General features: G+C 41.0%; 1 protein-coding gene and 1 long non-coding RNA gene across 4 annotated transcripts; one reads left to right on the top strand and one right to left on the bottom strand.

The window, feature by feature from the left end:
* Positions 1-29,161: 29,161 nt before the first annotated feature.
* On the bottom strand, positions 29,162-72,734 carry LOC122172718 (uncharacterized). The gene is made up of 3 exons (XR_006173245.2): positions 72,582-72,734; positions 37,269-37,348; positions 29,162-31,877 (listed from the first exon to the last, which is right to left on the bottom strand). It is a non-coding gene; the product is annotated as an uncharacterized LOC122172718 (long non-coding RNA).
* A 90,760-nt stretch (positions 72,735-163,494) lies between these two features.
* On the top strand, positions 163,495-285,460 carry CDH9 (cadherin 9). Of its 3 annotated transcripts, none has more exons than XM_008171912.4 (12): positions 163,495-163,621; positions 196,131-196,454; positions 229,642-229,936; positions 250,350-250,469; positions 251,755-251,922; positions 255,720-255,907; positions 258,704-258,957; positions 260,629-260,765; positions 262,120-262,241; positions 280,123-280,240; positions 280,471-280,722; positions 284,844-285,460. In XM_008171912.4, exons 2-12 carry the CDS (start codon positions 196,227-196,229, stop codon positions 285,329-285,331), a joined length of 2,370 nt encoding a protein of 789 aa, XP_008170134.1. In that variant the 5' UTR covers positions 163,495-163,621; positions 196,131-196,226; the 3' UTR covers positions 285,332-285,460. The 3 variants fall into 3 exon arrangements, with proteins under 3 accessions (XP_008170134.1, XP_065440836.1, XP_023964072.1); XM_065584764.1 differs by lacking the exon at positions 163,495-163,621 and adding an exon at positions 168,054-168,149; XM_024108304.3 differs by lacking the exons at positions 163,495-163,621; positions 196,131-196,454; positions 229,642-229,936; positions 250,350-250,469 and adding an exon at positions 250,648-250,734.
* The last annotated feature ends 2,898 nt before the right edge of the window (positions 285,461-288,358 follow it).

Below are 288,358 nucleotides of genomic sequence, written 5' to 3'. Positions count from 1 at the left end.
ATTTAGTTTGGAGCTGATCACAACCCCATTTGAGAGCCTAGGACCAGAGTGGTTGAAGATCGGATGGGGATTGTCTTGTTTGGATCTTGTCATAAGAGATGGAAATTTCTGGGAACACTGCTATTAAGGGATGAAAGTCACATGGACTCCAGGGAAGGGGTTGTGATTCACAGAGTGTGAAGAATGGTTGTTTGGAGCCAGTGTGTGTTTGGCCTTTGTGTTGGCCTAGAAAGTGGGAACTTTGGCCCAGTTCTTCAAAGGGATGTAATTATTCTCCTTCCTCTTCCTGAGGCTCCCACTGTCAGCCTCCAAAAGAAGCAAAGTTTTCTGTCCCATGGTCCCTCTGAAAACTACAGCTCACACTGTTTTATGCTGAACTGCGACTGTATCCTGGGACTTTCTGCTCTACAGCTTTTTAAAGAGCCAGTGCCCTGTTACAAACCTCTATACTAAAAAAAGGTGAGTGGGTGGTTGGTACTCTTCCCTAATTTTGAACTTCTCTGAGAGGTTATTCTCCTTTCTGTGGTCCCTGATCCTTGCCAAGTCCTTTCCCAGGGCTTAACCCTGTATTGCAAGGAGCACCACAGCCCTGTCCAGAGTTAATTTGGGTTAGAAGCCATTCTGCCTTAGGGGTTGTGCTCAAGAGAAATCTGAAATTCTGGCCCCTTTTCAGCACCCTGTCTATCCATATAAGTTGCCAATTACCATAGTGAAATATCCTGTTTCCATATTTAAGTGAATCAGGTAGGGGTGGGGGCAATGCACAATTGGCATAATTTGTTCTGGTAATGCTCAGTGCCCTGTGATGATCAATACCACAGTACCAAATAAGCTAGGTTGTCCACACTGTCTCAAATCATAAACATAGGCAGCATAGAATGTTACACTGGACAGAGTGGTAATGCCCAGGGATCCTTTGGAGGTGTTCAAGAGACACAGTATACCAGACACTGTGCCAAGGATAACATGTCTAACCTTGAGATACAACCACCATCTCCTGCATGATGCTGCTGCTGCAGTCAAACTCTGAGACCACTTTCTGCACTGATTCCTGGGAGGCGGTTTCTCATGGTGCTGCTGCTCACTGGAGGCTGAGGGAGCAATGTGTGAGATATATGCAGTAGGAGACATGATAGTGTCTGTAAGCAAGGTTAGCACATTCTTTGTGTCAAGGCCCTCCGCTGTGCTGTAAACCTCCATATTTTCTAAGTATATCTCTATATGTCTTCCTCCTTAGTAAGATCTGCTACCATATTCCCCATCTCACAGAGTGATGAGGCTGTGTGTGTATGTAGCATCCTTGGGTGTGCCTCTGTGTGTGCGAGCATGGATGGGACGGATCCCACCTCCTAGCCAGAAAATCTGCATGCTTAACAGAGAGAGCAATAAAACCCTGCCAGAGTGGGCAAAGCTGCAGTTTATTTTTGGAATCCCTTCCATGATTACCAGAACTGAGAAAATTCATCTCAATTGAAGACCAGCCAAAAGAGATTTTTTTTCCAACAGAGCACTCATCTCATCACCTTTGAAAACGCTGGTCACAGTGGCTAAATAAAATTCATTTTGGATGGAAGAAGCAGCAGATGATTTTCTGCTTTTCCCAGTCATTTTTTCCAAAGCTTCTGATTCTTTGCAGCAGATCACCATGGTCTGACATTAATAGAAGTGCCACATTGTGACAACAAAATTATGCTGGCAGTGCCCATGCTAGCACAGTGCCCTGAATGATACCCATTATCTTTTTGGCAGACCCCTTCCTGCCTTCATTGCTACCTCTCCTTTTCATCGTGTATGCTGATGACCAGTACAGATAATTATTAACACAACAGAGGAACAGACCTGTTGGATTCTTTCCCAGACTTCTGGCCACAGTCCTGACATCAAGTGCACTTGATAGAGACGGAATATTTCTATACATTGTTTAACATAAACAGCACCTGGGGAGGGCCAAGAATACAGAAATAAGATGAGATCAAGGAGACTTCTATGCCCCCAAATGAACAAAAGCACTTCTTAATCCTTGCACAACCTAAACTATCTCACATACAATATGGTGCTTGTAACAGGGTTCACTCACTGCTATGGTGCCTCCTCCTAGCAGCTCTGGTGATGAGTTCTTTCCAGATCCAATGCCCCTTTCTGCTGCTTCGTCACATGCTCTCTTGCCCCGCTCGCTCTGTTGCCCCTCTCTCTCTCTCTCTCTGTGACTCAGTGCTCTCTCTTTGTGGCTTAGCCCTCCAGCCAGATCACTAGTCTTCCCCTTCTGGGGTAGGAAAGTCCTATTGCATGACTGTTCCAGGCAGTCTTCTGATCCATTGCTCAGTCTGTGCCATTTCTTTATGGATGGTAGGGGAACCCAGGCCTGCCCTCTACTCCAGGTTCCAGTCCAGCGATCCTATGTCTAGCAGTCTGTTTACTCCCAGGCCCTGTTGCTATTTCCCTGGACTCCTTCCGGCTCCAACTCAACCCAACTCCTTCTTCCCAAGGAGAAACTACAGTCTATTTCTCCTGCATCCCTTTTCTGCTGCAATTTCCTGGCTTTATACTAGCCCTGCCTATTCATTCTCAGCTGGACTCCATCATGAATCAGCACATCGATCCCTGCCTCTCCCTACACCCATGATGCAGCCTATCTGGTTAATTAACCTCATTTAACCTGCTCTGTCTTGTGTGGGATGGACACCCCCTCATAGTGCTGATGTACTCAGGTGAGGAACTTCAATGTCACCGCCAGTGCATTGTAAAGGTTGACGTGTTTAGTCATTGCTTGTGTTGCCTTGTGAAATTGCTGGTCCCTTGCAAATTTGCGGAGTACTACTCTGACTGTTCTATGCTACATGGAATTTGTATGATTACAAAGGAAAGTGCCTGAGACTTCAATTGAATCACTTTCAATTAATTGCAGAGAAGGTCCTGGGGAGAGTCAGGCTAAAGAAGAGCAGAACTAAACTCTTCTAAAAGATTTCCTTTAAAATTCACAATTTGCTACTCACTCATTCCCATATTTCCCCCCAAAGAACTCAGTGAGGGTTGACAGGTATACCAAGTGTAGAATTTAGCCCACTGGTGCCAGCATTTTCTGTAGGTATTCTTATTAGAATGAGTTGTGAGTTTGTGTACAATAATCAATATATAAATGTATAATTACAGTAGTATGATGATAAGGGTCAAGGGATTACAAGTTTTAATTTAACCTGCCCAGCACTCCCATATACGGCAGCATGCAAACCAAAAGAAATATACTGCTTCACATTCTAGATCACACAGGCAAAAATTAAACCAATTCTATCAGAACTACATGGCCACTAGCGCTTTCCCCTTGAGATTTCATCATTCAAGAGAAGGAAAAACAGCTAGAACAAGTGCTATAAGACAAAAATGATCTTTCTCCAAAAAAAAAAGTGTTAAACTAATGCTCTTGGGTAACAAAAATTCCCTTGATTGTGAATTACTATAATGTTGTGGCCTTTTGCTGCAGGCATTGTGACACCAGGCCTGTAATTTTGTGTGCTAGACAGCATTTTACTGCTGTTATCCTAAAGTATGATTCATATCTTCCTTCTGGGAGCTAATTCTTACAGACACTTTAATTATTACATTTCTATTTAGCTTCTCCCCTTCTTTTCCCCTATAGTTTCCACTATTTCTAAAACATGCATTATATCATAAAATCATATTCTAAGCACATGGCAGACCTGTGATTACCCATATCATAGCTATAACAAATCTGATGGAAATACTGTCTACTCAAGATGAGGTGGGAGCAGGTTACAATTAATATACACACCGTTTTATACAACTTTCAGAACAATACACATTAACTACTTTTATTTTAAATACATCACAGCAAAAATGAGTCATTATAAGGATTAAGAAAAGGGAAAATAAATGTCACTAATAAAAATGATTTCCTACAGAAATGCAAAGTGTTTTCTGTTCACAGAAGTTAGTGGATCTGGAAAAATAGTCCAAAAAGATCTTTGTGACTATTCTTTCAATAAAAGCTCACATTTGCCATGAACGTATTGATTTTCTTTGTGCATCAACAGTCAATGTGAACAAGAACTCATTCAAAGGTTGCCTCTAAACATGCCTCTGTGACCATCTTGAAATATCTTTTATTTCTTTTTTTTCCCCTGTTCACAGAGGTTTTAGTTAATCAATTAGCGAGCAAAAACGATGCCATGTGATTTAGGTTACTAAATTATTAACACTAGGTTACTAACTATTAACACTAAAGAGTTCAAAACTCATCACCACCATTTACGAGATTTGTTTTGGATGATAGGTCAAAATTGTTTGAGTAATCCTTTATGCAAACATTCTCCCACATTTCACAAAAATGCATGACATGAGAGAAAAATGGGCACAAACAGGATTGTGGGTGAGGGAAAATGAGGCAAGGGCCTTTACCCCCCACCCCCCCATTCTTTTGGTTGTGAATATGGATGGTGAATCATCCTCCCATCTGTCTGGACGGCACCACCATGTTGGAGGAACCTGCCCCAAAACCAGCTGAGACAGGGACCAAGATTCTTAGAATGGACTAATGGTTTTTGGTGCCCAACTTGTGACACCTTGGAGTGGCCTAACTTTCAGAAAGTGCTGGATCCTCTCCATCTTAGGGTCCACCTTTTAGTTTTTTCATGATGAAAATTACTACTAATTTTTAAAAATCTTGGCTAAGGATCTTTAGGAGATGATCTGTAACCTCCAGAGAGGCATGGTCCAGGTTGTAAAAAGGAAGCCATGGTTCTGTCTATGCCTTTTTATGGGAAGGGATCTGGAACTTGCAATGTTCAACATCAATCCTAATTGGTAGGTATTCTCAAGGCTCAAGAAAAGACTCACTAAATATGGGCAGGACTCCTCCACTGCCCTGGGAAACTCTGCCCATTGGGAGTGGGGTTGAGTGGAAGTATGTCCTAGGCCTCTGCCAATGAAAGATAGGAATTAAATCTGCTTGTCTAGGGGAAGGATTTCCAGTTGAGAGAGCTCTCATTACATCATCCCATTCTCCTATCATCATACCTGAGTGTCATCCTCTCAGCCCTAGTGATTTCCCCTCTGTTCTCTCTTCTCTGAGAGGAAAATTTCCAGGCAATGGTCCTTAGTTCCTTCTTCCTCAGGAGTCAAGCTCCTGGAAGTCTCTCCTCTTCCCTTAGCGTACTTTCCCCTTTTCTCCTTGGGACTCAGGGTCCCAGCCCATATATTTCCCATCTCCATTTCCCCTTACACTGCCCAATAAGAATGGTAGTGAAAACAGACACCAGGTGGGTGCGGGTGAGATGTGATAAAACGGAGGGGAGATACACACCTAGAAGCTACAGGGGTAAGAAGCAGAATTGCTATCCATCACCAAAGACAACAGCAAGTAGGGAAGCTGGTTCCTTCATGTTACAGTGCATATCTGGCCTATACTGAGGAGTGGGGCTTGTATGGTCTTCCATGTGCTTGGACTATGTTGAGGGGTAGGATTTGCATGTTCTAACATGTGGATTTTGGTTGTGATTTTATGCTCTCCTTTGTGTCTGTAGGCAGTGAAGAGGGCAGGATTTGTGTCGTCCTAACAAAGGAAAGAAAAATTATTATGTAACCTTGAATATGACACGTTTTCAAGGGAATGTGTAAAATATTCTCTATTCCCACAGTCTGTGACTATAACACCAGAACCAATTTTGTCCCTGTAAAACCCAAAATATAAACAACATTTAGCCTGAATCAAATCACAGCTGCTGGAACCTATATCCCATGTCATAAACACCTGCAAAGACTTAGGCACATGCTCAACTTCATGCACCATAGCCTACGTTCATCAAACCATTTCAATATATGCTTAAGTTACACTAATTAGACATAGGCATGTGTTTGTTTACTTTTTTGGACAGGGATGGACTACTGAACTGGGGACTATGAATAGCTCCACCATCTTCAATGGGACTAGTCACTTTGTGTAACTTCAAGCGTAAGGCTCTGCAAAACCATAGTCTTGTCCTCTTGCCAGTGCAAAATTATTCTCTCCTGTTGTGTCTAATTTTAAACATTTCAAGTGATGGAAAGTCATGTAGTACAGTGTCAGCAAAGACATTCAGATAGTTTGTGATTATTGCTTTCATTAGTAACTCCATGACACTCAGTTATAGGAAGCACCTGCTAGAGGAACCATTCTTACCACTGGCAGTTACTACAAAGGAGTTGTGTATCATGATAACAACAGTATCTGCTAAAGAACTGAAGAGCTAAATGAACATGAGTCAGAATCACAGATGCTTAGCTGGCATAACTGATAAATATGCAAAGTCAATTTACACCAGCTGAGCACTTGGTCCATATTATGTCTTAAATATACTCCCATGGTTTAGAAAAAAAGATTTGTTTATGTATAGGAAAACTTGTCAGCTACAGCATTCTAATGCTGCACAGGCATCTTTAATAGCCACATGCTGTACTGCATAAATGGATAGAGACAGATACCTTAACTTGTGTTAGGAAGCCAAGAACCAAATACCTTGAAATACATGCTTTCAGATGCTTTACAGTGAATGTCATTGTCAATTATCCAGATTAGTCATTGGATAAGTAATAAAAAGAGGCATCAGAAGTTTATATAACAGAATACTGTACTAAAATAACAATGTGTATGAGAGAGAGGTATATTACTTAACTAATAAGGCACAACAGGATGAAGTCATACTGTTTAATACTGCTATGCCTACTGTGCAATGCCAGGCACAGAGATTAAAATGTTTTATTACTAGAAGTAAAAACATTTTCAGGAGGGAAAATAAAAGCCCCAAGAAATCATTGTTATTCACTTTTCTAAGTCATGTAATTATTATTAGGACAAATTAATCCATTAATTAATTTGGACCAGTGTCTATATTATTTTCATGGCTAACCACATTGATTATATTGTAACAAGCTTCCCCCATCCAGTGGCTGGGTTGTCTGTAGGTGTGGTTTGAGAGAGAGGCTGTGGAAATGGAAATTTAGAACAAAGTGTTCTGGTGGTTGGTGCTGCAGGGTCAGCAGCTCTAGGGATGGCAGATGCTTAAGACTTTGGCTGCATTAAAGTTGAATGGGATTTTAGACAATATGTTATTGCCTCATTCCTTCAGATAATCCTGCTGATCCAATAGCATGACTATTCTGAATACCATTTTATAATTAAATAAGACACGAAGGCTATTGCATTTCTAGATAATTACATAGTGCTCTAAACCATGATTCTAAAATCTAAGTGACTTTAATTGTGTAGTAGAAAAATAAAGAACAGTCCTCCTGAATGACCTTAGTTTAATACATCTTTCCTTTTAAAAATTATAATTTGTAAATTCTACAATTGAAAAATTCTAACAAATACAGAGATTGAACGTCAACACATCCCAATCAGTATTTTTGGATTTTTCAACAATCTTCCAGTTCTACTCTAAAACAAAATGTCTTTAATCGTGTCCATGTCTTCAACAGTTTATTGAGTCTTTTTGCACAGCCTAAAAAGTCATCAATCCATTTGTTCTTCCAGTGTATCTAGTTTCACTTTTCTCTGCTGTGCGCTCATTTTCTTTCTCAAAATTCTTAGTTACTTTAGTGGATATTTATGATTCCATCATAAGCTGCTCCACTGAATGTCTTTTTAAAATTGCTGTATTTTTTCTGACCAGTGACCATCTTGACAAATACTAATAGAATCTTTATTTTTTAAATGCGCTTCTTTTTTATTTTTTAAACAGTTTTGACTTGTCTAATCATTTCTTCAGGAACACAGTTATTTGTTACCTGTTGGCTATGTCTCATATCTAATAATGAAATATTATCGATACGACTATTACAAGTTGCAACAGTGATTTTCCACATTGCAGAAATTTGGTTCTGTGTAGTTTAATGCTAAAAAAGGATCTTCTTGAAATTATTGTCTTTGAGCAACTACTAAGTGTACTTGACATTCTGCTAACCAATTTGCTTCTGAGTATGTGAGATTATGTATCTTGTGTTGACATTCATAAGTTTTAGCAAAATACAGGAATTCTCCTAAACTACGGTCCATTATTTGTTATTACTATCCTTGGAATATGATTAAGTCTAACATGGTTTTAACATGCCATGATCACAGCTGAAGTTATGGTGTATTCAAGTATCACCTATTGCAAAAAATGGTTAAAATAGTGCAGTATGATCAAGTGATCATATTTAACCAGAGCAAACAAATCAATTCTGATTTTATCTCAGGGAACTATAAGCATTATTATTAACAACATTGTCCACCTCTGTTCTTAGGGCTTCCTCACCATTTCATCAACATTATTGTTTTTCAGTGAGTACAATACCACATCTCCGTCTCTTCTTTTCAATTAAAGATTCCAAGATACCCTTAATGTATTTTTTTCCATGAACCCCCACTCCACAGGTTAGCAATGTGACAAAGGTACCACCACCTCCAGAGCCCTGATTGTTTAGGGCATAGGCAGAAAAATGGAGATATCCCATCTCCTAGAACTGGAAGGGACCTTGAAAGGTCATCAAGTCCAGCCCCTGCCTTCACTAGCAGGACCAAATACTGATTTTGCCCCAGAGCCCTAAGTGGCCCCCTCAAGGATTGAACTCCCAACCCTGGGTTTATCAGGCCAATGCTCAAACCACTGAGCTATCCCTCCCCCAGAAAAACTCCTCTCTCTACCACCTCCCAGAGCCTTGGTTGGCTAAAAATGAGCTTTCCCTGCTGCTGGTTTGCTTCCTTGGAGGATGGGGGTGCACTTGGGAAAATACCACATGGCCTGGTTATGTGCTGCTGCTGCGGAGAAACAGGAGGTCCAAGCAGAACCTGAGCTCAAGGAATAGAGGCCCAGTGAGAAGCCAGAGTTTATGGTACCTATGAGCCTACACTGCATGTAAGAATAGATCACTGCCCAAAGAGAAGGAGGTGCCTTTATCTTCCTCTGATTTAGGGGCGGAGGGTAGAGACTGTTTGTTACTGACAGAGTTAGTGTTCCATTAAACATCTTGGAATTAGTTTATACTCCCACTATCTGGTCTTTTCAATGATACTGTGGATCTGTCTGTGGTAGTAAAAGAGTTGGATAGTTCTGTGTGATGGAGTAGCTCCACAGTAAATCCCTTCCTCTCCAAAAGGTTGTAGAAGTTTAGAACATTGAAGTGGGGAGCTGCTATCCACTGTCCAACACTTTTCCTTACCATCACTATGGGAACCACTATTTTTGTTCCTTTCACAAGTGCTCCTGAAACTATTTTCTACATTGGGATCATGAAGATGGGAAGTGTTGATTTCTCCACTCGTTACTTGTAACTTGAATTACTGCCTGGAGTGTTCCAGCTTTAGGTGTTTCTCTTTCCAGTTCATCTCATATCCTAGTGATACATCAGGGGATGTGGATGAATGAAGCCATATTTTGATAGTGTTGTTTTTGAAGAAAATTGTGATATTCATATTTGGGGACCATGTTTAGCACACTGTTAAATTGAGGACTTTTTTAAAAGGAAAGTTAAAATTGGAGAAGTAGTTCTACACCAGCCCACTGGGGGGAGCCTTTCATTGGGGCACCCAGGTGGGAAACAAGAAGACCCATCTGGGAAGTTCTGTAAAAAGGCTGGCCTATGTCTCTTTTGATTCCTTGTCTTTGCTGCTGCCATAGCTCTCACAGCATACATTATAGGCAGCCATTCAATCCAATGTCTTTGTAGGAATACAGCCCCCAGTCCTCCTTTTGAAGCAACAGTGGAGAGCTTGATCTCTTTCAGCTTGACCTCTTTCTCTTTCAAAGAACTGCAGCATTGGTGCTAATGTCAGTACATGTTTGAGATCTTTGAACTCCCCTTCATGTTCCAACAACCACACCCATCCTCAGTCTTTCAGCAGGAGTTTTCGTAGATAAGCTGTTTGGGCGGCATAGTTGGGTATGAACTTCCTAACATAATTCAATGTACCTTTCAGTCTCTCATTGAAGCTTAACCCTTAATAGCACAACCAGCCCCCAGGGTGATTTTTTCCCCTAATGATTTAATTCTGAGTTTGTCTTTTTTCAAAGAATGCTTAAGAGCTCACCTCTAATAGACTGTGCTTTATGATGTACTGTCACAACTAAATGGTTTCTTAACTCGGTGCTTTTATACTGGTTTGAAGAAAAAAGGAACTGTTGATTCATCCTACAGGAAAGTCAATTAGCAAAAGTAAAAGGTTCTTTGAAAGGGATGGCTTTGAAGTAGATGGCAGGAACTCAACAAGTTCCCATGGGGTGCAAACTGTTCCACGAGAGAATTTAACAAAGTTCCATTTGTTCCACATAGGTCTATTTTGGCAATCCTTGTTTATACATAATAAAGTTGTAGAGATTCTAAATGGACGCTGTTCATCTTTCTGTCCCACACAGTAAGGAGAAAAATCAAACCACCTCCAGAACACACTATGGGCACTGGAATGCCTAGAATCAGAAGCAATTTTATTCTTGTTTTGAAATACTATTACTGAATGAATGTGTGGCAGTAATAATGAATATGTAAGTAAAATGTGATTGAATATTTATTATTCTCTCCACAAAATTAACAAATCTAGTTGTGCAGCACTGAGACTCTGTGATAAGGTGCATACCAGCTGACATGAGAAAACGTGTTAAAAAGGAGATAAATTATCAATTGAAATCAAAGTATGCCATGGATACTTAAATATAAGTGGAAATAAAGATGTGTTCTCACATTAACAAGAATTTTTATACTGAAATATTTCATATTTCAAAGAGATATATTCACATTTATCATTAGGAATGTTGTTGAGGTGCCATTTCTTTGTATTTTCATGTTACTGTGATAACTATACAATGGGCTTCTGGTTGATGACTGGGGCTTCTAGGCACTACTATCATACAAATAATAAATAATAATAATAGCTAGATGATGTTGCATTCTGTTAATGAAAAATAAACTTCATACTTGAGTCGGGCTGACAGCATCCTCTTCAATAATTTCACACTTTTAAACTCTGCCCCCTCCAAAAAAATGTTGTGTGTGTCATCTTAGAACTATAATGTTTAAACAACAATGTTTGGGTTCATTATATTTGAAATGAGTAATTGAAGTATATTGCTTTGTATTCTTTATGAACCTGCTCCAAAGCCCACCAAATTGAATGGAAAGATGCATATTGACAGCAAACGGCTTTGGATCAGACCATGTTTACAACTACACAGTTAAGGTTGCTAAATACATAACATACCTAAACACTAAATCCATAAAGCAAGGAAATAAAAAGCTACAGCTATCAACACTTCATGCCATATATGCCCCTGCCCACAGACACACACACGCATCTCAACAGTTTCACTACCATCATGCACCCTAGATACCATACCACATCCGCAACTTGCCCCAGTAAGGATAACAGCCTTATAGTCCCACTTTGCCTAATATCTGCCCACCAACCTTGACCACAGAGTCTACTTCCCCTCCCTTACACTCATCCTTCTCCATAGTTCTGTAAAATTGCACACACTTGGTTTGAGCTGTCACATGTTCTGCTCTTCGTTAAAATGTCAAACTCCAGAACTGCCTGCATAGCTTCACAGAGGCTCTGGTCTTCAATGAGCCACCAGCTACTTTACTGAAAATCTGTTTCTCTGACACTACACGAAGCTCATGGTGTAGCAAAATCCTTTCCCTATGTCTGCAATCCAGATATAAGGAACATAAGTGAGGGCATGTCAAAAAGTGGTGTAATATTTCTGTCCTAATCCTTCAAAGAGGCTTTCTTACACAGCACTAGAGAATTGAAATGTGACAGACTGTACTTATTGGTGGTACTACATTGGGGTTAGGTATCTAGCTCGTGATTCTCCCCCATCTCCAGCATCCCCTGCTGGCAATTGCTCTAATGCAGTAGTGATCTCTTCTCCAGTAGATAGGGACTGGCTCATCCAGCCAGGTCACCACCTGAGTCCACTCCCTTCCAGGGATGGGGAAATAACAGAGTCCGGTTACATATATATGTCCAATGTCCCCAAAGCCTATGTCCAGGCTTCTGAGGGCTGGGCATTCTTGCCTCAGGGCTTACATTGTGTCTATCCTCCTTCGCTCCAGAGGGGAAAGGGTTTGTGCCACCCCTGCCCCCCTCCCTTCATGGGAGCGATGTTGGTAAGGAAGCCCAGGCCCTCCTTCTTCACTGGACTTTGGACCAGGACCATATGAGAGGCAGCAAGCTAACACCTAGGAGGGCTTTGAGGCTGTTTTCCTAGGCCACATCTTACCAATTACCCTCCCAGTCCATGGCATAGTCAAAAGCCTTGCAAGTGATCCACCAGAAGATGAAGTGAAGAATTCCCTTGTCCTAGGGAAAGGCTTGTCCCTCATGGGGTAGCTGCTGCTCACAGCCCTCTCCCCTGCACCCAAGACTCCAACTGGACCTTACTCAGGAGCTCCCAAGATACGTCTGTACTCTGATCCTGTCTGCTCCCTTCTGAACTGTCTGCCTCCCTTTTAAGGTCCTCCTGTATTTGAAGAAGGCTCTTCAGGTGGCATGGAGTGGAGCCATCTGGGCCCAGAGCTGCTCCTTAACTCCTTCCATACCAGTGTGGGATTTATATACTCCATCACAGCAACTCACTGATGTATAATTTATTCTCTATCAGTAACCAAGGCATGGAAGCATGCCGTTACCAAGTAGCATATTCCCCTGCTCCTTTTTTTGTTAGTTAAATGAATTACATAACCCTGGAGGCCACCCGTATTTTCACTATGTGAACATTTTTTTCCCTTTACTGTAGGTTGTAGTTTTCACAGTTCATACCTAGAGGGGCCAGAAAAGTAAAATCAGAATGTGAAATTTTGGGCGACTATTAATTCATTACAACTCAGAAAATGATTAACCAATTTTTTGCAACTTCTCAGTAAATGCAAGCTTTACTCGGATTATATGATGAAAATTTCAGATAGATATACTACGTTTTTTCTGTAAAACAAACAGGTTGAACTCCCACACCAACTGCAAAACAGAAACTAACCCACAAAAGCTCCAACATAATTGGAAATCAAATCCTGAGGTCCTCAGTCAGAGGTCACTTAAAGCCATATTTTGCCAGTGATTTTTAGACAAAACTTCTAACTGATTTCAGTGGCACTTCTGCTTAAAAGCCCACTCAAACAAAACTCACATTGATGTCAGTGGGAATTTCGGCTAAGCGGAGACTTACTAAAAGGGCAGGATTCTTTCCCCTATTGATTTCAATGGGACTGCTCCTGGAGTGAGGAACCACACAATGTAAGATTAGCAGAACCTTTTCCTATAGGATTGGTCCACTCTACATCTACTTGGTTTAAAACTCAATGAAGTGGATGGAACCCTGTCTGGGGGTTGTGTCCCCAAACCAGCAGTACCACCTGGTGGCAATAGTCCTGGCTGTACTCCCCAGTGGTGAGAGTCAGTGGCTGAGGGTAGGGGAACTGGGCCCCACCAGGTTCCAACCCAGGACCCTTCAAAATAATGGTCCTGATACATGGCCTTGGGGTGGGCACAGTTACACTTGTTCCCTGGGTCACTTCCTACCCCTGCTTCTGTTCCTCCGTCTGCACCATAAGTCTGTCTTGAGGTCCACCATGGAATCCATTCGGGTCACTCTCTGGACATCCCCTATCAGCAGCAGCTCGTCATCCTTGGCCCCCGCAGGTGAAAGGCCTGCAGTTACTTGAGTATGCAGCATGGCCCTGGCCGCTTGGAGCCCTGGCTGCTTCCCTGCAGGATGCTGCAGCACCAAACTGCCCTGTGGCTCGGTCCACCCAGACTGGGCGGAGTTGATCCCTTTTGAACTCTCACTGCACCGGTAGCATGCCCAGCTGGGGCGAGGTGGTAAGGTTTTCTGCATCCAGAGCAATTCCTTAATCCTTGCCTCATCCATTGGGGTTTTAATCAGGTCCCATATGGCCTTTCTTTAAATAAAATGTAATAAAATAAAGTAAAAGGAAAATTATTCATTGTTGTGCTGCTGCTATTTTGATATTTTTGCAGCTCCTAAGAAATAATGCACTTTAATTCAATGGGTTTTATTCATTATGTCTAAACATTTTCAGTTCTGCTGGGTAAGAACGGAACTCTGGGGGGCGATTGGCTGCACTATGGCACAGAAATGACAGAACCTTTGTGATGCTCTCAACAGTGGTACTTGCATATTGGGAGCACCTAAGGGCTGCTCCGTGGGTGTTCTTTCACCATCTTTGTGTAAAATAAAAAGAGTGATCTGACTAAAAATAACCCAAAAAATGAATCATCCACTTTAAATTGAAACACAACCTCCATATTCATCTATAAAAAGAGAAATCCATAGGAACGACTGTCACGTCATCATTCAGAAACAGAAAAAAAAAACCACCCATTTTTTTTTAAAAAGGAATAATTACAATTAAAACAAGCTTGCATTGTATTACTACAGAAACACAGCAGGAGAATAAAGTCTGTTCGTAGCAGGAAAGGTTGGAGTAGTGTGCAGAATTCAGCTACAGCTAAACATGGAAAGATTTTATATAAGGCAGCCCACCGGAAGCAATAGTGTTCATTTCTTTTGAGAGGGAAAGGAAGGACTGTGACAGGGAAAGAGTCAGAGAGAAAGGGGATCATAGCATAGAGAAGAGGCAGGAAGAACATGACAGTGGTTAAAGGGATTACGGAATAAGAACATTAGGAGGATTCCTAGCAGCAGAGAAGGACAAGGGACTTATCAGTCAGGTGGTTTTCAGCATGTAGGTGGAATTTGGTAGAGAGGTCTTCCCACTGGGGAAATCGAGAGGGTTCAAGCAGCTAAGAGTTGGCTGAATAAGGGGCTCTTTTAATTATGGGAAAGGGAGAGGGATGCAGTAGGTGAGAGGGCATCCGATAGAAGGGTTTTATCATTACCCACATAGCAAAATATAGATAACAAATGGTGTCATATAAATAGCAAAATTTTAATGTTGGTGTTACTTGGTTCATCAGTGAACTAATGAGGGTAGCTCTCTATGTTCTTGTAATAGTGCCCACCACTATGGTAACTGAGTACCTATCCCGTGCTGTAGTGCATGTGTGTAGATTAGATAGCTCGATAGATAGATATAAAGACATGCTGAAACATGAATGTTTTTGCCACACAGGTGGCTGGGATCCAGTGGGTTGCAACAGTTCAGATAGGTTGAGCCAACCATAAACAGCATTGACAACTTGTCTGAGAACATGGCGGCACAAGACACCTAATTTATAGCCTGTTGTTATCTTGATTTGTTATTTGTTAGTGTTGTTAAAGAGTTGATGCCCTATTAGTGTTTGATGTATTAGTCTCCCTGGGTAGCAATTTGCCTTTAGTGCATTTAATCTATACAATTTCTCACTGAGTTCACTTTCTGAATTACACATTTAAAAAAACAAACAATCTTTAAACACCTTTATATGTGTGTGTAGTGTGGTATGGTGAGTGTTTTGTTTTTTTGGTGACTTTGCTGACGTTGCACTATTGAGTGACACCCCCAAAAAGCTACACACACACACACACACAAAGAAAAGACAGGCACTTTAGCAAAAAACACCAAAACAAACATCCTTAAAACACAGATGTCAAGCAGTATCATCATATTAGAAGGTAAAAACATCAAGATAGTAGAAAAGATCATTTACCAGGGCAGCATAATATTAGCCAATGGAGACCTCAAGAAAGAAGTGACATTAAGGATAGCAAAGACATCCACAGCATTCAATAAGCACAACATACAGAAATCAAAGATCAAATCAAAATAAAAAAACCAAAACAACTGAGAATTTTCTGCTCAAATGTAATCACAGGGGTAAGATAGGCTGGGAGATATGGATATATTAGATAGAAAGCTAGTTGCATCTTTGAAAAGAAGTGTCTATGAATTATTCTGGGTATTGGATGGACAGACTAGTACCAGCAAAGAGATCCAATAAATTACAAACCATCAGGAAGTCTCCAGTAGAATTAGAAGGAAGTGTTGGACATATCTGGGGTATTTACTACTGATCCCAACATGCAGATTCCCACATTAATCTATCAAGTGGAAAGCAACTGGTGTGAGAAAATGAGAGCACCAAAGAGAAACCTTAACAAGAGCCCTTAGCAGAAGGGCAGAACAGTTGATCTCAACATCATAGAGCAGATAGAAGCAGCAGCTTATTATACAGAGGAATAGAAAAAAACCGTTTTCACCTTGTGTATCAACATTGGCAGGAGAAGAACTTAATAATACAAATCTTTGGGCCACAATACATTTATTTTATACAAAATGAGAAATCGAGTTGTGTTCCTGGATTTTGTGCTCATTAAATACCTGGGTCAGATATTATTCTTTCCCATATTTTCCAGGCAGTTGATATTTTGATATTTATTATTGAACAGTTTTCTGAGCATTTCTCTCCCCACCCCCACCTTTTTAAAAAAAAATCTTAATTGTAGGCTCTTTGAAGAAGATAAACAGCTCCTATGGAGCTTTTTAGTGAACATAAGAACTACTATACTAAGTCAGACCAAAGGTCCATCTAGCCCGGCATCCTGTCTTTCAACAGTGGCCAGTGCCAGGTACTTCAGAGGGAATGAACAGAACAGGTAATCATTAAGTGATCCATCCCCTGTCACCCATTCCCAGCTTTCAGCAAATAGAGGCTAGGGACACCATCCCTGCCCATCCTGGCTAATAGCCATTGATAGACCTATAATAGAATGTCAAATGACCTAGTTAATGCCTAAAAAAGTTAGTGATGTATCTACATATTGCACATGTAGTTTGTATACAGTTCTATGTAACCTCATTTATTTATTTATTTACTTGCTGGATGCTTCAAACTAGTGTGGAATGACATTCCAAAAAAAGCAAGCAATAAGAATGTTATTAGAAAGTCTTCCAAATTCTACTTTCAGTTATACCTATGCAACAGCACTGAGCTCACTATATATAGACAATACATGTATAATGCAAATACTGTTATGTGCATGGTAACGAATAGCCATAATTGATCTAGATTTCCTTTACCAGAATTTGAAAATAAATCACATGAACATCAGCTATCTACAAGTCTCCTAATGTTACTATTGTCACTATCACATCAAGCCAAAACAGTAAGCAAGTTGGGGGTTTGACTGGTGGATACAATAGATGGGGAAATATATTGTGGTAAATTAGGAACAGGTCTGAATCTTTATTCACCTCCCAAAAAAGAAAAAAAAGAAATAACAATACAACCTTTTTCAAGGTTTGGATCTGTTTAAGGAGATTTCTCTCCTTACTGCCATCCCACTATTATTTCCCCAAGCATCTTCCATGACACCCTTCTAGTCTCCCCTTGTCTCCCTTTCCCACCCTTCTCACATACTGCTTTAAAGCATTTTGGGGCCCTTTTAAGTCTGTGCTAAGACCAGAGGTATTTGCATTCAATCTTCATGTAGCAAATCCCATATCACCTCCACCAGCTGAACTGAAGGACATTTATAGTCTCTTAGCAGTTGTAGAAGCTTGAACAAGATAATGAAAAAGCTGATCATGATTTGGACAGGTTCTGATTCCATCCAGCAGAGGGCAGTAGTATGTGCTGTGTAAGGGTGTGTGACCAAGCAAGCACTGAGGCAATACTATACAGAATCTGTGTAATTTTCCCCTAGATAATATCATTCTAAACCACTCTAAGACCACACCCGCCTTAGAACAATGCACTGTATATTACAGACTCTGCAAAAATGCACCAAAGTTTAAATTTTAAAAGTTTCAGCATCTCAAAGATTAAAAGGGATTCTGCTAAGTTTGTTGTTACTTAGCTAAGATTTAATTTAGAGAATTTTCTTTCATGCTTTAGATATGACTGAAACTAAAAACATTATGTTGATTGAAAATAATTCAAAATACCGTGTTATACCATCAGGGGATTATTAAAAAAGGATACACACTTGTTGCAGATTTTATAGGCTCTTTAGCAAAAGCAAATGCATGTTTGGGCACCAAAGTGAAAGGTTTTGTTTTTGTTTTTAACAGATTTGGATGCTACATAATAATTAAATTAGATGTTGTTAAAAAGTAGAACTTTTTTGAAAAAATATGAAATATTCATCGTTTGTTAATCAAAAATTGATGTTTGCAAAATTTTGACCAGTTCTAATTTCATTTGTCCCATTTCTAGTGCTATGTAAAAGATTATTTTTAAAAACAGAGATTGAATGAATGTAAATTACTTGTTTGTTAAGGCCCTGAGCACTGAAGGAAGAGCAAATTAAGATTTTACCTGTTACCACATTGAGGCAATCTGGTTTTGGGAGTGGACACCAGGAAAATGACCCAAGAAAATTTGTCCTTACCTAACAGATGAGTTCAGGATATGGTGCAGGCTAGGATTGCTCAACTGAAAAAGGATGAAGAGGCAGCCCTGCTTGTTAGTCTCCTTTTAGCAAAGCATGCTGGGAAGGGGAGGAGTCTGGAGACATTTATAATGCAGGCTTTTCGGAGTCAGTGTTTAGGAAAACATCATCAGAGGAAAAAGTGATTTTTTCTGTGACAAAATAAACCTGAGAGTATATACAGACTAGGGACACTGCTGGGAGATGTCTCTGGGGAACTCAGGAAGTGGAGTTCACTGATTGTTACCAGGGTAAGACTGGGAGGTTTGCTGGTGAGGCAGGATTAAAACAAGGTCCTCCCTTATACTGGCATCTACCCTTCTCTGTGTGACTTGCACTCAGTGGATGCTCTAGCTTTGAATCAACCAGATCAGCTACCTCCTGTCCAGATGCCAGGAATTTATCCCAAATAGCCTCTCTGCTTTCCTCAGAGCATATGCTCAGGAAACGTTTGGTTGGACGGTTAAATGGAACACTAAAAATCTATGCTAGGAATGTATGCAAACAAGGAGATGAGTGATTGGGATGAAATATTACCCTGTCTGTTATTTGTCCATAGCAAGGTCCCCCTGAGTTCACAGGATTTGCCCTATTTGATCTTCTGTATAGGAGTAAGGTGATGGGGGCCCTCAATCTCAGCATCAGGGACCCTAGAAATCTGTTTGCATGGAAAAATGCAGAATTTGCATTTTTACAGAGAATCTTTAGTTTTTACATTTTGTGAAAAAATAAAAATATATTAACTACATTTTACTGAAAGTACCAGTGTCATTTATTCAGTGTGTGCAACCTCCCCTCTTGTGTTTTATTTTTGAATGTGCTTTACATTTACAGTGGATCCCCCTTTATCTGATCTAATTAGAACTGAGCTGTCAGCCCAGGGCCACGGGACTGACCACTCAAGCACCAGACATTGTCAGCCCCGGATGGCTGGTGGTTCAGTTAATATGGGGAGCCGAACAATGGAGGCTTGAATAAACAGGATTCTACTGTATAGAAATAAAACATTGTGTTCAACTGATACCTATGTATTTTGTGGCTAGGAAAACTAAAGTTCAGAGTTTCATTTTAAACGTAGAAAAATATGGATTTGTGTGAGGGTTTTTTTCAATCAGAGAATTTTGTTTTTATCACAGAAAACTAGGATCCCTGCTCATCAGGGACTCCTGGGAGTTGGACACTGGATCAGAAGGGGAACCAGTGACTGAATATGAACAAAGGTTCAAAAAGGAATTAAGGGACATGATAGAAGTTGTTCAAACTAACCTCATTAATAGCCAGGCCATACAGAAGGCATGGTACAATCACAATGCTTGTGAATGCGCGTTTGAAGTGGGGGCCTTTGGTACTGGTGCTAGTCCCTGTAAAAGGGCACAAAATGCCAAATTCATCAGATGGACCTTGTAAAATTGTGGGAAAAGAGAATGAAGTAACAAAGTTAAAAACAAAACAACAACCCCTTCCCCACAAACTAACAACAACAACAACAAAAACCCTAGTAATGTTGCACCATGGACAGTGCATGTAAATAGGCTTGAAATCTATCTGTAAAATTCCTAATGATAAACAGCATTCACAAACATAAAATGCAACTCTGAGCTGAACCCTAAACTTGTGCTAAAATTGCCTGAAAACATATTTTAAATTTTCCTTCTATTGATTTTTCAGTTATAACAAATTTATGTTGCATAAAGGTGAGAGAAGAGCATCTACAAGTAGCAACAGCTGTAGTTACAAGAATACTGGGAGCTTGATGTAACTTGATTTTGTCTTTGTTTTACAAATGAAAGCATTCTTGTCTACAAAGAATACTAAGAGCTTGTGTACCTGGGGAAATTTCCTGACATAGTTATTCAGATATAATTATGTCTCATATATAATAAGTGGTACATAATCTGCTTTAGAAGTAGATTAAGTTAGATCAGAAAAAAGACACCATTCTGGAATTAGAGCATACAGAGGGGGAGTTATACAGGCATATCTATTTGGCTATATGACTACACCAGAATAGCTGTCAATGTTTAGCTATGTACGTAGCTATTTCCCCCAGATAGACAAGACCTTAGTTTCATGCATTGTTTAAAAACAAAAATACAGGCGAAATGAACCTGGGCTGCACTGGTGCTTTGTAAGTCACAACCATGTAAAGAGAGAAAGTATGTGTTGAGGGACACCAGGATGGTGACTATAGGTATTATGCCTACATGGAGAAAGATTCTATAAGTGTTAAAGGGAGCTTACTCAGGAGTGTTTTGCACATGTCCTTTTCAGAAGTGCAGTCTGCACTCTCTCTAGTGTTGATTCCAGACTGCCAACTGGTGCAGAAGGGGATGAGGCCAATGCCCACTGTTCCTTACTTTCTTTGAGCTGTCTAGCACCCTGATAGTGTTTTGACTTCTCTAGTGCTTACCTTCAGAGTATATGTACCAGGATTCTGGTGAGCCCCTGCACACAGGTTTGCAAGAAGTTAGGAGCACTCCCTGTGCCCTAACACAGCTTCCTTGCACACTCTCTCAGAATGTGGTACACAGTGCCCATTTTATGAAGAGCTAGTGATGCAGACGACATTGAGAATATAAATGAATATATGTTAGCACCTTTAAGACTGACAGATATGCCAGAGGGCCATAGTTAAAAAATAGAAATCTTTACTAAGTACATTTCACAGAAAATAATGGGATAATAAAGTCTTGATGGGTCTATACAGAGACAGAGTATGCACTCCATGGCACGAAGGCACAGGGAGATAATGCTTGCCTCAGGTGTTCTGCAAGTCATAAAGCCAAAGACCTTGAGTTTAAATTTCAGAAACAGAAAAGGCTATATCTCTTAGTATCACTGCATATTTGCCACCACATATATGTACTCCATTTATATAAGCCACAAAAACATTTTTATTTTGAGCTTAACTTTAGAGTCTCGATTCTGCCTTGAATTGCATCAGGGTAAATCCATTGAAATCAATGGAGTTACTCTGGTGTAAAACTGGTGTGAAATCAGAATTGGGCCCTTGGTGTTTATGGATCAACAGTGTGTAAGAAGAAAGTATCTCCTTTACATTTGTGAAATATTTACTTGAAAACTGTCTAGTTAAGATTGAATATCAAACAAGTAGAAACAAATAGAACAATTTAAAATATGATACAACTACAGGCTTTAGGATTTGGTGACACCTTTCGAGAGAGCCTCCCGCACAACTTAGCTGTGCTGACTCTGTGGGGGAGGCAGTCTGACATTGATGTGGCTCAGTGAGAACTGATTCTTTTCAGAAGTGTCAGTGTTTCAGGAAGAAGACACAGCTTCTCCTCCTCCTTATGATATTTTCAGAGATTTCAAAACTATGTCATTACAAATCACTCCTGGAGTTACAACCCAGACAGGGTTGTTACATGAACAGAAAAAAAAAATGAGTGGGAACTGTAGCTGCAGAAACCTAATGAAACCCTCTGCCATATCAACATCAGAGCTGAACATGGAAACAGAAATAAATCTGGCCAAGTTTTGTGCGAAACTTTTTTTTGGCCTGCAGAGCTTTAGTTGAAACTCAAATGCTTCTGCTGTCTGTGGATAGGCAACAATTTTTCATTATGTTTTGTGTTCACGATGAAACTGGGGAAGGTGTGTCGTATGATAGTTTTGGGGTATTTTTTGAAATGATGAGTTCTGAGTTTCCTTATAGCTCCTTTATGTCTATCCATACTTATGAACTCCACTTATGGGACCTTATATTTCTGTATAACAGCACATTTCAAAATGCTCGGCTGCAGGAACTCCACAACCTGGATGGGAAGATTCCTTCCCTTCGCTCCCTGGGCCCCTTGTATCGATAAATATTGCACAGCCTGGTATTCAGGCCATAAGCTGGATGGTTGAATATGCACCTATTTGTATAAGCGAAAAAGGACTAGCCTTCACAATTGTAGTAAGAGTCATGAAAATTTTGGAAACAGCCATCATTGTTACTACTTTTGTATTTTACAGTAGCACCTAGCGGCCTCAGCACACTCAGTGTTGTACATACACATAGTGAAAGCCCCTGCTTCAGTGATCTTTTCAGTCTAAATAGACAAGACAGACAAAGAGTGTGAGGGGAAACAGGCACAGAGAGGGAAAATGACTTGATTCCCAGTCCACTGCTCCTTCAGTACAAGCCATTATACTGTGCACTTCAAAACAGCCATGTAAAAGTGAGTTATGCATCCAGTTTACATGCATTCTCTATCCATTGATCATGCTTAATTTTTCAAGTTCCTCAAGTCTCTAAATAATATCACCTTAGCATCCCCTAAACTAGTGTGAATACTATGGTTACATTATATAATTGCATAAGCAAAACTGGAACTGTTTTAAAGGTGACCACTGTACTTGCATTTCTGAATCTTGAGGCAGATGCTTAGGTGGTGTAAATTGTCATAGCGCCAAAGAAATCAATGGAGCTTTGACAATTTACAGTGAAGGATCTTCTTCATCGTCTATTCATATAGAAATGTCAGAGGACAAATAACGGTCAGAGCCAGCCTTGAAATAGGTATAGTTTCTCCAGTAAACACAAATTACCTTATACCCATAATACTCTTAAAGAAGCAGGCACCTGGAAAAATGTCCCAAAAAGAAAAAAAAATGTATAGGAAATTCTTTCCACTCACTCTTATCTTCACACTGTACACACAAAATATCCTATAACGTAAGTGATCTACTGCATCTAACAATGCAAGCTAAGATTCTTAAATGGGTCACTGGTCCTTTTAAAAGCTTACAGTATAGCAAAATTGGTTCAAGTTGCTTCTTTTGTAACTGTTCATTGTGATAGGAGGCACTGAACAGAGTATAATCTTGTATGAGAGCACATTTTTACCCTAGAAATAACCATCGTTTTTTAAAAAAATGCACGATTTTTAAACTATCAATGAGCCAAATTCTCTGCACCCAATGGTACTTTTATTTTACTTCCACATAAAATTTGGTCCAATATGTAAATGGTGACATGCTGTTCCCATCGCCACACTTTTGAACTGGAATTTTGCAAAGACTCATGTTTTGGTAAAGCAGAAAGCAGAAAATATTTGTTTTTTCACCCGTGTGTTTGAACCTGCCCTCCTCCCGCATACCCTTCTAAAGTGTGATCTGTGCTCACGGCAATCTTTGCGGGCAGCAGGTGTCAATGCTGAAATTCAATGGGTGCATCACTCAGAACAGAAACAAAGCCTGGTCTGACAAGCCCAGCTCTTGCTAAAGCTGACTTTGTTTAGTTGGCAACTTGCTGCAGCTGTTTTGATCTGTTTGTCAAAGCTGAGAAGGTACCGTGTCTATAAAAACTTGGTCGAAATGTGTTTGTTCTGGAAGCCAGAACATAGAGCCAGCCCAGGGCTTGCTGCAGTGTGTTACAAACATCTAACGGCACAGCTGGATATAGACTTTTACACCTACAATCAATTTGTATGGAAGTTGAGTGACTCTCAGATTTGCTGTTTCACTACTCTAAAAAGCCCAATAACCTAGAATCATAATGATTGATAGGTATACTGCACAATTTTACTGTTTGTTCCCCCCCTTAGGTCCTCTGGATACATATTGTTTACTTTATGGTAACAAATGATTGTTTTATTAGTTTTGGTTCCAGTTATAACCATAATTTGATGCACCAAAAGAAACCAGCTAGTAATATTAAACTGGGCAGCTAATGTTGCTTTACTCCCTAAACAAAATAGCATGAATCAAATCTTCAGATATAGTGGTAAGTCTTTAGGCTACAATTTAGCAACTCTACTCATCAAGATTTTTTAAATTTAAACTAAAGTATTTACTATTGATTTACTGTTAGTGTGTTACACTACCACAAATAGAAATTAAAAAACAAACAAATGGGGGTCTGATTGGATCAATGGCTTTCACTTCCATGCCACTGCTTGAAATGCAATTTGGGACAATAGATGCTGAAAGGCATCACCATCTAATGGGACTAGTGAAATGAGTCTGTGACCTCAGTTCAGTTCTCAGTGGAACATCTGCAAACACCATCAAAACTGGCACATGGGTGGCAAAACTTACTGCAGGGGTTGACCATGCTACTAAATAGGACTGATAATCCCAGTCCTCTATCACCAATCACATGAGCAGTAAATAAACATGAACATTAAAAAACAAAACACCAGATCATGGACTATATGCTCTTCATTACCCTGTTTCCCCACTTCCACAAACAGAGGGGAACAGTTCTGCCCCATGGTTCTGAGCCTGGGCACCATAGGAAGGGAACAGCTCACTTCACCACATGCCCTCCTGTCCCAGCAGCCCCAAAGAAGCCCTTTCATATGTCTACAGACCTGAGGGTGGGGGACATGTCATGATTTGCATATTTCTGCTGTCAACGACCTGAGGGGGAAACCAAAGCAAATGATTGCATCCAAAAATCTGTAGGGACTTGTACGGATCCCTCCTACACACAATGGAAGCCCCACACAATGAATTTCTGGGGAGAAGCCAGTGGTCAGGCATGTACTTCTGCAATAGGCTTGCTGTCCAGGAGCCACCAGGCAGCAATGAGGAAGAGAGAGGACTCTATAAAGAGAAGATCCACACAAGCCTCCTGGGATCTGGGTGTTTAGGAGGTAGGACCCCAATCTCTTCTATCTGAGGGAGGGAAAGCTCTCCTTTCCCACCAAAGAAGAGTTTGGAAGAAACTCCAAAAGTTTCAGCTCTGAGAGTAGTCCCACAGAGGCGAGTCGGATCCTTTTGTTGTATTAAAGACACATTGTCAACTTGACAAATATTTCTTTCTGAAGTTTTTGTATCTATCCTTGTTGCCAGGGTCACTTGGGATTGCAAATCAGCAAGGAAAAATGCTTTCCTTTATCTTTCAGTTTTTTTAACCTTGTACATTTGATAACACTTTGTTTATAGTCATTTTCAGTGATTCACTGGTAGTCGGCTAAGGCCTGAATTAAAGCCTATTGAAACTTTTCCATTGACTTCAGACCAAGCCTCTAGTATGTCCATTTCCCACTTGCAGAAAAGACCCTATAAATACAAACTGGCAAGCAGGAAATCCCTTACAAGTTTTTTAAGGATTCAAATATCAAATAAGCCACACTACTAAAAAGCGCTCCCTCAGAAACAGAATTTGTAAAAAAGTTACTCTGTTTAAAAATCAGTGTCCCTTTAATCTTGCAATTTCAGCCTCAAGACATTTCATTCAACTAAGTGTTTCAGACACAGTGTCTACATACTCCTTCTTGATATCCAGAAGGGCTGTCCCTTGTATCCCCTGAGGCACTTGGGAAACAAGTAACTGAGTCGTATTTGAATAGGTAATCCCTAGCTTTCCCAGAGTTCTTCCACTGGCTTCACAGATTCCATTTGAGCACTAAAATTGGTAAAATATCATTAGAGGTGCCAGCATTAAGGTATATTTACACGCACTGGTACATTTACATCAGCTATAGTGGTTAGCTGCCATATTTGCATTGTCGCCTATGCATTATACCCTGTGAGTTAAACATTTCAATGAAATCTAGCTCTTTTAGCAGCTGATCCTGGAAAGCACTGACATCCATGGCTGCACCATTGCACGCTTCAATTCTATGTTGTTTTTATTGGCATATGCTGGAATAGGAGGAAATATGAAGGAAAAAATTCTCTAGTGAGTGTATGGCCTTGATGCCACTCAGGTGGAGTAAAGGGGCTGCAACCTTGGCCACAGCTGGTCAGTACATAATTTCTTAGGTGTAGAAAAGCTCTGCTGTGTGCACCTTTGCCTCAGTGTTGAGGAGGGAGCCCCTCTGAGCTTTGCTGTGCCATTTCTTCCCTGGCATAAGGTCCACCCTGTATCAGTGCTGTCATTTAGACCTGCATGCCTAACAGTACTGATAAGTTACACTGGGACTGGTCCCCCAAGTCAGGGAGCTTTCTGGCACCAGATCCTCTCTCTACCGTGCTGAGCAGAGCTCTGGTGCAGCTGAGAATAGTGCCCATAAATTTTAGGTTACCCTTTAAAACACAAGATTTACATTTTTAAAGGAGAGTTTAAGGCAGCTCCTCTGACTGGACATTTGGGCCCCCATTCTACAGGTGGATGTGCAATAGGAAAAGGGTTGATGGGACTAAGTCTCCTGCTTACCAGGTTCATCACACTTCCAGGTGGTGGCCGCTTGGCTTTCTTTCTGCTTCTGTCTCTTGGTGCTACTTCTCACTCCCCCAATCCCCTCTCATACCCAAATATAGGTCAAATTTCTGAGTGGCTTTGGATGTGTCTTTGTTTTGGCATGAGCCATGGGCCTGTGTTTAGGGTCAAGACCACTTACCTGTTTTATCCACCTGATTAAAATGGCTTCTTTACATTTACCTGAACATAAGGTAGCATTTACACTCGACCCCTAACTAGGTTTACCCCAAACAAAACCGATACTGTAGTAGTCTTACAGAAGTCAGGCTACCCATAGTGCTTATAAACATTAGGCACATGCATAAGTCATTGCAGGATCAGGGCCTCAGCTCAGTTGTCCAGTTCAACTCCTTCAAAGTCAAAGGAAAGATTATCTCTGAGTTTATGGGAACTGATCACATCCCAATAAATTGCTTGATTCTGAAAGGTATTCAGCCCCTGCATTTCCCATTCTCAGCATCACTGAGAATTCAGACCTAATTTAATAAAAATAAAATTGCTTAAATATATTTTATCCAAAATAAGTGAGCCCTTGAAAGTACAATAGAAAACTTTGGTTGTTTTTTTAATTAAGAATATTGGTGCTTTCATCACTAATTTGAATATAAAACCTGACAAAAGAAGTTTTATTCAATTTCAGCTCAAGGTCTTTGGCTCTGTGACTCACAACGCACCTGAGGCAAGCATTCAAAAATGTAAATGTTATGTTCATTTGAATACAAAATAATTATCCAAAGCAGATGCTTAAAAGGCAAATTGCCGTTTCTGTCTTCACATTTCCTTTTGTTCAAGTTTTTTTTTAAAAAAGCATAATTAGCTAAATGCCATTATGGTTGCAGAAGCATTACTAATGATGCTTGGTCCTGTTGCAAGAACTTTGCAGGCACTCCTCCCCCACCCAAACAAGGAGATTTTCTCCTTCCTACACAAAACCAAATTAAATGGGCTTTCTGTGGAGAATATGGTAGCTCAGTCCACACTCAGAAAATGAGCTGCACTAGCCATTTTTAAAAGCAAAATGACGATACCCTGCTCTTATACAGTGCTTACACAACCACTAAGGATTCAGTGGTGCAGCATGTCTTGTGGGACTCTCCACATTTGGGTTAATTTTACCTTTATTGAGCTATTGCATCCATACAATATAATGATTCAAGCTTTTCCCTCAAGTAACTGAGAGAGGAATTGTTTTGACATCAAGAGGCCAGAAACAGGATGAAGAGATACAAATGTCTAGGGAGAGGAAGAATTGAGGGGGATTAGGAAGTAAGAAGAATGGACATGTGAGAGGGAAGCATCATGTGCACAAAAGAACAATGCAAAACAGTAAGAAAAGAGTAAAATCTAGTTATGTAAATTCAGGTAAGAATCAGAGTAATCAAATCTTATTCTCCAGGACATAAACTGATTACCTGCAGCAGTCAGTGAAGAGTTCCCTTTCTCCTGTCTTACATTTGCACCATTGCTCAATTGGCTAGATGCCATGTAGTGGTGGCTGGGAAGAAGGTTGCCTTCTGTTGCAGCACCTGGTACTGACCATTGCCAGAGTCAGGATAGGAACTGTGTGATTTTTTTTTTATTTAATTTCTAGTAAACCAAAAAATTGGTTTGAGTCAACCCCAAAACATGATTTTTAAAATATTTTTCAGCAAATCGTAAAGTAAAAAAATTACTTCTAATTGAATGAAATATTTAATACGGTCCAAAACAAGAGTGATTAGATTAAAAAATTAAAATGCTCAAATAAAATAAAAAAAATGTTGGAGTCAGTCATTCAAATTGAAAAAAAATCAAAACATTTTGCTGCAGATTGTTAAAATGAAACTCCTCCCACCCCATCAAAACAGGTGACATTTTCATGAAAGTCACAGGATATTGTGGTCGACCTGAATCTGCATTTTTTGCACAAAAAAGATTAGGTAGAAATTTTTTTGCCAAGTGCTACTCAGGATATAGTAGTGGATGGAACAATGTTGTGATCCAATTTGTCATCTCCTTTATACTCTTGTAAATTCCCCTGTGGGGATCTGACAAAAGATCCAGTAGGGCTCTGTTCTTTCTGCCGGGCAAGTGACCTCCCTTTTTTTAGTTTTTCCTTCTTCCTGATTGTGAGGTAGGAATATACTGCTTACTGCCAAAAACCTATGGTCAAGGTTTGTCTCTGGCTCCAGGTATGTAGTGATTTATACAGAGCAGATAGTGTGGGCTGGACAACTGGTGGAGATATTACTTTAGGCATAATTTCTAATGCAAGACATTTAGGGCTCTATTTCCCTGGTACACGCATACATTTGTTCAGACCATTGTCTGGGCAGAGTTCTCAAAATATTCCTCATGCCAGGTGCAATTTTTGGCAGGTGAAACTTTTGAGAGCCCCAATACCTCCTTTCTTTGAAAATGCTCAGCAGGAACAGACAACACCTGCCCCTGTTACTGCACTCAGAGCCATGAAATTGAGTGATGCAAAACACAAACATTTGGTTCTTGATTAGATTTGAACTAAGCATTAAAATGTTACTGTCAGGCCTAAACTTTTAAACTTAACAGTGCATTTCTCTAGCTGAGAACTGAAGGGTGAAGTGTTTTATAAGAGATCCAAACTTCTCAATTCTAAGCATGTAGAGAATACAAGAAAGAATAATTTCTCTCAGGGTATTTATTTCTGCTTTCAGTCTATACGAACTAGGAAGTGTATACAGAAATGAAAAATGATAAATTAGGGATAGACCAGTTTACAGAGTTCTGAAAGTCACCACTGTCCAAGAATGCTGGCAACAGACACCCTTCGGGGAATAACACAACAATATAATAGGAATCAGAAGCTGCTTGGCAGTTGACATCTGCAGACAGTCGTTTAGAGTGCCATGGGTAGGAGGTCAGACATTATACTAACTTTCCACTGGACAGCTACCAAGAGCAAGTTATGCACATTTTCCATTTTGTCCCAGGTGGTACTGACTGTGCTCATTTTCACCTCAGGGAATGAATGCCATATGGCAACAGAAAATCATTTCATTCCATCAAGACACAGGTCTCTTGTGTAGCAAAAATACAATTAGAGATTCAGACAGTACTACATGTACTGTATCAATACCATAGCAATGCCTAAGATAGACCAAAATACATATTTTCAGATCTGGTCCTGCAGGGGAGTTTGAAATGAGGGAGATACAAGAGATCTCAGTACTGGATATATAGTGGGAATAGTAGCATTATAGTAATTTCTGAGACACTGCTATGGACAGTCCACAGGAGAATAATTGGACACTGTTGATCCCTTAAAGACATTAGTTGTGTCTTTTGGACCAAATCCTCATAGCTCTCTACAAGAAAAAACAAAACATAGTGATGTACAAAGTTACCAAGATGTATTTCTCCTCTTCAAAGAATTTAGAATACCTTCATTGGAAGTCCGTCTAGGACCTGAAATCCTAGTTGCAGGAAATGTGGAAGCATGTGCCCCATGGTGCAGTTAGGAACAGTTAAGTATGCTAATGAGCAAATTACATATGATCCTACTTTGCATGGTCCAAGGACAAACACAAGACAGAAAGCATTAGTCACATGGGAAAGTGCCAAAGTTTGCAGCTTCACCCAGATTGAGTCCCAGTGAAATCCATGAGACTTTGGCCCATCCAGAGCTAGCATTTTTGTTGATCATCTAAAACAAATCAGAGATGTACCTGCCAGTGATAGGCAAATCAAGTTCTCTGGCCCCTGCCTGATATATGTGACTGCACCAGATCCAGAGCTGCTGAATTGGTTGAGTTGATGAAGCCCCTCCAGTGAAGTGGAGTGGAATCTGTCTGTGCGAGTAACACAATACAATAGTCTGTCAAGCACAATGGCAGAGCACACAATCACTGTGCACTGGGTGATTATGCACTAGCAGTGTTTCTCAACCTTTTGGATACCAGAGATGGGCTTGATGCCTTCCTAACCTGCATCAGGGAGATTTCAAGGACTGGCAAAAGTCCGTGGACGGGTAGTTGAGAAACACTGCAGCTCACTACTGCTACCTAGTATTCATTTATTTTAGCCTTTAATGTGAAACATTGAATTGCTGTCATGTTTCATTGACATTGCTCATAAACTCATCCAAAGCAAAGTAAATGTCTCCTGTTAGTCAAAAAGAAAAGACCTAGCTAACTGGGACAGCCATGCACAGGCCTTGATCCTGCATTTGCATCTGCTCACATCCATCCAGCTACAGGATCAAGACATTAGAATTTGGCCTCTGCACACATGGCTTTTCACATTTGAAAATTAAATACTAGTTTGGACAAAGTGATTTTAGGAAAGACAAAGACAAAAACAAAAAAGATAAACAATCCAGTTTGGGGAGCTCCTTATGGAATATTCCAATCTGATTGTTGGGGACACTATCATCACCATAGGGAACATTTTCAAGTATTACTGATTGGGGTAAAACATTTGTAACGCCCTGCAGCTGGACTGAACAGTTCAGAAAGCTTGGCCTATGTCTCCTCTATTTAGCTATGCACTGCCCATCAGATTCAAAGGAAGAGTAATCAAAGCATGAAACATTCCAGTATGTGTGTGAGAGAGACACACACACAATGAAAATAAGAAGTTTCCCATTTACTGAGGGATTTCAGATGTCAAAGTGGTCCATGGATATTTTCACATATTTTTAAGCTGTTCTAAAAATAAGGATGGTACTTTGAAGGCTAATGCTGATGAAATCTAACTTCAAATGCCAAATATAAATACCACAGGACCAGATTATTTGTGGATTGTGGGGAGGGGAAGGATAGCAGGGAAATAGGGAAACAAGGAACCTCTCTTTCCTTCCTTCCCCTAAACCCCCACTAACTAGCATGTGCAGCTTGCATAAGTGCCAAGTACAACTGTATTCCATATGCTCCCCAAAGAGGCCTGGAGTATGGAGTCATAGTTCCATCTCTCAATGGGCCAGCAACTGTGTGGGGGGGTGGGGAGGCAGCAGAGTATGCTGGAGTGTGTAACAGTTTGTGTGCTGCACCTGTGCACAAGGGAGCTTCCAAGGGAAGTCTGCCTCCTTGTGCTCTTTCTGGGGCAGTGCAGCTCAGCCCATCCTCAACATAGATTTCTGTCTAAGTGGCACAACTGAGCCCACATTTAGGGCTATACCAGATTTCTCTCCTCCTTTCTCATCCTGTTTGACACTCATGGAAGGAACAAAGCCAATTCACCTTCTTGTTTCAGGAAGTTTTGTGGCCTGCTGCCACTCTGTCAATCAGTACAGATGCAGAATGGTTCATCTCCTGTGTCCAGCACCCTGAAGAGAGCAGCATGATGGAGCACACATTGAAGATGCAACGGATGATGTACGTCAGCTCATTCCAGGAATAAACCTAAGTATATACAAAAATGAGTTCCATTTTATTTCACTGATCAAACCCAAAATATTTTAGAGAGGCCAACTTCTCCTTTCTGTTACTGCAGGAATTTTGATGGCTTTGTGTTAATGCAACTAAGGAGAATTTTGCCCAATTATTAAAAACACAACATAGGGACTGAGTCTTATTTACAGTAAGGCTCCTCTACAGCACTCTGTCATTGTTAAGGGGGCTTTGCAGTGAAAATAAATGTAATGTACATATATTCGATTTACACCCATTTTAAGGTTCCATTCCATTGTTCAGACTTTCCTAATTTAAAAAAAAAAACCAGCAAATTGTTTTTGCATTTTTTTAGTCTGATGTTCTCACCCAGTCTTAAAAGAAACAAAGCCTGAAGAGGACTGTCTCTGTTCATGAACAATAAAATGCTCGCTTACTTATTTTCTGATATCATCTATACAGTTTTATCAATCCAGGCCATGAATAACAATCTCTTATAAATTCAAAAATAAGAAGGGAATCTACAACACTGTTTCAAAAGCAGTACTGACATTTTATTGGTTTGCTATAACTGGAGCATGTGTAATCATATGTATTATAATTTAAAATAGAAGAAGGTTAATGGTGTACTTGGTGCATCCTGGTACATAATGATTAGAAGCTAAAAGCTGTCCTTTAGCCCTTTGGCTAAGAAGAATGGTGAAAGCAAGGCTAGTATGTTGCAGAGACAGAAACATTGACATTTGACCTGAAAGTCTAGTATCTATTATACTATGATGTGTGATAAACAAAAGATTGTATCATATATATCAAAGATTTTTTTATACTCATGGTCTTATGTTAAAACCATTCGTTGCACTGAAAAAATAATTTTATATTGAAGCACTTCTGATTTAAGTTTTAAAAAATTGCAAAAGATTTATCCTTCACCTTTGCTCTTATTTTCCAAGCCTGGTAAGATTTGTCCAACACCAAACAGAAGCTTAAGTGAAATATATAAATAAAATCTGAAATAACTATGGATCATAATGTCTACTGTAGTGCCATGAGGAATTTGATTTCCAATGTAGAAGCATACAATGAATATGCCGTCCAACTAGAACAACAGGATGCTAAAAATCAACCTTTATGTCCTATGGAAGTTGATGGAACTTAAGAATATACTTAAACAGGTGCTTAAGTGTTTTCATGAATTGGGGCCTGTGATACTACTTCCTGATTACATAACAAATATCACACAGTACAATGGCCTAATGGCTAGAGAACTGGACTAGGACTCTGGAGATACGGATCCTATTCCAAGCTGTGCCCCATGCCTGCTGGGTAAACTTGGGCAAGTCACTTCCTTGCTCTCTGCCTCAACTTCCCCATCTGCAAAGTGGGGATAATGATACTCACCTCCTTTATAAAGCACTTGGAGATCTACTGATAAAAAGTGCTTTGTAAGAGCTAGCACCATACTAAGCTAAGTGTTTCAATTTGAAGTTGGATCTGTACACCCAAGTGATTAATGCATAATCATCTGGAAAAGTAGTTACTATATATTCACCTCTATTTTAAACAAAATTAGAGAGGAATCTTTAAGCTATAGATTTCTTTTTACTGCATTTGTGCACTTGTGTCAGAGCCCTGACAACAATTTGCTGTGTAACAGAACCCAACACTATTATATTGTCTAACAGTTTGTGTGAGAAATTTGTTTAATAAAGGACAGTTTCCAAAGCAGCTTTGATACAGTAGCCTTCAGCCAACAAGTCCCCAGACATGGATTCCATGACATAATGTAACACTTCATAGCATCTTGTTCAGATCTATTAGGTCAATCATTTGCATTTTAAGTAGACTCTAAATATGTATTTCCCCCAACAGACTGGAGCTGTTACAGCTTACTTGGTCAAGAATGCCTTTTGTAAGTACTCCCCAAATAGGCATTTACATTGCCTGTATTTTTTAAAGTCCATGACTGGATATCTACTCAACAGATCATAATAGCATCCTAGCTGGGTGGGAGAATGTGTGTGGGGGGGTGGGGAGAGGAGAAGAGCAGGAGATTAATTTTGGTCTGGTGTTCCCCCTTGAGTCCATACATCTCCTCTGCAGGTAAGGCCTTCTTGACACCCCTGGAATCAGACTTCTTGCAATCACCTGGGGAAGCATTCAGTCTCTGCACTCAGGGCCTCTGCAGAGGTCAAACCACTGCAGGTGTTTTTCCAAAGCACCATGAAGTTCCTCTGTAATGCTGCACTGTCTGGTAAGGTCTCTTGTCTGGGACCAGATCTCCCCGGGGCTTGGTAGCTTGGAACTTCTTCCCTCCTGGCGTATCTTTCTCTTTCCCAGGTTCCCTGCCTAGTGAGATGTCTAATCAGCTCCCCTGAGAAGTTGCTCTCCTCAGGAGCTTTGTCTGTTTTCTGGGGCTTCCTGACTGACTCTTTATTAGTCCAGTGTGCCTTAGCTAATTAATTGCTGCCCAGTCACCTAGGCAATTAACAATGCACAGGTGGAATTGAGTTGACTCATTCTCTTTAGTGGAGCCTGTCATACGTAGGCTGGATACCTAACCCACAGACTAGCTCACCTGTGACAGGCTCCTTTAAATCTATCATGATGTATCTTTTGACTGCACCTTTTAAAAAGAAAACAGGTAAAACCTGGAGCACATTACAACCAAATGAATGCAGGTGACACTAATATGTTGGAAATACTATGCAGTAGGGCAATTCATTCATTAAGCTGTTACTCCCCCTTTAATTCACTACATTGGGCTAGGTATTGCAATGAACTGATTAAACTGCATGCATTGGTCACTAATGGACAGAAACAAAAATGCTCAAGTATGCGTCATAGGCACTGGACTATTCTGCCTTAGCACAAAAGGTAAATGCTTTTGTAGCTGGAAGATCTGAGTTCTCTTCATTGTATTGTTGACAAGATGTTTATGGTCATGTTATAGAGCACAGTGACAACTCTGAAATTCCTAGATAGCCACTGATTTGTTACACTGCTCCAAAACCACAATTGTAATGCTACCTACCATATGTGCTGCACAAGACTCAACCTTTGTTACCACTGCCACTGGGTTAATAGTTCATAACAAACATAAATTACCCTCTTTATGTTGTTCACAAATTGCAAAATTCACAGATTTAATCATTTTTTTTCTAAATTGTTCACGCACTTCAGAGCATTTGCAAATACTTCATTGTGAATATTCAAAATGTGAGATGCTAGTTACAAGTGCCATTAGTAATGTTTCTTCTGTTCCCTGATTTGATTAGTTTAGTAACCAATAGTTTGAATTTCAGATTCAACATGAGTGTGGAATTAAAAATTCACACAGTTGTTGTAGGTTACTTATGAAATTAAACACAGGCTTTTAGCAAATGCTTGAGCAATCCAGCTTCAAATTAATTTTTCATGAATATTTGTGCTAGTAATATTGTCCATTGGGGGTAAGTCCACCTCTGTGCAGAGAATTAACACAAGACAAATGCCACAATTAAGTGCTCAAAATAGATATGTGGAACTTTAGAGGTATGTATGCCTTGTGTTGGATTCCTGCAGAGGGATGAATTTTGCCTTACAATGTTTATGGAAAGTGAATAGAAAAGGGACATGAATGCAACTGAACCAAAATTGTTTAAAATTATATGAATATTTTGCCAACTGAATTGTTTTCTTATGTTCTTCCTGCTCTAGTCATCACCCTCCTATCACTTAAACACAGGGCCATAGTCATCCATGGTGTAACACCAATTATTTCAGAAAGGGTGAATTTGGCCTATCCACTTTGAATATGGTGAATTGGGAAAAATAGAAGATCCGATATTTGTGTTTATTGTACATTTTATGCATCATTTATATTAACTGTTTTTTGTAATTATGCAGGTTACGAATATTTGCATAAAGACATCCTCAGCCCATTAAAGAAATGAAGTTCAAAGCAGCATTTCCTAGGTTTTAGTTAATTTTGTTCCCATTTTGGCAGGACAGAAGCTGGCTATGTTTCAATGTTTCACACAGCTGTCCAATTAGAACTTCCCTGGAGTGATAGGCAGTAATTAAATATAAAGGGAGGTTAATGCTGAACTTGGCAGTGCTGTCATTGATGGTAATAGATATGGGCAGCTCCATCACTCTTGAGGACAGATGTGATTTTTGGTCCCTTCAGATTTTCTGGGGGCATGTGCAGTGATGCTACACTTTTCATTGACTATTTTAAACAGCACATTTATGTCCTCAAAAGAGTTGAAGAGAGTTTAAGTTCTCAAATTAGCAAACAGTAATGCTGAGGGCCTATTAAATATGAGATAGCTGACTACAAATTGATGTAATTTCTTAAAAGGTATTAGCAAGGAAAACACAAATGTATGTTTTAATATTGCTTAAAGAGATTCTCACCAGGCTAGCTGTATTGTGACTGAGTCTAGGCCTGCAGTTTAATTTTGAGAAATAGTGGCGCTATGTGAGAAGTTTCACATGTAAAATGGAACTCACAAATTTTGAACACTGGGGTGGGGAAATACATTTTCCAGGAGTATTTTGATCTTACTTTGATCAATCTAAGCAGTTTTTTGTCAGCAAAACATACCTTCAATGAGAGGAGGGGTCACCTCTGCACTTGTGCACGTGGGCATTTAGAAGCACAATGTTTATAAACCAAAACCCAGGCATTTCAATTACCCCCACCAGCAGCTCACAAAGAGAATGCATCCAGCAGGCACAATGTCTTCTGAAGTCCTCTTAAGGTAGTAAAACTCTACACATTCCACTTCTAAGAGCCATTATCTAGTTCTTAGTCTACTGCTTTTCCCCCTCCTTCCACCAACTACCACTTAGTTTTGATCTCAATTAGCAGAGAATTATTTTTATATAATTTCTCCTGCCCAAGAGTTTCAACATTTTAGAGCAACTCTCTCTTAGGACTCTAGAGACACTAACACTTTCGTATTGAAGCAAATGTGCAAAAGTCCCATTGACTTCCAAAAGATCGGACCCTGACAGCTAGTGTTATATTTTGTAGCATAACTATAATTTCTCTTGCAATATGCCTTCTATTTAAAAAGACAAAAGAAATAGACTAAGGTCTTGCTTTTCCTAGCAGAGTGGCAGAATATGGAAGGGAAGTGAAAGAGACTAGGGAACTGTAAAGTGACTTACTCTTCATCATCTTGCAGAAATTTTATTATTTTTTACTTAGAACCTATATTTTTATTAGCTTGATTCACTACAAAACAGAGCATACAGAATACAATACAGAAGACAATGACAAAGACAATGGTAGAGGTGGATTACTTAAAAAGTCAACAGCAGAGAAAATGTTCATAAATAAAAACTATTTTGGGTTTTCATTTAACGTTGAGAAAAAATATTCAACAAAAATGCTCCTTTGGCATTTATTCTTACCTTTTTAGTTATTGTCAGCTCTGTATTCCCCACAATCCTACGAAGCTTCCCCCAGAAGCTCCTGTGCTATTGTTCAGTACCTGATGGTGTAAAATAATTTATATGAGATGACTGACTACATAATCAAAATGCTTCCAACATTTTAGTCCTTGGGGTTTTATGGAGATGTGCCTCAAGTAGCAAAACATCCATTACTTGAAGATAATTGTATCAAACACAGTATTCTATATTAAAGAATTAATGCTGCATTCTCAAGTCTCAAACTCATCAGAACTATTTTAAGCCCTCTTTTGTAACATTGTAATTTCTGTCTATCTTTGTCATGTACTCACTCACTGCAGGGGGTGCCTCCTCATGGCTGCTTTGGGGAATAGCTCTCTTCCAAGTCCAACACCTCCCCTTGTGATCTCTCAATCCGTTGTCCTCTCTCACACTCTGCAACCGTCTCTCATTACCAGAACTGACTTCCTCTTCATGACCTGGCCCTCCGGCCAGACCGCTATGTGGTTTCCTCTTCCAGGGCATAGAGTCTCACTAGAACCGCTGCCCAGGCACTGCCACTCCTTAAGTGGCTAGTAGGGGAACCCAGGTCCACCCACTACTCTGGATTCCAGCTCAGGGATCCTACAATATGCAGCCAAGGTCTTGCTGCTCTGTCCCAGGGCTGCTTCCTACCCCGTCTCCCACAAACTTTCTTCTCTACTCTTCTCAGGACACCCTTCCCACAGGGCCAGGGTCCTTTTCTTTCCCTGAGTTCCCTCCTTCCCTTTCTAATGCACAGAGGGTGAGCCACAAACCTCTTCAGTGTAGCCCCCTTTCTGTTGCCAGTTTCCCAACTTTATGTTAGCCCAGCCCACACCTGCTCATCTGAGCTTCATCTTTCAACCATGGAGTTGCTTCTCCAGTCAAATTTCCTCCTGTGCAGCCAATCACACCAACTGGCCTTTTCTCAGCTTCCTTAACCCTTCCAGATAGGGTTGCCAGTGTCCGGTTTTCGACCAGAAAACCCAGTCGAATAGGGACCCTGGTGGTTCCAGTCAGCATCACTGAGCGGGCCCTTAAAAGTCCGATCGGCAGCACCGGCAGGCTCCCTACCTGGATCCATGCGACTTCCGGGAACCTGCCAGCATCTCCCTCTGGCTTCTAGGTGGAGGGATAGCCACGGGGGCTCTGCACACTGCCCCCGACCCCAAGCGCCAGCTCAGCTGCTTCCGTTGTCCAGGAACCACGGCCAATGGGAGCTGAGGGGGCAGTGCCTGTAGGTGCGGGCACCATGGAGAGTCATGTGGTCGCGCCTCCGCTTAGGAGCCGGAAAGAGATGCCGGCAGCTTCCTGGGAGCTGCCTGAGGTAAGTGCTGCCCAGAGCCCGCACCCAGCACCCCCTCCTGCACCCCAAGCCCCTGCCCAAGCACAGAGTCCCCTCGGGCACCCCAAACCCTGGCCCCACCCCAGAGCCTGCACCCCCATCTGAAGCCCTCACCCCCCCACACTCCAACCCCCTACCCCATACCAGTTCCCCCTCCTGCACCCTGAACCCTAATTTCTGGCCCCACCATGGAGCCTGCACCCCCCAGGCCAAAGCCCATACCCCCTCCCACATCCGCACCCCCTGCCTCACCCCACAGCCCTCTCCCACACCCAAACCTGGTGCTCCAGACTGGAGATACCCCTCATCTCCGGTCCCACCCCAGAGCCTGCTCCCCCATCCAGAGCCCTCACTCCCTCCCATACCCCAACACTGTGTCCCATCCCAGAGCCCCCTCCTGCACACCAAACCCTGCACCACGGCCTCACCCCCAGAGCCCGTACCCACAGCCAGAGCCCTCAGCTCACCCCATCCCGCACCTGAACCCCATGCCCCATTCCTGATCCCCCTTCCACATCCTGAACCCGTCCCCACCCCCCCTCCATTAACCCAGGGTTGTGAGTTTAATCCTTGAGAGGCCCATTTAGGGATTTAGTTAGGGATTGGTCCTGCTTTGAGCAGGGAGGTGGACTAGATGACCTCCTGAGGTCCCTTCCAACCCTGATATTCTATGATTTTATTCCCTTGGGAGTTATTTTGTCTTGTAGCAAGGGCTGAAATATTCTCTTGGAGTAAGCATCTTGTGCTAAATAGATGTCTGATGCAACTCCAATGAAGTATGAATTTGGCCTCTTAGCACATCTCTTTCCTCAGTTGTGGCCATTCTCCACAGGAACAGTTTTCCTCAATAGGCTGAGTACTCCCACGTTTGCAAATGGCTATTTTCAATGAATTTTAAAACATCAGTCAACTGAATACCTCAGCTGTGAGTCATTTACCTGAGATAACATAATCCATGACAGCTCACTATGGAGGAAGTGAGTTTCCAGTGGTGTGCTGAAAATGTCTTATTGCTTGTTTATGTGTATGTTCTGGCAAGACAGGGAATAGCAAACTTAGAAACATAAAATATAAAACTTTTCTTTGGAACAATATTTTTGGTTCCTTATTCTGTGGCAGTAATTTCCCCATAACTTATAAGCTAGTTGATCCTGAAAAAATGACTGTAAAAATGGCACCAAAAGGTTCTTGTCCCTCAGTGACTTCCACATCAACTATACTCAGTTTACAGGTAAAGTTTTTTCTAACTGCCAGCCCTGGAAATTCAACCTGGGGCCTGAGACTCAAGCTGTTGATTCTTATGCTGGCCCCATTATGCTCTCCGTTATATGCAACTACGTTCATTTTAGGGCCCGTGACAAAAGTCTTTGATACAAAAGTAACAGATATCAAAGGGGTAGTCATGTTAGTCTGGATCTGTAAAAGCAGCAAAGAGTCATGTGGCACCTTATAGACTAACAGACGTATTGGATGCATCCGAAGAAGTGGGTATTCACCCACGAAAGCTTATGCTCCAATATGTCTGTTAGTCTATAAGGTGCCACAAGACTCTTTGCTGCTTTTACAAAAGTAACAGATGTTGCAAAACAAGTAAGAAAGCAGAAAAGGTGTGAGGCTGGTATTGTTATGAGGCAAGAGTTATGGTTCATAGGGTGCATTTTCTGTTCATCTCCATATTTTCAAATGTTTGTGTTTCTTAATTTTAACCTTAACTCTGAATTTCCTGTGATTTTTAATTTCTTTCTCAACATAACTACAACATTCTTGTGATGTTTGTTTGTTTGTTTTGTTTCGTTGTTGTTGTGAAATGACTGATATGTTCTTTCCTAGTACGCTTCTCCTGTGGACAAGGATTGACTATGCTGATGGGAGAATCTTTCCCATTGGCACAGCTGCACCAATGCAGCTTTTTAAGTGTAGACCTGCCTTATGTTTCTGCCTGTGGATTCCTTTCTGTTTCTTGAACATCTTTAGGCACCTGCGTATCTTTGAAAAATTGTCCTCAACAGCCAACGTTTATAGTGCTTCCTCCTAAAATGTAGGATATTTACTTCTAAAATTGTCAAGGGCCTTCTGGATACCTTGTTTAGTGCATATGGAATGATTTTTTTTTTTTTTTACTTTTCTAAATCAAGGAAGTTATAAACTTTATTGTTTTTTATGTACCAGGAAAGAAAAGCTTTTATAATAAAACTTTGAATAAATATAGGCCCTGGTTTAGGAAAGTACTTGCCTTTAAGCATATACTTAATTGGTGATCTTCCTGAAAACACCATCCTGGCCACCATGGATGTAGAAGCTCTTTACACCATGTCATAACTATAAAGGGAAGGGTAACAGCTGTCCTGTGTACAGTACTATAAAATCCCTCCTGGCCAGAGACTCCAAAATCCTTTTACCTGTAAAGGGTTAAGAAGCTCAGGTAACCTGGCTGGCATCTGACCCAAAGGACCAATAAGGGGACAAGATACTTTCAAATCTTGGTGGGAGGGGAGGCTTTTGTTTGTGCTCTTTGTTTTGGGGAGTTCGTTCGCTCTTGGGACTGAGAGGGACCAGACATCAATCCAGGTTCTCCACATCTTTCTAAACAAGTCTCTCATATTTCAAACTTGTAAGTAAACAGCCAGGCAAGGCGTGTTAGTTTTTACTTTGTTTTCTCAACTTGTAAATGTACCTTTTACTAGAGTGTTTATCTCTGTTTGCTGAACTTTGAACCTGAGGCTAGAGGGGGGTCCTCTGAGTTCTTTAAGTTTGATTACCCTGTAAAGTTATTTTCCATACTGATTTTACAGAGATGATTTTTACCTTTTTTTCTTTAATTAAAAGTCTTCTTTTTAAGAACCTGATTGATTTTTTCCTTGTTTTTAGATCCAAGGGGGTTGGATCTGTATTCACCAGGACTTGGTGGAAGGAAGGAGAGGGGATGGTTAATTTCTCCTTGTTTTAAGATCCAAGGGGGTTGGATCTGTATTCACCAGAGAATTGGTGAAGAGTTTCTCAAGGCTTCCCAGGGAAGGAAATCCACTTGGGAATGGTGGCAGCGGACCAGATCTAAGCTGGTAGTTAAGCTTAGAAGTTTTCATGCAGGCCCCCACATTTGTACCCTAAAGTTCAGAGTGGGGAAGCAGCCTTGACACACCAATATTCCACATGAGGCTGGACTACAAGCTGTCAGGAACAGTATCCCTGATGAGGCCACAGCACGCCTGGTGGCTGAGCTTAGTGACTTTGTCCTCACCCACAACCATTTCAGATTTGGGGACAACTTATACCTTCAAGTCAGTGGCACTGCTTTGGGTACCTGCATGGCCCCACAGTATGCCAACATTTTTATGGCTGACTTAGAACAACACTTCCTTAGCTCTCGTCCCCTAGCACCCCTCCTCTACTTGCGCTACATTGATGACATCTTCATCATATGGACCCACAGAAAGGAGGCCCTTGAAGAATTCCATCTGGATTTCAACAATATCCACCCCACCATCAACCAGTCTACACAAGAGATCCATTTCCTGGACACTACAGTGCAAATAAGTGATGGTCACATAAACACCACTGTAGTGGGGCGGCTGCTTTTACACACAAGGGGCCTAGCGGGTGCAAGGGGCCGTAGGGGAAGCGGCCCAGGGAAGTAGGCAGACGGAAGGGAGAGAAGGAGGACAGCGAGGCTGCCGCCAGAGGGGCCCTTGGCCGGGATCCAGAGTAGAGGGCGGGTCTGCGTCTCCCCCTTTTCCCCCTTGCAGTACACCCAGCCATTGGCCGTAGGGAGTGGCCATTACAGACCACGCCAGATCCCTGACAGGAGGGATTAGACTTTGGGGTGTGTGGTTGACTACAGTGGCTGGACATAGAGACTGCTGATTGATCCCCCCTCCCGGAAGGGGGTGTGGAAGGACTAAGGGGCACTGCCGGAAGGCAGTGGTCCTGAAGAGGACGCCACGAGTTGGTGAGTGACGTGGGCTCAGAAGCCAACCGAGGGCAAGACAACAGGCGGGATACCACCGAGAGGGGATGCTCCACTGGACTGAGCTAATTCCCAGAGGAACCAGTAGGAGGCGCCGCAGTGGTGAGTCCCAACCTTGTTACAACCACTCTATACCGGAAACCTACTGACCGCTATACTTACTTACATGCCTCCAGCTTCCATCCAGGACATGTCACATGATCCATTGTCTACAGCCAAGCTCTAAGATACAACCGAATTTGCTCCAATACCTCAGACAGAGACAAACACCTACAAGATATTTATCAAGCATTCTTAAAACTACAATACCCACCTGGGGAAGTTAAGAAACTGATTGACAGAGTGAGACAGGTACCTAGAAATCACCTACTACAGGACAGGCCCAACAAGGAAAATAACAGAACACCACTGGCCATCACGTACAGCTCCCAGCTAAAACCTCTCCAGCGCATTATCAATGATCTACAGCCTATCTGGAAAACGATCTCTCACTCTCACAGACCTTGGGAGGCAGCCCAGTCCTTGCTTACAGACAACCCCCCAACCTGAAGCAAATACTCACCAGCAACTACACACCACACCACAGAAACACCAACCCAGAAACCAATCCCTGTAGCAAACCTCGTTGCCTACTCTGTTCCCATATCTACTCTAGTGATACCATCAGAGGACTCAACCACATCAGCCACACCATCAAGGGCTCATTCACCTGCACGTCTACTAATGTTATATATGCCATCATGTGCCAGCAATGCCCCTCTGCCATGTACATTGGCCAAACCGGACAGTCCCTACGTAAAAGAATAAATGGACACAAATCGGACATCAGGAATGGTAACATACAAAAGCCAGTAGGTGAACACTTCAAGCTCCCTGGACATTCTATAACAGATTTAAAAGTAACTATTCTTGAACAAAAAAACCTTCAGAAACAGACTTCATGGGGCCACAACACATGGGGCCACAACAGTGGTACCCCTAACCCACCCAGCAATATCGTCAATCTATCCAACTACACACTCAGCCCGGCAGAAGAGTCTGTCCTATCTCGGGGACTCTCTTTCTGCCCTGCCACCCCCACAAACATGATACAGTTCTGCGGCGATCTGGAAGCCTACTTTCGCCGTCTCCAACTCAAAGAATACTTTCAAGATAACACTGAACAGCACACTGATACACAGATACCCTCCCACCAACAGCACAAGAAGAAGAACTCCACATGGACTCCTCCTGAGGGTCGAAATGACAGTCTGGACCTATACATAGAATGCTTCCGCCGATGTGCACAGGCAGAAATTGTGGGAAAACAACATCACTTGCCTCATAACCTAAGTCATGCAGAACGCAATGCCATCCACAGCCTCAGAAACCACCCTGACATTATCATCAAAGAAGCTGATAAAGGAGGTGCTGTTGTCATCATGAACAGGTCTGACTACCAAAAGGAGGCTGCCAGACAACTCTCCAATACCAAATTCTACAGGCCACTTCCCTCAGATCCCACTGAGGAATACACTAAGAAACTGCACCATCTACTCAGGACACTCCCTACGCTAACACAGGAACAAATCAACATACCCTTAGAGCCCCGACCGGGGTTATTCTATCTACTACCCAAGATCCACAAACCCCGGAAATCCTGGACGCCCCATCATCTCAGGCATTGGCACTCTCACTGAAGGACTGTCTGGATATGTGGACTTCCTACTCAGACCCTACGCCACCAGTACTCCCAGTTATCTCCGTTACACCACTGATTTCCTGAGAAAACTACAATGCATTGGTGACCTTCCAGAAAACACCATCCTAGCCACCATGGATGTAGAGGCTCTCTACACAAACATCCCACACACAGATGGAAAACAAGCTGTCAGGAACAGTATACCTGATGATGCCACAGCGCAACTGGTTGCTGAGCTCTGTCACTTTATCCTCACACACAACTATTTCAAATTTGATGACAATATATACCTCCAGACCAGTGGCACCGCTATGGGCACCCGCATGGCCCCACAATATGCCAACATTTTTATGGCTGACCTGGAACAACGCTTCCTCAGCTCTCGTCCACTCATGCCCCTATTCTACCTATGCTACATTGATGACATCTTCATCATCTGGACCCATGGGAAGGAGACTCTGGAAAAATTTCACCACGATTTCAACAGCTTCCACTCCACCATTAACCTCAACCTGGACCAATCTACACGGGAGGTCCACTTCCTAGACACCACGGTGCAAATAAGTGACGGTCACGTTAACACCATCCTATACCAAAAACCCACCGACCGCTAAGCCTACCTTCATGCCTCCAGCTTCCATCCCGGACACACCACACGATCCATTGTCTACAGCCAAGCACTGAGATACAACCGTATCTGCTCCAACCCCTCAGACAGAGACCAAGACCTACAAAATCTTCACCAAGCATTCTCAAAACTACGATATCTGCATGAGGAAATAAGGAAACAGATCAACAGAGCCAGACGTGTACCCAGAAGCCTCCTACTGCAAGACAAGCCCAAAAAAGAAACCAACAGAACTCCACTGGCCATCACATACAGTCCCCAGCTAAAACCTCTCCTATGTATCATCAGTGATCTACAACCCATCCTGGACAACGATCCCTCACTTTCACAGGCCTTGGGTGGCAGGCCAGTCCTTGCCCACAGACAACCCGCCAACCTGAAGCATATTCTCACCAGTAACTACAAACCGCACCATAGTAACTCTAACTCAGGAACCAATCCATGCAACAAACCTCGATGCCAACTCTGCCTACATATCTACACCAGTGACACCATCACAGGACCTAACCAGATCAGACACACTATCACCAGTTCATTCACCAGCATGTCCACCAATGTAATATACGCCATCATATGCCAGTAATGCCCCTCTGCTATGTACATCGGCCAAACTGGACAGTCCTTACGAAAAAGGATAAATGGACACAAATCAGATATTAGGAATGGCAATATACAAAAACCTGTAGGAGAACACTTCAACCTCCCTGGACACACAATAGCAGATTTAAAGGTAGCCATCCTGCAGCAAAAAAACTTCAGGACCAGACTTCAAAGAGAAACTGCTGAGCTTCAGTTCATCTGCAAATTTGACACCATCAGCTCAGGATTAAACAAAGACTGTGAATGGCTAGCCAACTAGAAAAGCAGTTTCTCCTTCCTTGGTGTTCACACCTCAACTGCTAGAAGAGGGCCTCATCCTCCCTGATTGAACTAACCTCGTTATCTCTAGCCTGACTCACTCTTGCTTGCATATTTATACCTGCCTCTGGAAATTTCCACTACATGTATCCGAAAAAGTGGGTATTCACCCACGAAAGCTCATGCTCCAAAACGTCTGTTAGTCTATAAGGTGCCACAGGACTCTTTGCTGCTTTTACAGATCCAGACTAACACTGCTACCCCTTTGATACTAGACTTCAAAGAGAAACAGCAGAACTAAAATTCTGCTTGGAAATTTAATACCATTAATTTAGGCTTGAATACGGACTGTAAGTGGCTGGCTCATTACAAAAGCAGCTTTGCCTCTCCTGGAATTGACACCTCCTCATCTATTATTGGGAGTGGACAACATCTACTCTGATTGAATTGGCCCTGTCGACACTGGTTCTCCACTTGTGCGGTAACTCCCTTCTCTTCATGTGTCAGTATATAATGCCTGCATCTGTAACTTTCACTCCATGCATCTGAAGAAGTGAGGTTCTTTTAACCCACAAAAGCTTATGCCCAAATAAATCTGTTAGTCTTTAAGGTGCCACCAGACTCCTTGTTGTTTTTGTGGATACAGACTAACATGGCTACCCCCGATAGCATATACTTAAGTGTTTTCCTGAATAGAGATTCTTTTCTGAATCTAGTCCATAGTGCAGTCTACTCATCTATAATGTTAGTTCTGGGAATAGTGCAATCTCATAACAGCATGACAAAATATCTCTGGGTATGTAGACATTCTTCTGAAAGGCTGTGCTTCATTTAGACAAAGAGGTTTTGCTGTTACATGGTTTTGATGAATACCAGGAGCTTTGGGGTCCAACTGAAGCCAAATCTCCAGGAGTGTGAAGCTGTTAGGGTCTGTTTGTATGTCAACAATTTGTCTTCATTTATATTTGTGCTTGTGATCCCTCCACTCCCCGGGGAGCCAATTATGGGGTAGAATGAAGTGAGAATTAGTCTTATGATATTTTAGTTTTTGTTGTGAAAATACTACAAAATCAGATTTTGACCTAATAAGTTACTTGATGGGCTATTGAAAAAAAAATACAAATACTGAGATAGTGGGTTCTATTCAGGTTTACAAGAATATAGCCATTTTCAAATATATTTGGATTAACCTGAATACTGCTGCACTGGGCTTTACTCCTGTGGAACTTGAATGCCAGTCCTATAAGCAATGTAATATAAGACGTGGGCTTTTCCTTGATCAGTTTTACTAAGAGGTTTAGTGAAGTGCAATCAATCAGGAGGCACTTTCTGAAAGAAAGCAGCAGTTTATCTTGACCTCTAGAGTGGCTAAGAATTCCTTTTGCACTATCAAAGGCTGTCACAAAGCTATTGTTGACAGACAGCATAATGCCCGCTTCAAGATGCACAATATTTCCAATTGCATATATTTGCATATATTTTACAGCTTTGCATAGATTGCAATATGGATTTGTGGTGCATCTGTGTTTGAAAAATAGGTATTATGGCATGGAGTACACAAGCCTAGTAAAAATCCCTTATGGCATATCTCAGCATGAAACAGTACACCCAGAATCTGCACGTTTACACTGTCATTTTATCTGTGGCTATAAAATGATCTAAAGCTTTTACATTTATAGTATTAAAATAGTAATTTGAAGCCAAATCCTGCTCATCTCACCCAGGCTAATAATTATTTATTATGTTGTGTTGCAGGACTGTCTACAAGCCTCAATCAGGACTTCATTGTGCTAGACACTTCAGCAACATAATAGATAGCCCCAACCTGGAACAGTTTACAATCTAACTGTGATATGAGATACAATGCAAGCCACACATCTGAGGTTTTGGGCTTGATGCAGGAATCACTTTGTGAAATTCTATGGCAGGAGGTCAGACATGAACATAATGGCCCTTTCTGGCATTAAGAATCTATGAATCTGTGAAACAGCTGAATACCACATACAAAGGGAGCACAAGACTATAGTGAGACGATTATGACCAAATAAGGATCATAAATAGTCCCACTTACCTCAAAGTACTGCCTATTTGCATGAATAAGTCAACCACAATTTGTCTCTTGCTGCTTTTCTGTCAAGGACGGCTATACTTCTGAAAACTTTGTTGGTGACAAAGGTAAAGGTGCCTTTTCTGACAGAACAAGTTGACCGTAACTACATCTCCTGGCAGTGGAAATAGAGCTGTCAGGATATTTTATTTTTCCCCTTTGTCAGCCACTATACTACATATGCAGCACTATTCAAAATGCTGCTCTAATGCTGAAATTCCCATAGACCCTTTGTTGGTGCCCTTGCTGCGGTGCGTGTGGTGGGTTGTTTTTTGTTTTTTGTTTTGGTTTGGTTTTGTTTTTTTTTAAAGCCTTCAAATCATTTCAAGCACTTACTGATAATGGCCATAAAACAGATGTCACTTCTTAGGATTGCTTGAGCAGCAGATTTCCTTGCAGTTGTGAAAAATATGAATGGGAGAGAGAATATTCTGCTTCCTAGACTTATCAAGAGGTTTCTTTCTGTTGTCATTTCACTCATTTTTTTACATAAGGACGGCCATACTAGGTGAAAACAAAGATCCATCAAGCCCAGTATACTGTCTTCCGATAGTGGCAAATGCCAAGTGCCTCCAGGGGAATGAAGAGAAGAGGTAATCATCAAGTGATCCATCCCCTGTTGCCCATTCTCTGCTTCTGGCAAACAGAGGCTAGGGACACCATCCCTGCTCATCCTGGCTAACAACCATTGATGGGCCTATCCTCCATGAATTTATCTCATTCTTTTTTGAACCTTGTTATACTCTTGGCCTTCACAACATCCTCTGGCAAGGAGTTCCACAGGTTGACTGTGCGTTACATGAAAAAATACTTCCTTTTGTTTGTTTTAAACCTAGTGCCTATTAATTTCATTTGGTGGCCCCTAGTTCTTGTGTTATGAGAAGGAGTAAATAACACTTCCTTATTTACTTTCGCCACACCAGTCATGATTTTATAGACCTCTATCATATCCCCCCTTAGTCATCTCTTTTTCAAGCTGAAAAGTCCCAGTCTTATTAATCTCTCATCATTCAGCAGCCATTCCATACCCCTAATAATTTTTGTTCCCTTTTCTAAACCTTTACCAAGTCCAATATATATATATATATATATATATTGAGATGGGGCGACCACATCTGCGCACAGTATTCAAGATGTGGGCATACCATGGATTTATATAGAGGCAATATGATATTTTCTGTCTTATTATCCATCCCTTTCATAAAGAATGCCAACATTTTGTTCGCTTTTTTGACTTCCACTGCATGTTGAGAGGATGTTTTCAGAAATCTATCCACAAAGACTCCAAGATCACTTTATTGAGCGGTAACAGCTAATTTAGACCCCATCATTTTATATGTAGAGTTGGGATTATGCTTTCAAATGTGCATTACATTGCATTTATTAACATCAATTTTCATCTGCCATTCTGTTGCCCAGTCATGCAGTTTCGATAGATTTTTTTTGTAGCTCTTTGCAGTCTGCCTGGGACTTAACTATCTTGAGTAGTTTTGTATCATCTGCAAATTTTGCCACCTCACTGTTTACCTCTTTTTCCAGATCATTTATTAATATGTTGAATAGGACTGGGCCTAGTACAGACCTCTGGGAGACACCACTATTTACCTCTCTACATTCTGAAAACTGACCATTTAGTCCTACCTTTTGTTTCCTATCTTTTAACCAGTTATCAATCCATGAGAGAATCTTCCCTCTTATCCCATGACTGCTTACTTTGCTTAAGAGCCTTTGGTAAGGGACCTTGTCAAAGGCTTTCTGAAAATCTAAATACACTATATGCACTGGATCCCCCTTGTCCACATGCTTGTTGACCCCCTCAAAGAATTCTAGTTGATTGGTGAGGCATGACTTATTACTGTTTAGTTTATCAATTTGTTCCAAAACCTCCTCTAATCCACCTCAATTTGGGACAGTTCCTCAGATCTGTCACCCAAAAAGAATGGCTCAGGTTTGGGAATCTCCCTCACATCCTCAACCGTGAAGACCGATGCAAAGAATTCATTTAGTTTCTCCTCAGTGGCCTTATCATCTTTGAGTGCTCCTTTAGCATCTCGATTGTCCAGTGGCCCCACTGGTTGTTTAGCAAACTTCCTGCTTCTGATGTACTTAAATTTTTTTTTGCTATTACTTTTTGAGTCTTTGACTAGCTGGTCTTCAAATTCTTTTTTGGCCTTCCTAATTATATTTTTACACTTTATTTGCCAGAGTTTATGCTCCTTTCTATTTTCCTTATTAGGATTTAACTTCCACTTTTAAAAGGGTGCCTTTTTGCCTCTTACTGCTTCTTTTACTTTGTTGTTTAGGCACAGTGACTCTTTTTTGTTTCTTACATTTTTTTTTTTAATTTGGGGTATATATTTAAATTGAGCCTCTATTAGGGTGTCCTTAAAAAGTTTCCGTGCAGCTTGCAGGGATTTTACTTTTGATGCTGAACCTTTTAATTTCTGTTTAAGTAACGTCCTCATTTTTGTGTAGTTACCCCTTTCTGAAATTAAATGCTACAGTGTTGGACTGCTGCGGTGTTTTCCCCACCACAGGGATGTTAAATTTAATTATATTATGGTCACCGTCACCAAGCGGTCCAACTATATTCACCTCTTGGACCTAATCCTGTACTCCACTGAGGACTAAATCAAGAATTGCCTCTCCTCTTGTGGGTTCCAGGACTAGCTGCTCTAAGAAGCAGTCATTTAAGGTGTCAAGAAACTTTATTTTTGCATCACTTCCTGAAGTGATATATACCCAGTCAATATGGGGATAGTTGAAATCCCCCATTATTATTGAGGGTTTTTTTTATTTTAATAGCCTCTCTAATCTCCCTGAGCATTTCACAGTCACTATCACCATCCTGGTCAGGTGGTCTGTAATATATCCCTACTGCTATGTTCTTATTATTCAAGCATGACATTACTATCCATAGAGATTCTATGGTACAGTTTGGTTCATTTAAGATTTTTACTTCATTTGATTCTACGCTTTCTTTCACTTATAGTGCCACTCCCATACTGGCATGACCTGTTCTGTCCTTACAGTATATTTTCTACCCTGTCATTACTGTGTCCCAATGATTATCCTCATTCCACCAATTTTCTGTGATGCCTATTATATCAATATCCTCATTTAATACAAGGCACTCTAGTTCACCCATCTTATTATTTAGACTTCTAGCATTGGTATATAAGCACTTTAAAAACTTGTCACTTACACTGTTCTACAGCCAAAATGCTTCTGAAATAAATGTAGTCAAACTTTACTAATTCTGGGTCACTGAGAACGAAAATGATGCTTAAAATTGTTGATTGGCTCTAGTTTTCAAGATATGCTATTGGGTCAGTATATACGACCCTTGACTTGGGAATGGCGGAGGATAAGTGAGTTATAAAGGGAAGGGATCTCAATTTAAACCAGAAATGACTAAAATACATCTTTGACTGGATCTATGAATAAATCTATGACTGGGTTTGGACAGTACTTGCTTTTTAGGCAAAACAATGAATGATGCAATCTGAAGCTGTTAGTGCATCATACATGATATGAATTGCATCATGTTATTCCTAGAAGTCATGGATGATGCAATCATAACGAAGCTTACATCACTCTGCTGAACAAATTGCCCTGTATCAGCTCTAGAAATCATACAGTGTCGTGCTCTCTTATTTGTCAGTGTTTGATTTTGCAAAGGGACACATTTCTGTTTAGCCAAAGTGAGCAGAGATGCCTCGTACTTGTGTGAACAGTGCAGATAACTTCTGCTATGTTTGTGGTGAAGTGACTTTTGCATCACAAAAGCGCAGTATAACCACTATGGTTAAGAAAGCCTATCACCTTTATTTTGGCTGCAAAATGGAGATCAGGACAAGAGGTGGGCCCCACACATATGGTGCAACACTTGTGCAACAAATCTTCGCCAGTGGTTGAACAGGAAAAGGAAATCTATGCCTTTTGCAGTGCCAATGATTTGGAGAGAGCCAACAGATCATACCAGCAATTGTTACTTCTGCATGGTACCTCCAGTTGGGAAAGGTGTGTCAAAGAAGAAAAAGTGGACTGTGCATTATCCAAACATTCCATCAGCTATACACCCAGTACCCCACGGAGAAGGACTGCCGGTTCCTGATGCACAAGAATCATTCTCACTTGAGTCAGACGAGGGAGAGGATGAAACTTCTGGTCCTGAACCATCAGTGTTACAGGACCCACATTTTCTCCCATCCTCCTCCTCTGAACCACACCTCATAACACAAGGTGAACTGAATGACCTTGTCAGGGATTTGGAACTACCCAAGAGTAAGGTAGAGCTGTTGGGCTCCAGACTACAGCAATGGAATCTCCTGGCAGATGATGTTAGGGTTTCCATGTTCCGTGACCGTCAAAAGGATCTTGTCCCATTCTTCTTCATGGAAGGTGATCTTGTAGCCTGCAACAAAATCGATGGTGTGATGGCAGCCCTCAACATCGTTCACGATCCAGATGAGTGGAGACTGTTCATTGATTCATCGAAGACAAATCTTTAAGCTGTTTTACTGCATAATGGCAATGTTTTGCCATCAATTCCAGTTGGTCATGCAGTCCATATGAAGGAAACCTATGACAACATGAAACAACTTTTGAGGTGCATAAACTATGACCAACATCAGTGGCAGCTTTGTGGCGATTTGAAGGTTGTTGCTCTCTTGCTTGGTCTGCAGACTGGATACACAAAGGACTGCTGTTTTCTCTGCAAATGGGATAGTCGTGCAAGAGATTCCCACTACATCAAGAAAGATTGGCCACTCCGACAGTCATTGGAGCCTGGGAGGAAAAGTGTTCAGCATCCACCACTTGTTGTATCAAGGAAGATTTTGTTACCACCCTTACACATCAAGCTGGGTCTGATGAAGAACTTTGTCAAGGCCATTGACAAAACACAAGCAGCTTTCAAGTACCTCCGTGGAAGATTTCCAAGGTTAAGTGAAGCTAGGATAAAGGAAGGTGTCTTTATTGGTCCTCAGATTTGTGAACTTCTTCAAGATGATGCATTTGACCATGCACTGCGTGGCAAGGAAAAGACAGCATGGAAACCTTCCAGTTAGTGGCAATAAATTTTCTCAGAAACAACAAGGCAGACAACTACAGGTTGTTGGTGGAAAACCTCCTCAAGGCATACAAAAGCCTTGGTTGCAACATGTCACTAAAGATACATTTTTTGCACTCTCATCTAGATTTTTTTCCACCGAACTGCAGAGCAGTGAGCGACCAGCATGGCGAGCGATTTCACCAGGACATTGCAACAATGGAGAAATGCTATCAGGGCAAATGGAGCCCATCAATGCTTGCAGACTATTGCTGGACAGTGACAAGAGATGCTCCATTTCATGAATACAAGAGACAAGCCAAGACGCGCTGAGTAGACACTGAATAGGACTAAACTATGTACATAATAGTTTTTTGCCTTTTGTTTCATAATACATTTTATTTATATAACCCTTTTGCTGATTTTTAAAGTGTTACATAAACAGGACAGGTGAAATATTATCATGTAAAGCAACCATAAACACATGAAAAGACCTAGGTTTACAATTTATGATTAAAACTCTACTATCTACACAATATACATAGACATAAAATGTAAAAACTTAAATATCTTAGAAACAGTAGCCAATCAGTTGTCTTAATTGTCATATTTGAATTCAGCACATCAAAATACATAATAAATAGCACATTTTATCTCTGAAGCAGACGACTTCTCAAAAATTGTAGACCAGTGTTATTAGCTGCCTGCCATTGAATTGAATAGGACTTTTTTTCTTTTGACTGTTTCTCATCAGATCTTACCTGTATTTTATCATCTTTCATCTTCTCCTCCTTATTAGGACTTAGGGAATCTTCATTTATAGATCCCCTCCGTCCCCTCCCCCCCAGGGATGTCCGAAACACGTGTTCCTCTGCACCTGTCGGCTTTCCCCCAGCCCTTAGTTTAAAAACTGCTCTATGACATTTTTAATTTTAAGTGCCAGCAATCTGGTTCCATTTTGGTTTAGGTGCAGTCCATCCTTCCTGTATAGGCTCCCCCTTTCCCAAAAGTTTCCCCAGTTCCTAATAAATCTAAACCGCTCCTCCCTACATCATCGTCTCATCCAGGCATTGAGACCCTGCAGTTCTGTCTAACTGGCCCTGTGCATGGAACTAGAATTTTTAAAATTCTCTTTAGTAGATTTGTTTTAACCCTACCCCCCCACACACCCACACCCACACCCACACTCACTCAAACAGAAAAAAAGCTCTAAAGCTATGTTGATGAGTGACTAAAATGTTATAAGAACAGTCCAATAGCATTGGGGGAAATATTCTGTCAGAGTGACCCAGTTATGTCTATTTACATTTTTCTAGATTATATTTTATCTTTTCCCTTTGTCCACTTTTCTTTCATTTTCTTCAATTTAATCTATTCACTTTTTTATTTATTTTTTTGTCAAAACTGGTGTACTAATGGATGGCGAAATGTAGTGGATTTTAGGTCACATTAAAAAGCTATGTAATATATGTGGTTAAATGATGCCATAGAGACACCTAAAAGGGTTCCTTTCGGCCAGGATGAGATTCACCTCACTGAGGGTCTGTCTAAAACCTCATGCAAATGTTAAGGATCACTTAAGTCCTGAGGATACAATTCTCCTCTGTGCAGAGGGCAGGCACAACACCTATGCTCCACATGTCATCACAAAATAAAGATTTTCCTTCTGTTTTTTTTTTTTAACTTACTCGTCTTCTATTTTTCCCTTTGCTGCCATGCTAGCAATTGACTTAAAGCATATTCCTTCTCCTTTGTAATCTGTGGCAAAACTATCATTCACTTCATTTTCAGCTGGAAAGATTCCTACTATATGTCTCTATTATCAGCTTCTACAAAGTGATGTCCTCATGTCAGTGCCTATTCTATGTAACCATATTCAGTCTATTAAATATTTTTTTAATGATGAGAAGGGAATTTGCTCTACTTTCAAAAATGGGGGGAGGGGAATTTGTATCCTCACAACATTTAAGGTAACAAGCTCCTTTTTCATAGCCTCCCTTCACTGTTTAACACTTTACAAACAACTATTTATAATCCTTTTAAAATAGTGTATTAAAAGTTGCTGAGTCTCTACTACCCGCTCTGTGTTGGCAAGTAATAGATCATAGGAGTGATGATGACCTGATGATGTATTACACTAATACATCATCAGTATGACAGTACTCTAATGATGGATGAGTAATACATCTTCCAAGCAAAGCTCTCAAATTAGGGAATGTCTGGAAAAACCCAGTGTTTTTTCTAAATTTATTATTTAAAAGTTTTATAAATATTTTAAAAATTCAACTCAAGTTATCAATTTGGCCAGGCAACACTCTCAAACATAGGCAGTGAGCTTTGTATACTTTACCTGCCACAACCTTGAGATCTGTTGATTCTAAAGAACCTTACCTCAGGGATGACATAAAGCCATTCCCTTAACATGCAATGTAATATCTCCCCATAGAATTTTCCTGGCAAATTAATATATATGATAGATATTGGTAGATGTGTTAGATGTTTTTTAATATTCTGATACCATGGCAATTCTTTTTCTTTCTTCCTTCACATTCTTTTCCATTTCCTACCACCTTTGGGAAGTAGAAACTCTCTTCTTCAGTATCAGATATAGAGTCGGGGCGACAGATGACACTTTCCTCCGATTTCTATTTACACCTTTTTGCATGTTGAAAATCAGACCAACCCAACAATTCTGTTTTGGGTCTTCTGTATTTACACTACTGCTATATTTCATGGGTAAAACTGAAGTCAAGGGAAGTTTTGCCATTGACTTCAATGGGCCACAATTTCATTCTATAACTTAAGTAATTATCTTCTTTGGATTAATTTCTAGTCTATACAAAGGTTACAGTTCTATATATAGATTTTTATTTAATCCTCTTTCCTATCCACTCAGAATTGAAATGATCTGTTCATAATGAGCTATATGTTCTCATGCACGAATACACTGGGTAATATAATATTTAAGAAGAAAGACCCAGTGGTATCAAAAGGGGATTTTTGCTAACTGATGGCCCACTGAGCATATGTACTGGCCTTCCTATGTGCTTCAGAATTTAGAAACCCTGAGAGATTGACATCTTCATCACAGGCCAAACTTGCCCACTTTACTCACATGAGTTATCCCATTGACTTCATTGTGCAACCAGCATGAGTTACGTTTGCAGGTTTTTGAATCTGTGAATATTAAGTAACTCAGGTAATAATACTAATCTGAAGGAAGGATATATAGAGAGAGTAATTAAATTGTCTCAGACACTGGATTTAGGAGACTGAGGTTCAATTCCTAGTTCTAGTTCTGGCACAGATTTCTTTTGTGACCTTGGCTAAATCACTTTCTCATATGAGGCTCATACTATAATGACAAATGCCACAGAAAAGCTGCTACAAGTAACTAAATATAAATATATAGACTCCCTCTTTTAGAAGCCAGAGGCTCAAGATACAATCATCATGATGATCTTCATCATTATCATTGTCCTCACTAAGAGATTAAAAAAAGACATCAGATGGCCAGATCCAGACCATGATAGTGAGTATAGACTACAGTAAATTAGTGTGAAAACAAAATGAGACCTTGGCTACAGGGGCTACTTTTTAATACTAGTAAAAAGTCAAGCACTTAGAAATTGTTGTTTATGGTCTCACTCTTTATACTGTTTATTTTGTTTGAAATACTGGTTAGGTTGTCTTTACACTCCTGCTTCACAGGAAGAAATCCTAATAAATCAGATTTGTTTTGTATTCATGTAAACTGAAACTCAAAGGGGATCGTGTTGTAAGACACAGATGGTTCAATAAATCAAGCTGAAGAGAAATAAGTAAAACTGAAACTAGAAAAATATAATCCTACATATTCTGGTTGTACAGTTCAATAAGGTACTAACTGTAAATTACTTTACAAAGCAATCATTATTTCAAATTATAATTGTATAAAATAAAATAATTGATCAGCTTGATAGATACAATATGTCTTTATTATTTTTTGTCTCTCAGAAGAATAGGCATTTAGCAGAGTATAAATGGAAATTCACACCACATAGATCGAATATACTTCTTGCTAATCATCTTAACTAAAAACGGTTGCACCTATAATTCTATCCTCTTACCTTATCAGATGTTATTATCTATTATCCTTATTAAATTTGTATTGCTGCAGCAAGTTTAAATTATTTAAGAGAAACCATGCTTCATTTAGTTTAGCATCATTATTAAATTTAAAATCTCTTTAGCAGAACCAAAAATGGATGTAAAAATTCTCTAAGGAAAGTCACACATCATTTGAGAAATGATTCTTGAATAAGAACAATCAATTCACTCTTTTAAATGAGTTCCGTGCTTAAATGAGATCTTGCATTTTCCCTTTTACTGATATTTCAGCTCTTCAGAAGATTTATATTTTACTTCTGAATATCTAGGGCACGTGTAAGCCTTTATTTATGGTTTGTTTGTTTGTTTGTTTGTTTCATGTGGAACTTGATCCTGCAAGATGTTGAATGCTTCCAAGAAACGTTGAGCAACTTCCACTGCTGTTAAAGTCTTTGGAACTTCGTGCACTTGGTACTTTTTAGCTCAGCACTTTGCAGGGTCAAACCTATGGAGGAAGAATTTACATCTCACCTATTGGCATATTAAAGATATGATGCTCAGGTTCACTATGGATAAATATCCAAAAATTGAGATGCCTATCTAACTTATATAAACTTGTTGGGACAGCACATGTAGAATGGAAATCATGCAAGAGTAGGGATGGTTGTGAGATTTCCAGCACATGGGAATGGCCTTTCTCACCATATTTTGTCATTTCTGGGTCTGGTCCCAAGTAAAAATGAACAAAAGTTATTCCATTATCAGAACTTAAAAAAAGGTTCAATTTAAATTTTATTCTTGAAACATTGACAAGGGAAGAGGATAATTGATTTTCCAAACCTATATCAATCTTCCTATTAAAGAATATGTCTTTTGGATGATAGAAGTTTCAGCTAATAAAATAATTTGCTGGTTACTCTCTTCTTCATACTCGCGTCTTCATCCTTGGGGCTGAACATTCCAAAGTCTGGACTTTTTCTTCCAATCTCTTTCACTGCTGGACACCCTTCTTGACTGATCCACTAATATCTGGCCACCCTTTTTGACTTATCCACTAATATGATGTACTACAGCCTCCATAACAAAACCACTCTTTGGTCTGACTTGGATTATTTTAGGATTTAATAAAATAATAAAAGTCAGAACAACAAGTTGTCTACTTGTGGAAGATGCAGTATGAAAATTATGTTATCTTTGATTTTAAGAACAGGAAATTCTGTTTCATAGAAGTAAATCCACATTATTCTACCTTTTGAGTGTTAAAATTACCCTGTACAATAACTTTGCAGGAGCAGATCCTTCTGTTAAAAATATTTTTAGCAGATACCATATTGTAACTGGGTACACTCGGAGCCTCTCCAGATTCGGCCCTTTGGCCCCTCTCCTCTGTGAATCAGGGACACTTCAATCTGGTGCCACACCCATGTTCTTCATTCATAATCAGTTTCCCACCAACAATTTCCAACTATATACAGGCTTTACAACTGCTTGGCTACCACAGGCCTGGCCAGCAACAGACTAGGAGGATCCTACTCCCTCTGAGCCTGACTTCCTGCTCTTAGGCCTTGGCTACACTTGCAGATGTACAGCGCTGTGAGTTAAACCTGACTTCGTGCAGCTGAGTAGGGGAAGCGCTGCAGTCTGTCCACACTGACAGCTGCCCAGCGCACTGTCGTGGCCACATTTGTAGCAATTGCCGCGCTATTGGGAGCGGTGCATTATGGGCAGCTATCCCACAGAGCACCTTTTCCCATTCTGGCGCCGTGGGTTGTGGGAAGGGGGCGTGGGTGCAGGGCATTCTGGGTCCTGTCCCAATGCCCCATGATGCATCACTTCGCATCCCAGAAATCCCTTTGTTTCCGTTCACCTTTGGCGCCATCTTTCAACGGTTTCTGTGCAGCGCGATCTGTCTGCGGGAAATGGAGCCCGAACTGCTGAGGCGTATGCTGACTTATCTCGCACATTCCTATTCTGGCACCACCCCACCTAGGATCTGAGTACATTAATTGGAAGGGGTATTTCTCTATGGTTCTTGTGGATCACCATGGGCGTTTCATAGACATTAACTCAGGCTGGCCCGGAAAGGTGCATGACGCACGCATCTTTCGGAACACTTGGCTGTTCAGGAAGATGCAGGCCGGGACTTTTTTCCCAGAGTGAAAGATCACGGTAGGGGAAGTTGAAATGCCCATTGTGATCCTTGGAGATCCCGCTTACCCGTTAATGCCGTGGCTCATGAAACCCTACACAGGGAGCCTTGACAGCAGCAAGGAACGGTTCAACTACAGGCTGAGCCGGTGCCGAATGACTGTGGAGTGTGCCTTTGGCCATTTAAAGGCCCGCTGGCAATCTCTGTATGGGAAGCTGAACTTGGCCGAAAACAGCATCCCTGCGGTTATATCCGCGTGCTGTGCCCTCCATAATGTTTGTGAAGGGAAGGGTGAAAGCTTCACTCAGGCATGGACCTCTGAGTTTCAACACCTGGAGGCTGAATTTGCACAGCCAGAGAGCAGGGCTATTACAGGGGCCCAGCGCGGGGCTGCAAGGATTAGGGATGCCTTGAGGGAGCAATTTGAGGCTGAAAACCAGCAGTGATATCCGGTGTCCTGCACGGGAGTGAAGTGCAGTAGTTCCAATCTTTAGAAATCAGTGTTTGCTAAGCAGACAAGCAGACTTGCAGTGCCTGTTTATTTCCTGGGCTAAGGAGGCTTTTACTTTATGCAATAATAAATAATGTTTTCAAAGCCAAAAAATCCATTTATTGAAAAGAAAAAAAAATTATTTATTGAAAAGAAACAAGGGGGTGGAATGGGGAACAGTACAATCACAGATTCGCGTATGTCCTGTCTGGTGTGCTGTGCAGTGAGTGCTGCACTTCAGGAAGGCTATATTGCATGGTGATGGGGGTTGAGTGCAGAGGGTAAGGGTCGTGGTTTTCAGGGCTGGATGGTGAAGATACTGGTGTTGGAGGCAGCGGGTGGCGTGAAGAACACGGAAGTTGCGGAAAGTGGGTTGGAGGTGACAGTGGGGCACAACGGAAAGAGTTTTGGGACAAGGGCTGTAGGGGGTGGGTGGCGTTTGTGTTTGCGGTACTGCTCCTCTTTCTGCATGGCTACTGGCTCCTGGATAGCGTCTGCTTGGCACTCCAAGATGCTTATGAGCCTATCAGTGCTTTGCTGCCGGTGCGCGGTGCTTTGCCGCTGGTGCGCTGTGTTTTCCTGGTGGATCCTGCTTTCTCTCTCCCTCCAGTTCTGTGCTTTCTCATTCTCTTTAATAGATTGCCGCATCACTTCTTGCAGCATGTCTTCTTTGGTTTTTCGCGGTCTCTTCCTGAATCTTTGCAGTCTCTGAGCAGGCGATAAGAGGAACGGCTGAGGTCTCAAGTTGATGCAGCTGTATAGGTAAAATGCAACATTTAACAGAGGCAGCATTGTTTATACCAGATAGAGTAATGATTCCCCCCGCACTTAAGGAGTAGAAAACACACAGGGTCTACACAATAGCATAATTTTCTCATCCGAAACAGAGCACACATATCCCACGGGAGCCTCAAAATGGTGAGTAAGGGGGACTGATTGTTTCAGGGCTGAACTGTCCTCTGGGTTTCTGTGCCTTGGGGAGAGCCAACAGCTTCAGGGGGCACCTACACTGAACACTGTCCCAACATTTTCCACAGGAGTTGGTCCTGGACGATATCTCGCTGCTGAGGGTGACCTGGGAAGCAAGGGAGGGTCTTCTACTGCAATGCGGCTTCCACTCTGGCCCATATGCAGCTTGCCTGTGTGCAGCAATGGTCCCCCCGCCCCTCGCGGCACAGTGGCACAGACACGTTAGCCTGGCTGGGATAAGGACCACAGTGGCTCTCCCGATAAACCTGCGCAAGCGCATTGCACACATTCTGGATGAGACATTTGAGGAGATTACCGAGGCCGATTACCGCGATATGATAAACCACATCAATGCACTATTCCGCATCTAGGCATGCATGCTTAACCCTCCTCTCCCAAAGAGCCCGCACCGAAAAAATTCCTTCCCCCCCCAAAAAAAAACGCTTACCGGGAACCTGCTCTTCTGTTTGTCCTCCACCAAGTACCGGCCGCTGCGACTGGCTACCTTCCTCCTGGCTCGAGAAGAGCTCCTGGCTGCATGGCTCCAGGGATTCCGGGGTGTCTCCATCCGGCCCACCACCATCACTCCCGTTTTCCTCCTCCTCTTCCTCCTCCCTCCCCCCCCACACCGGCTCTGAAGTGTCCATGGTGGTGCTCGGAGTGGAGGTGGGGTTAACCCTAAGTATCGCATCCAGCTCTTTGTAGAATCAGCAGGTCACAGGGGGAGCACCCGAGCGGCCGTTTGCATCGCGGGCTTTGCGGTAGGCACTCCGCAACTCCCTCACTTTAATCCTTCACTGCAGGGCGTCGAATATTTCTGGAGGCCATTCACAGCACATTGGGCGGCCACGCTGGCGCCACAGCGCTGCAGCGGCAGCGCAATACTTGCTATTCCTCTCGGGGAGGTGGAGTACATGCAGCGCTGCAACCACGGAGATACAGCGCTGCAAATGCCTTGCCAGTGTGGACGGGGAGTGAGTTACAGCGCTGGGGGTGGCTTTACAGCACTGTAACTCGCAAATGTAGCCAAGGCCTTAGTCTCCAATTGCCCCCCACACACACTTCCTTCCAACCTTATAGCTTCTGCTAAGGCAAACATAGGTGGTTCATAGGGTTACCAGGCAAACATAGGGTGGTTCACCAGCCCCAATCCATTCTCCCTGATTGGGGCTGGAGTGGCAGGAGTTAATTAAGGGCTTCTCCAGCAGCACCCTGCCACAGATATAAACAGGACCTACTCTTCTCTCATAACTGACTGTGAAGCAGATGCTATGAAGAAAGAATATAACACATTTGCAATATTCACCACAGGAAACAACTTTAATAAGATTAATTGTAGTTATCCTGTAAATAAATAAACTTCTCCGTTAAATATGAAGTTTTGTCTCTTGTGACTATTAAAAACAATATTAAAAGTATAAGATAAAAATTCAGATTAAAATAATATGCAAAATTTTCCAAAGATGGATATTGAGGAATGATTTTCTGTTTGATGTGTACAGTACCAGCATAATGGGATCTTAACCCATGATTGGAGTTCCTAGGGGCTACCACAGTACAAATAATAAATGATCTAGAACAGGGATCAGCAACCTTTGGCTCACGGCCCGCCAGGGTAAGCACCTCAGCAGGCCAGGATGGTTTGTTTACCTGCCGCGTCCACAGGTTCGGCCGATCCCGGCTCCCATTGGCCACGGTTCACTGCTCCAGGCCAATGGGGGCTGCAGGAAGAGGCACGAGCCAAGGGATGTGCTGGCTGCCGCTTCCCGCCGCCCCCATTGGAACGGCGAACCGCGGCCAGTGGGAGCCGTGATCAGCCGAACCTGCAGCTGCGGCAGGTAAAGAAACTGGCCCGGCCCCCAAGGGTGCTTACCCTGGCGGGCTGTGTGCCAAAGGTTGCCGATCCCTGATCTAGAAGTTATATTCTTAAACCGATATTCAGGCACCAGAATAAAAGTGGCCTAATTTTTAGAGGTTCTGAGTACTCACAACTCCAGTGAACTTGAATTAAAGCTGCAAATGTCACTTTTACTCAGGTGCCTAAATATAGATTTAAGAAGTCTAACTTTAGGTATTTAGTTTCAAGAAATGTTGGTCATCTTTCCTTGAAACTGAGGAGTTTGTGTAAAATGGTAACAGAAAGAATTCTACTTACAATTTCCCAGGAACTTAGGATCCTATATAACAATTAAAGTCTGAAAGTTAAATGTCCAAGTTAAGGCTACTGGATGGAATGAAACATGGAGGGATTTACCAGAATAATTAGTCAAAAAAGGAGGCAACTTCATCTTGCTGTGGCATCTGACCAAGAGCTTATGTTCTTTAAGACATCTACTTCGTGCAAGAAAGGAAAGAAAAGGTGTAAGCTGATCTTCACATAAACCAACAAGAAAATTAGGTCATGTTTTATGTGGGCTAATAATGTGCTTGCATGCACGTGAAGTTGTGCTGCAATATTATTTTACAGATGAAAATTGGGATGTCTACATTACTCACGGCCAAGTTATGGAGTTAATCACAAATAAGTGATGATAAAGGATTAGACGATGGCTATACAATATACATTTTTAAACTGTCCATGGAGTAGCCTCTCCAAGCTACCCTGGGGAGATCGTAAACTGCAACATGTTGCATTTCATGTGGACATACCCTCCCTGATGCACCATCACAGTTATGCCACCAGGTGTCCACTCTTTGTCCCTGGCCTAACAGCTCTGCAGCACCTCCTTCCCCTCCTATATTGCTATCTATGATGTGAGTAGCTGGTTCAGGGACGTAAGGGGTCACCTTGTGCTAAATGAGGCACGATTCAGCCCCAAGTCTTTATATGACCACACACTATCACTTTGAGCCATTTCCACAAGGAATTTTAGGAATCTTTTAGACAGTATTAAGAACTTGTATTGATATTTGTGTATGTGTAGGGGAAGTGGGTGGGCAATATCTATATATCTACATCTACATCCTTCTGTCTATAAAAGCCAGGATCCCTTAGTAACATGAGTCCAACTATACAGGCCTCAAAGGGAGAGAACAAAATATGATCTAGAGCCTCTAGAAAAAAAATATTAAAATTGCTTTTCTCTTAAAAAAAATTGAGATTTTAAAGCTCTGTCACTTCATGACCTACAAGGTTAGAGATAGAAGATATATCCCATTGAAAAAAGGTAGGCCACCTTCTACTTCTATTTTAATCATCTGACTACCTCCTGAGACAGACCCAGACCAGTGGGGTACAGGAGTCTGGTAGAGGTCAAATATACTGGTCACTGGATGAGTAGTTTTCTGTTCCCTGAATGACCAGAGAAGGGGCTGCACTAGAGTAATCAGGAACCTACTAGAACCAGTTAAGGCAGGCAGGCTAATTAGGACATCTGGAGCCAATTAAGAAGAAGCTGCTAGAATCGATTAAGGCCGGCTAATTAGGGCACTTGGGTTTTAACAGGAGCTCACTTCAGTTTGTGATGTGAGTGTGAGGAGCTGGGAGCAAGAGGTGCAAAGAGCTGAGACTGAGAGGGTGTGCTGCTGGAGGACTGAGGAGCACAAGCATTATCAGACACCAGGAGGAAGGTCCTGTGGTGAGAATAAGGAAGGTGTTTGGAGGAGGCCATGGGGAGGTAGCCCAGGGAGTTGCAGATGTCATGCAGCTGTTACAGGAGGCACTATAGACAGCTGCAGTCCACAGGGCCCTGGGCTGGAACCTGGAGTAGAGGGCGGGCCCGGGTTCCCCCCAAACCTCCCAATTGACCTGGACTGTGGGTTCTTCCAGAGGGGAAGGTCTCTGGGCTCTTCCCCAACCCACATGGTGAATCTCTGAGGCAAGAAAATCCGCCAATAAGCGCAGGACCCACCAAGATAGAGGAGGAACTTTGTCACACTCCTAATAATGTTTTATGTGCCACACTCTTCTGGCCCCTCGATATGCACATTCCAGAGGCCCTTATACTCAGTTAGACTCATTGGGCAAAATTTAGAGGTGATGTATGAGAGTGTGTAGATTTCATGTTGATTTGTGATGTGATTTCAAGGGATTTCAACTGATTCTAAGGGAATCTAATTTACACACAGAAAGATCCAGAAGTACCTTTTCCAAATCCTTTCACCACCGCTGATGACAAATCTTTCATTTTTGCACCCACATATGAGTTTCTCTCATTTATCAATTGCTATTTTCGTGCTGTGTTTCCTTGTTCACCTTCCTTACACAAATATAAATCCCCCATTGAAACCATTGGGAATTGTATCCATGCAGCTGTAAGCAGAGTTGGGCCCCGCAACTGTTTTCCATCATAAATTGATGCCATCATTTAAAAAAAAAAAGTTCAAAATGGTTGAAAAGTACAAAATCAAATACATGAACAAATTATTTGATTTGACAGTTTCTAATCACACAAGTGAGAGCAACAAGTTTAGCTGTTCTGGCAAAAAAGCATTTTTCAAAAAAGAACTGCCAACAGCACAAAGAACTGCTGTGCTTTTTGGAGTGGATTTGTGTAACTATTCAGCAGCTTTTCTGGTTTTGTGGAAGTTGTGACCCTATTACTTTGATGACATTCTGATACAAACCTAGAATAATAAAATACTGATATTAACAATTGATTTATACTCCATCGACTGGAGAATCCAACATCAGATTTCAAGCCTGCTCTTGCATACTTTACATAGGCAACACATCAGTTGGCTGAAATTATCTTCTTCTTTACAAGAAGTGTAGTCCTAGAGTGACTTCGTTGAAGTCAGTGGAGGTAGTCTGGACATTTAGAGTGGTGTAAATGAAAGCAGAATTTTGGCCCCAAAAGCTTATTGTGCCAAATTAAAGTCAATCCACCATTTTATAGGTAGACAATATTAAGAATGTAGGGTATGAGTAATATGATTATGGTAATAATTTATAAATCCATAAATTTCTCTCTCCCTTTTTCACACCCCCACTTAAATACCCCCCCCCCAATAGTTAAAATAATTTGCAGTCAAAATATCATAAAATAAAAGATTAAAAGGCCAAACTAAGTGGCCTTAACATGGGAAGGGTCACACAGTAGCCAAAAGTTTTACAACTATAAACACCGCTTAAAAAGCAGCTTTCGGACATTGTTTAAAATTGAAGTGAGGGACTGAGGCAGATTCCCAAATGCTGTTGGTTCCATATTCTCATGATTGCCACAAGAAATGCATGCTTATTCACCAGCCTAAGATCTGAGAGATGAATTTGTCACTCACTTTGAATCATATCCTGGGAAGATGTGATCATGGTTTGAGCACATTATAGGAATGTAAGAATATTGAATCTTGCCATTAAGAGTCATAGAAAAATCATAATTGGTTTTTAGTTTGCATCACATTAAAATACACATTCAATTATATTACTATGGAAATAATTTGGGTGATAACTTCAACTATTGCAGAGCTGTCACAGAGTTGGACCTCAAGAATGAGTCCATTTATTACTCCACTTTTATGTGGTTTTCTCAGGAGTTTTCTTTTTGGATTATACAAAGATGGTGTGAAAATTTGTTCATGTGACCATGGATGTCAGTAATCAGTAAAATATATGGTAAAGACACAGTTTCCGAGCAACATGTCTATGTTACATTGTGTTCAGGTTGTATCAGGTAACAATGCACAACTCAATCCAGCATAAGTCAATGTTTATGTCGTTACTTATTATGTATAAATAATAAAAAATCAGGACTCCAAACAGAGATCACGGTCTGATGAGAATAGCTGAACAAATGTTGTTTAAAGAAATACACAGTTTTGTGTTGTACATCGAAGTGGTCGCATCTCTACTTGCAAATTCCTTAATGTTCAAAATTATGGACAAATTACAACATTTGATTAAGCTTTTATATTGGCAGTATTGATGGCTGTAATGTGCATTAAGGAAATCCTTTATCAGAGTCATGCGTATTTTTCTGTACATTGGCCTAGGAAAGTTATGTATAGATGAACTAATACCAATATTAATATTTAGCATTATTTGTTCAGTGTTAGCTTACAATAGAACCTCAGAGTTACGAACACCCTGGGAATGGAGGTTGTTCAGAACTCTGAAATGTTCATAACTCTGAACAAAACGTTATGGATGCACTTTCAAAAGTTTACAACTGAACACTGACTTTGAAACTTTACAGTGCAGAAGAAAAATGCTGCTTTTATCCATCTTAATTTAAATGAAACAAGCATAGAAAGTTTCCTTACTTTGTCAAATCTCTCTTTTTTTAAACTTTCCCTTTATTTTTGAGTAGCTTACGTTTAACACAGTACTGTACTGAATGTGTTCTTTTTTTTTGTCTCTGTTGCTGCCTGATTGTGTACTTCCAGTTCCAAATGAGGTGTATGGTTGTAACTCTCATGTATGTAACTCTGAGGTTCGACTGTATATGACAAACCTGCATGGGTTTAAAAGTTTTCTTCATTACATAGAGAAAAATGGAAGCTATTTTCCCAAGCACTCCCCTCTAGAGTGAAAACTGATTTTATTTATTTATGTATTACTCCTGAACAAACACAAGACTAAGATTGATCGTTCTAGTGCTGCAGTATGTCAGCTATAATGTGTAAGATATAATTATTTGGAACTTATTTCACTGGACAAAGGGTCACAACTCAGTCATATTAACAGAGCCAAAATATAGTTTATGGGCTTCCTCGGGAGGGGGCACTCCCTCAGTAGCAGCTGCAGGGCTGCTCCTGAGCCACGCATCCCCCCATCTCTTGAAGACTCTGCACCATTCCCATTGCTGTATTAGGCAGTTGACTTCTCTGTGTAACGGGTAAGCTCTCAGCTGATTAACAAGCAGGAAGACAGTGAGAAGGAGACTGAGCACCACAGAGACTGGAATGGCTCCATGTCTAGTTGGCAGCCGGTTTCAAGTGGAGTGCCCCAAGGGTCGGTCCTGGGGCCGGTTTTGTTTAATATCTTTATTAATGATCTGGAGGATGGTGTGGACTGCACTCTCAGCAAGTTTGCAGATGACACTAAACTAGGAGGCGTGGTAGATACACTAGAGGGTAGGGATAGGATACAGAGGGACCTAGACAAATTAGAGGATTGGGCCGAAAAAAACCTGATGAGGTTCAACAAGGACAAGTGCAGAGTCCTGCACTTAGGACGGAAGAATCCCATGCACTGCTACAGACTAGGGACCGAATGGCAGGTAGCAGTTCTGCAGAAAAGGACCTAGGGGTCACAGTGGACGAGAAGCTGGATATGAATCAACAGTGTGCTCTTGTTGCCAAGAAGGCTAATGGCATTTTGGGCTGTATAAGTAGGGGCATTGCCAGCAGATTGAGGAACGTGATCGTTCCCCTTTATTCGACATTGGTGAGGCCTCATCTGGAATACTGTGTCCAGTTTTGGGCCCCACACTACAAGAAGGATGTGGAAAAATTGGAAAGAGTCCAGCAGAGGGCAACAAAAATGATTAGGGGTCTGGAGCACATGACTTATGAGGAGAGGCTGAGGGAACTGGGATTGTTTAGTCTCCAGAAGAGAAGAATGAGGGGGGATTTGATAGCAGCCTTCAACTACCTGAAGGGGGGTTCCAAAGAGGATGGAGCTCGGCTGTTCTCGGTGGTGGCAGATGACAGAACAAGGAGCAATGGTCTCAAGTTGCAGTGGGGGAGGTCCAGGTTGGATATCAGGAAAAACTATTTCACTAGGAGGGTGGTGAAACACTGGAATGCGTTACCTAGGGAGGTGGTGGAGTCTCCTTCCTTGGAGGTTTTTAAGGCCCGGCTTGACAAAGCCCTGGCTGGGATGATTTAGCTGGGAATTGGTCCTGCTTTGAGCAGGGGGTTGGACTAGAGGACCTCTTGAGGTCCCTTTCAACTCTGATATTCTATGTATTGAGAGCAGCTCCAAAATGGGAGTGTCAGATGGTAACCAGGTGCGCCCTGGGGCAAATATAACCCCACCAACACCATCCTTCCATGGGAATCCCTTGTAATTACTACTGACCCTCTATCCATGAGCATCTTCTTTGAAGGTTCTGCCTGAGCCATCCCAATCTTTAACAGTTCGGAGACACATGAACTACAACATAAGGGAGGCAGGATCCAAGGAGTGAGTAGATGGGGCATGAGTTTGCAACCTACTTCAGTATCTTTCTGATCTGGGCTGTGGAGCAGCTGAAGAGCTGTTTAGTACTCTCGACACACTGGTCTGACCATCCTCCAGATAACTCAGGCCAGCAAAGGGTAACGACATGCAGGAATAAGAGGCCTGCGTGCTCCTTGTTCCCTTGTATCAGGACCAGCTGTAGGCACCAGCAAACCAAGCACGTGCTTGGGGTGGCACAAATTCAGTCCAACTTTTTTTTTTTTTTTTTTTTTTTTTTTGCTTTGGCAGTTGCACTCTCGGAATTTTTTTGGTTTTTGCTTGCGGCAACAAAAAACCTAGGGTCGGCCCTGTCCAGTATAACAGGGGCTTGGGACTCGCCCTAAAATACTAAATTTGGACTGATTCTGCAGACCTCTCACAGGCAATAATCACTACTTAAATCAATGGGAGCTTCACCGTAGATTTTGAATATACTGTATACATTCAAGCCCAACCTTCAACCAGGCAAAGCCCGCCCTATAAACAAGAGGAGCTTGGCCTATTCAGGGATTCCAGAATCCAGTCTGAGCATTGTATAGATGAAGATATCCCCTTCTTCCTGCTTCTGACTGCTCTTTCTCAGTGTGTGCCAATAGAATGGCTGAATTTTACATAAATCATGTCTTTGGTTATATATATTTTCTTGTGTTCAAAAATTAGCATTTGGGTTTTTTGCCATTTGAAAATAAGAAATGGAAGGAAATAAAATTCAGTGGATCAACATGAGAATCAGGATCTTTCTGAAAGTTATTACTAGTGGGAGTGGCAAGAAAGTCAGGCTCTGCCTTACCACAAAGTAGTTGAAAATAGTTCCCTGAGAACAACCAAATTGGAATGGACTGTGCAATCAATATTAATGTATGTTATAGATCAGAGTTAACCGTTTGCTTTTTTCCCTTGTAGTGTTCAACATAGGTAGGTTTGTTCTTATCCTCAGTATGCACTTCATACTCCTGCGAGAATTCTGCGCCACTGAGCAATGCAGAATTTTGCAGAAATTAACGTTGTGCACGCAGAATTTCCTTTCCCATCCCCAAAATGGGCTGCAGTGCTGCTAGCCATGACTAAGGTCCACTGTACTCAGTAGAGTCCAGCTTGCACATAGAAGACACTGCTGGGGGGAGTCCCCAGCATGCCCTGAGGGAAGGAGAGGGCGGCACACAGGAAACTCTGTGCAAGCCTGGGACCGAGCATCTGGCTGTTTCTCCCTCTGGGTGCCTTGGCTCGGGGGTGGGGAGGGGAAGGGGAAAGAGGATGGGTGTCTGGGCAAGGGGGGCCCCCACATCTGGGCTCTGGGGAGGAGGGAGTTTGGGTGTATTGCCTGGGGGGGGGTTGTGAGTGTCTGTCCCCCCAGCTGGGCTCTGGATGCGGAGCAGAAGGGGCCAGAGAAACAGAAACTGGATTGTCATAGGGTTTTCTTTAAATCTCTACTCCCAGAAGAAGTTTTTGTATGTGTCAGTATTGTTACAAGTATCAGAGGGGTAGCCGTGTTAGTCTGGATCTGTAAAAAGCAACAGAGAGTCCTGTGGCACCTTTAAGACGAACAGATGTATTGGAGCATAAGCTTTCGTGGGTGAATGCCCACTTCATTCACCTACAAAAGCTTATGCTCCAATACATCTGTTCGTCTTAAAGGTGCCACAGGACTCTTTGTTGTATTGTTACAGACATACTTGCTGACAGGTATTTTGAAATAAATTACCAAAATAATTGAAACTGGCATGATTATATAGTGTTATTTTTGACAAAATTTGCAGAATTTTAAAATATTGAGCACAAAATTTTTATTTTTTTGGTGCAGAATGCCCACAGAAGTAACTTCAATACTTCAGCAAAGATTACAGAATTGGGAGATGGGCCAGAAAGAGGAATCAAGGGCTGCATACATTTATGATTTTGCAAACTTATTTGAAACTGATACAATAAGATACAATTACATTAAGCTCAGTATCCCAAGTTTAGTATTTGTGTTCTTCATTTTTATATCCTCGTTATGCTGTAATTTTGATGATGAAATCTTACATGGTCTGTTCACTGTGTGAAAACTAACACAGTATTATTACAGAGACACTTTCTTGAACTTTAATGTGATAAATTAGAATAATAAAGCATTCAGAATGCTTTTTAGATGGATTGTTTGGATTGCCTCTAAACTACAGCTATGGACTCGTAACTTCTGCAGCTCTTTAAATAAAAATGACTGAACAAGTTTAATGGATGGCCGGTTGAGCTTCCTTTGGTCAAAAAGTTAGCCTGAACTTCTGGCTGTCATGCAACAATCCTTGTTTTTACTTCACTGCAATCCTATAATTCAGAAAGGAGGACATTATTCAATTGGACAGAACTAGCGGGCTATGATCATGCATAATACTGACACAGTAACTTGGTAGTTATACAGAGGTGACCTGAAACTGTATTTACTGCAATTTTGACTTTTATCCTGTGCAGTACCATTCCGAATTGCTTATAAACCTCAAAAAAAAAAAAGTTCATTATAATTCATATAGAACCTTCATGTGGACATTTGCTTTTAATTATTCAGTGTCCTTTACTATTAGTTCATGTTTTTAATTAAGATATGCATAATATATCAAATTTCACAAAGTGTCTTTCAAGAAGCTTTGATGATAATGCAGTATGATGCAATGGAAATTCTCTGGTTTTAATAACACCAAAATGACACTATTTTGGAGTATATTTCTGAGTGCTTGATTCATTTTGGGGGGAGAGCATATCTGAGTATTGATAATTAAGATGAAGATTCTCATTAACTGAAGCAAATGCTAAACGGCCCAAGGGGGTGCATAAATAATAGGCTCACTAATAAATTGTAGTATACTGAAGGTGAGAAAAATAACTGGAACAAGGCTTTTGCAGATTTACTAATTACAATAGCTTCCAGCAGTGCCATATCAACCTTCAAAAAACTGTTTCCGAAAGTGTTTAAGAATAATGATAGCATTTTTAACTGGAATTGCTCAACCTGCTTATTAAAATAAAAATAAGCAAAGTAGCTGGTATAATTTTGTGGATTCCTGGTGGCTATCTACTTCACAACTAAAATAGCTCTTTCCTAAAAGGGCAGCACTTCTGAAAATGAAATCCATTAATATGCTTACATTTTATTCTAATCAACTACAGTAGTTAGCAAGTGCTTTATTGTTACAGCAAGATGATTTTGCCATTATGAAATTTATCATTCAGGAAACAGTAGATCTCATCAGCACCTGTAGTCTTTTTGCAATGACAGCTCTATAAAAAGTCTAGAGTTGGTATAGATCTTTTTTACATAAGTAATTGCTGAATAGTATACAATTTAAAGTCATTTATCTCAGACATCTGAAATTATGTAACTGTAAACAATCATTTATCAGAGAACTTTTAAATAAGCTTTAACAAAGTTGTAAGTAAGGTTTAGTGAGTGGAAATGGAATAAATGAGAAAGTACTAAGTTTGTAAACATTTAGCTTTCCCCCAAAGTTGTCCCACACCTTTAGTCTTACCTGATTGGAACATAATGTATTTATCTGCAATATGTAATGTAGTTTTCAAAAATCTGATTATTAAGCATCATTGCATAATCATGAATGGAAGACTCAGACTGGTGCAGATGTATGCTTACAGTTATACCCTATGTATTACAAAACAGAAATAAACACTTTGGGAAATAATACAATTAAATACACAGAGAAAAAAAATCACTATGTTCCAATAACTCTATGGTCATTGTCTCTTGACATGGTGTAACTAAAGTGACTACACAACCAAGATTCTCCCTTACCATTCCGGTATCCATACAGTCCAGAAACACCACCCAATCCCTTCAAACACCATGGCTTAGAGAGCCCAGCTTACCAGGTTCACTCTCCCAGGATTAGCTGGAAGTGCCACCGTAATTACCCAGTGCACATCCCTTCCAGAAGCTTCAGATTCCCAGTCATCCAAGAATGCTAGCATATCCACTTACATAAAGGAGAGCAGAGAGGCAGGGTATGCAGCTTCGTTGTACATTGGACAGCAAATGATTAGTAATTTATACTTGCCTCTAGTTCAACAAACATCAGTTCGCATATCACATGACAAAAACATCAAGGGGTCAAGAGATATTTAATAAATCTCTTGTCCCTACGCCCAAACAGCCTAGGTTCTGCATGCTGCATGGGCAGCAAGACTTCCAGAGACTCCAGCCTATAGTGGCAGAAGCAGCCAGAGCAAAGACCTTTCTTCAGGAGAATTTTCTTCAGGTTAGACTTTCTCTGCCCTGTGCTGACTGGCTGTTTGCCCAAGTCCTATGCTTCCCTTATAGTCTCTTCACCTCAGTGTCATTTCTCTTACCATTTTCTCTCATGCCCTGTCTCCTCGGCCCCCTTCCTTTCAATGTCCTCTCCCCTTTCCCTTTAGCTTATCCTCTCCTAACTAAACCCACAAAAAGAAAAAAAGGGGCGGGCACGAAATCGCCATCATATTGTTCACTTTGCTTGTGTGTTCTACCCTATCCCCCAACCTCTGTGTCTGTCTTCTCTGTTTAGACTGTATGATCTTCAGAGGGCAAGGATAGTCTCTTTGTTCCGTATTAATGCAGCACCTAGCAAGGTGGGGTCCTAGTCCATGGCAATTCAAATAAATCGTCGTCATCATCATCATCATCAGTGCACCACCTGCTGACAAATCTGGGGTCATTTTTTCCGGAATGGAGCCTGGATCCCAAGGATACTAGAATCTTCTTTTAATCTGACCTGGCATCCTCCTAATATATAGTACAATAAATCACCTCATACCTGATGCAGACTATTGCAACAGTATATTATGATGCAGTATATTATTATGGAAACAAACCTCTGAAAATTCATTTGCTCCGTTGGACAGATTAAGTTTCATGGAACAGCTGGCTAAGGTCTCCAAGACTCAAGGGCGGGGGAGCAGATACGTGAGGATAGAATTAAAAGTGGTGTTGGAACCTGAGCAGAAATTTTGCTGAGCTCCTAGAGTGGTATTTTCAAACTTATGTAGCATTGGTTTAACTCTTGAATGGACATGATTGGAAGTTCTACCATAGAGTTCAATGCAGAAGAATTAAGCATATGTTGGGAGCTTTTGAATATCCTACCTCTCGTGCTTAGTTCACTCATGCTTTAGACAGGACGTTAACCTGATAGATAAGTTTACTCTCTAGAAAGCTTGTTATGATTTTGTTTTATATGTGACCTTTTGTTTCCAATATCTTTACTCACTTTCTCCTACTAGTCTCTAAGGTGCCACAAGTACTCCTGTTCTTCTTTTTGCGGATACAGACTAACACGGATACAGACTAACACGGCTGCTACTCTGAAACCTGTCACTTTCTCCTGAATCTCTAGACTTTGATAATAAACTTATCCTTGTTTTCACTATAAATATATATCAGTGTTGTGGGGTTAAGCAAAGTGTTGATCTTGAGTTGAATCTTGCAAGTGTGTATATTATTCCTTTAGGGACAGCAGATGTGGTATTTCTGTCAGTTACACTGGAACCGAACCAGAACAAGAAAACCAGTTTGAACCAATATTTGTACTTGTACTGCAACCAAACCTTTACTATAATTTTGTTCTTCCTATTGAACCTGAACTGGGGGAGGGGGAAGTGTGTTACCAGTTAAACTAAGATTCAGCATTTTTCAAGTTCAATGTTTAAAAAAAAAATGGCTGTGATTTTTTTCCATTATAAAACAAGACAACAAAATAACATATGGGCATGTGATTGCTACTGGAAAGGCCTGCCCCAGTATAATAAGATGAGAATGAAAGTAGGAGGCCAGCCCACAAGAGTAAAGAGGGAGAAGTGAAGCTTAGGAGCTGCCTACAAATGAGGCAGCAGGGGGGCTCCAAGATAGATGTGCTTCATAACTGGAGTCAAATGGAACTTTTGTGTACAGCTGGAGTAAGGACACACATGCTACAACTTTTCTTGTTTGCAGGGGTATTCTAGGCTGGGAATGTCCACTCCTCTTGCCTTGGGAAGGTGAGGCTTAAGAGAAAACAGTAATCATCAGCTCCCCTTTCTCTCTTCTAAACCTCATACTTAAGCCTCAAGGAATGGGAGTTCCCTCCTCTTTGGTGGGTTGCTCTAGGCTCCTTGAACTTTTCCCCACAGGCCAGTATCTCTGGCTTCTCCCCAGTCCAACACTACTAGTGTATTAGCAAAGTAGCGGCACTGTCAAGAAGTCTGAGAAACAGCTTGGAATTTGGAAAGGAGCAGTCTAGAGTCAGAACAAGCTCTGTGAAAGTCTGCAAGTTAAACAAACTCAAATGGATAGGTAATGACTGGAGATCACCCTTCTCTGAACTGCTTCTCAGACTTCTTGTTGCTACTTTGCTACAACACAAACATACTTGATCAGATTCTGGAAATATGCAACTGGGCTGTGCTGCCGCCTTTGGCTAATTTATAAAAATTATATTTCTTCTGTGATTTATTACAGCGCTTGAGAATTAATCATGAAAAGAAACCAACAGACGTCCATAAGAAAGTTCTTCAGATATGGCAGTGGACAAAAAAATCAATTGGTCAAGTTGGGGAGACAGAGTGCCATTCAATCATGTCAGGGAATTATGCCACCAACTTGGAAAGGCACATTCAAGGACACCACCCTAAGGTGTATGCTGCACTTTCTTTAGGAAACAAAAAGAATTACAGAATAAAAATATTGAACAACCACAATATGCACCCAATCCTGATGAATCCACACCCAAGAAGGCTCCTACAACAGACGCTATTATGGACTCTTAGTGATAACTAGGCAATCACAATAACAAATGATGAAGCTACTTTGCACATTGGTTGACTAGAATTAGGCACTGTAAATGGAAGACCATTTAAAATAACGGAAAATTTAGAATTTCCACAGAATTTTGGCCCCATTCTGGAAGGCCTGGGGATAAACATTTCACTGAATGCAGAAAAGTATGAGGCAAAGTTGCCATTGTAGCAGCCACCATTCAGGAGAGGATCAAAAAATAAATCAAAGGAAGACTAATTTCATTGAAAGCGGATTTTGCCACATGAGTTGACACATGGCATTTATCCAACAGAAAATGAAGCAAACATGGTAAAAGCAGTGAAGGTAATGACTGAGGATCAGGACGCTGAACATGCAGAAGAACAGATTCTGACCAGACATTGCTGGAGGTAGCAATGAACCAGGGCTCCTTTAAGACCCAGGCCTCAATTCGAGAAAACATTACTATTCAGAAAAGCACTTAAACACATGCTTAACTTCAAGCAGCTGTTTAAGCTTCATCAAAGTCAATGCAAAAGAAAAAGCACCTGCTTACATTTAGGATTGGGTCTGTAGGAATCAGGACTCTCTTGGGAGCCATTTCATTTTGTAAAACAAAGAAAGATACCCTAGAAATAATAGGCTAGGTTGCCTTTCTCTTCCTATTGCCTGTATCTCCATTATCTACTGCTTTTTTGCTTGGGAGGGAAAACATTTGAGGCCTCGCTAATGAATGCAGAAAAAGTCCTGAACATTGGCACGTTATGAGCACTGTATCTCTCCAAACATGGCCAAATCCCGGTCTACAGCATCCTCATCACAATTGCTCTGATGCCACAGGGGCATTCAGTACTTAGATTTGGAGCATGGTATAAATGCCTAGATTAGCACTCACCCAACATCTGCAGGTCCAGCATATAACCTGTGTTCTGCTGAAAACTCAGCTCTCCTGCTGACGTACACTATGCATAATTAGCTGAGGTTTTTTAGGTGTTGAAATACAGTACAAGTCTGTAAATGGACGTGATGTGGCTGGATCACTGGCTCTCAAATCTTTGCCAGGGAAATGTGCACCATGCTGATCAGTGCTCCTCTCATTTTGCCTGGTCCAATCAGTGTGTTCAGCATTAGATCTGCTGCTGCACATAACAGCTGTTTGTTTGTCCAAAACCAGATTATATCAGTGCTATTTGGAGTCTTCAGGAAAAAAAAAAGATTTTGATTAGTTCCCATTGCAACAAGATAGCTTAATTTGAAGGGCTAGCTCAGTGCTGACATTCAAAATAGCAGAGAAAACAATTAATGTTAACTAAGTTGAAGAGGCACCTGCTGTGCGTGTTTTGAGCATGCCCTTTTTCAGGCAATTAATTCAACTGGCCAAAATGAAAATATTTGATGTAGGAGGAGAAGCATTTTGGAAACATACATATATTGCAAAATTCTACTTTTCTTGATGTTATTTAAACACACTGGAATGGATCCTCAGCTGGTCTAAACTGACAAAGCTCCATTGACTTCATCAGAGCTAAGAAAATTTACAACAGTTAAGTATCTGCCCCATTCACTTTAATAATGAATTGTAGGATTTGAACTGAGGCTGGGGGGAGGAATCTATGGAATTTTTGTCTTTGACTTCAATGAGAGAAGGATAAATGAAGTTAAGAAGCTCTCAGGTGCAAATTCATCTGGGATGTAACCACATTGAGTTCCATGGAATGACTTAAAATATTAACTTTGATCTAAGTTTTGCAGGCATATTATATTCTTCAAAATATGTTCCAGTTATAGTTATCCTTCTTGCAAAAATGCGATTTTTTTATAGTTTCTTTTTATATCTGTCTAATTAGCCAGTCTACATAGGTCACAGCAGATCTCATCTAATGTTCATTTGCTGAAACACACACACATACACAGAGGATCAGCATTAATCCTTATCTGAAAATGCAATGCTTTAGCTCTAGCTAAATCTTTCGTTTTCTTTCTTTCGTCTTCTTTTTTTAATTGACTTCAAAGATGAAATGTCATTGATATACTAAAAAGATTAGGGTGTTTCTGATCATGGATTTACCCACCTAGCCGTATGTATTATAAGACTAATGTATTCATATTGATTAAAATGATCTGATAGTGACACAAGGAGAGACTCACATATATGAAGCAAATCTCCCAGTGCAATGAATAGGAGTGAAGTTTAAATAACCTTAAATGTTAGATCTTGTGCAAACTTTTCCACTTGTTTACAGCCCAATGAACTAATATGAGCCACCATCTTGCACCACAAGGGTGGGAATGCAAGTCTGTGGGTCACTCATGTCTGAATTTTTTCTGTGCAACAGAAAGAAGTGTTTTTTCTCTTCTTATGGACAATCCATTGCTAACATTCTGCTGTTGCGCCATAGAACAAAAGCAATGGCCAACAACATGCAATGCCTTTATTTATGTATACATTTATTTATTCTCAGACCAGGGATCGGCAACCTGTGGCATGTATACATTTATTTATTCTCACACCAGGGATCGGCACCCTGGCGGGCCGGGCCGGTTTGTTTACCTGCCGCGTCCGCAGGTTCGGCCGATCGCAGCTCCCATGGCCGCGGTTCACCGCTCCAGGCCAAGGGGGGCGGCAGGAAGTGGCGGCCAGCACATCCCTCAGCCCACACCGCTTGCCTCAGACACCATTGGCCAGTGGGAGCCACGATTGGCCGAACTTGCGGACGCGGCAGGTAAACAAACTGGCCTGGCCCACCAGGGTGCTTATCCTGGCAGGCCGCGTGCCAAAGATTGCCGATCCCTGTCTCAGACTATGGTAACATGTCAAATCTTGTAGGAATTATGTAGGCAATACTCCATCTGAAGTTAGCAAGAGGAGTCTTGCATAAGTAAGGATTACAAGATTTGGCCACTGTTCACCCATTATGCGCACAATCCTATTCCCTTTGAAGTCAATTGCCAAGCTCTCATTGAATTACATGATGCAGAATCAAGTACTACACCAAAAAATGTAAACTTTGGGCCTGATCCAATTCTCACTGACCCTAATGAGAATTTTGACTTCAATGGGAGAAGTTGCCAGTTAAAATAATTATAAGTGCTCACAAAACTAATGCAAACATTGGAAGCAAGCATGCCAATGAGGGATTATGAACTGTACATTTTTTCACTTCACCTAAATGTACTACTATATAGTTACACATTGTCTGGCTATACTGAAAGGACAGGAGACATTTAACATGGGCTTACTCAGGTCGCAACTTTATTATTAGATGTCTGGGACTACCTTGCAGATAAAAGTGTACAGTGCAGATAACCCCATGTTTATTCCATAATTACCTGGGGGGGCTTTTACCAGCTCCCCCTCTTTCTCCATCTAGGTCCCTCCAGCAAATCCATTGCCAGGACCTTACCATACCCAGGGGCTTCCACCGGCTCCTCCTCTTGCAAAAGGGAGGCTTCAGGCACAGAGTTGCCCCTTTTAAACTCCTCATTCCTCAGACCATGCTGACCCTTTTGAAGCAGTTTTCATCTCCCACACTCCAAGCCACAAAGCACAGTTTCCTTCATTCATTCATTCAGCGAGACAAATACCACCCCTCCACTCCCCTTAAAGATGCAGGGCGGTCATTCTGTCACAAAAAGTGTTCTCCCACAGAAGAAAAAGAGACAGTGACTGTGTTGTGTGGAATGACGGTTCTATGTCTTTAGTTCATTCAACCAAAGCTGCTCATGTGCATGTATTACACTGCATATTTATTAGAAGATTATGCAAGATTTTACTGAAAGATTAGCTGTAGGAACATTTAAGAATGAATTGTACCCTCAATTACACTTGGGCAACCTACTGAAGTCAATCAACCAAGTTTACATTTACTGGTGAAGCAATCATAAGAGTCTGCCCCCAAACTCATATATTGGTATAACTCAGGGCAGAATTGCCCCCAAACTCTCAATTGGATATTAAAGATCCTAACCTGTTCAGCATCAGATTGCTGCTCTTGGTCTGTGAAACCCATATGCAGCAGATAAGTAAGGGCTAGTCTGCACTGGCAATGCTAAAGCTTTAACGTGACTTGTATGGTCATGGCAGAGCGCTGGGAGGGAGCTCTCACAGCGCTCTAAAAAACCCACCTCCCTGAGGGGTGTAGCCACCAGCGCTGAGAGCACGGCTCCCAGCACTGGTACACTGTCTACACCGGCGCTTTACAGCGCTGAAACTTGCTGCCCTCAGAGGGGTGTTTTTTCACACCCCTGAGTGAGACAGTTGCAGCACTGTAAATTGCCAGTGTAGACAAGCTGTAAGTTAAAAGACTAGGGGTGAAATCCTGGCCCCATTGAAATCAATGGCAAAACTTCAGTGGATCCAGACATTTGACCATGTTACTAAACTGACGATCTGACTTTGCCAAAAAAATCACTATGAGCAGCAACCTACTATATTGGAGTGAATTCAGCCTGGATCCTGTAGGTCCAAATGTACAAATTATGCTGGTTAGACACCTAAAACTTTGTTTGTCCTATGAAAGGTCATTGAATTTTTAAATGGTTGGTTAAATGTTTTACTTTAATTTTCGGAACAGTTCCATTAGGTCTTAGAAGTCCTTTTATTTCTGTATATTTAACTTGGGACTGAACTAATCAAGCTAAGCTAGCCACATCAAAAATCAAAAAATAAAAAGGATTAAGAAGGGGTCTGAGACCATCTTCTCTACCCCTTAAGGACTATGTGAGAGGATGGGATAATTTGCCTATCTCACTGCATTTCCAAATCAGTGGTGATGGAATGAACTGTAGATTGATGATCATGTCTTTGAGCAGAACACTTTATATTTAATTCTTTCATCAGTTTGTACTAGCTAATTATGTGTGAGGAGTTTTATTCTTTGCTTTCAATGACTTGCCAATGTGTGGGATGACAGTACAGAAGAATGGAATAGTTCTTTTTAATTGCTCCCAGCACTGAACTCTCCTTTGGGCATAGCTGGGATCTGTGATAATTTGATTCTCATTGCCCCTGCCTATGCACTCACAGACAACCCAGTTAGAGAATACTAGTCTACTCTCCAGCTTGGTTTGCATGAATCCTTCAAGATACCAGTTCTGTATTAAAAACAGAGTTGATGATAAATTACTGGCAAGTTGGAAGCTTTGTCATCCACTTTGTTGCACATGGCAATCAGTGGACAGTGATGAACTGAAGTAATTCTGGTATATTCTCTATGGTGGATTTAAATTCAGGGCCTATAGTTCATAAGTGTTTTATGTAAATAATTCTTGGCCTAATTTGCTGTGTTTGCAAATTATCTCTTCAATGAGCCAGCTGCAGGAGCAGGCAGTAATGGCAAATGATACCTGAATCAAAATATTATAAAGTCTTACTCTAGCTTTCTATTTTCTAGTTATAAATTTTAATTTGGAAAAAAAATAGGTCTCCCATGTTTAAAAGTCAATTTAACAAGCTCTGAGATCATTATAAATATTTTTGTAGCACCAAGAGAAGGATGGTAATAACAATTTGTGTGTGTAATTTATAGTGCTTTTGTACCCTTGCTGCATGTACTTCACTTTATGTACCATATGCTGTGCAAACATTGGTAGCTCACTCCCAGACTCACTATTATTAGCCCATGAGGCATCCGTTTAGCAAGGTGTGAAAGTCTGAAGGCATGAATTCTTCTCCTGTGGTGTCCATGTGGCAGATGTTTGCATGGACATGCTGTGTTCAACAGAAGGATGAATCAGTAAAAATATTATTGCATAAAGGTGTAGACTCCAATTATTCCAGTAACATTGCTGTTCTTTAATATATTTGTTCATGAATGACACCTACTCTGATAATGGTTAAAATCTTCAAAAGTGCCTAAACTGACTTAGAAGGTTGAGATCCATTTTCAAAAAGTGAACAAGCCAATTAGGAGCCTAAGTCCCATTGGCTTTCAATTACATTTTGTCTCTTAAGTCACTTAGGTTCTTTTTGAAAATTGTACCCTTTATTTCTCAAGCCTTTTTTCATTCAGCATTTTAAAATGTCTGGCTATTATGAAACTAGTGCAGGCTTGGAACCTTAAGATTTCACCACACCTGAAGGAAAAATATCTCTTTCTTAAAGCAGGAATCCAATATTATTCACTGGAATTACCTAGTGCAGGGATCGGCAACCTTTGGCCCACGCCCAGCCAGGGTAAGCACCGGTTTCTTTACCTGCCATGTCCGTAGGTTCGGCCGATCGCGGCTCCCACTGGCCGTGGTTCACTGTTCCAGGCCAATGGGGGCGGCAGGAAGCAGCATCCAGCACATTTCTCAGCCCGGGCCGCTTCCTGCAGCCACCATTGGCCTGGAGCGGCGAACCACAGCCAGTGGGAGCCGCGATTGGCCGAACCTGTGGACGCGGCAGGTAAACAAACTGGCCCAGCCCGCCAGGTTGCCGATCCCTGCAATAACAGAATGGAAGAGGAAACATTGTGGGTAACACAATCTATTATTTTTGATTAGGAGCACACTGTGTCCTTGTCGGCTACTGGCTAGAATCTGGAATCTGTAGCGTAAGTGCTAAGCAGATCTGGGGTACAACCCCACCGATCCTTAGACTGTGGCCTCCTACGGATGTGGCACATATGTCAGTGCAATGTCCAGTATCCTCCTTTTCCTGTTCTTAGATATGAAGCAAGCATGCCCTCCAGAATTGAGTACCTATTTTCTCTCTCTCTCCCATTTGCCCTGGCCTTTTGCATCAGGCAAGCACATTAAAAAAAATAGCCCAAAGTATCTATTACAACTTTATAATGACAAAAATAAAGTAAACAAATATTTTTGACCCTTCGACACTTTCAAACAGTGGCACATTGGAGGAATCCTTACAAAGTAATAGCCTTGAATTTATATCAACACATTTTAATTAGAGGCCTAATGAAATAATGTTTTATCAAATTATGGTGGACTGAAACTTACAGGCTGTGACAATTATAAAAAGTTAATTGCAATTTCGAAATTAGATTAAAGTATATTAAATTTTATTGACAAAATAACAAATACAGCTGCTTGTTTATGAATGTTTAGGTAATTAATTCTTTGTAAAGAAATCAGTGGTCTGTTAAGAAGTTTTGAGAGAACAAAGTTATCAGAAGTATTTCTGAAATTGCTCAAATAAAATGCTAATTACATCAGTTTGTATTATCAATTTATTAGTATGCAAGATGAAAGGATAGTGTCATTTTGTACAGGTATTACATGGAAGGTTATGTCGCTTGTCATGAAAAATCACGAGTAGCAAGCAGCACGTAAGCTCGTTGATGGTATCCTAAGTTGATTTAGGCCCCAATCCTGAACTTGGATGTGTGAAGGTGATCTTTTGCCTCAAGTAGTGTTAAGTACAGAACCAACATGGAAGAAACCTGTCCATTGGATGAGCTGTTTTGAAAATCCCACCCATCAGGCATTGAATAAGCACTAGAGCTTAAATCTGGTCCTACTGAAGTCAATGGCACAACTTCTATTGATGTCAGTAGGCCAGGATTTCACCCTGAGTGTTGGCCTAACACTGTCCCCATTCAAATCAGTGGTAAAACTCCCATTGACTTCAATGAGATTAGAGTGGGTCCAACCCTGAGCACTTTGGAAATCTCACCCAGTATGTATATAGGGCAGCAGAAAATAACTTGCAACTAAGAAAGTTTTTCAGATATTCCAGTTCCTGCCTTCAGCAACTAACTTTTTATGTTTCTGTTTGTTTGTTTTGCCACTTTAGTTCAGTTAAATTGTTCTCCAGCAAATTATTTTGGATTTAAATTTTTAAAGTCTTTCTCCCCCTTTACTCCCATGCTCCAAACCCATCATTTAAATTGGCCCATACAGAGACTATAGTGGTGAACTTTGGACATTTTAAATGTAACTGGAAAGCTTTTTGTATCTCAGTCAGCACCTTTGTTATTTATCCCACGACTGTGGCAGTTAGATGGATGCTAGGACAACCATCCTGCTGTGGTGTTAATCAGATGAGAAAGACCCTGCTGGGAGTTGTGGTAATTACACTGGGATAGCTCATCTCTTCTTGAACTCTCTCCAGGCCTTCATTTTTTTCCTAATAGCAACAGTGATACTAATTAAAAACAGATGTTAATTATGTCAGTTTATCATGTCCCTCTTCCTTGACAAGTTAGTTTAATGGTAACTACCAATGAGCAAGAACTCTATTGACATCTTTTTCGGTTCAGTGATTTCCTTCCCACTTTCGCTGTTAACTAGCTCAAGCTTTTCTATGGTATGAAGGCAGAAGATTTTCATATATATTCTCCCTGTTTGCTGGTATTCAGTGAGCATCTGCTTTCTATCCACCTCCCAGGGTGATTTACAAATCATTCTATTGTAATTATAAATAATTTGGAATTCAGATAACATATTTGCTGTATTTTTCTTCTTTTATAGCCAAGCTCAAAAGTTAGGCATAAGGCAGTGTAAGTAAAAAGCCCCTACACTCACTCAGACTCTCTGAGACTGCGTGTACATGTGTGTAAGGGAGTGTAAGCTGGCCATTCAAAGATCCTATTGAAATCCTATTGCAGGTCCACTGCAGTCTAAATGTGTCTAACTTACATCACCTAACACATCACTTCTGAATTTGGCCCTTATTTTCCTAATGGCAATGGAATTTAGATTAGTAAAGGATCTTTTTTTATGATATCATCTACTACTGCTGATATTTATCACAAGAGGCTCAGTTTTGCAGTCCTTACATGAGGAAAACTCTCAATAACTTCAATAGTAGTTTTTGACTTGGTAAAGTATTCACGAACCATACCTATGAAGACATTCTTTTGTTTGTGACTTCAGAGTTTTTACTCTGGGGTTACCATTGTGACTGCTCATGTGAGCCATAGGTACAGAGTCAGCTTCATATTTCTTGATTTAGGACAGGGATCGGCAACCTTTGGCACGCAGCCTGCCAGGGTAAGCACCCTGGCGGGACAAGCTGGTTTGTTTACCTGCCGCATCCACAGGTTCAGCCAATCGCGGCTCCCACTGGCCGCAGTTCACCGCTCCAGGCCAATGGGGGCTGCGGGAAGCGGCGCGGGCCGAGGGATGTGCTGGCTGCCGCTTCCCGCTGCCCCCATTGCCTGGAGTGGTGAACCGCGGCCAGTGGGACCCACGATTGGCCAAACCTGTGGATGCGGCAGGTAAACAAACAGTCCCGGCCCACCAGAGTGCTTACCCTAGCGGGCCGCAGGCCAAAGGTTGCTGATCCCTGATTTAGAACATCACAAGAATTTCTACAGTAACTAACTGAGATGTCACAAACAGAGGAATATGGACCTGATCTTATAGCTGTTGTTCACATTATTAGTTCTAGTGGCTTCAGAGGAATTATTCATATGATTAATGACTTCAAGACTGGGTTCTATGACCACCTAGGACGAATTATTACCACAAGTGAATCAACTCTTTAAGATTAAAAGATCCTATTGAAATTTCAGGCCAATATCTTGAATATAGTCCTGTAATCAAAAACATGGAAAGAAAACCTCCAATTTCTTTGTCCTTGTCATACACCAATTGCAGTATTCCAGTATTTGCATATTGTCTTTCAAGATGAAAGATTCCAATGACCTTTACTCAAAACATCCATCTTTCTTTCCATCTCCCGATTATCTCTATGCTGTTTATCACATGTCCATCAATGTTGAACAAATGTTGAATATAGGAAGTCCATACAATAAGGACTGAAACACCATGGGCAGTGTAGACAGGGGCTAATGCTGCTATACCAAATGTTTTTCATAAGATCTTTAATTAAGGCAAGAAGAAATATTTCTTACAAAAGATACCTTAAATGTATTTTTTCCATAAGCCTCTGATTTAATTGTCTTGAACTTTGCGTGTAAGAGTAGCAGTGTTAGCCCCTATCCAAATTCCAATTTGGGTAAGTCTGCCCTGGGGTTTCAGTTGGATATCTTATGGCGTGTACACTGCTAAGCAGTGGAGATGGACAGACAAATAGACATTTCATGTAAAATCTTTTGGATGAAAGATGCTGAATAAATGCTGTGATGTTGTTTTTTGAGAAGGAAAAATTAACTGAAATCTTAGAGGTCTTTTGCCATAAGAGAAAGGATACAAAAGTTGTGATTATGTGCAAATATGCAAGACAGATGTTAATCCAACTTCCTAACATATAGGTTTGCATTAGCAGTTCATATTAATATCACTGCCAGTTTTATGTAAATTTGGAGTCAGATTATTTTAAGATTTTCCTCAAATTAAGTCAAATTCAACAATGTAACTGAGTTGGGGCTTCAGAAGAACATACTATGTCCTTCAAAGAGAAAATCTGATGTAAATAAGGCTAGTCATTAAGAATAAACTTTTCAAAAGTGCCTAACTAATATAGAAATCAAAGCACTATTTTCAAAAGCACCTAAATCCCATTGAAAGTCAGTGGGCCCTGGGCTCTTAAGTGACTTGGGCACTTGTGAACATGGGACTCCGGTTCCTAAACCACTTAGATGCTTTTTTAAATGTTATCGTAAAACTTTTTTCAAAAAGACTCCATTTCTAATCTTTTACATCAACTTCATTTTATCAATATTTCAGTCCATATTTAAAAAACAAACAACAACAAAAATGGAGTGAAATACTGGCTTAATTGAAGTTAATGGAAAAACTCACATTGATTTCAATGGGATCAAGATTTCATACCTGGAATCTGGTCCTCTATTACACTACTCCAGTTAAACAGTGCTATAATGCCATTGAAAGAAATATCATTATACTAGTGTAAAACAGGGCTAGTGAATCAGACCTGTGGTTGCCATCTGGGCACATTTTTTTTTACATACCATTGCTTTTTAACCATAGAATTTACATACATACATAGTGAAGCCAAGTTCAAATGGATTTTAATATGTAGTGTGACAGACCCAGACCAGTGGGGTACAGGAGTCTGGTAGAGGGCAAATATACTGGTCACTGGATGAGAAGTTTTCTTTTTTTTTTTTTTAATGAAGATATCCTATCTCCTAGAACTGGAAGGGACCTTGAAAGGTCATCAAGTCCAGCCCCCTGCCTTCACTAGCAGGACCAAGTACTGATTTTGCCCCAGATCCGCAGGTGGCCCCCTCAAGGATTGAACTCACAACCCTGGGTTTAGCAGGCCAATGCTCAAACCACTGAGCTATTTCTGTTTCCTGAGTGACCAGAGAAGGGACTACACTAGAGTAATCAGGAACCTGCTAGAACCAGTTAAGGCAGGCAGGCTAATCAGGACACCTGGAGATCTGGGAAGAGGAACCCAATCAGGGGAGAAATATAATCGAGCATGTAATGCAGATGCGAGACCGGATAGCCCGGGTTACCCCTATTGTATGGGAACATTTGGAGAAGGCACAGGAGGCCCAGCGAACCCATTACAATCGCCAGGCAAAAGTGCGACAGTTCCAACCAGGGGATTGGGTTATGGTGTTGGTACCCACGGCAGAAAGCAAGGTTCTGGCCCAATGGCAGGGGCCCTATGAGGTGGTTGAACCTGTGGGGGAAGTAACCTACAAGGTGCGGCAGCCAGGATGCAGAAAACAAGAACAGATTTATCACGTTAACCTTCTGAAACCCTGGCATGCACAAGAGGCATGCACAACGATTCAAAAAGACCTAACCCAGGAAATCAAGCCTTCCAAACAGGTGAGAGTGTCTCCAGATTTAACACCAGACCAGAAGAATGAGATGTCTGAAATGATCTTCCGGAACCAAGATGTGTTCTCGACAAAACCGGGTCGAACAACCGAGACATAGCATCACATCATCACGAACCCTGGGGCCAGAGTAACAATGAGGCCCTATCGGGTGCCAGCGGCAAAAAGGGAGGAAATAAAAGCAGAAGTAAAAAAAATGCTGGAGTTGGGGATCATCGAAGAATCCCACAGTCAGTGGTCCAGCCCAATCGTGCTGGTGCCCAAACCTGATGGCACCACAAGATTTTGCAAAGACTTCTGGCGACTAAACGAAGTAACCCAGTTCGACGCATACCCCATACCTCGCATAGATGAGCTAGTGGACCGTCTGGGTAATGCCTGGTACTTGATTACCCTAGACTTGACAAAGGGGTACTGGCAGATTCCCCTTGCAGAAGATGCAAAGGAAAAGACTGCGTTCTCTACACCAGAGGGTCTTTTTCAATATACTGTCCTCCCTTTTGGACTATATGGGGCCCCAGCTACCTTCCAGCGCCTCATGGACAAGCTATTACACCCACATAACAGTTATGCTGCTGCCTACTTGGACGATGTGGTCATTCATACCCCAGACTGGGAAACCCACCTGATCATAGAATCATAGAATATCAGGGTTGGAAGGGACCTCAAGAGGTCATCTAGACCAACCCCCTGCTCAAAGCAGGACCAATTCCCAACTAAATCATCCTAGCCAGGGCTTTGTCAAGCCGGGCCTTAAAAATCTCCAAGGAAGGAGACTCCACCACCTCCCTAGGTAACGCATTCCAGTGCTTCACCACCCTCCTAGTGAAATAGGGTTTCCTAATATCCAACCTGGACCTCCCCCACTGCAACTTGAGACCATTGCTCCTTGTTCTGTCATCTGCCATCACTGAGAACAGCCGAGCGCCATCCTCTTTGGAATTCCCCTTCAGGTAGTTGAAGGCTGCTATCAAATCTCCCCTCATTCTTCTCTTCTGGAGACTAAACAATCCCAGTTCCCTCAGCCTCTCCTCATAAGTCATGTGCTCCAGACCCCTAATCATTTTTGTTGCCCTCCGCTGGACTCTTTCCGATTTTTCCACATCCTTCTTGTAGTGTGGGGCCCAAAACTGGACACAGTATTCTAGATGAGGCCTCACCAATGTCGAATAAAGGGGAACGATCACGTTCCTCGATCTGCTGGCAATGCCCCTACTTATACAGCTCAAAATGCCGTTAGCCTTCTTGGCAATAAGAGCACACTGTTGACTCATATCCAGCTTCTCGTCCACTGTGACCCAAAGGTCCTTTTCTGCAGAACTGCTACCTAGCCATTCGGTCCCTAGTCTGTAGCAGTGCATGGGATTCTTCCGTCCTAAGTGCAGGACTCTGCATTTGTCCTTGTTGAACCTCATCAGGTTTTTTTTGGCCCAATCCTCTAATTTGTCTAGGTCCCTCTGTATCCAATCCCTACCCTCTAGTGTATCTACCACGCCTCCTAGTTTAGTGCCATCTGCAAACTTGCTGAGAGTGCAGTCCACACCATCCTCCAGAAAAACTTCAAAAACAGATTCCAACGAGAGACTGCTGAGCTGGAATTGATATGCAAACTAGACACAATCAACTCCGGTTTGAATAAGGACTGGGAATGGCTGAGCCATTACAAACATTGAATCTATCTCCCCTTGTAAGTATGCTCACACTTCTTATCAAACTGTCTGTACTGGGCTATCTTGATTATCACTTCAAAAGTTTTTTTTTTCTCTTAATTAATTGGCCTCTCAGAGTTGGTAAGACAACTCCCACCTGTTTATGCTCTCTGTATGTGTGTATATATATCTCCTCAATATATGTTCCATTCTATATGCATCCGAAGAAGTGGGCTGTAGTCCACGAAAGCTTATGCTCTAATAAATTTGTTAGTCTCTAAGGTGCCACAAGTACTCCTGTTCTTCTTTTTACCATCCTCCAGATCATTAATAAAGATATTAAACAAAACCGTCCCCAGGACCGACCCTTGGGGCACTCCGCTTGAAACCGGCTGCCAACTAGACATGGAGCCATTGATCACTACCCGTTGAGCCCGACGATCTAGCCAGCTTTCTATCCACCTTACAGTCCATTCATCCAGCCCATACTTCTTTAACTTGGCGGCAAGAATACTGTGGGAGACCGTATCAAAAGCTTTGCTAAAGTCAAGGAATAACACATCCACTGCTTTCCCCTCATCCACAGAGCCAGTTATCTCATCATAGAAGGCAATTAGGTTAGTCAGGCACGACTTCCCCTTGGTGAATCCATACTGACTGCTCCTGATCACTTTCCTCTCCTCTAAGTGTTTCATAATTGATTCCTTGAGGACCTGCTCCATGATTTTTCCAGGGACTGAGGTGAGGCTGACTGGCCTGTAGTTCCCCGGATCCTCCTTCTTCCCTTTTTTAAAGATGGGCACTACATTAGCCTTTTTCCAGTCATCAGGGACCTCCCCCGATCACCATGAGTTTTCAAAAATAATGGCTAATGGCTCTGCAATCTCATGCGCCAACTCCTTTAGCACCCTCGGATGCAGCGCATCCGGCCCCATGGACTTGTGCATGTCCAGTTTTTCTAAATAGTCCCGAACCACCTCTTTCTCCACCGAGGGCTGGTCACCTTCTCCCCATATTGTGCTGCCCAGTGCAGCAGTCTGGGAGCTGACCTTGTTCGTGAAGACAGAGGCAAAAAAAGCATTGAGTACATTCGCTTTTTCCACATCCTCGGTCACTAAGTTGCCTCCCTCATTCAGTAAGGGGCCCACACTTTCCTTGACTTTCTTCTTGTTGCTAACATACCTGAAGAAACCTTTCTTGTTACTCTTAACATCTCTTGCTAGCTGCAACTCCAAGTGTGATTTGGCCTTCCTGATTTCACTCCTGCATGCCTGAGCAATATTTTTATACTCCTCCCTGGTCATTTGTCCAATCTTCCACTTCTTGTAAGCTTCTTTTTTGCGTTTAAGATCAGCAAGGGTTTCACTGTTTAGCCAAGCTGGTCGCCTGCCATATTTACTATTCTTTCTACACATCGGGATGGTTTGTTCCTGCAACCGCAATAAGGATTCTTTAAAATACAGCCAGCTCTCCTGGACCCCTTTGCCCTTCATGTTATTCTCCCAGGGGATCCTGCCCATCTGTTCCCTGAGGGAGTCAAAGTCTGCTTTTCTGAAGTCCAGAGTCCGTATTCTGCTGCTCTCCTTTCTTCCTTGTGTCAGGATCCTGAACTCTACCATCTCATGGTTACTGCCTCCCAGGTTCCCATCCACTTTTGCTTCCCCTACTAATTCTTCCCTGTTTGTGAGCAGCAGGTCAAGAAAAGCTCTGCCCCTAGTTGGTTCCTCCAGCACTTGCACCAGGAAATTGTCCCCTACACTTTCCAAAAACTTCCTGGATTGTCTGTGCACCACTGTATTGCTCTCCCAGCAGATATCAGGGTGATTAAAGTCTCCCATGAGAACCAGGGCCTGCGATCTAGCAACTTCCGCTAGTTGCCAGAAGAAAGCCTCATCCACCTCATCCCCCTGGTCTGGTGGTCTATAGCAGACTCCAACCACGACATCACCCTTGTTGCTCACACTTCTCAACTTTATCCAGAGACTCTCAGGTTTTTCTGCAGTTTCATACCAGAGCTCTGAGCAGTCATACTCCTCTCTTACATACAATGCAACTCCCCCACCTTTTCTGCCCTGCCTGTCCTTCCTGAACAGTTTATATCCATCCATGACAGTACTCCAGTCATGTGAGTTATCCCACCAAGTCTCTGTTATTCCAATCACATCATAGTTCCCTGACTGTGCCAGGACTTCCAGTTCTCCCTGCTTGTTTCCCAGGCTTCTTGCATTTGTGTATAGGCACTTAAGATAACTCATCGATCGTCCCTCTTTCTCAGTATGAGACAGGAGTCCTCCCCTCTTGCGCTCTCCTGCTTGTGCTTCCTCCCAGGATCCCCTTTCCCCACTTACCTCAGGGCTTTGGTCTCCTTCCCCCGGTGAACCTAGTTTAAAGCCCTCCTCACTAGGTTAGCCAGCCTGCTGGCGAAGATGCTCTTCCCTCTCTTCGTTAGGTGGAGCCCGTCTCTGCCTAGCACTCCTCCTTCTTGGAACACCATCCCATGGTCGAAGAATCCAAAGCCTTCTCTCCGACACCACCTGCGTAGCCATTCATTGACTTCCACGATTCGACAGTCTCTACCCAGGCCTTTTCCTTGCACAGGGAGGATGGACGAGAACACCACTTGCACCTCAAACTCCTTTATCCTTCTTCCCAGAGCCATGTAGTCTGCAGTGATCTGCTCAAGGTCATTCTTGGCAGTATCATTGGTGCCCACGTGGAGAAGCAGGAAGGGGTAGCGATCCGAGGGCTTGATGAGTCTCGGCAGTCTCTCCGTCACATCGTGTATCCTAGCTCCTGGCAAGCAGCAGACCTCTCGGTTTTCCCGGTCGGGTTGGCAGATAGACGACTCAGTCCCCCTGAGGAGGGAGTCTCCGACCACCACCACCCTCCTCCTCCTATTGGGCGTGGTGGTCGTGGAACCCCTATCCCTAGGACAGTGCATCTTTTGCCTTCCAATCGGTGGAGTCTCCTTCTGCTCCCTTCCCTCAGATGGGTCATCTAGTCCACTCTCCACATTAGTACCTGTAGAGAGAACATGGAAACGATTGCTCACCTATATCTCCATTGCTGGTGCATGGACGCTCCTCTTTCTCCTTCTGCAGGTCACATACTGCCAAACCTCTTCACCATTCTTCTGTCCCTGCTGCGCCTGCTCTGAATCTTCAGAACATTGTGGCCATAGAAGCATCTCCTGACGTCTGTCCAGGAAATCTTCATTTTCCCTTATGCAATGCAGAGTCGATACTCGTTTCTCCAGCCCTCGAACCTTCTCTTCCAATATGGAGACCAGCTTGCACTTTGTACAGACAAAGTCGCTTCTGTCCTGTGGAAGAAAGACAAACATGGCACAACCTGTGCAGGTTACAACAGCTGATCGCTCACCTTCCATATCACCGTCCTCTTAAGAGCTTCCTCAACTGTTGCAGGAACTACTCAGAGAAACCTGCAGATGAAAGCCTCAGTGAGCTCTCCCCAAGCGAACTCCCAGGCAAACTCCCTCTGTTAGCCTCTGCTGTTCGCCGCTCCATGGAGACGGCCACTACCTGGAGAAGGTAGAGGCCGTCCTCGATACCTTAGGCGAGCTGGCCTTACAGCAAACCCTGCCAAGTGCACTGTAGGGTTTACAGAGGCCAAATATCTTGGCTACATCGTGGGAAAAGGTTTGGTAAAACCCCAAGTGAACAAGTTAGAGGCCATCCAAAATTGGCCCCGACCAAGTCGCAAGAAACAAGTCTGGGCGTTCCTAGGTGTGGTGGGGTATTACCGACGATTTATCCCCCACTTTGCCACAAGGGCAAGCCCCCTGACAGACCTAGTGAAACCCCGTGGACCTGATCTGGTGAGATGGTCTGACACACCAGAGGAAGCATTCACAGACCTACGGACTGCCCTCTGCAGTAACCCCGTACTGATAGCCCCTGATTTCACCAAGGAGTTTATCCTGCAGACGGATTCATCGGAAGTAGGGTTGGGGGCCGTTCTATCACAGATGGTCGGGGAGGAGGAACACCCAATTCTATACCTCAGTCGGAAACTCCTTCCAAGGGAACAAAAATATGCAGTGGTGGAGAGAGAATGCCTCGCTGTAAAATGGGCCATGGAAACATTGCGCTACTACCTGCTCGGGCGCAGATTTGTCCTCGTGACCGACCATGCCCCTCTTCAATGGATGCAGCGGAACAAGGAGAAGAACACAAGGGTGACCAGATGGTTCTTATCCCTCCAACCTTTCCAGTTCCGTGTGCAACACAGAGCAGGGAGCCATCATGGCAACGCCGATGGCTCGTCACGTGTGCACTGTCTGGATTCCCAAGCTGCCCAACCCCTTGGCGTTGAGCAGGGGGGAGGGATATGTGACAGACCCAGACCAGTGGGGTACAGGAGTCTGGTAGAGGGCAAATATACTGGTCACTGGATGAGTAGTTTTCTGTTCCCTGAGTGACCAGAGAAGGGGCTGAACTAGAGTAATCAGGAACCTGCTAGAACCAGTTAAGACAGGCAGGCTAATTAGGACACCTAGAGCCAATTAAGAAGAAGCTGCTAGAATCAATTAAGGCAGGCTAATCAGGGCACCTGGGTTTTAAAAGGAGCTCACTTCAGTTTGTAGTGTGAGTGGGAGGAGCTGGAAGCAAGAGGTGCAAGGAGCTGAGAGTGAGAGGGTGTGCTGCTGGAGGACTGAGAAGCACAAACGTTATCAGACACCAGGAGGAAGGTCCTGTAGTGAGAATAAGGAAGGTGTTTGGAGGAGGCCATGGGGAAGTAGCACAGGGAGTTGTAGCTGTCATGCAGCTTTACAGGAGGCACTATAGACAGCTGCAGTCCACAGGGCCCTGGGCTGGAACCTGGAGTAGAGGGCGGGCCCGGGTTCCCCCCAAACCTCCCAATTGACCTAGACTGTGGGTTCTTCCAGAGGGGAAGGTCTCTGGGCTCTTCCCCAACCCACATGGTGAATCACTGAGGCAAGAAAATCCACCAATAAGCGCAGGACCCACCAAGATAGAGGAGGAACTTTGTCACAGTAAGAAGAACAGGAATACTTGTGGCACCTTAGAGACTAACAAATTTATTAGAGCATAAGCTTTCGTGGATTACAGCCCACTTCTTCGATGCATATAGAATGGAACATATATTGAGGAGATATATATACACACATACAGAGAGCATGAACAGGTGGGAGTTGTCTTACCAACTCTGAGAGGCCAATTAAGTAAGAGAAAAAAAGCTTTTGAAGTGATAATCAAGCTAGCCCAGTACAGACAGGTTGATAAGAAGTGTGAGAATACTTACAAGGGGAGATAGATTCAATGTTTGTAATGGCTCAGCCATTCCCAGTCCTTATTCAATCCTTTGTTGATTGTGTCTAGTTTGCATATCAATTCCAGCTCAGCAGTCTCTCGTTGGAGTCTGTTTTTGAAGTTTTTCTGTTGTAATATAGCCACCCGCAGGTCTGTCACTGAATGACCAGACAGGTTAAAGTGTTTTCCCACTGGTTTTTGAGTATTATGATTCCTGATGTCAGATTTGTGCTGAAATAGCAATGCACAAAAATCTTGCACACCTTGCACTCAAATTGAGGCCCTGTCTGAAAATGTCCCCTTAATATCAATTAGTGTTCAAGCAGTCTTAGCAAGTCACCTATAATCTTGCTGATTTTTTCCACAGTTCAAGTAAGCATTGAAAGTCAGCTTATTTTCAATTAACATGTCAAAGCTGAAGGTAAATCTTTGCCTGTAACAAAGTTGAGTTTTCCAGAAAGCATCTCATCAGCATCTAAACAAGGACCATTTCTCAAATTGATTTTCAGGTATTTCAAGAGCCAAAGTCCATTCATGTTTGTTACAGGGAGGGCTGGTGTTTGTTTTTTGCAAGACAGAGGAGATACTGAGAGACAGATTCTAGCATTGTCACACTGCATGCCCTTTAAGGTACTAATTGGAAATAAAATGTTTTAGTGGATGTTGATGTCACCCTTAAAAATTTTTTTTAAAATCTTAGTTAAGTAGATAAAGTCTGCTCAGTGGATACAGTATCCCCTTCTACATCCCTATGCTTGCTATGAAAAATACCTTCCACGCAGACAAGACAAATGATATCTAAATAGATACAGCCAAGAAAATGAACACGCTCCTACAATCAATTATTTATATGAAGCTGTATTATGACTCTGTGATGATCTATGCATTTATGAATCAACTTGAGGCCCTTCTGAATCTCAAGTTTCGTTGGCATGAAATTGGCATCTAAATTCACCAGCGAATTTCCAAGGGTTAGGACTGGTTGATATCTGTTGTTTCTGGATATTTGGTACAATCTTACCACTTTTAATTAATAAATTGGTGAGAGTTGTTTGTGACTAATTTGCTTAAACTAGTCACTATTTGCAGTGAGATCTTTCCTGAAGAAAGTGTCATCTGGCTGCTCCTGAAGTAATTCTGCTACTGGAGCTTTGTGAGCTTTCCTCACAAGTCCTTATCAAGTGAGAGAAGACAATTAGTTTGTTCCAAGAGCACTGCTGCCATTCTCCAGGATGCTCCCTGCAGTCCCACTGCCACTAGAAAAATAAAGACTACTCTAGAGCAGTGATTCCCAAACTTTAACAACCCTTGAACCCCTTTCACTAAAATGTCAAGTCTTGTGAACCCCCTCCTAAAAATGAATATTTCCATGGATTTTCTCCCTTACCTCAGCGTAAATTATAAAAGCATTGATCTTGGACATATGAAATTTGTTTTTATGACATGCTTATTACATGCTAATTATTAATTATTATTTAGCATTACAGTATTTTTATTACATTATGAAAATGGCAACACTCTTCCAAGATCTCACTTCTGTAGCTTGTATCACTTTTGATTAAGCCTGTTATAAGACAAGGCTCCTATCAGAGGTGCCAATAGAAAAAAGAGGTGTGGGGGCAAAGCCCCCACGCACACCAGATCCTGGGGGGGCACTGCCAGAAAAGTGGGGGGTCCACGGGGGCCACCAGAAAAAAAGGGCAGGGACCCACGGGGAGGCACGCTGACGTGGGGGGCGGCACGTGACCCTCATCGCCCCCCCATACTGGCGCCTCTGGCTCCTATGTTTCATAAAGGAGTATCCGATGTGAAACAGCATGAAGGTATTTAAGAAGCCAACTCAAAGAGTTCCTCCTACACAAGCATTCAGGTCTTGAGCAGTCCAGGCAAACAATGCACGTTACAACAAAGCTTAAACTTGTTCTTCATAATAATTTAAAAACAACAGTAGCAGCCTATTTAATTTTAAAAACAGCAAAAAATATCCACCTCCCTTTCTATTTCGTAAAAGGAGTCTTGAAGTTTAAATCTCCTCAGAGTGATAAATATGCTTGCTTTGATCTGCTTAGCTCTTGGAAGTCCCCAAAGCTCCAGGCTGCTGGCCTGTGCTGTTCAGGGTCCCTATGGACAGTTCTGTCCGCTATTAGGGAATTTTTTCCCGAGAATCCCCTGTAACATTTCATGAACCCCCAGGGGTTCACGAACCCCAGTTTGGGAACCACTGCTCTAGAGATCCCTGACAGCAGGAGAGGGCTGCCCCGGTCCTTCAGCAGGTCATACACCCATCCTGAAAACACTCCAGTAAGAGACCACTGCTTCTCCCACAATGAATCTTGTAAGCAGCTTATTGGGGATTCCTCATAAAAAACAAACAACCAGCCATAACAAGTATGGAGTGTTCTGTGAATACTCAGTGGTTAAGGTGCTTGTAGGGTGACCAGATGTCCCGATTTTATAGGGACAGTCCCGATTTTTGGATCTTTTTCTTATATAGGTTCCTATTACCCCCCACCCCCGTCCTGATTTTTCACATTTGCTGTCTGGTCACCCTAGGTGCTTGCAAGCGCTCTGCTTTATTCTCTGTCCAGTTCCAACTGGCTCTACATAATAATACCAACTTCAGTGTCTTGCTGAGATTGACATCTCAGGCTTAGCCCTTAGCCCCTAACACCACATCAAGGATATAAAATAAAACATGTAAGGCTAATGTAAAGTCAGGGAAATATTTCTGACCTCTTTGTTATTTAACAATATTAGTATATGGTCAATTGTAAAATTTCAATCAGATGTGCATCAAGGTGTGAGTTATAGTGTAATAATTCACACCTTATGCATTTAGTGGCATTCAGCCTATGGCCTCATCCCTAACAATGCACATAGTGTGCCTTATTATACCATAACTCAAACCTAGTCATGTTTTATTGTTTAAATAAAAGATTTACTATAATGCATTAATCTTTATCTAATACAGCATCATATCAATTTATGCAAGGCGTAAATTCATTTATGACCTGATCCAAAGGCCGTTTAACCCAGCTGGAGTCTTTCCATTGACTGCAATGGACTTTGGATCAGACTCTTAGATTGTATATGTTATATGACCCATAAGGGTTATTCTAAAATCCTACTTAAAAACAGTATTCTAACCATGGTAAACACAACACAATATTCACAAATCATGGAATATTATATATATTTATCTGCACTGTTCAGAATTAACGTAGCTGTACTATGCTCTATCATCGATTTATGAGCATAAGAAACTATGCCCATCAACGATGTTTACACCATTTTCTGCTCTGTGTCCAGGGCCGGCTTTAGGCCGATTCAGCCGATTCGGCTGAATTGGGCCCCGCGCCAAGAGGGCCCCGCGCTGCAGCTCTCCACCCCGCCCTCAGCTCACTTCCCCCTCCTCCCCTCCCGTGAACGCTCCGCCCCCTCCCCTGCTTCCCGCGAATCAGAGATTTGCGGGAAGTCTGAAAAGAAGCAGGGGCGGGCCGGCACCAGGTAAGCTGGGGTGGTGGGGGCGCGAGAAGGGCTCTGGGGAGGCGCGGCCCGTTCCCGCCGCCCCAGCGGCTCTGGCCCGGCTTGGCTCCGGCCCAGCCCCCCGTGGCGCGGCTCCGGCCCGGCCCGGTCCCCGCGGCGCGGGTCAGCTCCGGCGCGGCGTGGCCCCCGTGGCGCGGCTCCGGGTCGGACCAAAGCCCGGCAACCCCGGCCGGAGCGTGGCTCGATTCCTGGGGGCGGGGCTTGCAGCAAGCCCCGCCCCCAGGAATCGGGCCCCGCTCTTGCTAAAGCCGGCCCTGTCTGTGTCATTTGTGACACACTATAGAGCTAATAATTAAAAATCAATGTGAGCCTTTTCATCAGCAACACCCATATTCAGAGCAATAACCTATATCAGCCATATTAGACACCTTCAAATTCAATGTTTGTATAATGCAAATTGTATCTTCTGAAAGGAACATGTTTCAGATTAATTTGTTTGACAACCCCAAAGCCAAAAAGTGGTTACTGATTCTTTTTAAGAAACTGTAAATTAAAAGGTTTATTTTTAAAATGATATGTTGCAGTTATGTGGATCCAGATTCTGCCATGATATTCACAGGTGATATATATGAGAGGTAAGGGTATGAAATATACTGTAACTCACCTCATGTCATGTTGACTGTATTCACCATAACTAAATTCTTTTCAGACTTAGTACTTCTTCCTTGACCAGTTTCTGGTTGAAACATAATCTTATTTTGCCTGTGAAGGAAAATGCATGTTGGTCACATCCAGATCAGCTAACATGGTTCTTCCAGATGTAAGGGCAGCATACTAAGGCTATGTCTACACTGCACTTTCATCGTTAAAACTTTTGTCACTGAGGGGTGTAAAAACACACCCTTCTGAATGACAAAAGTTTCAACAACGAGCAGCACCAGTGCAGATAGCGCTTGGGAGGTGGTTTTATTTTGTCATAAGGAGAGCTCTCTCCTTGTGACAAAGAGCTGCTACACTGCATACCTTACAACGGTGCAGCTGCAGTGACACAGCTGCACAGTTGTTAAGGTGCACAGTGTAGACAGACTAAGTAAGTGATGTTGTTCCTTTAATATAGACTACTATGAAATTTTCCACTGATGTGTTTGCATCCTCAAGAGAGCTAAATTTGGCCCTCAGTATTTATAATGGAATGCCACCATTAATGTCATTGTTTGTTTTTATTATTATTGAACTGTCCAAAGATTTAATGATAGTGCAGTAACTTGCTACTTTCCATGGCTTTTAGCTTTATCAACACTGTGAACAGCTATGATAAAAAATGTTATGGTGGAAATTAAATCATAATGACTATCCTGAAAATTTAGTTGTCTAAAGGGGTGGCCATTACTGTGATAGCCCTGAAAATATCTCCTATACTATAAGATATTTCACTGTGAAACTTGCCTCCCCATATCAAACACATATAAGAAGACCCTGTATTAAAATAATGGGATTCTGGAGTTCAGTTCATGAAAACAACGCAATTCAGACTTAATACAGCAGCTCTTCCTGTCTAGATATTTCAGAGATATAAGCAGTGGTCTATGTACATTACATATGCTACAATGCTAACACAGGGTGTGACATTGAAATGGAACTCTCCAATTTGCCTTATTGCTTACTATTATGAAGTAAAGTAAGACAAATGGTTTTAGGCCTATCCTGGGGTGTCTATGGCCTGGTTACATTATGGGGTTAGGTCGAATTTAGCTGTGTTAGGTCGATTTAAAAATGAATGTGCCCACACGACCAACTCCATTCCGTTGACCTAAGGGGCTCTTAAAATCGACTTCTCAACTCCTCCCCGGTGAGGGGAGTAGCACTAAAATCGACTTTGCTGGGTCGAATTTGGGATAGTGCGGACACAAATCGATGCTATTGGCCTCCGGGAGCTATCCCAGAGTGCTCCATTGTGACCACTCTGGACAACACTTTGAACTCCGATGCACTAGCCAGGTACACAGGAAAAGCCCTGGAAACTTTTGAATTTCATTTCCTGTTTGGTCAGCGTGGCGAACTCAGCAGCACAGGTGACCATGCAGTCCCCCCCAGAATCGTAGAGCATAGAATGTTTCTACGCTCCCCCTATCATCTCTGTCCCTGAGGTTATTGCTGATTAAAAGGCAAAAAAACCACACTCGCGATGACATTTTTTCCGAGCTCATGCAGTCCTCCCACACTGATAAGGGCACAGCTTAATGCATGGAGGCATTCAGTAGCAGAGGCCAGGAAAAAATTAAGTGAGCGCGAAGAGCGGAGGCAGGATGCGATGCTGAGGCTAATGGGGGAGCAAATGGACATGATGAAGCATCTGTTGGAGCTGCAGGAAAACCAATAAGAGCACAGACCCCGCTGCATCCACTGTATAACCACCTACCCTTCTCCTCATGTTCCATAGCCTCCTCACCCAAACGCCCAAGAACACTGGAGGGAAGGCTCTGGGCACCCAGCCACTCCACTCGAGAGGATGACCCAAGCAACAGAAGGCTGTTATTCAAACAGCTTGATTTTTAGTGTGGCTACAATAAGCATTGTGGCCTTGTCCTTCCCTCCTCCCCCACCCCACCTGGGCTACCTTGTCCGTTATCTCATTTTTTAAAAATTAATAAACAAAGAATGCATGGTTTCAAAACAATAGTTACTTTATTTCAAAGGGGGGAAGGTGGTTGGCTTATAGGGGATTAAAATCAACAAAGGGAGCGGGTTTGCATCAAGGAGAAACGCACACAACTGTCACACCAAAGCCTGGCCAGTCATGAAACTGGTTTTCAAAGCCTCTCTGATGCGCAGCATACCTTGCTGTGCTCTTCTAATCACCCTGTTGTCTGGCACAAAACGATTGTCTGCCGTTGCTTTCATGGAGGGAGGGGCAACTGACAATATGTACCCCAAACCACCCGTGACAATGTTTTTGCCCCATCAGACAGTGGGAGCTTAACCCAGAATTCCAATGGGCAGCGGAGATTGTGGGAACTGTGGGATTGCTACCCACAGTGCACCGCTCCGTAAGTCGATACTAGCCATGATAGTGAGGATGCACTCTGCCGACTTAATGCGCTTAGTGTGGACATACGCAATCGACTGTATAAAATCGATTTCTAAACATCAACTTCTATAAAATTGACCTAATTACATAGTGTAAACATACCCTATGTCTACATTTCTCTATTTCAATAAGCATACATTAATTTATTTTGGCTATTTATTATATAAACATACCACAGAGATCATTATTATTTTTATGACAGTAGACTCTAGAGGCCCCACCTGAGATTGTAGTCCCCATTGTACGAGGCACTTTATAAACACCTGGCAAGACACAGTCTCTACCTTAAAAAGATTACAATTTAAACAAAGAGCAGGAGGAGATATAGAGAGCCTCTGTGTGACCCCTGTATTCACACTCTACACACTATTGTAATAATCTTTGTACAAAATATGCCCTGTGAGGTATCATTTGAAAACTAATAACTCACTGGTCAACAATATGGTAAAATGTATGTAGCAGCATTATATGTAAAGTTATGAACATAAACTGAAATTATAATGAAATGTGTTTACCAGACAAATCTGGGGATCAAGTAAACCTGTTTCTCAAAGATAAAGGACAAGGAGACACCTCTAGCCAAGTGTCATCAAACTCAACTGGCAATCACCTGTCAAGTGGTCATTCTTTGGCAAGGAAGGGGAGCAGTAACAGATGGATTTGCATTTTGTAAAACAAAAACAAGGAACTTATTTCACCACACGATTCCATCATCCCAGCTGCAAGGAACTTTATCTAGGGGTAATTACAGGAAAATGCATTCCAAAGGGTGACTGGATTATAAAAGTGAGGGCAAAAACACCCCAGGTATACTCTCTCTCTCTCTCTCTCTCTCACCCGTCCCTCCCCAAAAAGACAAAGGAACCAAACCGTTGGAGGACTTAAGAATTTGGTCAGCCATGTTGCTGGGAATATGTGGTAAGAATTTTATCTTGAACCATGTCTAGTTTGTTAAATGTTAGTTACTAGAAAGAATTTTATCTTTATTTCTCATTACCATTTCTGACTTTAATGCCTTATACTCATAATCACTTAAAATGTATCTCTTTCTAGATAAATAAACTTGTTCTATTCCTTAATCAAAACTAATCCAGTGTTGTGTTTCAACTGAATTGTTTGGTCACTCCAGTTAAAGTAGCAAACTGTTGTACATTGACCTCTTACAGGGGCAACAAACCTCTAATGAGATGCCAGACGTCATGAATATAACAGGCCTAATCCTTAGCTGTTTTAAATTGATATAACTTTATTAACTTCTTAGGAGCTGCACCAATTTAAATCAGTGGAGGATCTGGCCTATCATGTCATCCATTAAATGTATATAGAATCATAGAATATTAGGGTTGGAAGAGACCTCAGGAGGTCATCTAGTCCAATCCCCTGCTCATAGCATGACCAACACCAAATAAATCAGCCCAGCCAGGGCTTTGTCAAGCCAGGCCTTAAAAACCTCTAAGGATGGAGATTCCACCACCACCCTAGGTAACCCATTCCAGTGCTTTACCACCTTCCTAGTGAAATAGTGTTTCCTAATATCCAACCTAGATGTTCCCCCACTGCAACTTGAGACCATTGCTTCTTGTTCTGTCATCTGCCACCACTGAGAACAGCATAGCTCCATCCTCTTTGGAACCCCCCTTTGGGTAGTTGACGACTGCTATCAAATCCCCCCTCACTCTTCTCTTCTGCAGACTACATAACCCCAGTTCCCTCAGCCTCTCCTTGTAAGTCATGTGCCCCAACCCCTAATAATTTTCGTTGCCCTCCACTGGACTCTCTCCTTCTCTAGTGGGGGGGACAAAAACTGGACAAAATACTCTAGGTTTGGCCTCATCAGTGTTGAATAAAAGGGAATAATCACTTCCCTCAATCTGATGGCAATGCTTCTACTAATACAGCCCAATATGCCGTGGGCCTTCTCAGCAACAAGGGCACACTGCTGACTCATAGCCAGCTTCTTGTCCACTATAATCCCCAGGTCCTTTTCTGTAGAACTGCTGCTTAGCCAGTCGATCCCCAGCCTGTAGCAGTACATGGGATTCTTCCGTCCTAAGTGCAGGACTCTGCACTTGTCCTTGTTGAACTTCATCAGATTTCTTTTGGCCCAATCCTCAAATTTGTCTAGGTCACTCTGGACCCTATCCCTACCCTCCAGCGTATATACCTCTCTCCCCCAGTTTAGTGTCATCTGCGAACTTGCTGAGGGTGCAATTAATTCCATCATCCAGATCATTAATAAAGATGTTGAATAAAACCGGCCCCAGGACCAACCCCTGGGGCACTCCACTTGATACTGGCTGCCAACTAGACATCGAGCCATTGATCACTACCCATTGAGCCCAACAATCTAGCCAGCTTTCTATCCACCTTATAGTCCACTCATCCAATCCATACTTCTTTAACTTGCTGGCAAGAATACTGTGGGAGACCATATCAAAAGCTTTGCTGAAGTCAAGTATATCACACCCACTGCTTTCCCCATATCCACAGAGCCAGTTATCTCATCATAGAAGGCAATCAGGTTGGTCAGGCATGACTTTCCCTTGGTGAATCCATGCTGACTGTTCCTGATCACCTTCCTCTCCTCCAAGGGCTTCAAAATGGATTCCTTGAGGACCTGCTCCATGATTTTGCTGGGGACTGAAGTGAGGCTGACCAGTCTGTAGTTCCCCGGGTTCTCCTTCTTCCCTTTTTTAAATATGGGCACTATATTTGCCTTTTTCCAATCATCCTGACCTCCCCTGATTGCCATGAATTTTCAAAGATAATGGCCAATGGTTTGAAATCACATCAGCCTTAGCACCCATTGATGCATTAGATCTGGACTCATGGACTTGTGCATGTCCAGCTTTTCTAAATAGTCCTTACATAATCCTTTTTTTCCTCAAAAATAAAAGCTTATAGTGTATTCCAAAAAGTTCATGTTCCTACCAAACATGCTGTGCTGCATTATCATCTATTCAAAAGCAATATAAGAGATACTTAAAAGAATTGTTATAAACATGTAAGAACATGTTTATACATAAAAACATTTCAGCTTCCCTCTAAAATTATGAGATACTGTTTAATGGTGAGATTTCCGAAGGCATAAAGGGTGCTCATGCACCCAACTCCCACTGACGATCAGGATCTGCCCTTTGGGGTTTTGAAAATATTCCCTTATATTTCCAGGGTTCTTCTGGTAGGCTCTTGGGAACAATGGCTACATGGCCAGAGTGAGACCACAAGCACAGGCAAGCAAAGATCTTGGGACTGAACAACTCAATGGGTAGATGTATCTTAAATAATAAGGTGTTCTGGGTGATTAATCAGTCATCATTCTCAGCAGTGAGATGATTTCTTTTCCGATTAGTCTCTGGCTGCTTTACAAGTAATTGGTCACCTTCCCCGAGATCAGGTGGTGTATCTTTTCTTAAAGTATCAGTATCTTGGTCTTTTGTGTGTTTTATCATTTCTTTGTCCTGTGGTGGCTTAGACAGAGAAACTTAAAGCAATGCTGTTTTCAATGCCATGTGTCAATGCATGTGGTGTAGATCAATAACATCATAAGAACTGGCACAGTTGCACTCATTTTAGTGGTACTATCTCTTAGACATTGTGCTGATTTTTTAAATCTATTTATGAAAGCTGTCCATTAATCTCTCAACCATTTTGTTTATCTGTGTATGACACTGAAGTATTCCACAAACAAATTAAACTCCTGACTAGAACTTGGTGGAAAAAAGAAATATCTTCCTATGAAAAAAATTGTGGTTTTGAAAATAAAATCAGAAAATCATTCTGATGAAACAATTTTGACCAGCTCTACTCCTGTCCTCAAAACAGGAGCCCAGAATCTCAATGGCCTTTCTTGGAAATGCCAAAAGTTGTAAATACTTTGAGCCAGTTTGTCAGACTTCCTATTTTGCACCACTAAAGTTGGCATAGCCAACCAATGCCACTGCCCCTTGCAGACACTGGTGTTGTGAATGTGGCCATGGGAAGTGTTTCTGGGTAGAGCTGGAATAGAATGGAACTACCATCTGCTGGAATAGCCATGCAAATGAAAGCAGCCACGTGTTTTTTTTGTTTCTAAGACAGATGCTGGTTGTCCATGGGATACACAAGTCACCTACCCTCAGTTAGCTTCTATATCAAGCAGAGCCTAGTCAGACGTGAGGATCTATAACACCGTTTACTGGCTGATGTAAATAGTGTAGTACAGGGTGAGTGAATTAAGCATTCATCAGTAATTACTAAGGATAGCTATTTGCCATGGGGAAAAAAGTAGATCATTCTCCCATAATCCACTATGCTAAACATATAGAGCCAGATCCTCAGGATCAGCAAAAATGTACAGAACAAAAGATGGAGGTGACATGAAAAGGTGGCACAGCTTGAACCTGGAGCTGTAATGTGCATTTTATACTCCCCACACTGTAGTCCAGATCCCAGCGGACTTCCCCATTCCTTGGAGTGTTAAGTTGTCTGTTGTCAGAAACACTAGAACATCCATGAGAACTTCATTATGACTCTGACTCAGCAAGGTACTTAAGCATATTCCTAAATTTAAGAACACGGAAGCCAATGGAACACTGACATGCTTGAAGATAGGCATGTTTTAAATATCTTGCTGAATTGGGTTCAGAGTTTTGTCTGCCCATTTAGATATTTTAATATGCTCATCACCATGGCCTCTGTTCTCAGTGCATTGTTCCAAACACAAGAATGTTGCTACAGAGCTCACTACATTATTGTCGGGATTTTTTTGTTGTTGTCTTAGAATACACACTCCAGTAGTCTAAAATGTTCAAAAGCAATCTTGTGTCATGCCATATGAATGGAAACTCTGGTGTTGTGTCTGGATGATGGGTGTTGTTCAGCCTTGCTAAAGTCTGATTTTGGCAAGCATGCAACTCTATGAAAGCATTCATCATCAAACTGGTTAAAGTAGCATGATGTTCATAGAATATCAGGGTTGGAAAGGACCTCAAGAGATCATCTAGTCCAACCCCCTGCTCAAAGCAGGACTAATCCCCAGACAGATTTTTACCCCAGTTCCCTAAATGGCCCCCTCAAGGATTGAACTCACAACCCTGGGTTTAGCAGGCCAATGCTTAAACCACTGAGCTATCCCTTTATATTTAATATAAATTCACATCCACACATATGAGTTGTGCAGCTATTTCTTGTTCTTTGTGGACCACTGTAGTTACAAATACTCATGGGGTAGATCTCTGCACTGCTGTTCTAGCTTCCAAAATGCCTCCCCCATCAGATTTTGAATAGGAAAGGCAATTATCAGGTACAGGAATCATTGTCTGAGCGAAGGGTTGAAAAACCAGGTAGTTCTTTAGTATACCTAAGCCATGAAATGTGATGTCACACTCAGCTAGCAGACTATTAATTTTATCAAATCTCACGGAGTTTTGGTAAATGATTGCATTTGCCAGTTTTGCCAAAGGATATTGGTGATAGTATAGTCAAGCAGCTTTCCATATAATCTTTTTGAGGGTAATACACACTTTCTCCCTTTTTTGTTTTGAATAAACCCAGTCTTCTGGTAGCAACTCCTTGTTTCCATGCACTAAATCGCTTTTGGTTGTCAGAAGTTTAGTTTCTTTTGTTTATAATATTCTATTTAGAACCAGTTTATTCTTTTATGAAGTTTGAGATAGCTTTAATCTACAAGATTTACAGTTTCCCAAAAGCACAAACTCTCTCCTTGTGTCTACTAATTGCACAGTCCTTTTGGGGCTGGCAGCCCTTCCAATTTGATGAATTGTGTATATGAAAGTTTCATCCTTTTCTTAATCTGATGTATTTTGATCAGACTTCAAGTCAGTTTCCAGTACACAGTGAAATTTTTGAAAATATGCTTTCTGTTTGACTGCATATTCTCTGAAGTTCTGGAATTAGAAGATTTGTGATAATGACATAATGTATCACATTGATTCTTGCTTTGACATACATATCCACAAATGCCAGAGAGGTTATTCCTTCTGCATGACATGCTCCTTTATGAGGCTATAGTTGACCACACAATAGCAAGTCTCTTCTGACATTAGTAATGACTAATCAACGAGTTGTCTTTTTTTGGTTTAATTTGCATCTGTAATAAGAAACTCAGCATTTCTTGGCCAGGTAAAAGACACATATCCAATCTTATATTATGAGAATTTCACAAGGGGCATTTCTGTTCTTAGCCTTTTTAACAACAGTTTGGTGGATGTGAATTGCTTAAGGTCATCATCTATATCAGGGATCGGCAACCTTTGGCATGCAGCCCGCCAGGGAAATCCGCTAGCAGGCCAGGACAGTTTGTTTACCTGCAATGTCTGCAAGTTCAGCTGACTTCAGCTCCCACTGGCTGCAGTTTGCCATTCCAGGTCAATGGGGGCTGTAGGAAGCGGCAGCCAGCACATCCCTCAGCCCACGCTGCTTCCCACAGCCCCTGATGGGCCGTGTGCCAAAGGTTGTCGATCCCTGATCTAGATGTTGGACTTTTCATGTTTAGGCTATTGTCCTCAGACAGTGAACACAGTTATTTCTTGATTCCGCAGTGTGTTACCTTTTAGATATAAAGATCTGTCATGTTAAATTCCATTTTGGTAAAATATATATATATACATTTAGGTCTTACTGAAAGACCTTATTGAAAGACCTGTTTATATCTCCTGGCATGTCATCAAATACCTCATATAGTTTTGGTCCCAAGATTAATAGCAGCAAATGTCCCTTTTTACAGTCTTTGGTGGTGTCACTGGCTTCTAATGGTCAAATTTTCCAAGTCACTGATGCCATAATTCAGAGGCAATTGGTGCATCAAACTGAGTGAATGAAGATATTAGCTTTATATGTTACTCTTTTCTTTATATGTCCTTTATATGTCCTTCAGGACCCAAAGAGCTCTTTCTAAGCTCGAAAACGTGTCTCTCTCACCAACAGACATTAGTCCAATACAAGATATTAAATCACCCACTTTCTAATATCCTGGGTCCAACATGGCTACAAAAACAATGCATACACCTCTGTAATACTGTTCCTCTTGGATAAAATTTCGTTAGTGCAGAGGGCAAGAATTCAGGGTCTTTTACAATGTGATGATGTTTTCATCCTTGGGCCAAATTCTGGTTTCAGATTCACAGATGAAAATTTAGAGTATCTTCTATGAAGTCAATGGAATTACTGTGCTCCAAAAATTTACATTGATGTAAGTGGATGTAAAACTTGGCTTTGACATCAAAAGCTACATATACAAAAAGGCAATTGACCTCCCTTGATGCGACGAGTTTTGAGAAGAATTGCTGTTTATGTGCAGTGTTATCTTGTCATTTTTGGCAGAGACCAAGAGGTGTAAATTATGACAATGTCTTCTTTGCTGGCAGTTATGCTCTGGTTAACTAGTAACTACTCCAGTGTTGCCTATGGCTCTGTTTTGTTTATATCCAGTTAATTGTTTCTGTATTGCAAGGTGACTTCTTCTATAGGGTAATGGAAGGTTCCTGTGTTCTTTATTGAGTAACTTTGTTTGTGATTAGTACAATAGGACTTTTTGTTTCTTGGTTGGTTTAGATATTTTGGAATCGCAGGAGAGATCGAGGTCACTTAATAGTTGGTGTTTCTTGTTGGGTTTGTTAGGGCAATATTATTTGTTATATTTGCATGAGTTCCCTGCAAGGTTTTAGCAAGTTGGTTTGATTTCCAGAGGCTATATATTTTTCTGATATCTTTATTGCCAATTGTTAAATCTTTGACTGATATTTCAGTTCAGAAGGCCTATCAGTATGTTGCTTTTCTTCATGATACATCATAAGGAAGTGGCTGGTGCTTAAGTATAACAGTATCTTCTAATCAATATAATAAAAATTTCCCTGCTGTGTGTCACTGGCCATCTACTGCTAGCAGTGAAGAAGGAAATGAGCTTTTGAAACAGGGCCACCAGTATGCCAATGTGAAGTTCCAGGTATCTATCCAGCATGCTATTCCCGGTGTCCAGAGATTTGCTGCAACATCCTTATTTAGTATATGAATATATTGTTGATATACTTGCAGTTTGCACTGTCTTCATAGAAGCTGTTTTGATCACATATCCTTTTAAGATGTCCACTAAAGATTAAGAAGACTCCTGGGTCAACATTATTCTGCATATATAGGGACAAACTATCTCTCCCTAGTGATGCTGCACTGAATTGAAACATATTCTTCAATTCAATGGAGTGACACCACATATAATTTAGTTAATAGTGGCATTCATTAATCCTTTGTAAACACTACAGACAATTCTCCCAACTACTTTCCATGCAGGTTTGTATGTCCTTTCATCAGTGATGATCACTCACATGACTTTCAGGAACAGATATTTCATATTGGGAAGTACATGAGGTCCTGGATGATAGAAATCTGAACCATCAGGAAGCTTTGCCCAAATCTCTAAGTGAGACCAAGATGAACCTTTCCTGCGGTTCAGTGTAGTACAGATAAATAATTCCCTTTAATATTTTTTCCTTCTGCAACCTACATTTCCTGATTCTGACAAAGAATGGGAGTGAAACTGCCAAAATTCTTTATGGTACCTCTGACTTGAACAGAAGGAGTAATTACTAGCCACCTCCTGAGAGAGTGTTTTCTCCTGGGATGTCCTACACATTTCCCAATCAATAGGGACAGCTTGGAAAAAGCATCCAAATCCTTATTGTGCTCATCTGAAGCAAATCACTGAACCTGCAGTGGTTTATCCATTGCTAATGAGAGAATTAAAGCAATACATTTGTATGTATACCACAAAGGATATTGGTAAAACCCTGGTCACATTAAAGTCAATGGCAAAATTACCATTGTCTTCAGTCTGGCCAGGAATTCACCCATTGTACAAAATCAAATACTGAATAACAAGATATGTGGACCAAATTATATTGCTACCAATTGTCCATACTAAAAGTTCAGCATGACGATAAAGTGGACTCCACAAAAAGAGAAGTTTGGAGTACGGAGCTTTAAATAAAACTCAGAAGGGTTTGCAATTGGAACTTTCCTATCTCAGCTTAGAAGCTATTTGTGGAACATATATGTGCAAAATTAAAAAACAAAACAAAATAAAATGTCTTAGTGGTTCACCAAGACCAAATCTTAACACTTTGAGCAAAATTCAGCTCTTCGCTCTTCTCACAAAGTGTCACTTCCAGGTGTAAATGAAGCCAGATTTTGGCCCTTTCGTTGTATCTAATTATAAATAAAGCTTTTTCTTCATTCTTCCTACATCAGTGATTTTCTATCGTTTATCATAACCTTGCTAGCTTCATTATTCAAGATTTTGGCATTTTGCTCCATCTGTCCTCAGTCAGCTTCAATAGATTAATTATTGTAATCTTCAGCCACCCAGATTTTTCTAAACATTCCAAAATTTCATTTTTTAGCCTTTAAGCTATTTCATTAACCTGGCCTTTAGGATTTATTCTACCCTATTTTTAGTCATATCAATCTATTTTCACCATACTGCATATATGCGGGGCCTATTCTTCTAATTATTTAGTGATAATATTGCTTCATCTTCAAATCTCTTCCATCAAACCAGTTTGACTCCACTAGTTCAAAGACTTTCAGCAACTGTATGCCTTTGCAATGCCCTTCCACATGAGATGAGTAACAGTGGGTTGACTATATTTTCCAGTCAAAATTAAAAACCCATTCGTTCAGCTTGACTTATGCTTAGCGACAGCTCTGTGTATTTCTCACTGTGCTGTGAATACATGAAGGACACGGTAAAAGGATGCATTGAATTATATTCCTTTGTATGGTAAATGTGATTGGAGTAATTACCAGTGTCCAAGTTTTTATCCTTTTTTCATTAAAGCTGTTACTATGCCAATGATGGAGATAAATAATACAAGGTTTTTATTAGTGTCTGCCTTAGCTAAAATGTGAATGGCACAAAGAGCAAGGAGACAGTAAAAAATACAAAATAAATAAAACATTAACACTTTTCTCTAAAAAATAAAAGAACTGGTGTAAATGTCACTAATGAAGAAAGAATAAAGGAGATTTTAATTATCTTGGTGTCCTTAAGTGTAGAATGAAAAAGGAAATGGGATGTTTGACAGAAAAGGTAGAAATCAGATAACTCAAACACTGTTTTATGAAGTGAAACTATATGACTTTAAAAAAAAAAAAAAAAGCTTGCTACATCAAAAGAGATCATACTGTGTGGTCAGACTTTGAATATGAGATGCCAGACCAGGTGTAATTTGTTTCTAAGCTGTTTGATTGCAGCGTAGGTGGTTTAAATTGCACTTGTTTGAACCAGCCCTAGCCAGACCAGTGTATTCTCAACTTGCGTGTCTGATTCCTGGAATGTATTACCCTCTCTGGTGCTAAGTACACATTGGTTGTCACCTACAATAATGCAAAGTATTGCATATTCCCACAAAGTGGATCCATTGAAAGGCTATACCTATTTTCCTTTTAAAAGTCAAGAACATATTTTGCTCTGTTTTTTAATTGTGAGAAGGATTCTATAGCTCAGGAACTGGCTACAGAGCAGCTTTTCTTTTGGTTACCCAGTTGAAATTTATCTCATGTCAGTAATAAACAGAAATAAACACCATCAATTGGTAGCTGCTTTTGTGAAATTTCTTGGTGGTCTCAAACATTTACTACTGCCTAAGCATTCACATGACAAAAAGCACCATTGTCATTGTATCCAATCCTGATTCTTGGCCAGGACTTTGGAACAAATGAACGAGATACTTTTCCCAGAGTCTTGTATTAGTCTTGTATTGGACAGTTTAATCAGGGATAAGCTACTCACTCAGTGCAGGATGATGAATAAAGCTCATAGCTATGTATCTCATTGTAAGGTCTTACTCCTCTGATTTAAAGATGGAGACATAACACCCTTAGCAGAGAAAACCAATGATAGAGTGAGCATCAATTTCCACCTCCAGAAATCATCTTTCCAGAATGAGATTGAAGCAGGGTTGTCAGATACTCTGTGTTGTACCTGCTCCATTGATAAATCAATGTCTTTGATCACATGGCTGTCATGTGGGCACTTTTTATAACCACCACGTTCAGTCAAAATAATTTTTAAAATGTGACTCATTTTTCTTGAGTATTATGTTACTTCTGGGTCATCACTATTATCCATGCCCAATTTGCTAAACATTACATACTGGTTATTAACTCAGCATTTGTTCAACTGTTGGGTAAACTTCAAGGGCCAATTGACACTATTCTAGCAGTGTAAAGTGATTTTAAAGTGGAAAAAAATGATATCTACAGCCACTTTTCACTGCCAGTGTTGTGTAAAGAGATGTCACTGTAGATGAGAATTCAGGACTAAGTAAATGGACACAAAGAGGCTTGAAGAGATCCACAAAAGCATTAGATAGGTTATTCATTCCAGTACGTATGTATGTGGTTGATTTTTCATCATCCCTGATCTACTCTATATAAAAAGCAATCTTTCCAGTGATTTTATTTTATTAATCTGACAGCAGTCGGCCTGATTCAGCAGTTCATGCCTATTCAGCCTAGCACATACTTAGCATGTGCTTAAGTTCTTCGGTGAATTGGGGCCAGTGTAAAATAGAGCTCAGGTGGCCTCACTCTACTGAAAGTTACAAAGCTATGCCAATTTACAGCAGCTGAGAATCTCTCGTCCACTGTAGGATGTTGGGCTCCAAGATTGATTAAAACAACAGGTTAGGAAACTTTCATGAGAAAGGAAAGTAGAAGCCTTTAAAAGTTCAGATGAGTATTCCTCTTTAAAATAACTAAGCCCGGACTGCCTTATGCAACAAGGTATCAACGATGACTATCCTAGATCACCTTTTTTACCTGGATTATAACATCAGTATTTAAAGTCTATTGCTCTTTAATCTCACACCTTATTTGCAGTGGGAGTAAAGGGTCACACAGGGCCTCCTTAGAGGTGCCACCTCCAAGATACAGAAAAACCAGACACTGGCCCACCCACGAAAACATGGCCACCACCCTCACCAACAAAAAGGGTCCTAGTGCCAAATATAGCTATTACTAAAATGTTTTAGAGAATGATTTTATACACAGATATACGCGCATCTGCACGCGCACACACACACACACACACTTTTTTTCATTTTATTACCTTATCCTGGTTTCACAGTCTGTACTACAGGGTTGTGAACTGTACGACACACTAACATGACTCAAGTGAAAAAAACCCAGCATGTTGAATCTCTTCTCTGGCAAGGCCGTAAAAAAAACCAGACAGGCCAATTAAAAGACGTTGGCTATTTTGTCACTACTGCAGTATACAATGAAGAAGCCATAAGCATACAGCTCAGATATAATCAAACTACCCAATCTACAGTTAACTAATCTGAAGTGGTGCTGGTGGCTGTTACATTATAAGAACACTCCACACTGGTAGTACCACCTTCTGAAGTGGCTACTTCTAAGAATATCATCACAGTATAAGTAAATTGATGTCTTCTGATACCGCAATGTTATTTCAAGAAGTACCACTTTGGGGGACAGAAGTTCTAGGAATGAGAGAAAATAACTTGACAGTGCCCATGAAGTTCATAAGTGCACACACTCCACTTACCTGCTAATTTCTAAATGGTTGATTAATGCTGTTTGCTTGGGTTTTTTTTCAACTGTAATTCTGAAGGAAGTGTCTTATTTTCATAGGCCTCAGCTATGATAGAATATCTAAATATATCTGTGAGGTATTTTGTTTATATCATTCTATTTCCAAATTTGTATTTAGGCAACCACTTAAGCAGGCTGATTTCTGGAAGTGCTGAACACCTAAAGCTCCCATTGGGAGCTATGGGTTCTCAGAACCTCTGAAACCAGACTATTCTCATAGGTATCTAAATCCCACTGTACAGCCCACCTCCACCCTCTGCCACCTAATCCCAAAGGAGTAAATTCAAGAGAGTATTCCTCTGTGGAGACCATGCTTAAGTCCAACACATAGAAGAAGAAAGCCAATTATCTGGTGTCAATCAAACCACCACTCAGATACAAATTTTCATTGTCATTGTCTCTGGAGAGCTAGTATCTGGGTTTTTCCCAAACCCACAGCAGGTTTTAGTGACAGCCATACAACACAATTCTCATAATTTCATATGCCCTAGTGGTATACATATTTAGATAGAACCATGACTTTCAGTGGATCGTAACCTTTCCCCTGATACTTCACAAGGCATGCTTTATATGCAAGATCACAATTATATATAAATGAGGAATATGGGGTTTACAGGGCACTCCCTCAAGGTATAGAATGTCACATGTCTAATCTACTCCTTTCTCTTGTGATTTTGCCAGGGGAGGACAGATTTAAAATGCAGTCACAGCGAGAGTGGAGTCCTACTGGCATGATTGCATATGGGATGTGCTGAATCATTGCACTGTGCAATTCCCAGGCCACATCCCCTTCCCAGGTAATGCTGCCTATCTTTGGACCTGTGCTGACTGTATGCAGGCTTCTAAATGGAACAGATGTTGTGGCTGCTTTTTTTGTCTGCAGCTTCTTTTTGGGCTCACTTCCTGCTCGGGTGGTCCTGAGGTTATATCAGGAGAAGCTGAATGCAACTCTATACCTGCAGTTAAGTATCTGAGGGAGGGGCAAGCGGAGAATCACACAGATTGTGGTCTTGCATTAGTTTTAGCAAAGGAGATGCATTTTCTCTGACAGAGGTCTTAATGGAACAAGGGAAAGCTGCAAAGGCTTGTTGGAGTCTTCAGGGCTACAGAATCCCACCTGGCCAGAAACTTAGGGCTGAAACAAACCTGTGGTTGAAAAAAAGCTTCCCTTGACTTAGGTCACAGAGCTTTCAAGACTCAAGTCTAGGGCATAGACACCTGACTGCAGAGAAATCCCATATAAAGGGCAAAGGAGGGGTAGGATCTTTGATGAGGTTCTATTTGTTGTTCTCTATATTAATGCACTGCCATACTGTTCTTTGAGAACTGTACATCTGGTTTCCAAAACTCTTGTCCATCTCCAAGACATGCATATCCATTACAGGTCTTAGTTTAGTATTTCCTGTGTTCCAATGGCCAGGTCTACACTACAGACTTATATTGGTATAACTACATTTCTCAAGGGTGTGAAAAATCTACCTCCCTGAGCAACATAGTTCTACTGACCTAACCCACAGTGTAAACAGTGTTATGTCGGCAGAAGAGCTTCTCCCATCAACATAGCTGCCACCTCTCGCAGAGGTGATTTAACTATGCCGACAGGAGAAGCTGTCCCATCAGTGTAGGAGCATCTTCACTTAAGCACTACAGCCCCACAGCTGTATCAGTGCAGCTGCGCTGATGCCGTGTTTTAAGTGTGGACCTGCCTATGAGAGAGAAAGTGGTGGTGTGAAATGTTTTTCATCCTTAATTTATGTTCTGACAAACATAACTGCCTGCAGGCATTTGGATCTGCACTACAAAGATATTTCATTTTCCATCAGTGTTGGAGGGATTTTGCACATTGGATCCGGAAAAGAAAAAGTCTGGGTCTAATACATGCTATAGAGCATAACACATTAGAATAGACACCTGTCCTACTAGAAAGAAGTAATACTTTGTACTTATCTAGAACCTTTTGTTGAAGGATCTTAAACCACTTTACAAATGTGGGCCAAGATTTTCAAAAGTGACCAGTGATTTGGGGCACCTCAGCTATTGGGAAACTCACCTTGAGAAGAGTCTGAGTTTCAGAAAGTGCTCAGTTAGTCCATCCTACCCCTTCTAAAAATCAGACCCTTTAAAATCATCTCAAATTGGGAAGCCAAAAATTGAGGCATCATAAGTCACTAGGCAGTTTTGAAAAATCTTAGCTGTCGGGTATTATCATACCCAAGCTAAAGACATGGAAAATGAAGCGCCAAAATGTTAAGTAATTTGCCCAAAGTAATACAGGACAGACTGATGGAGTCCAAATCCCCTGCTCTAACAACTACACTATGTTCCTTCTCTGTATGAAAACAGAGACATAAAATCCCCGCTGAAGAAGTGGAACCCAGCAGTTCATAACTGTTTATAAATACTGCCACTGGAAATAAATAAATAAATAAAATAACCCTGTACTACTCCCGATTCATTTTCATGATCCATTGGCCAGCTGGTATGAGAAGCATCATTAATGAAGCATGAGATTTCATGCTGTTTGGCCACCCAGCAGGAGATTCGCTTCACCTTATGGTGATTCTCTTTTAGTAGCTCCTAAAGCCAGGAAAGTCCATGTGTTACAAAGACATTAAAAGTAAGATATGTATATTACTCGGTCTTCTTTGGATATCCCTAACAACTATCATACCATTTGTTAGAATGACAGCTTTCAAAAGAGCATTGCCCTGTGAAATAAAGTACAGAGCCACACACTGTGAAGGGAAAAATGTAAAATCAAAAGAGGTTTGTAACAGCTATTTTTCAGTAAGGTTTTCAGATATTGTTAATAACAGCTAACCAGAAAATTCTCTCTGGTAAGAAATCAGCACTGGAAACAATTAGATTTTATATATTAAGTCACTACCAGATGGCATCAAAAGCATTTAAAAATAATTTTAAAGAACTATTTTCTACACAGATGAATATATATGAATGCATGTGAATTTGTATGTCAGACTGCATTTTTAACAATGCCACCATACATTTTATATACTCTTCTAGTGTTCTCATTAAATTTACTAATAAGAATTATTTGCTACTTTTGTGCTACGGATATAACATAATGATCAAGGTCAAATAGCAAACCTGACCCACAAGACCCCTACTTTCTGCAGCTCTGCCTTGCAGCAGACTGAATTTTCTGTGGCAGGTTCAGATAAATTACAGAATGGAGGATTTTGTTGCATTAAATATGAAAATGAACAATACAATCACAACTAAAATTCCTTTGTATTTAATTTAACATATATTTCATAACTCGTCCAAACTTCAATTTTCAAGGTGCTGCTGCAGAATTGTGTATTGAAACTGCATACCTGAATTATAGAAATTGTCAGAGGAAGCTGGTGGCTTTGGTATTTAGGGTGGGAGAGACAGCTGGGACTTTCCAAATCTGTGGAAGATGTGGGAGGCAGTTTGCATTTGTCAGATAAACATATTAGTTGGATATTATAAGGATCAGAAGTGAAGCATTTAAATCATCCTAAGTATGCTTTTGTGTAAACATTCTATTAAAATGAATAGGGCAATTCACACTTCTCAGAACTATTGTGTCAGGCTCTCTGCAGACTCAGGAATATATCACTGCATTGGTTTACACTTGTTTCACTCACTGGGAGTGCAGGGTGCTCAGCACAGTTATAAATTACAGGGACATAGAGGACTATACTGGTGATAGTAACAGGCGTTATATGTACACAGAGAAGTGGAAAAGGGACAGCAAGAGAGAAACCCTACAACTATTTACCAAGCAAATGTATATAGAAGTGGAGATTTAAATAGCCTTGTTTAAATGTGGCCATTCGTGCCACTGATATGGAGAATGGCCATCCTTCAGCCCCACCCTGTTCGCTCCCCAACAATGAAGCCCCAGCCTCACAGTGGTGGCTGATGCAGAATCAGGTGGACAGGGCAGGATACCACTTAAACTGAACCTCACTCCATCCTTTCACCAAAAGCCAAAATTGTGCAGTTTTTTCCCCACTCACCCTATCTCCCACTGTGGGATATTTCAGAAGGTGTGATCTGGCCCTAAAGTTCAAATTGGAACAAAAATAAATCTGGGGACTTAGGCATAATTGGCCGACATTAAGAAAGTTTAGTTCAATTACTTAAAAATCCAGAAAATACAAATCATTTTAATGGAATACTAATAACCAACATGTATTTCATACCTTTCACATAAAGGGAGTATGGGCTAATTGGCACATTAAGCCACAGTTCTGCCATTGCAGGTGCTATGGGGTCACACTACCAAAGCCGCAGCTCAAAAGCATAATGCTGCACCACTAGGAATGGGAGTGTGGCATATACTTCCCTTTATGTCCTGTTCTAGTCCTACCTCCTCCCCGTCTACACAGGCTAGGACTGATGATCCTGCTAGCCACGCTGCATCTTTGCAATCCTCCTGTGCCTGATCTTTGCATTAGAGGTGCAATAGGGGAATTGGCTCCCTGAGTCCTTAATTTCCCTTGCACAACCAGGCAGGGGCTGGATGCAATCTGGCTCTGTGTTTATAGGTTTCACTCACTCAACAATTCTACATCAATATTCTACAACAACTCTACATCAATATTGCAACAGGTTTTAAAAGGAAAGGGGAACAATAACTTCTTCAATTGAAACATCAGGGGAAAAGAAGTGGAATCTGGAATTTGAATTCGGCATTTGGCCAGGATGGAAGGGTTAATTTAACACCCCTGTTCTTGTGAAAAGTGGACTGAAATCTTAAATGAGATCTTGGTTTAGTCCTCCTTAAACTGCTCTAAGAATACATATAGGCTACTTATGCTATGGTTACCATAATACTAGATTAGCCAGTGAATAATGCGTTCCTTTGGTTATGTTGGAATCAGGCACTAAAACAGAAAAGGTTTGTCACAGCTATTGAAGGTAAGGAACCCATAATGGAAATGATATTTGAAGTAAATTGGAAACACTTTATAATAAGTAGACATTAACTAATGGTATATAGTAATGATAAAGTCATTCCTATGAAATTACATGCTACATCCAAATGAATGCCAAAAGAATGTATTATGAGTAATATTAACACAATGAATATCAAATGAAATAATAATGATGTGTCACCTACTTAATTTGAGTGATTAAGTGGGCAAAAGGGTGCTATAGAAGTGTTTTGTTTGTTTTTTAATTATTATTATAAAGATTTACCATCAGGAAAAAAAGTAAAAGAAAGAATATATTGGAATTGATGAGAATCATTTGGTGAGGTGGGGAAGTCCCCTAAAATCCAGAGCCTCCTTAAAATGAAATAGTTTGTTCTTGCCGTGAATGCTTTTGAAATAATGTAGACACTGGACATTTTGTTGTAATGGTTTAAAAGTTAAGCAATCACTTTAAAAGTACATCTGAATTTTAGAAACAAAACTGAATTCATCCAAAAACTATTGATTTAAAAGTGTAATTTCCAAAATCTACCCTAATGCCAGCCCAGTAAGATCTAGCACACAAATACAATCATTAATAAGGGTTCTTTTGTATATGGTTTCTGCTATCCTAACTGTGGTCTAGATCAGAGCTGGATTAAAGAACAGGCAAAATAGGTCTGTTCCTAAGGTCCTGAATCTTGGAATCATGTGTTTATGTCAGAGTCTAAGACTACATCTACTCTTGGAGCTGGGATTGTGATTCTCAATTTGAGTAAACATACTCTTGCTAGCTCTGATCAAGCTGGCGCACTATAATAGTAGAGTAATCATGGTAGCATGGGCCATGGCAAGTGGCAGCATCGGCTAGGTACCTTGAGTACTCACCCACAGGGTTTGGGCAGGTTTGTACTCAGGGCGGCTACCACATGCCATTGCCCATTCTACTGTGGCTGCACTACCATTTTTAGCATGCTAGCTTGATGCAAGCTAGAAAATCGCACCTCTGTCTCTAAGTGTAGACGTAGCGTCCGTTTCCACTTAAAATACCGAGTATACTTCTAGCCATTACAGCTTGAAGAAAAGTTTGAACCTGTGATCTGAGTGTAACTGATGCAGCGATGACTACTTGAGTCTGCAGAAAGCCTGAAACAAGAGCTCTAAGAGCTCTGAATTGTTCCATGCAACTTCCTGGGTTTTACACTCATTGCTCGTGGGGGCCCTGCTGGGTCCATCCCAGCACAGAACTGAGTGTGAAGCAGGAAGGTGAGAATGCAGTGGGACTGCCCACTCACCATCCAAACAGATACAAGCTGGCTGCTGGGGCAAGTACTGGGGGGTCTCCCTACTTCTTTGGAGAGAGCAGACAAGGGAACTCCTGTCCCTGCTGCTCACATGAGGAGCAAGTCCCTGCTATCATTGGGGGTGAGGGTGATAAGTGGGACATGTGCCTGTCTGGGAAGGGAGTGGCCACCCTATCAACACCACCACTCCAAGTCAGAGGGCTCCATGCTATGGTACACATAAGTTCCTAGATTACCATTGTCTGGCCCTTGCTTAGATTGTCCCTCCCATGGAAAAAAAGTAAAGAAAGAGACAAATGGGAGACAAAATCTCCATGCTACCGCCACGCTGAGTTTTCCTGGCACTCTCCATGTGGCAAGAGTCCGTAGAAGAATTCAGATTTCTGAAGCTGCACCCTCTTTCAGTCCTGCTGATCATGTGCCTTTGGGGAACGCCTGCTTTGCAGCACCAGGAAGCATCCCATAGCAATGGGTGCTGCTTAGAACTCTTCATGGATGTTACCCTGAGGGAGGTAATACTGAAGGAGTTTGGACTTGATCATCTCCCACGCAGATATCCCATACAAAAATCCAGCAGCAGAGCAAGGGATGATGCTGTGGAGAAAGCAGTTTCCCAGCCTGGTCCTTCAAAACTATCGAGGCGTGTTTATAGAGAGTTGGGGGCTTGGATTATCTTGGACCCTGATCCCTCAATGAGCCCCAAGCAGGTGGATCACTGCTCTCTATAGATCTCTTAACTTCAGTGTGGTTCCACTTGGGCATGGTGCTCCACTTGTGGAGATCTCCTTGTAAATTCAGGACCTAGGCCACTACAAAGAACAGTAAAAAAATCTAACAAATCACTAAATATTTAGTACATTTATGTCCATTTTCAAGGATATTTTTCCAAATGAGCTCAGATAGATTTACCAATTCATGCAGAACAGTTTCCCCTTTAATATCCTTTATTGATTTTGCAATAATTGTATTTCTAGATATTTATTTTACCATTGCCCCTTGTGCAGGAGATTTAAATCTTAATTTAATTTGCATATGAATTTAAAGCATCTAATCTAGAAATACCATAATAAAAATGTGGTTTCAATTACATAAAATGTCTTCCTTTACTGAAAGGTTATTTTATTTTTTCCACTTATTGTCATTTGTAAGGGAAAGAGAGCAAAGAAGTCCTTAGGGAGCAATCTCCTATTTTTTTCTTTATTGGCCCTTTGCCCTAAAACCCAGTGTCAGGGTGCCATCTTTCAGTCTGAAAAGGTTATATCACTTCCTCTGATAGGTCAAGCCATAGTTCCATGTCAGCCAATAAGTTGCCCATAAGCTGCTTGAGGGACTGCCTACCTCCTTAGTATCCCCACACCGTAGGCCTGTGTGTAGGGGACCAAACCCTGGAGTTGTGTGACTACATCAGAATGTCAGTTTTCATTTTTAAAAAGATGAACAAAGTTTCTAAATGTTATGGCTGCGAAAAAAAGCTTGAAAATGAGACCTGAACATAAACAATGCAGTGACATCCCAGTTCAGAGAACTCTGGACCAAGGGCCTGATCCTGCATACACTTATTACTGAGAACATGATATATTTTACACACACTCCCAAACACCCACCCCTATATTAGAAGAACACTATTAAGATTGCAGAGTCAAACACTCAAAAGTTGAGAAAATGCCAGAATGAAGGTTGCCTGTGCAAACTGAATTCAGCCCCCATGTGTGTATCCGTTATGAAACAGTCTTTAATTACATTATCACATACTGATTTTCCTCTGGACACCTGCCAGCCTTCAATCCTCGTCTTCCTCCTTACTTCCCCAAGCTCCTTGTCCCAATCTACTCCCCCTGCTTCCCCAACCCCCTTCAGGTCACACTCTTGTTCCCTCTGCATTCAATTCAAGTGGCTTCCTTCTCCTCTCTGCCTGGGCAACAGGAGTGGGGCATTGAGAGCACAGAGGAAAGAGTTTCATATTATCAGTTGGCCAAGAGCAGCCAAGAATTGTCACTGTAGGGACAGTCCTGCTGAACACTGCCCTAGACCATGCTTAATGTCCACAGAATCTTTGAAGTATTAAATTATAGAGCTCTAGCAAGTCTTTACTTAGCATGTACAAACTGTGATTTTTCAAAGGCTTACAACTTGGCCAATTTGGGGCAGATATTAATAGGAACAGCAAAAGGCACATCCCTGGCACAAAGACCATTGCCCTGCCAAATTACAAGTCTCTGCTCCAAAGTGTGGGGCTGCCAAAGCTTCTCAAAGAAAAAAATCAGCAGAATTTTTAACATGGACAAAACAATGAATTTTTTCCTAGCCTTGTGCTTTGAAACAGCTGGCCTGTTTTGGCTGAAATTTTCCAGAGAAATTTAGCCTGAAACACATACGCATACACACAGACACAGAGGTACATTGAACTGTTGAGATGTTTGTGTGTGCTTGGGGACTGTGGTGAGGTGGCTTCCCTCTCTGCTAGGTGGTTCCAAATTGTTACAACCTGTGGGGAGACAGGCATTCGTCCAGGAATCTCTTGAACACACACCTCTCTTTCAATGCCTTAATTTGCATGTAAAGAACCCTATTGTCATTGCAAAGCACACACAGTAGGAGTATGGCATACATTCAAGATGTCTGCAAGGAACTCTAATTCCATCAGCTACAGTTTTACAGCTCCTTCAGCCTCACCTCCTTAGGTCCAGATTAAAACATTCCCTTTGTGCCCTGGCCTAATCTTACATGCACTGGAGGCTCATAGGGACCATATACACATGCTACTTCCTGGGCTCTCAGTCTGCTGTTTCCTGGTAGCAGCGGCAGCAAATGCCCCTTCTGCAGTCTGCAACTTCCCTTCTCCAATGGAAATCATATCTCCCAATCAGGGGATTGTTAGCAGCACAGGAAGGATATTCTGCCAACTGGCTAGCCAAACAGGGCTTGGAGGGGTGGCGGGCAGAAAGGCCAGTGTCTCCTCTTTTCCAACCCTTAGCCAGGTAAGGCTCAGGTTAGGGCCAGACTTCACAACACTGGGCGGAGAAGAAATAAAATAAATCTCTAGTAATAATGTGTACAGGTGCCCTGGCAAGCCCCTGCACAAATTAAGAACTGGGTGTAGGTAAGAGTCCCAGGATCTGCTTTAATAGGGGATGTGACCCATCCATTTACAGAGACAATGCAGGCTAAATCACTGGAATGCTGATACTCCTCCAGTGCCCTTTGTGGAATACCCCTGCCTGCCCCAGGAGGACAGACAAGCTTTCTTGCAATGGCACAGTTGACTGGGAAAGAATCATAGACTGTCTCAGCACAAAGATTCATGGGATATGCCCAGAGACCTACATGGGCAAGTGCAGAAAGAGTGACGACATCCTTGTGATGAACTGAGAAAATGCATATTATTCATAATGAATATAATTTGTCACTCAAGTATCAGAGGGGTAGCCGTGTTAGTCTGTATCCACAAAACAACGAGGAGACTGGGGCACCTTAAAGACTAACAGATTTATTTGGGCATAAGCTTTTGTGGGTAAAAATCCCACTTCTTCAGATGTGTATTGCTGCTTGATGGAATCAGGGCCAGCTCCAGTGTTTTTGCCGCCCCAAGCGGCGGAAAAAAAAAAGCCACGATCAGCGGCACTTCGGCGGCAGCTCTACCGCCGCCATTTCATTCTTCGGCAGCAATTCGGCGGCAGGTCCTTCCCTCTGAGAGGGAGTGAGGGACCTGCTGCCAAATTGCCGCCAAAGAGCCGGACATGCCGCCCCTTTCCGTTGGCCACCCCAAGCACCTGCTTGCTGCGCTGGTGCTGGAGCCAGCCCTGGACGGAATGCATAGTTAAACTCAAGAGGCTGTAAGGTAGTTGTTAAAGCATCCAAGAAAGGTAAACCAAAGACACAAGTTTAAAAGGTGGCCCTGGCAGGAAGGGAAGAGGACAGTGGTTGGAGATGCTGGCCAGGAAGTGTCAGTGAAAAGGCTGTATTCAGTGTTGTTGCTCCCAGGATATTAGAGAGAAAAGGTGGATAGGGAATACCTTTTATTGGATCAACTTCTGTTGGTGAGAGAGACAAACTTTCAAGCTTACACAGAGTAATTCTTCAGGTCTGTGAAATGTAATCAGTGTCACAGCTAAATACAAGGTGGAACAGACAATTTTAGCATAAGTAGTTAATACATATTTCAAGGGACCAGTCAAGGTGGAGTGGCCCATTAACAAAGACTAACAGTCTAAGTGAGACATAGGGACAGGTAGAGAAAGCTGCAATCAGACAAGGCTGATATGCCCCACTCAGAGATGGGAGATAAACCAGAACCTCCTGAACCTTGGATAAAGAGGTTGTGTTTAGGTAAGGGAATTTTTCTGTCTGACTGTTTGAGTCACTTTAATCCATAGGCGGCACAAGCACAAGTCCAGCTAGAACGAGTCTGTCCATCTGCAAAATATCTTCATTGCCTGTATGCAAATGCAAAAGGGGAACAAGCAGGATGAACTGGAAGTCACGGTATGTGAAGAAAATGATGACTTAATTGGCATTACAGACACTTGGTGTGACAACTCTCACATGACTATAGTACCAGCATTGAGGGATATAGCCTGTTCCAAAAGAATAGGTACAGGGGAAAAAAAGAGAAAGTGTTGCGCTGTATGTCAAGAATGTATACACTTGCTCCGAGGTCCAAGAGGAAGAGAGCAACAGACCTACTCAGAGTCTCTGGGTGAGAATGAAAAGGGAAAAGATCAGTAAAGATGTTATGGTTGGGTCTATTATAGACCACAAAATCAGGAAAAGGAAGTGGATGAGAGAAGCAGGTTAGCTCATACACATGAGCTAGTATTAACGGGGTATTTTAACTTCTCTTATATCTTTTGGAAGACTATTACAACAAAACATAATATGTCCTGCAAATTCTTAGCAAGTGTATGGGACAACTTTCTGATTCAGAAAGTTGAGGAAACAATTAGGGGGGTCATCCATTTTTAATCTGATTTTGACCAACGGGGATGAATTAGTTCCAAATGTGAAGGTCGTCGAGAACTTAGGAGGAAGTGATCATGAACTGATAGAATTCAAGATCTTATGGAAAGGAGGACATGAGAACAGCAAAACAAGGGCACTAGACTTCAGAAAGGTGGATTTCAATCAACTCAGAGAAATAGTAGTCAAGTTTATATGGAAAGACCAATTAGGAAGAAAAGGAGTTGAAGGGGACTAGCAGTTCCTAAAAGATGCAATACTAGCTATTCCAACACAGAAGAAAGATAGAAGAGCCATAGGAGGCCAGTGTGGTGGCAGAAGAAGCATTTTAGCAATCTAAAAACCAAAAGGGATACCTACGGGAAATGGAAAGAGAGGCATGACGCCAAGGTAGTACACATGGGAATAGCACAAGTGTGTAGGGTCAAAATCATAAATGCCAAGGCAAAGAATAAGTAGCAGCTGTCAAGGAATATTAGAGACAACAAGAAGAGGTTCTTCAACATGTCAGACAAAAAAGAAAGATCAAGGACAGTGTAGGTCCACTGCTCAATAGAGAAGGTGAGCTGGTAACGGAAGATGACAGGAAGGCAGAGATGCTCAATGCCTAATTTGCTTCAGTCTTCTCACAAAAAATAACATGTGACCAGATCATTAGCAAAGTTACCATAAATAATACATAGGAAGGAATGCAGATCAGGATAAGTAAAGAACACATCAGAGATCTTCTGGCCAATTTGAATGAATTCAAATCAGTGGGAAATGATGCTATTCATCCGAGCGTACTGAAGGAATTAGTTGAAGAATCTCAGCGCCACTGTCAATAATATTGGTAAACTCATGGATAACATGAGATGTCACAAAAGACTGGAGAAGAGCTAACTTAGTGCCCATCTTGAAAAAGGAGAAAAAGAAGGAGCCGGGGAACTATAGACCAGTCTGCCTGACTTCGATACCTGGGAAGTTACTAGAGCAATGTATACAATATTCAATTTTCAAATACCTGGAGGATGAAGGGATAATCACTAGCAGCCAGTATGGATTTACCAAGAACAACTCATTCCAAACAAGCTTGATTTCCTTCTTTGGCCAGGTAAATGGTTTGGTGGATAGGTAGAATGCACTGCACATAATATATGTGGACTTCAGCAAGACTTTTGGTCCAATCCCACATGACATTCAGATATGTAAGCTGGAGAAATGAGGGCTTGATGGAACTACCATTAAGTGGATATATAATTGATTAAACAACTGCAATTAAAGGAATGATGACAGATTGGAGGAAGGTCTCACATGGGGTTCCATAGAGATCAGTTCTGGGTTCAGTGTTGTTTAATATCCTTATGAATGACCTGGATGTGTAGGAATAGAGAGCATACTGACCAAATTTGCAGATGACACAAAAGGGGGGGAGAGGGGGGTGGGTTGGCAACACTTTAGAGGATAGAGATAAAATTCAGAGGGATCTTGATTAGTTGGAGAACTGGGATATCGACAACAAAATGAAATTCAACAAAGACAAATGTAACATGCTACACTTTGGGAAGAAAAAACAAATGGACAAATACAGAATGGAGGATAACTGGCTTGGGAGCAGCACTGGTGAGAACTGGGATTCGTGGTGGATCACAACCTCAACATGAGTCAGCAATGTGACACTGTTGCAAAAAAGCAAATGCAATTTTAGGTTGCATTAACAGAGGCATTAACAAAAAATCCTGCATCTTGGGGTTTAAAGTAGATGCTCCTTGTGGTCCCTTCTAACCCTATGATTCCGTGATTCTACCGGAGCTGGGGGACTCTCTCCCACCTGAAGTGCAGACATACCGAATGATATACAGCAGCAGCCAGATCATGGAGCTGAGCAAGTGTCCCTGCTCCCCTGCCCCTGAAGCCCAGAGCACCACCTGCCCAGCTCCTTGCTCTGGCTGATTCTTTTACAGAACTGCAAGTGTCTTCTGCTCTGAAGGAGAAACAGCCCTCCTACCATCCCTGAAATGACACAGCTCTTGTCAGTCATCCCACTCCCTGCCAAGCCTGGCTCCACTTCTGCCTCGGAGCTCTAAGGGGGCTGGGCCAGAAGAGGAATGAGGCCTGGGATACCCTGTGACAGTGTACCCCATAAGGCTTTATGGGGATGGGGTGCTTATAAATGTATGTATGACATAACTGGAATATGTTTTGTGCTGCCTGTGCCATGTAACATATCTCCGTAAGGGTTGTGATCTACTATATCTATTCATCCTATTTGTACGTATATATCATTTTCTACTCGAGCTTAAGAATATGGGCTGTATGCTTGCCTGATTTCTAAGTAAGCTTTGTGAGGCATTTGGTCAGCTTCTTTAGGAAGGAATTTGCCAGGTTAAGTACCTGATCAGGAGACACTTAGGGAACAATGCATCTTGGAATGCTCCAATCCACATGAGAAGTCTTCCTGGAGACATGCAAGATGCCATGTGGACAATGCAAAGACTGAGTCATGCAGGGGCATGTGACTTGCCCAGGTGACTCCAAAACTCCATCTTGGAGCTGGGCTTTGCATAGGAGGGAGGTCTCCACCCACAAGAGAGAGTCTACTTAAACCTGTGGGAGACCCCTCCATTTTGTCTTCAGCTGGCTAAAGAAGGAGCCTCTCCACCCCCCCCCCCCCCAGGATACTTGAAGGAGACTGAAACAAAGGACAGTAACTGCAGGGGGTGGGAGTGATTGCTGGACCCAGGCTAAAAGGAGATTAGCCTGTAAAAGGGAGCACTCTGGAACTGGTGAGGAAATTATCTGTATTCAGTTTGATTAGGCATAGATTCGCGCATTTTATTTTATTTTGCTTGGTGACTTACTTTGTTCTGTCTGTTACTACTTTGAACCACTTAAATCCTACTGTCTGTATTTAATAAAATCACTTTTTATTTAGTAATTCACTCAGAGTATGTATTAATACCTGGGGGAGCAAACAGCTGTGCATATCTCTCTATCAGTGTTATAGAGGGCGAACAATTTATGAGTTTGCCCTGCATAAGCTTTATGCAGGGTAAAACGGATTTATTTGGGTTTAGACTCCATTGGGAGTTGAGCATCTGAGTGCTAAAGACAAGCGCACTTCTGTAAGCTGTTTTTAGGTAACCTGCATCTTTGGGACAGGAGATTCAGACCCTGGATCTGTGTCTGGAGCCAAACAGGAGTGTCTGGCTCAGCAAGACAGGGTGCTGGAGTCCTGAGCTGGCAGGGAAAACAGAAGCAGGGGTAGTCTTTGCACATCGGGTGGCAGCTCCCAAGGGGGTTTCTGTGATCCAACCCGTCACAGTGGCCTCGGAGCTCTAAGGGGGCTGGGCCAGAAGAGGAATGAGGCCTGGGATACCCCATCTCACACCCTCTCCAGGTACAGAGGAAATACTATAGGAGTGGAAACATAGATCAGGCCTCACAATATTTCCACTTCAGGGACACTAGCTCCCGCGGTCCCATCTCCCCGCAGATCCAACCTCAATTGAATTAGTCACAGTTGGTACCTAGAGACTGTAACCCAGCATCTAGTTTCAGAGTGAGAGAATTGTGGAATTCTGCTCCAGGACAGGTAAAGATGCAAGGCCTAAAACCTATGGGGGATACACTCAGAGACATCCCACGAAGGGACAGCAGTGTGTCTAGTACGGTAACTGTGACAATAGTAACCCAGCTAGGGCCTTGCTGTAGGGATGCATGCACCTGGGGTAGGCTAACTTGGGTGCTGACCCTCAGGTTAACTGTTCAGTATAGACACAAGTGTCTTTAGGAGGCTAAGTCGCACTTTCAAAATGACTTAGGCACTTATTCTTCTAAGTCCCATTGACCTCTTAATGAGGGGGGATTTGATAGCTGCTTTCAACTACCTGAAAGGGGGTTCCAAAGAGGATGGATCTAGACTGTTCTCAGTGGTACCAGATGACAGAACAAGGAGTAATGGTCTCAAGTTGCAGTGGGGGAGGTTTAGGTTGGATATTAGGAAACACTATTTCACGAGGAGGGTGGTGAAGCACTGGAATGGGTTACCTAGGGAGGTGGTGGAATCTCCTTCCTTAGAGTTTTTTAAGGTCAAGCTTGACAAAGCCCTGGCTGGGATGATTTAGTTGCGAATTGGTCCTACTTTGAGCAGGGGGTTGGACTAGATGACCTCCTGAGGTCCCTTCCAACCCTGATATTCTATGATTCTCCTAAGCGCCTACATTCCCCCTCTCTTGGTCACTCACTCTCCCCCTCCCTCACTCACTTTCACTGGGCTGGGGTGTGGGAGGGGGTGAGAGCCTTGGCTGGAGATGGGGATTCTGGGGTGGAGCCGGCAATGAGCGGTTTGGGGTGCCAGAGGGGGCTTCAGACTGGGGGTGGTGGTGGAGGGATTTGGCGTGCAGGAGGGAACTGCGGGTTGAGACAGGGGGTTGGGGTGTGTGAGGGGGTGAGGGCTCAGGCTCGGGGTGCAGGCTTTGGGGTGGGGCCAGGGATGAGGGGTTTGGGGTACAGGAGGGGTCTCCAGGCTGGGGGGTGATGCCGAGGGATTCAGAGTGTGGGAGGGGACTGCAGGAGGGGGCTGCGGGAGGGAGGGAGGGCTCTGGCTGGGGGTGCAGACTCTGGGGTGGGGCTAGGGATGAGTGGTTTGGGGTGCAGGAGGGGGCTCTGGGTTTAGGGGGGCAGCTCATAGCTGGGTCAGGGGGTGGGGGCACAGGCTTACCTCGGGTGGCTCCTGGTCAGCGGTGCAGTGGGGCTACAGAAGAGTCACTGCCTGTCCTGTCTCTGTGCTGCGCCCAGGAAGTGGCCAGCAAGTCTGGTGCCTAGGCGGGGGGCCAGGAGGCTCTGCACGCTGCTCTCACCCGCAGGCACTGCCTCCGCAGCTCCCTCTGCAGCCTCCCCCAGTTTCGTCCGCAGTTCCCAGCCAATGGGAGTACAGAGCCGATGTTCGGGATGGAGGCAGTGCACGGAGTCCCCTGACCCCCTCACCTACTAGCTGGACCTGTTGGCTGCTTCAGGGGCGCAGTGTCAAGACAAGATAGGCAGGGACTACCCTGCTTTAGCCCCGCAGCACCATCGACCGGACTTTTAATGGCCCTGTCGGCGGTGCTGACCAGAGCCGCCAGGGTCCCTTTTCGATTGGGTGTTTCAGTTGAAAACCAGACAGCTGACAACTCTACACTCGGGGCTCCTCTGGCCAAGGGAGGGGGCAAGGGGTCACGGGGCTCCGGACATGGCGGGAGAGGCAGAGCCAGGGCTAGCCTCCCTGAAGGGGACTCCACCACCTGCCCATGGTGCTTAGCAAGTGAGTGCAGTTTATGATGACCCCCTCAATCAGGTCATGCTAAGCACAGTTCTGCTGGTCTTTACTCATACAGTAACAATATTTTCTTACCCCTGCATTCAATAGTGAATTATAACCCCAAATCAGCCAAAATGGATAACTTTGGCAAAGCATGTCTATCTGCCGAACACCTAAGCAGAGTAGGGTCATCTATGCAAATACAGTCTGCTCCTTACTTCTTTTCCCCCGTAGATCAGTAGCTCATCTACACCCTGCCTATGTTACAAAGCTTTCCAAAGGGGATTTTAATAGTTTTGTGTCCTGTTTGCTGTTTAGTTTAAAGTGTTCTGAGACACATTGATTAAATAAAATAGGACAAATCTCCCTAATTACATTCATAGATAAAATGTGAATAGTAAGACATCTTGACCTTTGCTTTAAATACTGCATATTAAAAGAAGGAGCTAATGGTCATTTTGATTGTGGTTCTTTCCCCTGAATAATGATGGGCCTAAATTCATGTTAACTTGTTCCTGTGTAAACTTAATACCCAGATAAATTAAATATGTGTCCTCAGACTACAATTTTCCGTGTTTAAATTTTGATCTACATGAACATTCATTGACGTCACTTGCACATATTCTGCTAATTCAGTGAATCATGCTCAGTCTACTTAACACTGGAGTACAGACAATGTTCCCTAAGAAGAGAAAATTGCTTAAAACTAAAATTTAATTTAACAAAATTTCTGATAAGAAACAGTAAGTGGAAGCATATCTGCTATTATGAAAGTATGCAGATTAATGAATTAAACAATAACAACCTCCCACTTTCCTTATGTAGGTACCTAAATAACATCAGCTAAATTTAAAAATACATGCAGCAAATGGTTATATGCAGAAGGCCAAATCCTGGTCTTCTTGACGTTGCTAGCCGCACTCTGTTTTGATTGGACAGGAGATGACACAGAAATAACCATTTGCATAAAAATCTATATGATTGCATGTCTTTGTTCCTGTTTGCATGCACAAGTTATTGATTTGCGTATGTAAATGAAGGTTCTACAGTTGCATGCATATTTTTATGGGTACAATTTAGGCACCTGCATTTGAAAATGTGGCCCAAGGAATCTATTTGAAAAATTTGGAAGAAGGAAGATACAGTAGATGATCCAGGATCACATTTTCTCTTAATGCACCTACATCTTGCAACCCCTGTGTGAACTTCATTATTGCTGCCCTGAAGAAAACAGAAGCTGAGCTTTCTTTGTTGTGGGATGGCTACTGTGACTGTGGCTGAAATTGCCCTCAGCATTTGGTTTATGTTTGTTTCATCTGAGGTCATGCTGATATTAGCGACTGAATCAGCGGCAAGTTTGTGCTGCATGAGAAAATATTGCAGCTGAAGAGGAAAAGCAATAAAATGTCACTACTGCAGTGCCAAGAATGACAGTAGGGGGTTCTCATGCTCTGACACTGGTCTTTTGATCACTAATGCCAGCAGGAAGGAAAGGGACCTCCTGAGACAAAAAGGCCTAAGTCAAAAGGTTCTACCTCACCTATTAGCATGCTTCCATTTTTTTAGAGAGAGGGCTGTGCTTTTTGAAGATAGCTAGGAGGGTACACTGAAAGAGTTCTCACTGACATCTAGACTTCTGAAGGTTCGACTGGGAAGAAATTAAAGTATGAACTGTGGGAATTATATGTGGAAGATTCCCATTAGCAGCAGAAACAGCGTGCTTCTGTTGCGGCAGGTGGTGGAAGCTGCAGATGGAGCAATATGTGCAAGGTGATCCAGCCACTGACAAGCTAGAGGAGATCTGTTGGAGGCTCCTGTGAGGCCCTGTTAAAAGAGCCAGAGTTTGTGCCCCATGAAGGAGAATCTCAGCTTTCATGTTTTTTTATTAAAAAATTTAAGTTTCTAGCCCTGTTCTTTGAGGAGAGAGACTTGAAAATAAATGTAAAGTGATATCAGTGGAACTGATGTGAAGTGATTGCTAAGGATGAAAGGAACAGACAGACCTTTTTTTCCCCCAGCAGGAGACTTGGGAGACCTAAATATTCCAGAACAAAAGCTTACATAACATCATAACATAAATCTTAAATTTGGGCTGTACCACATCCACAAAAAGTCTTATTAATGCTCCCCAAAATCCTGAGGATGCAGAGTGGTGTTGTTACCTCAATTTCCCTAGAAACCAATCCAGGGTTACACTTATATTGGTTTTATTAAATGCCGCTATTGGATCAAACAGAAAAGGGATGGAGCTTATTCATGCACGCACACATTCGTTGCATTCATTCCCGCATGCACCCACACCAGGGCCGGCTCCAGGCACCAGCCTGGCAAGCAGGTGCTTGGGGCGGCCACTCCAGAGGGGGACGGCATGTCCAGCTATTCGGCGGACGGTCCCTCACTCCCTCTCGGAGCGAAGGACCTCCCGCCGAATTGCTGCCGCAGATTGCGATCGCAATTGCGGCTTTTTTTTTTTTGGCTGCTTGGGGCGGCCAAAACCCTGGATCCGGCCCTGACCCACATACTCATGTAGGCGGAGAGTTACTGGAGACAGCAGAGGAAGCCAAGAAGCTGAAGCATAGTAGATCTGGTGTGCCCACCTGCGGTCACGAATCCGGGCCGGCAAGCAGGTCAAGAAGCAGGAGGCTTGTGTGCATGCCTTCTTCCTTTTGCTGGAACTGGTTGGCTCCTGTCATGTACACTGAGTTTTCCTTCTGTGTCTGTCATGAAGAAACATTCCCAGACCTCGTTCCTTTCATGCATACCAGGTTCTTCTTTTCTTTACAGCACCCTGTGATTGCTTTCTCAGGGCAGATTACATCAGACACACCTGTCTCCAGACTCTTTTCTCCCTGCAGTTCCTCTCCACCCAGTCCCACATACACTCCCTTGTTCACACTCCCTTATCTCCCCCACACACTCCCTTGTTCACACTCTCCCTGATCATGTGATGGAATATTGCAAAGCTTGGAGGTTATACAAGTGGTAACTGAAAAGGTTACAAAGCTTGCAAAAGTTACAATATGTAAAAGGCTATGCTAACAATGACTAAAAGTTACAAAGTTTGCAAAAGGTTACAGAACTTAATGATCATACTAGCAATGACTGAAAAGTTACAAATTTTTGAGCGGAGGCTTTACACAACAGGTGTGATAATGATGGCCAGGCCAGACAAAGAGACCTCCTCAGGGGTGCATTCTTATACACAGGTACAAACAAGTTACACATCAGTCTTGACGTATTGAAATACAACCCCTCTACGTATTAGGGTGCCACCTCTTACCTGTTGGTTCAAACAAAACAACTCTATCCATCATATTATCCTTTTGACACTGTCTTTGGGATGGGCCAGCATGTTCCTTGTTATCTGTGTGGAATTTACTAGTATCAGAGGGTACCTGCCGGATCGGTGGGTAGTGATCGATCTATCGGGGATGGATTTAGCGCGTCTCATACCGGGCCTCTGATACAAGGGTTTATGTTTCAGGGCCTCATCTTACTACAATCATTAATGTAACTGCCAAAGTGTTCCTCTGAAGACCCAAGACTGCCATGCAAATACTGACCCAACTCCACCCTCTTTGGCTTGTGCATGCTTACAGGATCACTTCCCATAGTGTCACTGATGCAGAATGAAAATAAATGAAAATAAGATTAAAAGACTGGAGAACAGAGTCCAAGTATAGTGAAACTCTGCAAGTATTAGGCCTCTCAGCTAAAGCTTAATTCAATTGTCATAAGTCAATGGAAACATTGCCATTGAGTTCAGGGGATTTGAATCAAGCCCTAAGAGAAAGTAAAGACAATGTACCAGATTCTTGCCCCTTCATTTATTTTCACATTTCCCATGATTGTTCTTAAAATAAGTTTTAAAAAAAGAAAAATTATGTTCAGACATCTATTTTTCCCCTTTCCTCTCCCTTATTTCCTCCCCCCTTTTCCAGTGGGGGAAAAGGGGGAGAGGACAGAAACATGGGAAAGGTGAGAGAAATGGGTGACCAAAAAATGAAAAACTATTCTCCACAAACATTTTCATTTAAACATCATACAAAAATAAAAATAAAAACCCTCTTTCCATTAAAAAAAAATGAAAAAGCATTTCAGTTGAAAAATTTCAACCAGTTTTACTGTCAATTTTGAAAGCCAGAAAGTTGGTACAACCAGCTACCTGGGAAATTCCCCTGTGGGAGAGGAATCTGTGTGTGGTGTATGCAAGGAGCAAGGCCTTAGTTCTATAGCTATTCCTGTTTGCAAGAATGATTTGTTGGGATTGTGGGTAAAAAAGGTGCGAGTCAGGGCAGCCCTTTGACTACTTAAATCAGGAAAACACTGATTCCTGGTAGATCCCAGAATTTGAAGACCACACATTTGGCCTATGGCTAAGTTTGCCTCCCACCCAGCTTGGATGCAGCTCAGAATCTATATCTATGTATTTTGTTAGTAATATATACAAAGAATCTGTGGATTTAATGTAGCTGTAGTGAGACAAAAATATAAAGTCTCTAGCATTATGACAAGAACTCCCAGGAATCTCAAAGGAATTAATTATTCTGAGATATAACCACCATATACTTTTTTTTAACTCTGTTATAAACTCTTTCAATGACAATGTGAAATGTAAAAAAGAAACTTTTGTTCCAAAATTATATATTGCATATTTTCCAAGCTTTAAGTAAACACCCTAACCCTGATTCCCTGTTGCCCTGCAATTTGTATAGTCATTTACTCCTGTGTAAAATGGATAGAAAAATCTATCAAATTAGAATGGGACTCTTTTAAACCTATTCTACACTTACATTGCACTGGTGTAAAGGACTACAGAAGCTGCAGGACAACAGAGAATCTGTCCCATTCACCTGAGGTTGCTTTCTTTAATTAAAAGAAAAAAACAAACATCTCGGCAAAGGGCAGGTAAGACTCTCTTGTATTTCCCAAACTTTAGGGCCACATTCAGTCAAAGGTCTGTTCATTAGAGCGGGTTAAAAATCAAAATGATTTTTTGAAGGAAAATGCAGTTTCAGTAAAAATCACCATTTTCTTTCAGAAAGTTTCAATTTTGCTGAAATTTGATTTTTTTTTAAAGGAATTTGAAAAAAATATTTTGTTTCAGGTCCATTTGACCTTAATTGAAATATTTCCTTTGTTGAACTGACCTGACATATTTTGCCTCAAGTCAATTCAACATTATATTGCTTATTCCAATGGTGCTGTGTTGTCTTATGAGGTCTGTAGTTCAGGCACCTTATGTCGCATTCTGTCCTATGGGCCAGGCTCCCTGGCCAGGCTACATCTTTCATGATGCAATTCAGAATCTTCTCGGATAAGCTGCATGCAGCACAATAGGAAATGTGGTCTGGCCTGGGATTCCTGCTTATAGAGGTGAATGGGAGCATCAGGTACTCAAACTACAACTCCCAAGAAGCAATGTGTTACCAAAGAGAAAGCAGTTTAATATTGAACTGACTGTTTCAGGTTTGGGGAAGTTCAATGCCTTGTGCTATACCGGATGTCAGGCTAGATGATCTCAATCTAGTGTTAGAATCTATGAAAACAAACTGAAACTTAACATTTTGATTTAGGAATATTGAAATGTTTCATTTCAATTTAATGTGCCAAGACAAAATGTTTCGTCATTTTTTTCAGAACATTTGCTCTATAAAGATGTTTGCTAGGTGAGCTTTTCATCCTCAATTGACATGAAAACAAATATTAACATACTGGAAATTCCAATTTTCATCCAGTTCTAATGTTCATCTTTCTGCTTAGCCTGTCCTTTACCTTCATTGCCATAAGTCTCATATGGCAATCAACATATGGGACAGAATCTATGAGTCCATCCTTACTTGGGTGTTAATAGAATGATGAAGTCAGAATTATGCAGTTACTTCAAAAGAGAATTAATGTCATGGAACAAGGTGCAATCCATACATCTTTTTAGCTTTGGAGGCATGAGGTATCTTCACAGGCTAGACCCAGAGAGCTGCCTGGTTACAGAGAACTATTAGTGAGTTTTATGGATATAATTATTTATGTTATTCTACTTAAACCAAATAAATAAAAGAACAACTATCCAGGGTCCCAGATGCCATTGCTGTCATTTCAAAACAACAATTTACAGAATTAGCAAAAAACTCATAGCAGCACATTTCCTACTCCACACATATTCATGCACTGAAAAAGGTCCACTTGGATGAGGGATTCTACTGGTTCCAGAGATATTTCCCACTTATCATAGTGAAGAATTCCATTGGAAGTGTTGAAATCTTTCAGACCAGTGGAACTCGTTCAGTGCATCCACTTTATTAACCCCAAGACAGCAAAACACATAATTAAAAAACATCTCCCCATCATTCAAATTCAACAAAAACACACCACAATCACTTCTGCCTTCCCCAGACATGTGCTCAAATAGACTTATATGCATCTCATATAGCCATTCCATAAGAATGAAATAAATATATCTCTGATGCAACCCATCAGCCTAAACCTAAGACCTGGTGCTGGGGCCACCATCTCTAATGCATTTGTTGCAGGCAATTAGTAAACCTGGGTGGGTGGAAGTAAGGAAGAGGAATGTAGTTAATCAGTCTATTGTTGGTCAATATGGAAATATCATTATAAAATCCTACCAAACTGTTGACAGTGAACAATTCTCTTTCACAGCTCTTGGGACACCTTCATATTCCTTTAGTCTCTGAGGACAGACTATCAAGACATGTGCCTCACTGAAACTTAAAAGTGTTTCCAAACATCAGATTCAAAGTGTTCCCAGTAGATCTGTATGAAAAGTTATTGTCTACACTTTTATTGTTATTATTATTATTTTTCAATTAAATGGAAATTTTTGCAAGAAATAGAAAACTGAAAATGTTTGGGTTCAGCAACTGAAAACCAAAACATGTGGGGCAGGGAGGAGATTGAGGGAGTTCAGGTTCTCAACAAAAACCTGAAGAATTTATATGAAAATGAAAAATGTTCAACATTTTTAGGGATTTTTTTTTCCTGACCAGCTCTAGCAGCTAAGCCCTATGATATAACATGGCCATGGAATCCTGAACTGAATTAGAAAAATCATCATCTATACAGATTTACATCTCAACCAATCCCCCTTTGGCATATGTTGCACCAAATGCCACCTGAAACCAACTGCCCCTAAATCAAATCTTCTAGCATCGTCCAGCCATGTCTCGATTATACATTCAAAATTGAGATTGTCATCATTTATCAAAACATGGAAAATTGATGATATCGGAATCAGCCCCATACTGAAGGCTAAGAACCTTTTCTGACACTGTCTCCTGCCAGCAGATAACAGACACAACCAATGGTACCACAACTAAATATCTCACTCCAGGTTTCTGCCTGACACGAGCTATTTTTCTGCCTTGTCTCCTTTTGCCCAGAACTATAGAGATCAAAGAGCCCAGCCTTTTGTAACCAAATATGTACAATATTAACTTGGGTTGAACCCTCCTCAGTTGCTCGGCTTGCCTTGTACAGCAAGATATTGAGGATTTCTGACAAGCTAATGACGAGCAGATTCAGAAAAGCCTACCAAAAATACTCAGAGTGAATTCAAAGTGAAGATGCCTGTGGTCATATACAACAATTAACCCACAAATTGTGGAAATATTTGAGGACAGGATGTTTACTTCTTTGAGTTTCTTAGATTATCCATTAACTGCCTCAGGACCCAATGTTTCCCTCTCATTGAAAAAACCCAAGGGAGGGGGAAGAGTTAGCTGGAAAATCTGTGAGGTTCTTCTTGCAGAGTTCCCTCTGTATCTTCACCTCCAAGGAGGCAGATCTGTAGCCTAGAAAGTGGGGAGGAAACAGAGCCTACTTACTAGTGCTTACAGTGAAATAACTAGGGCCCTACCAAATTCACAGTCATGACAAACGCGTTGAGGGGTGCACATTTCAGCCCTGCCTGGGGGAAACACCCCCACACTGATTGGTTGCTTTACCTATTTACCACCCAATCAGTGGTGCTGAAGCAAGCAAGCAGAGCTCTCTCCCCCTCTCCTTAGGAACTTGCCGCCATTTCAGCAGGAGGAGCAGAGGTTGGAGGAGTGATAATATAGCTTCCATCTAATTCTCATAGCTATCTTCCTGAAAGAAAAAATGTTGAGTCCTGGGATGGGGATGTAAGCAAAAGGGAATGAAAGCCAGAAAAATGCACCATCAAGTAGTATTTATGCATGTAAAAGATATTCTAGTATATTCAAAATAATTTGAGATAGAAAAGTATTATTCTAAAATCAGTTTATTGCATGACAGTGAAGTCCTAAACCCCAGGTGTACTGATATTAATAACATCCCATACTTATTTAAATAAATGGGATTCTTCCTCTAATCACCCTGACCTGAGACAACTAATAGCTGTAAACCCTCTTAATTACTTTCTAGGATAGGATTACTCTCACCTGACTGAGTAAACTGACATTTTAAATTCCTTCTTACAATAAAAAAGAATGTGTTATATTCAGTGCCACATTCCTAATGTCCCAGTGCTTGGCAAAACCATATTGTGGATTTTATTCAAAAACATTAAGGCAGGTGTTTAGGCAGATATCTCTAGATGCAGAAAAAGTGAGGATTTTACTTTCAATGAGGCAATGAAGGCTAAAAGCCTGGTAGCTTGTGCAACCTTACTTTTCTTCAGAAATGTAGTAATACAGATGCCATTTGGACTTGTGTCAAACTCATTTTGCTGGTGTACAAACCTTGTCCCCAGCCATTTTATTTCTTTAGATTCACATTTTCAGTGAAAAATCACACATTGGCTTCAGGGATTAGCTCTGTTGAATGAACATGCTCTGATACAATTCCTGAGATTATTGGAGTGGAGATGTAACTGTTAATGTCAACAAAAATTGAGAGTGGGCACAATCTCGTAACAGATGCTAGAATTGTTTAACACAGGATATAGTCCATGTGAGTGTTGTTCAAATGTCTCCAAATAGCTCTTGTAAATGAACTTCAATACTGACAAGAAACCCCGTAATTATAGAAATATGGATCAATGAGTGATGTTCTTTCATGTTGTATTCTTTTTTCCCTCCAGAAATTAAAGACTTAGGGCCCCAATCTGACAAGCACTTACACCACTACATACAAGGGATTAGTCTCATTGAAGTCACAGAAACTACCTCTGTTTGTAACAATGAGAATGTGAATAAGTAGTTGCAGGATTGAGGCCTAAAAATTCATTTTACACAGTTAGGTACATATCAAAATCAGTAGTCTTCTCTCCTCTTTCCCTGGTTTCTGATCTTATAAATCAATCCAGTCATATTTCATTGGCAGGGCTTCTCTGGTGACTTTAACTTCTTAACAGTAAAATCTATTGGTCTCACAGAAAAACTGACTCCTGAGGAAATCCCTGTAGGAAAGAGTCAATTATTCACAAAAAAGAGTTCTCTCCAGATAAAAACTTGTAATACTACTACTACTAGCATCATGGATATCCCCTGCAGTAATATATAATTCACAGTCAAAAACTATGTTAAAATGGAGTTAAGATTGAGAGTACATAAGAATGGCCATTACTGGGTCAGACCAAAGGTCCATCTAGCCCAGTATTCTGTCTTCCGACAGTGGCCAATGCCAGGTGCCCCAGAGGGAATGAACAGAATAGGTAATCATCAAGTGATATATCCCCTGTCACCCATTCCCAGCTTCTGGCAAACAGAGGCTAGGGACACCATCCCTGTCCATCCTGGCTAATAGGCATTGATGGACATATCATCCATGAATTTATCTAGTTCTGTTTTTGAACCCTGTTATAGTTGACATAGCAACAGAGAGTCCTGTGGCACCTTTAAGACTAACAGATGTATTGGAGCATAAGCTTTCGTGGGTGAATGCCCACTTCTTCGGATGCATGCACCCACGAAAGCTTATGCTCCAATACATCTGTTAGTCTTAAAGGTGCCACAGGACTCTCTGTTGCTTTTCACAGATCCAGACTAACACGGCTACCACTCTGATAGTTGACATAGTATACATCACTATGTGGGTAAGGATAAAATAAAAGCAAACAAAGAGTAAAATAGGGTTTAAAATGAAATAGAATAAAATAAAAAAATACAAGGATGTTGTAATTAAAGCCTGATATTTTTATTCCCCTACAATTTTAACCCATGCATAACTTAACAGTAGCCACAAAATAAATAAATACAGTTTGAAAATAAAATGGCCATATAATCAGGTCCTTAAAAATATACTGTTGTTTTGTATACCATAATAACATGAAAGGACTCCATGCTCATAAAACTAAACTGGCTCATTATTAAGAGAACTATTCCCAGAGATGCTACAACTGCAGCTATCATTCTAGCCATGTGCAGACAGACTGGCTTTGTGGTGTGGTATCACCTCCAAACACTTCCCTACTGCAACCAAGTTCCATTTGATACACTGTGAAATGTTAAAACTGTGAACTGACTTTTTAAACAGGAATGGTTGAAAAAGTTCCCCAACACCACCTTTTAATTTTTCAGTGGAAAATTGGGGGTTCTGACACAACTGAAATTTTAATGGAAATGTTCTACTTTCCTAGAACATTTTTTATTTTGCTTTTTTTTTAAACAAAAAACTGAAAACCAAAACATTTCAGAGCAAAAAAGAATGACCATTTTTGTTTTTTTCAATGAAAACTTTTGGGGGGGTGGGGAGGGGGTTCTTTGAAATGTTCCACGGAACACAGTTTCTGACCATCTCTAATTTTAAGTAAGAGTAAAAAAACCCACAATTTACAAAATGTATTTTTTAAACAAAGAGAAGTTTTGTTGTATGTTTTGTTTATTTATTTTATTCTAGTGTTTTTGACTAGAATCAGCATGGCTTCAAATATGCATAACTCTCTAAATATACTTATCGGCTGAGAACAAACCTACCAAAGTTCAGCCTAAAAAGCAAGACATTAAAAGTTATAAGCAGCTAAAAAATGACCTCTTAGAATGGAAATGTTTGTAGAATTAAAACAATAGGGATTAGTGTGCCTATTATGTATATACACACAAACACATATATAATTAATACACATAAAACTTTGTTCTGAAGCAGTTAGAGTTACTACCCATACAACACACCTGACAAACCACAAAAGCAAGGAAATAAATCACATAACATTTCATACCTTCCTCTCCTCTATCCACTAGCATATATCTTCCCATTATCACAACTGCCATTCACCACAGACACAATGCAATCTTAACTCTATCCCCCTTTGCTCTTTACCAGATTATTTTCCCCCTGAGCTAGTAGTTATGGATGACTGCTGTAGTAGCTGGTTGCATCAGGAAAGGGTAGTTTGGTCCAGCACGAAGCGCAGTAGGAGAGTGACACAGTGTGATGGAAGACTGGTAATCCCCAGAGAGGCAGAGCTAAGGTTGTGGTGCAAGGTCTGTGGTGTACTGTAGTGGGCATGTTTCTCTATGCACCAAAGAGTTTGTAGCTCATTCCAATTTTCTGTGGGGAAATACTCCCTGCGCTCCTCTTGGGTCATTGCAGTTCCACATCACCCACAATCCAGGGCTGGGCCTACAAGGTGCAAATTAGTTCTCTGTGAGTAGTCACACTGAAATCAATGCTATTACTTAGATGGTAACATTCTATCCTGTACAGAGGGCAGAGGGTATGGCTACATGGCAACTATGGGGTGTGATTGCAGCTTGTGTAGGTATACCCAAGCTAGCTTGGATACAGGTAACAGTTAAGCTGTGGCAGCAGAATCTTCAGCATGGGCTAACTGCATGAGTAATTACACCAAGCTCCAGGTGGGCTCCTACAGCCTGTGTTGAAGTGCAACTTCACTGCTATCATATCCAAGGAGCTAGATGAAAGATAGCTCATGTATATCTATACAATCTGCAATCACACCCTGTCCATGATTGCAGCATACACATGCCTGGAATAAAGTGCTGATTTTCCTTGTAAAAACTTAATGAGCAAATATAAAGTTCCCATTGGTTCATGAATAAATTAAAGTTTCCCAAAATTCATGACCCACTTTCTTTGACCTATAGTTATGTGAAAGAGCTGCCTCTCCTTTCACACTTCTCCTCACTTTCTTGTTGTACCTGTAGTGTGGTATTTCTTCTGACTCATTTTGTTGCCTTTACACTAACTTGTCATCATTGAGAGATATTCTCTATCTGAAATCTAAATCATGTAGCCTACATCAGTGGTTCTCAAAGCCGGTCCGCAGCTTGTTCAGGGAAAGCCCCTGGCAGGCCAGGCCGGTTTGTTTACCTGCCGCGTCTGCAGGTTCAGCCGAATGCGGCTCCCACTGGCTGCGGTTCGCCGCTCCAGGCCAATGGGGGCTGCAGGAAGAGCGGCCGCACACCTGAATGATCGATCACTTAGCAGCATTGTCAACAATTACAGCGCATATACTCTTCCCCCTTTCGCAATTTTCCACCAAAAATGTTATGCTATACAAAGCACACGGGATCTTTTATAGAGGAGAAGGCAAAAACGCCGCATTTATTGAGAATACAGCAGTTAGCATATGCTTTTTAGTCATACACATGCACACACACATACATAAACACAGAGTCTTGCCAGTTGATGTTTATAGTTACCAGTTCAGAGTTTGTATCAATCTAGTGGCCAGCCAGATTGGTCACAGAGGGTAGCCGGGCTCTGTCGGTCGTGATCTGATGTTCCTGGAGTGTGGCAAGACAAACCCAAAGCCCCATGGCAGAGCACCCTGTTCTTATAGTCTTTTTTTCTCTGTTGAAGTCTATGGATTTTGCTGTGTCAGTTTGAGACCGGGTTACTTCTTAATTGGTGTATCTTTTGATGTAAACATTCCAATGCACCTCCAAGAGGGTCATCCTCTCCTTTGTTCTGATTTAATCAATTGTCCTTAGAGGTGCCAGCCTTCACCGCAGGGTCATCAATCTGCCCTTCATTATGGATGCGCGTTGATGATTCTCTGATGTCGTTTAAGTCTCTTCACTCCTTCTTCCTCGACCTTATGGCTATAACAATGGCCTTTACACCTTATATTTTCCTGATGCATACATTCCTCATTCACACAAACAATCTTTTACAGAGACCTTCAAAGGTATACAACAGTTTTTATGTTGAGCAAGAAAAGGCATTGTAAATTAAGCCTTCCTAAATCTTATAATCAAAACAATTTACATTGGGGCCCAGGCCTTCAACGTTCTTCTAATCTCCTTAACATAGACACAATACAAGATCCTATCTCTTACTTTCTAAACCTTAAAACAAAGAAATGTACCTTCCCGCAGCCCCCATTGTCCTGGAGCGGCGAACCGCGGCCAGTGGGAGCCGTGATCAGCCGAACCTGCGGACGTGGCAGGTAAACAAACTGTCTCGGCCCGCCAGGGGCTTTCCCTGAACAAGTGGTGGACCGGCTTTGAGAACCACTGGCCTACATCACACCATGACATCTTTGAATGCTCCTCCAGCTACTGTTTGAAGGATGCCACCTGATTTGTTAAGGCACAAGTAGAAAGACTTCTTTTTTATTACAAAAAATAAAAAGAAAAGAAAAGCCTTGAATACTTTTCACTGAGAGATCCAACAATGTGATGTCTCATTGCATACAACATTCTTCAGTCTCTCTTACAAGCATATATTATTTCTTCTTTTGAAGCTCATACTGTGTTAAAATGCTGCTTTGTGTATTAAGAGCTAATAATTCATAATATATTCCTGTGTGAGAAGAGTGCACTTTCATATTACCTTGAACAAGTAATTAGATTGAAAGTGATGATAATGACACATTGACAACAGTAGTATTAAAAAAAGGAAAATGGGCTAGTCTTACAGTGGTACAGAAAAAGCTTGTAATTACTTTGCCATAACCAGTAGGTTTGAATAATAAGTGCTACTATTACAAAGTGAACTTCACAAGCTATTTTTAATTTTAAACATAACTTTTATTAAAAACATATAGTAATGGACTGTGTTCCAACACTGATTTTTTTCCATCCTACTTTATAAAATATTATATTACACCCTGTTTCTTCCATGCTGATGCTTCAAACAGAAGGCAAGTTTTTTTTTTTAATTTACAGCCTGAAGCTACATAAACTTGAACTCATCAGATTTCCAAGTTAAGCATGGATAAGCCAGCTCATTTTGGGGTTGGTGAATAAGCTGATGTTTAGAGGACACTTATATCCAAGGCTTCTCAATTAAATCCTTCAGAGGGTTACAGTAGACTTCTAAATAAAAATATTCAGATTGAATATCTGATTTTTCACTGCTCATTCCTGTTGCTTTGCCAGGATGCTGTTGAAAGTCTTCCTATGGCCATTCTAGAAGAAAGGTGTTAGCATCCGCCAGAGTTCCTCTCCTAGATACTTGTAGAAGCAGGGAGATCCGATAAGATTTTCCATTCCTCTGGAGGGGATCTGTGATATCTCTCACTGTCCTGTTGTGTAATCCATGGAAAAGAAGCTGAGATGGGCAAATTTGCTCCTTCTCCCAAGTGGCTAACAGGAGTGGAGAGCTTGTGTGGTGGCTGATGAAAAGTGCATAGCCACTGAGGTAGAGTTATGAATGCATAATCAACACTCCACTTTTATTCCTATGACTCTTAACTAGGCAGAAAAAGAAAAGCATGAGGCATTCATTCCTTTGCATATCAGCTGATATCATCTGTTTACATCTAGATGGCTGAATATTGCCAAGAATCTACAAATATATTTTATTTCCAAATTGTGAAGTCTGTACTTGGATTGTGACCTCTTAGGAGATAACAGGGAGCTGTGGAATAGAAGAGAGGGAGAATGTGATAGGTAGGAGACTGAAGCGAAAGGGAGGGAAATATAGTGGAAAGAAATATAGTGGGCTAGTAGAGGACAGGAGACGATTTGAGGACTTCAATAGCTCAGACACAGGTTAGGGGTTTGATACAGAAGTGGATGGGTGAGATTCTGTGGCCTGCGTTGTGCAGGAGGTCAGACTAGACCAGTATTTCTCAAACTGTAGTACTGGTGACCCCTTTCACATAGCAAGCCTCTGGGTGCGACCCCCCTTATAAATTAAAAACACTTCAAAATATATTGAATACCATTATAAATCCTGGAGGCAAAACGGGGTTTGGGATGGAGGCTGACAGCTCGCAACCCCCCATGTAATAACATCATGACCCCCAGAGGGGTTCTGACCCCCAGTTTGAGAACCCCTGGATTAGATGATCATAATGGTCCCTTCTGACCTGGAAGTCTATAATTCTATGGATGGGGGAGAATGAAGGGAATATGAGTGGGGCAATTAACTGTTCTGTCTAGCAAGGGAGGGAGATAGACGGGATAGTAGAGTAGTTCTGAACACTCTAGGGGATAGGTCAGGGTAAATGGAATGCCCTCTGTGAAGTTCAGAAGGCCCACATTTGTGTGTGTGTTTAAGTTTTGAATTTTGAATCTGAGAAGATCACAGGGGAGCAGGTGGATTCCCATTAAAGGTGAAAATCATAAGGCATGTAAGAAACGATGGGATGTACTTTCTTTATTTAAACCTCATGATTTTTAAGACAATCGTGATTTTTTTGAGTCTAACTCATAATTTTTGAGCATGTAGAGTTGGCAATACTGAGCGTGTGTGTGTGTGTGTATTATACAAGTACATGGTCTACATTTTCAAAAGTGACAGGTGATTTTGGTGCCCAGCCCGAGACACCTGAGGGTGAGTGCTCTGTAGTTTCTGAAAATCAGTTCTATTTTGAATGGGTCTCAAGATGAACCTGCCACCCAAATTACACACTATTCATTTGGTGTATACAACCAGATGGCACACTATACATTTTGTGTATTTTTACTCTCCAAATACAACAAAAGTCAGTTAGAAAATGCATTTAAGTAGGTGATTATGATTCTTTTTTGTGACAAGGGGAAATGTGTCAGAGTTATCTTTAAGAAGCTGGATTACTGTCTGGGCTGAATTAATCTATCAAGTAATTCTTTAATCTCTGTGGAATGGTAATGTGCCAAAAACTGCATGCTTCTCATGACACATCAAGGGATTTCTCAGGAGATCTTGATTTGGACTTTATCACCACAAACAACTTTAGGCAACTTCACACAAAGTGAACTGCAAGGATTTATGTTCCCTTTACACATGCTACTACACCTCTACCCCGATATAACGCGACCCGATATAACACGAATTCGGACATAACGCGGTAAAGCAGTGCTCCGGGCGGGCAGGGCTGTGCACTCTGGAGGATCAAAGCAAGTTCGATATAACACGGTTTCACCTATAACGCGGTAAGATTTTTTGGCTCCCAAGGACAGCGTTATATCGGGGTAGAGGTGTATTATATATTTTAAGAAAAATATTAAAAGCATGTATTATTTTTCATTAGGATAATGAATGACATTCTGATTTAAGAATACGGTAATCCATTGGTCAAAGCAAATCAGTGACACAGAAAATATAATCAAATTCTTTACTCACCGTCTAGCCACAGACATATCTAATAAGACGTGAGAGCTAACACCGTTTTCATTTTTTCAGGGGCCAGTTTTTGGATCCAGGGGAAAAAAAGCTACCCACATACTAGTCAGCGATGAGAGAACTATTCATTAGCTGAAACCATAATGCCCAGGTATCAAAGGCTTGATTCCAACCTATGTTTTCCCATGAGTTAGAGACTATTACCCAGTCAGCACAGATTGTAGACCATTGACTCTGCCAAGATGTTCTCTCTCCATAGTATTCCATTGACGGTTTTGTGATATCTGATATCACCCTAGGTACACCAGCAGATGTAATCCAAGACAAGATACAATTGTGTTGCTCTGGCCAACTCAGCTAGGGGTGTATCTAGAACTGAGCTCATAAGGATTCCACCTTATTTACCTGTGGTAGCATCTTGGTTTTCCAAACCAAAATTTTATCTGCACACTTGCTGCCTGGATAATACAACAACCACCAATAGATTGTCTCCTGGCATGTACTTAGTCCTTCACTTGATCTTCATTGATCAGATAAGACACTGTTGACATCTTCTCCAGCTTTGAGAGTGCAGATGAGCATCTCTCCAATAACTAGATGTGATTGGGGGGACATGGATGCAAGTCATTTAGTTGAGATTCAATCTAGATAAAACTGAGGTACTACGGTGAGCTAGCAGAGCAACTAAAGGATTTGGCTGAGGTTACGTTGGCCTGAGGGTAGACAAAGTGAGACAAAGGGAGAATTCAGGATACCGCAGAAGAGGAGGAGGTAATGTGAGGAACTGTTCAAATTATTTTTTATATTCTACAATCACAACAGAGCATATTTTTGAAAAGAATAATATACTGTACTCAGTGTACCAAAAATATTAAAAGATATAGTTAAAATATACAGTACTGTTTTTCTCCAAAGGACTTCAATGCATTCAAGTGCTGTGATACATTGTGGGAGGGCTTTAAAAATTGTTTCTATTTGGAAAGTTATTAGTGGTTTGAAATATATTCCCTGTATTTGTGTTGCAGACTGGATTCTGACAACATGTCTACCAGACAAATGATGATCAAATCATTCTAGACACGAGTGACCCTTCTGCACAACAGTTATAGCTTACCAGGTGTCACTATTACAGTACAGACCCTTCAGAGTCCAACACACTGCAGATCATGAAGGAAATTCTTTTAATTCATATGATCTCCTCTTTATCTGCCCACAAACTGTTTTTCATATATAAAATCTCCAATTACTCACTAAAGGCCAGCAAAATAGTACTTCTGGCCTAGCTGCTTGGGAAGCGCTTAAAGCCCCCCCTGTATTTTGCAGAGGAAGGAGGCTAAGAACAAAGCAATAAGAGGAGAGGAATACTCATGAGGGTGAAAATGGACTAATGATTGGATCTGTGTATTGTATTGCATTGTATTCTGTTCCAAGACAGACATTAATGCATTGTTACATTTGAGAAGTTAAACATACAAAAAAACAAATATATACATTTGTTTTGCTTTTGGATTCAGAACTTGCTTGCAAGTCAAGTTGTACCAGACACTTTTTTTTTTTTTACTTTTGAATTATAAGAGAAACCTCTCAAAAGTAGGGTTTATAATGGAAATTCTGACAAGCCTTTAGTAGCCTATAATAGTTCAAATGGAATCACTATACTTACTACAAGTTATTCTTTGTTTCCTAGATGCTAAGCTGCAAGGGAATCTAACCTGAAGACTTCTTTTTTCTACAGCAACTTCTGCTCTATGCTGGACTTAGCTTGAGAGAATTGAAAAGAATTCACTGTATTAACAACCCATGCACTAAATGGCTAGGTTTATGCCTGAGACAATGCAATAATTTTTATACATATAGTGAAGACGGTTTCTTGGTAGTGACTGGATAAAATTGTCATTGACGCTTAGTAACAAAAGACCTCATACAACATTTAGGAAAAATAATCCTTATTTAAAGGCTTAATATCTTTAACTGAATTGACCACAATATATTTTTGCATTAGAAATTTTAGGCTTAATTCCCAGAAATGGCATGGACTGGTAGTAAATGATAGAAACTGTTGTTCCATTACTTGTGGAATATTTAGAATAATTGCTGACGAAATGTGGAAAAATTGAGGGGAAAATTGTTGCTGATGGCTACCCTGTTGTAACACGTTATTTTGGGTTAGCTATCACCTATTCTTATATGCTACCCAAAGCTTTTGAGCAAGGTGCTTTTTTGTTTCAATTCGCCCTACTGCTATCGCACATGTAGCTAAAATTTTCAATTTTGTTCTTTATTTTGTTCCCAAGCATTTGTATGTCTTTTACAAGGGATGTGAAGAACAAATAAGCTCAGTAATAATACTACAGACTTGTTTATTTAGATTGCAGTTTCTTTGGGCTTGGGCTCTTTCTTACTATGTATTTGTATAATGTTAAGGACTATGGTGCCTTCACCTCAGTGGGAGTGTCTGGGCGCTATTGTAATATAAATAATAATAAATAATCAGCACAAAATGAAAACAACAGAAATGGCAAGAAATGGGGAAACTACTAGGGTCTGAACATCCATCTGTGGGCACTGTGATTTGCAACTGCCCAAATTATGCTTCAAAATGCAAACAGCTGGGGTGCATTATCATTGCTGTAGCAGCCTCAATAAAGAGACAAAGTAATTTGGCCTCTGCATATAAAGCTGAGAAGAGCAGTGCTGGAGGACAACATTGCAGCATTTCCAGAGGTCTCTCATGGATGGTTGACATAGGCAACAAAACAGGGTTTTCTAAACTCTGTGGTCATTTAGGGAAAATTCATGCATGTAAGTATAGGTGTCCATTGGATCCTACTGTTGATGATAGGATTGTTATTAAACTGGCAAGCTGCACAGTGCTGGAGTATTGACTGGTGTGTGAGAGAACAGAAGGCACATATCAGTTCTCATTCTTCCAGTGCCAGGAGCAATGTGGCCACAATTAAGCTGCTGACAGCTTGCAATGGTTGATCTCAGATCAGCAGCATGGTCAATTGGATAGAGCAACTAGGCTGGAAGCCAAGATCTGGTCTCTTTGCCTAGCCCCATCATTGATCTCCTGGATGACCTTTGAGATAATTTCACCTCTCTGCATCTCTGTTTCCCCTCCCACCTTTGGTCTGTCTTGTGAATTTAAACTTTAGGCTCATTGGGATGGGAACTGTCTTCTACTTTGTGTTTTTAGAGTGTCCTGAACAATATGGCCCCAGGTTAGTGGAGGCCTCTCTGTGCTACCCCAGTATAAATAAATAAATAAATAATCATAATAAAGGTCAGCACTGAGGATTCAGGAACATGTTAAAGTTCATGGTTGGCATCATACAAACCTGTGGGTTGATTTTCTATATGCCAAGCAACCATGTTGTTTTGCTGTCCCTGTCAGCCATCTTTGGGAGCACACTAACAGTATACTGCACTACTGAAGCTGGCCCTTCTCCTACGAGATGCAAGACAACGATCTGCTCCTATTACAGTCATTGGAAGTTGTGTGTGCTCAATAGCTCTTGGGATCTGGCATCTGTTGATGTATTTTATATTGCTTCCACTATATTGTATGTACGTTACAGACCACAAAACTGCTGTACCTCAGACTGGGACCAGGATGATCTAGTCTCAGATTTAGATTGCCTAATATATGTTACTCTCACTTTTCTTCTTCACCTCTTTATTTTTACCCCTCCGCTAAATTGTCCTCCTTTCTGAAATCTCTTTCCCTCTTCTTTCCAATTTCAAAAGCACTTACATGCCGACAGAATATGACCACAGTTTTTAACTGCATTTTAGTAAATAGTTTGTGATTTTATTAACTTTGCTTTAAGGAAGCTTGATATGTGTATGGTTACACTCATACTTACAATGGTTCTGGATTTTCCATTAACCTTCTGAAAAATATTCAGGTCTCAAATATGTTGGAATTCAATAGTATGTAACACTTCTGCCCATCTAAGTTGGCAGCAACAAGGGCCGGGTTCTGTATCTAGGGGTTCCGTTTCAATAACACGATGCAAAACCGGCTCGAGCCCCCACCCAGTGACCTGGGACAATTACATACCACCCCCTGGGCACCTCTAAGAGGCAATACTTCCCCTCTCGCAAGCACGGAGTCTGAGTGTAACAGAAAATGTTTAATAACATGAGGTAAACAATATCAGCATTAAATTGGAAAAACACCACAACTAGAGTTCTTAGACCAAACCATGAGCGAAGACCCACCCCAGCAAATTGGGCCGTGTCCTCTCCCGTGGGTTCTTGAAACCAGCGACCCAAGAATCACCAAAGTCCCAAAAGTCCACCAATCCCAAAGTCTCTTGGGTCCAGCAACCCAAGAATCACCAAAGTCCCAAAAGTCCACCAATCCCAAAGTCTCTTGGGTCCAGCAACCCAAGAATCACAAAAGTCCCAAAAGTCCGACAACCCCCCAAAGTCTCTGTCCATGATCAGTGCAGCCCCAGAGTTCGAGGGGGGGGGTGAGCAGGGTGTTAAGGGGCACCTTACGTGATCCGAGGCCAACCGGCTGCTTCTCCGTGGGGTTCCACCGCAGCCTTCACCACGAACTGCTCCACTCCACCCGCAGTCCCACTCCTGCCGTCCCACGAACTGCTCTGGCAGCTGCTCCGCTCTGCTCACCGACCTGTGAGCCGCGCCGCTCCGCTCCGCTCACCGACCTGTGAGCCGCTCCGCTCCGCTCCAGCTGTCCCTTGGGCCGCTCCCACAAGGCTCTGCTCTGCTAGCTGCTCCTCCAGCCGCTCCGCTCACCAACCTGTGAGCCACTCCACTCCGCTCACCCCCGCTAAGCTAAGTTAGCTTAGCAATATAGCTTCAGGCTCCCCCACTAGTTAACACAGCCTCAGTGATCTCAGCTCTTAAATAGCTTTAGCTCTTTTGTGATTTCAGCTCTTCATGATTTCAGCTAGTAGTAGGGGAGCCCCAGTGCTGGTGCACTATTGGCCCAAAGTGAACTCAGCTCAGCAGTCTGTAACTAGACTCCTAAGGGAATCAAAGTTAGCTCTGACATTCAACAGTGGAGAGAGGAGGTAGTGCAATTGGTGTTTCAACCCCCTCGGGGAGGGGGCCATACCATCAGGTACAAATACCTGTCCCCATCCTCTCTCAATTCACTGGGTTTTGTAACCCATGCCCCTTGACAAGCAAATGCTACTTAGGTAATGGTGAATGACTCACTCAGTCCTTCTGTCATACAACAGTTCCACTGGCCTTGATTCACAGAATCAGGGTAACAAAACTTTATTCTTCCTGCCCCAATAACAGAGAAACTGGGGATCCCACACCAGCCAAAGTAACCACTTTGAGTTGCTGTGGTTTCATGCCAGGCGAGTGGGTGTGCCTATGCAAACAAGATCAGCCCCTGGAGTTCTTTTCCACACTCGCCATAATTCACCACCAGATGTCAGGGTAGAGCTCATCCTGACTCTGCTTACAGTATATTTATAAAATCACTATTCTGATATTCATAAAGGATGATCGGCATCATTAAATAGGTGCCAGTACGGTAATCTCCTCTCAAATTATCCTACTGGGGTTAGATTAATTGCTTTCAAAACATCTATTGTTCCAAAAATTAATTACATATGGCTTGATCCCTCGTTAAGGAAAATACCTGTTAGAGCCAATTGGAGATGGCTGGGGTAAAGATGAGAGGACTGGGCCCTACACTGGGCTTAATTCTGTGCAAATCAGGGACATTGAACTGCACAAGTTTAAGAAATGATGTTATGGGAAAGAATTGGAGCACAGGATTACCCAGCTGCATTAATGAGAGTGACCCTAGATAAACACCAAGTTACTCCTGCCTTGTAGCAGGATTCAGTCATAAGAATCATTGACTCCATACAGTGAAATCAATAGCAACACTCCTTTTGGCTTGAATGGGTCAGGACTGAACTCTGAAAAGGGAAAACACAGCAAAGTATTTTATCACCATCTGGTGATAACCCATAAACCCATGTCTCCTCAGACAAACTCATTTTCTCTCCATGTTTCATCCTTCTGTACCCTTTAAGTAAATGTACTAGTAACGCCAAACATTCAAAAATCAGAATTCAGGGCCCAAAATATTCTGAGGTTGGCTTAAAAACCATGATAAATTTTAAACAAATAATAAAACATCCAGGGTTTTTTTAATTTCCCTTCTGATTTTTGAGACTTTAGGGTGCATTTGGGTCACATTTTCCAGCTTTTCTTCACAACCATGAAGGTGAGGAACTTACTTAAAATATGAAAAAAATGTATAATCATTTGACCACAGGAGCAGGGGCTTAAAAAAAAAAAAAAACACCAAATGCCACAAGACTCTCAATAAAATCACCAAAGTTGGCAACACTAGATATGGGAGTGAATTAACAGTGGTTTTGACATATACTACCACTGCAGGGAGGAGGACTTCATCTAACTAATCTTCTTACTGCAGGGCCAGCTCCAGGCAGCAGCCCACCAAGCATGTGCTTGGTGCGGCGTGGCGCTCCGGCCCGAGAGCGGGGCCACGACTGGGCTCGCCACCCTACCCGCCGGGGAGAGCGGAGCTGCAGCGGGCTCGCCGCCCTCCCCACGGCGCCCCAAGCACATGCTTGGTGGGCTGGTGCCTGGAGCCGGCCCTGGGGAGAGCGGAGCCCCAGCCGGGTTCTCCACCCTCCTCCCAGTGCTCTGGCGCCAGCCCTCCTCCCGGCGCCGGGGGAGGGCGACGAGCCCGCTGCGGCTCCGCTCTCACCGGCGGCCGGAGCATCGGGAGGAGGGCAGAGAGCCCAGCCGGGGCCCCGCTCTCGGGCCGGAGCACCGTGCCACGCCGCCCCCCCTCCAGGTGCTGCCCCAAGCACATGCTTGGTGGGCTGGTGCCTGGAGCCAGCCCTGGGGAGAGCGGAGCCCCGGCCGGGCTCTCCACCCTCCTCCCGGCACTCTGGCCGCCGGGGAGAGCGGAGCCGCGGCAGGCTTGCCGCCCTCCTCCAGGCACTCCTGCCGGTTGGGGAGAGCGGGGTTCTGGCAGGGCTCTCCGCCCTCCCCCCGGCGCTCCGGCCGGTCAGGGAGAGCGGGCCTGCGGCTGGGCTCGGCGCCCTCCCCAGCCACGCTCCCCACCGGGGGGGTCGGGAGTCGGCGGGAGGCTTTTTTGCCTGGGGCGGCAAAAAATCCAGAGCCAGCCCTGTCTTACTGACAGAGGAGTTGCACTTGCAATGGTAGTGAAGCAAAACAGCCTTCTGCACTTGGAAGATTTTACATCTGTATTGATTCTTTACATCTTTAGCAGCCAGAAGCCAGACAGAAGAGGACTGGGCAGGTAATAGACAGAGGGCCTGGTTCCCCACTAGATTGAATCTTGTGTAGTTATTTCCCCGCAAGCAAAGTGGGGGTTAAATGCTATTAATCTGATTTGGTAGCATTTTTATTTGCACTTTGTACAAAGCACAGCAGAGTCAGGCCCAGCACGTCTGCAGTGATGCAGAGATACAAACAGAGACAAAGTCACTTTAGGGATAATACTATTTCCTTTAGTCTGATAAAGTTCCTTGTTTGTTTGATATCAGACGAAAACATTTTTTTTTTTGGCCATTCTTTACCATTGTCACATGACATACACCAAGAGAAGACTTTCAAGATCAAGACTATGAAGTCATGGCAGATGAAGGTTTCTATGTGTACTCAAATGTTTATCCAAACTGAATCTCTAAACCTTTTTTCCTGAACTACCATAAACCTTATGTTTGCAATGTTGTTGTTGCCATGTCAGTCCCAGCATAGAGATACAGAGTGCGTGAGGTAAGGTCGAAAGCTTGTCACTCTCACTAACAGATGATGGTCCAATAAAAGGGATTACCTCAGCTACCTTGTCTCTCTAAAACCTAATTGTCAGATTCAATTAAATTTGAATGGAGTCAACCATTCCTGAACATAAGGACCCTGAACTAGATTTTCAAAAGTATTTAGGACCCTAAAGATACAGATAGACATCTAGTGGAATTTACAAAAGATGCCTAAACTGGTTAGGTGATTAATTCCTATTGACTTTCAATAGGAATTAAGTGCCTAACCTGTTTAGTCATTTTTTCTAAATCCCACTAGGTACATATCTGCATCTTTAGGCTCCTAAATACTTTTTTTGTAAATCTGGCCCTCTGTTCTATAGTTAATATAGTTGTTAATATACCCAGGGAGACTTGATCATGTATTGGGATACACAAAACTGTGGTTCACCTACCTTGGATACAAACCATTTGGTTCACGATTTCCAATGAGCAAAACAGGCTACATGAGAGAGCAGTGACCATCTCACATACTGTGTTGGGCTGCCCAGGACTTTTGCTGAGTATCTACACAGTCCCTCCCTACTATGCCCTGAACATTAGGAAAATGGGACTTGTTGGAGTAGAGAATGGATTCAGAAACCTCAAATTAAATTATATTATTAACTATGTTGTACATGCCAAATAACATTTTAATGAAGTTCTTTCAGCCCTATAGCAGGAGCAAGTGTCTTTACAGTTTTCTCTTCTGATGGTGTCTCAGGTCAGGGAATGAAATGGTACTAATTATATCCAGCTTTAATAAACTGAGCTCTCAGAAAGTCAGTAAATACAGAGTTAAGGTACAGAAAACTCAGTCTGAACTCTACATACTTATGCATATGCCTTTATATTAACTTTCTCTTTTTAGCTTTATATTTGCCATATCATTCAATGTCATTTCTGATATAGCATAAATATGGTACACTAACTACATGCAACATGTTGTATTCCCATCCATGTTTTGGAACAATAAATAATAGTGAAATCATAGAAATTATAGAGTTTAGTTTGCTTAAAACTCTGTACCATTGTCTGTTTGAAATAGTTGGAACTTTAAAACTGCTTTACTGAGTTTGTTGAAAATTGGCTCCTACTTACATATCATACATGGGGTTTTTTTAATCTATTTGTAACTTTTTCTTTTGAGATATACAGTTTCTGATGGGAACATATGGGAAGATTTTTGTTCCACACACATGTACCTAAAAAAATGGCAAGTAGTTGTGTGCCAACTATCTCAAAATAATTTATCTCTGGGCTGACACTGAGGATGGAAATGTTGGCCCCAGAAGATTTAGTTTATCTCAAGAAAATTATGAGCAACAAAAGATGCATGTGTACATGGGGGGTAACTGTTGGAATCAAAATTGGAACTTAATCTTAGCAATTACAGTCACTGCTGTGCCTCTGATAATCCAAATACATTACAGTTGCAGACTTACCAGCCTGAAACCAACTGGTCCTGTGGCATATTGTTATGTCTGATTTACATTTTATGTTTGCTTTGTTTTAAACTGGTAAATGTTGCATGGTACTTTTCTAACATTAGGTAATCATCCTTACCATGATCTGACCTTGCTCCTGCTTCCTCCCCATCCCATCATGCTACTTTGGGGAGTTTGTAGACAGTTTCAGTACTGTAATTCCCACTCTGCGACTGGAATGGGGGTTGCTTTTTGCACAGATGTGCAAGGGGGTCTGCTGGTTTCTTATTTTGTCTTTTTTTTTTGCCCCTCCCTTCCCCTTCCTTCCCTTCCCTTGAGTACAACACAGAGGGCCAGCCAAAATCAAGCACTTGTCAGGTCCGATTTAGTAGTGTTCTGTCAATCTTAGAGAGGGAGAAGTCATGTTCTCCTTAATTTCTAAATCACTTAATGCCTTTTACAGGAAGAGAGCAGAAGCCTTGGAGAAAAGCTAGGAGAAGAGCTAATTGTTTTCTCTTGATATGATTGACTAGAAGACTATATGGGAGAGCTTACATGCCATTTTAAAATTAATGGCAATAACTCAATCTGGTTTCCTTATGCTTCATAGAGCTTTATGGACTTTGGTCAAAATGTACAGTGCTTGAATGAAAAAAATGATCGGTTTTGCTCTTGCAAGTCTGAAGAAGGTTGTTATTCATGTGCTTCTTAACTGTTCCATTCTCAGAATTTTTGCAATTTTTCCTTTATTAGAGGAACATTAGAGACACCTTATACAATATCTCTAATACTGAGCCTATTAAAAAGCTCAAGAAGTGCACCCTATATATGGGAAAATGTTACTAGCAATGACCAACCTGATTTTCCCAACAGATCTCAGGATAACTGTGGGAATGCAGAACCATGGACACTGCTTCTCCATGGGTTATCCTGTCCAACATTCTAGAGGGGAAGCTAGAGTAAATACGATTGAGTCTCAAGGCCATGATGTGTCCCACTGTGCTCCTCAGTTGCTTTACACACAGGAAGGCGTGATCTGGCAACTGGGATGAACTATGAATTAAAATAGGTGCTTCCCTTAAAAAGTTTGCATTTCATCATCATAGAATCGTAGGACTGGAAGGGACATTGAGAGGTCATCTAGTCCAGTCCCCTGCAATCATGGCAGAACTAAGTATTATCTAGACCATCCTGATAAATGTTTGTCTAACCTGCTCTTAAAATCTCCAATGATGGAGATTCCACAACTTCCCTAGGTAATTTATTCCAGTGCTTAACCACCCTGACAGTTAGGAAGTTTTTTCCTAATGTCCAACCTAAACTGCCCTTGATGCCATTTAAGCCCATTGCTTCTTGTCCTATCCTCAGAGGTTAAGGAGAAGAATTTTTTTCCCTCCTCCTTTTAATGATCCTTTATTTAACTGAAAACTGTTATCATGTCCCTGCTCAGTCTTCTCTTCTCCAGACTAAACAAACCCAACTTTTTCAATCTTCTCCCATAGATCATGTTTTCTAGACCTTTAATCATATTTGTTGTTCTTCTCTGGACTTTCTTCAAATTTGTCCACATCTTTCCTGAAATGTGGCACCCAAAACTGGAGACAATACTCCAGTTGAGGCCTAACCAGCACGTAGCAGAGTGGAAGAATTACTTCTCATGTCTTGCTTACAACACCCCTGCTAATACATCCCAGAATGATGTTTGCTTTTTTTGCAACACAACATTACACTATTGACTCATATTTAGCTTATGATCCACTATGACCCCGAGATCCCTTTCTGCAGTACTCCTTCCTAGTCATTTCCCATTTTGTATATGTGCAACTGATTGTTCCTTCCTAAGTGGAGTACTTTGCATTTGTCCTTATTGAATTTCATCCCATTTACTTAAAACCATTTCTCCAGTTTGTCCAGATCATCTTGAATTTTAATCCTATCCTCCAAAGCACTTGCTACCCTTCCCAGCTTGGTATCATCCTCAAACATTATAAATGTACTCTCTATGCCATTATCTAAATCATTGATGAAGATATTAAAGAGAACTGGACCCAGAACTGATCCCTGCTGAACCCCACTTTATGCCCTCAATCAGTTGTACATATACTGATAACTACTCTCTGGGAATAAAGAACAGGAGTACTTGTGGCACCTTAGAGACTAACAAATTTATTAGAGCATAAGCTTTCGTGGACTACAGCCCACTTCTCTGGGAATAGTTTTCCAACAAGTTATGCACGCACCTTATAATAGCTCCATCTAGGTTGTATTTCCCTAGCTTGTTTATGAGAAGGTCATGCGAGACAGTATCAAAAACTTTACTAAAGTCAAGATATACCACATCTACAGCTTCAACCCATCTACAAGGCTGGGTACCCTGTCAAAGAAAGCTACTACATTGGTTTGACATGATTTGTTCTTGACAAATCCATGCTGACTGTTACTTATCTCCTTATTATCTTCCAGGTGTTTGCAAATTGATTGCTTAATTATTTGCCCCATTATCTCTCCAGGTACTGAAGTTAAGCTGACCGGTCTTTAATTGTCCTTAATTCCCTTTTTATATATTGGCACTATATTTTCCCTTTTCCAGTCCTCTGGAATCTCTGTCATCTTCCATGACTTTTCGAAGATAACCGCTAATGGCTCAGATATCTCCTCAGTCAGTTCCTTGAGTATTCTAGGTTGTATTTCATAAGGTCCTGCTGAATTGAAGACATCTATCTTGTCTAAGGCATTTTTAACTTGTTCTTTCCCTATTTTAGCCTCTGATCCTACCTCATTTTCACTGGCATTCACTATGTTAGACGTCCAATTGGAATTAACCTTTTTTGATGAAAACTGAAATAAAAAAAAGCATTTAGCACTTCTGCCATTTCCACATTTTCTGGTATTTTTCCCCCTCTCCCCTCATTGAATAACGGGCCAACCCGGGTTTTGGTCTTCCTCTTGCTTCTAATATACTTGTAGCATATTTTCTTGTCATCCTTTCTAGCTAGTTTAATTTTGTTTTGTGCCTCGCCTTTGTAATTTTGTCCCGACATACTTGTGTTATTTATTTATATTCATCCTTTGTAATTTCACCTAGTTTCCATTTTTTGTAGGGCTCTTTTTGGGGTTTCAGATAATTGAAGATCTCCTGTTTAGACCAGGGTGGTCTCCTGCCATACTTCCTAACTTTCCTATGCAGTGGGATATTTTGTTCTTGTGCCCTTAATAATGTCTCTTTGAAAAACTGCCAACTCTCTTGAACTTTTTTCCCCCCTCAGACTTGCTTCCCATGGGATCTTACCATACCTTGCCATACCTTAGCTTACCTTGCTTCCCATGGGATCATGGCAAATCCCAAAGGGATGTGTTCTTTTTGTAGCTGAAATGGCCAAGAGCTTCTCTGATGATGAGATTAAAATAACTAATGAAACCATGTGATAGGACTATTCTGATATCCTGCACATTGGTGGAAAATGTAAAATTGGTGCATTAATTTGAATTCAGATTTGCCTAAGCAAGTAAATATAAATAACACACCAAGAGACTAATATATTCGGAGTAAAAATGATTGAACACAAACCTATTTAACATACCAGACAGCCTGATTCTGCATGGTGCTTTGTGCTCTCCGCTCCCACTGAAGTCAGGAGACACTCAGAGCCTCACAGGAGTAGGATTATTATGAGGTTTTACTATGGTCTCCAACAAACAAAGCTCAGTGTGCTTTCTATTTAAAAAGAAGAAGAAAAAAGGCTTGATTCCAGAAAGGCTTCACAAAGCAACTTCTGTGAAATACGGCCTGGCTTAAAATCAAAGCAAATCCTGCTGCACCCTTTGGTACACATTCTACTTTCCCATATCTATTGCCGCCGACTACTCTTCCAAGGAGAAACCTATTTTTTCTGCCTCCTGGGGTATCTTTCAACAAGTTATAGCACTCACATAGATTCTGCTCTTGCTTGCTCTTCTTTTATACCAATATGGAAGCCCTCCAAGACCTTTTCCTTCTTCTCTTCCTGATTAATGTTTATCCCCTTTATGGTATATTTTATAAAGCTTTTTAGCATGTATATCATCATAGTATGATGTTTGTATTAGAAATTGTCTATTTTTTTAGTGTAAAGCATTTTTTCCTATAGTAGTTATTGTGCTATATTTTGAAAAATAAAAATATATGAGAAGGAACAGGCTAATATAAACAGTGTTGTTTGTTTTATTCAGAGCTTAAATATGGCACCATTGGAGAACCAGCCTTTCCCACCCGAGCACTGCATGCCTGGTATTGAGTTGGGCTATGGGGCTAGATCCTCAGCTAGGGCTGAGGAGCACTGTGTGGAGTTGAATGGGAGGAGGGTACAGACATGCCCTTGGGGCTTCTCTGCATGAGACTAGTCTCCTAGCACAGGTTAGTATACCCCAAAAGGTATAAAGAATGCTGAGGCAAAAAGCAGCCCTGGCTACCCTTGCCAGGCATGCCCCTGTTGGCAACCTGTACAGAGGTCACACAGGAGCCAATATGATGGTTCTATACCTCCAAGCATCCTGGTATTCAGGGAAAATCTCACACATGCTGGAGCTACCCGGCTTAAGGCTGCTTGAGCCGGTGGAGCATCAAAAGCATATGGCATATGGCCCCAAACTGGGGCCAAGATGTCCTATTCTGCTTTGCTATTGACTGAACACATAATTCTGTGTAACTGGTGAAGACAAGAATCCTATCACCTAACTTTTTTCAGTATTTCTACTGTTAATTAAAGCACACAGCATGAGATAAAAGTGCTTATTAAAACTTTCCTTGTTTTCTACATGTTTAGTCAAGATACATTAATTGTTTTTTGTTTTCACCTTTGCTTTCAAAATAATAGGCCAAAATCTGCCTTCTGTTACACACACGCAGGCACTTACTTCAGTGGAGTTGTATATGTGTATAGTATCACAGAGTAGAAATTAGCTAATTTAGGGCCCAGCCCAATTACCATTGAAATTAGTGGAAAGACTGTCACTGATTTTGATATGTATTGGATCAGGTCCTTAAGAATTTCAAATGGGATGTCTGACAGTGAAATGGGTCATTAGAAACAGCCTGCTGTGAACATAGGCTTGATGATTCTCAATCAACTGGGAGGTGGGTGGTATTAAGGAAGAATCTATTCATAAGTAAATTATTCTTTGTTCTTTAAAGTACTCAATTTGGCTGGTTGATCTACACAGGAACATAAGACATAGGACCTGAAGGGATCTCCTGGGTCATCAACTTCAGCCCCCTGCTATCATACCAACCCCATCATAAAATCCCATTCATAGATTTAACAAGTTCCATTTTAAGACTAGTTAGATTGTTTGCCCCCACTACCCCTACTCCTCTGATGGTAAGAAACCTTCTCATTCCCAGTCTAAGTGTATTCATGGTCAGTCTATACCCATTTGTTCTTGTGTCAACATTGTCCTTTAGCTTAAATAGCGCAGCCCCCTCCCTGGTGTTGACCCCCTGATATATTTATTGAGAGCAACCGTATTCCCTCATAGCATTCATTTTGCTAGGCTAAATAAGCCAAGCTCTTCCACTGTCCTCTCATAAGATAGGCACTCCATTGTCCTGATCATCCTAGCAGTCATTCTCTGCCCCTGATCCAGTTTGAATTCATCTTTCCTGAACACGGGTGACCAAAACTGTATACAATATTCCAAATGAGGTCTTACCAGTGCCTTGTACAGTAATACTTCCCTACATCTACAGGAAATACCTCTCCTGATACATTCTAGGATTGCATTGGCTTATTTATGTAATTATTTTAAACAGCTGCACCACACTGTTGCCTCACAGTCATTCTGAGTTCTACTAATACACACAGGTCTTTCTGGTCCTCAGTTGTACAACTGAGTACTATTCTGTTGTACTCCAATGAGCCCCCGGCTTACAGCAGAAATTCTTATTGTTAGTCCCTTAATGCATGACCTTGCAGTTTGGACTATTAAATTTAATTTAATTTCTATTACTCCAGTCCTATAGGTCATCAGATTTGCCCTGTATAATATTCTACTCCTCCTCTGTATTGCCATCTTAACACTGCTCTTTGTTTTAGTAAAGTTTCTCTGCAGTGATGAGCAGATTTTTTCTCCCTGAAAAATCCAAACCAATAACCCTAATACTATTTCACAAGTATGAACTGGTGTCAGTACTTATATATGAGTAGGGCCCTACCAAATTCACAGCCATGAAAAACGCGTCACAGACCATGAAATCTGGTCTCCTCCCAGTGATATCTGGTCTTTTGTGTGCTTTTACCCTATACTATACAGATTTCATGGGTGAGACCAGCATTTCTCAAATTGGGGGTCCTGACTCGAAAAGGAGTTGCACGGGGGTCATAACATTATTTTAGAGGGGTCACGGTATTGCCACCCGTACTTCTGCACTGCCTTCAGTGCTTGGTGACCGGAGAGTGGCGGGCTGTTGGCTCGGGGCCCAGCTCTGAAGGCAGCACCCCACCAGTAGCAGTGCAGAAATAAGGGTGACAATACCATACCATGTCATCCATACTTCTGTGCTGCTGCTGGCGACAGCTCGGCCTTCAGAGATGGGCTCCCAACCAGCAGCAGCCACCACTCTCCAGCTGCCCCGCTCTGAAGGCAGCACTGCTGCCAGCAGCAACACAGAAGTAAGGATAGCAATATAACAACCCCCTCCTACAATAACCTTGCGACCCCCACACAAATCCTTTTTGGGTCAGGACCCCACTATCACAACACTATGAAATTTCAGATTTAAATAGCTGAAATCATGAAATTTATGATTTTTAAATTCCTATTACCATGCAATTGACCAAAATGGACTGTGAATTTGGTAGAGCCCTACATATGAGGTACTTTTGCATCTCTGCATTTGAAACACAAATACATTTCTAAATTAGCCAAAGAGTAGGAACATAGGCCCTTTGCGCTGTTTTAGTGGTGCTCCACATAGACATTTGGTTATTCCGCTGTTGCCCTACACCATCCCCGCATGCCCAGTGAAACGTATATTTGCAGCATGGATGGACCATATTCTGCACCAATGATCCTGACCAGTAACAGTCCCTAAGAGGTCATTACAAGTTAATGGTTACCATGACTTATGCCAGTGACTGAAATAACCCCCAGCTGTCTCTGGCTGAAGACACAGGCTGCCCAAGGGATAAGGGAGCAAAAAGATTGGATGCAGGGATGGGGTTTATATTTATATTTTCATCAGTTCTGTGGTTTATTGAGGCCATTATCTGATGCTTCAGACGTAGGTGCAAACCAATCAGAACATATCTAGCTAAACATGTACTGCTATACACTGGGGGAGGTAGGAAGTGGGGAAGAGAGATTCCTTCCTGTCCCCTGTAGGTAATCAGACTGCACTGTGAAGCAGGAAATTTGTTTACCCTTAGCTGGCAGAACTATATATCAGTAATTGTGCTAAAACTGTTAACCATGACAAGTGAAACATTCTTAATAATGTGGCATTATGCGTTTTGAGATACAACAACACTCCCATCATTTACTAATCTCTGTAAATGAATCTAATGCTGTAAACTTGGGAATGGGTGGCGGATCTTCTTCACCTTCTCCTTCTTTCAACTTCAAATCTTTTGTCCCTGCACTGGCACCGAATAATATCAAATTCTTCAGTGATTGCATGTGCACAAATGGCATTGAATCACAACGATAGATAATGCGGGTAAATCTTTTCTCCAGATGATTTACAGGTTACAGATATGCCTTCACCTTTATTATTAAAATTGAAAACAGATTAAACTGGGCTGATTAACTGAGACTTCAAACCCAGAGGCTCATTCTATCAAAAGGGGGTCCTTGACAAAGCCCTCCTCTCGGTAGCCTCCCACTGCATTCACTTGCAAATCACTGTATGCCTGGCAAAGCCTGCACTCCCCCCAGCCCCAAACCTTCTCATGTTGAGCACTGCGGCTCCATCAGCAGCAATATCTCTCTGTGTGAGGGACGTTTCTTATTAATCATGGGCACTGAATGGAAACCAATCAGATAGAGAGTCCCTTTGGCTTCAGCTCCCTGCCTGCCTGAGTTAAAAGTGATGCTGGGAGAGAGGGAGCCCCAGTTAGATGCAAGTACATCCAGCAGTGGAGATACTGTAACAGGCAGCAGAGGGAAAGCAGGCAGAGAAGCAGCACTGAGCAGTGCATCACTGAGCCAAGCTAGATTTACTTTACATTGGTGAATAAGGTAAGAGGATTAACTTACTTTAGCCTTGGAATTACTGGCAGCTAAAAGTGGAAACTTTTCTTTAAAAGAAGTTGTTCAAAGCAGTAGTGATCCTTGATTGTTACCTTTTCTGTTTAGGTTTGGTTTATTTTATTTTCTGGAATAAGGGGGGGGAGGGAGCTAAGATGTTATAAAAAATATTGTAATAGACTATTGAAAGTTGAAACACAAAACTTGCAATGCCTGGTTAATTTCCTTGAATATTATAATATATAGAGAGAGACTGCTTTATGTATATTAGGAAGCTTTATGCTATTCGACAGTGTCAACATACAGTAAGTTCTATTTTATTTGCATTTTAACAGTATATCCTAACATTTTTATGCAGTGTATTTTCTCTCCTGTTCTGAGTGTTAGCTGCAATCCCCCCTATCTTTGAATTCTATTTTTATTGAAAGGTTATAGTCAGAATTCACTCTAGATAAAAGGATAAACAAAAAGCAAGTTTTAGCCATTAATTTGAGTGAGAAAAATCCCTATCTCTGTAGAGCAAAAAGAAAAAAATCCATATTTTATATGTAGTTGATACAGGAGAAAAAATGACAGTCAGTTAAAATGACTGTTAGCATAGGGTTCAGGGACCTGGAGAGGTAAAGGTAATGCTCCTTGGGATATTCTGAGCAGTAAGTCAAAGACAGCCAGCTTAAAGTATAAGGCTATTTTCCAGCAGTGCTAACTAATTACCTAGCCAACATGATATTTAGAAACAGCAAACTGGATAGAAACCAAGGCAGAAAGAATGAAAGGCACAGTTGATATTTTGACTTCAAAGTAACCTGCAAAATGCAATTATTTGATAAACAACATTTTTTACACATACAAGAAACATGCAATCACATCAATTCAATTTCAGTGAGCATACAAGTCTCAAACAAAGAATGATGAATACTAATGTTAAGGAAATCAATATTCCTTGCAATAATGTAGTAGTGTGAATACTGTAGCAGTGTGCATACTGTACCAATTTATCCTCTTGCAGACAGTTTAAAATAATGAGTCAGGATAATAGAATAGGAGCTCAGTTAGGGTAATTTCCTTTTGCAGCAGACAAGTTTACAATCAGGAGTCCAATCCTACTCCTAGTAAAGTCAGTAGCAAAACTGCAGTTGACTTTAATATGAGCAAGTTCATGCCCCAGGGCAATGTACTTTAGTTCAAGTTTCTTATGACATGGGTAAGCCATGCACTTAAAATAGCTTAGCTAGTAGGGTCAAACATCTTTCCTATTAATGATACTGGTCATAGTAGTGGGGTTTGTTGAGGACAGGTGGTGGGTTGTTTTTTGCCCCCTCTAAAGGATATTAATTAAATTTTAAACATGAATAGATATACAATTAAACATTTAGACCTTGTGCTTTACATTTTGTTGTGGCTATTTAGAACCCGATCAGAGGGAATATAGTAAATTTAGTAAATGTGCATTTGCTGCTATACATGGAGATATGGCATTTCAATATATGGTACTGCCATGTGGATTTACAATCTAGTAGTTTGGATTCAAGGTGGGATTACATAATATATTGTCACCTATTGTAATTTTTATTAGCAATAACATAAGACTTTTACATGAACAGGCATGTTATGCAGTCAAACAATTATAACAAAAGCATGTCCCTTAAAAGATGAATAATGTTAATCTTAAATGAAAAAAGTATGTCTGTTTTATTTAGTATTGTAAACCACCAAAGTTGTACCCAATATAGTTGTCATGTCTCTGGTTTTCTCTTAATATGTTTGGACTAGACAAATATTATTTCAATAATCAGAGTTAACTTATACATTTGAGTGCATGAAGGGATAACACCTATTATTATTCTGATAACGGCTATAATAGGGATATTAATAAAATGCAATGTGTATTATATATGTACAAAAAGAAGCCGAAAGACAAAATACAGTGTGGCAATATAATATCCTAGTCTATCTACATCTTATGTTAAGACTCCTTCATGTTTTCTGTATAGAAGCTTTATAACTTGCCTGGTGAATTGGCCATTATTAATAAGGACCGAAATTCCAGTTATCCAGACTTCAGGATAACAGCTCATTTATAGAGGTGTGCATATTCTTTTCGTCTGAATGCTTGTCAACAAGGATGTTAGTTATGTTGGACTGGCAGAAATACTCTGTGATAATTAGATCAACCAATGAGAATAATTTAGTTCCCCAATTTGGGTGCCAATTGGAAAATAATTACTTAACTCAGACCGCATTCATAAGGCTATGAATAGAACCAAACAACTTACTAGTAACATCTGATTGTGTTTGGAAATCTTATGAAAATTGAAATGGTTTCTGAAAGCCTAGCCAGCCACTAGGTCACAGGAATTCAGCTGGCAAAAACTGTATGATGTGGGTGTGGTAAATAATATGGTTCAAAATTTCCTCTGAAGATCAATTTGTTCAGGAGATGAAATGTGGTAGATTAATTTCAGTTCCATCTGATGAATACTGCCAACAACCTGGCATGATATGACACTTAAAGGCACATTATTTCCGGTATTTTGGTTTGATTTTAGGAGGACACAAAAGATGTAGCAGCTGTTTTCAAATACAGAACGGCTATCCTGTCTTTATTTCTTCCTAATCAAGCTTCTGCCAAGTGCTCAGTCATGTGGCAGGTCCTTATTGGAAATGAACACTCTGTTATGTTCAAAGAGTCATTGTGTACAAATTCTCACAGTTCATGAAGAAATCTTGTGCTCATGGAAAATCAGCTGAACAAGCCTGGAATTGGGATAGTATTGTATTAAATCCCCATTTCCTCAGTGTGTACTATTTAACTGTAGGGATGCTGCTGAAACAAAAACCTACACAAAGATGTTTCTACTCTCAGCAGAGTGCCTTCTGAATTTCTAGGGCTTGCAGCAGGTGATATATGCAAATGGTATCTGGAGAAGCACAAATATTTGAACATGAATAGGGATGACTGAATGGAAGCCGACTGCATTTTGTGTGTGTGAGTTTATGAAAAGTAATTTTGGGAGACTAAAACCCAGATTCCCTCAAAAGGAAGAAATAAAGTGAAGGGAAATTACTCACAAATCTGAACAAACAGAATACCAGGAGAAGCAGTCATTCCTTTCACATTTAAACGAATATCAAATTGACAGAAAATTTTGCTGTAGGATAAAAAAACAGATTATTGTGTTGTCTTTCAGGGATCGACCATGGTAAAAAGATCTGATAACTTAAAGTCCTCTCATATTAGAAGCCCACTAGATTTTTGTCTCGAGTGACTAAACAAGAAAGTACCATTTTGATCAGATGACTGTTCATGTCATTCCTAGTGGACCTAAGCTCTGCTCCTTGGAATTCAATGGAATTTAATGAGAATTTTATCGCTGACTTCAAAAATAAAGGGAGGATAAGGACCATAGAAAATACTATGTATATATAGGTGCAGCTTAGAAGAAAGTTCAAGACTGAGAAAGTGCTAGAGACAAATAATTATTCAATCCTCTATGGTATGGAGTGGCATGTCTCATTTGCTAATAATAATAGGGAGGAAGGATTATTCAGTGGTTATGACACTAGCCTAGGATTTGTGAAATCCAGGTTCAGTTCCCTGCTCTGTCACAGACTTCCTGTGACAGTTCGGGCAAGTTTCTGTGCCTCAATTCCCCATCTGTACAATGGGGATAGTAGCATTTTTCTACTCACAGAATTGTTGTGAGAATAAATACCTTACAGATTGTGAAGTGCATTGAGATCTATTGGTGAAAAGTACTATACTATTATTATAATGACTTAGCTCTTATATCGCACTTTTCATCCATGTATCTCAAGAGGCCTGACAAAACAAGAGAAGTAGCACTATCCTCACGTTACAGGTGGGGAGACTGTCACACCAGAAGCTAAAGCGACTTGCTCAAGATTACACAGCAAGTCAATGGCAGAGTTAGGAATACAAGCAGCATCTCCACTCCAATATCTTATCCATTACAACACTGCCTTTACATGATAAAAATCTGCTCTTGAATTATTAAATAATCTCTTATGAAATCTATTATTTCAAAACAATGTTTCTATAGCAGCAATAGGGGAATGTACAGCAACTTCCCATGCATGACACAGTATGTATTCTGAAACCAGTGGAATGCAGCTTCCTATTTAGATTTCACACATTTTGCTAACAGGGTATCTAGAATATAAGGGACAACTTACATTTTAGACCCATTTTCTCTGTCCCAAACATGGCATCATTGTGGCTTTGTTGTTATAAACTACTGATTTCAAAAATGCCAAATCATAAAGACTCAAATGTGTGAGTGTACATTTGTTGGCTATTAAATGTTATCCACGTTGTTCTGACCCCACAGATCTTACTCAAGGGAAGAAAAAAACATATGCCATTGTACAGAGACCCAAATTTTCTCTCAGACACAGAAAATATTTTTAAATGGCTCATTTAAGCACCTGGAAGAAGAGCTGTTGAAGTCTGCACAGTGGTCTAACACCACTGAAAGCATCAGTGAAAGAGAAAAAAGTATGGGTAATGTATCTATGTTTGTTAAAGGAAAATGAAGTCATCATTAACTATACCAGTAGACCTTCTCATTATTATTCTTAGGAGCAAATACTCAACTGGTACAAATCATTGTAGTTCCATTGAAGCCAATTGACATCAATTTACACCAGCTGAGAATCTGCCTCTCAGTATCTATGCCATCTGACAGTTTATACAGGCATATTTCATTTATCCCATTAGTTTTGGAAATTGAAAATCAATTTCACGGGTAATGAGTTGATCCAAAACCCCACATTTTCTGCTAATGAATAACACACTTTTTGGCATGCCTTAACAATAAAAATTCAGTGAGTGTGAGAGTATAAGTGTTCATAAATGCAAATTAAAAGGCATGCCTTGTATCAGACTCTAAAATCTTCATATCAAATTATCAGCATGGTAAATATCTTCCATTTTCCCCCTTCCTCGATCATTCAATATGTTATTCACCTCTTGATGAGGAGGTGAAAACCATTCGTCCATTACATCTGATTTGAGATAAAAGACATAATGCCTAGCTATTATGAAAGCAAATTGGATTATTTTAAAATCCAGCATTTTCATGTTATGATATGATCAGAAGGTGCTAGTAAACTGGTGACATATAAATTTAATATATCAGCGTAATCCCAGCTCATGTGTGGAATTGTCATTCTTATTGAGCCAAGCATGGTTCAGGCAACATCATGGAAGGAATGATTTAAAAAAATCAAATGTAGGTGAAAGCAAGCACCAGACTAAAATGGGTTTCCTTAGTATTTTACAATGCTACTTCTGTCAGACAGTGAATCTATTTACTTATTCATGCTGCTCTTCATCATAATGTGATAATGCAAATATTCCATTTGATTTAATCAACACATGTTCACTTTCTTGCTTTCTTTCCTTCTCATCTATGTGTTTTGTCTGTTTATTTGAATATAGCTTCTATGAAACCTGTGGAAATCAATCTGACCTTGGATTACCCAATAGCCTCTTGTAAAACCTGTTGTTTCAAACGCAGGTTTCTATAATCTTATTTATCAGAAGGCAATATAGAGATTCTACCAGATTCTTCAGCACTTACTTGCATTGAGTAGTATTTAGTAATCAGAGTAGTCCCATTGAAGCCAATAGAATTACCTTTGTGAGTACACACCAGTCATTGTAAGAAAGGGTTGCAGAATCTGGCTGTTTAAAATGACCTCTGTCTGACAATAATATTGCACAATCCTGTCACATGGAGTTATAATAAATATCACATTGTGGAAGATATTTTCCCCCTTTTTTTCAATGTCTGAAATAGGTCTAACCTTTATTTCCCTATGCAAAATAAAATAAAATAAATAATCCACAAATTATATGAAGGAAATAATCAATGTTAGACATTAATGTTTATTTCTGATCCTTTTATTATTTTAATTATTAGTATTATTTAGACTCTATATTGTGGTAGTGCGTAGGAGCCCAAGTCATGGAGCAAGACACTATTGTGCTAGGTACAAAGCCAAAAGATGGTCCTCTGCCCCAAAGAGTTTACAATCTATGTGACACACCTCACGTTTCATGACTAAGACACATTTTTGGATGACATTTATATCTTTTCTATAGAAGGCAGTGTGGCCCAGTGGATTCCCAACCTTGTCACTGCCTTACTGTGTGACCCCCATCCCTGCAGTTAAATTTCCTCATCTGTAAAGTGAAGATAATGATATTTATTTCTTTTGTAAAACAATTTGAACTCTATGGGCATCGCATGTTAGAAAGAGCTAGATATCTATTATTATTTATTGTTATTAATTATTATTATTAACAAGACAAGGAACACACATCACTTTAAAACAGCGGGTCTCAAACATTTTCATAGCATGGATCACATTTTAATACAGAGATTGCCTCAGGCATCACCTAACCTTCCATTCACAATCCCTCAGGTACCTCCTTCCTATCCATGGTATCATAACATCCCTGTGGCAAACACGCAACTGTCGACATGGCAAAGGAATGTTAACGAAAGTATTTAATATACTTTTAGCTGCCTTTTAATGTAATTTAGAATCTGGAAATAAGGACAGGGAGCACCAGTCACATGTGAGCAGGCAACTTTCTGCAAAGCACCTGCAAGTGCTCCATGACCCACCTGAGAACAAGAGACCTCAGTTTGAGAACTTCTGCTTTAATGTGATTGTTCAGTAATGGCAAAAGTGTCCCTGGGGGTTAAAAGGTTGATGAGAAGGGGTTTGTCAGCACCACATATTCATTAGTTATTTGGAATTCAATACAACAAAAGGGTGCTTGTCTTGGGTTCTAGGCACCCTTTGCCATTAATTAAAATATTAACGAACATTAATGCAAATATGCCATTCAAGAATCATTACAAAACCTAACAAGCACTACATTCTGTCTTGTCTCACCATATACCCTACACCACATCATAATCACACACATTAGTGAATTATCCTTTCCCATCTGGAGATCAATGATTGAGACCAAATATGGCATATCCTAATAACTAGTGGGCATTAGCACATTACCAAAATGCCACACAATTTGACGTAATTCTTAAAAAGATGAATCTAAGTAAATAATAGCTCAGGAGTGGACTATCAAAGTTGCTATAAATCAGGACTGCAATACCTTGGCATTCGAGTGCAAACCCCTGTCAACATCATCTCTAATCACTGCTACTTTCCCCTGTTACAAAACACAAATTAATGGCTACATTTTAATGCAAATATGTCCCAAATAAGAGCCTACACACTAGTTAGCAGCCCCATATTGCATATGCTACTCAAATTTTTTGTGGCTAGATGGACACACCAATTCTAGATAACAAGTTTCCCCTGAAACCCATTGATTTTTAAATGATTTGTTTGAAAATTACTTGTAGGTTGAAATTTACCCAATGGCTCTCCAGATAGTCCATTGTACTCTAACACAGGTTATTGGCTATCTTTAACTCCTTGCAAAGCTGCACAACGATGGCTGATAGCACCATGTTAGTGATGTTCTCAAGTTATAAAGACAAAATTTGTACTGTAATGATCCAAAACACTTCCTTACAGATGGAAAACAGTGATAGAGTCATCTGCATGGTTTTTAAATTCTTAACCAAGAGCAGTATTTATGCTCAAAGTTTACATTTTGTCTATGATTGAATTAAGGCATAGGCACTATAGGCCCAAGCCTAAAGTCCTGTTTCTTATGATGAAAAATGAGAGTCTTGCCTTTCTTTTTTTTTCTGTTTAAAGTAAATTACTTGCTTCATGGTTTTGAAGAAAAACCTGAAAAATATGAACCAAGTGTAACCAATGGAGTAACATCTGCTTAGACTGCAGACGGCCTGAAACAACAGCTCTGAGAAGTGTGAACTGACCCACATATCTCAATAGGGTGTTATCTCCAAGATCTACTGCCCTGGAAGGTCATGCCAGCACTGTCCCCGCAGGGGACTCTACACGGGGCAGGAGGAGAAGAGCGCATTGGGTACTTCCTCACCCACCCAAACATATACATCCAGGCTACTTCAGTAAATAATAAGAGGCCCACCTCTTCCATTCACAAGGGGAGGAAGGGGCCCTGGTACCTCTCCTAAAGGGACAGGAGAGTACCATGCCACTGTCTCTTGGGAAGGAAATGGGCACCTTCGCACTTCCACTCCAAGGCTATGAGAGCAGCTCTGCAGGGGTGAAGCCACAGGAGACCTCAAATTGTCATGTGCTTATGGTCCTGGATTACCTTAATCCAGCCCTGATTTCGGTGCAGTACTATGGAATGCTGCACCATTGCAGGAGCTAAGTGAGTCACTGTTGAAAGCATAACAGCTACACAGTTTGCCTACACTGTGTTTGCATCAGTAGTGCTTGAGCCTTTGCTTTATAAAGTATGAAAGCTGCTATATAAAACATTCTATTAAGGGATATAAGTAGGGGGAGATTGCTGCAGTAATGGAAAATAAATGAGCCACATAAATTTTCTGCTCCCCTCACCTCAAGTTGATTAGCACAAATTAAATTTCATGCTAGTCAGCCTGATCAGTTAGTAGGAAAGAAATCAATCCTGAACTTCCAGTGACTATGGTAAAAATATGTTTGTAATGTATGCATAGCATGTAAACCATGCATGTACTCGCATCATAATCCACTGGCATGACAAAATCCCTATGGAATATATCCTAGCCAGGATCAGACTATGGTGAGATGGCTAGATGTTTTGGGCTAAGGGAAAAATCTGCTGGCTACCTCAGGTGTGCAGCCTTGAGCAGCAAACACAGACTAATAAATATCAAAGAGGAAATCCCAGGGGAATAGCTGCTCTGCACACACTATCAGTGCAAAAGGAGAAAGTTTAAAAGATTAATAAAACAATTTGTTAGTAATAATACCTAGCTTTTATATAGCACTTTTCACCAGTAGATCTCAAAGCCCTTTACAAAGAAGGTCAGGATTATGATCCCCATTTCATAGATGGGGAAACTGTGTCCCTAAGAGCACCTCAATGCCAGATGGTGCTGTTGTCATGATATTTACCCAAAAGGTGGTATGTAATATATCATGTATAAACTAATAACTCACTGATTATTAATATTCATGTGTGATGTATGTATGGTTAACCCACAAAAATCTTTAAAGATGTCCAGGAAATATGAGACTAAAATGTTTTTAAACCTGGCACTTTGGGGGATAGGGGGCTGATAATCAGATTTTCTCCAGCCAAATAAAAGAGGCCAATACCTCAGAAGAATACATTTTAAAGGTTTACTGGACTATAAAGAGAGAGAGAGAGAGCATGCAACCCCCTAGAACAGGGGTTCCCAAACTTGGTTTGCGGCTTGTTCAGGGTAAGCCCCTGGCAGGCTGCAAGACACTTTGTTTACCTGAGCGTCCGCAGCTATGGCCGCTCGCAGCTCCCAATAGTGCACGGTTTGCTGTTCCCGGCCAATGGGAGCTGCGGGAAGCAGCGCGGGCCGGGCCACCACTTCCCACAGCTCCCATTGGCCGGGAATGGTGAACTGCAGCCACTGGGAGCCACGAGCGGCCGTACCTGTGAGCACTCAGTTAAACAAAGCGTCTCGCGGCTTGACAGGAGCTTACCCTGAACAAGCCGCTAACCAAGTTTGGGAACCCCTGCCCTAGAGTTAGCTATCTCTTGAGGGAACAAAGAAACCAGCACTATCATTCTGTAAGGGTGAATCCCAGCTGGAATAGCCAGCCATGCTGGAGAAGTTGCTGTAAGTAGGGAAGCCATCTTGAACAAGAACTAGAGCTGATTAAGTTAAGTTTTAGTCTTAGAAGCACATTTTAGTTTTGTTTGTTTGTAACCATTTTTATTTTTATTCTTTCTATGTAGTATCACTAATCCTATGCCCTTTTGTTAATAAACTTGTTTTACTTTTATGATAAACCAGCTCAGTGTTTTGTTTGAAGTCGAAGGTTTGTGAATCCCAGCTAATAAACTGCTGTGTACTGTCTCTTTAAGGGTGCTGCAAATTTGATAGAGTTTTGTGAGAGAGGCTGAGTACTGTAAACAGATGTCTGGGAAATTTGTGAATTAGAGTTCCCTAACTGTTACCTGCTAGGCAAGGTTTTGATGGGCAGAGTCCTGAAGAGTTTTCTGGCAAGGCAGACAAGATGGGTGTCAGGGAACTGATACACAGTTTAGCAACAGCAAAGCTGTCACTTGCTGGGGTGGCAACACAGTAGCTCACAGGTCTGGGAATCACTATCGCAGAAACTGAGGCCCAGAAAGGCAACTTGCCCCCAAAAATATAGTAGACCAAGTGCTAGAGCTAGGAATAGAGCCCAGTCTTCTGCCAGTCCAGTACTGTATCCATTATGCCATACTGCTTGGTCAATAATTGGATTGAATGTACCCTGACTCATCACAGCCAGCACATCATCTACCCCAACCAATAGGTTTGTTCTGAATCTTCTATTTCTTGGGAGAGGTACCAGTGACTCTGGCTCACTCTAAAGAACAATGATGCAGTATGGATATACCTGAAAAGTTTCAGAGATAAGCATCCATTAATTCTCCAATCTCATATCATCTACTCCAAACAACAGGTGTTTGCTAAAACCCAGGGCCGGCTCCAGCATTTTTGCCACCCCCAGCAGCGAAAAAAAAAGAAGAAAAAAAAGTCATGATCGACGGCACTTCGGCGGCAGCTCTACCGCTGCTGCTTCATTCTTCTTCGGCAGCAATTCAGTGGCAGGTCCTTCCCTCCGAGAGGGACTGAGAGACCCGCAGCTGAATTCCCGCCGAAGAGCCGGACATGCCGCCCCTCTCCATTGGCTGCCCCAAGCACCTGCTTGCTGCGCTGGTGCCTGGAGCCGGCCATGGCTAAACCCCTATCTGAAGAAGAGTGAATTCCTTCCACTCCTTTTCCTTGAGGGGCCAGTCAGGCACCCTTGTCTCTTCTTGTGGTGAATGACAAGTCTACTGCCTTCACCTTGGTGCACCCAGAGCCAGAAATGTCTGTGCTATTTTCTACTGAAATGCCCTTTTAAAATCTGAATGCAAGTGTTAGCAAATGACCAAGACAATCTCTAATATTTTGGTGGTCCTGGGAAGAAAAAAAGGAGTATAGTAGCCCATGCAAAGTTGGGGTTTTTTTATATAATTTATTTTATTTTTCTCTGACCCTCCCAATTAATTGCAATTAGATTTTTCTGTGTAATAAAAACAAGGCAGGTGACATTAATTGTGTTCCTATTTGGCAAATGTTTTCATCACAAAACACACCACTAGGCTGTGGGAATATCAGCAGAGATCAATACACAAATAGGCCTGCTAAAACTGGTCCACAGAGATCAAGACTGAGACATGATGAATAGTGTAGGAAGCTATTAAAGCTGGTATCTATGCTATACTATATCTCGTTCTCTGGGTAAATAGAGGATTATAGGCATTAATAATAAAAAGCTATCCATTACCATCTGCATTTACCAACAGTTATTTTCTTATGTGCAGCTAAAAGACAATCACACATTCCTCAGTCAAAGATATAAAAAATATTTGAATGAATACAGGAGGTAGAAAACCCCAGAAAAGTGAGAATCCTTCATATATGCACCCACCTCACAAGCCCTCAAAGCCCCTTCTTTCTTGCACACATGGCAAAACCAAAAGGGATGTCTTTAGTAGTTTCACAGAAAGTAAATTTGTTTATGATTCCACCTCAATTTTTCAGTCTTCTACACAAAAGAAGATTGTCATTTCTATAAGCAAATAAAAAGGAACATTTTTTGCTTTGAAAAACAGTGACAATTCTGTAAATATGGCAAAATTTCTCTTTGGAGGAACTGTAGCATACATAAAACTTCATAATTATTTCAAAGGTAGAATCTCATTATTTTTTACTGTAAATCACTGTGCCTGATAGTGGAAAAGATTTCACCTATTACCTTATTCATGAAATCTAGCAAAAGCTCCTGAAGCCCTCTGCTTATGTCTTTTAAAATTCAGTAAACAACAATTGTTGGTTTTCATTGCTCCATTGCTCGTCACATTTTTGTGAGCAGATGTTCATTGTTCATCTGCTTAATATTCTCTAAAACTACTTGTAAAACAAATCCAAACAAAACTCATGCGAAAAAATATGCACAGGTTAAATAGAACTGCATCCATACATTAAAAAACCCATTAAATTAAAATGTCAAAGAGGAGAATAAGTTGACATAAGAGTGAAGAGTCATGCTCCCTATAGACCATACACTGTACTCAGTTTCTCACAGGATGGGTCCTTTGTATATGCCGGGAAGGGAACACATCACCCCAAAGAAGTGTCGAGGTCCAGGAACAATGCCATACCCCTGTCCTTCGGCTGACCCCACAGCAGGCCACATACACAATGAGGAGCAGTCTGCACACACCCCCACACACATCCAGCAACTCATGGAGGGACTGATCTTTACTGAACTCCCCCTGGGTCAATACATTTCCTAAATATTGTGCCATTTAGGAACAGGCACATATGAGTTATAAAGCCTATTTTGTAAAAATATACAATATATTTGTAGCAAAATAAAACATAATTACAGCATCTGCTATTAAATCTGTGCTGAGAGATGGAGGTGGGTGGGGTAGGTTGTGAGGATCACCAGGTGTTTTGTGCTGGTTATAAAGAGCATGGTTTGTCAAGATGTAGATAAGCAAGCTTCTACCATGTGGCATTTATCCCCACTGAGAATAACTGCCTGGTGAAAAATAATATTACTCTAATCCTCTAATATCAAAAGCATTGCCCTTTCTTGAAATCAAAAGTAATTGACTTTTATACATTGGGAAATAAAGCTAGAGAGCCCTTTTCTGCTAGTATGGTGTAAATCTGGTGCAATTCCACCAAAGTAATAGGAAATGATCAGTGAAAGCAAATCTGATACCAATGAGATCAGAGTTAGGCCCTTAGTATTTTCACACATTTGAGGTAACACCTTCTACTGTCTGACACATGGAGCTGCCTAAGTGTACTTGTATTTGACTCATAGGAAAATTAGCAACTTCAAATGGGGGTGAGGTTGTGGAAAGGCCCTGGGAATGGAGGTTTTATTCAAAGTAGAAATTGTCAAAAATGGTTTTGATTCATCTAGCTAAGCTGTAAGGAGAAAAAGCACAAATACAGCATATGCAGGTAATTCTTAGATTTATATGGTAGGATGAAGTCCAAAGCTAACAACAATACGTGCAAAGAGTTAAGATCAAGAACCATTTTTATTAGCTCTGTGTGACATCACTCTGCACCACTGAAAGCAATGGAAGTTTTGCCATTGACTTCAGTTGGCACAAGACCAGGCCTCGTACAAGAATCTGACATAAAGAAATTTGCTATCACATATTGACAGTTGTTGTTACTCACTGTTACAGCAGAAATGCCCAAATAGGGCCAAATCCTAAAGTCGTTTTGCTTTATCCAGACAAAATACCCTTTTAATTTAATGGAAATCACAGTTGGATAGAGGAATTGTAGGGCTATTTTTTAAAACAAAACATCATTTTAATTAGAAAAATAGTATCACTTCATTGTAATGGTACGTTCTCATTCCATGGTGATCAAATTTGAAAGATGGTACATGCTACATTATTTCAGGTAAATTGGTACCTTTAGAAATTTGTAACATGACACAGTGCTACATTTAAAAGTGTTTTGTGGTAACAGTAAAGTGTAAGCAACTGGCAAACAATAAATAATAATAATGCCCTGAAAGACTGGTTCAAAACTCAGTGCTTTCTAAGGAGTTCTTTCCATGGACTTCCTTCTTCTCTTCAATAAACTTTCGATCAGACTTGTTTACAGTGGGTACATATTATCACCCCCCTCCCTTTACTAATGAAGATAAAGGACCTGATCCAAAGCTGTTCCTGGCCAATGGGAGCTGCAGGAAGCGGTTTGGGCCTGGCTGCCACTTTCCACAGCTCCCATTGGCTGGGAATGGTGAACCGTGGCCACTGGGAGCTGCAGGAGGCTGTGCAAATGTAAATACATGGTCTGACAGTCCACCAGCGGATAACCCTGATGGGGCGCATGCGGCCCATAGGCTGCAGGTTGCCCACCACTGGTATAGTCAGACAATGAAGCCACTGATGTGAGTGTCATTCAAAAAAGTTCAACACCTAGAAACAGTGTATTTCATTAAAAGACAAACAGACAATGAGCACTTAACAGTAGGTAAAGGAAGACACTGTAATGAAAATTACACAAATACAATGATGTCCCAACTCAAAGACACTGATGTCAATAGGTGGCTTTCCACACACTTTAATGGGTTTTGAAAAAGACTCTAAAAGTTCTGTAAAAAGCAACAGAGGGTCCTGTGGCACCTTTGAGACTAACAGAAGTACTGGGAGCATAAGCTTTCGTGGGTCAGAACCTCACTTCTTCAGATGCAAGTAATGGAAATCTCCAGAGGCAGGTATATATCAGTGTGGAGATAACGAGGTTAGTTCAATCAGGGAGGGTGAGGTGCTCTGCTAGCAGTTGAGGTGTGAACACCAAGGACTGATGGCCAGTGGAGTTCTGTTGAGGTGGCCCTCACCTACAGTCCTCAGCTTAAACCTCTCCAACGCATCATCAGTGATCTACAACCCATCCTGGACAATGATCCCTCACTTTCACAGACCTTGGGAGGCAGGCCAGTCCTCGCCCACAGACAACCTGCCAACCTTAAGCATATTCTCACCAGCAACCACGCATCGCACCATAACAACTCTAACTCAGGAACCAACCCATGCAACAAACCTCGATGCCAACTCTGCCCACATATCTACACCAGCAACACCATCACTGGACCTAACCAGATCAGCTACAACATCACCGGCTCATTCACCTGCACGTCCACCAATGTTATATATGCCATCATATGCCAGCAATGCCCCTCTGCTATGTACATTGGCCAAACTGGACAGTCACTACGCAAGAGGATAAATGGACACAAGTCAGATATCAGGAATGGCAATATACAAAAACCTGTAGGAGAACACTTCAACCTCCCTGGCCACACAATAGCAGATGTTAAGGTAGCCATCTTACAGCAAAAAAACTTCAGGACCAGACTCCAAAGAGAAACTGCTGAGCTTCAATTCATCTGCAAATTTGACACCATCAGATCAGGATTAAACAAAGACTGTGAATGGCTATCCAACTACAGAAACAGTTTCTCCTCCCTTGGTGTTCACACCTCAACTGCTAGCAGAGCACCTCACCCTCCCTGATTGAACTAACCTCGTTATCTCCACACTGATATATACCTGCCTCTGGAGATTTCCATTACTTGCATCTGAAGAAGTGAGGTTCTGACCCACGAAAGCTTATGCTCCCAGTACTTCTGTTAGTCTCAAAGGTGCCACAGGACCCTCTGTTGCTTTTTACAGATTCAGACTAACACGGCTACCCCTCTGATACTCTAAAAGTTCTGCATATCAGGAAAAACTACACACACAAAAGAACAAATGATTTTGCAAAAAATGTTCAAAGCAAATAAAGTGTATTTTTAAAAATATGATGATGCAAGTGCAGCATTAGATTAATAGATTTTTGAAAGAAAAGATTTTCAATAATATGAAAGAAAATAATGTTTGGAACTCTATGAAGCTCCTGTCACTGTTAAACTTGATAGAGGGCTCAAGATAATGTGTTGCCAGAAAAAGTGTACCAGAAAATCAGGAATAAATCTGAGGTAGAGAAAACAAAAGTAAAATTTTAGGAATTTACATCAGAGAGAAACTGCTAGTAACTGGGATTATCATTATCAAATGTTAAGTGAATCTAAAAATGCACAGTGAGACCACTTGGTTTTACTGCTCAGAGTATGGTAACAGCCTGAATTAGGGATTAAAATTTGTGAAAAATTATAGGTGATTAAATGTATACAGCAGGTCTTATCTCATATAATCAAAATATAAATAATAAACTAGAACAATTCAAAGATTTGTTTTACTAAATCAGTTGCACCAAAGACACACAACAGATTTGTTTAAATCATGAGGAAATCCCAGGTATTACTCCCCGAAGGGGGGGGGGGGGGGGAATCTAGTTACACCGAAAGACCAAGTTCTTCAGGCGTAAATATATTTGATGAATTTAAAGTTATTAAATCAGTCAGTGAAAGAAATAACCAGGGTCATGTAATAGTGGATAATAGGGGGGGAAATTGTCTACATACAAAGAAGGAAAATAGCACCAAAAAGCATTTGCAGCTTTCAACAGAGGAAAGCATCCAAAAGTTTCAGGTAAAGCACATTTGCTATGCCATAAGATTTACAATGTGAAGATAAACACTGATAAGCTATTGTTCAAAAGGTATTTGCTTATTTCCTCCCCCAAAACTTGCAGAACTAGAATGTCTCAAAAGGATGATCCCTGAGGGATAGCTGGAGGCAAAGAAATAAATAAAAATTTCTAGTGATGATCATCATCATTTCATATTTGCTTAATGGTGGTTGATAATGTAATTTTAAAATTAATTAAATTAACTTCTATGTAGCATAAGGAAAAGAATGCACACCTCATCCATGAAGGCCATTTGGGTGTGGGCTTATGCAAGAGAGAACCAGAGGAATACATTAATGAGTTCATATGAACAAGCAGATATGTCTATGAAATATTCAGTATGTCACACGTATTGATCACAACAGTTTAAAGGACTTTTACATCTTCACCAAGTACTATAGAGCCTTTATGTTGAAATTTTCTTAATGAAACAATGATTCATCATATGAAATTTATCTCTGTGATGCAGGATTTCTGATCAAGTGTTTTCAGATCATGATCCTCAAATAGATGATGCAGAAAAGCTATTACAACTGGACAGCAAACCCATTTGCCTCTTGGGATGTGAATAACCCAGGGAGAATGTGACAAAGAGGCAAGCAGGGATCTTCACAAGTACTGCTCAAAGAATATTCTCCTGGTCTGCAGATGAGAAGCAACCACCTAAAGGACATACAAGTCACTTTGACCATGTTACCCCTCTCTTTAAATTCCTCCACTGATGCCTCCTTCTCTGCTGCATCAAACATAACCTACTTGTTTTCACTTTCAAGGCCCTTCAGTGTCAATCCCCATACTCCCTCTCACCTCTCATTCGCTATCCAGTTATCAACGATCGCCTCTGATTGTACCCATGATGTCAGCCTCCATTCCCCACTTGTTAAATTTTCAAATAAGTACCTTGATGCTTTCTCCCATGATGTCTCACAAGTTTGGGATGTGTTTCCCATAAACATCTACAAAGCTACCTCACTAATGATCTTGAAATCCCTCCTCAAAACTCTCCTTTGCCATGAAGCCTACATAAGAACATAAGAACGGCCATACTGGGTCAGACCAAACATCCATCTAGCCAAGTATCCTGTCTTCCGACAGTGGCCAATGCCAGGTACCCCAGAGGGAATGAACAAGTAATCATCAAGTGATCCATTTCCTGCCGCTCATTCCCAGCTTCTGGAAAACAGAGGCCAAAGACACCATCCTTGCCCATCCTGGCTAATAGCTATTGATGGATCTATCCTCCATGAATTTATCTAGTTCCTTTTTGAATCCTCTTATAGTCTTGGCCTTCACAACATCCTCTGGCAAAGAGTTTCACAGGTTCACTGTGTGTTGTGTGAAGAAATAATTTTTTTTGTTTGTTTTAAACCTGCTGTCTATTAATTACATTTGGTGACCCCTGGTTCTTGTGTTAGGAGAAGGAGTAAATAACACTTCCTTATTTACTTTTTACACACCAGTCATGATTTTATAGACCTCAATCATATCCCCCCCTTAGTCGTCTCTTTTCCAAGCTGAAAAGTCCCAATCTTATTAATCTCTCCTCATACGGAAGCCGTTCCATACCCCTAATCATTTTTGTTGCCCTTTTCTGAACCTTTTCCAATTCCAATATACCTTTTTTGAGCTGGAGCGATCACATCTGCATGCAGTATTCAAGATGTGGGTGTACCACGGATTTATGTAGAGGCAATGTGATGTTTTCTGTCTTATTATCTATCCCTTTCTTAATGATTCCCAACATTATGTTCACTTTTTTGACTGCCACTGCACATTGAGTGGATGTTTTCAGAGAACTATTCACAATGACTCAAAAATCTCTTTCTTGAGTAGGAACAGATAATTTAGACCCCATCATTTTATATGTATAGTTGGGATTATGTTTTACAATGTGCATTACTTTGCATTTATCAACATGGAATTTCATCTGCCATTTTGTTGCCCAGTCACCCAGTTTTGAGAGATCCTTTTGTAGTTCTTCTCAGTCTTCCTGGGACACAACTATTTTGAGTAGTTTTGTATCATCTGCAAATTTTACCACCTCACTATTTACCCCTTTTTCCAGATAATTTATGAATATGTTGAATAGGACTGGGACCAGTACAGACCATTTTTTACCTCTCTCCATTCTGAAAACTGACCATTTATTCCTACCCTTTGTTTCCTATCTTTTAACCAGTTACCAATCCATGAGAGGACCTTTTTGCTTATCCCATGACAGCTTACTTTGCTCAAGAGCCTTTGGTGAGGCATCTGGTCAAAGGCTTTCTGAAAATCTAAGTACAGTATATCCACAGGATCCCCTTGTCCACATGCTTGTTTACCCCTTCAAAAAATTCTAGAAGATTGGTGAGGCGTGATTTCCCTTTACAAAAATCCTGTTGACTCTTCCCCAACAAATTATGTCCATCTATGTGCCTGACCATTTTGTTCTTTACTATAGTTTCAACCAGTTTGCTTGGTATTGAAGTTAGGCTTACTAGCTTCTAATTGCCGGGGTCACCTCTGAAGACCTTTTTAAAAATCGGCGTCACATTAGCTATCTTCCAGTCATTTGGTATGGAAGTTGATTTAAATGATAGGTTACAAACTACAGTTAGTAGTTCTGCAATTTCACATTTGAGTTCCTTCAGAACTCTATGGTGAATATCTTCTGGTCCTGGTGACTTATTACTGTTTAGTTTATCAATTTGTTCCAAAATCTCCTATAATGACACCTCCATCTGGGACAGTTCCTCAGATTTCTCACCTAAAAAGAAAGTCTCAGATTTGGGAATCTCCCTCACATCCTTAGCTGTGAAGACGGATGCAAAGAATTCATTTAGTTTCTCCTCAATGACCTTATCGTCCTTGAGTGCTCCTTTAGCATATTTATTGTTCAGTGGCCCCACAGGTTGTTTAGCAGGCTTCCTGCTTCTGATGTACTTAAAAAAACTGCTATTACTTATGCCTACAAAAATTGACAACAGTTAGGCTGCTATTGTGCAGAGAGACCACAGCTTCACCTGCACATCTACACAAAAGAATAAATGGACACAAATCTGACATCAGGAATCATAACATTCAAAAACCAGTAGGAGAACACTTCAATCTATCTGGTCACTCACTAACAGACCTAAAAGTGGCAATTCTTCAACAAAAAAACTTCAAAAACAGACTCCAATGTGAAGCTGCAGATCTGGAATTAATTTGTAAACTAGATACCATCAGATTAGGCCTGAATAAAGACTGGGAATGGTTGGGTTATTACAAAACCTAAACCTAATTTCCCCAATACTAATTTATCCCTACTATTACTCACACTTCCTTGTCAACTGTCTGTAATGGGCCACTCTCTTACCACTTCAAAAGTTCTTTTTCCTCCCTTGGTATCCTGCTGTTAATTGCTTTATCTCATTAGACTGACTTCACACTTGGTAAAGCAACCCCCATCTTTTCATATATTTATTTATATTTTCCACTCCATGCATCTGATGAAGTGGGTTCTAGCCCACGAAAACTTATGCCCAAATAAATTTGTTAGTCTCTAAGGTGCCACACGGACTTTTCATTGTTTGTCTGTGTACTGTTGTTTCTTCCAAACACACAGTGCAGCACCACGGAAGACCTTTAAAGTGTTATGTAAAAATATTGTAAGAGCATCAGGAATGGGTGATGTACAAACCAGCCAGAGTGTGCTTCTCAAAGAAATTTTCAAACCAAACCTATATTGTAATTCATCAGTTTTCATAAGGGGGGACCAAACTCCCCCTTTTGACAACTCAAGGGTCCATCCTCTCACCACCCCCTCTTTTGTCAAAAGTTGCAGGATACCTCTTCTTATCTATAGGGGTATTCTGGAGGTCACTGAAAGTAAGAGTAGCTGTTGGGAGGGAACAAAGGGAATCTCCTGAAGAAGTTAGGAAAGTACTATACATCTATCTACTTCTCTATTGTATTCCTAAAAGGCAGACACCTTTGTTTACTGGCATCCCAGCTGACAGAACAATCCTGGCCCATGTTTGGTAAGTTTGTCAGAGTATGGGTAGAGATTTGTGAATACATTTGCCTCAAAGTAAAGTCTCACTTTGCAAATAATAATACTTGATACTTCTGTAGCACCTTCCATCCAGAAAAAATCTAACTGTGCTCTCTGGCACATGGCTCTCCAGGGTAAGCACCCTGGCGGGCCGGGCCAGTTTGTTTACCTGCCGCGTAGGCAGGTTCGGCCGATTGTGGCTCCCGTTGGCCGCGGTTCGCCACTCCAGGCTAATGGGGGCAGCAGGAAGCCATGGCCAGCACATCCCGCAGCCCATGCTGCTTCCTGCCACCTCCATTGGCCTGGGACAGCAAACCGCGGCCAGTGGGAGCCGCAATCGGCCAAACCAGCCGACGCAGCAGGTAAACAAACTGGCCCGGCCCGCCTGGGTGTTTACCCTGGAGAGCCATGTGCCAGAGGATGCCGACCCATGATACATATATATATTTTGGCCCACAAACACCACCACCCCTTGTGTTATTTTTCTCCATTTCATAGAAGGGGAACTGAGGCAGAAAGAGACAAAGTGACTTTTTCAAAGTCACATAAGAAGAGTCTGGCAGAGTCAAGAAAACCAGAAAGAGCTCCTGACTCCCAGTCCTCAGTCTTATAACAAGATAATGGATATTTTTTCCTCTCATTCAAGTGTGCTTGACATTCAATGTGACTTTTTCACACAATTCTAGTTAAAACTACTAGATCAATTAACTGGTTAAATTATTAGTACTGTGTTGTTTGTGTATATAAATACATAAGAACAAAACGTCAAAGCAAAATGCATGTTTACACTGAAAATACAATGAAAGCGGTATGCAAGTATACAGGCACATAAAATTGAAAAATAAAGCATAATGCTATGGCTCCCTCTTTTGGATAGCAGATATCTAGTATTTATTTGTAAGAAAACTCTGTATGTTCTCAGCACCAAAACATTATACAAGCATCTAAGTGTTCCTGGGATACTATTTAACGACTGTGGAAGACAGAGTGAATCAAACATGTGTTTTCATAACAGTTTCTTGTAAAATATAATCATAATGCACACAAAATTTGGGCACTGTATAAAAATAGACATGCTTTTGCCACTTAGTGTTTTGACTACATTTTCCATGAAATGTTTTAAAATATTAGTGCATGGTAGCAACTGTAAAAACTGAAAAGTAACAGATCCTATTTTTGCAACGAGTTATGTGTTGTATTTCAGAGTAAGAGTATCAAGGGAATATATATGGGGAAACATTTTTCACTAACTTACCTTTCAGACCAATATATATAAATCTATTAAAAAAGGCAAATTTTCTCCCTCTCTTAATATTTTGTCTTCAGCTACATCACTAAAACATAAATCAACTGTAGATTTTCTGGGGGCGAGGGGGAGGGGGCTAATACAGGTTTGATAAAATGTGGCCAGATCCAAAGGCCACTGGAAGTTTCAGAGCTTTGAATCAGTCCCTTGAAGAATTACATTTAAAGACTGCTTGCTACTTAGTACGAATACTTATTATTGTAAAATAAATGGCCATTTAGAGAGAAAAAAAGTCAAAATGAAGTTAGAACTTAATAATTTAAATTAAGGGCCAATTTCTGGTCTCAGTGAAGTAAGAATCCAAACTCCCATTTACTTCAAGTCTTCAACCTAATATTGTGATACAAACTACCAAAGCATGGAAATAAAATATATTTGATCCTTAACTTGCATTTTGGGTTCCTAGGCTTTGCAGCATACCACCAGACTCCTGCAATAAATATCTAGACACAGTTCCACATTTAAGATGGTTCACTAGATTCAATTTTCTAAATTTCTGACTTTCTTGTGCTGTGTGTCAACTAGGAATGTGAATTTTTTTGGCAAAAATTATATGAAAAATTTGACCTTGTTTCTCATCAAAAGTTTCAACCAGCTTGAGTGTCAACTAAAATATTGGCGTTACTTTCTCTTTGAACTTTTCCACTTCTGCTTTCTGATTATTCTTATCTGTGTGCATGCACATAAAAAGACACACTTTCTCTACAGCATGTGAAAAGGCTTGTGTAGCACCCTTTATTATCCAGACATCAGACGACACTACTACTCCACTGAACATTTAAAGGTCATATTATTAAAGAATGTTATAGATTTATATCTTTTACTTTTACAACATTACATCATTATGATTATGTCACTATATCATTACCTTCACTTTATTGCATTAATAATTCACGAAATGTTAGCCAACAGGGCAATAACATTTCAATATTCTTTATTATTTATTACTAATTATCTAATAGTAATAGTTATTACAAAATGTCACTATTGTGATCAGGCAGTTTAAGGTATTTTCTCTCCCATGAACAGCTGCCTCCAGTTAGTTCACTCAAGTCCTTTAGCCCTCAGCTTGGAGACTCCTATTTAGGAACAATTAACGCTCTTTTGGGACAGCTGCAGTAAAAGCATTTCAATAGATTCTACTGCTTAACCCCTGCCTGAAATCATTATATTCTATAGTGACATCACAATTTGATGCAGTAGAAATGGTTAGGATGTCACAGAGGATGGGGACATCACCCAGGTACTGCACATAAAAATATCCCTTCCCACGGAAAGCAAGGAAAGAGATAATCTGCCTTAACATAATTGTCTCTAGGACTTACCTGTGCATTCCCCTGATACTGCTATTTCTTTGTACAGGGCTAATTGCTCTATGATGTTTTAGGCCTGATCTACACTTAACAACTCTAGCAACCTAGACACATTGGTCAGGGATGTGAAAAATTTCACACTCAGATCGACCTAACCCCTGGCCTACCAAACTATCATGTCTCGGAGAGGTGGCTTAACTACATTGATGGAAAAACCCTTCATGATGTAGGAAGAGTCTACGCTATGGTGCCACAGTGGCAGCATCATAGCTGTGACACTGTAGCAGCTATAGCGTAGACATGCCCTGAGAGTAGCCAAGGGGCCAAAACCACTGCTGAGGATTAGTGTGATGGAGCAGGATTCTGACATGATGCCTTTAACCTGCTATGCTGGTGATGTGTGGATGTGTGAATGCACGTAGCCTGGGGAGAATGCTGTGTTGTGTAAGTGCTCTTCATCACTGGTAGATCACCCTGACTTTGATCCTCTCTGGGTGAATTAAGATGGTTTTGGGGCTCAATCATGCTGGTGAGATGGAGCAAAGCAGCTGAACTGCATTCAGGAATGTGACCCTATGTTTTCCAAAGTGTGTCAGAGAAATCAAACAGGTTTAATGCAGTCATTTCCTTTGTTTTTTATTGTATTTGACTCTGAAGGGCAGTGAGAGGCAGGAAGACAGATAAATCTTGAGTGACACCATTAAATTAGTGGAGGTACTCTGGATTCATACTGGCAAAACAGATCAGAAGTTCTATAATAGAGTAGTGGAATTCAGAACCTGAGCTGGGAGTTCAGACTGAAGTACGGAACCTTCTTCCTCTAGGTCACCAGTTCAAATCTTGTCCAGGAAGGCAATGGCCAAAATTTGTTTTCAGTTGTCATGTAAAGCCTATTTGGTGGTCTAGATGAAAGAGGTAGTGATCTCAGTCCCGCTGCTAGTGAACAAATGTCCAAATCATAAAAAAAGATATCAGTACAATTAAATGAAGTCTCAGCAGCGAGGCCAAGGATTAAATGGATAAGAAGACTGATATATTGCCTCATCCCTAGAATTAATCCCACCTGGCCAGAGTTAGAGCATAACTCTCTATACAGGTTTTTATAAGGTCATCCATCACTGTGACATATGAGGAATTGATGGGGCAGTGGAAGAAGCTTGCACTAGTGGGACCCGTGCTATGCCTGTGGCTAAATAGAGACCTTAATTGTTCAGAGTTACCAATTTGGCACTTTTAGTAGGAACTAGCTTAAACAAACATCTGAACTTGTATAGCTGAATTATAAAAGCTGGCAGCAGGGAGTGTGAGAAAAGCTGAAACAACCTTTACCACAGGAGTACAAGCAGTACTATTATTAACACTGTCTGCGATAAGGATTTGCTGAGGTACTGTAATTTTCTTTTATGAACTACCGTCGGTGATAGCTGTAGGCTTTTACAAGTTTTCCTCTTCGTAACTCGCTTTTAACCAAGCAAAGAAAATGAACAAGTCATCAAAACAATTATTATGAAGATGATTTAATTCGCATTTGAATATGGAAGGGAGCTATGATAAAGATTCATTCCAGACAAACATAAGGACACACAAAATCTCAACCTCATATCTATATTGACATTCCCTACACTATTGCTGTACGTGTCAATAAGTGTGTTGGGTTCTTGGAACTATAGGGCCAAATCTTCCACTTTGGCAGATGTCTATTAGAATACATGAGGCAACTGGGGACAAAGGTAGCTTTAAACACATGGGACTGCCCGAGGCCAAGTCAGCTCCAGGCATAGCTTAGAGCAACCTCATGTAAGAATTTATGGACTATGAACAAGTCACCTCTTTAACATCTCTTTGTTAAGCTAAATATATTGAGCTCCTTACATCTTTCACAATAAGGCAAGATTTCCATCCTTTAATCATTCTCAGGGCGCTTTTTTGATTCTTCCCTAATTTACAATGTTTGAGACTTGTCATTTAGTCAGCTTTTAATCCATGTAATGTGTACCATGTTGATTTTGTATTAATCTAGTTTCTCAATCAAAATGTTATGTGGTCCCAAGTCCATATGCCTTAAAGAAGCGTAAGTATGTTAAATAAGCACTATTATCAACTAAACGTGTAATCTCAACCAAAAAAGCTATCAAGTGAGTTTGACAAGATCTATTTTCCCCAAACCCATGTTGATTGGCATTAATTATATTACCCTCCTTTAATTTTTTATTGATTGAGTCCTTTACCAGCTGTTCCATTATTTTGCTTGGGATCAATGGCAGATTGACAGCCTATAATTACCCAGCATTCTCTAGTCACACTATATGCCAGTGGAGAGGCTGGCACAGAGCCAGCTTCACCAAATCTATATTCCAGACTGGAAGGCAGGAGATAGGGTTACTTTCCTGCACATTTGTATCACCAGAATGGTGTAAAGGGACTAGACTAAGGTGGGGAAGAACGGGTGTCAAGATCTGAACCACTATCTATTCAAATAACACACACACACTGAAAGAAATTTAGCATTTTAACAACACTTGAGCTCCTAAAGCACAATGTTGCCATAGATGACACTTACTGCTTCATGCACATAGGCTGACTTGGACAGACAGATCTGGAAAATAGTGCTCTGTACCGAGGTGCTGCTCTGTTTTGTGTTTTGGCAGATAGAATGTTATGATTAGATCACTGCACAGATACAAAATTTATATCCACAATTGATCTGTGATGTGCCAACGTGGTCTGCAGATAGCTGTGGATATAAAGCAGATAGCCACAGATTTGCAAATTTCAAGCTATGCTGTTTGTTAGGCACAAAAATGCCTTACATAATGCAGGGTATCAATATCAAAGTGCATGTCAAATAAAAGTGATATTTCTAAAGAGGAAGCAATAAGAAGAGGATGGGGGAGGAACCTCTTCTGTTGATGCAACATTTCGTTTTCTCTTCGTTTTGAAGACTGTTCTGTAAACACAATAAAGCTGTTGAATTTGTAAATAAAGTATGGTATATGAATGTAGGGCTGCCTAATTATATGATAAGAGTGAAATGTGTTCCCTGTGGAGTTTAATTGACACTGAAAGATCAAAGGAGGACAGTCAAAAGGCCTTGCTTTAAGGGTTTAGAAGTGGTACATTTCTTATTTCCCCTCATGTTGATGAAAAAAAGACCCTGTAAAAAGGATTGCTAATGGGAGTTAAGGGTCTTTTTTAAAGAAATGAGGGCCTCCCTTCTGTGATTCAGCAGGCTGCTGCCTCAAGAACAGTTACTTTAAATTATTCTTTTTAACTTAATGTAACCCCGTCTCTCACACAGCAGAGCTCTGTAAAGTCTGTGTCAGTAACTATTGTGGGCTTCATTCACTAACACTCTCAGAGTGGGGTAAAACTGTACCCTCCCACTCCTCAAAAGGGATTCACTGTTGGGGAGGGAAGATAGTGTTTTCACCTCAACACTCTACTAGGGATTATGCCAGTGGACAGCAAGCCCTTACCCCTGGCAACTATTCAGATATGAATCAGCATATCCTCCTGCCATCTTTACTCACATATGGGGCTGTAGTGGCTCAGTGGAGCAGGGATTGGTGGATTTTCTATCAGCAAGAGTCTGAAACCTTAGATAAGCAAAAAGAAGTCAACATATTCTATAGCTGAACCTAGCCCAGTATCTCCACCTAGAGTGTCTCTGGGACTTGTGGTATTTTTAAATATAATGCTAACTCTCTCTAATGTCAATAATAAGATAAATATTATTTTAATACCCCATTCATCATAGATTTATTTGCCTATAGATGTGGATATAGACATATTCAATAGACTTTCTAATATTTCAACACAGTGCTGCATTCACAATAGAGGGCAGATTTTTCAAAAAAGAGTTCATCTCCCATTTAAGTACCAAAGTAAGGAGACATCTATTTAAAACAGTTCAGCAGCACATGGAGTGCTGAACTCCTTTGAAAACCTGGCCCAAAGTGTCACAATTAAAGAGTGAGATATTCCTCTCACCTCAGAGCAACATAGCACATGTAAGACCCAGTGTCATATCCCTGCTCTGCAGCATGAGCTTGAACCAGGGTCTACCATATCCCAGCTGAGTGTCCTAACCAGTAGACTATCAAGGTCAGGACTCTCAGTCTCTCCTGTTGAAGCTCTTCCACTTTATATAACTAATTAAATAGCCCCTGGGCCAGAGAGAAGGATTGGATCTATAGCCCAAGTTCAAGTCCCTGCATCTCCCAAGGAAGTAGTAGCTATCAGGGAAGGTCTCACACTCTTAAAACATTTTTGGTTTTTGATGAATTGGCGTTTGCTGAAGAAAAACTGTTTTGTCAGAAAATTACTGACCAGCTCTTGTCACAAAGGGTGCTATTGATGCTGATTGTTCTTAAAAATCTGGCCCTTGTTGAGGTACCTAAATAGATCAGAGCTCTTCTGAAAAGCTGGCCTCAATTGTAAGTGCTGAGCACTTGAAAATCTGGTCCTTAATTATTTGGAATCATTTGTTCATTAATCCTGTTCCCACTGAAGTAAACGGCAGTATTTCCACTAACCCCACTGGGTATAACACTAGCTCATTAATACTCACCGTCTATGATAACTACCATTAAATCTATTTAAATTCTACTTTTGTGTCTCCCTAAACCCCCCAAAGTATTCTGCTAATGCCATTAGATTTGGCTCACATCAGCTAGGCTTCTTAGTGCACACACTTTAATTGATTAATTTTTCCCACTTTTTGTTCTTTTTAGTATTTTCCCCATCCTTTATATTTTGGAGAAAAGAAAAGAAAAAAAGATAGGACACACGCTCCACATGAAATCTACAAATATCTTGCTCTTTAAAAGTAATACTGATCTCAGATCTTAATTCTGCAGCCTTTACTCATGTTAATTGTTTCACTGAAGTCAAAGCCAGGGACTACTCACACATGAGTAAGGGCTACAAAATAAGGCCCACACTGCAGTATATCCTGTATAAAATGTGTGCCCCAACTTTGTAGGTTCTTTGAACCTTTAAGAACAAAAAGTGCATCATTTTTATATAAAAACTTAGGAGAGACATGTCTAGTGCTTCTACTGCAGATAAACATGCACTACTTTTAGTCAGTTGAGATATGATGGACCATACTTATGCATCTATATTCCATTATTATCTTTTCATTTGGAATGGAACTTTATTTCAGTGTCAACAAATTAAACAAACTATTCTGCATGCTCTATTGTAAAGTTGCCAAAGGTTACCATAGACGCATATCATGCTTGTGAGTGACTGTGCAGCACTAATTAAATACATTACCATGGTGATTGCTATAGTAACATTTAAATTGGCATCATTGCTAACAAATCCCTGCTATTGATCTCAGCATGCCTTATTTCACAGTACACCTCATGAATCTAAATAGAATGTTTTACATTCAAAAGGCTTTAAGAAATACCATTTTTTCAATTGCTAATGTATTAAGGAGAATTATGACTTTCATATGAAAGTAATTCATTTACCTGGAACTCCCTTAGGACTTGATAGCAGACTCACTCACTGCAGTGGAAGATTTTAATGATTTCAGGTTACTTCCACAGACCTCTCAAACAGCAAAAAGCATTCATTTTCTATCATTCAAGCTCCTCAGATGTAACTGGTTTGCAACCTGAGGAAAGGATGCAGGTCACAATATGTGCATTCAAGTGTTTATATGAATATCGTGTCCTAAATAAGGTCTTTAACTCATATGTAACTAAGGAAATAATGTGTTTTCCATTGTGTAAAAGGAAGGCTAGATAAACTAGATTGACTTGATGGTGGGGAAGGCCCAAGCAACAGATGCTGGATATATGCTGTAATACAGTATCTGACCCAATACATTTCACAAGTTAGAAAGAAAACAAACAAAACCTTTTCTTCCAGTCTCAGTCCATGCCTCACTGCTCCTATTGAAAATCAAAGAGGGTTTTGCCATTGTTTTCAGTGGGGACAGGATTGATCCCATCATTATAACAAATTTAACTCTACAGATAATGCATACATCTACAGTATTATCACACACAATGGGAAAAGTTAGATCCATGGTTCATTAGCTCCCAAAACACAAGCCTCTGTACCGATTGAGATGAAAGAGTTTGGCTTCAGTACGTGACCTATCGCCCAGTAAGCAAGCCCAGTGACCCACTCACTAGGGGGCAGCACCACATAGAAAGCCAGTTCACTACAGTATTTAACTCTTGCCCTGATTGGAATAAAATGTGGGAGCAGACAGTCTTTCCAGTATATCCTCTGTTAAAGAATTACTGCTTAGCAGGATAGAATTCCTCATTGCAGAAATTCCTAGAGCTGCTGCCTTTAGCCTTGCTCTTGGGTAGAGCTTGCTGTTGATTTCAACCTACACACTAGCTAGCTGAGTGGGTTAGACATGTCCATTGTCCCATGGTTCTGCCTTGGAGATAGAGTGTATTGGCTGATGCCCAGTTTCTAGTGCTTCCTTGAGCATATAGTATGTGGATTTGGGAGGAATGATTATGCAATCCTGTAAGCCTTGAACCTGCTAATTAAACCAAAGGCAGATTCTGTTGTCAGAGATGTGAATGTATGGGGGTTCAATTAACAACAGGAAAAAGCCCATATATTCCACAAATATAATAAAGTATATTGAGAAAGACATGAAAAAATAAAGAGACAAGGTGGATGAAGCAATATATTTTATTGGATCCACTTCTGGGCCAGCTTTCAAGCTAAACAGAGCTTTCTTCAGCTCTGGGAAAGCTGAAGAAGAGCTCTGTGTAGCTCAAAAGCTTGTCTCTTTCACTAAATTTTTCCAGTAAAAGATATTTCCTCAGCCACCTTGTCTCCCTAATATTCTGGGAACAGCATTGCTACAACAACACTGCAAACAAATGAAAAAAATAATTAAGCATTGTAAGTAAGACATAGCAGAAGGTAAAATGTACTCCCTAGATTTTGTCAAGAACACTTTTGTTCAAAAGTTGATCAGAAACAAATTTAATGTTGTATATTGCTCTTGTTGCTTAATGAAGATACATTCAAATATATATTTTCACTGCAGAGTATTTGGAGTTGCTCACGGAGCTAGGTGGGAAACAATTTGCCCTTCCTGAAAACACTTTTGAGATTTCAATAAATGTCCTGCTGCACATCAGGATGAAACTGAGAGTTTAAAAAAATAAAAAAATGTGAAAAACAAGAGAGACCCACTCCAGACTAGCAAATAGCCCAGTGATTGGGGGACTCGGCTGTGATGTGAGAGACTCAGGCTTAAGTCCCTGCTTCAAAACAGAAAGAGGAATATGGATTGCCCACATCCCAGGTGAGTGCCCTATGCACTGGCCTATTGGCTAATCTGGGCTCAGTTGTTTTGATCCCCCCAAAAAGTGCATCCTGGACCTGAGAAACCCTCCCAATGAAAGTTTCAACAAAATGAAACATTTCTTGCAAAGTTTTGTGGTTTCAATAAATTGGGATTTTCTGATGAGATACAGTTTCATTGAAAAAATTCAAACCAGCTCTAGTTGCTGATAACTAAAACTAAACTTAGATGAGTTTGTCACTTCAAACAAAATAAATAAACTCCATTAGATTTGAGTCAGGTGAGTCTGAATTATAAGGTAACACACTATCTATTACGGGACACATTCTTCACTTAACAAGTTGGGAATTTACAGGTGTTAAATTAGCCACAGGAGAGCTCTTCCATGGTTCTCTGAACTCAGCAGGAACATACTGAGAATAACAGGAGAAAAAATGAGATATTGAATATACCTAGGGAATTCAAACAAAACATGGTCTCTAATTTATGCCAAGATCTATGTCCATGCACGGTTTTATGCAAATCAGAGTTCATACACTGTGTGCTTTAATTCTTCAATTAAAAAAAGAAATGAAGAAAATGAGAATTTTCCTGCATTATAGCTATAATTTTCTGCATAAATTAGACACCTATTAAAATGTTTTATTTTTGTTTTTAAAACATGATGCTAGAGAGTGATAAATATCCAAGCCTTCACTTCTTTCTCAGATAAATCTCTGATTGAAGTTACTAAAACACACCAAAGCTTTGATACTGCTTTAGGATCCGTGTGCCCATGCAGAGGCCCACTGACATAAACTGGACTTCCCACAGATGCAAGGATCTGTACTAGCCAGGCATGGTGAAGAATCAAGTCTAACTTTCTAATCATTAAGGTCTCCAAATTTTCCACTGAAACTGTTTGTTGACAGAAAGTTTGTTTTCAACTAAATTCATTGTTTTGTGAAAAGCGTCTACTTTCTGCAGAACATTTTAACTTCTTAAAAACACAGACACCTGAAAAACAAAACAAACAAACAAAATTATGGCTGAAAACCACAACTTTGATTCAGAATTGGTGCCACTGCAGTTCAGCTGCCTTTCTCCTCTTTGGGGCAGGGTCCCCAGCCAGACCACATCTCCCATGATGCATCATTGTCATGGAACTCTCATAATGGAGTGCAGCTGTTCAGAAAAAATAAAAACCATATAGCTGCATGGGAGTTGTAGTCCAGCTAGGGAGCCCAGCCCATGGAAGAGAATGACGCTGTGGGTCATCCGAAGGAGAACTCCCATGAGGCACCTCAGTGGCATTTGCAAATCAAACATTTTGGCCTTCAGCTGAAAAATTTCAGCTTTTGGCCAGATTTTTAGGATTTCTGTGGAAAAATTAAACAAAAGCGACTTTTTCCTCTTTTTTTATTTTGTTTCTCCATGGAGGGTGTTGGGAGAGACATTTTCAGATCAGCTTTACTCAAAATGCAAAATGACTCCAGTGGAATTTTCGGGCATAGATACCTTACAGAATTCATCTAGTAAATATAATTCCTCCCAGTTCAGGGGACCTGCAGGAGGCCCTTTGCTTCATTTAGGCTCTTCTGAACAAATCCTGCATGCAGCTCTATATCACAGTAAGTCCCTTGACAGAGGAACTTTATAAGCAAAGGCAGGATTTAGGCGGTGGGTACACAGGAGGCATGCGTCTCTGTCCACTGCAAATCTTAGCTTCTCTGGAACCACTGTGCAGAGGGGGAAGATGGGGATAGTAGGTAAGGGCAGGTAGGGGCAAAGCCAAGGTGAGCCATGTGATTGAATAAATTGAAATCTTTGTTTCTGTGTGGCTTCTCCCTCAACATAGTAGCAGCTAGGGACTGGCTCTGTTATTTAGAACCCAGCTAAACATTGCACCTAAATAACCAGAGACTGATTAAGTTTTAAGATCAAGAAACATATCACCTGATTCAATAATTATTTGTGCATGAAATCATATACTAGGGAAAAAGAGGGAGAGAAAGGAGGATGGAGAAGACTTCAAGAGCCTGATATTAAAATTAGATTAAGTTGTATGTATGATTACCTCAGTAACAAACTAAAATCCAGTGGTTGTACAAACGATTGGCCTGTTTGCTGTACTGGCCTTTTGTGTGTGCAGTTTTCTGATTTGCAAGCGCAGCTGTGGCAACCGCATGTGCAAGTTAGGAATGCAGTTTTAACAACCAGGCTGTAAATATACTCTAACACAGTATATTGACCTAGAGATGATTACAATTCACCCAGAAAGTTTTGTCCATTTCACAGGTCCTTTCAAATAGGAATACAACCTTTCAAGAGTTTTGTTCTGGTGAAACAGGAGAGACGTCGACCCCAGCAGCGTCCTTGCTAAAGCCGCAAACAATGAGGACTTGCTACTGCTTGTCATTTCTGTTCTGGACCTCTATGCTTCATGTGGTTCACATGACATCATCCCCCAAAAGGACTATCAAGTATTCACAAAATGGAAGGATACTGGGGTTGTCACAGGATGATGGGAAAACCCTGCACCGCAGCAAACGTGGCTGGATGTGGAATCAGTTTTTCTTGCTGGAGGAGTACACAGGTTCAGATACTCAGTATGTGGGCAAGGTAAGCTTTGCATTTAAAAGACCACAGATGGTTGACAAATCTGACAAGTGATGCTTTGCACAGTTCTTCTTACTTGATTTCTTAAATAAAACAGGTGGTCTTATTTTCTCAACAGCACTAAAGCAAAGCACACATAATGTATTATAGTTTGAGCAAGAAGGGTTAGGAACCGGGAGGCGGGATGTCGTGATGAAACGGGAACATTTCAGTCTAAACATTACTAATTCCTGGTTAGACAAACACACATTTGTAGGGGTGTTTCAATCACTGTATCATTTCAAGTCCATGTTCACTTGTCAAGGATAAATATTACAAGAGAGAATTAAAAGATAGGTTCCTCAATGACAGCCAATCTTTTGTGATATTTGCAATTATGCAGAGATATATTCTCCACTAGATGCACACAAAATTCCATTTGTTAATAATGAAAATTTTATCCATGCACAATGGAGACATTATATTATTGAGAATGGTGGTTGAGAAAAGAAAAGATCTTCAGCCTTTTTCCAGCAAACAAACTCTAATCTTTACTTAACGGTCTGAAAAAAAAGTGAGTCCTCTTCCAGCTGTTAGCTCCAACAGCATCCCTGAATTGTAACTGCATCTTTGTGATTCCAAGTTGGCCTCTTGCCTTTCCTGGTGATACTTATATCAAGGAGTCTCAGATTTACAGTCTTTGCTGTGCCTCACCATCTGCCTTGATGTTCCCTGTTTTCTGGCAAGGCCTTCACAAAAACAGAAATCTGTATCTTGGAAAACCATTTAGAAAACCAGTAAGTAGGAAATTGCAGCAAATTGTGACCTCAGTCACACAGGTGTGGATCCAAAGTAATTTGATTGACTTTGATAGAGTTATGACAGTATAAATCTGGAATAACTGAGATCAGACTCTGAATCTCTCTCTCTCTCTCTTTTTAAAAAAGAAAATGTATCTATGAAGAAAGGGACAACTTTGTTGAATCTACAGCAGATGGTATGCCCACCTCACCCAGTCATGCATTCCTTCAATGCCCAAAATTCCCACTGACTTTCAGGAATGCACTACTGGACCCAGAGAGACACACCCCATATTAAGTATTAGCCTTAAGACCTGAGATTGTTTCATGATCTGACAATGTACATGATTCTGCTCTCAGTGTAAAAAGGGGTAATTCCATTTCAGTCAGTTATGTTATCATAAAAATGGTGTGAGAGGTGTAGCAGGCCCAAAGTGTGATAAACAGGAAAGTCATCTAAGGCTTTTTTTGTTCTTTTTTCCCTTTTTTTAAACAACTCAGAGAGCAATATCTGTTTTGAGAAAAGCCTAAGTCTCAGTTTAGTGTTCTCTATCTGAAACTGATGGCAATTAGCAAATTGTGTTACATGTGAGGAGAGAACACTTTTATTCAGACTCATGGGGATGAGTGAGTAGTAAGAATTCCTAGCCAGCCCTTCTTTAATATGGACAGACACAAACTGAAGGACTCTTAGAGTAATATAATAATGTTGTACTAGAAAGAGAATGAAATTAATTCAGAAACTCTTATTGTAAGTACACTTGCTAGAGATCAGATAGTTGACAAAAATTAGTATTTATTTTGCTCTATAGTGGATTCAATTTCTGATAAGTCCCACTGAGTAATGTAGAACTACATTAGTGTATTTTGCCTATGACATAACAATGTGTTAGTAGGAATTTTGAAATTTTGACCTGACTTATATCTGTGGATCCCCATTTACTTTTAGTGCAGCACCAACTAACACCAATTTTGTGTCATCACTTCTGAACACACTTGCACCATATTCCACAGAAACTTTCAAGTGCCTCATGGAATCTCAATTACTGGGATTCCTCTGGAACACATGGAACTTCTCGTGCCACTTCTTTAAAAGTGATGAGAGAGTGTTCACAAGAAGGCTTGCAAAGAGAAAATGTGCTACGAGTACTGGTGTGAAGCTCTATTTGCATAAGGAGTCACATCAGAAGTGCTTCAACGGCCATCTTCTAAAAGCCATCTGTGGCTTGGGAGTTGGAAAAGGAAGGAGGGAGGTTTTGGCAGAGAAGTAGGAAGAACAATAAAATAAAATCAACAGTATCCATGAGAAGGTGGAAGAGTTGGTCGTAATTGTGGGGGCGGGAGGAAATAAGCAATCATCCTTATCATTCCCTAGCTCCAGCAGCAGCTGCAGCTTCCACAGGGTAGCAGTACTTCCCAGGATCTGTCTTCAGAGTGTGTGTGTATGCGCATTCGCACCCATGTGCATTGTACACTGTGTAGCCTTTTATATTATTTAAAGTGAATTTTGTAATGTGGTGTTACACCACAGTGGGTTCAGCTACAGTTTCAACAGAGTGAAAGTCACCTCTGCTACTTGCTTCAGATTTAGAGTCTCTAAGAACACATAAAAACCAAGGATGGTGACCACACATACATTTCACAAGTATAAGGTCTAGTCTGTTTTTACAAGTTTTATTAAAGTTACAGTTAAAGTTATGATTACTCATGCATATAGAAATCCTATAAAGCCCTATGAACAAGTTATAAATATAGTTATGCTCACATCCATAATGATATTCTTAAGGTCTGATGGATGCATTGCTAATTGATCATTTGTAGAGGGATGGTTCCTGCTGGAATTTTCAATAGGGAGCTCAATTTTCCTAATCTGGGCACCTTCTTTTTATAATGTGGGTCTGACTATACCTCATTAGCATTTACGAACATATTGTACCCTGCAGTTAGGGCATGCATTAGAGAAACGTGACTGCTGGGTATCTTGTAAGCAAAACAATTACTCTCACTGTGGGTTTTTCCCCCCAATATTGCCCCTTGGTAGATCTTTTCCCATAATTTTATGGTATAGAGTTATTCTTCGGTCACTTACTTATGTCAGCATTTCTTATCTGTAAGGCCTAAAATAGCTAAGCTAAAAACTTACAGGCCTCAGCTTACAGGTCTTTGTTTCAGCCTTCCTTACTTAGATACCTTCTACATAATTAGCCCTTCTAACTACTGATCAATCTTATACTTCTATAATCTTACAATTTAACTCTATTTAGCACACAATGATTATATATGACATAACGTGAGTTAATCATAACATCACACAATAAATTAACAATAAACTAAAGTCATTGGCTACAACTGCTACACTAAAGCAAAATATAGTCAAACCCATCTCTTCACACAGGCACTGCAGTGAATATATGCAAGTTATGTAACAGAATCAGAAGCCATGTTATTATTTGCCACATCACATAGAAGGCATCACATCATATCACACAAGAATCAGGCCTAATCCTTCACTCACTGAAGTTAATGAGAATGTTGCTATTGACTCCAGTACGTGAAAGATGGATCCCATATTATGCAATATCATGTAAGAGGATTCAGGACAAGAACTCTGCCAAAAGCAACAGGAGCATTAGCAGCAATATGTCACTCATACAAGCATGACAAAAATATATGAACCCTCTTCTCCACCATCCTGTGACCAGTCAAGAGCATTCACTGCATCCTCTGTATTCAAAATCCCCCCATCCCAATCCTGCTTTTGCCACTCAAAATGTATTAATTATACTGATATTTCTGTACAGCACTGTGGTTTGCCACTAACATACAGGCACACAGAATCTGTGTTGGTGGTGTCCTTATGCCTACTTCATAGCAAATGCATGTGGCTTAATCATACATTCTTGGCTCATGCAGACCACTTGCTACTTCAGAGCTATGAGAACCTCTCTTGTTCACTGTGTACACTGGTAACCAGGAAATGTAGTTATTAATGGGACACTGTTTAATATTAACACAGCAGGGGAATCCCAAGTTATTACAGAGATCTGACAATACACTTGGTGGTTAGAACCAAGCAAGAACACAATTACTACAAGCTGTTTGTAACAATAACTATGTTAAATCTTGACTGCAGTGACAGGAAACAGGTATGAGTCAATTCAGTCAACATACTTGTTCAATGTAATGTTGTTCATAGGATGGATCACAAACACAACAGTTACCCAAAATTTCCCTGTCCTTAAGCGTAGTCCTGAGGCTATTAATTAAGATAATGGTATGCTAACAGATCATGCATGTCCTACCAATTATTATTATATTGCTTTTGTCAATGACAGTGGAGAATGGTGATATGTGATAGAAAAAGATCAGTAAATTCAGTTAACACACTTGGCAGATATAGGAAATATTGTTGAAAAAGGATACATATATATCATATTTAATACAGTTTGCCAAAAACAGGGCACTGGGTAAATTAACAAGATAGGAGACACAGACCATAGTGTATCTTTCACAAGTAGAACACATATGCCACATGCAATTATTTTGTATCAATTGACAAGAGCAAATTGAATGTAAATCTTCAGAACAGTCAATATATCTGCCATGTGTCTCTCTCCCCTTTCCCACACACTTGGTCAGAAAAGGATCCATGTATTTTTTTCAATCTGGGATCTACATATTTAGCCAAATATAACACTTGTCCATTGACAAAAAAAGAAAAGTTTAGACTGTCCTAAAATTCTCTAGGCTCACTCCTCTCTCACTTTCTCTCCTGAGCTTCCCATTCCTTTGCCCTTGAAAGGATCAAAGGCAGACTAAACTAACCTTGTCCTTCTCTGTATTCTTCTTCATCTCAATTATATTACGGTAGTGCCTAGAGGCTGCTGCTGCTGGGCATCATTGTACGAGGCAGCGTATAAACATATAGGGAGAGACAGCTTTTCCCCCAAAGAATTTACAATCTAAATAGGCAAAGGTAAGGCAAGCAGAGTCACAGAGCTGATTAAAGGCTAGGCCATCCAAACTGGGAATAGAAACATTAACATGTCACTTAAAGTGACCAGTCACACAGAATGACTAACTAGTATCTAATACCAAGCTGAATAATCTCATTATTCATCTGAGTAATCCACAATCTTATCTTTGTTAAATACTTGTGAATAATGAGCAAAACTGTCAAATTCATTTGACAATTCTCAAACACAATAGTAATGAATTGTTCACAAAGAGTTATTCACCCAGCTATGTGTATAGATTTCCCTGTAAGAATCCTAACACAAACACCTTTAGAAGCGAGGGGGTCAATAATTTTTTGTGAGTGATTCTGGGGACAATAAAAATATTGAATACAAATCACACCCATTGGGTCCACAGGTCCCAAGGTCTCCTTTCCCCTCTACAGGGAAGGATCAAATGTTCCCAAAACTCAGTTCCACATCCCCACACCCTATCTATATGCAAGGGTAGGGGTAGAGCAGATCCCCTGACTTCTCTGCAGGGACTATGGAAATTGCACTGCTACTATTATGAAGTCCTATATAATTTAGCAAGGATCAAATTGATAGGGTTCTATAGAATTTACTCTGAAACCTACAGAATTTAATAGAGAATCCGATCTGTTCTATAGTGGATTTTTAACCATTCTATAGAATTCCATGAGATATAAGTCTCATAGGGTAGACAAAAAGGACCTAGAGAAAGAATCACATTCTCTATTAAATTCTAAACAACATGTTCATAAAGAAAGTGAAATAGCCAGGAGGAGAGGTGAGGCATCACCATTCGGGAAAGACTTGAGGCCCATGCAGTTTCCTCCATAAACTGCTTTGTTTCAGTCCAATGTTCAGCCTCTGCAGTGAGTAAATCCCCACTACAAATCTCTGGATTTCCACAAGATCATATAGCTCTCACCTCAATAATATTTTAAAGTGGCTAATTATCTTCTAATCAGTATTTTTCTCTTACAGTCCAAAGGAATATTGAGTAGGTGCAGGCACTTCATTAAGCCTCTGAAATCTAGCTATAACTTGTGCAGCTTGGACCCAGGGCCTCCCAGAGAAAGGGGCAAGTGGGGCAATTTGCCCCAGGCCCCACAGGGGCCCCCACGAGAATATAGTATTCTATAGTATTGCAACTTTTTTTATGGAAGGGGTCCCCAAAATTGCTTTGCCCCAGGCCCCCTGAATCCTCTGGGCAGCCCTGCTTGGACCCTGCTATCCAAAAGGTCTATCGAGAGCAGTTTTCTATAATTTGGGCTCACACGTAGCCTAACAACATATTGATTATAAAATGATATATTAGTTTCTATTCTTTCTTTCACTAACTCTTTCATGATCTGGGGTAGGTTCAATTTATCTGCTGCACATATTGCTGCCAAAAGCATTTCATGTCAACTTTACCCACCATCCACTACTGCCTAAGAGAAGAAGAAGATTTCTAGATTTAGCCAAATCTCCCCAGAAAACATTAAAACAAACCCCAAAGCATGCATCCAATAAAAAAAATAAAGTGCCTGTAAGGACTATATTCTTTCAGAAAAGGCAAAGCTAAAGTAAATGAAACCAGGCTATGATCAGATAGCCTGTTAGTGACAATTACCTACATTTTCTAAAGACAATACTGAATTCAGGTTCCTCAGTTTTTGGGCGGCCAACTACACAGCCCTTAAATGGGCCTGATTTTCATAAAGTTACGGGTACCCAACCTCTTAAATATCAAGCCCCTAATAAAGGAGCCTCTAGGTGGCCAAACATTCCAACAATGAAAGCCACTAGTAGTTCTTGAAATGTTGTCTATTATGACTCACAGTAGCCAAGGCAGCTGCGTCCTGAGCACCGCCTTGTGGCTAGAGGTCACTCTGCAGTTCCTTGCTAATAACTTCTCCCTCAGGGTATGTCTACACTGCCATTAGACACCTGCAGCTGACCTGTGCCAGGTGATTCAGGCTCCTGCAGCTCAGGCTTGAGCTCTGAGACCCTCCCACCTCACAGGATCCTAGGCCCAGGCTCCAGCCTGAAGCCAAACATCTACACAGCAATTAAACAGCTCCTTAGCCCAAGTCAGATGGCCTGGGCCAGCTGCGGGTTTTTAACTTCAGTGCAGACATACCCTCAAAAGGCTCCATACAGAAACTCAGTGCAGGCTTGTCTTGTGCATTCACCACCCTTTCTCAGAATTTATTCACATAAATAAAGCTCTGAAATAGAACTCAAAGTCTCAAATCAAAATCCATCAGTTTTACCCTCTTGTTGGGTCACTCATGTCTGTAGGGAAACCCCATGACCCAGGTCTTCCTGCTGGAGCCTGTTTCCTTCCAGCAGTCTCCAAGTCACCCTATTTCCAGGCCTTCTTGCATCAGGCCTTTCCTGTTTTGGCAGGCCACTCACTGGCTGGAGTCTCAAGTTTCTGACCATGACTTCTAGACCCTCTCGTATCACAGTCATCCCTGCAGGAACCTTTCTTACTACCTGCAATTTCCTAAATTTTCATGTTCATTTCCATTTTCCCCTTTCCTTCCCCTCTCTCTCCCCCTTACTGCAGTCACATGCTGCCCTTCACAGGGAATTTCCTGACTCCGATGGGTTAGCCCCAGGCTTTCCAGCCCAGGGGCAAGCCACTCTGTTACAGTCACTAACAATACATTTCCGTGATTTTTTCAAAGGCATAAAACATGTCCAGTCTTGTTAAGGACACAGCTTGTACTGATGCTCAACCAACTATGTTGTCTCAACTTGAGAGTTAAAATACCTTAATAGATCAAGGACATTGGCTTGAAAAATAAAAGACAGCTACTTAGCAGATAATGGGTGAGGTTCTTGATGGTTTCTATTAGAACCCTCATAAACTGTACAATTAAAATCACCCCCTAAAATCTATTATAAGATGGGCAGTCTGATAAAAATCCACTCAGGTTTTTAAAGAAGAATCCTTTCTTCTTCTCCATTGTAGAGATTAATGTCATTCAAAATGTTGATCAAAACTATCCCAAACCATGAATGACCTGTCCTTAACAACTTTCATGGCAATGGATGAATCAGACTTCACTTTTCCTTAAAATAAAATATCAACCCAACCAACACTTATACTGAATCCCTGGCTAAGAAAATCCCCTTCTCTTCATTCAGTTAACCAGTCATTTTGATTCATGACATTTACATGTGTCCCTTGTTTAAAAACAAAACATAATAACCCCCCCTTAGAAATTAACTTTCTTTTGCAACAGATATTCAAACACAACCATTCTTTATTTTATGCCTCTGCACTTGTTAGCATTCAGAGATCCACAAGTAAGATGGCTTACTATAGTAGCACTTATGATAACTTTGATAAGAAGTGTGAGAATACTTACATGGGGAGATAGATTCAATGCTTGTAATGGCTCAGCCATTCCCAGTCTCTATTCAAACCTAAGTTGATTGTATCTAGGTTGCATATCAATTCAAGTTCAGCAGTTTCTCATTGGAGTCTGTTTTTCAAGCTTTTCTGTTGCAAAATTGCCACCCCCAGGTCTGTTATTGAGTGACCAGACAGGTTAAAGTGTTCTCCTACTGGTTTTTGCATGTTATGATTCCTGATGTCAGATTTGTGTCCATTTATTCTTTTGCGTAGAGACTGTCCAGTTTGGCCAATGTACATGGCAGAGGGGCATTGCTGGCACATGATGGCATATATCACACTGGTAGATGTGCAAGTGAACGAGCCCCTGATGGCATGGCTGATGTGATTAGGTCTTATGATGATGTCACTTGAATAGATATGTGGACAGAGTTGGCATCAGGCTTTGTTGCAAGGATAGGTTCCTAGGTCAGTGTTTTTGTTCAGTGGTGTGTGGTTGCTGGTGAGTATTTGCTTCAGGTTGGGGGGTTGTCTGTAAGCGAGGACAGGTCTGTCTCCCAAGATCTGTGAGAGTGAGGGATCATCTTACAGGATAGGTTGTAGATCTTTGATGATGTGCTGGAGAGGTTTTAGTTGGGGGCTGAAGGTGACAGCTAGTGGTGTTCTGTTATTTTCTTTGTTGGGCATGTCTTGTAGGAGGTAACTTCTGGGTACTCGTCTGGCTCTGTCAATCTGTTTTTTTCACTTCAGCAGGTGGGTATTGTAGTTTTAAGAATGCTTGATAGAGATCTTGTAGGTGCTTGTCTCTGTCTGAGGGATTGGAGCAAATGCAGTTGTATCTTAGAGCTTGGCTGTAGACAATGGATCATGTGGTGTGTCCTGGATTGAAGCTGGAGGCATGTAGGTAAGTATAGCGGTCAGTAGGTTTCCGGTATAGGGTGGCATTTATGTGACCATCACTTATTAGTACAGTAGTGTCCAGGAAATGGACCGCTTTGTGGATTGATCTAGGCTGAGGTTGATGGTGGGATGGAAATTATTGAAATCATGGTGGAATTCCTCAAGGGCTTCTTTTCCATGGGTCCAGATGATGAAGATGTCATCAATGTAGCGCAAGTACAGTAGGGGCGTTAGGGGACGAGAGCTAAGGAAGCGTTGTTCTAAGTCAGCCATAAAAATGTTGGCATATTGTGGGGCCATGCGGGTACCCATAGCAGTGCCGCTGACTTGAAGGTATATATTGTCCCCAAATGTGAAATAGTTGTGGGTGAGGACAAAGTCACAAAGTTCAGCCACCAGGTTAGCTGTGACATTATCGGGGATACTGTTCCTGATAGCTTGTAGTCCATCTTTGTGTGCAATATTGGTGTAGAGGGCTTCTACATCCATAGTGGCCACGATGGTGTTTTCTGGAAGATCACCGATGGATTGTAGTTTCCTCAGGAAGTCAGTGGTGTCTCGAAGATAGCTGGGAGTGCTGGTAGCGTAGGGCCTGAGGAGAGAGTCCACATAGCCAGACAATCCTGATGTTATGGTGCCAATACCTGAAATGATGGGGCGTCCAGGATTTCCAGCATAAGAGGGTAGCAAAGAGAATACCCCTGGTCAGGGTTCTAGGCATGTGTCTGTACAGATTTGTTCCTGTGCTTTGTCAGGGAGTTTTTTTAGCAGATGGTGTAGTTTCTTTAGGTAATCCTCAGTGGGATCAGAGGATAATGGCCTGTAGAATGTGGTGTTAGAGAGCTGTCTAGCAGCCTCTTGGTCATATTCCAATTTATTCATGATGACGACAGGACCTCCTTTGTCAGCCTTTTTGATTATGATGTCAGAGTTGTTTCTGAGGCTGTAGATGGCGTTGTGTTCAGCATGGATGAGGTTATGGGGCAAGTGATGTTGCTTTTCCACAATTTCAGCCTTTGTACGTTGACGGACACAATCTATGAAGAAGTCCAGTCTGTTGTTTCAACCATCCGAAGGAGTCCACGCAGAATCCTTTTTTTTTTTTTGTAGTGCTGGTAGGGAGGATTCTGTGGGTTAGTATGCTGTTCAGAGGTATGTTGGAAACATTCTTTGAGTCGGAGACATTGAAAGTAGGATTCTAGGTCACCGCAGATCTGTATCATGTTCATGGGTCTGGAGGGACAAAAAGGAGAGGCCCCGAGATAGGACAGACTCTTCTGCTGGGCTAAGAGTATAGCTGGAAAGATTAAACAAGCACAGTATCGTTCATGCTATATTGCATGCAGTGCCAAAAAAGGAAAAAGAAATAGAAGGCATGGGTGGAAGAAAAAGAGTGGGGAAAAGGCAGGGAAATAGGCACAGGGAAAAGGAATGAAATGAAAATTGTCACTGTTTTTCATAAAAAATAAAAATGAAAACATAGTTCTATTTAAAAAGGTGCAGTACAAATATGTCTTCAAAATATCTGAATTTTTTATTTTCTTTTTCAACTTGTTCTGTTTTTAAGTGAGCAGTTAGCCTCACCATAACTAGCCAGATCAACAGCCTGCTGGTAATTACCTCCCAAATGGTGCTACGCTGGAACTTGGAAATACTTACCTTAACAAGTGATATGGAAAAAGGTAGACCATGAACAAAGAAATGTTAGTTTGCAACATTCTCCTTCTCAATTACTTTATTAGCTAAACTCAACAAACCATGAACAGGTTTGCTCATTTGAGAATCATGATTGCTCAAGAATCTTAGAGCATATGTATTTATTTATTGACAGTGAGCTGGATTTTCTACAGACAACACTTCATTGAAACATTTCCTGGAAGCAAGGTCTTTAAAACCACAGCTGTGCTCCAAATCTTAGGGCTTTCATTCAAAAGTGGTGACTTTCCCTGACTGCCAGAATGGCCAGGAGTTGAAAACTAAAATCCAGATAAGAGCTGGTTGATTTTTTTTTTAAATAGAACATTTTATAAAAATTCCAATCCCTTGATAAGCATGTTACAAACAAACAAACGATTTTTCACTAAACCAAATAAATATTTATTATTATTATTATTGTTTTGCAAAAGTAATTTTATCTACATTTCAAAAAACCTGACAATGTTTGAAGTGGTTTAGTCCCTACCATTCATGTATTTATGCATGTTCTTAACTTCATACTCATGGGTAATCTCATTGCCTTCAATGGGACTATTCACATGCATAAAGATGAGCATGTCCATTGACTAGGGAACCAGGCTAGAATTAGGGAGACTTGAGTTCAATTTCCTGCTCTGCCACAGACTTCCTAGGTGACCTTGGGTAAGTAATTTAGTCTCTCTGTGCCTCAGTTCCCTGTCTGTACAATGGGGGTTAATAGTGCTTCCCTACATCATCAGGGTACTGTGAGCAGGGCCGGCTTTAGGCCAATTCAACCATTTCCCCTGAATCGGGCTCCACCCCTAAGAGGGCCCCGCGCCCAAGCCCGGTGTGCCGTACCAGGGTGGCCCGGCTTCCCCAGCGGGCAATTTAAAGGGCCTGGGGCTCCCCAGAGCCCCACTGCTGGAGCCCTGGGGTAGGGCTGCGGGGCTCTGGGGGCTATTTAAAAAGTCTGGGGCTCCCGTTGCTTCTACCGCCCCGGCCCTTTAAATAGCCGCTGGAGCCCCGCCGCTTCCCCAGGGCTCCGGCGGCGATTTAAAGAGCCAGGGCAGTAGAAGCAGGGGAGCCCTGGGCTCTTTAAATAGCTGCTGCTACCTCAGTGATGGAGGGAAGAGGAGGAGGCACTTACCGTACAGAGTGGGCTGTACCCCTGTATCCGCACCCCCTGCCCGCAGCCAGCCCCTGCTGCACCCCCTGCCTGCACCAGCCCAGCCCGCACCAGCTCCTGTCTCCAGCCAGACCCCCACCCCTGCTCTGCAGGCAGCCAGCCCCGCACCCCCTGCCCACAGCCAGCCCATCTTCAGCCAGCCCCACACCCCCTGCCCTGCCCACAGCCAGCCCCTGTCTCCAGCCAGCCTCTGCCACACCCCCTGCCCTGCCCGCACCAGCCCCGCCCCCACTGCCCTGTCTCCAGGCAACCCCTGCCACACACCCCCTGCGGCCCTGCTCGAAGCCAGCCAGCCCCACACACACCCCTGCCCGCACCAGCCCCGCACTCCCTGCCCTGGCTCCAACCAACCCCTGCCGCACCCCCCTGCCTGAAGCCAGCCAGTCCCGCACTCCTCTGTCTCCAGCCTTGCCAACCCATGCCGCATACCTCTGCTGCCCTGCCTGAAGCCTGCCTGCCCACCCCTCATACCCCTGTGCAGGGCCGGCTCTGGGTTTTTTGCCGCCCCAAGCAAAAAAAAATTTGGCTGCCCCCTGTCCCAGCCCTGGGCTCCTCGCCGCACCCTCCTGCCTCCCCAGCCCTGGGCTCTCACCCCCCCGACCCGCACCCCCCTGCCACCCCAGCCCTGGGCTCTCACCCCCCCAACCGCAAACCCCTGCTGCCCCAGCCCTGGGCTCTCCCCCACAAACACACACACACCTTGCCAGCCCAGCTCTGGGTTTCCCCTACCCCCCCACCATTGGCTCCCCCACCTCCTGCCGCCCCAGCCCTGGGCTCACCCCCCCCCCCCCACCTGCACCCTCCTTCCGCCGCAGCCCTGGGTCACTGGTAACTCGCTCCCAGGGCAGGTCATTCAGCAGGAATTTTAGATGTGCACAGAGCACAGACAGGATTGGTTCCCATATGGTTACAGAACTGCAGTAAGGTGGAACAATTTTCAGCTTGTGTGACTGGAGGATATCTGGATGCATATTATAAGATTGTCCTACATAAATGAGGAAAAGTTGAGATGCCTTTATTATTCTTTTGTTCCACTCTTTCTTTCTATGGGGAATTTGCCAATGCAATATCACTGTCTTCCTTTTAAACAAACAAACAAACAAACAAAAAGGCAATGGCTGTTGAAAATAGCAATTCCAGTCCTAATAACCACTGGGAAGCATTTCTTGCTCAATTTTATCCTACTTTTTCTACAGCAAGTTACATGGATCAGTATATTTGATTTGGGAGAAATGAAGTAACAGCTGCCCAAACGGAGCTTGAGCACTCCTGAATTTTGAGGTGTTCAAATCTGGAAGGCAGGCGCTGGGGGGGGAGGGGCGGGGGGCCTGTGGCTCCGAAGGGGAGCACGGGAGCATGTATGCAGTAGTGTCTGGCGCTGCGCGAAGCCAGACACGCTGGTCTGAGTGGCACGGGAAGGGGGTTGGGGGGTTAGAGGGGTAGGGGGTTCTGGGGGGGGCAGTCAAGGGACAAGGAGCAAGGGGGGTTGGATGGGGCAGTCAGGTGACAGGCAGCAGTTGGATAGGCATGGGAGTCCCAGGGGTTTGTCAGGGGACAGGTAGGGGGTGGGGTCCTAGGGGGGAAGTTGGGGGGGGTCTCAGGAGGGGGCAGTTGGGGACAAGGACCATTGGGGCTTAGATAGGGGGTGGGTCCTGGGGGGCAGTTGGGGCAGGGGTCCCGGGAGGGGGTGATCAGGCGACAGGGAGCAAGGGGGTTGGATGGGTTGGGGTGTCTGTGGGGGGCAGTCGGAGGGGGTGGATGGTGGCAGGGTTGGGCTACTCTCCCTACCTGTGGAGTGTCCTATTTTTTGAATGTTAAAATATGGTATCCCTACCCTTCCCAATGCAGCTCTCCATTCACAGCAGGCTGCAGCATGAGGTCTCAGCTACCTCACTCCCTCCCCCTTTCCTGTTGGTAGTGGCCAAGGGAATGCTGGGAAATGTAGTTCTTTCCCTGCTCCAGGGCTGGCTCTATAGGCAGGGAGCTAACCAAGGAACTACAGCTCCCAGGGTCCCCTGTTGGTTCTCAGCTCCCATGCTAGATCCCTGTCGCCCCTGCAAATGGGCTGCCCCAAGCACGTGCTTGCTTTGCTGATGCTTAGAGCCACCCCTGCCTCTGTCTCCAGCCAGCCCCGCACCCCTTGGCCTGCCTGCAGCCAGACCCTACCTCCAGTCAGCCCCTGCCTTGCCTCCAGCCAGCCCCATGTCCACTGGTGCCCTGCAGTTCCCAGGGCAGCAACCCTGCACACCTGCTTCAATGAGGGGGGCAGGGAGCAGCTGGGACCACACATGTGCACACCCTAGGGTGACCAGAAAGCAAGTGTGAAAATTCGGGAAAGGGGGTGGGGGGCTAATAGGATCCTATATAAGAAAAAGACCCAAAAATTGGGACTGTCCCTATAAAGTCGGGACATCTGGTCACGTGCTACCACACCCCCAGGGAGTGGCGGGGGACCCACACATGTGAAACGGAGGTCATTTCTAGTTCAGGCCCATCTTTTTAAAAAAGGACTTTAGGTAGGGTTAACATACATCCATATTTTCCCGGACATGTCAGGCTTTTTGGTTCTTAAATCGTCGTCCGGGAGGAATTTTTAAATTTTAAATTTAAAAATTCCTCCCGGGAAAATACGGACGTATGGTAACCCTATTGGTACAAAAAATACAAACTGTGGCACATCCCTTAAATCAGAACTTTTTATAGGGATCCGGTTGCTAAGAAATGAAAGGCTTTTTTTTATATGTTTGGTTTTTTTAGTTATCCCTGCCGGTGCCCCGCCAAAAATGTTCGAATTGGGCCCCGCACTTCCTAAAGCCGGCCCTGACTGTGAGGATAAATACATTAAATACCATGAGATGTTCAATTACTGCAGTGTTGGGGTGATAAGTATGTAAGTTAGATAGATACTTATGTGTTTGCAAGATTGGAAGGAAAGTCCACTAAACCACACATGGGAAACAAAAGAAACCCCAAAAATATTACAGAAGAAAAAAATGTAATTAAACAAATGTACAGCAAAAGAAAAGGAAAGAAAAAAAAGAAAAGAAGAAGACAACTCAATTGTTGCTCAACCAAGCCTCCTTCTCAAACACTTTCATATTCCCAAGCAAGACAGGGATATTTTACTTAAATTGTAAGACCCAGGCAGACACCAACTTTTTCTTATCTGTTTGTACTGCACCTAGCACAATGAGTTCCTGATCCATGGCTGGGGCTCCTAGGTACTACTGCAATAGAAATAAGAAATGATAATAATGTAAAGGTGTATGTGTATGAGAGAAACCCAAGGGATATGTGTCTGTATGCACAGTTGTATAGATATCTGGGTGGTGTGGGGAAGGAAGATGTGTGTCTGGTCTGGTAAGTTTTCTTAAGAATTTTGCAAGACTGATATCACCATCTTTATCCATATACATGATATAAACTGCACATGAGATAAACAAATTTATCATGCAATTTTGATGTCCCTCCTGTCCTCTGCCCACCATTCCATCTCCCCTGGGGCTTATTCTAATAGTCCAAGTCCCTAGGCAGCTATAGCCGGCCACCTTTAAAGAAAAAAAAAATCAATACATCCCAGAAAAGTTTCCCCCTTTCCACTCAAAAAATGTGGAATTTTCCCTAAATAATTACACTCACCAGAGGCCTCATATGGGTCACACTATGTCTTAGACCAGATTTTCTTTCCATAAAAATGCCCCAGCTTTATCAAGTATCAGAGGGGTAGCCGTGTTAGTCTGAATCTGTAAAAAGCAACAGAGGGTCCTGTGGCACCTTTGAGACTAACAGAAGTACTGGGAGCATAAGCTTTCGTGGGTAAGAACCTCACTTCTTGCATCTGAAGAAGTGAGGTTCTTACCCACGAAAGCTTATGCTCCCAGTACTTCTGTTAGTCTCAAAGGTGCCACAGGAACCTCCAGCTTTATCACTTATTCCTGCAAGTTTAAGCCACTGGAAATGAGAGTTAGACGCTGGAAATTTCCAGATGTATCATTTGCCTCTTATCAGGCACTCATATGCCATGTAAAAAAAAGGGGGCAAAAGGCATTTCCTGAGATGTTTTCCACATTGCATTATATTTAATCACATTGATTACATCATCGTAGAGATGCTGAAAGGGGGAAGCATTTTGACTGTATTGTGGTTTCCTACTATCTGCCAATCTAGTGATAAAATGAGTGCGAAACCCATCAGAGCAAATCAATATGTAACTGCCTAGAAAGGGCAATTTAACTGTCTGCATCAGCTGGTGGTATTGTGCAACTTCTTGTCTCTCCCAGAAAGGCTTTATGTATAGTCACCTTGAAGGGAAAAAAGGGGAGCTGTCAACAAGCAGCTGTCAAGAATATAAAATCTTTTCTTTGCCTCCCTGTACACGTTTGATACATCAAATCCTGTCCATTGTATGAATCAGCGCACAAAAAACAGAAATGTTCTGAGCCCGAAAGAGTGATATGATATGTCTAGCCAAGATAATCTGTCAATTTAACACTATACTGTACACCAATCAGCAGAGCAATCTGTAATCTCTAATCAATTCTTATAGGTATGCATTGCTACTGTCAAAGGGTTGCTTTATATGTAGACTTGGCAGAATTCATTTTTTTTTATAATTTCAACGGATAAAATGGATGTTTATTTTTAAGCTTTTTTGTTTATCGATTTAAATTTTCACAGCTATGCAACATTATGGATTTTAAGTTTTTTATTTTTTAATTTTATTGATGTAAATTTCCACAGTGGGGGAAATTATGGAGTGAATCAGACAACAGGGGAAGTGAGACAATAATTATTTAATGACAGTAGACAAAGCTTTATAGTCATTGCAACACAAACTATCAACCACACACCTATAAATATATACATAGTAAATATCCTTAAATCCAAATCTAATAAGTTCTCAAGCAGCATTTTTCTTACTTTGCCTATCTGGTAATTTTTTATTATCATTGATGGAAAAAAGTTGTCTTTTTTTAGTGCGGGAGGATTTACAGTGAAATTGACATTTAACAACATTTACAACAAAAAATCTAATCCTCCCAAACCTATTTATATGTATTGCAATGGCAAACAGATTTAGTGTGAGCAAAATTATATTCTCAGTTATACTGGTTCAAATTGAAGAAACAGCTGAAGTCTCTCCTTTCTGTTTTCATACTACATAGTGGCAAAATGAGTTAGAAAACTCTTTAACTTCTCATAAACAGATATATTTTTAACATGCCATTAGTCATGAGCCCTCCCTTGCTTAATTTACTTCAGATCTCATGGAAAAACTCAACCTCAAAATTAGAGCTCATATACTAATATGGAAGCAAAGATTCCATTTTTTTTTTTTTTTTTTTTGTGATTTGAGAGAGGGGGCTAATGTCAGGATTATAATGGAAACTGAGTTTCAGCCTTAACTCTGCATCAACTTTCTTTACGTGTTCTCCATTTACATGTATAAATTTCAATTGTAGGGGAAATGGCATCAACTTATAGATTTACATTGTCTAACACTTTCCATTAAAAAAAAAACTTGCAAACTTATTTGGAAAAGCTCTTACAGATCCATAATTTTAAGGATGACTTTGAAATTTGGCATCGGGGTAGTCCTGGGGTCAAAGAGGTACCTTTTGCTGGACTCCCATAAATCCTCTGTTTGAGCGGAGTTACATAACGTTAGTCCTTTTTAGCTCAAGCAGAGGCTTATGCTGCAGTGTTCAGATTTAGGGTTCAAACCCTTTAGGGTTCCTGATGCATATTGATTGGAAGGATGGGTGTATTACTGTTGCACATAAACCAATTTGGTTTTGACTTTTTTTCTTTTTCAAAAAAAGAACCCTAAGAAATTACAAACAAAAACTATGTTAAAATAAAATTATTCAAATTGTAAAACTAAGCACTCAAAAGTTAGGAAATGAAGGATTTAAGGTTGTCTGTGAAATCTTATGTTGGTCTTTTTCTGCATATGCCTCATGATACATTATCACAAACGACTTTTTCCACAGGATCCTTCCCTCATTCAGTGCTTAGGAAATGAATCAAGTTTGTGCAGTGAATGAAGCTATTTTCTTTAGGATCAATTCCTTATTCACGCTAGAAATTGAGGTAGCTGTAAATAAAGAGACTGCAGCAACAGCAGGGATGATCTTGTGGTTAAGGCAGGTGAATGCCACCTAAGATAAAGCATTTCTGTTCCTACCTGTATCACACAGTTCCTCTGTGAGGCTGAACAAGTCACTGTTTGCAACACAAATTGCATGTTCCTCATTTTCAGGGTGCCGAACTTGAGATCCCTGGGTCCTAAATTTTAGAAACTGTGAGCCCTTGCAATGACAGCTGAAGTGAATGAGGGCTGTGGATGGATACTCAGCACTTCTAGCAGTAAGTCAGTGTAGTCTGGAGAAATGTGCACTGTCTTGGGAGTCAAGATGTCCAGAGTTCTAATACTAGCTCTACCACTGATTCGATGTCTGACATCGGACAAGTCACTATCTCTCTGTCTCAGTTTTCTCACCAGTAAACTGAGGATACTATTACTTACTCATCCACCTCAATGGAATAGTAATGATGTGTGTACCTACAAGATGCTAAGTACTCAAGAAATCAGGCTCTAAGTTTCTCAACATGGAGCAAAATCAAAGTCAAAGTCATTGAAAATTAAAGTGTTCGTCCCCCGGTATTGTCCTGCACTCAGCTCTGAGCTGTCCTCCCTCTACCCCCTCTACATCCACCCAAAATCCCAAGCTCTTACCCAGAGAGGTGGTCAGGCTGAAGAGCACCATCCATGCCAGGGGCCGGCAATTCTGGGAGTCCCAGACCTCCTCCTCCTCCTGCATCTCCACTTCCCTAGGAAACACCATAAGCTTGGATCCAACCCTCCTGCGGACTGGGGTTTTCTGGTACCCCATGCTTTGCTTCTCCCTGGAGGCTGGGGCTGCCCGGTTCCCATGGGCATCAGAAGGAATGCAAAGGTGTGGGGAGTAGAGGGGGGGCAAGCAAGTGCATGGGCTCATAACACCCATGATGGCAAGGCAGCTAGGCCAAATTTATAGCTCCCCTCAGGGGCCAAGTGGGGTCCCCTACCTCCCCCACATTGTACCCCTGCTAATAGAGGCAGCAAGATATGCCTGTAAAGCACAGATGTTCTCCTGGGTAGCATGTCTTTATGAGATATTCCGAGACCATATATCCCTAAATACCAGGCTGTCAAAGAATTCTTAAGTTGTTCCATATATTAACACTGCTCTGTGAAAGGCAAAGTTATCTAACAGAACCTGTTAAAGAAACTGAATCCCAGGCAAAAGTCATAATTAGCACACAGTTATGGTTGAAAGAATCTGAGACTTGCTTCAGCTGGAAAATCCCTAAGAACATTGTAAATGTTTGAAAGACTGCAAATTCAACACACCAGTCTCCGTGACATGTTCATGGCTTTAGATTTAGTGGGCTGTCTTGTCCAAGCTTCTAAGGGTAGTCCAGCTAGGGAGGGGTTCTAGGAGGAGAATAAAGCAAGAGAGTGCATCTGAGATGGTGTGGCTGAAGTGTCTGATTCCCTCATCAGTGAGCTGAGAGCACTGAGGGAAAAAGTAGGCAGTAAGAATAGCAAATCTTTTATGTAGTTTTATTTGCAAAGCACTATTTAAAAAATCTTTAGTGAACAACACTTCAAAATGTTTTGAGGATTTGTCTATTGCATGGGGAGCACCGAATAACACCCTTACTCTGGGCTTGGTGAGTGACTAGGAAACTGTGGTTCTTCTAACGCTTTCTCTGTTTTCTTCATTTAGTTGACAGTCTGTTCCTTGATTTGTGCATCTGTTTGGGGAAATTATTATTTTCCATTGTTTTTTGTTATATCATTATAGTCCATAAGTAGAGGGCTCAATAAAAAAAATACCAACACCACACATCAAGTGCTCTCTCTCTCTCTCTCTTCCACTAGCACTGGTGAGCTGTCCCAGATGTTATAGCGGAACATTGTTTTGATTTGTTTTTTAAAGCAATCACTGTATTTTTCACTCAGAAACTCTTGTACAATATATAATGTTCTGTTAACTAGGACTATATAAAAATAGCATATTCTTAACTATCGGGTCTGCTGCTGTTAGAATACTTTTTAAAGCAGTTTAATCTAGATTCTATTCCTCCTTATGCATCTTTGATGGAGATGTTTACTGTGTTTCAATCAGTTACACCTGTGCAAACCTATTATTGGCAGTCAGTTTACATGAGTGACACTGAAGGCCAAATATGACCTGCAGAACCTTTAGTACTGATGATGAAGAACGGGAAGGAAAGAACTCAGTTTGGTTAGGCCTTCAGTGCCAATAATAGATTTGAAAAGTGAAACTCATTGAAACACAGTAAACAAGTCTGCTGATGATGCACAAGAAAAAATAGAATCCAGTTCACTCTCTTGGGTGTTTTGGCTCTGCAGGGCTAATTGGATTCAACTATATTAAAAACTTATTTTCAGTTTGCAGAGCTAGCAGTTCAGGAAAAAAAAACCTTAGTTATCAATTGAGCATGTTTGATATGGAAATCATTGAGAATCAATAAATATAGACCCCAATCGCATCACTTCGGGGCCGGTTTTCAGGATAGAAAATACATGAAAAATATTTCATGGTTGGCTAACTGCTAGAGCTCTGTGACATTTTTTTGGATGACTAGTTTATTTGCCAAAAACTGCAATTTTGGTTGACCTGAAACTATTTGTGAAATGGATGCAAATTCACCAAATAGTTTCAACCATTTTTTCCTCAGCTAGATTCCAAGGGGATTTTGGCACTGTTCACATAATGGGGGGAAGAGGGAGTGCCCTCCTTATAACTTTTAGACAAGTGGTTAGGGCACTCACACCCAGGATTTGGGAGACCTATGTTTAATTCTCACCTCTGCCTGCTGTGAAGAAGTGTTTTGAACTTGAGTCTCCCTCCTAAATGTATCCTAACACTGTATTATAGGACACTCTGATGTGCGTAGTCTGGTGAGAGCTTCTCTCAAACTTCCACGCTGTACAAAGTGGTTGAATAATCATTGGATCAGAGAGTGCGAATGATTCTCTAGCCCTGTGCTTAGAGCACTCACCTGGCATTTGGGAGACGCAAATTCAAATCAGTGCTTCAATGAATATTTAATTTAGAGCATCTGTGGACATTTTGGTCATTCATAGAAAAGTAGGAGTGGGTGGATGGTTTGGAAATAATCTGAATTAGAATCTTCTGAGCTAAATGTAAATATTATACATTTGGTTCAGAAGACATAGATTAATATTCAGAGTCTCAGATTGTAAAACCAGAAGGGATTGTCTAGTCTAACCTGCTGTATATCTCAGGCCATAGAATTTCACGCATGTATCGAGCTCAATAACTTGTGTTTGACTAAACATATCTTCCAGAAAGATACCTAGTCTTGATTTGAAGACATAAAGTTACCCCACCTCCACACACACACACACACACACACACTTGTACAGTTTGCCCTCAGTAATGAAGTCCTTCATAGAACCCTTATGATTCATATATTTGAATGCCACCAGGAACCACTGTGGACTTGTAGTCTGGCCCCCAGAATAACACAGGCTGTAGAATTTCACCCAGTAATTCCTGCATTGAAGGGATGTTTTAGAAAGACATTTTAAATGCTCTCAATTTAAAATGTCCATGTGATGATGAATTTACCACATCCCTTAGTTACCTGTTTCAATCATTGATTAAAGTGACTGTTTGATGCTGTGTCATGATGTGATTATTTCAGAACTGTGAAGATACCTGGGGACTATTCTGATGTCTGGTAAGCCTGGATTCAAAGACTTGGGGCAAGCAAATCAAAATCTATATTGTCTCACAAAACACTGTGATGGGTTAGTACAGTAGGTTCGGGGACTACAACCCAGGGATATATCCATGGAATAGATTAAAGAGGAGAAAACCCTGTGCTTCAGGATCCAATTCTCAGAGTGTAGGGAAAAGCAACAAGCCAGCCACATTGCCAGGGTTGGCCCAGAGGCCCTGCAACCTGGAGTGCAGGTGACAGGAGAGGGCCTGCTGAATGGGGAAGCTGGAGGCCAAGGAAAATTCTGATCTCCAGAATCCCATCCCCAGAGTGAAGAAAAGAGAAAGTGGCCTCAGCAAGTGAGTTCACCAAATGTTGTGGACATCAGAAGAACTCAGAAGTTACTGCGTAGGCCCTTCAGCCAGTCCTAATAGAATGGCAATTTACCCCTCCCCTAGCAGCATCACCGCCACTGGCACCTTCAAGCAGGAATTGCCAGCACATTTCACAGTACAGTACTCTAGAGAATTTGTAACAATGGAATGCTGTACACAAGAACCATATGCTGGAAAACAGAAGATAAGAAAAGTAAATGTCATTTCCTTTTTTTTAATATACAGTCACTTAGGTTACCATCACACACAGACTAGAGATGTTTAATTAAGAAGTTAGTGCTGATGTCACAAATTCAGATCAGGTAAATATATTACCATTTAGTACATACATAAAACTTTTGCTTAAACACATAGGAATAGGAAATTAAACCAAACCAGATATTGCCGCTGTAATCCAGACTGAAGACATACTGCAGTTATTAAGCTGTCTTTAGACTTTTAAATTAGTTAAAATGTTAATGTAGTAGAATATTGGCTGCTGCTGCAGTATCATTGTCTGCTTTAAATTTCAAGGGCAGTTATAAAATCTTACAGTGGAAACATTGGCTATTTTCTGTGAGGTCTCCGGATTGGCTGTGGGATCACAAACTATTATTTCAACTGTATGTTGATCAACTGTATGTTATCTGTATTTGTGATGGCAATTTAATTAATTTCTCATGATTTCTCATGATTTAATTAATTTCTCATGATTTCACCACCTTCTCTGTCACATTCTTGTGCAGCTTTACCCTGAAAATAAGAATGTGAACAACCAGAGAAGAGTATTGGGTAGTGGTTATGTCGCAGGACTGAGAGTTGTGATCCTTGGGGACCATCTAGTCTCTCACCAATGCAAAAATATATGAACTTGTTTGAAAATCTGTGCTAGGGAGCATCCACACTAAACTCATTGACCACACCACTTGATTGCAGGTCCCATCTCCAAATAACCCCTTTGTGGTTTGAATATGAAGATACTATAGAGTCCATGGCTTTAGGGTTATCCTGGACTGGTGAACAACAAATGCACTCTGCTTAGCTGCCTTTTTTCCCCCTACATCCACAACACTAAATGTCTTGGCTTTCAGATGATCTAATATAATTTCATATTAAATGAATTTCTATATCTTAACTGTACAAAACAAAGTTTTAAATCTGGAACTATATACTTATCATAACTCTTTTGCCCTAAACCACAAGAAAAGCAGAATTATAAAGGTAAAATAAGGGTATGCCTACACAATGGAGACTATACTGGCATGGCTATATATGCATACCTATACCAGCTTAGCCATGCAATGTAGAAGGTTTTTTTTTTCCTCTCTGTGTAGGAACACCACATCCTTGAATGAAATTAGCTATGTCAAAGGAAACCCTCTTACGTTGACATAGCTGCATATACACTGTGAGTTATGTTGACATAGTTACACGTCACACACAGAGATGCAGGTGGTATAACCTAGTGATTAGAACAAGAGACTGGCCTAGCAGCAGAGCAAAATAAGAGGACAGAACCAGATGCACGGTCAGGAGAGAAGCCAATGGTAGGAGACAGAAGTTCTGAGGAAGGTAGGGACTTTGGCTAGAGCACAGCAGACAAGGGTTGGAGCAAGAGCTGGTCAGGAAGCAGGTCTGGCACAGCTGTGGTCGTAGGATGAATTAAGTACCCACTGTGCTGCTGTTGCTACAATGCTTAAATGGTGGGGGGGGAGGGTTGGCCCTTCTGTCAAATCAGGGAGCACAGCCTCATAGTAAGGATTTATTGGGGCCACCTGAGCTCATTGTGTTGCTAGGCAACCTGACCTGGAGCCAGCTGACTTCATAACATTACACTGGTCAGGAGTGTGTTTTTCACACTCCTGACTGACATAGCTATGCCAATATAATTGTTCAGTGTACACCAAGCCTAAAACATCCTCCACAGCAATGCAGAAAAGTTTGTATGCTAAAAATTTGATTTACGGACTGAACCTTAAATGCACCGGGAACTAGAAGGCTGAATATAATGCGTTTTGGGGGGAAATAAACAGTTTTTCATCTGAATTGCCTGGCCTCTTTCAAATACATAAATTGTACATGAAGTATAAATGAGCAGAGATGTGCTGAGATGACTGAGTTGAGGGTTCAGCAATACCTAAATTACTGGTATACTTTGTATGAAAAGACAAAACCAAATCCATCGGTGGTTTGGGCTTTAGCTTCATTTTTCACTGTATATTTTTCAGTTTCCAAGTTTCCCCTACTGACATGTGATAGATTCAACCCAAAATAATAATCTCCTTTTACGCTTCAATTATTTATTGCTTTGCTTCCATGACCAGGAAGAGAATAAAATAAACTGCATGCAAACCGCAAGCTCCTTCTCACAAATGATCTTATCAGAGCACACAATGAAACACACCCAGAACTGCCAGAATGCATAAAAAGACCATCCAAGCCAGCCCTTATGTTAAACTATATGTCAGAACACACAGAAGCTTACCCTCCGCATTGGGCAAATAAGGGTAAAATTATACAGCAAACCAGATTTTATGGTAAAATACAGTGGAACGTAACAGAGATGAAAGTAATAAGGCTCCTTTGAAATTACTCTACAAAACTAAACAATTCAATAGGGAGTGATGCCCTCTTGAAAGGACGTCGTAACTCTCCTGTAGAGCACTACAGAAGGGTTATAGTTCCCTCAATAGTTTTGTACAATAAATAAAAACTGTGGAAAAGTTGTAGCTTTCTATTACAAGCTATTGATTTTTTTTTCATAGGGAAGCCGCAAGCATTACTGTTATACATTGAGAAGCAGGTGGTAAAGGTAGACAAGCCCTAACCATTGCTGAAACACAAAAAGGAGCATCCAAGGAGTGTAGGATCACACAGAAAATCAGTCCACAGTACTAACAATATAAAGAGAGGAAAAGGTGATAAACCATCTGCCCATATTAACAAAAATGCATTTTTGGACATGTAGTAAACTGGCTTTATTTCTAGCTTATTCTTATATCACCCTGGATCTCTAAAAGCACCTTGACATCCACTCAGATCTGTATCTAACCCAGTACTCTCTCCAGTCCAACCTAAGCCCGGAATCCCCTAAGTATCTTCTCTTCCTGCCAACAAAGTTCCCCAGACTGACTCACCACTCATCATCTTTGGAAAGGGAATCATGGTGGTTTTCAACCTCTTGATCCCTCTTTGGCAGCTTCCTCCTACTGTATGGTAGGGAGATGAAAGGGATCATACTCTTCCGCAACCATAAAGTTCAGCAGAGGGGATCATAGGCTCCTCCTTTCCCCATAAGGCAGCACAGTCTTCTCTCAGTTGTACGCATCACTGCTCTACAGTGAACATTGCTAAAGAAATCAACAGGTTCATGAGAGAACCGTATGGGTTCAGCAAATCCCACAGAGCCTGGGAGCATGGAGAGGATGAAGGCCACCATAACACCTTCTAAAAAGCATCTAGTAGCAAATAGGGGCAGAGTGTGAATGGAGTGGGACAGCCTGGGGGTCGGGCGGTGGGGGACAGCTGTATGGGTGGAAGCAAATGAGGTGGGGCCCGGAGGATCCAAAATTAGGGCCTAGGATGAAGACAATGCAAGAATAGCATATTTTAAAATCATTACTGTATGCAGGCAGAGTGCAAAGCTTTCAAAACCAGTTGTATACTTTACTGCAATATCTGCCACCATGCAGGATATGTCTACTTTATGCACCCTCCTTTGTGCACCCTCCTCCCCCTTCTCTCTTTCCTTCAGCAGCATCAAGATTTCTGCTTCTCACCTCATTTCACAAAAGATCAGGTCTCTCTTCTAAACTCCCATGACTAAATCAAGGTTCTCTAGACTCTCTCTCTCTCTATTTGTGCAAGACAACATCCTTAGCCACAAGTGGCTCCTTTGGATGGGTTGGGTCCTTCTTTCCCTTTTCAGCTGTGACAGGAGTTGAACAGAAATGAATTGCAGATGACATGTTCAGATTCAGGTATGTATTTGCAAATCTAGTTATATAATTTGTCTGTGTCTAGTAGAAGCCTAGATCCTGGTTCTCCTGTCACTTGTATTGATTTTATGCCAGCATAACTCCATGAGTTACTCCTCAGTTACACAGACATAAATGAGCTGATAATCAGGTCCTTACTGTACAGTTTAGATACATCTGAAATATGGAGGGTGAAATTTCAGTAAGGGGAAAACAGGCAGAATACCTCCTTGCTCTCCTCTAATTGGACTGTTTCCTCTTCAGCAGCAACCTTCTGTAGCCATATTGCTGTCTTTTACTTTCTACACCGTGACTTCTCTTTCTGCCATATCATGCCTACAGCACACTAGGATTACTTCTCCTCCTTCAACAATGTCGACACCCTTTTTTATCCACCCATTGTAAGGAAAGTATTTTTTTTTTAATTCTTGCATACTAACAATATACACAGGGAAAATAACCATAAATATTGATGGTGTCAAGATTCTTAAAGGCCATATAACTAACGCAATTAGCAGTTTATATGGAGGGAATGTGGCATTAATATGAGGCCAACTGCTGAGATCTTTCTGCTCAAATTTATATTAGAAATAGTAATATCCCTAGTAAGATGATACTGACTGGGGTCAGCTACCTATAGATTTTTTCGGAAGCAACAACTTTTTATATACATTAGAATGGCACATGAATTTGCCATGTTGCAGAATAGATAGAATAGAAAATATAATTTGAAATGTATGCTTATCCCATTTAAGTGGGGACTGGGTGTTGTTTCAGGGGGAATTTCCATTTCCGTATTTTCAAAGCATGCTCAATTATTCTCTCAGCTAATTCTCACCACCACAAATGTCTTTGTGTGTAACAATCATCAAGAGAAATCACATTAAGGATTCATCCAAGTAGCCATGTAGTACACCTACAGAAAAATATTTGTATAAGAGTAAGAATAATATTAATAGAAACAGAACAGGATCCTTAAAGTGTATTGTCTGAGCTATGTCTTTATTCAGATATATTTCAAATTCAGACATATTTCAGACAGTGTGTTGCATATTAAAAAATTGGTAAAGACATTTGGTATCAGGAGTGAATGTTATCTACCCTGCAATTTGACATATCTGTTTTCTCTTTAAGTATTTTGAAGCTCCCTGCATAACTGAAAGTTAGTCACAGAGATTCTAAAACCTACAGCTTATGACTTTAAAAGTTAGACATCTGGCAATTAAATTATTAGTCAATATGGTGTTTTCAATTACTAAAAACACTGACTAGTGAAAAAGGAGCATGTAGAAGTAAATAAAGCTATATATTCCTACAGGGAGGAATTTCTACTGCTGATAAATGGCAGAGCTGAATATTTTATCAAATGTTAGTTACTTAAAAATATATATACTAGTTTGAATGTATTAGGGACCCTTTTTTGTTTGTTCTTTATGAACATCCCACACACTCCCAAATTTGCAAAAGTTTCTGAATTATACGCATGTATATCTGGGATGACATTTGCCTTGGGCTCAATACTACTCGTGTTGACATAAATGGGAGGAGGATTGGGCTAATTATTTTCTTATTATTATTACTTGGTTTTAGTAATAAATCCATATCTTAATAATAGCTTGACAATATATTGTGTCTGTAACACATACATATTTCAAATCATATTTGTATGTGACCCACTGTGGGCTTCTTTTGGCGTAACTGAATCTTGAAATGTTGTAGAAGTATTTTCAATTTCAAATTTTAAATTTCTAAATACTTTTGTAGAAGAAAAGCAATAGTGTGATAGTGGATTAGTGAAAATTAAATTATAGGACATTGGTATAATTGTATTTATAACTAGACTCATTTGGCTATAAAGATGTGCAATACTATATGCAACCACTCTAAAAAAATAATGCAGTACATTTTGCATTTAGATGATAATGGTGCCACTACTCCATTTTACAAAGTAAGTATTTTATTTCAGTGAGGAAACCAGAAAACTGCTAAATAAAAACAACACAATGACAATGTCTAAAACTATCGTACTGCAAGTTTCCTATGTATTATATCATAGGCAAATTAATTTCCCTGCAGTTTTTAATACAAGTAGAAAGATTTGTACATTTGCTAGAAAACAAGGATGCACTGTGTTGTGATAGTGTTGCAGATTATACTTCCAATAGTGTTACTGACAGAGCAATGCCAACGGGATATGGAACCTTTTATCACAGGCTGCCAGTTCAAACATAGCCCACAATCAGTAATGTCTGGACATCAAATACTGCCTGGTAGTCGACATGAAATGAGCAGATTGTCTCCACACAATTCCTAGTGGGCAGGTGGTCTCTAAAACCAAAATCACTATTGAAACAGAATGACAGCTTTGTGACTAGTTTCAGAGGGGAGGTCAAGGATACTTAACTGTTATGGAGAGGTTAAAGTACATTGAAGAGGCAGCATGAGCAAACTTTAAAAGTCACTGTCAATGCTATAAGTGATAAAAGAATAGATAGAGGACTTTACCCTCCAGGATGGCCAAAACTTTCATGAACATTGGATTAGGTTTAAAAGGGGGGGGGAGTTGGAATGCTCCAGTTGTTTTAAGATGGGCTTTTTGCAAAGGAATAGTTAATTTCATTTCATCTTTCCTTAAATAATGTTTTTGACTATTGAAAAGTTTAGTTAGTTGTAAATACTTCATGTGATATTTCCAAGAGCTAAATCATAAAATAAACAGAGCTGGTTGAAATCGGGAATTTCTATTCTGTCGGAAATTCTGACATTTCCAAATTTGTTTTCATTTGCAATTATAATGAAAACAAAAACAAGCAAAAAACAAAACAAAAATTCCTGCAAAATATATTGTTCAAATTGTGTGTCTGTTTGTTTCAGGTCAAAACATTCTATTTCAGTAAAATCAAAATGTTTCATTCAGATTTCAGATAGCATAATATAAAATAAAAAGTATAGATTATTCAACAATATTTTATAATATTCAAAATTAGAATGAAACATTTTGATTGTATTGAAATGCAACATTTAAATAAAAATTTCAAAAAAAATCACATTTGAAATGAAAAATCAAAACATTCCATTCTGATAAGGTTGAAATAGAACATTTTCGTCTTCTTCAAATTATTTTTTTTCTAAACAAAATCGTTGAAGTTAACACATTCCCACAAAAAATATATATTTCAAGAAAATGGCATTTTCCAATGGAAAAATATGCTGTTGGAAAATTATGGAACTACTATACAAATTATGTAACAGCTCATAATTAGAGCTATAAGAAACATAAAAAATAAAATGTACAACCAGGTAAAACTGTTTTGCTTTTTGGGCTTTGTACTGAAAATAAAACTATCTTACTGTTTCCTAGAAATATGTCACTGAGTTTCTGAATTTTAGCATCAAGTTCCTATGCTCCATAAGAAAAGTTTAAAAAGTGAGGAGCATTCCTCAAAAAGGTTCTCAGTTGAGGTGTAATGTAATCATCCAAGAGTCCATGGATTTTTATACAAAGTATAAACTATCTAAATTTCTTCCTTCTCTATAAGTAGGCTAGCATTCTCACAATAATGATCTATACAGAGCACCTGAAGATCGAGAAACTAATATTTTGCCTGCATATTACGTTCTGCTGTGACCCCCTTTAGATTTTATCTACTAAGGAGGGTTCAAGAGTGGAATGGAAGACCCCTAAAAAATACTTCGTTGCTCCCTGATGTGGTGATACTGTTGCAGAGTCCAGTGTTACTGGATGTGCTGTATTTTATGCAAGGTGTAAGGCTGAGATTCAGATCACATCGGGCCATTAAAAACTCCATGATACTTTTTACAAGAAGAGGAATATTAAATCAATAAAATCTGCAATTGGGTAATTGCATTCTCTCTATTTAAATACCCAATCCGGTCTCACAGGGATGTTTTATTTGTAGAGCTGCCTGGGAAAGAGACTTCCAGTTCCCCAAAAATGTCATGTTTTTGGAAAATTTGTTTTTCCAAATTGGTACAAACCTCTAAAAACGTTTTTTTGTGTGGATCTGTAAGTCCATAATATTTTATTTTAGGAACACTAAAACCTTCCCACGGCGGAAACATTTTGATGTTTCCAAAATGACACATGTTCTCTGGATTTCCAGGCTCCTCAGGATTTTAGTAACTGGAGCTCCCGGGCTTTTCAACTTCTCAGTATCCTGCCAAGCAGGTAGCTGAGAAGATAAGGACTCTGGAAGTACAGGACCCACCAGCTCCCAACCTCCACACCACAAGGTCTGCCAGGACGCTAAATGGGTGGATTAGTGGATCAGAATCCATGCAGGTGTCCATCAGTTTCAATTTGGCAAATTGGCATTTATTGAGTGTGAACAATGTGTTGAGCTTTATGCAAACATAGAGGAAAACAATCCCTTCTCCAGGAGCCTTACAGTCTTAATTAGATACAGGCAAAACAGTGCAATATACTTTCTACAAAGACCGATGGTCAAAACATCAAGTGGGCTCTATGCACTGTCCCTTCTATTTTGTTTTTTGTTTTTAATTAAAAATTAATTTACCACTGGTGGATCATCAAAGAAAGGAGTCAAGAAAGAAATGTATGTCAAGAAGGGATGTGAATGAGGACAGGAAAGTCACATGGAGAACAATGGGCCAAATCCAACTCTGACTTTCCATTGACTTTAGAGGGAGTTGGGTGGTGCCCAGGCAAAAGGAGTGGATTCCCAGGGTAGAAAACAACATAGAAGATATGAAGATGAAAGTGGGCATTCTCTAGTTCATATGCTGTTATACAGTGTCATTGTCCACTAATTTAACAGCTGCAGATATTCAATGCAGGAGGTGGGTGAAGCAAACTTTCAGTATCAAGATTGTATATCACTTCCTGTTTGAACAGGACTGTAATGAAAAGCATTTTGTAAATTTGAGTTTTTATTGTTACTAGCTTCACTTAAAACATTTACAAGGCAAGATACAGTACAAACTTTTTTTTAATCTGAATTATTTAAAAAGTGACTGAAAGCAGAGTTATTTGATAAAACATATACAGATAAAAAATGTTTAAGCCACGCTGAAAGGACTCTTCAAATGAAGAGCATATACTGCGTAGAAAATCTTACTATTTAGATCTTTGAATAAGAATTCAAGCTTGCATTGACGTGGTGATATAATTGCCAGATGCAGCCGGGCAGCACAGAAGATTGAAATGACTTCAGTGAGTTTATTGATTTCAGTGGGATTGCATTCACTTATATCAGGGTTGAATTTGGCCCTAAGGATCTTGAGGATTTATCAGTGATGTAATTAAAATAATTGTCCTTAACTAAAAAAATAACAGTGAAAATAATAATTTGAAAAGCACAAAGCATGTAAGCTTAATGAAAGCCTAGGGTGAAATACTGTTTCCACTAAATTCAACGGCAACAGCAAGACTTTAATAGGGCCAGGATTTCATCCCTGACTTGAAAGCCTTCCACAGGTAGAACTCCTTTTGAAGTCAGTGGGAGTTCCAGAGGTGAAAGTAAGCCGGTTCGGTCCGGTCCGGTCCGACATACCGGCAAGAGCCAGTACGCAGGCACAAAGTCCAAATACCATATTGGTATTTTGAGATACTGTATGTTGTGTGTATATATAGGTTTCACCATTGAGCCAATGCTACATTTATACTATAGCTCATGTCCTGCTTGATTTGCTCATGTAAGATGTCCCATTATACAGACCGAATCATACTTCCCTTGATGTAATTGCAGGATCAGGCACTATGGGTGCAATCCTGGCCCAATGGATGTCAATGGTAAAACTTTCATTGATTTTAGTCGGGCGAAGATTTCACTCTATCCCATGTAAACCTTAGGAATGTTAGTAGCCATTAACTACAGTAGTGCAACCAGTGGTTTGAAGTATAGTATAGATCAGATACAGGTGGCATTAGCATTGTCCTCACACCGTAACTATTTCATCTAGTTGTCCTACAGTAAACAAGGCCACACTGATAGTATGAGTAAAATGAACAGGTTTTGGCCCTTGGAAGGGGGGGGAGGGAAATAGGTACTTAATGCAGAATTCAGTACAGTGACCCTTTATATCAGTAACTCCATCTTTTAGCATTTAATATTTTATTCCTCGTTTTGGCAAGAACCCAGCCAGTCAGAGTCTTAAGAAGATGTAACAGCACAAGATGCAGCGATAGAAACTATTAGAGCAAGAGTGGTAGCATGAACATACTAGCAGAAAAATAAATGCTATTGAGGAAATTTTCTGGAACTTGATCTTGAAGAACACCTACTTATAACACATAGTGCTTTTTTTAGGTTGATGAGTGCCTGTTTAAAAATGGACAGAAGGAATCTTTCTTTTAATGTGGCTTTGTCTAACCAAAATAATATCATGGCGCATCAAGTTATCAAATCCTGGTCAGATGCCAGTAGGATGGAACATAGTTGGGATTTCTTGATGATGAAAACTGTGCTGATTACACCTCACAGATGTCCTTAAAAAGGAAATGTATTTCCATGTGTGCTGAATTATAAGGATGAGAAGAATAAGAATAAAAAATGTAGCCATGTGGCATCCCTTTAATTTTAACAGGAAGAGAGCTGCTAAACTCCATGCAATGCTCTGAAAGTTTACCCCCTAGTGTTCTTGAAAATTGTTTCTTGTATATAGAGGAGACCAGAGGGCGGGGGGAGGGAGTAAATCATTAACTGAGATAGATGAACCTCAAGAAAAAATTGGAATAGAACTGTAAGGTTCTTCAGTTAGAACTTTTACATGTGCTTTTGGGAATTTCAGAAAGCTCTAATCTGATCTGTTTATCACTGGTATAAAGCAACTGGTTCTATTCTACACATAAATACTTATTTTATCTTACAAAAAGGACTTGAGATTTTTAGATGTCTCTTATCTTCAATAAGGAGACTTTTCTGAGTTTCTGGACAGACTGTTGAAAGACACATCGTTTTTATTATCATTGGGTTATTATAAATGTTACTGTATTATCTTCTACATCCCCGTGTGTCCTTATGAATTTGTTTAGAGATATTTTATGTGTGACTGAGTCTCAAATTTGTAATTTTTCCAACAGTGAGACAGAAGATAACCACTGCTCACCCCAATTACAGTCAAGATTTGTACAGACTTATTCATATATGGTGAATGATTTGGTCTGTAATAACAATACATATATTTATAGAATTCTTCTTTTCTACCTCCCTGAAGCTACACACTGACCAAGATAAAGAAGATGGAAATTTAAAATACATATTAACAGGAGATGGGGCTGGCAGTCTGTTCATTATAGATGAAAATACAGGAGATATTCATGCTGCAAAGAAATTGGACAGAGAAGAAAAGTCCCTGTATGTGCTACGTGCCAAGGCTATAGACAGAAAGACTGGGAGACAAGTGGAGCCGGAATCTGAATTTATCATTAAAATCCATGATATCAATGACAATGAACCAAAATTTACAAAGGACATGTACACTGCCAGTGTTCCTGAAATGTCTGGAGTTGGTAGGTATAACTTATCCTTATATAAACTATAAAAGGGCTTTTGGGGATTCAAGAATAAAAGTCACTCCTCCTGAGGAGAACTGAGAGGTTATTATTTGGTGTATTTAAATAGTAGTACAAGCTTCTGTGACTATCCATTCAATAACTCCTGTGGCCAGGAACATATCACTACTGATCAGAAACCTGGTTTTGCTTATTTGTTTCATTTTCATCCACTTTTTATGCCTTTTTCCACACCCTGGGCTTCTGTATGGCTGTTTTAAACTCGTCACAGCCAAATGGGAATGTACACACAATGGTCTTATCAGTTACTACCAGCTACTTTTGCAACACTTCAAAATACCACTTCTGTAACATGTCCAACTAGTGTTTGTATAGGAATATTAGCATTCCAATCAATTGGACATTTCTGCATCTTTACACAAAACAATCTATAAATATATAAGTAAAGAAATCATTTATGTATCAAAATGTGTTCTTATTAATACCTCAACCTCATTTTGCTCATTCCCACCCCCACAAAAACATTCCACCTGGCTGTCTCTCTTGAGATATAAAACATATGGGAGGGGGGAGGGATAAAAGAAAGAATGACCATTTCAGTCTAAGGAGATTTTTCTAAATGCAATAAATGTTTTACAGCTATTCACAATGGCAGCATTGAAAAGCAAAACATGAAGTGCTTGTAAGTAGTAGGGTGAGGAATATGTTCTCAAAGGAAAATAATTCTCTGTTCTTTGTTTGTGTAATGTAATGCTTTAGCTATTATCGACCAGCATGCCACTATGAACATTCATAAGAAGCTGTCATAATTACCTAACAGTCTAATTGTTTCTCGAATAGAGATGGTCTCTCTAACAGAGATGGGTGGATATAAAGCACACATGCAAAGTGGGGCAACTGTTTGTTGTGGATTTATCTGTTGCTTAATCACTGTGATTTAATGTTATGATCTGCTGTATCAGCTCTGCAAAATGGCATTGGTGAGAGTGACAATAAAGTACCAATACGCATTTCTGACAGATACATATGTTCTCAAAATAACGTCAAGAAACTCACCACTGTCCTTGGCAGCAGTAGCATAAGTATGAAAACATTACACCACACTTCATTTTGTTGACATGAAAGGGGAATTCCTGCATTAGTTTATGAGCTATAAAGAACACAAATAATGGTTCTCTTAAAGAGATATGGAAAATAGGGATTAAACAGAATTATTTAAAATTGTGAGGTGAAGTTTATTTTGATAAAAGTCTGTAAAGAAAAAGGTTTTGAGAATGTATCTATAGTTTTCATTTAAAGTTTATTTCTAAAGAAAGAACTGCACTGGAATAGTTCGGCGTCAAAAACAAAGTGCCCAGTTCTGATCTCATGTACATCAATACAGCCCTGTTAGAGTCAGTAGGGAATGTTAGAGAACAGAATTGGATCCAGTTTCTTGGCAGCGGAGGCTGCTGCCAATGAAATGTCCAGAGACTATGGTGGTGAATGTATATGGCTACAGTAGCTAGAGCTCAGAGAGTGGCTCTGACAGAATGAGCACAGGTGAGTTTGGCAGTAAGGGTAGTAGGTTGCTTAATTAGTTGTTTGTAGACAGAAGTAAAATCAGTTGAAAACAGACAGTTTATTGTGCAGAATGCCTGACCACTTGACTTGTGTCCAAATGACATACATGTATGACTGGTGTAAAACAGACCCTGGCCCTTAGAGCCCCACTACTGTACAGCATCTTGAGGCCAGAGCTGATTGATGGGATGTACAGACAGAGGCCAGATTCTGAAGAGACTGAACAGAAACACCCTAGGCAAAGCACAACTTAGAACAGTTTTCTCTATTCCGCTTGCTCAGAAAGCAGATGGCAGATTGAGAAAGGACCAATGTGGGTTGAATGGGTACACTTCCTTAGATGGGATATGCTTTCCAGGAGACTGGAGTACACTTGTGAGATTTAGACAGGCTGTGACAGTATGGAATTTGATCATTCAAAATACTGTCAGCAGGCTATGTGGAGATCATGAAAACCATTCAGTGAATAGCATATTAGGTGTGAAAGTAATGAAGCTTTTGAAAGAACTTGGGTTGTTTAGCTTAGCAAAAACAAGGCTGAAAGGGATGATGATTGCTTTCCATAAAAACATCATGCAGGTAAGCACCAGGGAGGGAAAGGAACTATTTAAGCTAAAGGACTAAGCTGGCATAAGAACAAATGAGTATAAACTGTCCATGAATACATTTAGGCTGGAAATTAGAAGGTTCTAACCATCAGAGGAGTGAGATTCTGGAACAGCCTCCCGGTAGCCGGTAGCTGTAGTGGGGGCAAACAGTATAACTTGTTTTAAAATGGAGCTTAATAAATTTATGAATGGGATTATATGATGTGGTTGTCTGAGATGGCACGAGACTGATCTTGAGGACCCCAGAAGTCCCTTCCAGTCCTATGTTCCTATCTCGTTAAATCAAGTTACATAAATTTAAGCCAATTAATAGCGCACAGACAGAAAAGACATAAGAAAAAGCAAACAAACAAGGGATAATGACAGAAAGCATAGCCAAAATATAGAAGGTATGTTAATACATGAATACATGAAAACTGGCTGTGCAACTAGAAATGGCACAGATCCCACCTATATGGCTAGGGTCTATATTGCATATGAGCTGAACAGAGTAACCAGTGCATTATGGAAATACCATTTAAGTAGGAATGACCTCTTTGCAATTCAATGTCTAGGATTTACTGGTCACTTATATTCTTTCCTTTTTTCTCTCTCTATGCAGACCAATCCATTTTTTTCTTGAAATAACATTTGTCATAATCACAGCAAAACTATTTGTATTATCCATATACATTCGAGTTAATTTATGCCTCACATTCAATATCTCAACTAGCTGTAGTACATCCTGGATATCAGTGAATTAGAGAAGTGTAGAAGAGAAGTCTTGAAAGCTAAATTTAGATTAGAAAGTAGGCTGAAGTCCAGGGCCTCTGCTGTAGCTTTCTTTGAAATGTGTCTGGTTCCAAGTATACAGCCAAATTCAAAGTCACAGTGTATTGGTGAGAAGATGATGTTTGAATTTATCAGGCACTGATCTGGGAACTTTGTGGCAGAGATAATGCTAACGTTTTGAGGGGAAATGGTTGTGTAAACTAAGAAGTGGGGGGAAAACACCAACTATCAAGGAACACTCAAGTCAGACAGAGATCAGTTAGGGATGCCAATATTACTAAGGTAACTCTGCCTCAGATAGTAAAGAGGAGGATAGAAAATATAGCTGATATGGAGGAGGAACAAGATGAGATCATCACAGAGGTACATTTTATAAATGAGTAAGTTAGCCAAAAACATAAACTCAAAGAGCAATTTCACATTGAAATCAACTTCTATACTGAAGGACTGGAGGGCAATAAGTGTTGTAACTATATTTTTAAATAGTATTCGGATGGAGTATAGGAATTACAGACCAGTGAGTCTTCCTCCAGTACTATGTAAATGTGTTCAAACAAGAATTTAAAAGAGTTATAAAACAACTAGTCTAACATGATGCAATAGGGACAAGCTAGCCAGTTTCGGTAAAGGCAAATCAAAACAAAATGCTTGGATACATAAGTAATGGGACAGAAAATGAAAACCGAAGCTCTGAAAAATTTATCATAATCACACTATAAATCAATGGTTGTCAAAACAATAAGGATTAATTTTTGGTCGCAAGGAAGTCAAAGGGAGTTTTTCCATTGATTTCAATAGGGCCATGATTTCATCCCTGGAATATTCTATTCTGATCAGCCAGTCTCAGTAGAGACTACTGCAGAAAGGAGAATTCAGAGATGGGTGATGAAAATGATCAGAGGCTTGGAGATACTTCTACATGTAGAGAAACTGAAAAGATTGTTTCTCCAATGGGGACAGGACTTCACACTAGGACTGTTCAGTTTATATAGTAGATGCTGAATGTATATGAAATAATGAATGACTTAGAGGAGACAAATTGAGTGATGCTATTTAACCTTTCTCATAATACAAAAGCTAAGGAAACATAAATTGAAAGGAAGAAACGTAAAGGATAAGAGGAATATATATTTATTTGAACAGATTAGAATTAAACTGTGGAATCCACTGGGCACCAGTGGCTTATAGGTGCTGGAAAGAAACTTCCCCTAAGGACATGTATTCTGTAGTTGTCCATTATGGGGATTTTTGCACCTTGCTCTGAACCACTGACTACTGGCTGCTGTCAGAGATAGTACACCAGACTGGAAGGAACAATTGCCTGATCTCGTATGGCAATTCCTATATCCAAAGGACACAAAGGACTGATGTTGTCCTTTTTAGGATGAAGTATTCAGCTCCTACATAGAAGGAGGTGATTATTCTTTGCACTACATTGGAAAATGGAAATATTACAAGAAAAGTATCATGTGAAGCATCCAAAGATTTTAAAAAATCTGTAGTACCTTCCAACCTGAATAATCAAAGGGTTTATTAAATACACATTGATAAACTGAAAATAAACCCAGCAACATCATTTCAACTGAGACTTTTCAGGAACAATCTATAAAGGAAAAGGTAAAATGTATGTTATACTGGTGTATATATTTATATCTAGTCTACTATCTCTTACCTTTCACGATCACAGATAAAAGTTATGTTTATCAAAGGAAAGGCCAGCATGAAAGTGACTTTTCTGAAGTTTTAAAAGAAAGTGTTAAATTTGAAGGAAGTTGTGAAAAGACAAGTTAGTAGTAGAAGCAGTAAAGTGGTTGGAAAGAAATCTGTCTTGAACTGGGTCAATATTGCACACTTCTCTACCTGCCCCATTAATGTCAGCAGGAAAGGTTTTCTAGTCTTCCCTCATTCACCAATCTCCAATATACAGTTGGTAAACATCCTTCACAATATAGTTTTTTAATCTTCAAATTGGCTTCATTTTCATAATAAGAATAGGTGTAATATAAAGTCAAACCGCATTCATTTATCCGTCAACCCCTAGTTTCAGTCAGATTGAACAGATGCAACTGAGGGCTGTGTGCTCTCTCTCTTTACACGCATGTGCTACAGCCACACCCACACTCAGATAAACAGGAGGGATGATTGTTTTAAAAATAGTATTATCACTGTTCACCACTTCATAACCTCCTTGGAAAGACAGACTTTATGTCTACACTACGAAGCTTTTAGCGACACGGCTGTGCTGCTACAGCTGTGCCTCTAAAAGGCGCACAGTGTAGCCCATTTGTCGGCAGGAGAGAACTCTCCTGCCAACAAACAATTCCATCCCCAACAAGAGGCGTTAGCTTTGTTGGCAGGAGAGTGCTCCTGTGGACAAAGCGCTGTTTACAACGTCGCTTTTTGTAGGCAAACCTTTTGTCTTTCAGGAGGGTGGTTTTTTAACACCTCTGAATGACAAAAGTTTTGTCTTTCACTTGCCAGTGTAGACAAAGCCTAAATACCATTCACCCTAATGGCTTTCAATGAGACTACACTGAAATGTTTGCTTCAGAGTATTCTCATCAGCTTTCTTCTGCATTGTGTCATCATAGCTACCGATAACTCAGAGGACACTGGTTATTTCACATCTGAAACTCTTACAGGAAAAGCTACAGTGACAACAGACTTTGCATATGATAAACCTCATGTTTTCTATTTCTGAGTTTGCTTAATTGTCAATAAGAATTAATTTAAGGATTTGTGTAAAATTTAGCATAGGAATGCATCTTATCTTTGAAATTCCATCAAGGAATATTTATATTTTTATGCTACATGGAACACTTTTTCCCCCGACTCAGATGAGGGCAAAGAATAAGGATGAGCCTCATGGCCTTGTTATGCTCTACAAAACCCGCTTCTATTACATAAAGAATCTGGGAGTGTTAGTTGACAAAATATGCTCTGGTTAAAGGGTAAATTAAAGTGTGCTTAGCTTTGAGTTAGCATGAAAAGAAAAGCAACCAGAGAGCCAACAAACAGTGATTTTTTCAACAGTGATATACTGCATTCTCTTGTCAGATATAGCCTTTGCACGCCAAACACTCACAACGCATAGTATAGATACTATACATAGAATATTTTGTACAGTACTATGACCCATTTTGTGAGAATTAGGTTTCAGTTGGTATTTGCAACTTTAAATGAGTTTCAGATCCACTATATAGTGTCAAAATCTGTAGTTTCCTCAATTGTGTGTATGTAATATATGTATATTTAATTTTTTTCTGTTTTTTAAATTAAGGAATCTTTAGTATTCATTATACAAATCTTTCTTAGAGAGAAATTTTAACATTTTCACAGAAAAATATTTGAAGCAAAATGACAGTTCTGTGCTCAATATTTAAAAAAAAAATCAAGGTAAGAAAGCAAAATATTTCCATTTTCATAAATGTGCAAAACAAGTAAAATGTGTTTTTTTTCCAGGGATCTGAGTACTTTTTAGTATTGATACAGCTCTAGGGGTAACTCTTTCCACAAAATAACCTAATACTTCATGTTCATCAGTAATTTATGTGGGACTCATTGCTAATATTATGTACTAAATTTGATGAAGAATATTCTTAGTTGGGAAAATATCCATTTTTCAGGTTATGTTTTTTCATTTTACTGGGAAAAATCCACTGAGGCCTTATTATTCACTTCTCTAGTCCCATTTGTATTCTCAAATTATGCTTATTTCTTCCTGAATTATAATTATTTTAAATAATTTATACAGTGACATATGCAATGTGAATAGCGCTTTACTGACAAAATGACATGTCTCTGCCATAAGGAGCTTATAGCCTCGGGCTTTGATCCTGTAGGTTCTGTGCAGACAGACTCTTTTCCATTGAATTTAGTGGGATATTGTGCAGGTGCAAAGATCCTCCTGCATGGATTTGATAGTACGGACAAGGTCTTAATTCTTTGTACAGATTTTATGTACACTTATGCCTATCTTTTTTTCCTACTGAAACACCAAGAGGGCTTTTGAGCTACAATAATTAGACACACTACATGATATAAAAATGGAGGATTTGGGGACATTAGGAGACAGATCATGCCACACATGGGAAAACCCACGAGAAGGTAGATTTACAACAATTCCCAAATTATCGCATCCCAAGGAACTACTGACACATGCAAGGGCCTGAGGTCATGGCTCTCAAATTATATAACACTTACATTCACAGACCAATCACATAACTGTCTGGACATATATTGATAGCTTGGGAAGCCACAGAAGCTCAAATTGGTCGAGCACTGACTATGCACTTTTCACATACAGGAACTTTTGCAGGTTTTGGGGGTAGAGACTTAGGGCTTGTCTTCACTACAGTGGAAAATTGACCTAAATTACTCTACTCCTGCTATGTAAATAATGTAGCTGGAGTCGACGTAGCTTAGATCGACTTACCCCAGAGTCTTCACTGCGCTCCATTGACAGGAGACGCTCTCCGGTTGACTTCCTTTAGTCTTCTCAGGCTACGTCCTCGCTACGGGGGGGGGGGTCGATTTAAGATACGCAAATTCAGCTTCGCGAATAGCGTAGCTGAATTCGACATATCAGAGCCGACTTACCCCACTGTGAGGACGGCGGCAAATCGACCTCTGCGGCTCCCCCATCGACGGCGCTTGGTGGAGTACAAGCGTCGATTCAGGGATCGAATGTCGCGTCCCGATGAGACGCGATAATTCGATTCCCGAGAGATCGATTTCTACCGGCCGATTCAGGCGGGTAGTGTAGACGTAGCCTCAGAGAGCTGGAAAACCAGGGTTGACCGGAGAGCGCTCTACTGTTGATTTAGTGGGTCTTAACTAGACCCCTAAATCGATATCTGCTGCATCTATTGCAGCAGCGTTGATCTCCCCGTGGTGAAGACAAACCCTTATACAATAAATGCTTCTTTACCCCTTTCTTGTACTTATCCCTTTAACTAGTATTTACATTCCCAAAAGGAAACTAGAGCATTTAGCTGAACGTGATTAATTTCTATTGATTTTCTTTGATTTTTATGTACATCTTTGATATTTATTTAATATATTTGCTATTTTCTTTGATTAACCTTTACCACCATTGTGCAAGAGTCACTCCCTCTCCTGCCAGCAAGCCTTCATTTTAGTAAAGATCTCTGTGTAAGATTTGGATTGAGACCAAGTGGCAGAAGAAGTTACAGTATGTTCAAATCTGACCTTTACTTGCAACTCGATAGACAGACAGATAAGAGCTTTAGAAAGTGAAAAAAATGGCAATTGCCTATTTTCTGTCTGAAAACTGATTTTCCTTGAGGGTGAAATTGACCAAAAATGACCCAAGTATTTTTTTTTCTATCTGGTACCAAAGAGTACTAGTAATAATTTTACCAGTTTCTTTGGGGGTATGATTATTATTGCATAGCTCTACTTCTAACAAATATATATATACACATACACCCCAACATATAACACATATATAATATTAAAATAATATATTTCATTTCTGTGGCACCTTTCCTCTTATAGAACTTTACTAATTTTATATAAACATGAATCATTTCACCCACCATTGGATTGCAAGCATCTCTGATGTAGAAAGACAGCAACCATATGGAAAACTAGTACAGCAGAGGAGGGGGGATGGAACTTGGCTAGTAATATTGGAGTAAACCCTCATCTCCCAAAAATAATATGGGAACTTTAATGTGCACACAAGTACAGGACCTTAGTTTTTATAACATCTTATTTAAAAGAACACAGTGCACAGTGCCCATTCTATATCCCTCAGTAAGATAAAGGGCCAAGTCGACACTCCTGAGATTCAAATCACTGGTTCTAACTAATCCAAGTCATTCAGACCTGAAACTCAGAATCTCTAAGCCACCTGTAGGAGGTGATGCTAACAGCTTAGTAGGTGAGGGGACACAGGAGTTGAAGTATGGTAAGTAATAACCAGGTGTCATGCCCATAAAGCAGGGTAGATTTCAAAGAAGTGCCCAGGGAATTAGGTGCTCATCAGCACATCCCAGCTGATATTAGTGAGAGGCACTTAGTTATATCACTTTGTGCTATGATGAAAACTTTCCCCTAATAACTTATTCCATGGAACCAGAAGGATGTGAGAAAAATATAACTTTGTAACCCTTCCTTTCCAGTGTGTTTAAATGGCATTTGTAATCTGTTCCAAAGGTCAGGGAACTAGCTTAGAATTTGGGAGACTAGAGTTCAAGTCCCTGCTTCACTACAGATGTCCTGTGTAAACTTGGGCAAGCCACTTACCCTCTCTGCGCCTCAGCTTCCGATAGAACTTCCCTAACTCACAGCAGTGTTGTGAGGATTAATACAATGCAGACTGTGAGGTCCTCACATACTAAGATAGATTCAATCCTAGCAAGTGTACAAATTTCCAACCATGATTGATGGCAAATGTGTGGTTTCCCTCTTTATCTCCCCCATATAATATATTGTAATACCATTTGTGTGGATATCTTATTGAGTCCATTTTATTTCCAATTATTTCTGCATATAAAAGAGAAAGTGTTTCTGCAGGTGACTAGCTCAGATCTTTACATTCATGTTAAAAGTGCTTTTATCATAGTTATACTCAGAAATTGTTTGATGTATCCATTTTCCTCCCTTTTACTTTTCGCTCACATCTAATGCTGACACTGCAGGGGGATACTAGGGGATACGTTCTGCACTGTTAGCAATGCCGTCCTTTGGATAAGATGTTAAATCAAGGTTCCTTCTCTCCCTTTCTGATTGATACACAGGTAAAAATCCCATAGGTACTCTGAAAATAGTAAGGGACAGATTAATTGTTCTGGCTAATATTTTCTCTTGCACTATAGACACATTTTAAGGTCCAAGATTGTGACCTGTTATCAGCATCATAACAAATATGGTTTTCCTTATATAATAACTGCACTTCAACTAGCTAACCCATTGTTTCACAAGGTGTTTCAAATAATGGTTCCAATTAAGTTTATTCATGGGAAGATATATGCCAGAGGGGTGAGAGTGTAAGGAGCAATTTACCTATTCCCAATGCAATGTAACCATGCAGGGAACAGCCATTACTGGGCTGCAGATGCTGGAGATTGCAATGGTTGGGATCAGTTACCACTGCCTGCAGTGCTAATCACTCATGTCTGAGAGAGGCATCTGAGTCATACCCCATCCAACAACAACAACAGGACCATTCAAGAAATACCTTTGCAACAGGATAGAAAGACACCATGCTGTCTAGGGGCACTTGGAAATATTACACCAATAACAAAATGTCTCCCTCTCTGCTGTATTGGAGCAGAGTCCTCCCCTTTGCTAGTACTCCACACCACATAAATTCATAATTTAGCCCTAGAGGACAGAAAAACACTTTATGAATCTAAATTCTAACCTGCTTCAGAGTTTACTTTGGAAACATTCCTTTCTGCATGGGGCTCCTGCATTTTGGCTCAGCAGCAGTTGGTAGTAGGTTTCTGGCACAAACTGGAATTGATTAGTCCAATTTTAAATATATTTGAATACAAAAACTAATTCCAAAAAAAGATAAAACACATTTATATTAGGTATACACACACACGTGTGTATGTATGTGTATATATATTAATTCATTATATTATATTTCACATTTTATTCCCCATCCTTCAAAGCCTGGGGCAGTCCTTACTTAGGCAAAACTTCCACTGGAGTCAAATGGAAACTAAAGTTGCTCAGCCATTTTGAAAAATAATGCCACTTATTTTGGGTGCCTGAGTATGAATTTCAGTGGCTAACTTTAGGTATCCAAGTTTGAAAATGTCAGGCCTATTGTCTAACAGCATGTTAAAATGAAGCATATCAAATGTGTCTGTTTTGTAAGCAGAATACAAAGGCAATCTCCTTCCACCAGATTTCCCCTACAATTAGAGTATTTCCAAAGTGTGCAAATAAAATCTGTTTTTTAGTGCAGCGCAAAACAATATGCTGCAACTTATTTGAATACAATATAAATTAACATAATGAAGCATCACACACAACACAGCATAGACAAAGATGCTTTGAACACAATGTTCAGTGTTCAGTGATGATAAAGGACACATCAAATAGACTAATCACAGTATAGAAACAAAGAGCCAAGATTCTGACATCCTCACTTAAGTTGAGTAGAATGTTTTTTCAATAGCAGTCCCATTGATTGCTACTCAGAGAGTAAGGTGCTATGTGATTTTAGTGATGGTGTCAGAATCTGGCAGCAGGTCTGCTGCAGCAAAACCATGCTGACCTAACAGGAGTAAGCATCAGAAACGAAAATCTCTCCCCATAGTCCATCTTGCTCTTTTTCCTAATGCAGACATTAAAATGGCTTTGAAAGTAAGGGGGGAAATCTGAAAGTCTGTACATTACTGGGTTTTCTGTTGCTAGATTAGCCTGCTTTAATTTTAAAAACAGTTTTAGTTTAGCACACTGTTTAATTTTATTTAATATAATAGTTTTCCACAATGAAGCGCACAGAGACAAAACCCATAATAGGAGTAAATTTAGTAAATAGATTTTAGGAACACAGCAAAATAATTATTCACGAGTATGCTTCTATGGCCTGTTAGTGATGGTGATTCAGCATGCGTTCCATAAGACAGTGAAATTTCCCCCTTGTCTATAGTATGGTGCACTGTCTTCACAGAATCAGAGACAGAAAGGTAAAAAAGGGCTGACTTGGGTCATCTGGTCTGACCCCCCTAGCTTATTTGACGGAGTACTTGCTATATTATTCCCAGTAATGTTTTAACTATCCTGTTCCTGAATATCTGCAGTAAGAGTACTTCCACCATTTCTTTTGGCAGTTCATTCAAGGGGCCTGTATCTTTCACACTTAACAGGGCAGACACAGAGGTGCTGGGCATCTGAAACTCCTTATAAAATCTGTAGGAAATTCAAGCGCTCAGTACTAAATCCGAGTAAAACTTTTTGCCCAAAACATTTTCCCCCAAAAAGCAGATTTGATTGCTCTGAGTCACTTTTGCTGAATTTTATAATCAAAAAATGTCCTTCTCAAAAAAAATCAAATTTTTTTTGGTGACATTTTCAAAATAAAACATTTGATTTTCCGACTCTAAGTGACTTTTCATTCCAAAATTTACTGTAAATCTATCTTAAAAATAAACATGGAACATTTTGGTTTGGGTCAAACACAACATTTCATTCAACCTGAAATGCATTACCCCCCCCTCCCCCTGCCAATTTTGGGATCAACACAAAAGGATTTTTTTTTTAAAGGCCCACAGTCCGAAAAATGCAATCTCTACTCAAAACGTCTCAGGATTTAGCCCAAGAACCACTTGTTTGCACAGCTTAATGTTCCCATCTCTTACAGTTCTGAATAAATTCTATTCCTTCATTTATATTGTTTACACTCTATAATCATGTTCTCCCTTGAGTTTTCTCTTTTTGAGACCATGCGTCAAATTCATCCCAACTCCATTGATATTTATATAGTCACATCAGGAATTAATCTGATCCTAAATAATTAGTGTCTGCAATTTCATCCTTGTATCTGCTTTATTGGCAGAAATTTTATTTTCTTTAGTTTTTCTATACTGTTCTTATAACATGGGACCAAAATGGCTCATATTACAGTACATAATAGCTCTACATGACCAAAATTCCAACTGAGGTTGCATCAAGCCTATCTAGAGCAGCATTATTACTAGAGCTGATGGAAAAAATGTCAATGGGAATTTTTTTCTCTGTCAGAAAATGCTGAATTCATTGAAATCAAAACATTCTGTGGGAACATGTTGATTTTGATGAAACTTCATTTAAAACAATCTAAACAAACTGTTCTGATAAGGTCTAAATGTTCCATTCTGTTTCTGGTTAGAACTTATCGAACTTATTGCAACAAAACATTTTAATTTATGCATTGAAATAACTTTTTGTTTCAAAATTTATTTTAGATCAGATTATTTATATTATATTATACATTATAACTGAAAATAAAAAAGGCAAAAACCTAACAAAACATTTTGATTTTCTCAAAACTAAATATTTCAATTGACCCAAAACAAACACACACAAAATTCATTTTGCAGAACATTTAAAAATTCTTTGATTTGTTCCAATTCAGAATTATCACAAATTTCAAAATTGTGGAATTTCCTTCAAAATGGAAATTCATGTTCCCATACAGCTCTGATTGTGACATTGCTGGCTTTCATGTGCTCACCCTATCTCTGAATCCAAGAATAGTAGTGGCTTTTTTCACAATGATGGCAATCTCCAAGCTCATAATTAGTTTACTATGTGACCTCATATCAAAATATTTCTCAAATCGCTTTTCAGCCACCTGTCTCTATTAACCTCCTATCTGTATATATAAAAGGTGCTTTGAGATTAAGAACAAGTGTGATCAAGCCCTTTGGGAATAAGAATATTGCTCATTGTACAATAGTTGTGTGTGTATTAAAACATTTAAAGTACCTGCCACCCACATCTAATCAGTTTTGTCAAAATACCTGCCAACTTGTTGTTCATTGAAGCATTCATGGATGCATGCAAATGCAGTGCATAAAATATTAAGGTTGCCAGTAATTCACAGATTTCCAAGTCCTTCCTGTCACAAGGCTGCCCCAATGATAACTACTTCACTCAGCCCTATGGCAAATGTTAAATAGTGCATGACAAATAGTGCAATGTACTGGAGAAGCAAATCAGAAGGTTTATTACCTCATAACACCCATATAATAATCCAAACCTCTTTAATATAGCAGATTGGGTGAGGGCAGTGCAGCACAGGAAGAGTCTTTATAGTTCAAGCACAGGACTGGGAAACCAGGAACACATGAGCTCATGGATGACATTTTCAAAAGAGCCTAAATGATTTAAGGGACTATGTCCTATTTTCAAAGTGACTAAGACACTAAGAGCAAAAGTCTCACAGACTTTCAATGAGACATACTGTATGTCTACACAGGAGCTGTAAATGTAATTTCCAACTTCGGTAGACAGACCAGTGCTAACTTTAACCAAGCAAATGTACTAAAAATAGCAGTGTAGCCCATTTGAAACCCTAGGTATGTATTCAGGGCAGCTATCCTGTCCCTGCCGCCCATGCAGCCATGGCTACACTGCAATTTTTAACATGCTAGCTTGATTGGAGCTAGCTCTGGTATGTCTATCCAAGCTGGAAATTACACTTCCAGCTCTAGTCTAGACATACTTTTAGACTATGTCTACAGTATGAGTTGTGGTGTGATTCCCAGCTCTTGTACATACCCTTTCATTAACTCAATGACAGCTAGCGCAAGTATGTGTACATGACCTGGGCATCACATTCCTGCCTCATAGCGCACACGTAGCATTAGACACCTAAGTTTAAAAGTGACTGTTAAAAATTACATTTAGGCACTTTTGAAAAACGTTACCCAGCTCTTGATTCTGACACTGATTCACTAAGTGCCCTTTGGTAAATCTATTAGACCAACATTTTCAAATGTTAGTACCTAAACAAGATTTTCATTATTTATAATATGGTAGTGCCTAGAGGCCACAACCAAGACTGGGCCCCTCTTGGGCTAGACACTGTAGAAACACAAAGGAAGAGAAGTCTTTGCCTCAAAGAGTTTATAGCCTAAATAAACAAGACAGATGAATGGTGAGATGGCAAACAGAGATGAAATAACGTGTTCAAGCCCATTCAGCAGTTTTATGGCAGGATTGCCTGTCCCACAATCAATAGGTGGCTTGATTTGCTTATGTACTGAGCACCCCCATCTCCTAGTGGGAGATTATATATGTGGACCATCAGCAGGACTGAACCCAAAGTCTGTAAAGACTTTTAATGATAAAATGTCTAAATCTAATAATAGAGTGAGTTCTTAGAGTGATTGCTTACTTAAAATTCTATTCCAATCATCTAGGCTCAATAGGAGCTAACTATTTTGTTGTTTTAAAAAAACAAACCTTAATGTGACCGGTATAATTTCACAATGCATATGACCAGGATAACCCTGGAATTTGCTGCATCGCTTTCTGCCTCAGACTTTGGATTTCCTTTCAAATTACAGCTCTTTATTATCTTTTCCACAGACAAAGTCCACAGTATCTAACTATTACAGCAGCAAAATGCTTTCATGAATCACACATTAAATTAATGTAAATTTTAGTTACCAATAATATCTTTATTTACAACAGTCACATAGAAAATGACTATTTGCCACAGTTATATTAATGTTTACAGAACCAGGCTTTATCAACACACAAACATGAGTTTTCTCAGCTGACTAAAATGTCCTCACATCAAACAAATGTAAGGTCAGTCTGGTGTCCTAATAATAGTGCACTATATTTGCACTGTCATGTTAGAGATTCAGAGCTGATTTCTGATTACAGTGTGTCGTATCCTGGGTTGCTAAAGGCTGGGGGCACTGCAGAGATCATTATTTATTCTTATTATAGTAGAATCTAGAGGCTACAATAAAGATTGAGGCCCTATTGTACTAGCTGCTTTTCAAACACAGAAGGAATTAACAATCTGTCAGTCTTCACAGTCTAAATAGAGGAATAAGACAAAGGATAAGAAGAGCAACAGGCACAGAGAGGAAAACTGTCTTTTCCAAGGTCATACAACAGGTCTGTGATAGAATCAGGAATAGTACACAGTTCCTGTCTAGGGCAGAGTCCCAGCCTGGACTATGCTGCTTTCCTTCTCAGGGACTAAGCATCCAAGTCCTGGGATGGAAGGGGTTTTCTGCATCCTATTCTCTCAATAGTGACCCTTTTTGTTAATGTAAGTGAAGGAACTATGGGTCACCAAAAAGCTTCCATATAGTCTTTGTTAGTCAAACAAACTGGACACAATGGGGAGCTTTGAAGATGAGGAAAAGCAACTGTGCAAAAAAGAGATATCCTCAGGGCTCTGCCAGAGACACAAAAAAATGCAGTGTTGTGGGATTGTCTATATATTACACAGCTATGACTGCTGCTCTTGGCTTGAGCATTTTCTTGAAATGCTAAAAAAGTTTTTATCCTAAAAACTTAGTTGAAATTAGATTTGGATACTCTCCCTTTTATGAATCAGAATTGTTACTGATAAAGAGCCATATGGTAGCATTTAGGCACTTTCCCACAACTGCATCTCATCAAGAACAGTCAAGAAGGAACAATTCCTTCTCAAGTTCCCCAGTGCACAAGGTGTAGCCTGCTCCCCACAGCATCAGGCCCATTCTTTGGGCTGGCACGGGGAAGGAAGGGGTTATAATTAGAACTGTTTTTTTTTTTTTTTTGGTTTGCTGGCATTTCCAAAAACATTGAAAGAAATTCTTTTGGGCAGACCTAAAGGGAAACTTTTCGGCAAACTGAAAAGTACAAAAAATAATTTTGTGACAAATGAAACACGGTGTTTGTTCATTATTATTTTGATCTTTTAAAGATTTAATTTAAAAAAATAAAACAGAAGGAAATTTTCAGCACAAAAATTCATTTCAAATTGAAAAAAGGGAAACATTTTCTTTAGAACATGTCAGAATGGAACATTTAGATTTTTTTTTCTTTCAAGGTTTTGTTTTGCATTTAGTTTTTGTTTTGTTTTGTTATTCTATTGAAATAATTTGGACAAAAAATATTTTGTCCAAACATTTTTATCTAGTCATAGTCTCATCCTCTTGGCTCTTTTTGAGGCTATCTGCATCCTCAAGGATATACAAAGGATATAGTCGCTGCACTTCATGCCCTACTAATGGCAGGTTTTGGCAACAGACCATGAGTATCCCTATGGGCTCCACCACGCACACCTCACTGCTGCCTGCACAGAGGGTGCAGCCAGAGTAAAGATGACATTGCTAGAAACCCATCATTGTGCTGATTGCCAGTTGCTATTTCAGTCCGTTGGGACCATTAGCAGCTAGTGTAACTTAGAGCCCCATCTCGTCTGCTTGTAAATATTTACAGCACATTGAACAAAAATGAAAAAGAAATACTCATATAGTTATAGTTAATTTTTTTTATGGAAGACCCATCATTTTATATTGCCTCTCTTTAATTACTGAAAAAAGGCCCAAATACCATGCTTTAATCTGACTACTTTCCTTCTCTGATTGTCTCATCATTGGTATAGTATGGGATATGCGAGAAGTGCTTCCTAGGCTGTACCTACTGGGAGGACAGGGATGGGGAGCCAGGCTACAGAAAGGATAAACACACATGGACATGTACACACACATTTCAAACTACATCACTCTGTTTTTTCCAGCTCTTTGTTCCCTCCATAATGTTTTTCAAATTCTCCAGCAGGGCATCAGATACATAATTGCCACCAAACAAAAACTAAAGTTATTGTACCAAAGTACTGAACAGCAGGAAGGCAAGGGTTAGGAGTGTTATTCAGTTTTAGACATTCTTTCTCAGTTAGACTTTATAGCATTATTTTACCATAGTAAATTCATTATATTTAGTGGCAAGAGCATTTACTTCACACAGTATTTCAGACAGATTAAATATACAGCAGTTTAGTCATATTACATCTGTCTATGTAGTAAGATTGCCTTATGGTCCTTCAGTACAAGTCCTAGTAATGCAATCGAGGATAGCATTTCATTTCACCTTTCAAAAGAAAGCTTTGGGGAGAAAAAAAGAAAAATGAAAACACCTAGCATATGCTAGAAAGGACGAGAATTATATCATTCTTACATTTACAAAATATATGTATATATACACAATACTGCCTCCATAGTAGTGGTAGGAGATTTATGGTATTAGAATGGATTATAGGTTTTGCGGGGGAAAGTGGGTTGCTTTTGTGACAGGAGGCAGGGTTGTACTGTGCAGTGGTTACTTATGTTTCGCATGTGGGTCCTGATTAGAGCTGACCCAAAAAAGGGGAATCCCTTTTTGCCACACAATGTGCAGTTTTGAATAAAAGAAATGTCCCAAAATGGGTCAAAATGTCAAAGATACAAACATTTTCACAAGAAAGGTTTTATTCTGTTTTAGGATTTTTATTTTATTTTTTCGCTTTCTGGCTGCTGTAGCGGCCACTCAGCCCTCCAGTCTGGGATATCGTAACTCACTTTTCCTAATTAGACAATTAGCTCACAAGGAAGCAGAAGCTGATACATTGAGCAGTGGCCAGTTTGCACAATGGTACAAGTCAAAGAAAGTATATTTCACCAGTATTCCACAAACTGCACTAGAATCCCATTCTGTATCAGATCCGATTCAAGGTTCTGATACTGGTCTACAAAGCTCTGACTACAATAGGGTTACACTTCCTTCTGCAACTTCCCCCTGTCTGTCTGTGAATGTCCCAATGACCAAGATAGCAAAGATAAAATCAAAAGAGATATAAGGTTGAGGTTTCTCAATACAAGCCTTTGGATCACCTTCCCTAAAGAAATCATCTTCAAGCTATACTCCAAGGTTCACCTTTTCACCAAAGATTCCCCAAATACCCAAATTTGATGAATAAGGTAAATATGTGTTTAAAGTTTCTGACTACAATTTAACACAAAGTACATCAGAGAATTATTCATGCTCCTGAATAGGTTTTTTGTTTTCTGCAGTTCTTATTTAACTCCTAGTAGCAAGCATATAGGGATGCAGATCAGTTGATAATTGGGAATGTGTTCTATACACACAGCCTGAACTGAGATCTGGATCTTACCTCGTAACTGGGGCAGGAGGAGGTGGGTAGGGGTAAAGCACCAAACTTCCTTCAACAAAGGGTCATATTAGCTCCTGTGGCAACAGAGGCCTTATTTTAGTTGTTCAACTCAGCATCTGATGAGACCAGTTACGTTCTACATTTGTGAAAGACTATTGTTCACTTTGTGGATTACTTGATCCACAAACTGTTTGGATGCTATCATTATCTTCTGTCCTTTACTGATACAGTTATCCTTAAATGCCCCCTACCTCTGCATTATTCTTACAGCTCACCTTGGTTTACAGATGACCTTTGACAGATTAAGCAGGTAAAGAGAAATATAAAGAGCGTGGGGCAGAAATTCTCCTCAGAATTTGACTGATTGTGACATAAAGCATTTTTATAATTTTACTGCTTGGTTTTTTTGCAGAAGAAATATCCCGTCTTCTACCATGTCACCCACAATGCCCTAACCAGTAGGTACTGTTGCCAAATCACAAATGGTAAACAGAGTTGCACCTTACAAGACCCAATAGTAGTATCTGTCCTGCTTGCCTTTCATATGGGGGTACCATAGGGGTACCATAGGGTTCTGCTCTGTCATTCCCTTTGCTTAATGCATATGTGAAGCCCTGAAAGGATTTATAAAACACCTCTGTTCCATCAATCCCAGATAATGTGGACAATTGTTTTCCGGGTGTCTAGTCAAGATGGCTGCTTTGCTGGAAGGTAGCTGACTAAAGCTCAATCTAGATGAGACAGAAGATGGGGGAAACAACTAAAGGAAATGAGAGAGGTGATATCTCCCCTTCCATGGATGGAGTATGCCTACACCTTTTCTCATTCAGGATATGGAGACCATACAAGATATCCAGAAAGAAGATAAATTAATGGAGATATCCCATCTCCTAGAACTGGAAGGGACCTTGAAAGGTCATTGAGTCCAGCCCCCTGCCTTCACGAGCAGGACTAAGTACTGATTTTGCCCCAGATCCCTAAGTGGCCCCCTCAAGGATTGAACTCACAACCCTGGGTTTAGCAGGCCAATGCTCAAACCAATGAGCTATCCCTCCCCCCGTGGCCAAAAGGGTGTTTTTCTCCATCTGCAGTTGGCAGGGTTAATGATTTACTTTATGATTTTGGACTCACTGCATTTATCCATGCTTTTGTCGCCACCCCCATCCTTCCTACCCCCACCCTCCCGAACACCCAAAAGGATTACTGATCTGCTCAGAAACAACAGCTAGTGCCAAACATTATTTCTTTTTTATAGTACTTAGCAGTGCTTTGCACAGAAGCCACTTTATACCTGGGTTTCACAGGCTTTTAAATCTTAATCTGTGTCCAGTTCAATGTATTGGTTGTATGAAGCTATTTAAGGCATGGGTCCTCTGTATCTCAGAGACCGCCTCATCATTGTGGCCACCACTTGAGATCAGCTGAGATGTTCCATTTGAGAGCAGAGTGTTTTCAGAAGACAATCCTCAGATCTTGGATTTGCTGCCCCCTTGATCAATAAACTCATGATGTGTTGGTCTTTCAGATCATGCATCAAGGCCTATCTGTTTACCCAGGCTTTTTCTGAAGGATGGGCTTAAGGGAGGCTTATTTTGTTTTGTTTTAATTCTGAGTAAAATGTGTTGTTTTAAATTTTATTTTAATTTTGCATGGTGAAGGAATTATTTTGCTGGCAACAAACTGGATTAGTCTGATGTATTCTGTGCAGGTTTTGATTGTTCTATGCATCTGCTCATTAAATATATTTTATAAATAGAAAAAAATGTGTACATCAGTCTTATGATCTAAATTATCTCTTTTCATATGATAGATTCCTTGTTTTGTTCCTATTCAGGAACTTCTGTTATCCAAGTGACAGCTATAGATGCTGATGACGCCAGCTATGGAAACAGTGCCAAAGTAGTGTATAGCATCCTCCAGGGACAACCATATTTCTCAGTGGACCCAGAGACAGGTCAGCAACCCTTTCTGTCTTACTTGTCATAATTACAGAAATACACACAGGGATCAAAATCCTTCTCACTCAAGTATTTATACCCAGTTTTATAAAAATGCTAATTAAATTGTTCAAGTACTGTTTAATATTTGTCCAAAACTCAGAATGAACATGGACTATCTATCTGGTTTTAAGCAGAAGACCCCCTTGATTTCTGCTTGAAAACTGATGGCGTGATATGGCCCCATATTATTAAGGGAGTGAACGTGCTGCACCATAAAATGTAAGTTTTATTTTCTTAAAGTAGTAGGAATAGGGAGGTTATTTTATACCTGTTTTTGGCACGGGTGAGACCACTACTGGAATACTGTGTCCAGTTCTGGGGTCCACGCTGATACACTGGAGAGGGTTTAGAGAAGAACCCTGCAAATGGCAAGATTGGGAAACATAACTTATAGTGAAAGACTCAAGGAATTCAATGTATTTAGCTTAACAGAGAGAAGGTTAAGGGGTGACTTGATCACAGTCTATACTTATCTACTTGAGGTCAGAAATCTGATAATAAAGGGCTTGTCAATCTAGCAGACAAAGGTATAATAGGATCCAGTGGCTGGAAGTTGAAGCTAAACAGATTCAGACTGGAAATATGGCACAAAAATTAATACTGAAGGTAATTTACTAACAGAGCAATTTATCATGAGTTGTGGTGGGTTCTCCCTCAAAAAAATCTTTAACTAGAAGATTCTAGAGGTTATGTTCTAGTTCTGCCACAGCTAGTGGACCTAAAATGGAAATTAATTTATAGAAATCCAGTGACTTGTGTTATGCAGGAGGTCAAACTAGATGACCTCAGTGGTCCCTTCTGAAGTTAAAATCTATGAATCTATTGAAGTTTGAAATAGTGAATCCAGGATAACACAGAATTCTGCCCTGTTAATGAAAAAGTGGTATAATGCAGAGGCCACTCCAGGGTTGGAGCTAATAACCTTATCAAAATAATAGCCAGGGAAACTAGCTGAATAGCTTTCATTAATGTGACAAACTTAACATTTTTTTGTCATCCAAAGGATAATTACACGGATTTAGCACAGTCCAAACACTGAATCATTGCACTACTATATTTCTCTCTTTTCTTGCAATCACATTAAATCGGTCATGGATTAAAAGCCTTATTTGAATACACCTTCAATTTTATTTGTTTGCCTGGGATTAACATTTGTACAATATATTTTACATAAATCCATTTTAAAACTCAGGGATTAAAGTGTTGTTTTTTTTCTCCCCTCTTATTCTTTTATCCAAGGAATAATCAAAACTGCTTTACCAGACATGAGCAGAGAAAACAGGGAGCAGTACCAAGTGGTCATCCAGGCCAAGGACATGGGAGGCCAGATGGGAGGATTATCAGGGACCACTACGGTGAACATCACACTGACTGATGTCAATGACAATCCGCCTCGATTCCCCCAGAGTATGAAGCCTTTAATAGTTCTGCTGTGTTTCAAAAAGCTTCTTTAAAATTGTTTAACCATCACCATCTAGGATACTTTTTTCACATCTACAGCTGTACTGCTGTGTCTGCTTATGCTGCAGCTTTGTTAAAGCACATGGGGGTCCACTTTAAAAAAAAAAAAGACAAACAAACTTCCTTAGCAGAATAAACTTACTTCCCAAACCCTTAAATTAATTTCAACAGGAGCCAATAACCCATGGTAATTGCAATGTTATACATGAAACAATTTATAGTTACAGTAAATATATTGTAAAATACAAGGTCAGCTTTTCAGAATAGCTCAGTATCGAACTCACTTGGGCACCTAAATAAGTGGCCTGGTTTTCCAAACCTCATAATGGGCATACCAAAAATCTGGCCCTAGTTGAATGTGCTGAGTAATTTTGATAATCTGGCCCATATTTTACATGATTATATTTTTGAAAGAAAATCCTTTAGGCTGCAAAACTGGCAACCAAGGAAAAGTGGGATGGTACAGGGGATGTGCAATGTGATGTTGACCCTTTAATCCTAGACTACTTGTTTAAATCTGATCCCAAACTGATTAGCAATCAAAAGTTGTTAAAAGCAGCACTTGATGACTGCTTGGTAGGCTATATGAAAAGAATTCACAGTTTCAGTTCAGTATCTGCTAGGAAAATATCCCCATTATTCAATTACTATTGCCTTTGGCTCTGATTGGGATCCTTGCTTGCACTCTCATCAGACACACCAAAGACTGAACAAACATCAAGACTGATTTAGAGACCACCTTTCTGGATTTATGGAAACTTGTAAGGCACTCAGATACCATGGTGATGAACAGAGGCAAAATAACTAGTCACCCAATCCAGAATGGATTATCTTGTGAGTTTTCTTACTAATGACCAGTTTCACAGAGCAAGCTCAGGCCACTTATTTCTAAACAGAACACTCCCATTTGACGTCAACAGGGAGTTCTGCTAAAAAAAAAAAAAAAAAACACAATAGCATAATATGGTCCATGATGTTTTATCAGACTGGAGATGTTGAACCCAAAGATGCGGTATAGTTCTTTTCACTGAATTACACACTTGGACATGGAGTTGCAATCTAAAAATAAAGGCTACGTAATAGTAAATAGCTGTAATGTAACTTTGACATCTGAAATCCTGGAGCCTTTGTTCCTGCTGGTAGTCTGCAAGGTTAATAAAGGACCAGTCCAAAGTCTATTGAAATCAGTGGGCGTCTTTATGCTTACTTGAATGGGCTTTGGATCAGGCTCTTAATTAGAGTGAAAGTTAGACCAGTGAAGAGGCCACATACAAGGCCCTATGCAGTGCACTGCTTAAACTTCACTGAAGCACAGAAGGTGATATGGAAGGCCTTATCTGGGCTGGACACACTGGGGTGATTGTAACATTGCTAATGACCAGTCCCCTTTCTTGCCTTGATTCCCAGGATGCTGGTTTCCTGCTCCTCCTACAAAGCAAGACATGAATGGAAAATCTACAGGTTTTCATTCCTCCTCACACAGTCATGAACTGGAACACGTTTCCAAAGATACTGATTCTGAAAATCTGCTCCTTCTATACCCAATTACCTCCCTTTCTTCCCTTTATGTGAGGCTATAGGATACGGGGAAATTAGGCCCAAAGGGGAGGAAGAAGTTGCATGTGAAAGAGACAGGAATGAACTCCAAAATATTGAAGAATAATTTGATTTATTTAAGGGGCTAGAAAGAAGGGAAATTGACAGATTCTAGTGGGAAGCCACTGTGACTTGGACTAAGTATGTAAGGAATGGTTTTTTAAAAGGTACAGTGGCCCCCATACAACTAGTAGACCTGAGCCATGCACAATATAAATAATAGGAAGGGCAAGAGCTTTACAGAATTGTACCATATGCTCATGAAAAAATGGACACTTCGGGAACTGAATTATACCCTAAACCATGCTGATTAGCTTATATGCTGACAATATGCAGGTCACTGACATCATCTCAATTACAGTGACGGCTTTCAGAATAAAAGTCACCCAAAGGAGGTGTTCCCCTGGTATTTCTGGACTTCCCACGTCAGGGAAAAATTGAAGTGTCATGACTAAGTTGGTGCTTATAGGATTTCTGGCTCAATTGCCAGGATGAAAAGTTTAGATAAGCCTACAAACGGAAAAGGTCAGCCTTTTGAAGGCTGGTTGTCATAAGGTCTAACTTCTAAACAGTTTTTTTCAGCCTGTAGTAAGAGAGTAACATGAATTTTGCAGCCTCCCTGGTTTGAAGCCCACCGCTCATTTTTCAATTATAGGGTTAACTTTCTAACAGCAAATACAATTCACCATCATACTATATCACTCATTTTTTCACAAATCTCTAAAGATAAGACATTTCCAATAGTCAGAGACTGTGATTTAGGTGCATGACACTGGGGATAGAGATTCACTCAACCTTCTTTAGCCCACACAAGGATCTGTTATGATCAGTGTACTTGGGAAAACTCAGAAACTGCTCTCTCAGTGTGCCCCAAAATGGATGAGAGGGTGGAGAAGGGACATGGATATATGAAGGAAGAACTAGTCACATCAAGTGACATAGGTTGCACCTGCTATAGGCTGGGTGTAGTTTGTACAGTCTGTCTGTTCATTAAACCACTCAAATATGGATTGTACCTTCTTCAGGCACACTGCCTTCCCCAAGGTTGTCTTGGTCAGGCATGGCTTCACAATATATCCTACATGGGTACCAGTTTATAATTGCTACAAATGGCATGATGCTAGTAACTAAGTGAGCTGTACAAATGACAGATAACAAATATTCAACAAATTGGCATGCAAAATGTCTGCAAACTTCTCACACCTACTTGTTACTAGTAAATATTTGCCAACACTGTTTTAACAATTATTTTAACCCCATATCTTGTGAATTGAAGTTCAAGTTATATTTCCTGATTGTGATTGGTCAAGAGACTCATGTAATATTATTCCTGTTCTGCAGGAGCATAACTTTATAGTTAGTCTTTTGGTGCACATGCTGGGAAAAGATAAATTTAAAATTTACCTTCTGTACTAAGATGTGCAAGCATCTTAGCATCCAGGCTAGTAAAATCTGATTCCACAAGCATTAACAGAAATCAGGCATGAAAACAAATGTGTCCAAAGTGAATTAATTCAAAAATCTGAACACATCTGTACAACTTTCATACAGTTCAAGCAGTTAGCAGGAATATTAAATATTACATATCTCAAATATTTTTTGCAATATATTGTATTATGTGTTTCCATGAAAAACTTCTATCTCACATAAAACACACTTAAAGCTGTTCAAGGCAATTTCAAAATAGAAAGCCTTGTCTATTGTATTTTAGTTTCTTCCTCAGATCTATTCTGTTTTATAAACTGTGGTTCCTAGAGAAAAAAATAATAACTGTAGGTATCACTGAAAAAATCTGTAGAAGATAGACAAAATAAATAAAACCATTAACTACTCAGGGTCATAATCACTGCTGTATTATTGTGCTTCTATCTATGTTCCTTTCATCTGAAGTACAAAAGAAAAAGTGTATAAAGAATACAGTACTAAGTGCCTTTGAAGTGTCACACTTTCATTTAAAAAAACAGCAAAACTTTTCATTGACAGTCAAGTCGTCTTTGTTTTAAAGTTTACTCCTGATGACTAAGAGCACTTTTCTTAGAATGTTTCAACTTTCAAGGCAACTTTAAAAAATAATCTAGGGGAAACAAATGGCATTTATTATTTAGAAAGAAGAAAGACTAAAAAAAAGTTTGATTTAACTTTTCCAGGTACTTACCAATTCAGCTCTCCTGAGTCCGCATCACTTGGGACTCCCCTCGGCAGAATAAAAGCCAATGACCTTGATGTGGGTGAAAATGCTGCGATTGAGTATAGCATTTCCAATGGGGATGGATCAGACATGTTTGATATCATCACTGACAAGGACACACAGGAAGGGATTATAACCATCAAAAAGGTTTATTTTTGCTCCCTCTCTTTTTATTACACTTCGCACTCCAGGTGGGTTTTTTCTTTCCTCAAGGGGGAGGGCAAAGGAAAGTCTCACATGGGGTCACCTGCTGAGAAGCTGTATTAGTTTTGTTGTCCTCTTTCTTCATCAGCTATTGTTATTCCCAAGGCTTGGGGGAATTTACTTGGCATGTCACTTCAGATAAAGCAATATTCTCAACAGCTGGTGTCTATCAAAGACATACGCTCACAAACAATAGTTTTGAAGTAGAGCCATAAAAACCTGGAGGGGTTCATCATCTGAACTCTGCAGTGTGGTTCACAAGGGGTTGAGGTGAACAAAATGTTGTAGGTATGCCTGAAGGTCTGAGTTTGATGAACTCACACCTCTAAAGAGAACTAACCCACTATAGATAGCCTATCCTCCTGTAGCCTTCCTGTCCCTCCACTGAGGAGTCTCTTTTCTAGAGCTTCAACTCAAACCTCCAGCCTACTTAAAATCTGCCCTGTTTCCATCATACCTTGACAGTTACATGACATGTCAATAGGTGCCCTCAGATAAAAGGAATATACAGAACTTGAATTCATAGACAATTTGTGATTCTTTAGGGCTTAAAATTGGCCAGATAAGCATATTGAAAACTACAGTATTTTGATGTTATCTGAATACCCATTTTAGGCTACAGTTCACACTGTTTTGGGTTTGTCCTTGAGACACATCATATGGGGTAACTCATGATACTTTCCATTACAGCCATTAACCTCAATTCTTTTTCTACTGACATGTGAACCCCTGCAAATATGAATAAAACTGTAAAACCCAAACCTTGCATGCAGATACATAATTAGATATGAACATAAATCCAAACTTATTTAAGCTTCATCAGCTGAGAACCTTTGCAAAGTGGTTCTGATAAAAAATTGGCAATCCCATTTTGAAAATAAAATCAATTGAAAAAAATGGAAAAATTATGAGTTATTTTCATATTTTTATGCAAAATAGGGCCGAACGCTTGTGGCCTGGGCTACTTTAATTCCGGTACTTCCTAAATTTTTGAGTGCTTCACTTTGCAACCTTAACTGATTTTAAGGTTTTTATTAATATAACAAATATGTGATTCAAAGTTAAAACTGGAGCTAGAACAACTTGTTCTTATTTTATTTTGATACAACAATATGCTGGATATCATAGTCAAGATCTACAAAAAACTCAGACCCACATAGTTCATTCTATTCCACTTCTGATTGAGCCAGTACTAGATTATAAATACAGTTTTATAAATCATGTTTATGGGGGATATTTGCATTAGAATCCTATAAAAATTATATACATCTTTGTAAGAGATGAAATACAGAATAGAATATAAATGGTAAAACCAAGCTAACCACTGTCATAGTTATGTAATTATTGATGGGCACACTAGTTATTCTCCTAGCTAAACCAACCTAACGTTTGGCAAACAAACAAAACCTTTTAAGAAAACCCACATCAATCATACATTTTCCTTCCTTTTTCTGCCCTTCTTCCAAGTTTCATCTCAAATTCGATGTACCAGATTGCCATTAGAAAAGCTTTTTCCCATGGTATTTTTAACACTGGCCATAATAAGGAAATTCAAAAATACACTCATGAGAAAGCTCTAGCTCTAATATTCTGGATCGATTGTTCCAAAAATGAATTTTATATAAATTTAGGCTGAACATCCAAGCCTTTGGAAGTTTATCCCAAATGAGGATACCTTTGAGATTTGCCCATCACTAGTATTAATCCCCTTTGCTAGATTTCAATGTGGAATATGTTCATTATTGTGTGTTTAGAGCAGGGGTCGGCAACGTTCAGCACGCGGCTCGCCAAAGTAAGCACCCTGGCGGGCCGGGACAGTTTTATTTACCTGCTGACACAGCAGGTTCGGCCGATCGTGGCCCCCACTGGCCGCGGTTCGCCGTCCCGGGCCAATGGGGGCGGTGGGAAGCCGCAGCCAGCACATCGCTCACCCACGCCGCTTCTCGCCACCTCCATTGGCCCGGGACGGCGAACCGCGGCCAGTGGGGGCCGCGATCGGCTGAACCTGCCGCGTCAGCAGGTAAATAAAACTGGCCCGGCCCGCAGGGTGCTTACCCTGGCGAGCCGCGTGCCAAACGTTGCCGACCCCTGGTGTAGAGTATAGCAGATTTTAATTGCTTTGAAACATGATAACAGTTTTCAAGTATGTCAAAGGTTGTTAAAAGGAGGAGGAAGAAAAATTGTTTTTCTTAACCTCTGAGGATAGGACAAGAAGCAATGGGCTTAAATTGCAGCAAGGGAGGTTTATGTTGGACATTAGGAAAAACTTCCAAACAGTCATGGTGGTTAAGCACTGGAATAAATTGCTTAGGGAGGTTGTGGAATATCCATCATTGGAGATTTTTAAGAGCAGGTTAGACTAACACCTGTCAGGAATGGTCTAGATAATTGGTCCTGCAACAAGTGCAGGGGACAGGACTAGATGACGTCTCGAGGTCCCTTCCAGTTCTATGAAAGGAGAAAGTGACTTTACCAACTTCCTAATCACTATTACTAAGCTACATTTTGCATAATAAGATGAAGAATCCCCTGTCCTGTACCTTAGTCATCTATAATTGGCTCTATATTGCTGTGACTGATGAATTGCGTATGTGCATGTAGGAACCCTGTGCGGTCTCTCAGATAGGATGAAGGCTGCTAATGCGGTCCCTGATAACTCCCACACCTATTATTTTAGTGCTGTAATTTTTTTTCCATGTCTTGTAAACTGACCCCACTTTTTTATTATTTGCTCTCTAGCAGTTGGATTTTGAGACCAAGATGCTGTACTCCTTAAGAGTGGAGGCAGCCAACACTCATCCTGACCCACGCTTTTTCCACTTGGGGCCATTTAAGGACACAGCTCTCATCAAAGTTTCTGTGGAAGACGTAGACGAACCTCCAATGTTCAGCAGGAGCTCTTATTTAATAGAAGTAGATGAAGATGCCAAGGAGGGAACTATCATCGGGCAAGTGATAGCTCAAGACCCAGATACCACCAAGAATGCAATAAAGTAAATATCAGTTCATGCACAGTGTAAAATGCATTAGATGTAGATGCTCATTTCATCTTTCTCTCAAAATTTAGTAAAGCAAATGGCATATGGTCTGATCCTGAGCAGTAAATAGCAGCTTTAATTCCAAATGAGCTCAGTGACAGTAGAAGACACAAATGAGCTAAGTGACAGTTAAGGGCACTGAGCACATTACAGGATCAGGCCTACAGTGATTAAGTGGAAATAAATTGAGCAATCAAATATCTGTGGAGAACTGGTGACGGCAAGCAGAATTAATACATCACAGTATGTCTTTTCAAATGGAAAAGTATGGGGGTTAGGCAAAAGGAAATGTATAAGCTTGATTATAACAAACACACATTGCTTTGCAGAACTCTCACTTATATCATTCGCAGGGCAATGCTATTTTACCTTATTTGTCTTTATTTTACCTATTGGCAACCTTATAGAAGATGTTCAAGACAGTGTATTTCTATTGGATGAATGTGCATCTCTGCTGGTCAATGGCACTCAGCATCCTGCATCACACCTTGCAACAGGCCCAATGAATGAAACAATCCCCTAGAGATACACCGTCTACCATGTTCTACTTCTTAAATATTTAATGATCAACATTTGTACAGCATATTAAATAAGAAACTACTGTGAGAAAGTCATAACAATTAGGAGGTAAATGTTTGGTGCTGTGCTACTGACATAACTGTTAGCGCATCTGCTTTTATTGTCTAAACTGAGATGCATAACACTGACCATTTGTACATTAGTGCATAGACCATGTCAATGATTGTGAAACCTGCTTCAGCTACATTTCTGATTGAAAGTGAGATAACTCTGAATGATCTACTTTCTCAAAGTGTGCATTTTGGGGGGAAATAATGTCATCAAGCAAATTGCGCATACACTCTTCATTCAACTGGTTTGTGGTTAATGGTCACTAGCTCACTAGATCAGAGGATGACTATAAATGTAAGTTACTCTTTTTGGGAGGAAAAGAGAGCTCAACAAATGCAATGTATCATTAAAACTGGGTTATAGTCTTGTTGCATTTTCAGACCTAAAAGCCAAAATTTTAAAAAAATATTTTCTAGTGATTTTCTGCCCATCCTGAGAAAAATCAAAGGTGCCTGGTCTTCAGAGAGCGGATGCTCAACGGTTACTGAAATTAAGTCCCTGTGATGGTATCTGAGGTTGAGCACCCAAAAAACTGAAGCATCCAAAATCTCTAATCATTGATGAAAATCTTAACAAAGACAATTCAGTCCGAGTTAACTCGCTATCATTCCAGAATTTGTGACATTTCTGGCCTAAAATATATTTTGTAAAATGACTCATACTGAATAGCTGCCTATACAGATGTGCTATCTTTCTATCCTATTTAAGACCAGTGTCATGAAACTTACATTGTATGGGCTATGCTACGCATGTGGAGTTTACACCCCATCTTTCAGAAAGAGCCAAAGTCTTAAATAACTTTAACTTGGTATTTACAGTACTTTGCACTAGTTATTCCCTATAGTAAGTACCGGGAACCTTAGGTAATACCGTACTGCAAATTTTAAGGTAGCCTTACCTAAGGTAAAACTGGAAGCATTTAATGGTGGTTAGTAAGCAAAACTGGAAAATATAATAGAAGAAGGTGATATACACACTTGTATTATATCTTGACAGATATTCTGTGGATCGACACACTGACCTCGACAGAATATTCAACATCCACTCAGGAAATGGGTCTATATTCATCTCAAAGACACTTGATCGGGAAGAAACCCCCTGGCACAATATCACTGTTATAGCAACTGAAATCAGTGAGTTGGAGATGGCTTATCTGAAGAGAATGTTAGAACACGAAAATTGGGAAATTCTATAACAAATTTCTGTTTTAAATGTTTTTACCAGATTCACCCTTGTCTGTCTTTAAAAATTACAGCCAAGCATATCATTTGCTAACTACAAGCCAGAAAACTCAACAGGGGTAACTTTTAATAAAAAACTTATTATTTCATGATTTACTTACTTTTTCCCAGAGTAAAAAAAAAAAAGTTCTCAGGTCCACTTCAGCTGTATAGAGCAGCACAAAGCCAACATAACTGGCTTCCTGAGGATTTCCCTTGCATAAATTGGTACAGAGCCAACATAGTGATTCTACATTGCTCCCTCAGGCTCTAGGAAAGGGGAAATGTATAAGAAAATGAGGACATGGTTAGAGCATTCCAGCAATCCCAGACTGTCAGAATGGTCCTTTGGGGCCATGGGCAGACATTAGATTGGCCTTCAGGCTGCTCTAATTTTCGCCAGGGATCAATCCAGCCCCAGGCACAACTGGAGGCCTGTGAAGTTAATATATTACCCTTCCCCACAGGCAGAAAAGAAAATCTGACCTTGTATCTGCCATAGGGGCACACCATAGTTGATTAGGCGATGGGCTCTATGACACTATTTTTCTCCTCCTTACAACTTCTTACTTCACTTTGGGAAGCAGTGAGATTGACATTGTGTGGGCTGTGATGAGCATATAGGATACACAGACCATCTTTTAGAAAGAGCCACACCATTTTTTCTTTAAGAAAGCTATTTTCTCCAAACCCTGACCCAACTGCCAATATTTCCTTCACTTTATTCATCCCATTGGCTATGGTTTGGCCTAGGCACATTGCAGTGGCACATTAACGATAAAGGTGTCAGATACATTCTTCCTGCCTTTGTAGTTAGACATGGCTTTGAACTGATCCAGAAAATTTATCTATCCCTCCTGGATTACCTTCAGCAACTCCATTTTAGGACACAGATCGCAGAAAATAAGCACGTATACACTCACTGCTGATTGGAATACATTGACAAACCAGACACCTTGGATAATTTAAAATTCTGTTTTCAACTGCAAATCAATTTCAACTGAGATAATTTTGCCTTAATATAACATTTTTCTTTTTAAAATAATGTAATGGGTTTCAAATGTAAATATGAGTCTTAACTATATTAAATTATATACCAGTAGAAAACTGAACATAATTGTAAAGATATGAGCATTTCTTATATGTTTTGAGGGTGGAGGGGAAGTAGATAAAATATGCTTGATAATTTCACTTCTCTTACATGAATTGTAAATCTTTCCAGTCCTTATATTCCTTAGCTAAATTATAAATTATTTTCTTGTTCCAGATAATCCTAAGCAAAGTAGCCAGATACCTGTCTTCATCAGGATTTTAGACATAAATGACCATGCACCAGAATTTGCCAAATATTATGAAACTTTTGTTTGTGAAAATGCAAAAGCAGGACAGGTAAATGCAAATTTACTCTACCAGCAAATTTATGCCTGTGTCTTCTGTTGCTGTTTTTTATTCATTTCTAGAGTTACTCACAAAGGAGGCTAACATCTCCATGACAATCTTGATTTGCACGGATGAAAAATAATAAATAATAATAAATCCTCCTATTGTATTTCCAAATTCAATAGATGTTTCAGGTGGATAAGGAATGCAGGATTTGGCTCTAATATAATAAATACACAATATTTTATTTTTAGGTAATGATTTAATAGTCTTCATCACAAAACTCTTTTATAGAAGGAGTCATGGATAAGTCACTAAAATTTCATATGTTTAGCTAATTCTCCTTGTCTGCATGCTTACCAAAGCATTATATGATCTGTTGATAACTTGAAAATATGCAAAAACCCAATTTTGGAAATGTCACATGTTTCTGGTCCTTGCCAGAATCAAGAAATTGTGATATGGAACTATAATTTTAAAGCTAGAAAGATATGTCAACTTTCTCAGACCTTGGTTAAGATTCAGTTTGGGTTAGATTTGAATTTGTGAAAAGGTCCAGTTGTCTCTTGCTTTATGCCAACTGAATCCACACATTCTTTTGATAAACTAAAACAGATTTAAAGAGGAAGTAATTTACTAGCTTGGAGAAAAGAGAAGAAAAGTTCCAGGTACATAGTGCAGCAAAATACACATATCATGGATATACTGAAATATTCTATTACTATTGTAAATATTACAATCTTCTATTTATTATGGATGTTTCCAGCATTGTTGTAGCTATGGTGGTCTCAGGCTATTAGGAGAATGTGGGTGAGGTATCTTTTATTGCATCAACTTCTATGTGTATGTAATGGTCAGAGAGTTATAGATGTGAGGCCTTTGGGGATGATGTTTTGTTTCTTGCATTTACTCATGAAGTAGATGTCATTGCTAAGTTTTGCTTCCTTTATCTTCATTTCAGATGGCAAAATTCATTATCTTGAAGTGTTGTAGTTGTGTTGCTCCCAAGACATTAGTGAGACAAGGTGACTAAGGTACTATTTTTTATTGGACCAATTTCATCACACACTGCCACGTACTACAAAGAAGAAGAAAATCAGGAAACATACCCCATGATCATTCAAGGAAACTAAAACAATTTTCAAAACAGAAGTTGGTCCAATAAAAGATATTACCTCACCCATCTTCTCTCTCTATTTATCATGGGGTCAATTGACATTTCAGTTTTCACACTTTTGTTCACAGAGTTACGCCTTCACTATAAACATTCACTCTGTGTGGAAACATTGCATTAAAAGTATCTCAGTATGGAATGGATTTCTAAGGAATTAAAATTTAAGGGCTAGACTGTATCCAGAGGCAGAAGCCCACCATAGAAAAAGTGTAGAGCTCTCTTGGGGAAGAACTGTATGTGTAGGTTTCCCCTTATAAACTAGGGAATTCCAGGAAGTACAGTTCGAGTGTAAAGTAGCAATTGAAACACAAAGCACATTTGAATGTTATTTTGGAAAAGGAAAGAAAAAAAAATGGTGGCAGAGTGCAGCCAATGGCTCAACTGAGTCACATTCTGTTCACTCTATTCACCCAGTGTCACCAATTGTATGTGCCAGTCCATGAGTTGGAAAGATAATATAACATACTTTGACTGGAATTGCCTTGGTTTGTATAAAAGGCCCTCACTGCCAATATGATTCTTTTTCATACACATATTTTCATTACTTTTGATGCACATAATACAGTCAAATCATAGAATCATAATCATAGAATCATAGAATATCAGGGTTGGAAGGGACCTCAGGAGGTCATCTAGTCCAACCCCCTGCTCAAAGCAGGACCAATCCCCAACTAAATCATCCCAGCCAGGGCTTTGTCAAGCCTGACCTTAAAAATCTCTAAGGAAGGAGATCCCACCACCTCCCTAGGTAACCCATTCCAGTGCTTCACCACCCTCCTAGTGAAAAAGATTTTCCTAATATCCAACCTAAACATCCCCCACTGCAACCTGAGACCATTACTCCTTGTTCTGTCATCTGCTACCACTGAGAACAGTCTAGATCCATCCTCTTTGGAACCCCCATTTGATAGGTAGTTGAAAGCACCTATCAAATCCCCCCGCATTCTTCTCTTCTTCAGACTAAACAATCCCAGTTCCCTCAGCCTCTCCTCATAAGTCATGTGCGCCAGCCCCCTAATCATTTTTGTTGCCCTCCGCTGGACTATTTCCAATTTTTCCACATCCTTCTTGTAATGTGGGGCCCAAAACTGGACACAATACTCCAGATGAGGCCTCACCAATGTCAAATAGAGGGGAATGATCACGTCCCTCGATCTGCTGGCAATGCTCCTACTTATGCAGCCCAAAATGCCATTAGGCTTCTTGGCAACAAGAGCACACTGTTGACTCATATTCAGTTTCTCAACCACTGTAAAAGACGGTTACTCACCGTTGTAACTGTTGTTCTTCGAGATGTGTTGCTCATATCCATTCCATTAGGTGTGTGCGTGCCGCGTGCACGATCGTCGGAAGATTTTCTACCCTAGCAACACCGGCGGGTCGGCTGTGGAGCCCCCTAGAGTGGCGCCTTCATGGCGCTGAATATATACCCCAGCCGACCCGGCGCCCCCTCAGTTCCTTCTTGCCGGCTACTCCGACAGTGGGGACGGGGGGCGGGTTTGGAATGGATATGAGCAACACATCTCGAAGAACAACAGTTACAACGGTGAGTAACCGTCTTTTCTTCTTCGAGTGCTTGCTCATATCCATTCCATTAGGTGACTCCCAAGCCCAACTTAGGTGGTGGGGTCGGAGTGAGACATTGCTGTGTGCAAAACCGCTGATCCGAAGGCAGCATCGTCCCTGGACTGCTGCACTAGTGCATAGTGCGCTGTAAACGTGTGGACTGATGACCAAACCGCAGCTCTACAAATGTCCTGGATCGGAACTTGCGCCAGGAAAGCCGTCGAGGAAGCTTGGGCCCTCGTGGAGTGAGCGGTGAGGTGCGGTGCTGAGACACCTGCCAGGTCATAGCAAGTCCGGATGCAAGACGTAATCCAGGAGGATAGGCGTTGTGAGGAGACCGGTGAGCCTTTCATTCGGTCGGCCACTGCAACGAAGAGTTGCGTCGTCTTTCTAAAGTGCCTTGTGCGGTCAATATAGAAGGCCAGGGCCCTGCGTACGTCCAGAGAATGCAAACGTTGATCCTGGCGAGTGGCATGTGGTTTAGGATGAAAGACCGGGAGAAATATATCCTGGTTGATATGAAAAGGAGAAACCACCTTAGGGAGAAAGGCAGGATGTGGACGAAGCTGCACTTTATCCTTATGAAAAACTGTGTAAGGGGGCTCAGATGTAAGCGCCCTGAGTTCAGAAACGCGCCTTGCTGAGGTGATGGCTACGAGGAAGGCTGTCTTCCAGGATAGGTACAGAAGTGAACAGGTGGCCAGTGGCTCGAATGGAGGACCTGTGAGCTTGGAGAGAACCAGGTTGAGGTCCCACGTCGGAACGGGCTGACGTTGCTGTGGGTACATCCGGTCTAAGCCCTTGAGGAATCTAACGACCATCGGGTTAGAGAATACCGAAGACGCGAGTTCCCCTGGGTGAAAGGCCGATATAGCGGCCAGGTGAACTCTAATTGAAGATATCGCCAACCCTTGCTGTTTTAGGGAGAGGAGATATTCCAATATGAGAGGAATAGGTGCCTGTAACGGGGACGTGGCTCGTTGTTCGCACCAACAGGAGAACCGCTTCCACTTGGCCAAGTATGTGGTCCGTGTTGAGGGCTTCCTACTGCTCAGCAGAATCTGTTGGACAGAGTGCGAGCACTGCTGCTCTGCCTGGGTGAACCATGGAGCAGCCACGCCGTGAGGTGGAGTGATTGCAGGTCGGGGTGACGCAAGCGACCGTGGTCCTGAGAGATGAGATCCGGGCATAATGGAAGCGGGATCGGTGTCTGAACCGAGAGCTCCAACAGCGTGGTGTACCAATGTTGTCTCGGCCACGCTGGGGCGATCAGAATCACCTGTGCCTGGTCTCTGCGCAATTTGAGCAGTACCTTGTGGACCAGAGGAAACGGAGGGAAGGCATAAAACAGGTGGTCTTTCCAGGGAAGGAGAAACGCATCCGAGAGGGAGCCCGGAGCTCGACCTTGCAGGGAGCAGAACACGTGGCACTTCCTGTTGTCTCGAGATGCAAACAGGTCTATCTGGGGAAACCCCCACTTCTGGAAAACGGAATGTATGATGTCCGGACGGATAGACCACTCGTGTGTTTGAAAGGACCTGCTGAGTCGGTCCGCCAGAGTGTTCTGGACTCCAGGGAGGAACGATGCCGTGAGATGGATTGAGTGGGCGATGCAGAAGTCCCACAGGCGAATGGCCTCTTGGCATAGAATTGACGAACGTGCTCCTCCTTGCTTGTTGATGTAAAACATGGCCGTGGTGTTGTCGATGAGAACTAACACACAGCGGCCACGTAGGAGATTGAGAAATGCCTGGCACGCCAGGCGCACCGCCATCAGTTCCCGAACATTGATGTGCAGGGCTAGCTGAGGTGCAGTCCACAGGCCCTGGGTATGGTGCTCGTTGAGATGGGCGCCCCAACCCAGAGATGAAGCGTCTGTGACCAGGGGCAGAGAGGGTTGTGGGGCGTGAAACGGCATCCCCTCGCAAACCACACTGTGATCTAGCCACCAGGTGAGGGAGGTCAGGACCGAGTTCGGGACCGCGACCACCATGTTCAGGCTGTCCCGATGTGGGCGGTATATTGATGACACCCAGGTCTGGAGTGGGCGAAGCCGAAGTCTGGCATGCCTGGTTACGTACGTGCAGGAAGCCTTGTGACCCAGCAGGGTAAGGCATGACCTCACCGTGGTAGTTGGGAAGGCCTTGAGCCCTTGAATGAGGCTCGTGATGGTGCAAAAGCGGTTGTCTGGCAGGATGGCTTGTGCACGCCTGGAGTCTAGAACTGCGCCGATGAATTCTATTCTCTGGGTAGGTTCTAGAGTGGATTTGTCCTTGTTGAGTAGGATGCCCAACTTGTTGAATGTGTGCACTATTATGTGGACGTGAGCTCGAACTTGCTCTTTGGTGCGACCGCGTACCAGCCAGTCGTCTAGGTACGGGAACACCTGTATCCCTTGCCGACGAAGGTACGCTGCCACGACAGCCATACATTTCGTGAACACCCTTGGGGCCGAGGATAGGCCGAAGGGAAGGACTGCAAATTGGTAGTGCACCTTGCTTACCACGAACCGCAGGAAGCGTCTGTGAGGCGGGTAAATTGCGATGTGAAAGTATGCATCTTTCATGTCGAGGGCGGCGAACCAGTCTCCAGGATCGAGGGAAGGGATAATGGTCCCCAAAGAGACCATGCGGAACTTCAACTTTACTACGAATTTGTTGAGTCCGCGCAAGTCCAAGATGGGTCGCAGACCTCCTTTGGACTTGGGAATGAGGAAGTAACGGGAATAGAATCCCCTGCCCCTTAACTCCACTGGAACCTCCTCTATGGCCCCCATAGCAAGGAGCGTGGAAACTTCCTGTATAAGAAGTTGCTCGTGAGAAGGGTCCCTGAAGAGGGACGGGGAAGGGGGGGAGGAGGGGGGGATTGAAGAAAACTGGATAGCATATCCCCTGTCCACCGTGCGAAGGACCCAACGGTCCGAAGTTATAAGGGACCAGGCACGGTGGAAATGGGAAAGGCGATCCCGAAAGGAGGGGGCTGGATCCTGGGGGATGACTGGGGCGCCGTCCTCGACCGCACCTTCAAAAGTTCTGCCTGGGGCCTGAAGGTGGTCTAGGTGGCCCCTGGTTCTGACCGGGTTGAGGGCAGGTCCACCTTCGTCTACCACCTCGCCCTCGCCTCCGGGCCGAGTCCTGTCTCTGACGAGGCGGGGGGGGGTAGAAGCGCTGAGGCTGCGGTCTGAATGGCCTGCGCTGAGGGCCCACAACATGCATCCCCAGGGAACGCATGATCGTCCTGGAGTCCTTGAGGCTCTGCAAGCGAGAGTCCATCTTTTCTGAAAACAACCCTTGTCCTTCGAAGGGTAGATCCTGCAGGGTTTGCTGCAGTTCCTGAGGCAGACCCGAAACCTGGAGCCAGGAGATCCTCCGCATAGCGATACCTGAGGCCAGGGTTCTCGCAGCAGAGTCCGCTATGTCTAAGGAGGCCTGTAAGGCGGTCCGAGCCACCTTCTTACCCTCCTCTACCAGGGCTCCAAACTCCTCCCTGGACTCTTGGGGAACCAACTCCTTGAACTTCCCCATAGAGTTCCAGGAGTTAAAGCTATAGCGGCTCAAGAGCGCCTGTTGGTTAGCCGCTCTAAGTTGCAGCCCTCCGGCTGAGTAAACTTTACGGCCGAATAAATCGAGGCGCTTAGCCTCCTTTGATTTGGGCGCTGCGGCCTGCTGACCGTGGCGCTCCCTTGCGTTCACTGATGCCACCACCAGTGAACACGGCTGGGGGTGGGTATACAAGTACCCGTAGTCTTTAGACGGGACAAAGTATTTCCTTTCCACCCCTCTCGCTGTGGGTGGGATAGAGGCAGGAGTCTGCCATATCGTAGATACATTGGCTTGTATCGTGCGGATCAGGGGTAACGCCACCCTTGATGGGGCATCCGCTCCGAGGATATTCACGATGGGGTCGTGCACCTCCACTATCTCCTCCGCCTGCAGGTCCATATTACGGGCCATCCTACGCAGGAGATCCTGGTGAGCCCGAAGATCTATTGGAGGTGGACCTGTGCACGATGTGCCCGCCACTGCCTCATCCGGAGAGGAGGAGGAAGATGCCTCCGGTGGAACAGGATCCAAGGGAGGGTCCTGGTCTCCCTGCTCCTGGGCCGGAGCATCACCTGCGCTTGAGTCCAGGGCGTCAGGTGGTGCGGACACGGAAGCCTCCATGCCCCCTGGCGGAGGCCGAGAGATGGTGGACTCCGGGGCCCTTCTAGCAGAGTGACCGGAGCGAGAGGTCGAAGCAACTGGAGCCCCTTGCGCCTGATGGTACGCCCACGGGGTCCAAAACGACTAGTGAGATGGGCCATGAGAATGGTCCTCTGTTATGTTCTGCCAATGGCCCAAGTCCTGTTCCTCGGCTTGCCCCTGAGGGGGGTATGCCGATCTCGAGAGGTCCTCCGAGGAGCGAGACACCGATCTCGATGGCCATGGCGGTGCCGAGAGTGTCGAGACGATTCCCGTGGGCTGCGGTGCCGCACGGTGCCGGTCCGGAGATGATCTATCTCCATGCGGTGCCGGCGATCGGTGCCGGGACCGCGACCGGTACCGATGACCTCGTCGGTGCCGGGAGTCGGATCTGGACCCCGACGAGGACCTGGAGTATGCCCGGTACCGGGAGCGGCCTCTCGACGTCGAGCGTCGACCGTAGCGGTGCCGAGAACTACGTCTCGACGTTGATCGGTGCCGACGATCATAGCGGTGCCGAGACGTAGAGCGGTGCCGCGAAGAAGATCTTGGCCGCGAGTACGACCGGTGCCGAGGTGATATTCGGTGCCGGGACTGCGAGCGGCGTGGGGACCTGCTTCGGGACCTGGATCGGTGCCGAGGTTCCAGCCCTTGCGATGGAGGGCGCATCAAGGCAGGTTTCCCCCTCGACTGGACCGGGCGAGTCAACGGTGCCGTCGGTGCCGGTGGTTGAGGCGGTGCCGGCTCTGTGAGAGCTATTAAGTCTCTCGCCGCCGCGAAGGTCTCTGGCGTCGACAGGAGGCACTGTATCACCGCCGGCCTCGGTGGAGACGCCGTCTGCACCGGACTCAACGGCCTCGGCGCCGGAGTCGACGGTGCTGGAGGCACCTGTTTCCGGTGCTCCACCGGCGGACGCGGCTCTACCCCCGGCACTGGGGGAGCCAGCGTCTTCGGCACGGAGGTCCCCGTCTTATGGGCTTTCTTATGCCCTGGGGATAATGACCGGCGCCGAGGCACTTGCTGTGCTTGCGGTGCCGACGAGGTCCGGTGCCGGGGAGGCTTATCTGACGCCACTCGCGTGGTCGTCATGGCCGGTGCCGCCGGGGCACTGCGCACCGAGGCGCTAGGTGCCGGGGCCTGACTTGTAGATGGAGCGTCCGGACTAAGTGCCGCCTCCATCAGGAGTTGCCGGAGCCGAAAGTCCCGCTCCTTCTTGGTCCTTGGTCTGAAGGCCTTACAGATCTTGCACTTATCTGTTTGATGGGACTCTCCCAGGCACTTCAGACAGGAGTCGTGCGGGTCGCTCGTGGGCATAGGCTTAGCGCAGGAGGCGCACAGCTTGAAGCCGGGAGCGTTGGGCATGAGCCCGGCCCCGCGGCCGGGGGAGAAAGGGGGAGACGACCCCCTTAATCCCCTGAACTATTATAACAACTAGAACAACTTTTAAAACTATTGAACTATTTAACTATAAACACTAGGACTATAACTATAACTATAACTGCGAATAACAAACTAAGCTAGGGAGAGTGGAGAACAGCTAAGCAGCGCTCCACAGTTCCAACGACCGTCAGGGGCGGTAAGAAGGAACTGAGGGGGCGCCGGGTCGGCTGGGGTATATATTCAGCGCCATGAAGGCGCCACTCTAGGGGGCTCCACAGCCGACCCGCCGGTGTTGCTAGGGTAGAAAATCTTCCGACGATCGTGCACGCGGCGCGCACACACCTAATGGAATGAATATGAGCAAGCACTCGAAGAAGAACCCCTAGGTCCTTTTCTGCAGAACTGCTGCCTAGCCATTCAGTCCCTAGTCTGTAGCAGTGCATGGGATTCTTCCATCCTAAGCACAGGACTCTGCCCTTGTCCTTGTTGAACCTCATCAGATTTCTTTTGGCCCAATCCTCTAATTTGTCGAGGTCCCTCTGTATCGTATCCCTACCCTCCAGCATATCTACCACTCCTCCCAGTTTAGTCTCATCTGCAAACTTGTTGAGAGTGCAGTCCACGCCATCCTCCAGATCATTAATGAAGATATTGAACAAAATCGGCCCCAGGACCGACCCTTGGGGCACTCCACTTGATACCGGCTGCCAACTAGACATGGAGCCATTGATCACTACCCGTTGAGCCCGACAATCTAGCCAGCTTTCTATCCACCTTATAGTCCATTTATCCAGCCCATACTTCTTTAACTTGCTGGCATGAATACTGTGGGAGACCATATCGAAAGCTTTGCTAAAGTCAAGGAATAACACATCCACTGCTTTCCCCTCATCGACAGAGCCAGTTATCTCATAATATATACAGTAACAGCAATACTAAATGAAATGAAAATAGCGGTAGGAATTGTAACAGATAATGAAATAAACACATGAAACTCTAAGACTAATGGAGCACCTTGTCACAAATTAATGTGATGTTTATAATTAGGATACAATGTCTTTACCACTGTGACATAAATTTAATGTGTGACTAAGGTTTGAGACCTATATAATGAGCTTAGAAATTTCATCCAATTACTGTTTATTGTACTCTGGTAGTTTTATTTTATAATTTATTAATTACTTTTTCAACAGAAATACATTCAGATAATCCTGGCCAGCAAGTCTGGATTGCTGGTATACGACCAAATTTCTGTCTGTGCAACAAACCCTCTTTGCATAGTACAAGATTGTGGACAAATAATTTTTAGAATCTCAGTTCAGTGATTGATATCAAAGTGAGTCATGGTAAAAGCTTTAATAGAATTGGGCAAAGCAAAGCAAGATTAAGCATATGTAATGCTTTTCAAATTTGGGGGTATGATCACAAACAAGTTCCACCCAGACTGGCTACTTGTCATCTCCTCTTAAATGATACCTTTCCAAACTCTGTGTAGTCCTATATATTCTGTGGAATTTCAAATATATGGAATACTCAATAATGCACAAATTACAATTTAGCTTCCCAACTAACTGTGTATGTGTAATTCACGACACCTTCCCATTCTTTGGGTGTAAATTAGGGCTGGGATCTTCAAAGCGACCTATGGGACTTAGGTCCCAACTCCTGCTGACTTTCCATGGGAGTTAGTTGACTAACTGCCTACATTTTCATTTGCCTTTTGATTCTTCAAGTTCATATTCTGCAATAATACTTTAGAGACAAATATTTTGCATTTCGCAGTTGATTTATCTACTTGATCACTCCTCTTCAGAAACCTTCAATAAACTGGAGTAAAGGTTGAACATAATGTATCACTTAACAAAAAGTTTAAGCCTTCAAAGTGAAGGCTGTTTTGAATTTGCTGTTTTGTCCACAAACACAAGTGTTAGAAAATCTAGATATTCTAATTTGAGGCACTACTTACCTTGCCCTCCCCCCAAAATATAATATGTTCAATGTATTAGAAAGTACAATAAAGCTCATTTAATATCATTCAAACAATCTTAACTCTGCCCCTACATCACCTGATTAACAACAGTGAGAAATTTGGAGACAATGTGATTCTCAAGGAGCACAAAGGACTAAAGCAGCGTCACCCAAGATAGTTATTTTATCCCTTGTAAATACTTTTGTTTTATTATTTTATTATTTCCTCCATTTTGTTTTTGGCCCCTTTCTATATTATTTATATTTAAGTGCTCAAAGATTTGACTTGGCTTTGGGTAACATCTGTGTGGAATCTAGTTAGTCAACATTCTTCCCATTACATCCCCACCAAATTTTACTTTGCTAAAAATGAAGAGAGCAGGTTTAGAGAAAACGTGCATTTAAAAAATGTAGCTGACAGAGGCCCATTAGTTAGTCTGGTATTTAGCTATTCAGATGCTCCTTCCAAATAGCATGAGCTCAGCAATTATATGATATAATTCCAGAAATTATTTTCCCCAAATGGCAAATTCAGTACTAATGCTACAGAGATTATCTGCATCAAATATCATTCCCTGAAGTACTGCCTCCTACTCATTACATATGCAGGGATGTGATATTTGCAGGTTTCTGTGGCTGCAGGCAAGTAGGAGATTCAAGTAAAAAATTTCAAACATGGATCTAAAGTTAGGCACCCAAATTCATATTTAGGCATTTATGTAAAGTTGGCTTCATTGGGAGCTGCAAGTGCTCAACACCTTTAAAAATCAAGTCACTTTTAATTAGATGTCTGAATATAATTATGGATTTAAATGCACATACGTGAACATTTTGGACATATAGTATTTATATTCCAAATAGGCTCCAGTTTTGTTGCCTATTTTAATGTACTGAACAATACTATTATTGTACAATAGCGCATAATGTACAATATACTATTATTCATTTCATACTATTCCACCTTATTTTAGAGCTCACCTAAAGCAGCCAACCTGTTAGAATTATAATTGCTTCCCGTTGAGTTACATCAGTGCATTTAACGCTGATGATCACAGCATGAGGGCTAGACAGAGAAGATAAATATATTTAGTTAATTTTAAGATTTTCTTTTAATTGAGCTTAGCTATTAATCACACCACTTTCTAAATCTCATTCACATCAGGAAGCAGCCAGAAATATCAATTATTCCTCCCCATTGCCAAATTACAATACCTGTGTTCAATGTCAGCAAATATTAAAGGGTAGATTGTGGCATTTATGATGCAGCTGTGTGTGGAGATGGGGAGAGCAGGAGAGAGTTGCAATATCCCAGGGGCGGCAGTGATGAGAGAGTCTATTGAGGAAGGGCATCATCTCTATAAATGCTTTTTTCACATGGAAATATACCCTCTGCTTCATCCATTAGGTTGGGTTCCAGATCTGTTCCACAAACTTGTAATGTGGGCTATGGTGGGAGCAGCAGGGTCCTGGCCCCAACTCATCTTTGTCCTCTTTTAAGTGTCGCTCTCTCTGCAATGGAGCTCCAGAAGCACAAGGACTGCTATTGTGGAAGGCTCTTGTGCAAGGGTCTCTCACAACCTTGTTCTATGAGCTCATTAAGAGCAGTGCATGATCCTGAGCTGAACTAGGGGCAGAGTCAGGCAATTCTCTCCATGGAAGCCAGGGAGTTTTACCTTAATAGAGCATGAATCAATGACTGCAAAATTCAATTATAGGATATCAACTCATCCAACTCTCTGTATTTGCTGAGACCACATTAACAATAATGATCAACAACTAGACTGTTTTGCTCATTGGTGCTATATTCTCTCTTGCCATTTATGAGCTCCCAAGCATCAGAGCATGGATAGAGCTCATCTTATTTGGGAAGATGATAATTTTTCCTTTAATTTTTCTGTATTTTCTCCAGAGACTGGGAAGGAGCAGGGAAAGGCATAATTGTCATGACACCATTGATAAACATTGATCATGCATTGTGTACAGACCTGTAGCTGAATTATGGGTAGGCATCCATTGACTTAGTAGAGTGATATATTAAAATTCTGTAATCCTTTTAAAAAGAGGAAGAGGAAAAAGATTTTCTGACCTCTCACATGCTGGTAATTATCTCTGGGGTAAGAGCCAACTTCTGATGAGTAAACCATTTGCCTTCAGAATGCATCAAACTTCATCAAAGGACAGATATTTTAGAAAGATTTCCTAAGAAGGACAGTCCCTCCCAGATTCTTCTACATCTTCATCTTTCCCACCTACCATTGTGATTGATCATTGATATACTCAGATTGTTTCTTTAACACTTACCCCTTTGTAGGGGATAGTGGAGTCACATCATCCCAAGGGGAGCATGGTAGGAAAGTCTCTTTGTGCCCTCCTTCCTATGCATTCAGCAAAGTCCAATGACAATCTCTCTCTCAGCATATTTTTCATAGTTTATCATGGATTTAGGGGGAGATTTTTGTGGAAGCCCCTTGAAAAAATATGTGCAGCACATAACTAGACGAACAGATTTCAGGAAATGATAATACAGTGATCTAAGGTTTGTGATTTGTGATATTCACTCCTAGGCCTTGTATACACTAGTGGTGACATCCAATGTACATGTAATCACATGACACGATGAAAAGCAAGTTGTGTGCACACTGCACTCTGTAGTGTCAAAGTGCCAGTGAAAGGCTCTGTTGGTGGTGGTGGGAGACAGTAGGGAAAGTCTTTGTCAACAAGGTGGTAGTGGGACCCTACATTGCTAAAAATAGCACTGTAGATGTGGGAGGACTGCTTGGGCATGTAGAGAGCCATGTCGGGTATATACCCTATGGTTCTGGCATGTTTTTACTCACCTAAGCAGTGTCTCCCCATCCAGACTGCTATTTATACCCGTGCTAGGAAGGCAGGCAGTGTGTGTACTTCATATGCCACTGTAAGTATAGACATAGCCCTAGACAGAAGTAAATAAAAAATTGCTCAATCGGGGGACTAGTAACATTTTTGATGTTTGATATCTCACACACAGTCAATGAGTGAAACAAACAATAGTGTAGACATTTGAAAAGCCATCTAGCATTATGCAATATCTATGTTTATTTCAGGGAAGTCACAAATTACCAGAACTTAAAGCTCAAATCATTCAACTGAATTCAAGGCTACACTCCAATCAGCTTGTTCTGCAGCAGAACAAAAGCAAAATTCTGAAGCCATGACAGTTAAGCATCCCCAGGTTAACAATACATTATCATTATTGCAAAGTACAAAAACGTATGCTGTACGTTAATTGTGTTGTTTGAAAACTCCAAAGAAGGGACTGTTTAAACAAATTAGCCTCCCTGAATTCCTCAGGAATCTTCCTGGTTTCATAGCGAGTGACATCACAGCTGCCTTATCAAAGAAAATGAAAACTGCCGTTTTCAGAGAAAGGTGTCATGTTTTCTAATGACAATCAATATATACTGACAGTGACCTATTGAAAAGGAGTGTGTGTGGCAGATTTCCAAGCATCTCATGGACGTATTGGTTGTTTCAAGTTTTTGTTAAAATATCATTGTAAATATATTTTCCCCAAACATTTTGCGATATCTTCTGTCCCGTCCCATTCCCTTCATGAAGATTCATACAAAAGATTTACTTGGATTTTTATAAAGAAACTTTCAGTTCTGCCTTTAAGAGAATCTTCTAAAGCATGCTGAGTGACTTACAAATCAGCAGTCTGGAGCAATGAGGAGAAAACACCGTAGCATCCAAATCATCTGCAGTATCTGAGAAAGAGATGGCACTCTGTGAAAGATACATAAACAGGGGCTACAAAGAGTCCTGTGGCACCTTATAGACTAACAGCTCTAACATAAGGTGCCACAGGACTCTTTGTTGCTTTTTACAGATCCAGACTAACACGTCTACCCCTCTGATACATAAACAGGGGCTGAATGTACAGGGGTGCTGGAACAATCTGTATAGTTAGGGTGCTGAGAGCCATTGAACCAAACTCTAAATCCTGTATATAATGGAAACCACTTCAAGGTAGGGTGTGGTGCAGCACCCCTAGTTCCAGCACCTACGCAACTGTGGAACCCCACCTCACATCTGCGAGCATTCACTCATGGGGTGTCCCTCTGACTTCAGTGGGGTAAGACCCAGATCCTCAAAGTTATGAAATCACATAGAGACCTAAATACCTTCAAGGATCTGGGCCTAAGTGCTCACCGAATTGAAGAAAGGTTGCACTGCTCGGCCTACATTGTTTAAACAGCTATAAAACTACTCTGTGTTGGATATAAAAGTGAAGTGTTTGTATGGACACTCCGGGTTTACATTATCAGCACTTGAAAAGCTGAGTGATCCCCTCAAGAATGGGAATTTATCCTATAAATCCCAATGAGCTATCTCACACTGATTCTCCTAAGAAAGGTAGAATTACTGACAGTAATGCTGAATTTTTCAATCTGAGTTCATTCACAAGGGCATCTAAACGAAAAGGAATGTATTTTTTCAATAGGTCTGATATGCTTGAAATCACATTTGATTTGAGTAAAAGTCACTTTCTTGAAAAAAAAAATCTCTCATCAATCTTACAATGTCAGGCATCTCTCCGAAGTCTCTGTGAAGCGTGAGTACAACTCCTAATTCAGAACTGTTTCAAAATGGAAAAGTATGTATTTCATTTGACACCACAAACTTTAAATAGCAAAACATTGTGCCCTAGTTTTTACAGTATCCCTACCATACCAAAAATCAGAAAGGCCAAGTCTCTTTAATTTCTACATCTAGGATTGACTTTAGTTTCTTTTATTCATGATTTTTAGATCTACAAAAGCTAAAAAAAGTTTCTATTTTTTTCTTTGCTTGTTTTTGTTTTGATTTATTCACCCTTTGGAAAACTGTGCCAGCAATATTTTTCTTCATTTTTTCCCCTTTATTCTTCCATCTTTTCAAGACAGCCAATACCTTTAACAGGTAATAAGGGTTTGTTTTTCATTTCTGCAGCCTTATTCTCACAATAAATTTTCAGTGTAATTAGGTTCCTCTGTTTCTGCCACAATTGTCCACTCTTCATATTATTTGCACCTGAAAGGAATCATATGTGGATCTTACAAACATCTCACTGATTACATCTCAAAAAGCCACTGGATACTCAACTACAATGCTTTGGTAGCTATTTTAGCTGGGTATTTTCTCCCTGGAAGTTTCCTAGCAACACTTGGACAAATATCCGCAAATATTCTAATTCTCTCTCTTCTACCGGATGTTCTTATTCTCACATTGTCCTTCAGACCTCTACAAAAATGCAGGAGGAAATTTTTTTTCCAGTCTATTTGATGCTCTGCTAGCCTTCCACCATAAGTAATTTCTGCTATAATGGCACTGGAATTGTAGACTTTGGCGACATGGGGTTTAAAATGTTGTAGCTATCTAAATCCATGCCTATACTATCACATCCACCATTGCTACTGCCAGTGGCAGTGGTACCAACACTGGGAATATTTAGAGAAAAAAGTGCTACTGGAATTACAGGTACAGTGACACGCCAACAGAGCTCCTTTGCAAAGAGTGTGAACTTGGCCAAATGTATTTAAAAAGTTTCCCCAAGTGTCAGGATCCTTCTTACTTTCAAAATGTAGAGATGTTAATGTGTACTTGAGAGCCTCATTAATTTTAAGAAATATTGCATAATCCTGCTTTAACTATATTCTGTTCATCATGAAGGAAGATGACATTCATGAATTCCCTCACAGATTCTGTTCAGATGACAGGAAACCATAAAGACCCTGATTCTGATCTCCCCAACACTGGTGTAAATGAGGAATAATGCCAAGGAAGTTGATGAGCCAAATTCTCATTTTCACCTAATTTAACCTACTGACTATAATTAAATTACTCCAGAGCCAACTATTCATCTAGTGTTTTATTATATTTTGTTGCTGTATTGTCAGGAGTGTCTAAGATAGATCCCAAACATGAGAGATGCAGAATAACTACATAGAATATTGAATGAGTGTGTTCAATTCTCATTGAAATTAGTATTCAGAAAGGTGTTTTAAGGGAACTGTTCTTAACTCAAGATAGTGTTGTTATTTAGCAGTTACTGCTTTTGCTTGGACAGTTAATGCTATGCATATGCTCTGGAAATCTCAGCGAAACAAGCTGCATGCATAACAAACCCCTTTGAAGTCAGGGGAAGCAGAAGATACCCAGGACAGTGGAGACATTTAGCGCTTCAAATGAGGCACTCAGCACACTGCAATATCATAAAAAGCAGGTCCATCTTCACAGCAGGTGCTAGAGGAGCTCTCTGCTCATGAGTAAAGAAGTGGTAAGGAGAGTTCTCTGCTAAAACTTATTCTGGATTCCAGCCACAAATCCTTTCTCTGGGAAACCCACCCACTCACTCATGCCACTGAGCTATCCTGACACCTGATTAAGCCCAAAACCTCTTCTTTTGGATACAGCCACAACTCCGGCTGCAGGAAAGTGCAAAACATGCTGGATTTCTGTGGTACTACAATAGTTAGTGAATGTGAACAACCCAGTAGTCATTTTTACTGTACATATGAATTATCACAGTTTATAGCATAGTAAATGTAATGACATCACTTTATAACTGCACAATGCTTAATATAATATCGGTACTGAACTCACTCTTCCTTACTTTGTTTGCTTTCCCAGTTTTAGCAACTTTACCTTCTTTAGCCATATAAATGCAATCAACATCTTAAATTAGTCTGAAAAATACTAGAGTACTTGTTTTCTTTTTTTAGAATTATTTTTAATGTGGCAGGGGAGCAGAGCTGGTGCTAGGCATAAACAGACTAAGCAATTGCTTAGAGCCCCGAGCAGCTCAAGGGACCCCCTATTTGCTTTTTATTATAAGAACATTCCTATTTTAGTATGGGGGGGCAAAATATTCCTGTTTAGGGCCTCCAATGTGTTAGCACCAGCTCTGCAGGGGAATCTTCTGCATTCCAGAAGGAACCCTTAACATTTTCCTCCTCTTTATGCATGCTGGCTCCCATGGCCCTATGACATTGCTACTATCTTCCCCTCACAACTGGACTTGACTGCCCTCCATTTCCCACCAGTGCCATTCCACAACCAGAGGTGTCCATTTAGGGTGATGCAAGGCATTTCTCCACCTTCTCCTCCGCCCCCACCCCCAACAGCTGAGAATTCTGCTTCTGCAATATTCTAACTTTATCTCCAGGAGAAAAAGATGTGGACTAGGAACTGAACCCAAGTTTCCCACTTGCAGAGCACAGTGTGTGAAGAAGCTGCTAATGTGTAAGGGCATGGGAGGAGGCTGGATTGGTCAGAGGGGCACCCTTCACACAGCAACACAGGGCACTCGGAACTAATCAGAACAGAGAGCTGCCTGCAGCAGCCCGGAGCAGGCCCTTGTTTGTGTGCTGTTAGGTGGATGTGAAGTTAAAAATGAAAGAGCTGATTTGTTTAACAGAAGCTCTCCTTGTGTTAACATGAGACCACCATATAGCACACTAACCCTTCGGCACTGGGTGGCTTCTTCAAATAAATTGCATTGGGTATTTTACATATGCTATCAGAAAAGGCTGTCTTATTTAAAAAAAAAATAACAAAAACAAAACATTAAGCACATAATACCTTGTTTTCCTTATAGCTGGTACAGACTGTTAGTGCTGTGGACAAAGATGAGCCTCCTCGAGGCCACAAATTCTTCTTTGAGTTGGTGCCAGAATTTGCAGTTCATCCCAACTTCTCTGTTGTCGACAACAAAGGTAAACAACTCTGCTCCTGCATGTCATAGGCTTGCCAACTTTGGTTGGATGAATTCCTGGAGGTTTCATCACATGATATTATCTTTAATTAAAGATGAATATTTAATTCCTGGAGTCTCCAGGGCAATCCTGGAGGGTTGGCAACTCTAGCATGCCATCTCACTGTTTTGCCCCCATGTCAGAGACCACATCACACTGTCACACACAGTTATTCTGCTCCTCCATTTCAGATAACACAGCAGGGATTCTGACTAGAAGAAATGGATATAGCCGCAGTAAAATGAGTACCTATCTCCTGCCAGTCTTAATATTCGACAATGACTATCCAATCCAGAGTAGCACCGGCACGCTGACAATTCGAGTGTGTGCCTGCGATAGCCGGGGGAATATGCAGTCCTGTAATGCTGAGGCTTTGCTCCTTTCAGCTGGCCTCAGCACGGGTGCTTTGATTGCCATTCTTCTCTGCATCATTATACTGTTAGGTAAGTGAGCCTTGTGACCTATATGTAATTTAATACATGCGTGCTAGTCACTGCTTTATTGACTGCTGTCACTCTACAAAGCCCTTGATTCAGGTGACTAGAGAAAAGCCCTTAATATGGCAATTTTCCACACTAACTACCTTGTAATAGGGGGGTTTGAATGTGGACTGTAAGTCATTACAACTACTCAAAAGAAAGCTGAAAACCGGGATGAGAATGTCACTGTTTTACAAAGATGTGATATGAGGCAAATAGTAACGTAGGACTAGATTCTGTTACCCTTACTCAGGCAGAGTATTATCTTACTAGACAAGTAGTCCCCCATTTAATGAAGTTGAGCAATGTACCACTCAACAGGAGTACAGATGACAGAATCTGGCTCCTAATAATTAAAAATTAACAATTACACCAGTTATTAAGTCATTTATATTTTCTATCTTTTAAAAACATCTGGATAGAAAATATAACGGAAGAGCTATATATATACTAACTTTCAAACACTTGCAAGTGGAAGGGGGTGGGGCAGGTGACTGGTGGGCGTGAAAGGGAGAAGAACAGGGAGAGAGTGAAGGGACAACCTCAAGGACATCAGGAGATATGCAGGGATTTAGGATGAAGACTGGTGAGGGAGGGTTGGGGAGATGAGGAGGGCGGCTGCCAGGTTTGACAACTAGAGAAAGTGCTGAGGAAGCAGGCACAAGAAGCTGGTAAATCAGCATGAATGCCAAGCACAGCTTATATAAGAGGCACTGAGCACCTGACTGTGAAAGATACTAATTCACGGAAACCTTTGGAAGCAGATCAATAAGGGGTCTGCCCTCATAAATGCCTCTGGTTCTTTTAAGTGACATTCTTAAGCATACTTGAGTAAGCCAGTATTCCTGGCTGACAACAGGGGAAAACTGGAAAAAAAATCTAAAAATGGCTGCTGCACACACAAAGAAACTATGTGGAATAGAACTGTAGAACCATCTCCATTCAGTGAATCACATTTAAGCATATAGGTCCTGTTCATGTTCTCTCTGTCCTCAGCATGCCCTCTCTTCTCTTTAGTCACCAGTGTTCATGTTATTGCTCACCAGTGCTCATGTATAAGTTGGCTCATGTCGCTGAGCACAAGTGTAACCTACTTCTTAGCATGAGTTAGGCATCCATTTCTACATCTGATCCACAGATGACTTAACTGTGCTGTAACTCCTAGCTACTGGGCTTAGTCCTTTAGCTCCTGCTGTAGAGGCTCACACTTCAGCTTCAATCACTTCATCCAAAGGTGAAAATTGCTATACTAGTATTTCTTGCAGCAGGATCAGTTGTTTAAATAAGTGGCTGTTAGTACAGACCTAGATTCCAAGTCCTGAAGCCACTGAAGTCAATAAAAGTTTTGGTATTAATGACTGTAGGTTCTTAGGGCAATTTTTTTTAAGTCTAAGTGACTTAGGCTCCTAAGTCCTATTTTCAAAAGTGAATTGGGCACCTAGGACCCTAAGGGCTGGTCTACACTACAGCTGCCGGTCGATGTAAGCTAAGCAATTCGAGTTACATTAGCCTAACTCAAGTCGACGTAGCTCAGTTCTACTTACTGCAGGGTTCACACTACGCTACATTGATGGGAAATGCTCTCCTGCCGACATTGCTTCAGCCTCTCATTGCGCAGGAGTACAGAAATCGATGGGAGAGCGCTCTCCCGTCGATTGAGCATGTCTTCACTAGACTCTCTAAATTGATGCCGTTGCATCGATTGCAGCAGCACCAATTTAGCTCCATTGTGAAGACTAGCCCTAAGTCTCACTGAAAGTCCATGGGACTTAGGCCATGTATAAACAAGGAGAGCTTTGCCGGTATAGGCATACCAGCATACTATCCCAACAAAACGCTCCCAGTGTGGACACAGCTACACCAGAGTAACCACACTTTTACTGGTGCAGCTTTTTTCAGTCCCCATCTCCCAAGTGAAATAAGCTATACCAGCAAAAAGTGTGATCTTTGCCAGTATAACAGCCTTTTTGTGTCTTTTGTCAGCACAGCTATACCTGTCAGAGATGGTACCTATTCATACCCCTGACCAATATAGCTATGCCAGCAGAAGCTGTATAATAGCATGCCTGTCACTTTTGAAAATGGGGCCTTAGGAGCATAAAGCTTGACCTACACTAAAAATGTAGGTGCCCCTAAAAGACTTGGTTAAGCTGACATAAGCACTGGTATAGACAACACTAGGTCATAGAGTTTAATGCCAGAAGGGACCACCAGATCATCTAGTCTTTCCTCCTGTATATCACAGGCCTCCACCACCACTCAGCACCTGCACATCAAACCCAACAACTGAAATGAGACCAAAGCATTATAGCCCACAGGAGACTAGATTATGATGTGCCAAAGGCAGAGAACAGGAGGGACCAAGGTGCACCAGTGCCTGAGGCCCCCACAATAACAGGGAAATGATTACATGAGTTATACCTAGATAATGCAGGAAAGTCACCTGCACTTACATGCTGCAGAGGAAGGTGAAAAACCTCTAAGGCCCCTGCCATTCTGACCTTGGGGAAAATTCCTTCTCAACTCTACATATGGCGATTAGACATAGTTAGACACAGAGCATATGAGCAAGAACCAGCCAATCAAGCATGTGAGAGAGAAAATGCTTGGTGCCACCTCAGAGCACTTCCCGCCACATCCAATGTTCCATCTCCAGCAATAGGCATCTTTGATGCTTCTGAGGAAAAAGATTAAAAAAATAATAAAACCTCCCTGGATATATTGGAGGAAAAAATCCCATCCTGCAGATGGCTGGCTGAAACCCTGAAGCATCAGATTTTGGGAATGTAAGTCAAACTGGATGTGAGTCCCAGGGCTGTTGATCCCTGATCCCTACCATCGCAAGCAATCCATTATACAATCACACTCATAATTGTCCAGCTTTCTCCTAAAACTAAATTAAGTTGTTTGACCCCACAACTCCTATTGGGAGGTTGTTCCAGAACCTCACTCCTCTGATTGTTAGAAACTTTCTTCTAATTTCCATCCTGAATTTGTTCATGGCCAGTTTACATCCATTTGTTCTTCTATCAAACTACCTACTGCCTCTCAAGGGGGTGCATTTACTACAGTGATTCCATTGCAGTACTATACTATAGTACTACAGCAGCACAGGTGTAGCCATACCCTCACTTATGAAAATGTTACCCCTAATGTCTGCATGGCAAGCAGCACAAAACAGAAATGAAACAAACTAAACATTATTAGGGACTATGGTCAAAGAAACCTCCGCTCCAGTGTGGAACCACAAAATGACAAACATTAGGAACAGGATTTTGCTTGACTCTGAAAATGCAAATCCTAATCAATAATACATTTCCTTAACTTTAACCTAACTTTAACATTAGGTATTTGTAATTCTTATATCTGAATCAACATTCACTTTATTATTGTTCAATAGTAGCTTTTCCCTATTTTCCAAACATCCTCTCTCAGTTATAAAATTATTTGTCCATTGCAAGGTGAGGCCTCATCTGGAATACTGTGTCCAGTTTTGGGCCCCACACTACAAGAAGGATGTGGAAAAATTGGAAAGAGTCCAACGGAGGGCAACAAAAATGATTAGGGGTCTGGAGCAAATGACTTATGAGGAGAGGCTGAGGGAACTGGGATTGTTTAGTCTCCAGAAGAGAAGAATGAGGGGGGATTTGATAGCAGCCTTCAACTACCTGAAGGGGGATTCCAAAGAGGATGGAGCTCAGCTGTTCTCAGTGGTGGCAGATGACAGAACAAGGAGCAATGGTCTCAAGTTGCAGTGGGGGAGGTCCAGGTTGGATATTAGGAAAAACTATTTCACTAGGAGGGTGGTGAAACACTGGAATGCGTTACCTAGGGAGGTGGTGGAGTCTCCTTCCTTGGAGGTTTTTAAGGCCCGGCTTGACAAAGCCCTGGCTGGGATGATTTAGTTGGGAATTGGTCCTGCTTTGAGCAGGGGGTTGGACTAGATGACCTCTTGAGGTCCCTTCCAACCCTGATATTCTATGATTCTATGATTGCAAATGTGCATTAACTCCATTTCAGTGCTAACTATCTTGTCCATCTCATTATTTAGGCTACACTGCAGCTCATCATCTATTTGTTTTCAGTTTTAGTTGTGCTGTTTGCAGCATTGAAGAGGCAGAGAAAGAAAGAGCCCTTGATCATCTCAAAGGATGATGTCCGGGACAATATTGTGACTTACAACGATGAAGGAGGTGGGGAAGAAGATACCCAGGCTTTTGACATTGGAACACTAAGGAATCCAGAAGCAAGAGAAGAAAGTAAGATGAGAAGAGATGTTATCCCAGAAACTATATTTCAGATAAGGAGGACTGCACCTCTGTGGGAAAACATTGATGTCCAAGATTTTATTCAACGAAAGCTAAAGGAAAATGATTTAGACCCAACCGCACCCCCTTACGATTCACTAGCGACATACGCCTATGAAGGGAACGATTCTATAGCAAATTCACTTAGCTCTTTGGAATCCCTTACTATGGATGGCAACCAAGATTATGATTACCTCAGTGACTGGGGACCTCGATTTAAAAAGCTGGCAGACATGTATGGTGGAGATGACAGTGACGGAGACTGAGAAAGTAATCTGTGACTTGGTCAGTGTTAGTGGAGGTAATGTCTATGTTAATAGATAAAGTGGCCTACACTCTCTTACTTGGAAAAAAATACAAAAAATAGGTGTTGTCTTAGTAAGAGTTTGCTTAATAAATAAGTCAACGTAAATTAATATGATTGATTTAAATATAAAAATAAAATCTATACTTCACCCTCTCTGCCTAAAAACCCCTGAAGGAAGATTCTCACCGACAATGAGAAGACACTAAAAAAAGGCTTTTTGTGCCTTTAATAATAAATAGATGGAAAACTTATACTTTTTTTTTTATTGCTTTGCATCACATTTATTACTAGCTGGGAGATTGTGCACCTGTGTTGTAACATAATCTGAAAAAGTATACCTTAAAAAAGGAATTAATATTACTGCCATATTTATTGAGTTAAAGAATGTCTGTGTTGATTCATCAGGATATTTTTATATATGTATATTATATTTTTGTATTTTTATTAAATAAATTAGTATTTATAAAAACATTATTTCATTTACTTTGCCAGTCATAAATTACTGAACAGGAGGAATCGTATGCTGTATGGATTTTTTTTCAAAATAATGTCTTTACATCAGAATGGCTGTACTGTAAAATGAAGAGAAGAAAAAATACATGAATGGGTTTCTCTTTGACAGAGGTACAGTGTAGAAAAAAATAAAAAGCAAATTTTCTGGGTAAGTCCAAATACAGGCAATTATAATAAATGTAGTCTGCCTTCAACTTGGACTGTTCAAAGGCATCAGCATATAGTTTCACTGTTGATTCCACCCCTCCCGCATCCCCATTTACTGGCAGTTGGCCAATAAAAGGATTAAATGCATGAATTACAGAGGATTGAAGAAACCATGAAGGTTTGTTCCAGTAGATATGCTATTCAGGCAAAAAAAAACTTACTGTGCTTTTTATATTTTGATGAGAAAGCAAATGTTAGCAATCCAGGAAAGTCTGCTGCAAGCTAATCTTTTTTTTTTTTTTCCCTCTCTCTCTCTCTTTCTCCCTCTCTTTTTTTAAGCTACTAATGCTTTTTTTAAAACTGAAGGGCAGTTAACAGGAAGAAGAAGAAGAAAAAAAAACCTTAATAGTTTTAAAAGATTTCAGTGTCGTTTTCCTTCAGATAAAATACCCTAGCAAATTGCATGGAATACATTTTTACCACCTGGAACACATTTACGCATTTCATACATCTATGGATAATACTGTGCAATCAGTTTTTAAGCAATGGAGATTTTTCATTGACATCACAGGATGACATGGCCTTATATTAGGGTGGAACTGGTTGCAACACACTAATTAAGGTTGCAGCAAAGGTTTCAATTTAGAAAGAATTTTAAACCTTCACTTCATTAAAAAAAAATCATAAAATGGCAAAAAGCAAAACAAAGAATGTAAACTTTGTGTAGCATTTGAATTTTTCAACATGATTTGAAGATTTCTGAGTATATGCAGAGAAAGTACTAAGAGTTCCAAAATCACTGTGTTTTTAAAGTTTCAATGGAATGCCTCCGTTTATTTTTGGACTTCTTTCCCAAGAAATTTGAAGCCCTCTGGGCTTTGCTTCACACGTGACAATTTCCAGAGTATTATATGTAGATAGGTAGCATTTTTGCACAGAGTTTATTTTGAACATTTGAAAAAAGCTGCAAATATATGCACGAAGACAAGCCTGCATTGAAGACAGAACTGCTGTTGTCATACAGATTAACATGTGGAACTTTGACATGCCAGAGAACCTCGCCAAATACTGCTGTCACTTCAGGAAAATTCTCTGGACTGTCAGACCAGAAGTTCAAATCTCTTTTCTACCATTTATATTTCTGTGCACTCATTTCACCACCCTCATTTATATTTCACCACCCTCATACTGACCAAGACTATGAACCCCAACCTAGAAGGGAGTCAAGTATGTGCCATTGCTGCATCTACCCACCCATTACTCAAGTATGTTAACAATAAGATTACACAGAGTCACTTCAGGAACAGCTGCAAACAGAATCCAGACCCAAATTTTATTTACTCAGCCATGTTGCTTTTCAGAGTCTTTGTTCCAAAATGTGCATGATTTGGTTATCATATCTGTAACCACTACACTGTACTCCGCTCCCATACTGAGTGATAGAATCCAGGATCCCTAATCTCCATTTTTCTGCTTCTATTCAGCAAATAACTGTGTAATCCATAGGGAAGTATGTGTCAAGTGCACATTAGTGGCTGTTCTACATTAAGGTTACTCCTGTGGCTCAAATGCTAAAGACGGGACTGGTGGATCAGAAATTGCAGCGTTCAAATCCTGCTGATGACTCATATGGAGGGACTGTTATAGTGGCATGGAGTGGCACTATATACTCCAAATTCATCAAATTTACATTTAGATGTAAAATTTTAAAGGCAACCACAGCAACATTAAGGCAGAATAACTTCCCAAAGGCGTGGAACGAGAGAACCACATCTGTTGACATAAGAGGTCAGTGTTGAGTTTCATAGTCAATTTGATGAAGTTGGGGTACACATTACTTTTCAGTATCTACTGGAAAGGGAAATGAAAGCATAAAGTTGGAGTATAAGCAATATGGAATTAGCAAGGAATGCAGGATGTTTTCCCCTTAACTTCTAGTCTCCAGGATTTTAAAGATTTTGTGTTGGTGCTATGTATCGCAAAGCAAATTTAAGTCACTAGAGAAAGATCTTGTTTGTATCAAGTCTGAACACTTTGCTCAAGAAAAACTCCCATTGACTTTGAAGGAAATCTTACCTGTCAGTGGTTAAAGTAGATCAAAAATAAAATGGAGAGCTCATCAGTTTTGTCTTACTGTAAGGGAGCAGGACATTGGCAGTATTGCCTAGCGGTCACAGCTGAGCTGGGGTCCACATGTCAGCGACAGTGGTCTCTGTGCAAGGCTTGGAGGAATTGCTATAGCTGGGTTCAATAAGCAAGAGTTAGGGTCAAAATCAGGCTGTGATCAGAGACCAGAGATCAGAGGTAGTAGCAGGCTAGAGTCAGG

The sequence above is a fragment of the Chrysemys picta genome, chromosome 2, assembly GCF_011386835.1.
Source record: "Chrysemys picta bellii isolate R12L10 chromosome 2, ASM1138683v2, whole genome shotgun sequence".
Classification (NCBI taxonomy): domain Eukaryota; kingdom Metazoa; phylum Chordata; order Testudines; family Emydidae; genus Chrysemys; species Chrysemys picta.
The sequence above is the reverse complement of the archived record's forward strand: the minus strand, read 5'-3'. Positions and strand labels throughout refer to the sequence as shown.

Bases quoted from the DNA above. Each gene is read 5' to 3' on its own strand.
- CDH9 (XM_008171912.4), top strand. From the start codon at position 196,227: ATGAGGACTTGCTACTGCTTGTCATTTCTGTTCTGGACCTCTATGCTT. The intron at 196,455-229,641 runs GTAAGCTTTGCA...ACCTCCCTGAAG, and splicing joins ATACTCAGTATGTGGGCAAG to CTACACACTGACCAAGATAA. The intron at 280,723-284,843 runs GTAAGTGAGCCT...ATTTGTTTTCAG, and splicing joins CTGCATCATTATACTGTTAG to TTTTAGTTGTGCTGTTTGCA.